General features: G+C 47.9%; 23 protein-coding genes across 41 annotated transcripts; 11 read left to right on the top strand and 12 right to left on the bottom strand.

Annotated features, from left to right (window-relative positions):
- Positions 1-13662: 13662 nt before the first annotated feature.
- On the bottom strand, positions 13663-19207 carry LOC119133241 (core histone macro-H2A.1). 3 transcript variants are annotated; one of them, XM_037268838.1, is made up of 9 exons: positions 18891-19181; positions 17829-18026; positions 17649-17755; positions 17336-17527; positions 17160-17267; positions 16642-16741; positions 15350-15439; positions 15097-15271; positions 13663-14780 (listed from the first exon to the last, which is right to left on the bottom strand). In XM_037268838.1, exons 2-9 carry the CDS (start codon positions 17998-18000, stop codon positions 14615-14617), a joined length of 1110 nt encoding a protein of 369 aa, XP_037124733.1. In that variant the 5' UTR covers positions 18001-18026; positions 18891-19181; the 3' UTR covers positions 13663-14614. The 3 variants fall into 3 exon arrangements, 2 of the variants coding, with proteins under 2 accessions (XP_037124733.1, XP_037124734.1); XM_037268839.1 differs by lacking the exon at positions 16642-16741 and adding an exon at positions 16145-16235 and having other exon boundaries at positions 18891-19174; XR_005100095.1 differs by lacking the exon at positions 13663-14780 and adding an exon at positions 16145-16235 and having other exon boundaries at positions 15139-15271; positions 18891-19207.
- Positions 19208-19932: 725 nt separating this feature from the next.
- Positions 19933-23379, top strand: faxdc2 (fatty acid hydroxylase domain containing 2). Its single transcript, XM_037268842.1, has 9 exons — positions 19933-20028; positions 20169-20203; positions 20855-20952; positions 21086-21189; positions 21350-21471; positions 22065-22270; positions 22333-22438; positions 22507-22673; positions 22763-23379. Exons 2-9 carry the CDS (start codon positions 20171-20173, stop codon positions 22917-22919), a joined length of 993 nt encoding a protein of 330 aa, XP_037124737.1. The 5' UTR covers positions 19933-20028; positions 20169-20170; the 3' UTR covers positions 22920-23379.
- A 224-nt stretch (positions 23380-23603) lies between these two features.
- On the bottom strand, positions 23604-38637 carry larp1 (La ribonucleoprotein 1, translational regulator). Of its 9 annotated transcripts, none has more exons than XM_037268831.1 (21): positions 37942-38637; positions 33197-33264; positions 32978-33043; positions 31954-32025; positions 30884-31037; positions 30291-30413; positions 30050-30196; positions 29647-29809; positions 29394-29538; positions 29004-29172; positions 28686-28855; positions 28419-28517; positions 27982-28311; positions 27328-27451; positions 26990-27195; positions 26818-26924; positions 26595-26752; positions 26376-26520; positions 26193-26302; positions 25822-25949; positions 23604-25747 (listed from the first exon to the last, which is right to left on the bottom strand). In XM_037268831.1, the coding sequence occupies exons 1-21, from the start codon at positions 38309-38311 to the stop codon at positions 25574-25576; spliced, it is 3228 nt and encodes a 1075-aa protein (XP_037124726.1). In that variant the 5' UTR covers positions 38312-38637; the 3' UTR covers positions 23604-25573. The 9 variants fall into 9 exon arrangements, with proteins under 9 accessions (XP_037124726.1, XP_037124727.1, XP_037124724.1 ...); XM_037268832.1 differs by having other exon boundaries at positions 33197-33261; XM_037268829.1 differs by having other exon boundaries at positions 28671-28855; positions 37942-38636.
- Positions 38638-42295: 3658 nt separating this feature from the next.
- On the bottom strand, positions 42296-53721 carry LOC119133619 (protein phosphatase 1E-like). Its single transcript, XM_037269620.1, has 7 exons — positions 53228-53721; positions 46960-47081; positions 46355-46554; positions 46051-46239; positions 45825-45968; positions 45656-45749; positions 42296-45588 (listed from the first exon to the last, which is right to left on the bottom strand). Exons 1-7 carry the CDS (start codon positions 53410-53412, stop codon positions 44780-44782), a joined length of 1743 nt encoding a protein of 580 aa, XP_037125515.1. The 5' UTR covers positions 53413-53721; the 3' UTR covers positions 42296-44779.
- A 435-nt stretch (positions 53722-54156) lies between these two features.
- Positions 54157-57689, top strand: smg8 (SMG8 nonsense mediated mRNA decay factor). The gene is made up of 6 exons (XM_037269615.1): positions 54157-54812; positions 55005-55505; positions 55611-56007; positions 56098-56243; positions 56323-57204; positions 57357-57689. Exons 1-6 carry the CDS (start codon positions 54192-54194, stop codon positions 57558-57560), a joined length of 2751 nt encoding a protein of 916 aa, XP_037125510.1. The 5' UTR covers positions 54157-54191; the 3' UTR covers positions 57561-57689.
- A 1047-nt stretch (positions 57690-58736) lies between these two features.
- On the top strand, positions 58737-60477 carry kcnj15 (potassium inwardly rectifying channel subfamily J member 15). Its single transcript, XM_037269627.1, has 2 exons — positions 58737-58903; positions 59298-60477. The coding sequence occupies exons 1-2, from the start codon at positions 58855-58857 to the stop codon at positions 60347-60349; spliced, it is 1101 nt and encodes a 366-aa protein (XP_037125522.1). The 5' UTR covers positions 58737-58854; the 3' UTR covers positions 60350-60477.
- Positions 60478-61216: 739 nt separating this feature from the next.
- On the top strand, positions 61217-64745 carry LOC119133618. Its single transcript, XM_037269619.1, has 3 exons — positions 61217-61472; positions 62098-62420; positions 62526-64745. Exons 2-3 carry the CDS (start codon positions 62190-62192, stop codon positions 64365-64367), a joined length of 2073 nt encoding a protein of 690 aa, XP_037125514.1. The 5' UTR covers positions 61217-61472; positions 62098-62189; the 3' UTR covers positions 64368-64745.
- vps26c (VPS26 endosomal protein sorting factor C) lies at positions 64623-67197 on the bottom strand. The gene is made up of 8 exons (XM_037269631.1): positions 67000-67197; positions 66454-66597; positions 66163-66312; positions 65962-66042; positions 65760-65834; positions 65536-65686; positions 65301-65453; positions 64623-64751 (listed from the first exon to the last, which is right to left on the bottom strand). The coding sequence occupies exons 1-8, from the start codon at positions 67054-67056 to the stop codon at positions 64669-64671; spliced, it is 894 nt and encodes a 297-aa protein (XP_037125526.1). The 5' UTR covers positions 67057-67197; the 3' UTR covers positions 64623-64668.
- A 319-nt stretch (positions 67198-67516) lies between these two features.
- Positions 67517-70568, top strand: LOC119133617. The gene is made up of 2 exons (XM_037269618.1): positions 67517-68129; positions 68231-70568. Exons 1-2 carry the CDS (start codon positions 67893-67895, stop codon positions 70127-70129), a joined length of 2136 nt encoding a protein of 711 aa, XP_037125513.1. The 5' UTR covers positions 67517-67892; the 3' UTR covers positions 70130-70568.
- Positions 70569-70672: 104 nt separating this feature from the next.
- Positions 70673-80541, bottom strand: ttc3 (tetratricopeptide repeat domain 3). Its single transcript, XM_037269614.1, has 44 exons — positions 80358-80541; positions 79868-79965; positions 79741-79783; positions 79387-79546; positions 79150-79231; positions 79023-79076; positions 78793-78913; positions 78556-78641; positions 78388-78482; positions 78240-78302; positions 77977-78031; positions 77717-77891; positions 77591-77651; positions 77354-77459; positions 77226-77262; positions 76910-76980; positions 76605-76769; positions 76446-76526; positions 76200-76309; positions 76003-76129; positions 75808-75927; positions 75643-75741; positions 75429-75571; positions 75198-75346; positions 74805-75125; positions 74451-74720; positions 74328-74368; positions 74200-74253; positions 74064-74128; positions 73835-73990; positions 73329-73764; positions 73170-73238; positions 72958-73107; positions 72736-72875; positions 72600-72668; positions 72425-72521; positions 72203-72306; positions 72055-72133; positions 71894-71986; positions 71658-71818; positions 71409-71523; positions 71213-71338; positions 71000-71092; positions 70673-70866 (listed from the first exon to the last, which is right to left on the bottom strand). Exons 2-44 carry the CDS (start codon positions 79958-79960, stop codon positions 70759-70761), a joined length of 5043 nt encoding a protein of 1680 aa, XP_037125509.1. The 5' UTR covers positions 79961-79965; positions 80358-80541; the 3' UTR covers positions 70673-70758.
- Positions 80542-80804: 263 nt separating this feature from the next.
- On the bottom strand, positions 80805-83603 carry LOC119133624. Of its 2 annotated transcripts, XM_037269626.1 has the most exons (5): positions 83518-83603; positions 82279-82384; positions 81892-82211; positions 81506-81808; positions 80805-81432 (listed from the first exon to the last, which is right to left on the bottom strand). In XM_037269626.1, the coding sequence occupies exons 2-5, from the start codon at positions 82310-82312 to the stop codon at positions 80983-80985; spliced, it is 1107 nt and encodes a 368-aa protein (XP_037125521.1). In that variant the 5' UTR covers positions 82313-82384; positions 83518-83603; the 3' UTR covers positions 80805-80982. The 2 variants fall into 2 exon arrangements, with proteins under 2 accessions (XP_037125521.1, XP_037125520.1); XM_037269625.1 differs by lacking the exon at positions 83518-83603 and having other exon boundaries at positions 82279-82518.
- Positions 82719-90843, bottom strand: kcnj6 (potassium inwardly rectifying channel subfamily J member 6). 2 transcript variants are annotated; one of them, XR_005100169.1, is made up of 4 exons: positions 90629-90843; positions 87984-88904; positions 86736-87670; positions 82719-83596 (listed from the first exon to the last, which is right to left on the bottom strand). XR_005100169.1 is itself a non-coding variant. In XM_037269624.1 (3 exons), exons 2-3 carry the CDS (start codon positions 88879-88881, stop codon positions 87354-87356), a joined length of 1215 nt encoding a protein of 404 aa, XP_037125519.1. In that variant the 5' UTR covers positions 88882-88904; positions 90629-90843; the 3' UTR covers positions 86221-87353. The 2 variants fall into 2 exon arrangements, 1 of the variants encoding a protein (XP_037125519.1); XM_037269624.1 differs by lacking the exon at positions 82719-83596 and having other exon boundaries at positions 86221-87670.
- Positions 82799-86412, top strand: rabgef1 (RAB guanine nucleotide exchange factor (GEF) 1). The gene is made up of 9 exons (XM_037269623.1): positions 82799-82894; positions 83545-83724; positions 83893-84092; positions 84222-84388; positions 84471-84552; positions 84624-84756; positions 84821-84912; positions 85003-85259; positions 85373-86412. Exons 2-9 carry the CDS (start codon positions 83546-83548, stop codon positions 85748-85750), a joined length of 1488 nt encoding a protein of 495 aa, XP_037125518.1. The 5' UTR covers positions 82799-82894; position 83545; the 3' UTR covers positions 85751-86412.
- A 122-nt stretch (positions 90844-90965) lies between the features above and the next one.
- On the bottom strand, positions 90966-93771 carry kctd7 (potassium channel tetramerization domain containing 7). 2 transcript variants are annotated; one of them, XM_037269630.1, is made up of 5 exons: positions 93127-93771; positions 92515-92684; positions 92152-92330; positions 91667-92057; positions 90966-91586 (listed from the first exon to the last, which is right to left on the bottom strand). In XM_037269630.1, exons 1-4 carry the CDS (start codon positions 93445-93447, stop codon positions 91675-91677), a joined length of 1053 nt encoding a protein of 350 aa, XP_037125525.1. In that variant the 5' UTR covers positions 93448-93771; the 3' UTR covers positions 90966-91586; positions 91667-91674. The 2 variants fall into 2 exon arrangements, with proteins under 2 accessions (XP_037125525.1, XP_037125524.1); XM_037269629.1 differs by having other exon boundaries at positions 90966-92057.
- Positions 93772-95027: 1256 nt separating this feature from the next.
- On the bottom strand, positions 95028-98396 carry pwwp2a (PWWP domain containing 2A). The gene is made up of 2 exons (XM_037269617.1): positions 97385-98396; positions 95028-97107 (listed from the first exon to the last, which is right to left on the bottom strand). Exons 1-2 carry the CDS (start codon positions 98221-98223, stop codon positions 95457-95459), a joined length of 2490 nt encoding a protein of 829 aa, XP_037125512.1. The 5' UTR covers positions 98224-98396; the 3' UTR covers positions 95028-95456.
- Positions 98397-98728: 332 nt separating this feature from the next.
- On the bottom strand, positions 98729-102670 carry oatx (organic anion transporter X). 2 transcript variants are annotated; one of them, XM_037269621.1, is made up of 16 exons: positions 102541-102670; positions 102349-102410; positions 101781-101942; positions 101640-101713; positions 101444-101573; positions 101235-101338; positions 100975-101129; positions 100707-100875; positions 100500-100623; positions 100293-100408; positions 100113-100167; positions 99889-100048; positions 99707-99815; positions 99524-99602; positions 99335-99462; positions 98729-99147 (listed from the first exon to the last, which is right to left on the bottom strand). In XM_037269621.1, exons 2-16 carry the CDS (start codon positions 102373-102375, stop codon positions 99036-99038), a joined length of 1704 nt encoding a protein of 567 aa, XP_037125516.1. In that variant the 5' UTR covers positions 102376-102410; positions 102541-102670; the 3' UTR covers positions 98729-99035. The 2 variants fall into 2 exon arrangements, with proteins under 2 accessions (XP_037125516.1, XP_037125517.1); XM_037269622.1 differs by having other exon boundaries at positions 102551-102633.
- A 1438-nt stretch (positions 102671-104108) lies between these two features.
- On the bottom strand, positions 104109-110864 carry ap2b1 (adaptor related protein complex 2 subunit beta 1). 2 transcript variants are annotated; one of them, XM_037269167.1, is made up of 22 exons: positions 110727-110864; positions 109897-109951; positions 109681-109786; positions 109458-109593; positions 109141-109386; positions 108840-109030; positions 108510-108731; positions 108311-108431; positions 108137-108232; positions 107905-108020; positions 107665-107830; positions 107493-107591; positions 107156-107415; positions 106884-107088; positions 106473-106514; positions 105889-106044; positions 105663-105808; positions 105462-105591; positions 105312-105396; positions 105139-105225; positions 104493-104647; positions 104109-104327 (listed from the first exon to the last, which is right to left on the bottom strand). In XM_037269167.1, the coding sequence occupies exons 2-22, from the start codon at positions 109931-109933 to the stop codon at positions 104253-104255; spliced, it is 2877 nt and encodes a 958-aa protein (XP_037125062.1). In that variant the 5' UTR covers positions 109934-109951; positions 110727-110864; the 3' UTR covers positions 104109-104252. The 2 variants fall into 2 exon arrangements, with proteins under 2 accessions (XP_037125062.1, XP_037125063.1); XM_037269168.1 differs by lacking the exon at positions 106473-106514.
- A 414-nt stretch (positions 110865-111278) lies between these two features.
- On the bottom strand, positions 111279-114279 carry LOC119133400 (solute carrier family 22 member 5-like). Its single transcript, XM_037269172.1, has 10 exons — positions 113851-114279; positions 113654-113757; positions 113432-113586; positions 113189-113360; positions 113006-113132; positions 112292-112386; positions 112015-112229; positions 111762-111944; positions 111560-111695; positions 111279-111488 (listed from the first exon to the last, which is right to left on the bottom strand). Exons 1-10 carry the CDS (start codon positions 114241-114243, stop codon positions 111422-111424), a joined length of 1647 nt encoding a protein of 548 aa, XP_037125067.1. The 5' UTR covers positions 114244-114279; the 3' UTR covers positions 111279-111421.
- Positions 114280-114313: 34 nt separating this feature from the next.
- LOC119133399 (solute carrier family 22 member 4-like) lies at positions 114314-117593 on the top strand. Its single transcript, XM_037269170.1, has 10 exons — positions 114314-115309; positions 115373-115476; positions 115753-115907; positions 115969-116140; positions 116203-116329; positions 116442-116530; positions 116603-116817; positions 116879-117061; positions 117128-117263; positions 117328-117593. The coding sequence occupies exons 1-10, from the start codon at positions 114920-114922 to the stop codon at positions 117413-117415; spliced, it is 1659 nt and encodes a 552-aa protein (XP_037125065.1). The 5' UTR covers positions 114314-114919; the 3' UTR covers positions 117416-117593.
- A 112-nt stretch (positions 117594-117705) lies between these two features.
- LOC119133398 (solute carrier family 22 member 4-like) lies at positions 117706-120652 on the top strand. The gene is made up of 10 exons (XM_037269169.1): positions 117706-118422; positions 118520-118623; positions 118691-118845; positions 119081-119252; positions 119310-119436; positions 119568-119668; positions 119769-119983; positions 120079-120261; positions 120358-120493; positions 120573-120652. The coding sequence occupies exons 1-10, from the start codon at positions 118015-118017 to the stop codon at positions 120646-120648; spliced, it is 1677 nt and encodes a 558-aa protein (XP_037125064.1). The 5' UTR covers positions 117706-118014; the 3' UTR covers positions 120649-120652.
- Positions 120653-121508: 856 nt separating this feature from the next.
- Positions 121509-125301, top strand: vdac1 (voltage-dependent anion channel 1). Its single transcript, XM_037269173.1, has 9 exons — positions 121509-121665; positions 122724-122793; positions 122865-122914; positions 123009-123161; positions 123247-123299; positions 123492-123719; positions 124098-124248; positions 124466-124523; positions 124681-125301. Exons 2-9 carry the CDS (start codon positions 122727-122729, stop codon positions 124770-124772), a joined length of 852 nt encoding a protein of 283 aa, XP_037125068.1. The 5' UTR covers positions 121509-121665; positions 122724-122726; the 3' UTR covers positions 124773-125301.
- A 132-nt stretch (positions 125302-125433) lies between these two features.
- On the top strand, positions 125434-128859 carry c14h5orf15 (chromosome 14 C5orf15 homolog). Of its 4 annotated transcripts, none has more exons than XM_037269669.1 (4): positions 125434-125581; positions 126536-126858; positions 126889-127521; positions 127603-128859. In XM_037269669.1, the coding sequence occupies exons 1-4, from the start codon at positions 125476-125478 to the stop codon at positions 127735-127737; spliced, it is 1197 nt and encodes a 398-aa protein (XP_037125564.1). In that variant the 5' UTR covers positions 125434-125475; the 3' UTR covers positions 127738-128859. The 4 variants fall into 4 exon arrangements, with proteins under 4 accessions (XP_037125564.1, XP_037125562.1, XP_037125563.1 ...); XM_037269668.1 differs by having other exon boundaries at positions 125441-125593; XM_037269667.1 differs by having other exon boundaries at positions 126536-127521.
- Positions 128860-146118: 17259 nt separating this feature from the next.
- Positions 146119-203486, top strand: fstl4 (follistatin-like 4). Its single transcript, XM_037269612.1, has 16 exons — positions 146119-146334; positions 151183-151322; positions 152681-152714; positions 168179-168415; positions 187389-187582; positions 188605-188725; positions 193352-193518; positions 194643-194763; positions 195513-195674; positions 196600-196734; positions 196816-196842; positions 197480-197598; positions 198110-198259; positions 199030-199137; positions 201721-201830; positions 201943-203486. The coding sequence occupies exons 1-16, from the start codon at positions 146331-146333 to the stop codon at positions 202640-202642; spliced, it is 2529 nt and encodes an 842-aa protein (XP_037125507.1). The 5' UTR covers positions 146119-146330; the 3' UTR covers positions 202643-203486.
- Positions 203487-207380: the final 3894 nt, after the last annotated feature.

The raw sequence follows: 207380 nt of genomic DNA, 5'->3' as shown, positions 1-207380 counted from the left end.
TTGCATGGCGTCTTTTGTCGTCTGTACTGTTTGCCATTGCATGGCGTCTTTTGTCGTCTGTACTGTTTGCCATTGCATGGCGTCTTTTGTCGTCTGTACTGTTTGCCATTGTATGGCGTCTTGTCGTCTGTACTGTTTGCCATTGTATGGCGTCTTGTCGTCTGTACTGTTTGCCATTGCATGGCGTCTTTTGTCGTTTGTACTGTTTGCCATTGCATGGCGTCTTTTGTCGTCTGTACTGTTTGCCATTGTATGGCGTCTTGTCGTCTGTACTGTTTGCCATTGCATGGCGTCTTTTGTCGTCTGTACTGTTTGCCATTGTATGGCGTCTTGTCGTTTGTACTGTTTGCCATTGCATGGCGTCTTTTGTCGTCTGTACTGTTTGCCATTGCATGGCGTCTTTTGTCGTCTGTACTGTTTGCCATTGCATGGCGTCTTTTGTCGCTTGTACTGTTTGCCATTGCATGGCGTCTTGTCGTTTGTACTGTTTGCCATTGCATGGCGTCTTTTGTCGTTTGTACTGTTTTCCATTGTATGGCGTCTTTTGTCGTTTGTACTGTTTGCCATTGCATGGCGTCTTTTGTCGTCTGTACTGTTTGCCATTGTATGGCGTCTTGTCGTCTGTACTGTTTGCCATTGTATGGCGTCTTGTCGTTTGTACTGTTTGCCATTGTATGGCGTCTTGTCGTTTGTACTGTTTGCCATTGCATGGCGTCTTTTGTCGTTTGTACTGTTTGCCATTGCATGGCGTCTTTTGTCGTCTGTACTGTTTGCCATTGCATGGCGTCTTTTGTCGTCTGTACTGTTTGCCATTGCATGGCGTCTTTTGTCGTCTGTACTGTTTGCCATTGCATGGCGTCTTTTGTCGTCTGTACTGTTTGCCATTGTATGGCGTCTTGTCGTTTGTACTGTTTGCCATTGTATGGCGTCTTGTCGTTTGTACTGTTTGCCATTGCATGGCGTCTTTTGTCGTCTGTACTGTTTGCCATTGCATGGCGTCTTTTGTCGTTTGTACTGTTTGCCATTGCATGGCGTCTTTTGTCGTTAGTACTGTTTGCCATTGCATGGCGTCTTTTGTCGTCTGTACTGTTTGCCATTGCATGGCGTCTTTTGTCGTCTGTACTGTTTGCCATTGCATGGCGTCTTTTGTCGTCTGTACTGTTTGCCATTGCATGGCGTCTTTTGTCGTCTGTACTGTTTGCCATTGCATGGCGTCTTTTGTCGTCTGTACTGTTTGCCATTGAATTGAAACTTGAAAGTATCTGTTGATTGTATTTCGTTTATATGTTTAATAAAGACAAAGCCATCACAAAACTGTTGTAATTATTTAGATTTTGATCTAAATTAGCCTTGAATAAAGACTAAGCAGTCACACGAATTAACAGAAAAATGGACAGCCGGACTCCACACAATACCGTGCAGTGCAAAACAATACCACGCATTCCATGCATTCCACACATTCCACACAATACCGTGCAGTGCAAAACAATACCACGCAAACCACGCATTCCACGCATACCACACATTCCACACAATACCGTGCAGTGCGTGCAGTGCAAAACTACCACGCATACCACGCATTCCACGCATACCACGCATTCCACGCATTCCACACATTCCACACAATACCGTGCAGTGCGTGCAGTGCAAAACAATACCACGCATTCCACACATTCCACACATTCCACACAATACCGTGCAGTGTGCAGTGCAAAACAATACCACGCAAACCACGCATACCACGCATTCCACGCATACCACGCATTCCACGCATTCCACACATTCCACACAATACCGTGCAGTGCGTGCAGTGCAAAACAATACCACGCATTCCACACATTCCACACAATACCGTGCAGTGCGTGCAGTGCAATACAATACCACGCATACCACGCATTCCATGCATACCACACAATACCGTGCAGTGCAAAACAATACCATGCAAACCACGCATACCACGCATTCCACGCATTCCACACATTCCGCACATTCCACACAATACCACGATAATGCAGTGCAATCGTAGTTTGTATCGTGTGCATCGTAGTTTGCACCGTAGTTTATCGCGTGCACCGTAGTTTGTATCGAGTGCAATCGCACTGCATTAACACACTGCATCATCGCACTGACATCATCGCACTGCACGGTATTGTGTGGAATGTGTGGAATGCGTGGTATTGTTTTGCACTGCACGGTATTGTGTGGAATGTGTGGAATGCGTGGAATGCGTGGAATGCGTGGTATGCGTGGTATGCGTGGAATGCGTGGTATGCGTGGTATGCGTGGTATTGTTTTGCACTGCACGCACTGCACGGTATTGTGTGGAATGTGTGGAATGTGTGGAATGCGTGGAATGCGTGGTATGCGTGGTATTGTTTTGCACTGTACGCACTGCACGGTATTGTGTGGAATGTGTGGAATGCGTGGAATGCGTGGAATGCGTGGTATGCGTGGTATTGTTTTGCACTGCACGCACTGCACGGTATTGTGTGGAATGTGTGGAATGTGTGGAATGCGTGGAATGCGTGGTATGCGTGGTATTGTTTTGCACTGCACGCACTGCACGGTATTGTGTGGAATGTGTGGAATGCGTGGAATGCGTGGAATGCGTGGTATGCGTGGTATTGTTTTGCACTGCACGCACTGCACGGTATTGTGTGGAATGTGTGGAATGTGTGGAATGCGTGGAATGCGTGGTATGCGTGGTATTGTTTTGCACTGCACGCACTGCACGGTATTGTGTGGAATGTGTGGAATGCGTGGAATGCGTGGAATGCGTGGTATGCGTGGTATTGTTTTGCACTGCACGCACTGCACGGTATTGTGTGGAATGTGTGGAATGTGTGGAATGCGTGGAATGCGTGGTATGCGTGGAATGCGTGGTATGCGTGGTATGCGTGGTATTGTTTTGCACTGCACGCACTGCACGGTATTGTGTGGAATGTGTGGTATGCGTGGAATGCGTGGAATGCGTGGTTTGCGTGGTATTGTTTTGCACTGCACGGTATTGTGTGGAATGTGTGGAATGCGTGGAATGCGTGGTATGCGTGGTTGTTTTGCACTGCACGCTCTGCACGGTATTGTGTGGAATGTGTGGAATGTGTGGAATGTGTGGAATGCGTGGTATTGTTTTGCACTGCACGGTATTGTGTGGAGTCCGGCTGTCCATTTTTCTGTTAATTCGTGTGACTGCTTAGTCTTTATTCAAGGCTAATTTAGATCAAAATCTAAATAATTACAACAGTTTTGTGATGGCTTTGTCTTTATTAAACATATAAACGAAATACAATCAACAGATACTTTCAAGTTTCAATTCAATGGCAAACAGTACAAACGACAAAAGACGCCATGCAATGGCAAACAGTACAGACGACAAAAGACGCCATGCAATGGCAAACAGTACAAGCGACAAAAGACGCCATGCAATGGCAAACAGTACAGACGACAAAAGACGCCATACAATGGCAAACAGTACAGACGACAAAAGACGCCATGCAATGGCAAACAGTACAAGCGACAAAAGACGCCATGCAATGGCAAACAGTACAGACGACAAAAGACGCCATGCAATGGCAAACAGTACAGACGACAAAAGACGCCATGCAATGGCAAACAGTACAAACGACAAGACGCCATACAATGGCAAACAGTACAAACGACAAAAGACGCCATGCAATGGCAAACAGTACAGACGACAAGACGCCATACAATGGCAAACAGTACAAACGACAAGACGCCATACAATGGCAAACAGTACAGACGACAAAAGACGCCATGCAATGGCAAACAGTACAAACGACAAGACGCCATACAATGGCAAACAGTACAGACGACAAAAGACGCCATGCAATGGCAAACAGTACAAACGACAAAAGACGCCATGCAATGGCAAACAGTACAGACGACAAGACGCCATACAATGGCAAACAGTACAGACGACAAAAGACGCCATACAATGGCAAACAGTACAAACGACAAAAGACGCCATGCAATGGCAAACAGTACAGACGACAAAAGACGCCATGCAATGGCAAACAGTACAGACGACAAAAGACGCCATGCAATGGCAAACAGTACAGACGACAAAAGACGCCATGCAATGGCAAACAGTACAGACGACAAAAGACGCCATGCAATGGCAAACAGTACAGACGACAAAAGACGCCATGCAATGGCAAACAGTACAGACGACAAGACGCCATACAATGGCAAACAGTACAGACGACAAAAGACGCCATGCAATGGCAAACAGTACAGACGACAAAAGACGCCATGCAATGGCAAACAGTACAGACGACAAAAGACGCCATGCAATGGCAAACAGTACAGACGACAAAAGACGCCATGCAATGGCAAACAGTACAGACGACAAAAGACGCCATGCAATGGCAAACAGTACAAACGACAAAAGACGCCATGCAATGGCAAACAGTACAGACGACAAAAGACGCCATGCAATGGCAAACAGTACAGACGACAAAAGACGCCATGCAATGGCAAACAGTACAGACGACAAAAGACGCCATGCAATGGCAAACAGTACAAACGACAAGACGCCATACAATGGCAAACAGTACAAACGACAAAAGACGCCATGCAATGGCAAACAGTACAAACGACAAAAGACGCCATACAATGGCAAACAGTACAAACGACAAGACGCCATACAATGGCAAACAGTACAGACGACAAAAGACGCCATGCAATGGCAAACAGTACAAACGACAAGACGCCATACAATGGCAAACAGTACAGACGACAAAAGACGCCATGCAATGGCAAACAGTACAAACGACAAAAGACGCCATGCAATGGCAAATAGTACAGACGACAAGACGCCATACAATGGCAAACAGTACAGACGACAAAAGACGCCATGCAATGGCAAACAGTACAGACGACAAAAGACGCCATGCAATGGCAAACAGTACAAACGACAAGACGCCATACAATGGCAAACAGTACAAACGACAAAAGACGCCATGCAATGGCAAACAGTACAGACGACAAGACGCCATACAATGGCAAACAGTACAAACGACAAGACGCCATACAATGGCAAACAGTACAGACGACAAAAGACGCCATGCAATGGCAAACAGTACAAACGACAAGACGCCATACAATGGCAAACAGTACAGACGACAAAAGACGCCATGCAATGGCAAACAGTACAAACGACAAAAGACGCCATGCAATGGCAAACAGTACAGACGACAAGACGCCATACAATGGCAAACAGTACAGACGACAAAAGACGCCATGCAATGGCAAACAGTACAGACGACAAAAGACGCCATGCAATGGCAAACAGTACAGACGACAAAAGACGCCATGCAATGGCAAACAGTACAGACGACAAAAGACGCCATGCAATGGCAAACAGTACAGACGACAAGACGCCATACAATGGCAAACAGTACAGACGACAAAAGACGCCATGCAATGGCAAACAGTACAGACGACAAAAGACGCCATGCAATGGCAAACAGTACAGATGACAAAAGACGCCATGCAATGGCAAACAGTACAGACGACAAAAGACGCCATGCAATGGCAAACAGTACAGACGACAAAAGACGCCATGCAATGGCAAACAGTACAAACGACAAAAGACGCCATGCAATGGCAAACAGTACAAACGACAAAAGACGCCATGCAATGGCAAACAGTACAGACGACAAAAGACGCCATGCAATGGCAAACAGTACAGACGACAAAAGACGCCATGCAATGGCAAACAGTACAAACGACAAGACGCCATACAATGGCAAACAGTACAAACGACAAAAGACGCCATGCAATGGCAAACAGTACAGACGACAAAAGACGCCATGCAATGGCAAACAGTACAGACGACAAAAGACGCCATGCAATGGCAAACAGTACAGATGACAAAAGACGCCATGCAATGGCAAACAGTACAGACGACAAAAGACGCCATGCAATGGCAAACAGTACAGACGACAAAAGACGCCATGCAATGGCAAACAGTACAAACGACAAAAGACGCCATGCAATGGCAAACAGTACAAACGACAAAAGACGCCATGCAATGGCAAACAGTACAGACGACAAAAGACGCCATGCAATGGCAAACAGTACAGACGACAAAAGACGCCATGCAATGGCAAACAGTACAAACGACAAGACGCCATACAATGGCAAACAGTACAAACGACAAAAGACGCCATGCAATGGCAAACAGTACAAACGACAAAAGACGCCATACAATGGCAAACAGTACAAACGACAAGACGCCATACAATGGCAAACAGTACAGACGACAAAAGACGCCATGCAATGGCAAACAGTACAAACGACAAAAGACGCCATGCAATGGCAACAGTACAAAAGACGCCATGCAATGGCAAACAGTACAGACGACAAGACGCCATACAATGGCAAACAGTACAGACGACAAAAGACGCCATGCAATGGCAAACAGTACAAACGACAAAAGACGCCATGCAATGGCAAACAGTACAAACGACAAGACGCCATACAATGGCAAACAGTACAGACGACAAAAGACGCCATGCAATGGCAAACAGTACAAACGACAAGACGCCATACAATGGCAAACAGTACAGACGACAAAAGACGCCATGCAATGGCAAACAGTACAAACGACAAGACGCCATACAATGGCAAACAGTACAGACGACAAAAGACGCCATGCAATGGCAAACAGTACAGACGACAAAAGACGCCATGCAATGGCAAACAGTACAAACGACAAAAGACGCCATGCAATGGCAAACAGTACAGACGACAAAAGACGCCATGCAATGGCAAACAGTACAAACGACAAAAGACGCCATGCAATGGCAAACAGTACAAACGACAAGACGCCATGCAATGGCAAACAGTACAGACGACAAGACGCCATGCAATGGCAAACAGTACAGACGACAAAAGACGCCATGCAATGGCAAACAGTACAGACGACAAAAGACGCCATGCAATGGCAAACAGTACAGACGACAAAAGACGCCATGCAATGGCAAACAGTACAGACAAAAGACGCCATGCAATGGCAAACAGTACAGACGACAAAAGACGCCATGCAATGGCAAACAGTACAGACGACAAAAGACGCCATGCAATGGCAAACAGTACAGACGACAAAAGACGCCATGCAATGGCAAACAGTACAGACAAAAGACGCCATGCAATGGCAAACAGTACAGACGACAAAAGACGCCATGCAATGGCAAACAGTACAAACGACAAAAGACGCCATGCAATGGCAAACAGTACAAACGACAAGACGCCATACAATGGCAAACAGTACAGACGACAAAAGACGCCATGCAATGGCAAACAGTACAAACGACAAGACGCCATACAATGGCAAACAGTACAGACGACAAAAGACGCCATGCAATGGCAAACAGTACAAACGACAAAAGACGCCATGCAATGGCAAACAGTACAAACGACAAGACGCCATACAATGGCAAACAGTACAGACGACAAGACGCCATACAATGGCAAACAGTACAGACGACAAAAGACGCCATGCAATGGCAAACAGTACAAACGACAAAAGACGCCATACAATGGAAAACAGTACAAACGACAAAAGACGCCATGCAATGGCAAACAGTACAAACGACAAGACGCCATGCAATGGCAAACAGTACAAGCGACAAAAGACGCCATGCAATGGCAAACAGTACAAGCGACAAAAGACGCCATGCAATGGCAAACAGTACAGACGACAAAAGACGCCATGCAATGGCAAACAGTACAAACGACAAGACGCCATACAATGGCAAACAGTACAGACGACAAAAGACGCCATGCAATGGCAAACAGTACAGACGACAAAAGACGCCATGCAATGGCAAACAGTACAGACGACAAAAGACGCCATGCAATGGCAAACAGTACAGACGACAAAAGACGCCATGCAATGGCAAACAGTACAGACGACAAAAGACGCCATGCAATGGGAAACAGTACAAACGACAAAAGACGCCATGCAATGGCAAATAGTACAGATGACAAAAGACGCCATGCAATGGCAAACAGTACAGACGACAAAAGACGCCATGCAATGGCAAACAGTACAAACGACAAAAGACGCCATGCAATGGCAAATAGTACAGACGACAAGACGCCATACAATGGCAAACAGTACAGACGACAAAAGACGCCATGCAATGGCAAACAGTACAGACGACAAAAGACGCCATGCAATGGCAAACAGTACAAACGACAAGACGCCATACAATGGCAAACAGTACAAACGACAAGACGCCATACAATGGCAAACAGTACAGACGACAAAAGACGCCATGCAATGGCAAACAGTACAAACGACAAGACGCCATACAATGGCAAACAGTACAGACGACAAAAGACGCCATGCAATGGCAAACAGTACAAACGACAAAAGACGCCATGCAATGGCAAACAGTACAGACGACAAGACGCCATACAATGGCAAACAGTACAGACGACAAAAGACGCCATGCAATGGCAAACAGTACAGACGACAAAAGACGCCATGCAATGGCAAACAGTACAGACGACAAAAGACGCCATGCAATGGCAAACAGTACAAACGACAAAAGACGCCATGCAATGGCAAACAGTACAAACAAAACACCATACAATGGCAAACACTACAAACAAAACACGCCAAACATTGCCTGGGAACGCCTTGGGATCCCCCGGGATGAGCTAGATGAAGTGGCTGGGGAGAGGGAAGTCTGGGAGTCCCTCCTGAAGCTGCTGCCCCCGCGACCCGACTCCGGATAAGCGGAAGAAGATGGATGGATGGATGAACAATGCAATACATGCAATACACCATACAATACAAACACTACAATACAAACAATTGATTGATAGAACTTTATTCCACAACAGGGAAATTTACTTGTCACAGCAGCGTACGAGAGTGCAAGAATACAAGGGACAAGTGCCAAATGGAAAAATGGATAAATAAGAGAGCCCCCTAGTGGCCTTGCCCCAGGCAGTTGCCTGGTCTGGTAAAGCACAGCTCTGCGTCAGGGAGTTCGATGGTGTGACTTCTCACCGGCGTCACCCTGCTCACTGGATTCATACAAAAAAAACTTGAAAAGTACAAACGGTGCAATTGGTAAAAGTGATCACATTTACAGTCAGCTGAAAACACAAACACAAATTATTGCAACACTTGTAGACATTGAGTAGAGTGGCAATGGCATGATATTTTTGCAACAATTATACATATCAACTACAGTTTTATATTTAAAATATGTATACAATTATCAGTATATTGTACTGAGTTATAATAATGACAAAAGTATCCAAATTATAATATTTTGATTTTATCATCCATCAACTCACTCAGAAATGGCGGCATGAATCGAGCAGTCGTCCAAAACGGGAGAAAATCACGCTAGCAAATGTTTGTTGCGGGCGGGCGCCATCTTGGAATAGATTTGAACATGACGTAACAGATTAGTCACAGTCATCAGTTTGCATAATACGGAAATAGCACACTATATGTAATGCAACATTGTTAATTTGACGAAACAAAACGCCAAAGATTTGAAATACTGTAGCGGGCAAAACGACAGTTGCGGTGGCCGTGACGAGTGTGAAAATATTTTATCACACAAACAAGGCGTCCGTCGTGAGAAACGGCAATGAACGACAAACATTTGATAGCATACTAGCTTACCCGAGAAACCGCCACACGGTCGGTGGCGCCTGTATCTGGTAACTCCCCTTCAATCCTGCAACAAACAAACAAACAAACAAAGGCGTCCGTCGTGAGAATAAACGATAAACATTTGACGAAACAAAACGCCAAAGAGATTTGAAATACTGCAGCGGGCAAAACGACAGTTGCGGTGGCCGAGACGAGTGTGAAAATCTTGCCTCAAACAAACAAGGCGTGAGAAACGGCAATGAACGACAAACATTTGATAGCATACTAGCTTACCCGAGAAACCGCCACACGGTCGGTGGCGCCTGTATCTGATAACTCTCCTTGAATCCTGCAACAAACAAACAAGGCGTCCGTCGTGAGGACCGCCAATGAACGACAAACATTTACTAGCATGCTAGCTTAGCTGAGAAACCGCCCGCGTGTCGCACCTGTATATGACAACTTCCCTTGAGCACACACCGTCCCCAATTCATGACGTCACATCCGCCAATTCAAATCTTCCTCGCCTGCTCGTCCAATGGCGCTTTGCACACTCGCGTACCACGTGACAGGCCACCGCATTAGGGAAAAATCATGGAACTGAAAGTGCCACAGCCGCGAGAGAAAATTGACAAAGTACAGCCCAAGGGCTGGTCTCGAACACTAGTCCCATCGTGTCAGAGGCAATGACGTTAACCACTCGACCAAAGACTCGTGACTATGGCAGTGACATAAGAGATACCCACGCTCACCTCAAGACTGAAAACCAAAAACCTAAGTGCCACTTTGCCCGCCTCCTACCTCTGCCCAAATTCAGTCTGACCAATCAGAGCGCAGCTGAAATGGGCCTGACCACGTCCACTTTTCCAACAGCCAATCGGAAGGCAATTTTAAATTGACGACGCCACGCCTACTTCACATCCCACCAATCACAAGGACCCCTCGTCTGCATCAACGCCCCCTTTCCAACCAATCGGATTTCATTCTCATTGCCCCGCCCACTTCCTGAGACCTCAGCGAATCATGACGCAGTATTAACAAGCGAAAGGAAAAAAATAAATGAAAAATTAGAGTCACAATCTTTATGCAGAAGTGAGAGAAAATTGACAAAGTACAGCCCAAGGGCTGGTCTCGAACACTATTCCCATCGTGTCAGAGGCAATGAAATTAACCACTCGACCAAAGACTCGTGACTATGGCAGTGACATAAGAGCAACCCACGCTCACCTCAAGACTGAAAACCGAAAACCTAAGTGCCACTTTGCCCGCCTCCTACCTCTGCCCAAATTCAGTCTGACCAATCAGAGCGCAGCTGAAATGGGCCTGACCACGTCCACCTTTCCAACAGCCAATCGGAAGGCAATTTTAAATTGATGACGCCACGCCTACTTCACATCCCACCAATCACAAGGACCCCTCGTCTGCATCACCACGCCCCCTTTCCAACCAATCGGATTTCATTCTCATTGCCCCGCCCACTTCCTGAGACCTCAGCGAATCATGACGCAGTATTAAACAAGCGAAAGGAAAAAAATTAATGAAAAATAAGAGTCACAATCTTTATGCAGAAGTGAGAGAAAATTGACAAACTACAGCCCAAGGACTGGTCTCGAACACTATTCCCATCGTGTCAGAGGCAATGACGTTAACCACTCGACCAAAGACTCGTGACTATGGCAGTGACAGAAGAGCAACCCACGCTCACCTCAAGACTGAAAACCAAAAACCTAAGTGCCACTTTGCCCGCCTCCTACCTCTGCCCAAATTCAGTCTGACCAATCAGAGCGCAGCGAAAATTGGCATGACCACGCCCACTTACCCATCAGCCAATCGGAAGGCAGCATTTCAAATCGACGACGCCACGTCTACTTTACATCCCACCGATCACAGGACCCCTCGTCTGCATAACCGCGCCCCCTTTCCAAGCAATCGGATTTTATTCTCATTGCCCCACCCACTTCCTGATACCTCAGCAAATCATGATGCAGTATTTAACAAGCAAAATGAAAACAAACAAAAAAAAGTCACAAACTTTATGCAGAAGTGAGAGAAAAATCGACAAAGTACAGCCCGTGGATAAGGTCGGGTCCCGAACCATGGTTCTATCGTGTTTTACTTATTACTTAAGATAAGATAAGATAGTCCTTTATTATTCCCTCAATGGGGAAACTCCTGTGTAAGCAGCAGTACACTTAACATACACGCACACACGCATGCAGGGAAGGGGGTAAAAGATTTAAAAAAGTAAAGATATATATAATTTAAAAAAATATGGACAGTATGTACACAATACACTTTTACACAGTATACACAATATACAGTGGAGATAAGAAATTATTAGATAAAAAAAAATAGTGCAAGGGAAGGAAAAACTGTGCAAAAGCAGGTAGAAAGAGTATGAAGTAGACAGATATTGCACATATGACTACACACGGTTATTGCACGTTATTATTGCACGTAATTATTGTCCGTTAGCTACAGTGATTTAGCCTGGTTGTATAGTCTGATGGCAGCAGGGAGGAAGGACCAGCGATGCCTCTCGGTGGTGCATCGTGGGTGACGAAGCCGGTCACTGATGGAGCTCTCCAGGGCTCTGACAGTCTCATGAAGGGGGTGGGAGACGTTGTCCATGATGGAGGACAGCTTAGCCACCATCCTCCTCTCCCCCACCACCTCCACCCGGTCCAGACTTATTCTCCGTTTCTAAAAGGTCACTGACCTTTGAGGAGAGCAAACAGCAAATACACAGCAACAGAGCTCACGGCACACTTTCTGATACTTTTCTATAACTGATGTTGCGCCCTGACATTTTGGACTCCATATAAGTCACGTAGGAGGCTTTCACGACTAAGTCGTCCAACCTCCACAACTTGGAGATGGTCACAACTCGCGGACCCGCTGCAAGGTGTACACTTCCGCCTCTAATAAATTCTCTCCGTCCGTCTCTTTTCTTCTCGCCCGGTGACAGTAGCGCCTTTATGCATAATGCGGATGCTCCTTGCGGAGGTCGAATGAAAGCTCACGTCGACATGTGTCAGGAGCTCGCCGCGTCGCCCTGGACTAATGATGGCACGCCGGCCGGCCCGCTGCCCTCGGCAGATGCTTGCACCCGCATCCAGTATGCGCGTGCACGTGCACGGGTTCGTCATGCTGATTAAAAAACCGCCCCCTCCCCTCCTCTCTCCGCTCCCACCCTGGCTAACAAAGCCCCTCAGAAAAAGACAGCGGGGAACACAAAGCGGTGTCAGGTCGGCCCGGGTGAGGCCGCCGGATGGGTGTCACCTGAATTTAGCCGCCTAATATGACAGCCGCCCGCTGACGGCTTGTCGGCCCAGTGTCACTTTGGGTTAGGGTTTACCTGAGGTCACTTCCGGTCTATTTGGGGTCACTTCCGGTTTGATTTGGGGCACTTCCGGTTCATTCTGGGTTCATTGGGGACACTTCAGGGTCAATCCAAGATGGCCGCCACACTGGAAGTGGGGGTCAAGGGTTGAATTGTGTAAGCATAGTGGAAGTGGGGGTGAATGGGGGTGAATATGGTAAGCATAAGGTGAACAAAGTGAATAAAGTTGGAATGGGTTGAATCGGTCGAAAAATGTAGAAAGAGTAGAAAAACAAAATTTTGGAGAATTTGGTCGAATTTCAAATTTGAAAGTTTGGAATTTTTGGTAAGTGGGAAGTTGTGGAATAGGTAGGCAAAAGATGAACAGTTGATAGTTGGAATGGGTTGAATCGGTTGAAAAATGTAGAAATTAGAGTAGAAAAACCAAATTTTGGAGAATTTGGTTGAATTTCAAATTTGAAAGTTTGGAATTTTTGGTAAGTGGGAGGTTGTGGAATAGGTAGGCAAAAGCTGAATAGTTGAAAGTTGGAATGAGTTGAATTGGTTGAAAAATGTAGAAATTAGAGTAGGAAAACGAAATTTCAGAGAATTTTGGTTGGATTTCAAATTTGAAAACCCTGTTTTAGGACCTTCTTTTTTTTTTTTTTAAATGGGTCACGACACAATCAACTTTTGGGGTGTTTTCAAAGATAGTTTATTATTCGAGTGTGTACAGATTAATTTTTTTGTATGTAGTCAGCAAATGTACATAGTATTTCTTTAGAAAGCATTTCCCCTCTCAATTATCGTAAGAAAGTGGAAAATTATTTTCGACAGTTTACATCCATGAAAACCAAATTCCAAGAGTACTCAACCATTCCTGATCGTAGTGCGCCACCTAGCGGCTACAGCAGTTACGCCACCTCTAACTTCAGTTCTTTGAAATTTTTGCTTTGTACGGCTTAATGGGGACAAAACACAAACATACATAAAGAACAACGTGTGCCGCGGGTGGCTTCCAAATGAACCCGTGCCTTTTTAGGATGTGCAAATTCAAAATACAACATAACCAGCTATGTTATTTTCAACTAGAACTTTTCCACAAAGACTCCATCTAGAAACATTGATAGAAAGACAACTTCAGGAACCAACAGTGCCCTGCTCACAAAACAAAAAAACTGCAGATGAACCTGATTGTTAGGAACAGTCGGTTTGTACGTAATTTCTCCTCTTTTTGGAGTGAAATTAAAAAAGGTTCTTTGCAAAGCACAAAGAAATCCAACAACACAAAAAAAGCTAACTTAAGTTTCCCTGGCAGAAACGGGGCAAGACACACGCACGATTACGAGCGCGATGAAAACTAAGGTGAACTTTTTTTTTTCTTTTTCTTAAGTCACTATCAATACTGCTGTTAACATGCATATACCCGTTTCAGAAAACGAAACCCTCTTTTCTTATCTAGTCCACACTGTTTGCGTTCAAAGGTCAGCTCAGTGTGTCTGGAAAATAATTTCTTTTTTTTTTTTTTTAGGAAAATTAAAAACCAGATAGGAAAAAATACAAAGGTAACGTAAAAACAAGTTGCGGGCTGTTTCGAAAGATTCGCCTGGTCTCGCAAGGAAACAAAAGGATAAGCAAAGCTTTTAACTGGCCTCCAGTTTGGCCATTTCCTGCACGTAGATGCCGATGCTCTCGCTGTCAAAGAGCACAAAGTAAACCGTCTTGATGGTGGACGACATGGTGGCCACAAAGTAGCTGGAGATGGCCTTCAGGATCACCTGGGCCGCCGTCTGCTTGGGAAACCCGTTTCTGGAATGACGGGTGCAAAATTAGTCGGGGCTACAATCACTCGCCGCCAAGTCGAGAAAAACTGCTGTGCCAACCCAATCTGGGAGACTTCAGGTGTCTTTTGGAGGCTTTTTTTGTGAGTCACTTGTCTAACAAATTTTATGCAGCTAAGTGAAAGTAGCTTGAGGGGCATCATTTTCAAGGCGCTTGCTCAAACTTTGATTGTTGACTGCAAAACTAAACCAGCATGTTTTTTTTTTTTTTTAAAGAAACTCTTTCAAAATGTTTGATTTTGCAGAGAATACTAATAATATATTACATATAGTACTTTCCTTACCTTCCGCTGCCGATAGACGGAAAGGCCACTGACTTGAGCTTCTTCTCGTCGGCCAACGCCAGACAGTTCTTCACAGTCTTTTCCAGCATCTCCTCACACTTGTCCGAGCCCCATGCCGGGCTGTTGCAGTGGATGACGTACTTGGCGGGAAGGCCGAAGCCGGCGGTCAATACGGCTGTGGAGTGGGGGGAACAAACGTAAGGTTGGTTTGACATCTTCAGCAGCTGTGTTTTCCTAAAGGGCTGCAACTCACCACCAGCCACATCCAGCGGCCCGTTCTTTTTCTTGACCTCCAGCACAGCTTCACTTAACTCCTTGCCGCCCTTCTTTTCTAGGGCAGCACCTGCCAGGGAACACGTTGTGATCACACATGCGGGAGCATCGCACGCTGGAGGAAAGACAGAACCAGGAGCAGGAGGTGGCGGAGGCCATGCAGACAGACAGACGGACGGATGTCGACGCAGGATGCTGTCGATCATCTGACGTGGGTGAGCGGCCGGTCTCTCACAGGACACGTTCGAGTGCGACATCACACGAGAGAGGCCACACAGGATGACATCGAAATGGAATCAACACAGCAAGATGTCACAGTCTGACTGGAGCATCGCTAAACAAACCAAATTTGGCAGTGAGAGCTAACAGAAGCAAGCAAATTGGCACCGGAGTTGCAATTAAATTCAAACAAAAGCCTCAACGCTCTAAGGCTGGATTTGCAGTTGGTTGTTGAAGTGACAATTGGGGGGGTTGCGAGGCAAAGCTTCCCAAAACAGTCGTTGAATTGGAAACGGCTACTTGGAGCAGCAGGAGCGGAAATCCAGCCTCAGATCCAATACGAGAGCAATATCAAAACGGGATTATCGTGCTTGTCTTTTTTTTTTTTTTTTTGGTCCTGGCTACAAAAGGGGCAACGAAGCAGCCATGTTTTTGATACAACTCTTGTACTGGCGGTGTGGCCCGATCAGAATGGGAAGCACCCAATCGGTGTCAAAAGGAGCATTAGCAGCAGGAGCAGCAGCCCGAAGCGACGGAGGCTGACTGGTGCCTTTACCTACTTCACCGCCCGTATAGAGGGCCGAGTTGGTCGGGTGAACGACAGCGTCGCTCTCCACTATGGAAATGTCGGCTTGGACAACTTGCAACTACGGATGAAACAACACGGCGGTCAAACAACACGCCACACAACAACTTGGCCGGTGGCCAACCACGGAAGCCGGGAGCTTGCCTAGTCAGAATGCAAAAAAAAAAATAATCATTTGGACTGAATGACTGTAATTGGGTTGTTGATTGAGGTTAATTTGACATTGCGGCTTCTGACCAAGCGAGGCATCCAAGTTTCTTGTCAACAGCAGGCAGTCAACTTCCTGTCAGGCAGGAAGTGCAGATCAAAAACGGCCGCCTGACAGCAAGTCACCCGAAAGGCGGAGGTGCAAACGTGGCCGCCGGGCTTTGACGTTTTAATTTTCAAAGCCATGCTGGGGTCACAAGAAGGTGGGAGGGGTGGAGTGGGAAAGGGCGGTGTTAGGAGGAGGGGCGGGGGCGTCTCACCTAGATCGTCTTTTAGCTCAAGTTCGGCGTTGGTGGGGTTGATGACCCCCTCTACGTCAAAGCCAGCCAAGTTACTGACCTCGCTGTGGATGAGGTTGAGCTGCGGGGGCGAGGGAGGGGGGGAGGCATGCCGAGGAAGAGCGACAAGGAAGGAGGAAGGAAGCAAAGCTGTTAAAACCAAGGTGACACCACCTGAGCCTCAAAGGATGTTTTTTTCCCCCCTTCTAACTCAATTCAATTATAATGTAAAAAAACAATAATTGATAATTGCATGAATTTGTTGGGCCACATCCTGTCTGGATAATCAGGTGGGTCTTCACGTGTTTGAATTTGAGATGCATGTTTGTGAGCAACTTTGGAGTTCCCAGCAAAGCAGATTAGTGCACAAAAGAGCAACCCCAGCGATTAAATGCGCCCGCTACGTGCTTTTCCAGTTTTGTGGTCCCACAATGACATCCAATTGCTAATCAATGATCATGCTTTGGCAGCGCCTGCGTCACGGCTTTGGTCCGACTGACTTTTTGACCCAGGAAGAGGCTCTTGGTGGACAGGACGGTGAAGCTGTCGGCCGGCGAGCCTTCGGTGGTGCTGTCGGCCGACGCCGTCTTGCTGGCCTCGCCCTGTTTCTGCAAACGGACGAATGTCAGCCGGTGGTCACAAGGGGGCGTCGCCCGCCGAGCTGCTGCCGTCTTACCTTGGCCTTGCCGGCGCCCTTCTTGCCGACCGCCTTCTTGCCGGGCGGCTTCTTGGCCGGCTTGGCTTTCTTCTCCGGGGCGGGCGACAGGGGCGTCTCCAGCTTAGCTTTGGCGCCGCGCTTCTTAGCCAGGAGCTCGGGGTGGATGTTGGGCAGGACGCCGCCCGCCGCAATGGTCACACCCTTCAGGAGCTAGTGCGAGAGAGAGGAAAAAGTTTGATTTGCACAAAGCCGAATCATCAAAATAGTTCGATCCAAGTTTCAAAATAACAAACATTATCCATCCCTTTTTGACAATATTCCTTTTGACTACCTGGTTGAGTTCCTCGTCATTGGCGATGGCGAGTAGGATGTGTCTTGGCGTGACGCGACCCTTCTTGTTGTCTCGGGCCGCATTGCCTGCAAGTTCCAAGATCTCGGCTGCCTCGGAGCAAAGTCATCAATCAACGGTGGCAGACATCCATAAAAAGCTTTCCAAGGCATCCACACTCACCGGTCAGGTACTCCAACACGGCCGCCAGGTAGACGGGCGCGCCAACGCCGATGCGGTACTTGGGCAGCCCGCGCTTGATGTAGCGCAGCATGCGGCCCACCGGGAAGATGACGCCCGCCTTGGTGGAGCGTGACGTCTTGGTCAGCTTCTTCTTGCCTCCTCGACTCGACATGCTTCCCAACGAGTCCGCTGACGCTCCTGTTGGACACGTGAGACACCGTTATGGAGTGCGCAGAAAAACTAGAAGTGCCACAGAAGAAAAAAGTCATCGTTTTGTGCAAATCAAACTAAGTACAAAAAAGACAATATTCATTAAAATGATTTAGTGTCATTTTATTTTGGTGGCACAGCGTGGCTTATCGCACTTGCCGTCTTCTTCAACGCATCTTCACTAATATCACACGTGCCTTTCTTCTTCTGAGTTTTGCAGTCACACCCCACGGACATGGAATTAGCCACTATTAGGCTGCCTTTCCAAATCATTAGGGTGTTGACGCAGTAATTTGGCGATATTCAAATGAGGCCTGAATGTCACCGTAGTCGCAAGTTTCTACAGAAATAAAATCCATGTACGGTGATAATAACTTGGGACAAGATGCCAAAGTGGGTGAAGAACGTTCTTTTGTGGCCAGAATGAGACTGCGAGGTGTGTGCTGGTCAATAGTGGCTCCATTTTGGAGCGGAAAAGCAAAGGGACGCGGAGCGAAGGCAAAGCTTCGCAAGACGCTCGCTAGCATGCTTGCATGCACGTCCTCCAGCCGCCGTTGGACGCCAGGTGGAGGTGGCCTCCGGACGGGCCGCCGCACTGACTGGAGCTCGCCGAGCTCACTTCCGATCCGGGTTCTGACATTCGGAAGCATTTCCGCAACATGTCAGTCGAGGCGGCCACAGCCGCAGCCGTTTGTTTGGTTGTGTCGGCGGCCGCGGCCCCCTTCCCCGTGCCAGAGCTCGCCACCTCGGCCTTCGCTCGGCTTCCGCTCGGTTAAAAAATATGTCACTAAAAACTGCACAACCAACCGCGACAACATTAACGACGACTTCTAACGACCACGGCGTACTTACGTGAAAAAAAAGGGCGAGTGCAAGGGCGTAAAAATGTCGCTGTTTGGCTGTAGCTGGCGCTTGGTCGAACGTCGACTCCCACAATCCACAGTGAGATGAGCTGAGAGCTGCCGGCCGCCCAACGACGCCACTCAGCGGGAAAGCAGCCGGTTCAGCCCGCCCCCCACGACACCCGCGGCTTCCGTTTGCTTCTTGGACCGAAAACAACAACAAAGCAAGAACGGCACAGCAGAAAGAAGGGAATTCTTATGTAATTATGACAACCGACATACTGGAAGAAATGATAATACCATGTATAGTGGCTATAATCAACGTAGCCAGGGGCGTTTCTAGACCCCTGGTAAGGAGGACCATGCCCCCTTCCAAAAAAAGACAGCTTGATGGACATCTTTCATCAAACTATATGCAAAATGTTTCGTAAGGATATCTGCCCCCCACTAGTCTAACACCCTAAAAAATGTTTTAATTACAAAATTTTAGGGCAAATTGCTCACTTATATTTTTAACCTTTCAGTGATGTTCAGCCATTTCACGTATGTCGTCCCATAACATCACACAAGCAGAAAATGTCATGAACTCATGATTAAACTGTTCATATTTGCTGTTGGTGTCAACTCCTCTTTTTTTTGTCCCGTGCTGTGACACACACCTCTTTCTTCCCATGGCATGCAAGGTGACTTAAGGTGCTTTTGACACAACCCATACATATGCATTCCTTTGCACTTTGTCACAAAATGTCATTCACGACAAGACGTGGTTTTTTTTTTCTCTTACATAATAATGGACGTCCTCATCTCCACCCATGTTTTCTAGTTCCCAAGAGGCAAAAATACTCACACTCAAAGCAGGAATGGATACATATATGAGTAAGTTAAACCAACAAGTGTAGTGACAAAGGTGCAATGCAAATAACACGATGTTGCTGGCTTTGCATATCGAGGAAAGAAAGGCAAACGACAGAAACTTGCGAGACTGGCACCCCGTACTTCCGGGTACTACGCTGGTCAGCTGACCCGCAACGAGCCAATGAGAGTCGATCTCATTGACAGCGCCTGTCAACAAAGCTGTTAAAAGCCTGCTGCCCAGGCTGTGACGCACAACACTCAGCAACACTGCGCAGGATAAACACGCTATTCAGGTGAGCTACTTTAACCTGGCCTCACTTTTTCGCTTTTAAAACACTGAAGATATAATAAATATAGTGCACTTTGATGATTTTTTTTTAAGTTTGAGAAAGTCTAAAATAGACCATTACTAATTATTTATTGGTGTTCACAGTCATGAGGGAAGCACCAACACGCAGCAGCAGACAGGTAAGTTCTTTTTGAAATACAAAATGTAATGTCTGGTTTTCATCCAATGAGTATACAAACTAGCTCAACAAAACGTGAGACGAGAAGGAGAGGCAAAACATGGAATTGGCCACTGAGGTTCTTGTCATCAATAGGTTGCAAAGGAATGGAGACTGGAAGGGTCACTGAAAGGCAGCGAAGAGTGCTTTTTAGGTTCACCCTGAAATGACACCCTTGTGTATCTTTAAACCCATCATTTACATCCCGACAAACATCCTTTTAGTTTTGGACACAATAGCTCGGCCAAGTGTGTTTTCCTGTTTTTGCCACCGGATTAAATAACAGACACACTTACACAACGCCACTAAATTGAGTTTACTTATATTGAGTCACGAAGGGCTTCACCAGAATTTGCAAAAATGAAGACCACGTCCTGGTCTAAATTCCCCAATCTCTGCAAGGAAAAAAAACTTTTGAGAAACCCAATCTGGGAAAAAGATCTACCCCCCCTTCCAGGATGATCAGGCGACACGAGATGCAGGCCACATTAATCACATGTTCTGATATGCTTGATAAAGAGTCCCTGTAATGAATTGAAAAATTGTCATTTGAGATTGAAGTGATTTGAGCAGTTGATTCTCCAGCATCTTGCTTCATTTTCTGTCCTTGCAGGAGTCGTCGGGAGGACTGTGGGATTCCGTGAAGAAAGCCGCCGTCGTCATCGGGTCCGGAGTTCTGTTCTTGGCCGCGTTCGGTAATTCATTGACATGGTGCGAACTTATATTCTTTTTGAACTATGTGAATGATAAGACTTTTTTTTTTTTTTTTTTTTTTGCCCTTACACATCTAAAATCCAGAATTATGGCCATTGTGGTCTAACAAAGTTTTGGCTCTCTGCTGCAGGCATCTTCAAAAGTTTTGGGGAGCTTCGGGAGACTTTTGGCAGAACTTGTGGACCAAACTCTACGTGATGTTTGAGGGCCACAATGAGGCTTTATTCTACATGGGTAAGGAGCATCGGTTGGATTTTGTCTGAGGAAAGTCTCTTGTAATCAGATGTTATCTATGGGAGGAGAATTATAAACAGAACAAATTATGTCATATGTGTGTTGATCATAAAGTGTATTGCCCGAGATTAAAGATAATCTTGATTTATGACATCACCAGGCACGATGCTAGTGCCCACTGTGGTGTTCTGGGGCTTCAACGCTGCGCTACTAGTGGCGGACATCACCGGGAGGCCATCCTTCATCACCCGCTACCGCATCCAAGCCGACAAGAACAACCCGGTAGGATTTCTAATTGTCTCAAACTATTGACGGCCAATGTGATGCAACCACGTCTGCCATCCTTGCAGTGCGCCACGATCAGCGCTCGTAAACGTCTGCTCAGTCAGAGTTGAGTCACTCGGGTTTACAAAGTTGCTCGGCGAGTTTATTTTCAGCCCAATTGATTAAAAGTTATACAACTCGTACTGTAGACTTGAATTGCAATTTTAAGAGAGCAAATAAATGTTTGAGGGCTACATAGCTGATTTACCACATCATTAAATAAGGTGCTGAAGTGAAAAATGAATACATAGAAAAATATTTAAAAAATTCTAACTAGTCAGAATAGCTTAACATTTTACAAAAAAAATCGAATTAAATGGTGTGCATTTGTTACTTTAGCCTGGTTGCTCCCATGTCAAAGTCCTCCGTTTGACTATCGCAGTTGCCGCCGCCGTTGTTGTTGTCAAACATAGATAACGGGCCGAGCCGATAACGTGTGCCCGTAGGTCAATATCTGAGCGTTATCAAAGTATTGATTGAGCTTGCACTTGTTTTTCTTGCCTACGCTGCGCAATTTGAACTCGATGATCAAGACGCTCGGCTGTGTGCAGGTGGAGCCGGAGAAGCTGCGTCACGCTCTGAAGACGGTACTGTTCAACCAACTGTTCATCTCCGCGCCCACCGTGGTGGCTGCTTACCACTTAAGCGGCTGGAGAGGAGACCCATGCGGCCCTCAGCTGCCAACCTTCCACTGGGCCCTCGCTGAGCTCAGCGTCTTCTCCATCCTGGAGGAGGTTCTCTTTTACTACTCGCACAGGTAAGACAACAAAATGTGATTTGCTCTTGGAAGTGAACTTACTTTTGACGTCTTCCCGTTAGGCTGTTCCACCTTCCCCACCTTTACAAGCGTTTCCACAAGCAGCACCACGAATGGACCGCTCCGATCGGCCTGGTCGCCACCTACGCTCATCCCCTGGAGCATATGGTGAGTCAGCGGCGCTAGAGAGAGCCCGGAAATGTGAATTTCTTTACTTAGTTTATTTGTGTTGTTAGTTCTCCAACCTGCTGCCGGTGGTGATCGGGCCGGTACTGCTGGGCTCGCACGTTTCCACGACGTGCATGTGGTACTGTCTGGCGCTGGTTAGTACCACCATCTCCCACTGCGGGTACCACCTGCCCTTCCTGCCCTCGCCAGAATTCCACGACTTTCACCATCTCAGGTTAGTCTCCTGTGGAACTTTGCAGGTTGCTGTGTCATGTTAAAAAGTAAAACACAAGTGTGACACACCTTTTTTTGTTTTCTTCCAAGATTCAACCAGTGTTTTGGTGTGTTTGGTGTGCTGGACCGCCTGCACGGCACCGACAGCAAGTTCCGGCAGAGCAAGCAGTATGAACGGCACACTTTGCTCACCGGGCTCACCCCGCTCAGTGAAAGCATCCCCGACACCCCCAAGAAGGGCCAGTGACTGCTCAATTTGATTTTATCACCTTTTAAAACCTGTTGATCAGTTTTAAAATCCCCTTATTTTTTTAATTGTCTTTGCACTAAGATTGTTTTTACTGACTGAGGTTCATTCAGTATGGTTCTGGTAACTTTCTGTGAAACTAATGTGGAACTGAGCCCTAGTGGCTGCGAGAGGAACTACATGAGGGCAAAAATACCTTGTGTGGCGTTCACAATTCTACAAGTACAAGCAAATTAGGGAGGAAGACAATCACTTGTAGCACACCACTAAAATGTTTGAGACATTTGATCATCGAAACTGCCCGACTTTGATCGAAAGAGGTGGAACAAGACTTACGCCAGCGTGTGCATGTTTGAACATGATGAAATTGAACTTTCATGAACCATTTTATGAACTTTGTCTACTTGCTGCTCTTTTTTTTGTGATGACAAATCTCGAAATAAATGTTTACTTTGGCACATCTGGAAATGATGACTCAGCAGGCAAGGTTTTTGAGGGTTTTTTTGTCCGTTTTGTGTTTTTTTTCTTTATTAAAGGAAAAAAAAAAGCATAATTACTACAAATTACAAATAACACTAATAATAGCCAATCACATCAGCCTACAAAGCAGATAGTGAATATTAAATGTTATAATACAAGTTCTCATTCAAGTAGTTTACATTTTTCCGTTTTATATTTTTTTTCCAGGCGTTTTTCACATTTTTTTCCTCATGACAAGCCTAAAGATATTTTGAGTGATGCAGTGAACAATTTCAACGCTTCATATAGATTTTGTTGGGTTTTTTTGTTCGATGTTTTATGGCTTTATGACATTATTGTACTTTTCAGTCTGCAGACATCATAACCAGCCATATTCCTCACACACTGCTGCGCTCATTTTGATTTCTCCTTGTTCTGTTTGCATCTTCGGCACCCCCTCCGCCATTTTGCGGCCAGCTCATGTCGAGAACGTGGCGCCCTCTTAGAGTTTGTTTGAGGGCTGGACGACTCCCACAAGATCCCCCAAATTCTCCAAAGGTCCCGTCAGGTGGAAAAGAAGTGAGCGCAGCCAACCTAGCAGTTTTTTTCCCCCTCTCATCTATATATCAGTTTTTCCACTCTTTCAGCTACCATTTGTCTCCAAGCCTCCATAAAACACTGATGCACCCATCGTGTCCCTTCAAAAACTCTTCAAGTCTCCCTGAAGAAGAAAGGGGGGGGGGGGGGGGGGGTCCGGCTCTGCTTGCACCGGAAGATAAAATTAGGGCGACGTCCAGGTGAGAACAAAAAACGGAAGGCAAATAATTGCTGTTGTTTTTTTAAACATGTCAGGAAGACAAAAAAAAAAGTGGACTGATTTGTTTTAAGACTTACGGTACCCGCCAAAAAAGTAATCCAACTGTTGATGAGGCGCCAATTGATGAAAAAAAAAAGAGTGGGGGGGAATTTTAACAGATTTCAACATGAAACAAGATTTGCTTTTTCGTTCCCTTTTGTCGCTTTAAATACACGTTCCATGTTCCAGACGTCAAAAGGGAAAAGGAAAGAAAAAAAACAAAACCCCCGCCCGCATCACACTAACAATACTGCCAGAAAAAAAAAGTCCAAAAGCGTCAACATGTTAATGAGTACGTATACGTGTAAGGCAGAAATAACGTCGAGCAAAAAAAAAAAAAATTCTCTTCATTGGTTGAGTTCACATTTACATCTTGATGGGAGGACGTCCATGAGGAACCAACTTGGCCAAAGACAAGGAGTTGCGTGTGTGTGTGAAGAAGAGGAGGAGGAGGACCCCCCCCCACCCATCCCCAAAAATTGCCACCCAAAGCACCTGCGCCACTTCCCGCTCCTTCAAGTAATGCGGATTATTGAGTCTTCCAGTCCTTGACGGATGGATGCTGATGGATGGGACGCACAAAAACAAGGTCAGGAAGCCCCGCCCCCTCCATTTAAGGTCCATGAATCTCCTCCAAAGGAACGCCGGTTGCGCTTAAGCATGAAGAAAGCCAAACGACAAAAGCCAAGTTGGGACTCGTAACAGGATCCGAATGACACTTGGAAGACAGTTGGAACACTTTGGCAAAACGTGCTCCCAACAAAAAGGGCAAAACCATTAACGATAAGGCCACTCGCAACCAACTCTGCTTCTCCTCCTCTTTTCTTTTTGAAGCATGTTTTTTTCCCCCTCCCACTTGTCCATAATAAAGAAAAAAATCCAGCAAATCAAATATTTTTCGAAGGCGCTTTGGTCCGCTCGGATGTCAGCAGGGCCGTCGTTGCATGTGCTCATCGTAAAATTGTTTCCAGAGGCCGCCACACCACAAAAAAAAAATAAAAAATGAATTCTTGAAAGGGAAGGAAATGAAAATAGTGGATGGTTAAATAACCTTGAAAAAAAAAAAATCTCCACCTGGTGGAGTGGCAATGATCTGCAAAGAAAAATGTGTTTGACACCTTGTTGCTTGCTTGCCTTGTTAAGAAAAGAAAGAGGAAAATCTCAAAAACTTAAAACGCATCCATCAAGCTCTTTGTGATGATTTTCTTCCTCATTTCTCAAGCAACAAAAAAAAAAAAAAAATTGTGATGCATCAAAGGAGAGCTGATGGGGCACCCCCCAACCTCCCCCCTCCCCCCTGAACCAGCGGCATGTGACTTGATATCCGCCAGTTGCGTTTTTACTTGAGCGTCTTGGCCTCGGGTTTGACGTTGTCCTTGGCTGCGGCGGCGCCGCCGCCCATGGGGTTGGAGCTATTCTGGCTGTGGGGCCGACTGGAGGGATGGGAGGGGTGGCGGCGCCGGTTGTCCCCGCTGGACGAGTGACGCCGGCGGCCTCCTTCCTCCATCGGCGGCTGCACGAGAGAAAGGAGCGACACAGATTAAAACCAGCGTTTCTTCTCCGAGTCTCAGGTGCCATTTGACCCACGTCGATTCTGAAGTCCTCCAGACGCTTGAATTTGCTGAGGCACTCCTGCAGCTTGGGGTCGATCTCCAAGGCCTTAGCTTTGGAATATTTGAGGAAGGCCCAGAATTTTTCCAGTCCGTACAGCTGACCTGTAAATCCGGAAAGGTAACAGCAGGATCTCGTTTTAGGAATGTGGTCATTCAAACTATACACAAGTCTTGCAGGGTGACATTTTTCTAATTACACTGAGTCATCACTAGCAGGATGGGTGTGTCCGCAGAAACAAACACGAAAGCCGATTTGTGCAAACTTGTTATATCACAAGTGTGTTTCGGGCCTTTGCGTTGATCAGTGGGCGACTCGGCGCCGTCTTTGTGGGCTCATCGTCTCACCGGCCTCGTAGTCTTTCATGGTCTCCTCCTGGAAGTCCTTGAAGATATCCGGCCGAAACTTCTTCTCCAAACCGTAGCTGTAGTACCTGAACAGGCACTCCAAACCGTACCTAGAAGAGCCACAGCGGACGGACGGTTACTCGCGTTCAATTGGGGGAGGAAGGGAAGGGGCTGCTGCTTCACCTGTAGCCTTCTTTGCCGTCTTCCACCACCAGCTGGCGGAATTCCTCGTACATCTTCCTGTTGAAGTGATCCCGCAGGAAAAAGGACCAGAAGCGGAAGAGCGTGTTCATCTCCTGGGACTGGCCGATCCCCAGCCGCTTGCGCTCTGCGATTGAGTCCCGGTTAGGTTGGGCCGCAGGCACGGATCAGAGAGCGCGCCGCCGCTCGACTGGCGCTTACCGTTGAGGCAGCGCCGGCGGTATTTGTGGTAGACGTGTTGCGTGAAGCCGTTCTCCTTGAGAAGCTCGTGGGACGGGTGCTGGAACTTGGGTAGGGACTGCGGCGTGCAGCCCACGTTGCCCAGGGCCGGCGTGCCCTCCGACGGGCTGGCGTTTGAGCTGGGGCGACGGACAGAGTGAGCGGGACGCGCCTCCGGCTGCTACCGCTAAATAGTGGGCCTCACCTGACGGAGGCGGTTCTGGAGCGATGCTCTCTGGAATCCATCACCCAGCCTACGTGGCACTCCATGGGCGGGTTGGAGCTGTGTCGGGTCTTGCGCTTCCTCGGGGTCTGAACAGTATCAATGTGGCCCGTTGAGACAAAAACAAGAGCAAGCGGGCATTTTAGCATCTCACCTTGGCGTCGACGGGCCGGCTTTCCTTAACCACCGGGTAGAAGCGCGGCGTGGCGGTGGCGTCCTTCCGGTGGGGGGTGCGTGGCGTGCGTGGTGTGCGTGCGCCGCGATAGTTGGGCGACTCTGGCACGGTCGTCGGGAGCGACCGCGCTATCGACGTGGGTTCTGGTGCGCCGAAGAGTTTGTTCGCAAGGGCGTCTGTGGGGACTGAGGACAAAAGGCACGCAAGGTCGACTTTATTATCATCAAGTGTGCGCTACGCTGTTTTTTTCGGGAGCGATTCCAATTGTCTCTGAAAAAGCAAATGTGGCTTTTCAAAATAATAAAGCGAGTCCTTACTCTGTTGGGGTTGCGGGGGCCCGGGGGGCACTTCCTGGTTTGGGTCGACGGGAGGCTCTGGGGTCAAGCAGTCAAACTCTTCACGACTGATCAAGTGAACCTTCTTGAAGTTCTCCACCTCTTGCTGCAGGAGATGGAAATTATGTGGAGAAGAAAAAAAAAATTGGTGAGAAGAGGGCTCACTTCACCTTTATGCCGTCGCCCGCATGCTCTCGCCGCATTCCGGAGACACCGCGCATCAACGCGCAAACCTTCCATGACGACGACAATAGCCACCCCAAAAAAACGAGACCGGCTCACAATCACCAAGAACGACTCACGACCAACTCACACTTGATGCTTCATCTGCTGCCCGCTAGCGCTCAGTCCGCTCGGCCGCGCACTTTATTTCCTCCCACAAACTGTTCCACACGGCGCTGGACAACCACGTGAAGGCCTCACAAAAGAGCCCGACAACAAAAAAAGAGTGTCCCAGAACAAAAGTCTGTGTTCGTGCATCCAGAAACCGCTCAAAGCTAAGAAGAAGCTTTCTGCTCCGGCGTCGAACTTTGGGACAGAAATGTCTCCAACGCGGCGGCGGCGACGAGACGGAAGCGCTGAGAAGCTACCTATTCTTTTCTGTTCTATGAATTGGACAAGCCAAAAGGGCCTCACCTTGATTGTGGCGTACTCTGGCTCGTACGTGTCGTCCCACAGGTCCCGCTCGTAGTAGAAGAGCCCGTCGTTGATGACCTTGACCAGCTCGCTGGAGAGCTTGGCGCGCGACGTGTGGTGGCCCGTGCGGTCGCCGCCGGGGTGCTTGCGCAGGTAGGGCGGCGTCTGCGTCACGATCAGGATCTTGTTGACGTCGTGGTCGTCGATCTCGCCGTCAGAGTCCTCGTCGGACCAGTCGGTGAAGGTGTTGCGCCGGCCGTCCATCTGCTCCATCTCCTCATCGAACATGAAGTCCAGCTCCTCTGGCTCGTCCTGCTCGCCGCCGCCCTCCTGCGAGCACAAGGTCTGATGAGACAACTTTGTTCTTATTCGAGACGGCAGTTCGCGCTATTTTTTTAACACCGGTGCAAAGCCAGCCGTGGGTTTGACATGGTCACCTTGTTTGCGGGGTTGGCGGGAGACGGCGAGGAGCCCAAATGAGGCAGCGGCGAACGGCTGGCGTCGTCTTTTTCCCTCTGCTGCTGTGAGGAGGGCGCCTGCGTTAGCGCGCGACCACAATCCGGCGGGAGGAGGAGATGAGGATGGTGGTGAGGTGGCGCGACCAAATGAGCAAAACGATGGGATGCTGAGCTACGTCAAAATAAACTGAGCCGATCGACGGCTAGGAACGGAAAGAATGATGATGTCACCTTCTCCGGGCTGACCTTGGGTCTCGCCGGCGAGGGTCTGGGCCTCTTCTTGACCTCGATCCAGGACTCGGAGTCCAGGTCGGGGAGGCTGGCCGAGAGGCCCTTGGGCATCGTCTTAAGGTTGGAGGGCGTGTCCGATTCGGCCTTGGGCGGCCGTTGCGCTGGGGTCGAGGCTCTGAGGGACCCTGAAAGACGATGGCATCGGTCATTGATTCTACGTTCATTGGAGGAGACCATCTCGCATAACAAGTGAGGCGATGACGATCAAGCTAATTCAAATCTGCAACAAAGTCCGCTCAGGAACGAATGGAGTCGGGCGGCGGGCATCCTCACCCGCGGGCTCCTCGCTGGGCTGCCTGGGGATGAACTCGGGGCAGTTGATGAGTTGCGCAAAGTCGGTGTGGTTGGGCATGCTCAGGCCCGGAAGTGGCCACTTCTCGGGCTCCACTTTGCGGCGGATCTTCATGTCAATCACTTCCACTTCCTTGCTGTCCTTCAGAGCCTGCCGGGAAACGCGTGTTAAACAGGCGCCGAAGCTTAGCTTGTAAAAATACAATTTGCTACTTTTGTTCTTGTGCTGCGATCAGAGTTGTTTTTAAGTTTTCGTCAGTGATGTCAGAAGAGACATGAGAAACTCATCAGTTCTTCAGCGTGTTTGTGCACCATAAAAAAAAAAAAAAAAAAAAAAAAAAAAACTCTCAAGAGGAGCAATCGTGCACGTACTTCCAGAATGACGTTGACGTCGGTGGTGAGGGCCTGCACTCGGTGGAAGCTGGCGATGAGTCCGATGGGCAGGAAGCCGTCCTGATCCATCTTCCTGCGGAGGAAGAAATCGCGCTCCAGGTTGTCCAGGCTGAAGTAGTACTCACTGCAACAACAACAAAAAAAATGTTTTCACAAATTCTAACAACTACTCTCTAATTTCTACTCATCCAAGAGATTAAGATCATCACATCTCCTGCAGCTCCAAACTCACATCTGCCTCTTGATGTAGTCCTTGAGCAGGTCCTGGTCCACCGAGTAGAGGTCGCTGCTGCTCATGTTGTCGTAGTAGTAGGTGACTGAGTTGCTGAATTTCGCTTCGTAGGGTCCGTCTTTCATCTCGTACGACTTGTAGCCTTGGTGGTAGTAGTAGTGGCCTGAAGGGGGTGCCAAAAGGGTTCTTGAAATTGCATTCGATTAAGAGGGGGGGGGGGGCTAAGTCTAAGTTAGTTTTGCTTTAATAAAAAATGTGGTGAAGCTTCAATGCCGCAATCAGAGTTGTGAAAGTTCTCTCCACGGAAAGTCAGAGAAGAGACATGAATATCTCATCATGTATACAGCACATGTGCAAACATCACCCCAAAAAAAAGTTTACTTTTAATATGTTGTTAATATACCTCTGCCGCGTCCTCGTCCCCGGCCCCTTCCTCGGCCGCGCCCGCGTCCCCGGAAGCCGCCGCGGAACGGCGCCCCCTCGCTCTTGACGCTCGACACCTCGTCGTGGTCGTCGCGCCACTCCCGCTCGTACTTCTGACTGTGCCAGTCTGCAACGGGCGCGCCAAACCCGCCACCGGGAAAAGCACAGTTGAAGTCCGAGAGTATAAAACTGTCTCGTGACACTGACGGCCAAGAGCTTACCTCGGAGGTCGTTCCTGGTGTTGGGCGGCAGGCGAAGATTTTCGTTCTGCCTGCTGTTATTGCGGGAGGCCGAGCGCTCCCGCGGCCCCTCGATCATCAGGGGGACCCACTTCTGCTTGTTTCCTGTTTGCAATCACACAGGCCCCGTGAAGAATTAAAAAATGTATAAATTAATGTTTTTCCTCTATTGTCTTTTGTTCTATGAATTTAGTTGGGGAGGGAGGGGGAATCAAATTGAAGACAAATGATTGAAAACAGCATTTAGTCAGCTGCAGTAACTCTGTTGGCCAGCAGGGGGGAGGAGTGATCTATTTCTTTGCGCAGTGAGCTGAATGAGGTGGTCAAGTGAATGACAGTGCATGTGGGAATGACACGACTTTTTTCAAGTGACGTGGCGTTCCGTAAGTCCACACATCGAGTGGACACGGGGACAAGGTTCAACATGGTCAGCAGAACACAACGGGAAATTGGACGTCTGCAATTAACTGCATAGCACCATCAGAGAATGATATTTGATCCGAATTTCACAGTGCTCATTATGTATAATTGTCCAAACTTGGACCCGCGAGCATGATAAGTTTGAGCCAATTCACCTTTTTTCTTTTGGCCATTCTTCTGGGAGTCGTCGTCTCCGTTCTTCTCCTCTCCAGAGTCGTCCGACTTGTTGGTCTTCAGATTCTCCTTACTTTCCTCGTTGCTCTCGCGCTTCTCCTTGGTTTCCTTCTTGGTGGAGATCCTCCTGTGGGCCTTAATGGGACAAGATGTTAAGACGTTAGCGACAAATGCGCACGTGCTGGTGCCCGACGAGAGCCACGACACCGCAAACACGACGAGACTGCGAGCTGTTTGCGCAGGAAATCATGCAAAGCGTTCTCACCAAGTAGATTAAAGTACACCGCGTTCCATGCCGCTGAACGCTCACACACACCTCCTTGTATTTAAAAAATAAATAACTCAAATCCACCTCCCAAAAGAACGCTCAACACGCTCAACCAAATTTTGACACCATAATCATACACAGGAAAACGTTATTTTCCAACTGCATCCAGTCAACGGCCATTTACGCTATAAGGGAAACGTAGCAGCGGGATTAGCAATACCAGACTGATTAACGGCAGCACGTGTCCGTGTATGCGTAATCCACTTAACCCTGCTGTAAGTGTCCAAGCGTTGAATGGCGGATGGAAAATACAAGTCATGAGGGTGAGGAGAAACACTGGATGGAGCTGTTGAAACTTTTGAGTCGGACCTGGAAATCTATTCGGTGATTTGGCACCATGGAGCGAGCTACGCTAACTGACATTCTTGTTAAAGTGGCAGCACTGCTAACGGGCTAGCTCAAATGGCAGCGCTGCTAATGAGCTAGCTAGGCTAATCGTCGTTCACGCAGATAATACAACTCAAGAGACTGATGTCACGTCGCCTTTAATGCTTCGGGAGGTCTTTGTGTAAATATTGAATTGGTTTGAAAACATGCAGAAAAGGGAAAGATTGACGACACTCTTCAATTTGAATACGAAGAGCGGTTTCGTTCGACTTATTCTTGCGTTGACTAGCGTCACGGTTTAGCCTTCTCCTGGCGTGCTAATCGCACACGGCGAGCGGCTGTCAACAGGCGGGCTGGTTGCGGGCATACGACGAGGGGCTGCCGCTTGAAACTTACAGAGGATCTCCACGAGTCTTTGACCTGCCTGACCGTCGGCGGGCAGGACACGGTCCCTGTCACTGCCTCGATCTGAACAGAGGGAGGGAGGGAAGAGCAGTTTAGAGGAGACAATGACGTGGACCGAGATGACAAAAGGCACACCGGAAAAAAAAAAAAGAATGTTCACAGATACAAATGAGCTGGAGGGGAACAAACCGAGGCCTGCCTGTTAGGGGAAGTCATTTGGATTTGGAGAACATACGTGGATGAGGATGAAGGTATGCATGGTATTGGTGCAGCTATTCGTGGGATGGAAAATGTCAGCGGGGACAAGAAGAAGTAGGGCCATCCTGAATTCTGCGCCGGTGAATTCGGACCAACTACCCATCGACCAAACACGAGTCAAAGGACTTGGACAAGCCGGACAAAGACAACACAAGAACACGAGCCAAGACCGCTTTGCTCCCAAGATTGACCTTTGCATCACAGAAAGTGTCAGCACGCACACGCTCCGATTACGCCACGCTCGTACAGTCCCTCAAAATAGCAGCGGCGGAGGCATCGTCGATCCGGGGTCTGGTGACCGAGAGGGGATCCCTAAAAGGACATTCCTTCCCAGGCGGTGACCAGCTCCCTCACCCCCACCGTGTCTGGTGGCATTTATTCCAGGCTCCCATGACGCTGACCCACATAACACCGCTGAGCAACGCCACCACGCGCGTCATGCCGCCAGAACATCCACGGCTCTGAAATAGCCAGCCGCGCCCGGCCGGGGCTGCCACTGAAGCTTGTGTATGTGAGCGTGTGTGTCGACTGTGTCAGGACCCGAGCCTGAACTAGCTGAGCGGCTTGAAGTGACAGGTGCTTCTGAGGTTGTGCTTTGACGCCTGTATTATGCAACAGAAGCACTTGGCAAAATGAAACCACGTACCTCAAGACCTTTCCATTTGGTGATAATCAGACACTCTATTTGTTTTGTTTGTCGTAGACTATCATCTGATGAAAGCCTAACAGAAGGGGAAAGAAAACCAAAAATACCCACCTGCATGTCTTTAGTTGCGATTTCTCCCGGGGTGGGCCAGCTGTTGGTGTCGCCAAAGTCGCCGACCTGAGCGGACACGGACGGCACAGAGGGGTCACAATCTGTCATTGCCAAGCACGCGATTACACAGACTACAAATTAACACCACACAACCTCTGGTGAAAGCCATCAAAATAACATTAGCAGTTTTTTGGGGGGGGAACATTCGGCGACATTTACCTTTCCTCCTCGTCTGGCCTTGGGAGGGTTGCCCGCTCTCACCACCTTGGCGGGACCGCTCGACTCTGTTGAGACGAGAACGCACGGGTCAAGAGCAAGAAAACGCAGCGCAGTCGTCGGCCATCTTAAGTGATTTTCTTCATCAGCTTATCGGGCCTCAATCTTTCCTCACATTCCGGGACAAAGTTCCAAATAAAGGGCAGGCCGCTTAAAGATGCTGCGGCTGCCTGCTCTTTCAATAACAGGAAACATAGGGAATGAGTCAGCGGCAAACGGCGTGAAGTCTCTTAACTTTTTCCACACCTTCAAACTTTATGACAACGTCGGTGTTCTCAAAGTATACTTGACTCGTTTGTGACCTTTCACAAAGTTCTCAAAGCCAAATGTAGCACGCGACGTTGAATGAATGAATGAATGAATGAATGAATGTACAGGTGCGGCGCACGATTAAATCGAAAGGTGCTTGACGTGAAAAGGCGTCAACACGATGACTTGGTGTTTATTGTGGTTGAAAGCCAAGGCGATTAGGTCTGCCAAAATTCACCGAGTTGACCACGGTCTAATCATGGAAGGAGTCGCTCGTGACATAAACTACGACGGAAAGACACTTTAAAACCGGTTTTGGATTGAGTCCCGCCCGCCCTCATGGATTGAATGAAGACGATTTAATCGACTCCCGGGGTTCTTCAACCAGATCATCACTTGGATATCAACAACTGGACGCAAATGTGACATCTTTGTTGATGCAACGTCTTTTTGCTATGACAGATAAAGCAGGCGGGGATTCCTTTAAAAATGAGTCTGACGTCGTCGTCATCATGACTCAGTTCACTCGTGCTTTCAAAGACAAGTCAGGTGAACGATTGCGCCGCCGCTGTTGAGCTTGAAGAAAAGCAGTTTAGCCGACTATGAATTATGTACTCGGCCCCGTTGACCGCCCGCGTCAGAAAATTCGATCCAAGGAGCCCGGGGGCGCCGGCGCTGGGATCGGATAACTGCGGCGTCTCACGCCCGGCGCACCAGAACGACCGGCGCTGGCAAACGCCAGAGCGACGTCAGAGCTGAGCATCCGCGGCAAGGTGCCAAACGTCAGCTGCGCTGGCAACCAGCGCGCATTCCACAACGCGGCGGCTGACAAACGAGAGCTTTGTCTCGCCAAATTGCTGCGTGTCCGGGCTTAGAAAAGCTGGAATGATCTTTTTCATAAAGCTTACAAGTGCGCCCGCCGCGCCATTATGCACAAAATCACTCGGTCTGGTGCCAGAGTTTCAAATTAAAAGCGACATTTGTTTCCTCACAAGCCTGCAATTCGCCGTTGTAAACATTGGGTGGGGCGTAACGACAGAGCGGCAGCGTTCAGCTCACAAGACCCAAATATGGAGGAAACGGACAATGAGTTACTGCACAGCACTTGGCCAGCGGCACGGGAGCGCGGCGTTCCTTCTCGTCTGCTTTTTGTGTACAAATGCGGCGCAATAATTCATCGGCGGGCTGTGGCTTGCGGGAGGGTCGAGTAGGACAAATAAATCCCAGCTGGCTTAATTGACGAGGGCTTCGGCCGGCGTGACGTCACCAACAAAACCGGCCTCAAAACTGTCAACTTTTCGCCAACGCTTTTGCCGCACCACGTTTTACATCAAAATTGCCACCAATAAGCTCATATTAGTCCATTTTTTATGTTTTTATTGATTTTGCCTGAATGTATTAGTCACGGAAGATTTGTTACACATTAAAAGTGCCCATTCCACATTTTAGAAAAAAGGGAAGCCACTTGCGCCGCTGCTGTACAGACTAGAAAAAGCACTCGCTTCAAAATGAGCGCTGTGGCGGGCGGGGACAGGAGAGATAAAACTGGAATCTAGCGAGTGTTCACTGTATTGACAATGACTCACATGCTAATCCAATCCGCTCGCAAGTTGGGCGAGGAAGGAAAACCCCAGACTTGAGCAAAAAAAATAAAAAATGTTTTGGATGCGAGGTCTCCAGAGAGCCCCGGAGGCTCCCCGACACTGGACACGCCACGGATGTGAACGGTCCACACCCTGCCGAGCTCTATCGGCCGGCGCAGACTCGGCCGGCGGCAGATAAAGCGGTCCGAGATGAAGCGCTTGAGACAAGAGCTCCTCTCAAACAGCTGATAGTCTGCGTGCACGCGTGTCGACTGGGTGGAGGACGACACAACGGGGGGGAGATGCCCTTCATCGTTTCAGCCTCGCCCACACAAATTAAAATGGACACACTGATACACGTCTCAGCTACTCAGTAAGCTATCGGTAGCTCTTCGCTGAGGATAAAGGATTTATGCCCGTGAGTGTTGTCTGCTTCGAAGCGTCACTCTACCGTCAAATATTGCTTCAAGCTTTAGAAGTTAGCAACACCGATGCTACACGTTGGCCCGCATGAGGGGTTTCATAGTGTTAGCATTGAGAGGGTGCTATTGATGAGGACCCCGATCTGCATTTCAACCTCATGTGACTCGGGTCAACATTGTTGCACAGCAGATGACGCAACAACAAAACCCCCCTTGTGACGACACACTGCGTGGGCGCCACTTGAGGTGGACCCGGATTTTGCTCCCAGTCTCCCTGGGTTATTTTTATTGCATTCCAAGCTATTTGTTTAGGAGTCTTTTGACAAGTTGCGGCTGCAAGGGCTCACGAGTTTACTGCCATTCCAACTGTGTCACGTCTGAATCACAAGCGGCATGAGACACTCAATATTTCTCTTTGCTCTCAAATCCACAAGACCGTGGCAACTTTGGGCTCGAAACAGATGGTGAGGCCTCAAATCATGAAGGCTTGGGTGAGGCGGTGCTCGCAGAATGCGCCATACCCATGTCGCCATCCTACAAACAAGCCACCTGCGATGTTGAAATACGGTTCCACTCTTATCAAGGACTGATTTTCATCCAAGGACACGCTAAGTACACACATACTGACCTCTATTCAAGAATCAACTGTTAGGCCCGCTTCACACTGACAGGGAAGAAGCAAACGGCCAAGGAGCGTGTCTCGCTTATTTGCACAATCGGTAAAATGATCTAGATGGCGGCAGCGCAACACCAAGTTTGCTGGTATTGCTTTGGCTCCATCTACTTTGTTACCTGTCCTCGACTCAATCTGTGCGCTTCTGCACGTTACATTCCAGAGTCATCATCTGCTGTTTGGCCATTTTCTATCATTACTGGTTTTGCTTTTTTTAGACAGCACTCACTGACTTTGCAATTCGCCAGAATACTATGACCTTTTGCACAAAGCTATTGGAAATTATTTATGTGGTTATTTTGCTGGAGGATGCCTATTTTTCCAGGAGGCTTGACCTACTTCACGTCATCAAACAACAAATGTATTTCAATCAACGTTTGAGTGGAAAAAGGACAGCGTTGTTCCTGACGTTCTGGACCCCAGAAAAGAGGAAAGTGGGGTGGGCTGGTGTCAAAACATATGGTCAGCGAACAGTTGTTTATCGGAGTAAAATAAGTCCGATGTACTTGCTGTTGCTGCAGCACTTTTACATTTAAAGTCCACCGGACCGCCTGCCAGAAGCTTCGTCTAACAGCTGTGCGATTTTCAATACAAGCGGCAGCGTGGCGCTGGTGGACAAATGGCGAAAAGACACGTTGTCTTTGCGTGCACCGGGGCCCTGTTGTGGGTTAAAAGGGGCCTTACCTCTTAACATTTTGGGAGGAAAAGATTACTCTGGATGACAAAAGGCACCACGTTGCTAATCACAATGTCGAGCGTTCGTGAGCCAAATCACCATGACTTGCACGCAGCCACGTTAGCATGCACGGCTAACTGCTAGCTGAGGAGACCTCGGCGACGCGCAGGCGACGTGACAATCGGGTCAATAAACAAGCGGCGCAACAATCGACAGCACAAAGAATAAAAGAAGGGCGTGATTGCAGCAAGTTGCGATTAGCTAGCTGGCGTCCGTTAGCCGAGCTTACCATGCCGTCTACACGTGGAGTGAACACGTGACGTCTCACAACAAACCTGCTCGCTTGTTACAGAACATTAATAAACGTGCCAAATATTCGCCAGATAACCACAGAATTGAGTGCGTTGAAGGCAGGTCAGGCATTTTAAAAAGAACACAGTGGAAATGAGGGCAAATGTTTGGAGCGTTTAAGCTAGGCCCGTGCTATTGTTAGCCGGGGCGGGCGTCTCCACTCTTTTTTTCCTCAGTTATTTGTTTATCGATCTATTTATTTGTCTTTGCACAAAGCCACTTTAAAACGAGTGACCGCACTTTAGCCGACTAGGCGCGTCAGTTACTTCAACCCAATGTTTTAAAAGTCCCGTGACGGGTGCGTTTAAACACCCAAAAAGCCTACTCGAGTCGGCCATTGACCGACTTTCAGTGCACGGTTGTGACGTTGCGCTATGATGCATCACAACTTTCAAAGCAAAAAAAAAAAACAAGTCACTTATGAAAGGGTGCGCGTATGTGTGTGTGTGTGTGTGTGTATATATGTGTGTGTGCGTGTGCGTGCAATGGCGTCCCTTGTGCAACGAGACACCCAGTGGCTCCACTTTAGCCACCCTGGACTCCAGGAATAGCCTGAGTGGAGGAGGGGTGCATGGATGCATGCACGGACTCCAAATATATCCGTCAGGACTTGACATTTGCACACCATGAACGGCCGCTACCTGGCCCACCTGACAGACACTTGCTGTATGGACCCACGGACACGCGAGTGACAGGCGGCGGGGAAGGAAGAGAAGCGAACGAAAATTACTCACCGTGATGTGCTTGTCCGTTCACACTGACAACAGTCACCGGGTTCATTTTCCTAGTCCACGGGTTCACCTTGGGCGGGGGCGCTTCGGTAAACTCCTTCCGGCTTTTACAACCTTCCTCGTCGGCCTTGGCCTCGCTGTCACAGCCCCCCTCGTCCGCATTCGTGTTCCGCGTGGGACTCTCAGAGCTCTCCCCGTGCCTGCCGCCTCGGCGGCTGCCGGGCTGCTCCTCCTCCTCGTCGTCGACCCCGGCTGCCTGGCTCCGCTTGGCCCCGTCGACCTCCAGCTCCGGCTCGTCGCGGATCACTTCGCCGCGCTCCTCCGCTTTGGTAAGCAGGTTGGCCGGCTGAAGAGCCTCCACCTGAGTGGCCATTTGCAAGAGCCGTCGTTCTCCCACCCCCTTCGCGATTACCAGTCCTCCTCCTCCTCCTCCTCCTCCCTCCCCCGGTCCGAATTCGCTCGAAGGGGAAAAGTGAAGTAGTTCGCTGCGAGTTTGACGCTCCTCTGTCGCTCTCAGACGAACCGAGCTTCGCTCCAAGTCGCAGAGACGTCCACGGATGTTTCAAACATGAAAAAATGCAAAAATGAACGGTGTCCGATAGGCCTGTACGAGGGGAGAACAACCCTACCTCCGCTGCTAGCAGCAATATGGTCGCTCTCCACCACGCGATACTAGGGGGCGCGCACGTACGCCGTCGAGGGGGAGTAGGCACGTACAGTCGGGAGCGCGCATCCGTGAAACGTAATAGCAATGCTGCGTTCACGGTTTTGTGGTTAAAAAAAGACGCGTCTTTTCCATTTCAAACATCGACCCCTTTTGATGCGAATTTCGATTCCAGTTTGCAATGGTTTTATAGCGAACGTACGTGTAATTTCAAACGCAACATTTGTACAATATAACGACTGCCGCGTAAGCTTGTTGAACCAATCGTAGTTTATTTGAAGGTGTATTTTTCTGACAGCGTGATCGCGGCACTAAAGCTTCGAGACACGTCATAGTATAGCTACGTTCAGCGCCCTCAGGTAAAAAGAACGCGTATTTTCAACTTCGAATATCGAGCCTTTCTACAAAGAGTTTTGATTCCATTTTGAAATTCTGCTTGCATCTGTGCCATGTCTGTATTTTTAAATAAACTTTTTTTCCACGAAATGCTTACTTTTTATTACTATACATCCATCCATCAAACGTGAGTACTGACACGTAATCGTGTTAAAGCAATCTTAGTTTATTCGAATTTGCATTTTCAAACCACAAAAAAGATAACTGACTCAACAGTGGAAAGAGGCCTAACTTTTGTTGGTCGTTGACTCAATAGACAAGCACAGTGTTGACCTGTCTAAAGTAGCGTGTCCTTGAACGCCTCTTTTACCCCCCACACACCCACCCCGCACGTGTCCACGCCGTGTGCGCATGTCTCTCGAAGTTACCGTAATTTTGTTTTGATGCTGTACTTTTGATTTGTAATCACCAGTATCATAATGACTACAAAGCACTGTTATGTTCCGTTGTTTGCAGTTTCAGTGTCCAGCTCACTGTAAAAAAAAAAAAAAAAACTTTGTTTATGTAATGCACTAGTAAGGCATGTATGCAGGCAAAAGTGGACAGTTACTAATTTGCGTCGCTTGCATACCACTCGTGTTGGACTGGGAGGTTGTCACACTTGAACTGGGTGGAGTACATGAATGCAATGAAGGGCACACTTCGTCCAACCTTACCGCAAATTAGCATGAAAGAAAGAAAACCCAAAAGGCGGTGCGTTGCATAAGCGAACAAATTAATAGTGACGTATTCATCAAATAGGCAGTTGGTCAAACAGGGGAGTAGTCAACCAGGGGAGTAGTCGACATTTTGCACAAGGTTGTTGTTAGTATTTACACAGAGCAAGTCATCCATGTTCCTTCAAAGTCACATGACGATGATGCCTTCATGCAGCCCGCTCTCCTTTGTCAATGCGTTCGACTGCAAAAAATCAATTATTCGTTCTTCTCTACCACAATGCGTGTACATGGGGAGTGATTTATGGTTGACATTTGATTTATGCCTGCATTGTCCGTTTGATTGTTCTGTTGTGTCATTATAAAGAAGCCTTTGAGGAGAATAAACATAGCCAATGGTGGATAATCAATATTCACTCAAGGTTGCTGGCACGCTTCGACTCCAGTTTGTTCCTTCTACCGCTAAGGCCTACCGAGGCCCCCGGATAGTAAACAGGTCGCCGTGCGACTCAATGGCGGAGCGCTCCGCTCTTTGTGTGTAACCGCTCGGGGGACACATAAAGCTCGGTGCCATTGTCCGTCGCGCCGCGCCTTTCTGCCGCCGTAATCGCCAGTAAAAACACAAGTCAGCAGCTGGTCAGCAAGTCACAGTTGAAAGCCGCTAAATGGCACATTTGCCCTGTAAGCAGGACCGGTTCGATTGTTACGTACATGTGCCGCCCCCCCAACCCCTACCCCACCCCACGGTGAGTTCATAAAGCATTGATGATGGGTCACCGCTTAGCGACAAAATCTCAAGGCCTGCTGGTAGCATTGAAGGGATCATCATCATTTAAGTCATAGGACGTAAAAGCGGTGTCAGAACTAAAATAGTTAAAGGCACTGTTGGGATTTTGGGTGGTCCTCACTCAACTATGTGAACCCCCTTGAGGTAATTATTGCGGTCTGTCGTACTAAATATATCACCAAACAAGTCACACCCTGCTGACGAGCAGCGTTGTGATTGGCCCAGCGTTTTGCATTGCTCGCTTTCTGATGAAAAGGCATGTGACCTGTCGTTGTTGTCGTTGTTGTCGTTGTTGCCGTTGTTGCCGTTGTTGCCGTGGCAGCGCGGCGATACGGCAGCGACTTGCGCAGTCTTGCCGAGCTTGTTTCAACCTGCGCGGCCTTTTATGGGAGAAGACAGAGTTGCTGTGCATCGTAGCTTGAAAGTTGCTCGCAGAAGAAGTTTGGTGTCAGGGTGTGTCGTCCCTGACAGAAGCTGATAGGAGTTCAGGTACCACCCACTCACAAACAGATGCAAATGAGCACACAAACGACCTGACGTGACTTCACCACAATGAATATAGTAGTATAGGTACCACCATTATTAAGTTTAAATGTATCGCCATAATCACTGCTAATCACCATTATTACCACAAGGCTGATCATGGAGAATGTAAGAGTCCAGCGATTCTTAGCGGCTATGTTTACATGGGGATTTTTATTCGATTTAAAAACCTAATCGGAATAAAAATGCTTCATATGCACAACCTATTCAGAATATTTCCCCCAGATCGAGACCATTCTAGTCAAGAATTTATTCTGGATGAGTGGACTGCTTTATGTCTATTGATAATCCGATCAGTGTGCATTAAATTATAATCCGAACTCTGATTGGATCAAAGACATTTTGTCCACAAACGTAGCCAGCGCAGTAAGTTTTTTTTTCCTCTAACAGTATCTTAGAGATTGATTCAAGGGGGGTTTCATAAACATTCCCCCTAGCCCCTGCCCGCTCCTGCCCCCAGGCATGCAGTGAGTTTTGCACGCCACTGAATGCAGCACTTCGAGGCGTGGCTCAATGTGGGGGGGACCTAAACGTTTAACTCCGCCTCTTTTCTATGCTATTTTTTTAAGGAATTGATTTCCCAATGTAATGATACGTCACAAGACTTTTAAATAATCGAAAATGAAACTTTACACTCGGGGCGGAACTTACGTAATCGTCTTGGCGGAAGTGGTTTAAACGGCCATGTTCATTTTTGGGCGAACACCACAAACGCTTGGAGACAGGAGCCACGGAAACTCGTGCAGCGTGTTCATGATGTTTACGCTAATTAAACAGAATCATCCAAGTTTACAGCTCCTTTTATGTCTCGGTCAAGACCGTTGAAAGAAGCTTGTCACAGACTGCAATGATATTGTTCCACATCGTTTTTACTCCACGTGTTGTCCGCGTCTGTTTATTTCTGCGCATGCGTAAAGCGTACTAAATTCACTTCCGCCTACACGGGCGAGAATCAAGCCGTTAAATGTATTGAAACACTTTCGAATGAGTTGCGGCCTCTATAATCGGTTAGGCTTTCGATAGTACAAGAATAAATTGCTCAACAATGGCTCCTCTATTTTCGTGCCTGAAATATGTGCGTGGGATGCTATTTTCTGTGACAAGCAACGACGCTTGCTGAACCCACGCTCGCGCTTCAGTTCATTGTTGATTTGCTTTCGCTTTAAAAGGGCGCAATTGCGCCTTCTCGCCTATAGATGGCAATGTTTCCCAGTCTTTTGCATGAGTGAAGGCTATGCCTTTTACCATTTACAGTTGGAAAAAATAGAATTAAACCTTCTCCCATTGCCACAAAACAAGACATGAGGCAGCTTGAAGTGGAGTTCTAGTCTTTATATACATGATATAAGTATGTAAGTCACCGGTTACAATACACATGTATTAGTTATTTACTGTATATACTAGAGGAACACACATCATACACGTACATATTAATTCTATTGAATACTTGCTCTCAATTTAAACGGCACATGTTCACGGGGGTTTGTTTTGTCCATGGACAAACCCCCCGGGGAACATCATTTTGTCCCCACCGCATTATTGCTTCCAGAGAAAGAAGAAAAAAAAAAGCTTTTCTGTGTTCCGAGACACAAAGCACATTTCTGAAAGGCGAGCCAAATGATCAACTGATGATGACAACTAGAGTGGGCTAACTCTGATTATGAATGAATAAAGCAAAGGCAAATCTTCAGATTAGTTGAAATCAAGGTTCAACTTCTGACAAAAAAAAGGGGGGGGGGCAGCCTATTGTTGCACTCAGTACTTATGAGTGCTTCATCAGTGCGACTCTGGGTCACCTCTTGCAGAAACATCCAAAAACGGGATCAATGACAAAATTGATTTAATGTGCATTTAGTTCAACAGTGTTCATTTTTATCACTATGAAAGGGTAAAGATGAAACCTTTTTTGACAGCACAATGTTATCTAAGCAGCATTCATTTCATAACCAATATGAACCTTCCTGTACTAGCGATTCATTAGTAGAATTCAAATAGAGTTATTATTGCAAGAAGTGTGCTTTCAAAATAAAACAGTTTGCAACAAAGTGGAGGGCGACTGGCAAAATGTGGTTTAAGGCGGATAAAATAAAGCTGCAGCTACGGCGATCACAATGATTGAACAACTATTGGTGGTCAGGTTTACAATATGTAGCAGCAGGAAACAGTGACAGCCTTTAAACACAACAAGCCGGGAGAAGTGGGTGTCGAGTGTCACAAAAATACAGGCATCGCCAAATACCCCAATTTTTTTTTCCGACTCTGAAGGCGGAAAAGTTGCCCCCAGGTCTCCGTTCTGTGTCGGTACCGTTTATACAGTTCAGCGACACAAACAAAAGGCAGAAAAGTTTTTATGGGGAGTGACGAAGAAGCTACGCACGTACGTCACAGAATGTGCAAATTTTATGGGTCACTTCATCAAGCAGATGGGAGCAAAGTTGTTTTGATAGCAGCAACGATGCAAAAGCAAGTGACCATTTGAAAGAAAGAAACAAAAATGGAAAAAAATACTACCAATATAAAATCCGTCATCATTCATTAAGCACACTAAATGCGTAATGAGAATTAATGGAATACCATTTAATTACATTAGGCCAGTTAGTGGTTATTTCGCATAAAGTTGTGAAATATCCAGAAGGTCTATTAGCAGGATTACATGTGGTTTGTCATTCCATTGATGGAGTCAAGTGACGCTATGGATTACGCGGTAATTGACATTAGCATCGCAAAGGTGATTAATACTGTAGTTTTATTTACAGACAACAACAACAAAAACGGCTCTGTTCGCTATCTTAGGATCATCAGTAACAGAAAATGTGCAAACAATGGTAAAAGGATGAGCTCAAGTGTCACTTAATATGCGTATATGTAAGAAGCAAGAAGATTAGAAAACTGGACAGTGAAAATCAGCTTGATGTTGGAAACCAAAATAATACACTTGGTCTTTTTTTAAATTGTTGTATCTCTATATTCTGAGCTAGCCAACTAACTGGTTTCCAATCTTTATTGTAGTTTAAGACATGGTATTTTTGGAAACTCGGCTGATATGCTAATGGCTATCGAGCTACCCAATTGGTTAGCTGGCTACTTGGTTTCAGAAACCAAATAAATGATGCTGATGATCCAGACTGTATTAGTAAGTTTTGGGGTAAGGTGGCTTTGACAGAAGGCACGTGTTCTGTAGCTTTTCAAGTCTCCACGCTGTGTTCCGCTGACAATAATTGCATCAGCAGACATCGACGGAACACATCCCCAAATCACCCTTTGTCCTCTCCCAAAGGCCCATTAACGCCGGGCCTAAATCCACATTGGGGAAAGCATGATACAACATCTAATCAGGTAAGTAACTACTAATCTTCTGTAATCCACCATTTAAACGCTTTTATCTGTAGACGAGCCGTGGGCGGAACGAGAGAGGGGTCAGTGGTATCGGTGTTAAAAACCCTGAAAGGAACCAACCGTCCACCTGACCAATGAAAAGCATGCGTCGGCAATGCAACTTTTCGCCAAATGTGGAAAAGTTGGAAATGAGCAAAAACCATCAGTGTGGAAGCTTTGTAGCTTCACGATGACGTGGTGGTATACTTTGGAGCGAAGCTTGTGTTTGGTGGGCTGGCTAACACTGACTACGTTTCATTTGCTTTTTTTGTTTGTTTGGGACAGACACCACCAGTCAATTGTCACGTTTACGAACGCAGGAGCCACAACTATCTAAACTAGCCAAAAAGAAACGTGTCAGATGGGAGGAGGATAAACGGGAGGGAGGGAGGTGGTTCCGTGTTGGGGCGGCGGATCCCGTCAGATGGTGGCGTCGCGGGAAAGTCGGGGCACGGCCGCGCCGGGCCTCCAGATGGCGTGGAGGGGTGAAGAACCGGGCGGCTCGGCGAATCCACGGCGACACCTGAGGTGGCGTCTCGGCCCGGGCACCCGGCCGAACAGCCAGGTGGTCCGGGGCCCCAGCGGGTCCGTGAAAGAGAGGCGGGATCTGCGCCTCAGCGGGCGCTTCTCTAGGAAGTGCGAGCCCCGCAGGATAGGCATGCGACCCCCCAGCGCGGGCACCCCGAGGCTGAGGCTGGTTCTGTCCGTGAAGGAGTCGGTCCGATCTTCGTAGGCGAGGTCGGCGGGCGCCGAGCACTGCTGCAAGGGCCATCCTCCGCGGCTTTTGCCGCCGTTGTCCGCCGCGCTGCCCCCCTCGCCGCCTCGCTCCGCCCTTCCCGCGTCCTCCTCTTCCTCCTCCTCCTCCTCTTCGGGTTCCTCCTTGGCATCGGCCACGGGCTCCTCTTCCACCTCGGCGGCGCCCTCGTCGTCGTCCTCCTCGGTGCTGGCGGGTGGCGGCGGGGTGCGCGGGTCCCGCAGGAAGACGGCAACGACGGTGATGTTGTCGCTGGAGCCGGCGTCGCGGGCCGAGGCCACCAGCTTGTGCGCCACCATGGCCGTGTCTCCGGCGTTCTCCTGGAGGTGATCGCTCACCACCCGCACCGCCTCGTCCGGACTCACCGTGTCCCAGAAGCCGTCACAGGCCAGGAGGAGGTAGTCCTCCGAACCGTCTAGCGGGAAGGCGGCGTGGTCGGCGTCGCCGCAGATGTAGGGCTTGTGCTCCGAGTCGCCTGGGGAAAAAATGCCGGTGAGCCTTTCAAACCTCATCAGACTCTCGGTGCTGGACCGTCAAATTACCGATGGCTCTGGATACCGACAGACTGCCGTTCACCCTCCACGTCCCGAACCAGATCACGCAGCCTCCCAGAGCTTCGATCCTTTGCTTCTCATCCTGCGGACATTTGAAAAAACAAAGTCAAATGTGGTTTTGGTTCCACACTTTTCTCATTTGGAACGTCTGCCTGACCTCTCTGTCTGGCTTGTGCGGTTTCATCAGCTCCACCACTTCTCCCCGACGGACCAGAATAACTTGAGAGTCTCCCAGCCAGGCCACGTGCAACGTCTGGCCGCGCAGGAAGGTCACCACGCCCGTGGTGCCGCAGCGCAGGTTCTGCCGGAGGGAGAGCACGGCTTGGAGCTCACCCGCCGCTTTTCAAGGAGAGAGGACAAAAGCCGAAATGTGCCGTCGTTACCTCCCGCGAGGCTTTCCTGACAAAGTGCTCGTCGGTGATTTTGAAGGCGCGGCGCAGAGCCTCGCCGGGGTCTTGGCTTAGCGAGTCCTGGCGAGCCAGGTTGACGTGGAGGTGGTTGGCGGCGTAAATGGCGGCGTCCACGCCTCCGTGTCCGTCAAACACGGCAAAGAACGCCTGTTCTTCTTGATCCTAGAGATACAAAACGCATTGTTAGGAGGAACTGGGGACTTTTGGACGGAAAAGACGGAAGGCTCCTAAAGACCTTGAAACTAAGGACTTAAACTTTGGAGGCGAGCGGCCAAACCTGAATGTTGAAAAGCGTGTTGAAGTCGGGGATGATGATATGCTTGTCCTCCATCTTGCGCCTCATGTTCTTGATGGCGTGGATGGACGTCTCATAGTAGGGCTGCGGGCGGCGGCGGTAGGGCAGCTCCTTGGTCCACGCGTTGCACGTATCAAAGAGGCGGTTGAAGATGAGCCGCGTCAACTTGACCGCCTCGATCTCTGACGTGCCATCAAACGGACAGATGAGTCGAGCATGTCAACAATCGACAGCCTTTGTTCATATTCGTGTTTTAAGAAATGATCCGAAACATCAGAAAGGAGACTGTGGCAAATCGTGTGCATCCCACTTCCAATTTAGGAAAGTCCCCGTTTCCACTGCAAGTAAGTGACACACTTGTCGCTGTCTAAACCCCAGCGGGAGCTGTTTTACTTTTTCCGAGAGGCAGATTAGAGAAGTTGGAAGTTAAGCGAGAGAGAGAAAGAGAGGTCAATTTATTCACTAAAATCCTCAAGTGAAGACTGAAAACATGCCACAAGGTGGCAGCAAAGCACTACTACCGGTGTCCCTCAGAGCTCAATCCTAGAGCCATTCTCGTTACGTGACAATGGTAGAGTCAGACTCACGTGGTAAGGGTCCGACTCCATCTTCCATGCTCTTGATGAGGTGGTGGATAGTGAGGTCGCTCTGCAGGATGCTGTCCGACGTGGCCCTGGCCAAAGCTGCCGCCAGTGAGCATGGACAGTTACTGTGGATTTGAACAAGAGCGCACAGTTAGCGTCTTCTGAGTTTATTTGGGGAAGTGGAGCGTGTAATATGTGAGGCTGCTGCTTTGAATGCAAACATGCTAATTTAACGACAACAAGAAAGGCCTGTAATACTTGTTTGCGTCAGAAATCAACCCAGGTCAGCTGGTCGATTGCGAAACCGTACAAGCCTCATTGAGGGAAGTCACGACCAAGTACGGAGGGGGTCTTTCTTTCCATTCATAGATCGCCCCTACTCCTCAGAGGGGGCGGATGCTGAGGAGAGGAGATCCGATTGGCCCGGGTGGTCCCGCAGGAGACGAAGGCGGCGCGCCAATGAGAGCTCGCCGGCGCTCGTGCATCACGCTCAAGTCATGTGGCGCGTAGGAGGATTAAAAGAAGCGGCTTAATCGCACCAGCCCCGGAGCGCACAACAAAAAGTCAGACGCGCATCACTATGTGCGAAGAAATGCATCTCGGCTCGCAGCGTTAGCACATTTACCAACGTGACCTTTTATTCAGTCCAAAATGTGTCAAAATGTATGCTTGGATCATATTTTATTATCATTTTATTAAATTTCTTAGACCGGTTCTTGGATTCTTTTTTTTTCAGGTAGAATTCTTCATAGGGCTGCATGAAATGTCCTTATCTATGTGTTTGTTACTAACCTCGTCTTTCCCTGACTGATTCAACTTCCAGCTCTCCCATCATGCTTTGCGCAGGAGGCTGCCGGTATGTGTTCGCCGATGACTCATGCATGCGGCGGTCATGTTTTTTTTTTTTTTTTTTTCCCTTGCTTGCTTTTACCCTGCGACGGAGCATCAAGGTTGTTGCCACGGCAACAGAGCCAACTGACTGACAGTCCACCACGTCGGCCGTTATTTTTTTTCTTCTTCGTACCAAAGCCAAGAAACGGAGGTGAGAGCGTCGTTTTCCTGCTCCCGCTCTCACCGATCAATCAAAATGCAATTTTTTGAAAACAAAACCATTGGTGCGTGTGCAACAGACGCCGGGTTGAGAAAAGGCGCTATTCTCAAGAGCACGGGATTACATAATTCGCAGAGGGTCCGTTCGTCTTTTGCTACAGCGACTCCTTTAAGGCTGTTAGACGACGTAAATGAATTCATTTGTACGCAGGCAGGCAGGCAGGCAGGCCACGTGCTGCTTTGGCATCTCGCATGAGATGCCACAACATTAGGTACACCAGTGTAGTAAATCTGTAAAAAAAAAAAACCAATTTTATACTCATTTATGCCATGTGTTGACTGAAAAGTTTCAAACAACCTTTTCCAAAACAGCCACAATTACGCATAATTAGTATAATGGCCATGTTCCATTGTGAAGTTATTTTTGTCAATTTGTCAGCTTTAATAACCTCGACATCCATCCAAGAGAGCAAAAAAATAAAGTCCATTTTAAGCGTGAGCAGAAGCTGTGGCATGAAAGTGACTCATTTATCATTGATGCTAGCTTGCGCTATTTCGTGATGTAAGCCGTTGCGAGCATCGAGAGGCACGCGAGCCACGCGCCTATTTCTTGAGAAAAATAAGTCATGAGAAAAGCAAAGCAAAAACAAGACGACCAAACGTATATTAAAGTTTAGGAACCCCGGCCGGCTCGGCACAAGTGGAAGCGCGTTACGTAAGCCTCGCGGCACTTGGGTCGAGTGGCGGGCCCAGAATAGCTCCCTGTCCAAATTGGCGCTTTTGTAGAGCTCCCCAGAAGGTATCAATCATTTTGCCTTTTCCTTGCTGCTTTACGGCCCACAAAGGCCGCAAATATGTTCAGCTGCTGTGCTGGCTCGACTTTTCAAATGTCTTTTACCTTCTAGCTGTGAAATATTTGACTTTAAGTAAGGTTTAGCCTGGGTTGTTAGCGGAAGTGACTTTTTTTTCTTTCTTCCTCCCCCAACCGCCGTTGAGCCACTTCAAGGGCAATCCTGGAGGATTTCGAGTTTGTCTGGAGGACAAGCCGAAGCTGCTTTGCATTCATGTCACCCGCCACCTTCCACGTCGACCATGACTCATCATTTGAAATACGACCGTCGTGAGCAAGCTGGCTCTTAAACGCGCAAAGAAAGGAGGACGCTGCATACTTTTTTTTTTTTTTGAAGGTCACCGTGTTGCCAAAAATGGGGCCAACTCTCCAGAGTTGAAATTAATGAAGGCGCCGCCTTTAGAAACGCCGTGCGAAAAGACCGGTCGGTCTTCATTTCAGAGTTTACTATTATCTGTTTCGGTAGATTAACATATAAAACATGTTTAACAAGTTGAATGTCAATAGAAGACAGATTTGATAGATACATTGATTAGATCAATTATAGACAGAAAAATGAAATTTGACTTGGATCAACTTCACGGTTTAGTAGCCGTTTGCGTTTTAAATGAGGCCTTGCCAACAAGTCAGGACAGGACCATCATAAATTCCCCGCAAGTGACTCAACAGTCAATGACGAGCGGCAGACATCTTGCCTTGAAAAAGTGCGCAATAACAATCACCAATAATATCCATCCCTAATAATAGCCAAGGATGAAAACCAGGCAAAAGTTCCGGGAGTGTTCCAGGAAGTACAGTAGTAGCAACTCCGGCCGCCCTCGGTGCTAATCCCAACGAGATGCTCTGATTAAGGGATTACGCCTGCTACTAATTGCAAAAGGATGACCTGGGACAGCCCGTCGCCACTACCCAGCCAGCGCCACAACAGCCAGAAGGGGAAAGTACGGGAATAGCCTCCAACAGACGGCGGACATCCAAAAGCGCCCTGCTCAAACTTTCAAATTGGGATCCGAGCCGGTCTTCATTTTCATTCTTGTGATACTCAGTGTCTGAAATCCTTTGCCAGAAAAGTACGGGGTGGCTTCAGTTTTGTTGTTGTTTGCTCCAGAAAGGCCCAAAGAAGCCTGGCATGAAATTTTCCAGCCTCTTAGCGCTCTGATTAAATATTGGAAAGCCAGCAGACAGACAGACAGACAGATGGCGGGGGGGGGAAAAACCTTTTGCAAAGTCCTCACATTCTGTTTGTCGTTGGCTTACACAGGAAAACTCGTTGCTGGTTTATACACAGACCAGTGAAAGCATTTCAAGTGTACACTTCTTTTTTTCTGTGCCATATCGCTCAGCTCTGGCATGAAACTAGTTCATCTTGAAAGGAGGTCAGTCCATCGCCACGCACGTGGGCCGCTCCCGTTTGTCATCAAAATCACCTTTGCTGCTCAAATGGCGCACCGTTCTGGAACGTTGCGGTGGCGATGTGACATTTGGCGCGAAGGATCACATCCCACGAGCCGGTCGCTAATGGATGGCCGTGCAAATGAAAAAGCTCGTCGGGGCTTAAAAAGGATGCTTCCGATCAGACGATGTCCCGCTTTTGCCTCTGAACAGCCATCGACGGGCTAACAAGTAGCAACTATGTAAACGACAAATGTTAACATATATTCTTTATCCTCTGCAAAAACAAAATCACTGCAGTTTACTGAGTCACTTGCACATCAAATATAATCTGTAGCATTAATACACACGGCAGGTTAAGCACGGTGCCACCTATATGGCGGCGCTGTGGAAAGACGGTTGTCATGACGCCACGGCAGAACTGTCGGCATTCATTAGCGAGGCGGCACTTTTCACACTCACTGTAGACTTAAATACGTGTGTGTGTGTGTGTTTTGCAAGGGAACACTGGAGGAAGCCGGATCAACCCCCTGCGTCTTAACAGCTGTGGGAGTCGCACAAGAGAAGATCTCCTCTCTATTATCTTCTGCTTGTGTGTGTGTGTGGGAGTGTGTGTGTCTTCACATCTTTGCATTTTTTCTTTTTTTATAGCTAGACACCCGTGAGGACATTTTGGCTCATTAGACGCGTGTTTCCGTAACATTTATGGACTACGGGCACAACATTTATGGACTACGGGCACATCTCACTAAAATGGATTGTCTGACATCATACATTAGCATTAAGCTAGTGGGCTTTTGCTAGGTGTGTTTGAAGATTTGGGGCGTTTCAAGTTTTCAATTGTTACGATTAGTCAATGTGCAATTCCATTTTGTCCGTTTAGTCAACGTCAATTGGGCTTTGCCTCAAATTTGGAGATGTGTCGTGAGCCCTTTCAGTGTTCTCGAGCTAATTGTCCTGGGTGAACAATTCCAAAGTTGAGGTTAAAAAACACGTCCATTAACCGGCCTCCGCATCCGTTGAGGCGTTGGACTCTCTTCTCGCGCAACTATTATTAGCTGTTCAGCCCAGAGACAATCGCATGACACGTCGGATGAATCAGCAGACCCGCTGGTAGACGTCCACGTAGTGGGCCGACGCGCTCGCGAGTCTGCTTGGGCGGCTGCGGACGGTCGTGCCAAAAACGTTTTCACGCGTGAGGCTGAAGACGCCTGCGCGAGTCGCTAGGAAAGACAATCGCGCGCGTAGCAAAGGGAAATGACTAGGAAGGCAATATTTGGTACGAGCCCAAATAAAAAGCAGAAGCTCAAGCTAGTAAAGCTTTTCTTAACTGAAAACTTTGCCCAAAGCAGGACTGGGCACGCACAAAAAAAAAGGCCTTTCAGGTAAACATTTGCAGATGAATCTGAAAGCGTGGGAGCTTCCTGAACCTTTACTAATAAGCAAAGCTGTGCAAAAAGTAGCCAAACAAACATCGAGCAGACAGACGAGCGTTTAAACGTTTAGGCAAAGTCCAATTCGGGGGGAGTGCAATGAAATTTGACCTGCAAATGTGTTGAAAACAAGCCTACTTGTGATGCAAGAGCGCAGGAAGAGGAAATCTAGGCTGTCGGCACCCTGGCGGAGGAAGCAAAGGGTTCGGAGCCGCGACACAATAACAACGTGCAGGAAGGAAACGGCCTGCCCGCCCGCCTTGAGTGCCGCACAATGTCGAAGCCAAACGCGAACGTGACGGCCTCCACTGGAAAAGGGAAGCAGTAGCAGATTACGAGATGGTAGAGGAATGGAAAGTTGACTTTGCGGTTAGCTTTTTTGCCACAGTCAAGTTCCGTGCTCAAATCCCTGCTCAGGTGTTCAAATCAGCAGTCAAGGCTTGACTTGGGAGAAGAAACGAACCGAGGATGACCTCAAACAGCCGGCCGGAACAGGATGCATCCAATTTACTCCGACACGCTCAAAAACACCGAGACTGTCAAAACCCAAAGCACGTAAGAGACAATTTGCCGCATCCGAGTCTGAGCGACTGCGGCGGTGTTACTTCTCTCAACTCACCAAACTGTCAAGCATTCTCACAACAGCCTTGGGTGTCACTCCACAATTCAAAAACGATTCAAGTTCACCTTCAGTTAGTTTTAGTGAGTAGGATCTCGCCAAATCCTTAGCTGGGATCTAAGGCACAACTCGAATGAGAACATGCAATAGAAAAATCAATGGCGAATACATGTTGCAAAACATCTCCCTCATCCCCCGCGAGTTTCATTATTGACCCTTGACACAAATGCTCTTCAACAACACTGGAGCACCTCAGAGCACCTCCACACGCCCACGGAGTGTTTAAAAAAAACACACACTCCTTTCCAGACACGAGTGCGGCGCGGGTGCCCTAGATGAGTGCTTCCCCTTGCCAGTACACTTCTTTCCGCACCTATTTTGGATTCAAAACCAGGCCAGCATCTCATTTTCACACTTTTTTTTTTTGCCATTTCTACTAAGTCTGTACACGGCCACACGCGCGCGCACACGCGCACACACATTCACACAATCCATTTCCAACTGCAGAGTAACGACATTATGTAAGAAGTACATCATCCTCTAGAATGCATCTTTGATGCTTTTTTTCCTGTCTGGAATTTGTCAAATGGGGGCAAATAACAGAACAGAACCGGTGGGGTTATTTTTAGCCTGTGAGGATGCCCCCCACCCCCCCGCCTATGCAACGATGACGTCGGCCAGTTACGCAAAATCGGGGGTTCACCTCTGGATTTGGGGGACTTTTTTTCCCGCGTGGCTCTGCAGAACGCCTGTGAATCTAACGTGCAAGTAAAAAAAAAACGAAAAAAAAAAAACGTAATTATGCAACTCGTTATTCCGGGGAAGGGGTCACACCCAGCCTTGTCGTTTATGCTCCTCACCCCCGCGAAAATAAATACCAGCAACATGCACATTTCACGGAAAGCAGAAAAAAAGTGTTCACTTAACTATTTGTAGAGGTGCTGCAGACACAAATCGAGGCATTCCCCCTCCACCTCGTCCTCACACACCAAGTCCGTCAAGGGGCGCGAGGGCAGCGGGTCGCTGTCCTGCAGAGGAGGGCTCATTTCCCGGAGAAAGAGCTCCAAGAACCGTCGGAAGGTTTTCTCCTCTGTTGCACAGCCGGCCATCATTGCTCATTCCTGGACACGCTTGCACTTGCAGCTCCGCCCGTCGCTTCGCTTCAGTCGGCAGGGAAGACTCGCGGCGACACGCTGGCCCGAACTCGACGCTGAGGACTTTTCTTCTTCAGGGGGCGAGCTTCTGAGCTAGCTTGTGCCCGATAGCGGTGGTGGAGGGTAAACTACCGGCTTGTGGAGCGAAGAAACAAGGGAGGTACTAGCGGATTTAATTTCGCTAAGTGTCGGACTGCCCCCATTCAGTTCACCGCCGAATGGGAGGGCGCGCCGCGAGATGGGATTTCGTCGGATCGGAAGAACGTTGACGTCATTGATGACGTCGACGCGCATTACGTGAACGCGCGCGCACAGTACCGTTCTTGGGAAGTCCTTCTAAAACTAATATGGAATATATTTCATGACAAAAAAGTAGCAAACCAAAAAGTAGGAGTATTTGATTTTTTTAAACTGGCTATTGTTTTTCCAACTTAGTTTATTTGGTTTTAAAAGAGCAGCAACAATAAACAGTTGTTTGGTCTTTATATTTTACTATTCTGGCAAGCTATTTGTCTCACACACAAATCTATATAGTTGCTGATATGTTATTGTTATTTCGAAACCCCTTACCCTAACGTTGGTCCAGTAAAAATCATCTTACATAAACTGTGCAGCGAATTTATGCGTGAAAGAACGCAACATTTGTTTTTGTGTTCAGTCGGACATTTTAGTTGAAACCCCGGAAGTTGGTGCTTCACTATTTTGATTCCCCCGGTGTATCTTTGGTCCACGAGAAGATGAAGGAAGTCAACATGGCCTTCCCCGTGAGCTTGGAGGCGCTTCTGCGATCGGCCGTCTCAGAGGACGCCGAGCACCGGGACGACGGTCTGTGCGTGGTGGGCATCTTCGGCAAAAGTGATATGCAGCTGAACGCCCTCAAAGAGTCCCTCGTCAACACTCTGGCGGACAAGCACGTCTTCTCCGCGTTCGGCGGTGCGGACAACGGGGACGGAAGCGGGGGCATCCAGGCGCTCTACAACCCGGACAACCGCGTCTTGTACCTGATGCTCACCTCCGTGTGCGACGGCCGCCAGCTGCTGCGAGCCTGTCAGTCCCCGGGCGCTGGCAGCGGCCACGCCGATTCGCACGACTTTTGGAAGGGGCTGGAGCGTCAGCATTGTCTCCGCCTGCTCTACTTGTTCTCGGTGTGCCACGTCCTGCTGCTCGTCCACCCGAGCCACACGTTCGACGTCACCTACGACAGGCTCTTCCGAGCCCTGGACGCCCTGAGGCAAAAGGCGCTGCCTCTCATCCGGGCCGCCGTCAAGGACTGCCCGGTGTCCAAGGAATGGAAGGTCAACTGTCGGCCGTGCCCGCCTCGGCTCCTCTTCGTCTTCCAGATGAGCGGAACGCTCAAGGTCCTCCATCTACATGAAACATACAGAATTTTAAAAGTTTTCACTGTTCACTTCAAACCGCAAATATCTCTTTGTGTTTTAAAGTGTGTCGTTGAAGTCATTTCATGCGCCTTGCTCCCTTCAGTCACTTGTTTTTTTTCTATTGTTGCACGAAAACCGTCAACGCTTCTACATGGGTCCTTTCCTCTCCAGGTCCTCAATGGTTCAGAGTCAGGCGCCCACCCGGACAAACCCAAGAAGCACTCGCCCCGGCGGCGTCTGCAGCACGCCCTGGAGGATCAAATCTACCGCATCTTCCGCAAAAGTCGCGTCCTGACCAACCAAAGCAGCAACTGCCTGTTCACCGTGCCCGCCAACCAGGCCTTCGTCTACGTGCTGCCCGCATCATCTGACGAGGACTCTGTGGGCTCCCTGCTGGGCCAGCTGCGCTCCAACTGCATCCTGTGCGAGCAGGACTCGGGAACGCTGGTGTCCGGCCCGCGGCGCTACCAACAGACGCGGCCCTCGGCCCGACAGGGCCTTGTGGAACAATCGGGCGCGACTATGGGTGCCGTGCCGACCGACTGCAGTTTGAAGGAGTTCCTCTGGCAGCACGTGGAGCTGGTTCTGACCAAGAAAGGCTTTGATGACAGCGTGGGACGGAACCCACAGCCATGCCACTTTGAGCTGCCGTCTTACTCCAAGTGGGCACAGGTCAGATATTAAAAGTCTACACGACCTCAGCCCTCGAGCAATTAATTGGTCAGGTCCGACAAAAACCTTCACAACTTAATTGAAATTCTTTTTTCTCTGGCTCAGGTGGCGCTGAAGCTCCACCAGGCGCTGACCGGTGGCGACGAGGACGACGTGGCCGAGATGGCGGCCAAGGTTCAGGCCCAGCTGAAGGTGTTGGACGGCTTCCTGAACGCCGACGCCAAGTTCTCAGAGAACCGGTGCCAGAAGGCGCTGCCCCTGGCCCACAGTGCGTACCAGGCCAACCTGCCACACAACTACACCACAGCCGTGCACAAGAACCAGCTGGCGCAGGCGCTGCGCGTCTACAGTCAGCACGCACGTGGCGTGGCTTTCCAGCGCTACGCCCTGCAGGTCCACGAGGACTGCTACAAGTTCTGGAGCAACGGGCACCAGCTATGCGAGGAGCGCAGCCTATCCGACCAGCACTGCGTTCACAAGTTTCACCTTCTGCCGCAATCGGGTAGGAGCATCGAAAGCTATTGGCTGGCTGCAGCCTGAGGTGGTGCGTTTTATTCAGAGCATGTATCTCCAAATTTGCTTTGGGGGCTAGGAGAGAAAACGGACATGGATCACAACCCGCCCATTCTGAACCACAACAGCAGGGGGCGCTCCACCAGCTCCTGCAACTGCGGAAGGAAGCAGGCGCCCCGCGACGACCCCTTTGACGTGCAGGCAGCAAACTACGATTTTTACCAGGTCTTTTTTAGATATAGGAGAAAAAAAAAAAAAAGTTCAGCGCTCACCCGTGTTGCCTTCCACTCTTGTCGTCTTGCAGGCCCAGGAGGAGAAATGCTGCGGGAAGCTGGAGCGGATCCACTTCCCCATTTTCCAGCCCAGCACTCCCGACCCGGCCCCAGCCAGCAACCAGGCAGAGCGCCCGCCGTCCGAGGCCGACGCCGACCGGTTAAGGGAGCCCGGTGCCGCCCACAGCCACACGCCCGGCGACACCAGCCTGAGCTTGGCACTCAGCCTGGGCCAGTCCACCGGCAGCTTGGGTCCTTACGGGGACGGCGAGTCGACGACGACGGCCGGCGCCGATGGCCAAGTGCAACAGAAGCGTCCCAGCCTGGCTGACCGCCAGCCCTCCACCGTGGAGTACCTCCCGGGAATGATGCACTCGGGCTGCCCCAAGGGCCTCCTGCCCAAAATCTCCAGTTGGTCCCTGGTCAAACTGGGCCCGGCCAAGTCGTACAACTGCCACACAGGGCTGGACCAACCCGGCTTCCTCCCCGGCGCCTCCTTCCTGCTCCCGTGGGACTTGATGATCCGCTCCCGGTCCGAGGATGACCCGAGCGAGCCCCTGGATGGCGGCGCGTCCTCGTGGCCGGTCCCCAACAAGACGCTAGTGGGAAAGCGGGGGGGCGCGGGCGGACCAGGTAGGGCCCGGCGGCGGGACGACTCGGCGCGGGCCTACGTGGGCTTTGAATACGAAGACGGCCGGGGGCGGCGCTTCATCGGCTCGGGGCCCGACAAGGTTGTTAAGGTGCTGGGACCGGGCGGCGCCAAGGAGCCTGCTGGCAGGGTGCTCAACAGCGACATGCCCCTCTACGTGCCGTCGCCTTCGCAGGGACGAGGAGTGAAGCCTCACTTTGCTCAGCTGATGCGGCTTTTCATCGTTGTGCCAGACGCCCCGCTGGAAGTCACCCTCAACCCTCAGGTGAAAACGTACACCGCTGAAAATAAAAACCACATGCGTCTTCAAACTTTTTTTATCCACTAAATATTAAGCATCCACGTCCATACTTTTTCAACAACCTCAATAATTACAAACTTGGGCTCAATTCTCATGGGCACGGATGTATTTTACAGGTGCAGCCCGGGCCGCCGCCCTGCCCGGTGTTCCACCCGGAGCAGACGGACTTGGTGCTGCCCCCCGACGGCCTTTGGGTGCTGCGCTTCCCGTACGCCTATGGCACAGAGCTGGCACCCTGCTACCCCCCCAAGGAGAACCAGCCCCTTGGCAACTACAAGGTGCTGCGAGGAATCCTTAAAGCCAACACGCAACCACAGTGAACGCCTCCGCCAATGTGCAATCTCGCAAACGACCACACGAGGGCGACAAATGTTTAAGAATTGCCACACATCCATTTGCTCCAACTGCATCTTGATTCTTGAAATAAATCTGTTTTGCATCAACATAAACCGTGGATGTATTTTGCCTTGTTGTGCGATTGCTATTCCGTTTATAAAACAATTGCATGACGCAATCACCCAATTATCTTTGTAGCTTGAAATGAAAAGTCTAAAAAACGATTTTCAAGATAGTCCACGAAGAGTAGTTCCCATTTTGAAACCCTTTTTTTAAAGATTAAATACAAATGCACCCAATTAACATTAAATACAGAATCTGCCTATGTTAATCAGACAGTACGCCGAGTACAATGTCCCTGCGGGTTTGATAAGAAACACGGAAACGGGTCGGTGTGATATGGTGGTGTCACGAGCAAGTATATAACCTGAAGGAATGTAGCCAATAACAATGCAGTTAATAACAAAGCTCGCGATTCAAGGTCATCGAGCGGGACACCAGGAGATCAAGTGTTCTTTTCCACCTGGGGTCAAAGATTATCTGGTTTTGTTCACAGATTTCTTTTTTTTTTTGTTTCCCAGTCGAAATTTAATTTAATTAGACCCTGGGCCAAGCTGTCACCATCGTAAAACCTTTTACTGACTTTCAGACAATGATTTAGGAAATCATTTAGCTTGACCAATCATCAACTAAGAGTACAAATATAATCACTGCAGTACAATTCTAAAAAAAAATTTGGGATGACACTGCCCAAATCCAAACACTCTCAAAAAAATAGCAAATGCTACATGACAATTGTTTTGTATGACTACGTGATGACTGACAGAAGCGGAAGAATAAACAAATCGAACATGCTAATCCTTTAATAAGTGACAACATTGACAAAACATTGGAACACTGCCAAGCCCTTGCTCCTTATTCCGCTCAACTTCCCGAGTCATTCATAAAACACCTCTTGTGTTGCCAAAAAAGCTAAATGTGGCATCATCACTAAAAAGTTTTTGAGAATTGCTTTCAATTGCGGGACCACTATCTATCCCGTGGTGACCTTTAGAGAAGGATCGGCGTAAATCTGGGTGAGTGTTGAAAGCGACAACAAGTGTGAAACAAAAAACGCCAAAACAAAACTTCCATCTGTCCCCCCCGCCCCCTTAACTTTCGTTCTGGTGGCCAGGTATACGAGAGGAGATCGTTTTCCACAGTGTGCTAAAGTTCACCTAGCGAGGCGGTACAAAAGGAGGAGAAAGAAAATCTGAAGACGACAACAGCTGAGTGGAGATGTTGACGGGCCGGCGTGATCACACACACGAGGTGAAGAAGAGGCAAGGTGAGAAAGGCCGCAAATTCATCACAATGAATGTTCTCTTGCAATGATTACCTGCGCTAAAGTTAACTTTCAACCCAAAACTGCATTCTTTGACCCAAAACGGACTTTCCAATGTCCTTTTAATTGATTTTAGCATTAAAATGACCACAATGCACTTTAAGTTATTCAATTGTGATTTGTTGTTTTAAAGAGTGTTAGAGGAGTGGAAATAGGTCTCCACTTATTTTATTTCTACGGTTTAATTTTTAACTCAGTTATTACAGCTGGAACTCAAGTCAAACTTTACAGTAGCTTATCATCTAATAATTTACAGCGCGTAATTATTGGTCAACTAACTTCACCTTATCTGCTTTATACTTTTTGAGTTTTAACCACTTCGGTTCTATGTCCTCAGTTTGTCCTAAGACCCGAGTATCTAAACCCGCGATGGCCGTGAGGAAAGCAGAAGTCCGTCGGCGCATCATCTCCAAAGACGGCCACAACAAGGTGCGCATCATCAACGTGGAGGGCATGGTCAAGCTGTACTTGCACGACATCTGGACCACGGTGGTGGACATGAAGTGGCGCTACAAGCTCACCCTCTTCGCCTCTACCTTCATCATGACGTGGTTTATCTTCGGTGTGTTCTTCTACTTGATAAGCATGGGCAACGGCGACTTTGAGCCCAATCTCAGCTCCAACCACACTCCCTGCCTGGAGAACGTCAAAACCTTCACCGGCGCCTTTCTCTTCTCGCTGGAGTCGCAGACCACCATCGGCTACGGTTTTCGCTACATCACCGAGGACTGCCCGCTGGCCATCTTTACGCTGGTGGCCCAGCTGGTCATCACCGGCCTGGCCGAGATCTTCGTCACGGGAGCCTTTCTGGCCAAGTTGGCGCGACCCAAGAAGCGAGCCGAGACCATCAAGTTCAGCCGCAATGCGGTGGTGTGCCGCCGGCAAGGACAATTCTGCCTCATGATTCAAGTGGCCAACATGAGGAAGAGTCTGCTCATCCAGTGTCATCTCACCGGCAAGCTCCTCCGCGCCTACGTCACCCAAGAGGGCGAGAAGACACTAGTTCACCAAACTTCGGTGGACTTCTTGATGGACTCCAGCAGCGAGTTCCCCTTCCTAATCCTGCCGCTGACTTTCTACCACATGCTGGACGAGCGCAGCCCACTAGCCGGGTTGACTGCGGAAAATTTGCACAGCAGTGAAATGGAGCTGCTGGTGACGCTCAACGCCACCATGGAGTCCACAGCGGCGACTACTCAAAGCAGGACGTCCTACGTGCCCAACGAGATCTTGTGGGGCTACGAGTTCAAGCCGGTGATTTTCAGCTCGGCCGACGGGAGATACGTGGCCGACTTCAACTTCTTTGATAAAGTTCAGCTCAGCAATGACGCCGCTTTCCCCAGGAACATGGACAAACTCAAACTGGAGCAAGACGACAACAAAGACTAATCGAGTCTGCAATCGAGAACATGTTACACTCCTGATTGGTACTTCTGCTGCACATGCCAATGTCATTTGTTATTTTTGTGTGAGAGAAAGAAAAAAGAAAAGAAACGTAATATATTTCTGAGTGAAAAGTTATCAGTTGTGGAAAAAAGTTGATCCTATTTTTTCACCTCTCTTCAGTGGACTTCACACTCCTGTTGTGACAACATTTGAAACTATTTTCTATAAACACTAAAAACACAGCTCGTGTTTTCACTGACATATTGTATACAAACATAGCAAAATATAATATAGTCCGTCCAACCAAGCCGCTATAAAGTGCATACAGTACGCGAGTTGAATGGCACAACTATCTTCTTGATTTGTTTTGACAATGGGCAATAATTTGAAATAGAGGCTACTGCCACCTACAGGAGCTCAGAGAAACGGCAACAACAGTTGAAGAGACACTGCATATTCTTGATACGTTTGGGCATTTTTTTTCTTTTGGTTTTTGTACTTAATAAGCGACACCAGCTAATATGTAAAAGTGGTCTGTTAGAAATAATTCATCTTTGCCTCTCATACAAACTACTAAAACGGAACAGAAACACGTCTTCCAGTAGATCAATTGAGAATATTTAATTCAGTATTTGAATATTTTGCACATTTCTTGTTTTGGCGATTAATCATAGTATGATCGTTTTGATTGCTATTGGTTCTATAGTTAATGATAAAAAAAAAAAAAAGGCTTCCCAGTAGCGGTTTGATAAGAAAGATAAGCAAGAAAAGCTTCCTACCAGCTCTTCGATGACGATGTCCACCATGAACGAAACTTTCCGCGTCCATCTTGGGGTCGCATCGGATTGGGCTGTGACGTCACAGGTTCGGTCCACAAAAATGTCCACACGTTAGGCGTCGGCCTTAATCGTTGGACAAAAGATGACGTCACAGGCAATCGGGCGACGTGTGTCTGTGGTAGGTCATGCGTCGCCGTGACGTCACACTGTGAATGTGAGTACGTGACTCGAGTTTCTGTGTTGTATGTCCTCTTGTTACTCAGCTCCTGCAAGAGTCACACAAATATTCCATTTCTTATTTGTCATCGATTTGACTCCCGACAATTTGCTGTTTATTGCCTACACAGGTGAGTCACACTGACAATACAGGCACATGTAGTTCACAAACTCGATGTGCTTATCAATATGCAGAAGTGTTGCGACAAGCTGGAAGATTTGGGGAAATAAATTTAAATATAAAACGTGAGGGATGAAATGTGTCAAGAAATATCTGTAGTACAAATGACATTTTCTAAAATGCTTATGCTAATATATATTTCAGCGACAATGATGAATGCTAACGGTTGCTATGACAACGTACTGTTTATTAGGGCCATTTGTGACCCGCAGGTTGATATATTGCAAACCCCATTTTTTATATCCCAGATGAATGAAATTGCGACAGCCACAGCTATGTTGTGTTGTAGCATTATTATTATTTTTTAAAATCAGGAATGAATTGCACCATAGTTCAGACTCATAAAAGCTTTTGGAGAAACGCAATTCTGAAGGGTCACAAAGTTGTCATGACTCAAGTAGCTATGCTGAGGGGGATGAGGGGTGTTAATATCAAGATGTTAATATTTAAAAATCAATAAAAGCAAAAGCGTAAAACTATTTTTGTTGTTTACCCCCTCCCCTTTAGAATCCACTTAGGACACATTCAATGAGAACATTGACAACTTTGAATTTTCCCACAAACCTCTTTTGCAGTGAGATTTTGACGTTTCAGTCATCCGTCGTCAGGCGTTGTCAAAATCGATGACGTCGTCCGACCGGTGAAGTTGCGTCCAAGCCATCTCGAGATGGACGACGAAGAAACTTTCCCGAAGGAAGTCATCCTGGTGCTGGTGAAAGCCAGCTTCGAGCAGATTTCGGCCACCCAGTGGGCTCTGTTGGTGGCGGGAGCCCCCGACTCGGAGACCCAGGGCATCCTCGCCGACACCATCGGCGACGTGATCCAGAGGATCTCCTCCCAAGTGGTGAGGCATCTGATGCCTGCCATCACCGAGCACCTGCAAGAGTCTCAGTCTCAGGTCAGAACCGTTGTTCAAAAAGAACACGTTCAAGCATTTTGAGAGGATGGTCCAAATTATGCAAGCTTGCAAAACTGTACCTAAAAATCACTTCCACCGCCGCAGGTGAGTAGTGCCATCGACCGGTGCAGTCCGAAGCTGAGCGAGTGCATTACCGAGACGTTCGCCGCCGCCTTGGACCTCCCGCCGCAGAAGTACGAGGGCTCGCGGGAGCTCACCTCGCTGGTGGAGTCGGAGGTGAAGCACCGGGTGATGTCAGCCTTGTCCGTGGCCCGGAACACCGACGAGTGGCCTTCGGAGCCCACGCTCTTCATCCGCGGCACCATGTCCAGCGTGGGCAACCTGGCCTCCATCTTCCGGAAAGCCGTGGAGTATCTGAGACACGTGTTTGCTCGGGCGCGCACGCCGTGCGTGGTGCTGTGCGGCCGCTCCGCCATGAAAGCAGGCGACATGACCAACGCCGTGAGCAGAATCCTCATGAAGTGGTCCCGCAACAATAAGGGGGAGAAAGCCCAACCCCAAATCAAACCCAGCCAAGTCGAAAAGATAGTGGACGTCGAGACGGTGAGTCGGCCGGACGACTTGGACATACATAGCGATGACTCCGAGGCGGAGCTCGCGGAAAGCGCTAAGATAGCTGCGATGGAGATCACCAGAAGTATCATCCAGGAGCCCATTGGTGGCTCCGGGGACCGTGTGGGAAAACTGACGCGCTTCAACCTCAACCTGAAGGTCATTTCCAACAAAGTGAAGAATTTCTTTAGCTCGCAGCGGCCAGCCAGTCCGGGCGGCAGCGTCACTTTGCGCAAGTTGCGCTTCTTTAAGTTTGCGCGCATGCAGTTTACACGCATGTTGGGAAGAATCAAGCGCGCCTTCAAGAACCAAGAAGGGTGTCTGGTGTGCCTCAAAACAGATCAGCAAAAGTCCCCAAGAGGGGACTCCAAAGGCACCTTCAGGTCCAGCACCTTGCACGTCAGGCCGTCGCAGTGTCCCAAGTTTGAGTTTGAGGCCATCCAAGAGATGGTGAACAGGTTATTCGAAGACCTCAGCAGGCTGGACCCGGATGTTCGCGCAGTCAGAATCCAGCGCTACATGGACGAGAAGCTGCGAGTTGTTTCGCAAGAGCTCACCTCTCGTCTGTACGAGTACATCATGTCCTGTCAGAGCGAAGTCTACGAGGTGCCTTCGAGCCGCTCCAACACGCCTTTCATGGACTCTGTGCTGTGGGGCCGGCGGGGGAAGAAGAACTGGGACGGTGGGCAGAAGTTCTCCCCGGAGGTCATGTACGCCATGACGGAGGACGCGGCCTGGAGGTTCCTGCAGCAGCTGCTCCTCTGGCTGGAGACGGAAGACGGAGACACATACGCGGACGAAGTGTCCGGTGCCGTCGGCGAGATCAACCAGTTGGTCGTCACGGCGCTCAAATCGCAAGGAACCCAGGTGGATGAAATCTCCAGAGAGACTTCAAACGAGATGGTCAAGGAGGAGAGCCCCAAGTTTTCCTCCTACGCTCCCGAAAGCCGCACATTGACCTCGGCCTCTTCTGTTGGAGAACCGCTGTCCTTGAATGACCTGAGTGAGGTCTTGGCCTTTGCGCTGACAACGCAGCTGGGCCAGCGCCTGCCCAGGAAGTGCAAGAAGTCGCTGAAGGCGGACGACCTGATGCTGGCGGTGCAGCAGCTGTCCTCCAGGGCGTTGAAGGAGATCAGCCCGGGCCACGTGGACAATATTGAGACGTTGGCCAACGTGGAGCAGGTGATCGTACCCGTGGTGAAAAATCTCCTGGCCGAGTTCGGCACGCCCGATAAGTTGGTGGAGGCGGTGATGTTGGACGAGGCGTATTTTGACAACGTGGTGACGAAGCATCTCACAGACCAACTACGAGCCCCCCGGGAAGCGCCCCAGGGCCCCCTGGCATCGTTAATGTGCTGCTATCCGTGTCGCTGATCCCGTCGGAAGTTATCGATCATGTATTGCGCATGAATCGACTACCACAAACTGCAGGTTCTCAGGCCGAGCGAGTCATGAACCAAACGTGGTGGATTAAGTTGACTCGCTAAGCTCCAGCCAGCGGACTTCAGTTGGACTGGAGTTGCTGGTCCGCCTTTCAAACTTGTGCGCTGCTTCATTCAAACCTGTAAAGGGGAAAAGCTGCACTTTCAGAGACACTATTTTTTTTTTTTTAATTAAATGAATCAAACCTCGATTCTTCAACTCTTTTATTCAGCCATACAAAACTCCCGTGGACTCAAAGCCTGCACAGCTTCAGAGGGAAGTTCTCCGTGATCAGGTGGTCGTCGTGGAGCACGATGACAACGTTGACTTCAAACTCTACGAGGAAAACAAATGCGTAGTTTAGCTCAGCACGCAAGCAACAACATGCCAGTGTTAAAGCGATCATATTGAATCACACCAGACATGGTATGGATATTTTTCTTTTCTTGTATTTCCCTACAAAAGTGGGGACGATTGCTATAATCAGTATTTATTTTTTTTTAAATCAGCGGCGAACAAGTATTTACGTAAATTACATTTCTTACACGTTTTGTCTAGATTTCAAAATGTGTTGCAGTGAGTGAGCATCGCTCAGCGTTCTTCTCAGTTATATATCTGTAAATAAATGACTTGCCAAAAAAGTTCATTTTCTCCGCTTTTTACCCAGAAACCAATTTTGGAAGCCATGCGCTACCACTGATGATTGAACAGAGGGTTTTATTCTTTCAAAAATAACAGTTTACCACCTCTTAAGATGAACTGGTCCATCTGTCCATTGGAAGAGTAACAGGTTTGCCCACCTCCGCCTTCCAAAGGGCACATTGTAAACGTTGCTCGGTTCGTCGTAGCAACGTTGGCAAGCGGGCGCTTCGAGTGCCTACTGACCCACTTTGAAGTTGGTGGTCTCCAGGGTTGGGCAGGTGAAAAGCCTGGGGAACACCATGTAGATGGGAATGGGCAGTCCGCGGCACACGTCGCCTTCGGCTATCTGGATGTTTTGGATCTCGGTGGCGTCTCGGGCGTAGCCTTCGGCGCAGCCTGCGCAAGAAAACGTGCATGACGTCACAACACCCGCAACGTGAAAATGAAACACTCGGCAAAGTCAAGGAAGGAGGCTCACCGCAGGTCTCCACTCGAACCAGCTGCAGCTCGATGCTCTTGATGGGAACGTCGGAGCTCTCCACCATCACCTCTCCGGTCAGCGGCCGGCTTACGGCGCAGGTGGTGTTGTCTAGGTGGCCTCGGATGACAAACCTGGGTAGTGAACTCCGCTGAGAACCAAGATGGTGAGCAAGTCAGAGTTGGGGTTTGACAGCGAGGGAGTCTCAAAAAGGTTTGTGCCACCTCGCGGATGTTCTGCAGGGTGTCGGGGGTGATGGTGAACTTGACCGGAGTGGCGCTGACGTTTGCTATCTGCGGCTAAACATGAGACACAGCAACACATGGCACAAATGAAGGTATATTTATGACATTTAAAGGGTTATTTAAAAACAAAAATCACTTCACTTGTATGTTGCAGCACGTGTTTTGAGTGTGCTCTCCCTACCTGACAGTGCACGATGAACTCGCAGGTCCTGCTGAGGTCTTTGGCCAGTAGCGAGCGCTTTAAGTCACAGCGGAGAGTGTACTGCATGCAACAAACACTTTTTGTGAGAGTTTGTTCAACTGAAACAATAATGCGTACTATTTTGAACATGTGCAGGAAAACAGCAAGAACGGAGACAGATGGCTCCATGTACGCGCTGACCTGGATGTTGACAAAGACCCCATGGTAGGTCTCGTACAGAGCCTTATTGCCTTTGGCTTTGAGGGGGAACTCAAAGGGGATCTCGGTCTTGCCTCCCGGGATCTTTCCGGCCTTGGCCACCTCGATGCTGCAGCTGATCAGCGAGATGGGCTGAAGAAGCAAAGTCAAATGCAGTCATTGTACTTGAAATCAAATCAAGACATAGGGAGACAAAGTTTTCCAGGCTAATTTTTTTGCCTCAGGGCCACGACAAAGACACGTTTGAACACTCATCCATCGCATTTGCGTTACCTTGACTGAGTTGTAGAAGGCCTCGAAGACACCCACACTCTTGGAGCTCAGCTGTAGATTGACCAGGCCCTCCATGCTTAGGGAGATGCCGTGATGCTGCATCGCCTCCTTGCATGCCAGCACGATAACGCCGGCCACAGGCTCCTGTAAAATGATTAGAAAGGAACAAATACGTCACAGGGTCCAATACAGATATAATAAACACAAGTGAAATGGGTTTTGTCTGGATGAGATTGGTTTGACGTACAGCATGATCCAGCACAATAATACAAGTCTGTCCATTTTAATAGGAGATTAAATGACACAATTAATTGACAATTATTTTGCTGGGCTCAGAGGACAGGGGGCGCTGTCAGTTTGAAATAAACCGGTTTCGCGTACAAATTTGCCTTTTCGCCCATATTCAACTTGGATTCAAACGGTTCGAACAAAACAAAACATTTGAGGAAAGAAAAAGCGAACGAGAAAGTCATGAGACGATGACGTCAGTCGGAACCCAGACGTTAGCTGAGCCCGGTAGCATCACTTCACGTTCGAGATACTTACACTCTCATGATAAACTTTGTTGGCCCTTTTCAGTCGTATGTCCAACGTGACGCTCATCTCCGGTCGGCACACGCCAAGTCAGTCGTTGCATGTAAAGAAAATGTACATCTTGGGCAACTTGGCCAATTTAGATAGCTTGAGTAGTTACTTCCGGGATGTAAGCGGAAACCAGCATAAGTATCTTGAGACTTTTCCGGTACAGATTTCAAAGTAAAAGAAATGGCAAGCGCCTTATTTACATATTCTTTCCTAATTAATTTTCGATCGTGTATCATGATTCTCGAAAGTCAGGGATAACAATTGATTTTATTCCTTCATTTTGGCGTTATTGGAATATGGCCTAAAAATGAGTGAACGCCTATTTTACTGAAAAATATTAATTTATTGCAACTTTGTGATTTTTTTCTTAAATTGGTAACGTCCATATTGTGTTGGCACTTTGGGATACACGTGATGCTTGTTTCATTGGCGTTAAGATTATCAGGAGTGTCCGCGGGGAGAATGGATCAATACGACTCTGAGAGCTTCTGGAAAAAGTTGACAATCGTTTTTATTTTGGTGACACAATACTTAAAAGGATGTGATCAACGCTCATAAGAGAGGTGACATGTTTCTCCTCAATGAGCAGTTGAGGATACACAGGAGGACTACAACACAGGAAGTAAAGTCTTACACGCTATGACGTCACGGCAGGTCATGGGCGACCACAGCCAGACGTGGCGAGTTCGCCGATAACATCACCTTTTGTACAAAGATCAAGGCCGACACTTCACCGGGGGGCATTTGACAGAAACACTTGTGTTTGCGTGCGTTGTATTTATGGTTTTACGCGATTTAAATGTAGTGGATCCGAATCTGTGACGTCACCTTTTGCCGACCGAAGCGACCCCGAGATGGAGCCGGATCGTTTACTCAAGGTGGACGCCATCCTAGAGCTGGTCAAGTCCCGCTTCAATCTCATCTCCGCAGCCCAGTGGGCTCTGCTGGTGGGCGGGACCCCCGACTCGGAAACCCAGGCCATCATCGCCGATACGATCAGTGACGTCATCCAGAGGATCTCCTCCGAGGTGGTGCGGCAACTGCAGCCCGCCATCAGCGAGCACCTGCGCGGCCAATCGTCTCAGGCTCAGGTGAGTTCTGGACAGGTGGAAAACGTTTGGACTACAGGATACAGTTGTCTGTTTTCTTTGTTTTGTTTCAACGTGCACTTGGTTGGTCCCCATCACCGCAGGTGAGTAATGCCATCGACCGGTGCAGTCCGAAGCTGAGCGAGTGCATTACCGAGACGTTCGCCGCCGCGCTGGACCTCCCGCCGCAGAAGTACGAGGGCTCGAGGGAGCTCACCTCGCTGATAGAGTCGGAGGTGAAGGACCGGGTGACCTCGGCCTTGTCCGTGGCCCGAAAGACCGACGAGTGGCCTTCGGAGCCCACGCTCTTCATCCGCGGCACCATGTCCAGCGTGGGCAACCTGGCCTCCATCTTCCGGAAAGCCGTGGAGTATCTGAGACACGTGTTTGCTCGGGCGCGTACGCCGTGCGTGGTGCTGTGCGGCCGCTCCGCCATGAAAGCAGGCGAAATGACCAACGCCGTGAGCAGAATCCTCTTAAAGTGGTCTCGAGTCAATAAGGGCGAGAAACCCCAGCCCCAATCCCCGCCGCCACCCGCACCCGCCCAAATCAGCAGCATGGTGGACATCGAGACCGTGAGTCCAGACTCCGATATCGTGCAAATGCAAGTGAGACAACAACAACAATCCGACCCAAAGGCCAAGGAGAGCGCTCTGATCGCCGCAAAGGACATCACCAAAAGCATCATCCAGGAACCTTTTCGCGGCTCCGGAGACCGCACGGATAGCCACCTGACCCGCTTCAATCTAAACCTGAAGCTCATCTCCAACAAAGTGAAGAATTTTTTCAAGTCGCAGGAGACAGCCAGCCCAGACGGCCACGTCAAAGTGCGCAGGTTCCGTTTCTTCAAGTTCGCACGCCTGCAGTTTGCGCGAATGCTGGGAGGACTCAAACGTGCCTTTAAAAACCAAGAGGCGTGTCTCGTGTGCCTCAAGTTAGATCCGACAAAGTCCCCCAAAGACTCCAAGGGCGGTGCTTTCAGATCTAGCACCTTACACGTCAGGCCGTCGCAGAATCCCGTGTTTGAGTTTGAGGCCATCCAGGACCGGGTGGCCAAGATGTTCGACGACCTAGGCCAGATGGATTCAGAAGTACGCGCAACCAAACTGAAGCGCTACATGGACGAGAAGCTGCGGAGCTTCTCCCAAGATCTCTCCTCTCGCCTATACGAGTACATCATGTCCTGTCAGAGCGAAGTCTACGAGGTGCCTTCGAGCCGCTCCAACACGCCTTTCATGGACTCTGTGCTGTGGGGCCGGCGGGGGAAGAAGAACTGGGACGGCGGGCAGAAATTGTCTCCGGAGGTCTTGTACGCCATGACGGAGGACGCGGCCTGGAGGTTCCTGCAGCAGCTGCTCCTCTGGATGGAGACGGAGCCGCAAGGCGAGGAGACGTACGCCGACGAAGTGTCCGGTGCCGTCAGCGAGATCAACCAGTTGGTCGTCACGGCCCTCAACACGGAAGAAGGCCGGGAGCCCCCGAACAGCCAGCGAGTGAGCAGTCGCTCCGCAGCTTCCAAGTCGCAGCCTTCCGGAACACCCGCGGAAGAGGCGGGACCGTCCACAGAACTTTCCCCCAGGTGGGAACGCACGGCGTCCTTCAACGTGAAGCTGACTCGCCTCCTGGCCTACACGCTGACCACGCAGCTGGGCCAGCGCCTGCCACGGAAATGCAAGCAGTCTCTGAAGATGGACTCCCTGATGCTGGCGGTGGAGCACCTGTCGTGCAGAGCCGCGGAGGAGATCAGCCCGCAGCACATTGACAACATCGAGACGATGGCTAACCTCGAGGAGGTGATCACGCCTGTCGTCAAGAAGCTCCTGGTCCACTTTGGCTCGCCCACTAAACTGGTGGAGGCTGTGACGCTGGACGAGGAGTCTTTTGACGAAGCCGTCTTCAAGCACCTCCAAAACCAACTCGCAATCGTCAGAAAACAACCCAAAGCCAGCAGGGGCCTCAGCTTCTTCTCATCCGTGGCCAAGCTGTGCTCTCGCTCTACGTGACCGATATTGCGCAACTTCTCACTCCTCCTTCTAGGAGTCAACCCCCCCCCCCTCCCCCTCCACTGCACATGTGTGTGTATATATAGTGTACATACTTTGAACATGCCTGTTATCGGTCATACGCACAGCGGTACCTTTACTTTTGGAGTAGCCCGACACGTTTGTAACATTTTTTGTTTTTCGCTTGGTGTCTTGAGCGTTAGCACTGAAACTGATTTGAGTGCCGAGTCAGGGAATGCGTTCACTTTGTAAGTCAAGGTACCACTGTCTGCACATGTATCATGTACTCAGCTTCTATTGTTGATAATATTTATTAATATTTGTCAATCAGGAATGGCACCAATGATGGATTTTTTTTCTACTGTACTGAGCATTTTCAGATCATGAAAAAAGTAAAAAAATAACCTTCAATTTCAACAATTGGCTCTAATGGAAGTCAGTTCTATTTTTACCAGATTAATGCTCATTACCCTATTTTCAGATTTTTTTTTTTTATGAACTTCTGAAAAATGACAATAAAAGCGCAACTTCTGCAAGAAAATGTGTTAGTGTGTACTCATCAAAAGGAAAACTTAAAAGTTGACTTTTATTCATCATAACTGAGAACAAATGAGTAAAAGGGAATGACATCATGGGGCTTGGCGCCTCCTACCGGGCAGCAAAGGGAAATCGCTGAACATCGTGTCCTTCCGGCAGGTGGGACACGTGGTCTTCTCCTTCAGCCACGATGTGATGCACTGGACGCAAACAGTGCAACGTGTGTTCAGAAAAAAAGCATGTTGGACTGACCAAGACTATTCTTCTGACTTCTGGCTTCATTCTTTTTCTTTTTTGGTCTCATATTTCAATATTTGACTTAGCCCGACTCACCTTTTTGTGGAAGGTGTGTCTGCACTCCAAAACCAAGCAGTCAGGTGGACTCATTTCTTCCTGACAGATGATGCAATCATCCTCCAAGTTCAGCTGCAATCACGCACACGAGACACAAAGCATCGGATCGGAGCTTCTCGTTGGAGCGGATAGCTCTTGAACGGATATTGAAAGAATGCAATGGCTAAGCGGAGTGACAGCATTTGGGCTTACCGGACTGGAGCTGACTGGCGTTTGGGAGACTGACTTTTGCCAGACCGAAGGTGGGTCTACCAAAGGGGGCGTGGCCGCATCCCCAAGCCTGGTGGTCTTGGATTTGGCCCCGGATGCGACGGCCTCCTGCGAGGACACGGCCAATGTGAGTGCGTGATGAAAGCAAGGCCAAGTGCTGGTCTTTGTCATGGTTTACCTTCTGGTCCAGGATGAGCTGGCTGACTCCACTGACCACCTCTTGCAAGCTCCAGCAGCCCAGAGTGCCGCCATTGGCCGAGCGCAGATCCTTAAAAAACTTCATGAAATCCGACCTTGGTGGGGGACGAAAGGTCGGCTTATGTTAGTGGTTGAAATCGTAACGACACTGAGGCAGAGAGGACTGAGAATTTGTGCCACAGAAAAAAAAATGCTTTCGCAGACGAGGAATCAACATTCTGTTAGTGACCTGGTATATTCGGGAAAGATGGCCCCTAGGCTGTCCACGGCCCTCTCAAACATCGTATTTCCAGCTTGCGCGAGTCTCGCCGGGTTCTCTGCTGCCTGAGCCGAGGCGGCGGGCACCGGCGGTGTGTCAACGATGCTCAAGGCGTCAAGATCAGAAGACAACTGCAAAGAATTCAGCAAAGTGAGCCGAGTCAAGACTATTTTGACATCGCCCGCCGACGCTATTTGAAGTCTTACCGGAGAGACTCGAAGATCGGCCCGGTCACGACTGAGCACGTCTTGGACTCTTTGGCCACTTTTGACTTGCTCCACTTGTTGCTTGTAGAGAATCTGGAGATACAAGAAGAACTTTGACAAAAGAACAACAAGGAGATGACTTTTTGATCTCATTTGTGTACCTCAGCAGCAGCGATTTTCTGCTCCAGCTCTTGGACCTTGGCTCTCACGTTGTGTCTGTTGGCGTCCAGGGAGGGATACCTGCCAGAGGATAACTTGGAGTTAAGTCGAGGCCGAGTCTAAAAGGGGACTGGTTCCTCTGCTCCTTACCAAGGCACATGTTCATCCAGCTTGGCCAGGAGAGTCTTGGCGTCAGCCAGCCGGACGTGAAGGCCGTACATACGCTGGTCCCGGCTGCTCTCCAACTTGGACAACTGATGGAGCAAAGTTGGGATGGATGACTGTGGTGCTCTATTGTTCCACCGCTCAAAATATTTGGACGTTGTTTCTCAAAACGAGTCTCAAGTTCCAAAAGTAGTTTTCAGAGCTTACTTGGGCGCTGAGGGATCTTCTGGTTGCCGCGGCGATGGACTTTTTGCAGCGGTTGATCTCATCTTCCAGACTCATCCTCTCGGCCGCTGCCTGGTGGCTTGAAGGTGGTGAAAAAAAAAAAGTCTATTATTATCATCGCACAAAGCCGTCTTATTGTGCTGAAAGAAAGACGCACCTGAGCTCCAAGAACTTGTTGAACTTGTCGTCATAGCTGGCCTGGTTAGTTCGAATTTGCTTGGCGAGACTACATGTGAGCAAATCAGAACATCATTTCCACATTGACCACATTTGATTTATTTTGCCATACACACCTGTCTCGCTCCTCCACCAATTTTGCCGTCTCCATCTTGAGGGCCTTCAGAGTCTCCTGGTTGGCTTTCTTCTCCTTCTGGTCTTTCTTGACCTCCTCCTCAAGCTTCTGCTGGAACATGCTCATCTCTTTGTCCGTAATCTTGACGGGGAGGAAGAGGCAGGGAAGTCATTTGAGACACGAGTCCGATCCGATGGCTTCACGTTCAAGTTCTGGGGCTCACGTTTATGTTGGTGCTGATCTCCTGGATGTCTTTCTCCAAGGACGCCAAGGTTTCTTTGTGCTCCAGATCCAGCGCTTTGCGGTCTTCCTCCATTTTACTCATCTCCACCTGCAGTCGTTGAATTATCTCGACCCTTTTGTTGATACCACCCTGCAGAAAGATCGGTTGTTAGGTTGCGACGTCTGGACAGGAACTTTGACGCAAGCACTGACCTGGATGTCCTCGTAAGGCCGCAGAGGTTCCGTGTTCACCGCAACGCATTTCTTGACTCCTTGATATGTCTGAGGGTAAAACAAAAACGTTTGTGTTTGCTTTACGTCTAAATGAAGGAGATGACGATTTTCAGACTGTAATCATCTAAAGGATCTTACCTGTGTCTCGGCGTGTTTCTTCACATCGACTTCTGGTCGGGTTGAACTTAAATTACTTCCGTAGGAGCACAGTTCCCAGGTCTCGTCCACCTCGCAAGTATAAAGATCCAGGGATCGAAAGTCGTCGGGGGAAAGATTGTCGTGGTCCGAGCCGTCGCTGGGGTCTTTGCCCGCGTCCAAAGTTATATTTGGGCCAGGTGAAACTATGCGGGGAGACTGCGGGCGGGTGGCCTGCCGCAGGGCCACAGCGTGTTTGGCCAGACCCACGCGGCTGCCGATGTTGACGAAGCGGGTGGATTCCAGCAGGAAGCTCATAAAGCCGCCCGCCTGTCGGATCTTGACTCGAGCCTCGGGCGGGAAGTTTGCCATCTCGCCGTGAAGCAGGGGATCGTCGGGCGGCAGGGGGCCGTGCTCCTCGAAAATCTGGGCAAAGTAGCTACGAGGGCAAACGGAAGGGGTCATTTGATTTGCCGCCACAGTGAAGGACTCAAACTAGATGTACTCACTCGTATAAATTCTCCACAGCGGGATCTGGATTGTCGTCCAAAACCTGACTATAATGTCTCGCGTGTCCTGCGCCGTTGTAGCGTTCCTCAAAGTCAGCCACTTGCCCCCGAAGGTGGACGGGGATACTAAAAGGCTCATTGGGGTCCGGGAAAAATCTGTCAAGGAAAATGAAAGTATTTCGTTAGGAATTTTAAATTTGGACATCACGAGCGGACAGACGCGACTTACATGGGATCTTCTTGCGCCCACTCATCGGCTGCGTCGTTTTCACTCCCGAAAAATGTTTGAAGGATCTGACGAGAGAGTTACAAATTACACGTTGGGACTTTTGAAATTGTATGAGCGACCCCGGGCGTAAGCGCACCTTTGGATCTTTTTTCTTCTTTCGCCCACGACCCTTATCACCAGCAGGAAAACTCTGAAAAAGAGATTGTGAAAAGTGTGACGCGCTCGTCGTTGGCTTGAAGCACGAATGTCTCCTGTGTTGCTTACATTTGGATTACCAGACTTCTTAAGAACTGAAAAATGTCCACCTGGGAGGGGGAAAAATTTTGCAGAGTTGAAGGTCACATGATGATGCATCTAAACATCTAAAAATGAGGTGTGAATACGTACCAATCATGTTAACAAAATACTCATCAAGTAAAATATTGAAGGAGATGTAAATGTCCTTATGCTCCTCCAGAGTCCAGATAAAAAGTCTCATTTGGTGCGGCGGAGCCTTTTTGATATGTTTAGTCACGTTGCGTGAAACAAAGTTGGAGTCGTGGGTGCAATACTCGGAAATAATCTCCTTGAAAGGGGCAAAGGTCACCAGCGGGGCAAGGTCCACATTATCCAGGTGCTCCGCGTTGCGTTCAACGAAGGACTTGGCGGCCTTGAGATCTTCAAAAGACATTACAGGAATGCGCTCAGTCACATGTTCCCACGATGACAGCGGAAGAACGATAACGATGAGCGAGTTCTGACCTGCGTCGTTGAGCCGTCCCGCCCAGCGGCCGAGCTCCGCGTTGATATTGGAAGTATTGGACAGCAAATGGATGAAGATGCGCGCCCAAACGCGATTCTTCCTCTGGAGGAGCAGCTCGGCGGCCTGATCCAAGGTCTCCAGACGCTCTTGCTCCCAGTTGAGCATCTTGGCAGCCAGCTGGTTGCCCCACGCCGAGTCCAACTCCAGCCAGGGCTTCAGGCAGGCGCTCACGTCCGACGCGGCCAAGGCCTTCTCCTGGCGCAGCAGCTGCATCATCTGACTGACCTGCACCAGGATTCTGTCTTGGTACAGCAACCAGGCTGGAAATGGCAATCCCAAGTGATAAATGATCGGACACGTCCTCTGGGACCCGAATGCATTGTGGTACCTACCGTTCGGCTGAGTCGGCGCGGGGGAGTTATTTTTTTGCTGCGAAATGTCATCACTGACGGCGGTGGTCTTGTTTTCCGACATCTGCTGCTTATTATTATTTTTATTATTCTCACTTTTACACTGGTTCTTCTCCTTGGATTTCTTCACACTGCAACAACAACAACAACAAAAATGTCCTTGTTTATTTCCGTTTGACTTCCCACGCAATTGGTTTGAGGGCGACTCCTCACCACGCAGGAGGCTTCTGGTTGACTTTTGGTTTTCTCGGACTCTCTGCCCGTCGGCCGGTGGGCACAATTTGTTTCACCAGGCCCGTTGCGTCAATATATTTGATAGAGTCGATTGTACCGGAACAGTCGGGAGTCGAACACGGCTGTAAAGCGGGCACAAAATTAGGACGTGGTGAGGAGGCAAAGGGAACAAACGGCGGCAGTGGGCTGTTACCTTCGGGCTCTTGTCAAAGGACGAAGGCTTGCAGGCTTTCCAGCAGGCGTTGTGGTATTGAATGAGGCACTTTTGGCTGCACTTGAACTCAACAAAGCCCTGCGGGTGACGTGTGACCATTTAGTGACGTAAGGAGGGATTTTGTTTTTTTTTTGGGAAACTTACTTTAAAGTCCGGCTCGGTGATGTATATATTTTTGGAAGGGCCGAGGCAGCCGTTAAACCGACAGGTGCCATCGGGCAGAGGAGGGAATTTGCAGCAGTCGATGGACTCTTCGAGAAGTTCCTGAAGCGACAAAGCGCAACGTGAGATGGCAGAATCCAAATCGGCTTCCAAAGCGAGCCTCGGATGTCGTCTTACTTTAAAACAGTCCGTCTCGGTCTCTTTGACAATTTGGTCGGTTTGCGGCCAGGTGAGTTTACCCGGCGTTATCTGATTCCGCAACATCTGCAGAGAATCTTGAAAATGTTCCAGCGCCGTCGCAAACCTGAAGGGAGGATCGACTTGAGTTGAAATGTTCGAGATATCAATCTGAGCCAAAACTCCCGTGACTGTACCTTTTCTCCTTGAGGTAAATTCTTCCGTAGGCGTAGTGAACCAGACCCTGGAAAAGCCTCTCCTCATACGATTGGATCTTCTTCAGAAGTTTGCGAGCTTCTGACAGCTCCTGCCGCACAAAAAAAAATCCTTTTAAAGCACAAAAAAAAACTAACTACAGAAGCCATGAAAACCAAGAAAGAAATTCTGAGCTGGAGGTTTCACATTCCATGTCAACATAATATAATGAATAGGTGAGGAGTTACCTGAGGTTTGCCAATTTCAGTCAAGGCAGACACGCGGCCGTAAAGCACCAGCTGCATATCCAGTGCAGAGAATCCAAGTTTCTGGTGATTAAAAATCAATCAATAAATAAACCAATCAATCAATAAAATAATCCAAAGTGGTCTGCGGTGCGGTCGTGCCTTCTTTTCGTCCGCTGTGAAGGAGTCGAGCAGGTCCAACGCCTGCGTGAAGAAGGTGTCGGCTTTGTAATAGCACTCTCTGATCAGGTACGAATGGGCCGACGTCATCACGTGTCTCATCGATTCTTCGGCGAGTTGGTTTCTGTCAGGCGTCACGTGTGCGTGCTGAAAGCAGGAAAACACACAGCAAGAATCAATATTGCGTCGATGGTGAACCGCTGCCCGTCGCCGGGATCGATACTTGTAGCTTTCCCACACTTTAGAATATATTTGAATGCACAAAGATTAGTAAGGCTCATTCTTACATCCTTACTGGCCGTGGGTTTCTTCTTCTGAGTTTTGAGTGGCTCTTTGGTAGCAGCCGTCTTGTCATTAACTGCCGCGGAGACAAAGAGAGTCAATCGAAAAAAATGGATAGATCAATAGTTAGCGATCTCTTTGGCTAGCTAGCGAGATAAATAGACAAACAAACAAATAAAAATAGGAGAGGACCCCCCCCCGCCCACACACATGGAATCAGATCATTATTATTTTTTAAACCCAAAAATGTTTCCAGAGTATTTCCGAGCCCAATCAAAGTTAAGCAAGTCTTGACTTGCTCTAAATTGAATGCAAACATACCCGCTTGGTTCATTTTGCTCATCGTTCCGGTGGCCGCCTAGCAAGAGAAACGAATGACAAGTTTCACTTTGAGCTACAACACCCGCGTCACAAGAATGTTTGGGCGTGTCTTGAGGCCGTTGACATACCTTGCATGCGTCATTGCACTTATCATTATTATTGGTGGTGTTGTTGCCTTTTCCCGACAGCTGCTGCGTCTCCACAACTGTCGACTTGTTAGTGTCCTCGGCTTTACTGGGAAGGATTGATTAGAATTTTTTTTTTCAAGTGTATTGATGCCTTGACACAGGCAAAGCAAAACAAAAATAAAACACGATCCACAGCTTATCGTTTTTGAATTTGGTAAACATGCTCATTGCTCTTACGTTGGCTTTTGTTTTTTTTTAGGCTTATCCACTGTGCTCTTTTTTTTCTTGGGGGGTTCCGCTGAAACGGGAAAACACCAGTGTGAGTTTTGGACACAGCGCTCGCAAACCGTAAGTCAAGCGCACCTTTGCTACATCCAGTTGATTCTCGAAGCGCGGCCTTAAACCTGTCGCATTGCTGTTCTAGGTCTTTGACTCCACCAGGGTCGGAACAAAGCAGAGCCTGTGCAAAGTTGTTGCTGCTTAAGGCCCACTCCACCTCGCCCAACAAAAACAAAGCCTCGCAGTAGCGGTAGTGGCCCTAGAAATGAAACCGTGGAGCTCGTTAGTCGCACAAAGAAAAAATGAACATAAATGTGAGACTGCAGGGGAAGAACAAAAAGTACCTTGACCCAAAGCGGTTCTATCAGAATGGCCCGTTTTGCATCACAAGCAGCTTCTCTGTATACAAATGGAAAAATATATATGTATTCAAACCACCAAGCGCATCAACAAAAAACCGTCGCTTTTTTAAAATACACACGCTTTGCTTCTGCAGTGACAACCCTTAAAAACAAACCAACAAAATCCAAGCTGCTGCCTGAGCGCTAGGAAAGAGTTGTCAGCAGAGGGCGGTGTTTCACTTCTCAATAATGAAATGTGTACTCACAGAAATTGTTGACTGCGGGTATAACAAAGCGCCCGGTTGCTGAAGGCGATGTGGTTTTGAGGACTGCGGAAAGAAAAAAGAAAAAATCATGCTTAATAAATCATTTCTAGTCACACAGCCTCGTGGGGGTGGAGTCGGGGACACGCACTTCTTTTTGATGGCTTTGGAATATTCAACCACTGCTTGTTGGTACTTCTCCTCCTGAAAAAGAAGGTTTCCCCCATTCTTGAGGGAGTTGCTTTCCTGTCAGAGAGTGACTGGTAAGAAAGCTGGACTTGCAACGAAGAATACATTTTAACAAAATGTCAAGTCTTACCACCACGGCGGGCTCACTGGGGTTCAGTAGTAACCAGTCCTTTATCCGACTGGTGTCGCACACCATGTCAGCCATGAAACTGACGACTGCAGAGAGACAAAGAGCCGCCTGAGACATCAGCTAAAGGTTCTATTAGCAAGCAGGATTTTGATAGTTATGCTGTGACAGTCCAGACATTTTTTTTTCTGTACAGTGAGATTTGGACCGACAGAATAGTGTGAAGCAAAGGCAACTTACTCTCGACAAACATGTAGGACAAAACTGCGTAGCGCACACGCTTGTTGCCCAGGAACGCGAGACGAGGGTTTTCTTCTTCCCTCAGGAACAGTTGAGCATCCTCAAGCGCCTCCGGCAGGTGCTGAGTGCACATACAGAACACACACGGAGACATTCAGAAGTGTCTTGCCATAACAGCGAATCCTTCGGAAATGGAACGCCAGATATCCATCGACCCCTCCCCAGACTACCTCACGAAAGCTGATGGCGATGAAGAGGAGGTGAAATATTTTTTCCTCGGCGTACTGAAAAACAAGACAGGGGCAGAGATATGAGAGCATAGGTTACCCAGATGGAGCCTGCAAAGATTGGACTTACCCATGCCTCGTCCAGAGAGTAGAGAATTGCTTCCAGGGTTTCCAGCTTGGTCAGTGTCTTCTTACTCACATGGGTGGGGTCACTTCACGACATACACAGGAAAAATGATCACGTTGCAGTTATTTCCCTTCGCGATTTAAATTGATCACTCGAAACTAATGTGTTACTTCGCCAGTAAAGGAGACGGACACTCATGTCCAGGGCTGCTCATGCACAAAGTTTGACGAGGTGACTTACGATGGGTTGAGCACGCCGCAGCGCAAGGCCCACTTGAAGGTGTCGTGCATCGGATCCAAGTCCAACAGGAGGGGCATCCAATAGGTGTGAAGTCTCATCAAACGTGCTGACATATGTTTTTCATGGACCGGCATTTTGCTCCAGTATTCAGCTATGATGGCTAAGCACATGCACACAAAAATGCAGTCAGCCAGAGAACACCACAGCATGTGCCAATAAACATAGACAATCAACAATCAATGTTTGCTTCACTAACTCATGAAGGTTTCACATTTGCACCTTTTATTTAAACTCAAGCTTGACCGTGTCAACTTCATGATGGCTGCTAATTAATTCTTTCTTGCTCAGATTTACCTTTAGCATGGCAGATGGGAGGACCAAGATGCACAACGTGAGACTTATGAAAAAAATGGAAAAAAGAATAAGAGGCATAAGTCCCGACAGACAACTTCATATGCTCACTCGAGTCGCACTAACGCACTGTATCAAACGATGGAGAGTCGCCATTGCCATCTTCCCCTTCTTCCCTTTCCCAGCCGCAGGTCACGAGCTTCCAATCCCCGTCGAACGTCATCTCCTCTGTAAGTCAAAGTTATTTATATAGCCCTAAATCACATATTTACTACTCTTCAATCTTGTGGCTCTTATCTCTCCACTTCGCGTGAAACGAAACTCAAACCGTATCGTCGATACAGGATGGACGGGAGATCGATACGGTATCGATCTCCCGTCCATCCTGAATGACTGACAAACCAACCAAATGACGTCCTTGTGTGAATTGTGGGGAAAACCAGGATATGTAGTTGTTAGCTAGAAGCTAATTCTAGCATTGAGCGCACGAGCTAAGCTAAAGCCACAGACTGTATTGTTGTCACTCAAAAACAAAAAAAGAGGCAAGTCTAGCAGGTTGTCACACAAAACCCGAAGAGAAAATCACGCAAACGGTCTCATGGGCTCGTTTGTAGTCTTACCGCTCAAGTGCTCTCTTTGGTTGTCGACGAATTGTCCCGAACTACATCGAACGGGTGCACTTCTGGTAAAACGAAACCTGTTTCACGAGATAAACAGAAATTACTTTAAACGTTTTATTTTTTTAAGTCAAACTTCAAAAACTTTAGCCCTCCTTTCGGACGAATAAAATTGACGACTTCAATCAACGATGTGCGCAGTTCCTAACCGGACGTGACGTAGACTCACAAAATAAAAGGGGAGGAGCTCAGCGGTTTCCTTTTCTTCTATCCGAATGAAATAGTTTCGATTCTAAAAAAATAATTAAAAGACGAAGGATAGCACTTTGAATTAAAAAAAAAAAATCATAATTAAGTAATAAAATGTACTCACTATCACCTATGGGAAATCTTATGACGCTGCAATTCCAAAACGTTAACAAAATACTGTACAAATAACAGCAAAAATAATTTCCCCAAAATAGTCAACATTTTGTTTTCCTTTTATACTTTACATATTGACACACACAACACAACACATGCGACGATGACTAAAAATGAAATACATAAATCTGTTTTACCTCACATTGTTGTATGTGTATGGTAACAAAAACGGGGTTTGCTCCCACTTAAGCGGTTCCAGACCCGTCTAGTCTGCGCTGAGCTCAAAAGCATCCTCTTGTGTGAGCAGTCGTTGGAAGACTTTTTTGGGGTGCAGGAAAAAGCTTCTGCTGTGCTCCAGGTCTTGCGCGTTTATGATGCGCGTCACCAGAGCTTGCTGGATGGCCGGAGACTCGCAGGGGTGATGCCACACGCCGTGACTGACGTTTCGGCCCGGCTCGATGACCAGCAGGCCCTCTTTGTGGCTTCGACAAATGCCGTCGTGGCTTGTCTGGTCGAGAGTCTTCGCTTGGCTGATGTTAAAGGAGAGCTCACTGGAGCAGGTCCCGTTACCATGATGCTCTGCTAGTGATGCTGCGGTCTCCTGAATATTCCTGTGGAGGTAGACAGTGTAACCCTGCAGCAGATGGTTTAACGCCGTCTTGTAGGACAAACGAAGAGACTCTGCCGACCCAGTCGGCACCGAATGAAGACGAACCTGCTCAAGCAAAAAAGTGTAACGTGAGACTACCAGGAAGACAGTAAAAGCATTTTTGAAAAGGTTCACTGACCTGGTGTATCCTCATGTGAAGATGAAACGCAGCTCCGGTCAGCCACTGCTGCATGGACACAGAACTCATCCTCTTCTTCTTGGTCATCCTGTGATAATGGTCCAACATTTCCAGATTCAGCCAATTGTCGTAGATCTCCGTAGTCTCGGCCATCAGTTCCTGGTCGTTGGCCAGACCAGGGATCAGGCTCAGGTAGTTGTGCGCAATACGGCCGATTCGTGAAGTGACTGCAATGCCAAAAATCTTTTTCGGCGGGCTAGTCAAGGGCGATTGGCCAGCCTCCACTGAAATGTTGCCTCTAACCTAATGAACAAATGAGAAAAAGATTAAAAAAAAAGAAACCTTGTGAATTTATCAGTCAACGTTACAACAAGAATGTTACGGACCTGTTGGGCGACATGATCCAACAGCAAGGACAAAGCCAGTGCGACCACACCGACGCCCCCGAGCGTGACCCTGCCGCCCGGCAGCTCTCGGTTGAGGCGGAGGCCCAACGCCGCTCTCTGCCCCTCACTCAAGCTTCTCTGCAGCGAGGTGTACTGGTGCTGCAGTGCGGCCGACGAGTCCAGAGACAGGAAGGACCCTAGGACCGGGTCCAGCGAGATGTTCGGGACCGCGTTGGCGTCACGGGCCACCACGAAGAGTTCCTGGACGGTGGCCTGCGAGGGAAGGCACAAAGTGGGGCCCAGCAGGATCATGGCTGAAGCTGACGGTGTGTGTGCAAACACAAGCTTGTTTTAGTCCACAGTATCTGCGACCTTGTGTTTACTTACAGTCAGTGACGCAACCGGTCAGCCATTGGAACATCACATTTCCCCTGCTCTTTCACCTTTTCTCCACAATGTGCATGTTCTCACCGAGTCTTGTGGTGACAAAACACTTTTGAAACTAATTCAGACAGCAAAATTGCTAAATGACTCATTTCAGATGTACAGTCAACATTGCACCAATTACCCAGTGTTTACTAGCATAACGAATATATTGTAATTGTAAAAAGAAAACACACATCTACTGACAATTTGCTGAATTAAAATGACTCAACCACAAACGTCAAACCACACGAGACAAAATCCAAACGAAGACACTCGGCTATTTCCGTCAATCACGTGGCCCGAATGTCGACGTTTTTTTTTTATATGCCCCATGACGTCATTCTTAAACCCTCCCTCTTGTCTGAAGGCTGATGGACCCAATAAAATAGGTACAATGGTGCATATTTGGCTCTATTTTTCGTCAAAAGGAGTACGCGATTTTATTCTGGGGATCGTTTAACTTTTTGACCGTATCACAAAGGAGAATCTCGAAGAAGCTTCTCGTCGTGTTCGGCAAAGTTGACCGCAATCGGAGCTGAAAGAAAAGAACTACATTTGTGCATCAAAAACTAAACAGGTGAGCATTTCACATCGTAGATTCATGAGAAATTACTCGTTAAAATTTCACAGCTTGCAGTTCTGCTCTTAGTCGTCCTACAGGTTTAGCTGCAGCAAATGGGGCTAACGTTAGCGACATGCCACTGAAGGTGCAATTGCAACACAAAAATGTTTATAGACGTTCAAATGCCGAAGTTAAAATGCAATGCGGACTGGAATGCAGGTCAGCACATGACAAGAAATTATAGCAATGCTTAAAGCCCAGCAAAATGGAGCCTCTTGTGTCTTAGGGTAGCCTGAGGAGAGCATCTGTGTTCATCGATCGTGCCCGCATTTTTTTGGGCTCAGGTTTTTACTGTGTACTTTCTATGATGCCCTTCCTTGTGGGCAACTTTTCGGAATGCCAACTGATGAACGCACACTCAAGCACAATGGAACTGCCGTCAACCCAAGTTCACACCCTGACACTCACATGCATACGTCACACGCCACCAACAGGCCCCGCCCCTCAAAGAAAGATGCATGGACACAGAAAGACATTTAGTATCCAGCCTGGTTTGATTATACTGAGATGCAGAGCATTTAGACAAAAGTAGTCCTTTGCCACCAGTTTATTTGGGTGCTAATGGTATTTTGACTTACCACCAAAAACATTTTCTCGTTTTGCAGCATGAGTCAGAAGACGGAGCGTCGCGGCATCCACGTGGACCGGTCGGAGCTACTGTGCAAGAAGGGATGCGGTTACTATGGCAACGCTGCCTGGCAGGGCCTGTGCTCCAAATGCTGGAGGGAGGAGTACCAACGGGTGCGCCAGAAGCAGATCCAGGACGACTGGGCCTTGGCGGAAAAGTAAGACTTATGTATTATCATGAAATAAATAAAATGCTGCGATGTACAGAATGTCCTCAGTTAGCATTGACTGCACTGCACCTCCAATCCATTAGGTGGCGCTAGTCAACAATACCGATTACATGTCATGTTGATCTTTTTTTTTATTACGCTGTGCTATTGGACCAGGTTGCAGCGAGAAGAGGAGGCAGCCGCGTACGCCAGCAGTCACGGTGCTCCGGCCCAGACCCAGTCCACGCCGCCTTCGTCCCAGTCCTCGCTCGGACCCTTTTCCAAGTTTGAGGAGAAGAAAACCAACGAGAAGACACGCAAAGTAACCACCGTCAAGAAGTTCTTCAGCTCTTCGTCGCGCAGCGCTTCCAAGAAAGGTACCGTTGGAACCAACCGAGACAAAATAAAAGGAGAACTTTCTAATACATGATCATTGTAGTTAATTACGGTCTGTGGAAGATGTCTTCTAGTGGCTTTTTTTCATGACCTTTTTGTCTTGGCATCAGAGTCCCCGGAGGTGAAGGTGAGCAGTCCGTCCGTGAGTCGCCATGCCAGCTTTGACTCGGACCAGGTGTCCAAGGACTTTGCAGACTTCCTGAAGAACCTGCAGCGGCCCGGCCGTGAGATCCACAAGCAGTGCCGCAGCTTCCTGCTCAGCATGTCCAGCAAGAAGGTGTCCACTAAAGTCCCTCAGAGCAGCTTTGCAAATATGGCAGCCAGGATGCAAACACATTCCATAAACTGATTTGTTTCAGGAACTCAACGCAGAAGAAGTGTCGGAGTGCGTTCAGGACTTTTACCAGGGCCTGGCGGACCGGTTGATGAGTCACTTCAAAGGTGGGCCATGACAAGGACATCTTCTCCTCCGTGAAAATAAAAGCGTTGCGTGATTGCGGCGTTTCCGCCAGGTTCCTCTGAGTCGGTGGAGCAGGTGATGGACCAGGTGGAGAAGTACATCATGACTCGTTTGTACAAAAACGTCTTCTGCCCGGAAACCACAGACGACGAGAAGAAGGACTTGGCTATGCAGAACCGAATCAGGTGAGCGTGGCGCGTCTTGGGTTCTCGCCGGCGTCGGCCGTCTCAACTCAACTTTGCTTGGCAGAGCTCTCCACTGGGTCAATGTCCAGATGCTTTGCGTGCCAATGGACGAGGAGATTCCGGAAGCCTCTGAGAACGTGGTCAAAGCCATCACTGGTAACTTTTGGAATTTCTAAGTGTCTTCAGAGGAAAGAAGGTTTAGCTACGCTTTCCACAGCGGTCGTCCATTTGTTGTCCCCTCTCCAGACATCATCGAGATGGACTCCAAGAAGGTACCCCGTGACAAGCTGGCGTGCGTGACGCGCTGCAGCAAGCACATCTTCGCCGCCATCGGCAGCACCAAGAGCGAGCCGGCGTCGGCCGACGACTTCCTGCCGGCGCTCATCTACATCGTCCTCAAGGCCAACCCGCCAAGACTGCAGTCCAACATCCAGTACATCACACGCTTCTGCAACCCCAGCAGGCTGATGACCGGCGAGGACGGCTACTACTTCACCAACCTGGTCGGTTTTCCTTTTAAATATGAAATGATTCCACAATACTCATCTTCAAGCCATTCCACAAAGATGAGCTTGTCAATGTTCCAAAGCGCCAACGTCTGCTTGTTTTTACCCAGTGCTGCGCGGCGGCCTTCATCGAGAAGCTGGACGCCCAGTCCCTCAACCTCACCACAGAGGAGTTCCAGTCCTACATGTCGGGGCAGGCTTCGCCGCACTCCGACCGGAACCGCCCTGGCGCCACCGACTCTCCGGCCCTCAACCCGGCGCTGGCCCAGCTGCGGCGCAACCTCACGCTCTTGTCGGATCTGGACGGCCGCCAGGACACGCTGATGGAGGCGGCCCGCAATCTGCACGCCGAGCTGCTGTCCTGGTCCGAGAGCGTGCGGGGGGAGGTCAGGGACGTCCTGGAGAAATACCCGCTGAACGTGAGCCGGCCCGCCGACGGCGACGACCAGCTCGGCGAGCCTGCGGCGGGCCGGCTCTTTGCTGGCTGACCAAATCCAAACACAACACACCTGCTTGCAAAGGTCCACGCATTCCATTCAATACGCTTTTTAGTGTTTCGAAATTAAGTCCACTATGCTCACTCCAAACTGGACAAACTTGAACGAGGGCCCACCTTAACGCTGCTATTTTTTAAAAAAGAATGACATTTTGAACTTTTATTTAAATATTAGCTGCATTTTAAAATGTTTTTAACACGACTACTTGAGGCTATACGACTAGGCTACATTGCAAGACAAGACAAAAAAGTTGCTCCGATATTCTTTAAATTGTGACTTTACCCTCCTGGATAAATATCCAACTGCTTCATGACACAATAACACCTACTGACAAGTAAAAACAGAAATGCAATTAAAAGTTTATTATTGTTACTGCCATATTGTTTGGTAATGTGATTTTTTTGGGGGGGGGGGGGTGTTAAGAGGTTGGCTCTTATGTGCAAAATAGTGAAAAGGCGTTGTTTTTGTATTTTAAAGGGCAGGTCATAGGTCATGGCTTTCTGCAGGAAGTGTCGAGTGCGAGAGAGAAATCGCGAAAAGGGGCGGGGCCTACAAGAAGAGGCGTCATTGGGTTTTTCAAAGCGGAGATTGGGTTCACGACAAATCAAATACACCTTATAAGATTAATTCATGTTTGTACATGCTTTTGCAAACAGGCGACACTGCATTAGGCACACCTGCACGCGCTAGTTGATTTACAATTTTTATACTCTTGCATTGCCTTTCCTTACAATGTGCAGCTGTACCTAATGTTAGGATACATTTCTGGAAGGAGGGAGGAAAAAGGTGATCAAAGTTTTACAGACTATACAGTAAAGCCTTGTCTACACTAACAAACGTCTCCAAATAGGTTTGAAAATATGACCAAGTTCGTTCTTATTTGGGTGGCATGTCCACACATTGAAAAGACAAATAAAAGATTTCCCTAAAAATGTCCCCTAAATGTGCTAATGCTCGTCCCCCGAAGCTTGACTACCTGTAAAATCTGGTCCAAGCACATCTGCAATCTGCTTCGATGGCGTCGCTTTCTTCTCTCTTTCCTTGCAGTTGTTCAATCTTGTTGCGTTCTAGACAAAGACGTTTCTTATATTCTTCATTTCATCATATGCCCAACTTCTTCCCTTGCGTCTGAGTGCAAGAAGCCATTTTGTCCAGCCCGTGAGTCACATGATCACCACCTCGTCTCTGATTGGCCAGACTACAGCAAACATGTTTTGGTGAATAAACACGTCCAAATAATTCCAAACAAGTTTGCGTTCATTTGACCAAAACCATGAAAACAATTCTAGCAATCACAACGTTTCAGAATGTTTGGAAAGAGCCGTTTGCGAGTGTAGGCAAGGCTTAAGTAAGGCGTAGATTATGTACAAGCCAAAGCTAAACCAGCGTATTAGTATCAAACATCTGCCAAATATTCACACGGCAAACCCGAGAAACCAAATGGAGTCCAAAACATATTATGTACAAAAATACTTAATATGCCTATAGGAATATTGGAATAGAAAAAATAAGAGGGATCTGGCGGTCGGTGAGACTTGAACTCGTCGCCTTGTTTTCTCACCGACGACCAGATCGTGGCCTGCACGAGCGTGTGCTACACTTTGGACTCGCTCTCAGCGTTGGCGACATCTCCGTTGCGCTCAGTCCGTGCGTCCTGGCGCTCGGCCTCGGGCGCCAGGCCCTGCTGGCTCAGCCTGCTTCCCATGGACCAGGTGAGGGGCAGGCGGGGGTGGCCACTCATGTCAGCCAACTGACGGGCGCTGCAGGCGGGCGTGTTGGTCTCGTAGATGTCGTGGAAGCTGTTGTAGTCCACCTCGTAGAAGCCGTCCTCCAGCGTGAGCACGGGCGTGAAGCGGTAACCCCACTTGATCTCGCTGCTCACGTACGAGCTGCGGGCCTGGCACGTCATGCCTGAGGACAACGGAAAAGATTGGCGGTGACTGGATGCTACTTATTGCAGTTGCTCCGCCCACTCATGCGTACCTCTCAGTCTATTTGTCTGCTCTTATCAGTCCGTCCATCACTCTCAAAGCGTCCATCAAGTGTTGTCATATGCTAATCTATTCGTCCGGCCATCTCCTTATTATGTGTCAGTCGGTACATCAATCCGTCAGCCTTACGTATCAGCCCCGACCTTTCCGTCATTCCGTCCGTCCAATCGACCGTATCTGTCAGTCAACCTCATATCGGACAAATGTTTTTCCCATAGGCGCCGGCGACTTACCGGTGGCCTCGACCATGCCCTCCAAAATAACGACTATTTCCAGCTCCTCCTTGGCTAGGTGGGCTGGCGAGATCTCCCAGAAGGGACTGTTCTGGTTGATCTCATGGCAGATGATGAGCGGCGACACGAGGAACAGCCTGTCGTCGCCGGTGTTGTAGCCCACATTTATGTCCGTCTGGTTCAGGGGAATGAACTCGCCCTCCTTGGTCTGCTTGGACTTGATCAGCTTGGCCCGGATGGAGGCCTCCACGATGTGCGAGTTCCGCAGGTCCCCCACCCGGAACATCAGGCACAGGCGGCCGTCTCTCATGGAGATGACGGCGTTGGTGGAAAACACCAGAGTCTCGGCACGTTTCTTGGGCTGGGAGATCTTGACGAACATGCAGCCCACCATGAAGGCATTGACGATAGATCCCAGTACCGACTGAATCAGGAGCAGGAGGATCCCCTCGGGGCACTTGTCCGTGATAACCCGGTATCCGTAACCGATGGTTGTTTCCGTCTCGATGGAGAACAGAAAGGCCGACACGAAGCTGTTGAGATTATTGACGCACGGAGTCCAGCGGTCGTCCGCTAGGTGCTCCAGGTCCCCCCGCAGGTATGCGATGAGCCACCACATGAAGCCGAAGAAGAGCCACGTGACCGTGTACACCAGGACAAAGATGAAAAGGTTGAAGTGCCACTTGAGGTCCACTAGCGTGGTGAAGAGGTCCGTCAAGTAGCGATAGGTCTCGCGCACGTTGCCGTGGTGGACGTTGCACTTGCCGTCTTTCTGGACGTAGCGCTGGACCCTGCGGGCCCGGTCCATGGCCGCCAGCTGCTTGGGGAGATCCTTGCCGGCCGGCTTGGGCAGCTTGGACGCTTTGCTGATGGCCGGGCTCTCCACATCCTGCTCCATGGAGGTTTTGGATGGATTCAAGGCTGGGGAAGAAACACAAAGTACATTGGAAAATTTGGAAAACTATCTATCTGCTATCTGTACTTAATTTGCACGCCTGATTTGACTGTCATGATATTTTTATTGCCTCCCCCCCCCCCCTGAGCTTTTAGACGGCAGGAACAAACGACGGCGTTGAAGCTGTTGTGCATTCCATTCACAGGGGAATATTTTGAGCTTGAGCAGCCCTGGTATCCATGGTAACGCACGGCTCCGTCTATCAAGTACTCACAATATAGCAGGAATGTTCTGTAACGGGCCACAGCATTGGATAACACGAGTCTCATTATTTTCAATAGGAAAAAGGCAATGGAAAAATGTGCAGTGACAATTTAAAAATCGACTGAAATCAAGTACCTAATAAACTTGGGTAAAGCAAAATAGTAATCCGTGTTTATTAATCACAAAATGTCGCATATAATTTCGAATAAATATCGTATATATAGTCATCAGGCTGAATAAAAAGAGACATTGTTAGCATATTAGCCGTAGCGGCTTTATTTAAAGAGGTCATAGAGGTAACTTTTGCCCCATCAATCTTAAACTGCTTCAATCACCATTAATTAATCATCAAGTCTTTGAAAGTAAGCAGAGCACGTTAGCGTTTCGTTTTTGCTGCGTATACGAGATCCCGTGGGGCATTTCTACATACAGGTATTGCCGGTCGGCCTCCACAATAGGCGTCATTGTGCGGCGTCATAAAAAATCCGAAAGCTCGACGGAGCATCTGGCGGCCGTTGCTAAGTGACCATTGTTTGGGGATTGGGCTTTAGCAAACACAAAATGGGATTGTTTAAGCAGGTGTATGCCGCAATGGCAGTTACGCCGTTTATTCTTGGATCCCTTTTTTAAATCAAATGAGATTCGCAGGCCTGGTCCTCCACACGAATTTGCCAACGTTTGGACCATATGTCTCACACTGAAGGCCCCCCCAAAGGCTTTCCATGTGTGACATATGGTCAGGGGGTGGCTCTTCAAGACTTGAGTGGCACTGTGACATGACACTGACCCATTTTCATTTTCCATGTATAAAGGTCAGGAGACGCTGAGCGAAATATATCCTCACCATCAAATTAGGAGCCTTTGATATTTTTTAAATGAATTAACGGCCTGTCTGGAATAGCTAACGGGATGATGAATGTTAAATCAGGGAGCCAGATGAAATTTTTGATTTGGCTTATTTTAAGGCAGCCAGCCTCTGACCTTTTACATGACTACGTTTGTCTGACCATTTTTAGAAAATCACACGAGTTGGACTGTTTGGAAAATTCCCCCGTGACCCCTTCAGGGACCCATAGGTCAAACGAGCTTGCAAACAACAGGAGCTCATGTTACTAAACAGGTTGAACTATTTGAGGTGGGAAGTGGGAGGGGGGGGGAGCTTGTACAGGAAGAGCCCGTTGTCATGGCGATGCAGGTGACCCGCCATACGAGTGCTAATAATACTAACAAGGATAGTTCTGCTAAATATTTACGCAAACGGCAGCACATGCGAGGGCTGGTGTCGACGGAGGCCGCGGGCTGCCGGCAACATTTCCCTTCGCCCCCCCCTTTTTTTCCTCCACGGAGCTCTCGTCACGGAACTACCGCACACGTCGCCAGCATTAATAGCATCTTCGTCGAGTTATGCAACCCCCCGTTTTCTCGTCCGGCCGTGCCCTTTCTGTACCAAGACATTCATCACAGAAAAAAAAAAAAAGATGTTTACCTGCAGCGAATGGGCAGCCCGGATGGTTCGCACTCGCTTCCTTCCCATCAGAATTTCCAGATTGGTGCCGAGCGACTGCGTGGATGGTTTAGAAAGGTCCTTTTTGCTCTGCCTCCATCCTTCCTGCTGCTGCTGCAAGGCTGCCAAGAGGGAGCTTGTTGGCCCCTCAGCCTCCTCCCACCACCACCGCCATCCCTCCTCCTCTTCCTCCTCCTCCAGCAGCAGCACTGGCAGGACCAGCCACCGCGGCCCTCCTCCTGGATGGGCGAGCAACACTGAACATTGGGGAGAGAGAAAGGCAAATAGCGGCGAAGGACTGCAGAAAAACATACTTGGATGATTTTAAGAAGCGTTATTTTAATAAAAACACCGCCACTTGTGCAACAAGGCATTTGTACATATATAGATATATTTTCTTCGATTTGTGTCAGTCATAAATACAATACAAAGCAAAGAAAAGTGACGACTACAGCTTCCTAGAAGCCAAACTCTACTTTGGATAAGATGATTATAGAAACAACACAAGTAGTGCTATGAACACAGAAAAAAACAAAACAATGTGGACGTCAATGTAGTCTAGCGATGAGGTACAAAAGATATACTTTCTCAACTACAATCACAAGGTGCTCCGACTTCATCAAGTACAAGGACGCGGGGGGTCCCGTTAGCTTAGCACAAAGCGCTACGTCACCACAATTGCTTGTACGCACTATATTATTCATACAAAAACAAAAGTGAAACGGCAGGCGGAATGCTTGGAATAAGAAGAGCGAGTGAAGTTATAGAAGCAAGGATGAGCATAACAATCCCGTCCGTCATCGGCAATCGGTTGGGGCTATCTAGATCAAGATGCGATTGGAGCTGTTACATCCAAGCGGGAAAATATGACAGAACAACAGCGGAGTTCAGAACATTCTGTAAAACAACAACCAAGCAAATGTGAAATGCTCATCCCTGTTACTAGAATGGTGAAGGCCTTGCAAAGACGCACGAGCAGCCGATTTGAATCCCAGAGGTCGAAGCGAAATGGGGCGAGGGCGCCGCCCTCACCACCAAGTGATCTTGAACTCGTAGATGGGCCTCTTGCAGTAGTAGTGGTTGACGAGGTGCTTGTCGCACACGCCGATGCACTGCTGCTCGGCGGCGATGCCGCGGCGGGCCAGGTCGCCCACGATGCAGTGCAGCAGGTCGTAGACGTCGGCCACCGCCTCCCACGGCCCAAAGGACACGTCCACCTCGCAGTGGTGCTCGAAAAGCTTGGCCTCGCCGCCCTCGCCGGCGCGCTCCAAGCGTGGCGAGTTGAAGAGCGGCCGCTCGTACGGCGTGATGGGCATCTCTTCCTTGTAGACGCAAACCTTCAGCTTAGCGAAGCGTGCCTTCTTCTGCGTGGCGCGCAGCTTGGCAATCTCCACGATCCGCTCCAGATTGTCTGCCGGCACAGAACGCACTTGATGTGTGAAGAGAGGCTGAGAACCGCAGATACATTTTGACGTGTCAAATATCAAATCAAGGCTCACGCTTACCTTTGTAGTAGGGAAGCAGGTCGAGAAAGGCCTGGCGCACTTTTTCTCCGGTGAGCGGCTGCGTGTCCTCCAGGCGTTCCAGCAGAGGAGCGATGGAGTAGTACTGCGCCTCGCGGTGCACCGCCCTCACACGCTCGCGCTGGGGCAGCTCGCCCTCTCGCAGGAAGTTCAGGATGTCCCTTCACCGCAGCGACAGCACATACAATTGGAACCGCAAGTCACGACTTGTTTGAGTTGCGAGTCGTTTATGGCCTTTCCCCATTGTCTGTTAACATGATGCTAGTAGGCAAAGATTGTTTTCAGTCAACTAGTTCAGTTGCCTAACGCACATTCTGAACGCTGAAATTTAGAGGCGCAATTCACCCAAAGTAGGTGCCGTCGCGGTCGATGAAGAAGCGCCCGTCGGCGTCGCGCGGGATGTGGTGGCGCCCGCTGAACATGGCGGCCAGCATGGTGTCGTCGTAGCGGCGCAGCGTCGACAGCCGGGTGGTGAAGTGAGAGCCGCCCACGTTCAGAGAGACCACCTCTGGAAGCTTCACAAGAAAAAAAAAAAAAAAGTCATGCTTGATTGCTCATTTTGCAATACCCACAATTAATAGTGTCATTAACAGTTTTTGCACATTAATTATACATTCAGCAGGAATTTATGTTCAGAGTACTGGATATCAGTTGTGTGCAGGGCTTGTCCCCCGAACTAAGTGAACTGCTGAAAGTATTATGAGGCCCATTCAGATTCATTACCTTGAAAAAGCCAGTGACAAACGGGAATTAGTCTGTCGTGTTTAAGTCTATAATCAGGATGGTAAAGCACAACACTCATCACGTGACTAATTGTAGGCCAATCACAACGCAGCAGCTCAACGACACATTTCAGCTCGGCGCTTGGTGATGACGTCATTGGTTGCTTTTATTTGTGGAATTCTTGCAAACAATTGAAAACAAACTGCTTTGGTAAATGTCATTCTAGCGGACTACCTCCTGCTCCTGCTTGGCGTCCAGCGGGCAGCAGGCCGGCTTGCTCCTGCAGACGTTCGTCACTGCTGCCGCCGCCGCCCCCGCCGGAGTGGTCGGCTTCCCAGAGTCGTCGTCGGCCATGGCATCGTTGGCTTTCTCGGCGTCACCAGCGGCCGAGAACACCACCATGACTTTGGGCAGCGGCAGCGTTCGCCGTTCCTGGATGAAGCGTCTCACCCGAGTCGTCGCCGCCGGCAGCAGGGGGCTTCGGGATGGAGACTGTCGCTCCCCACCGCCGCCGTCTTCGGAGCCGTTCGAACTGCTCGCGCCATTCTGTTGCATGCGCGCGGACTACGGCTGTCGAGCATCAACCACAACACTCCCTTCTCTGTTGACAACAGGTCGAGGCTTCTCGAACACGCCACTCTTTCATGCGGTTGCGGAACCGGTGTCATCCAAATCGACGTGAGGCCACCGCTACTAGCGCCACCTCTCGCCGACGCGTCCCGCTCCTTACCTTGTCTCTTCCCGCGAGGAAGCGCGTTGTCGTGTTGGCTCGTGAGTGAACGACTCGTTCAAAAGAACGACTCTTTTCAGTGAACGTGAGTGAACGGATCACTTCCTCAAGTGATTCGTTCTTTTTTCAGTTCATGACTTCAACCAACATGCGATGACGTAACTTATCCCACATCGTAGGTGTCGGTAATGCGCATTGAAGCTGGTGCCACCTCGCCGTAAAACAAAACGATGCAGACAACCTGGCCTAAAAAGTCACGCGGCCATCCCGCAAACTCTCCCTCACTTGAGATTCCATCAATGTAATGCAAGCGAGCCCTTCCTCCATGTGCAAACATGAGTGGACGATGATTTTGTCCCTTGTTTGCTCCTTAACATTCGTCAGAAAGTCAGCAAAAATGCAACAGCAGATGTTTGCCAATGTTGCATTTTAATTCAACACAAAGACAATTGGTCTGCTTGCATGGAGGACAAGAGAAAGGAGCAAATATTGACTGGAGAAAGGCCAAAATTCGAAAGACTTGGACAATTTCAAGTCTCGAAGCGATCGATTAAAATAGTTGTTTGATAAGCGACGAGTTGTTGATGACTTTCTGTACCTGTTAAGGAGATTGATAAGATGTCAAGCTAATGTGACTTTTGGAAACAAAGGCCTTCAGGAGTAAGTGTGCTGCCAATCGGTTCAAAGTAATGATGCTGGATTTGGCTCATTTCATGACTACAGCAGTTACATCCCAATGGCATCTTTAAGAGCTCTTCCTGCAAAAAACAAAAACTCCATTCAAGAAATAAAAATCCACTGATTGCCCTACCCTAATCAATCCATTAGATTTGACAGCACATGCAACATTTTATGGCCCCACTCATCTAGGGTGATTAACAAGCTGGCGTGCTAGGCTAGGCTAACGTAATCGTGGCGCCGGAGAGAGGGCGGAGCAATCGGCCACTTGGCTTCATAAATATACTCATTAAATATTGATTGGTGAGTCGAGTCCGTGTGACTGACGGCCAGGCTGATGACGGCAGCGTAGATGATGTCAGCAGCTCTTCAGGGAGGCGGAGCTGCAATGACAGAGATGTTACGTCATCATCACTGTCTTGCTAATAATGACGTTTGTTTAACCCCAGCACAAAAATGTCAAACAGTGGCCGAGCTGTCCGAATATTGACTGCCAAGTGGCTTTCCGTGACCTAGGGCCCAGTTAGTTGGCCCGAACAACAACGATGGTCCAGTCGTGCGCGTTTATGTCTTAAATTTAGTCCGTGTGCCAACGTGGTAGTATTTTCCCACTCTGCTCGCTTCAAAACACTCTGTTTGCAGGTAACAAAAGCCGAGAACCGAAAAAAAAAAGCGTCGAGTCGCGCAGGCGCAGCAGTGGCGGCAGAAGAAAAAAAGCTCAAATGACCACAATTCAAAAGGAAGTTTTATTTAAGATTTGGAACATCAGAGAAAGGGGGGGAGGGGAAAAAAACATTTCCACAAACTCGTTTTTGTTCAGAATTGCTAATCTGCAAACAGATGGAATTTTTTTCCCCAAAATGGAGCAGGAGACAAACAGAGAGGGAAAATACACCATTTGTGATCATCATCATGGGGGGGGGGGGAGGCGAGGGGGTGTCCTGGCAAACTGGCTCAGAGTGGGAATGACAACTCCAACCCCATGACCTCAGTTTGGAGAACGGTTTCACAGCTTCTATTAGTTCTTTGTCTTCGTCACAGCATGAAAAAAACAAAGCCCAGACAAACAAACAAACCATAAAATGCACGCGTCCCCAAAAATCTTCAACCTCGCTCGCTCGCTCGCTCAGAACAGCAGCGGCGTCCCGTTCTACTGCTACGTCTCAAACTGCGTGAGCAGCGCACGCACTTCGGGCGTCAGCTGCTTGGCGGCGCTGGCGGCCTCGGAGATGGCGCGACGGTACGGGCCCTTCCGCTTCCTGTCGAAGCGCGACTGGAAGCTCTCCAGGAAGGGGGACAGCTGCGAGAGCGGCAGGAAGGAGGTGGTGGGCGAGCCGAACCAGGCCACGCGCGCCTCTTGCCGCGCCGCCAACACGGCATTGGCCCGCCGAGCCACCGTGATGCCCAGCACCCGCGCCGGCCACCAGGGGAACCCGTAGATTTTAGCCCACACGATGTCGCCCACGCACACGGTGCGCCCGTCGGGCAGCAGACATTTGGACACCGACTTGGAGAAAACAGACGACGAAGTTGTCGTCGTCGTCGACGACGAGGAAGAGGAGGACGACGTGGAAGACTTGCGATGCCGTTTCAGTTCACCTCCTTCCTCGTCGCCGACCAGCGCCTCGGCGGAAGCCGGGCAGGGGGGCACTAAGGAAACCGGGTCTACGGTCTCCGAGACGCTGTGGTGCGGGGGGTGGGAAGGAGGTGGAGGTGGAGCCTCCTTGGCCTCCGTAGCAGCATAAATAGAAGCGGGCGGCGTAGGACTGGGGGCGAGGCGCGGTGAGGGCGGTGCGGGCTCGTGTGCGGGAAGCTTGGGGCTAGAGGTGGCTGAGCTAGCGTGTTTGGGAGGCGAGGAAGAGGAGGAAGAGGAGAAGGAGGAAGAGGAGGGTGTGGCCTGAGGGTCGTCGGTACGATACCTTTGGGGTTTGAGGCGCATTCGAGGCGGCAGCGCAGTGTGCGAGGCGGGGCCCACCAGGGTGGTGCTAAGGTGCTGCAGGCGGCGGGTGAAGTGGACCTTCTGGTTCTGGTTGTGGTTTTGCAAGGCGGCGGCGCGCGTCAAGGCTTTGCCCCCACCGCCTCCGGCCTCTCTGTCCTGGTTCTCCCCAAGCGGCAGAGGCGGCGGTGACGGCTGCGAGTTCCGCGCCAGCTTCTTGAGAACCTGGCGAGTTTTGGAGCGATCCGCTGGGTTTCCTTTGGGGAGAACCTTCTTAGAGTTAAGCTTCAGACGCATGGACGAGGACGAGGACACAGCCCGCAGGACACGAGGCGAGGACGCAGAAGCGGACACTCGGATCCCCGATGGGGCGCGTCTGTCGCTGCGACTGCCCTTGTCGTCACTCCTTAGTCGCTTGACTTCAGCCGAGACAGGCCCTTCCGCCGCTTTCCGTCGCCGCGACACCTCTTCGCCTCTCAGGTCTACGGTGCCCGGCCGGCGGCCGGCCGCCACCACCACGCCTTTGCACTTGTCGCACAGCACCTGGCGGGGGCGCAGCTTGATGGCGTTCATGATTGAGGTTGGTTCCTCGCAGCGGTAGCGCCGCTTGGGCCTCTTGATCTTCCGGGGCAGCGGCTGAGGTAACGCCTGGTTGTAGGTGTCCCTGATGAACAGCGGGGGCGGGTATGGCGCCCCCTCCTGGAACAGTGGGGGCGGCTTGGAGCTCCATGGGCAAGGTGTCGCATCATCATCCGTGGCCACTTCCTGCTTGGGGGACACGGGGGCCTCCGCAGGGATGGCGTCCCTCTGAGGTCGACTCTGGTCTTCCCGCCGGGGAAAGGGCGTAATGGGAATTCCGTATGGTCCGAACCTGTGCAAAGGGAAGGAGAACCTTAGAGACTCAAATGTGACAACCTATCCAAATAAAACACCTTCAAGGTGTTTGTCCTTGTCGCCTCCAGACACAAACTCGACGTGTAAAGTGGTTCACTAAGCTCTTGGCCCATTTTGAATTGTCAAATAAAGAAGACGATGGGTTGTGTGAATGGACTCACAGATATGAATGGCAGAAAAGTATAAGGCTGGTGGCCAAATCTCACAAAGTTATTTCATGTTGTTTGTCAAGAAATAATCCACCTTTGTCGTACCTTTTGGAAATGTCCATGAGAACGCCGGAGAAGAGCTTCTCGCCCACCCGGAACGACACAACCAGCGCGTCATCGATGACGTGGTCCAAGGAGACCCGAACCTCGGAGCCGAGGCTGAGGCTCAGGTCCTGCACGCAGCCGCCATGCCGCGTCGCGCACGACATGGTTTCAGCTCCCACCGAGACTTCGGAAAGCTTGACGTCCGGTGTCAGGTCCACGCAACACGGGCCCCTTCCCTCGGAATCCGGATTCGCGTCCGCGGTACCGACCAATCCGGCGTCTTGGCTAGCAACGGGCTTCTGCTCGGGTTGGACAGAAGCCGGGTAGCCTCGGTCCTGGTCCGCGGCGTTCGTGGTCGGTTCCGCCGGTTCCGCTAGCGAAAGGCCGGCCTCGGCGCCGGGCGGGTGACGGGGGGCCGGGAAGGAGTGCAGGAAGACGGCGGAGGAGGAGGGCTTGGGCTGCGCGAGGATGCTACAGTAGGCCGCCTGCGCCGAGTCACTCCATGACGCTTCCCCGAGACTGAAGCTGGCGCTCCGGTTGTGGACGAGCGCGTCGCCCGCGGCGACCTCACCTTGGACTTTTCCCGCCGCGGGGTCCAGCTCCGGCTCCAGCCTGACATGGCGGCGCTCCTCCCCGTCGCCACCGTCTCCCAAGCGAGCGCTAAACAACTCCGCGGCCAGCTCGGGCGCCACGGCTGGCTCGGGTTCAGGCGCTCCTTTGGGCTCCTGGGAGTCTAAAATGCCCCCCTGGCCGCTCAAGCTCGGTTCCAATGAGCCGTCGTCGGTCGTCGCTGCCGTCCGAATCGCCGCAGCTCCTGGCTCGGTGGCCACGGCCGCCATTTTCTTCCGCTGTGCTAGCGAGCGCGCGTCACCCCGCCCCCTTGTGCCAAGGGTCAGAGTATTGGAGCCCCGCGATTGGCCGCCACAGCTGTCGGTCAAATGAAAGCCCGGAGAACATGTGGTCCGATTGGTCGGAGACACGGAAGCGCAATGACGTCACCAGGATGCTCGACTTTACGCGAAACAAAACATCGGCAAGCATCCATCGTATGAACGACAAAAAGTCACTTGACGCAAGGAGGCGTTCACAATATACAGTCGGACACATAAATAAACATCTTTTCATTCCTCACGAAATCACATCAGAAATGAAAATAAGAAAAGAACGGAGGGCAATTGATCATTATTCATGATTCTATTCTATCTTCACTCGGATGAAACATATCGTGTTTTTCTGCATTTCTCCCGACAATTACAGCCATGACATTGGATTTTACGTGTTCAATTATCGACTCGCGTGTAGATCTATTGTTTAACTTTAACCCGTACATTCCATTATGAAAGCTAAGAATGACTACTTAATTTATTCATATTTGACCTCCACCGTAACTTATTTGACATGTTCATTCTTTTGAAACAGCTTGTGGACAGACAAGATTAGGACGACAGAACAGTTGAAAACAAAACATAGTCTCTTTCATCATTACCATTTATATTTCTTGTTTCTGTATCAGACGGCACATTAATTGGATCAATCGATGCCTATTTCATATAAATGAAAGACACGGGTTACAATTGTATATCAACACATCATATGATTACTACAAAACAAATAAAAGACGGATCAAATGATCACATCTGTGAATAATTGGTCAGAGGGCATTGAGACCGCTTCCTTCAACTTCTTTCACTTGTTTTAAAGACAGCTCCACTTGCTCGTCTTCTGACGAACCTTCCTTCTGGCCGTCGTGCCTTTTTCCAGACCTTCAGGAATACACGACAAACAAATTGCCAGTTTGAAAAATGCAGCAAAATGAAATGAAACCAGTTTGAAAAATGCAGCGAAAAGATGCAATTCTGAGGATTTGGACAATTTGTTGCTTAAATGAGGTTTTCAAACAATACATCAGTTATCAAAACTAGTTGTTGGTGAATTTGATAACGCGCTCACCATCTCTCCTCCACATCCTGGATCGTGTCCGGCAGCGGAACATTGAGCGTTTCCGGCAGCAAGCAAGCGAAGCCTGAAGCCAGCACGGCCGCACCCCCGTAAACCACACTGGGCAGAGCGGGGAAAACCTGGAGGGGGTGCCAAATGGTGTTAATTGCAAAGAAAGCACTTCTAACAATATGGCTTTACCTCATCCAAGATGAGTACGGCGGGGGCCGCCATGCTGCCCACTCTGGCCATCGTGGACACCAGACCCATTCCGGTTTGCCTGCCGGCGCCAGGTTCCACGTCAAAGTGTCGTCGGGAGTAACGTAGCCAAGCGCAATACGACCAATAGAAATATATTTGAGTGTACTTTTTGAGGAATCATACCTGATGATGGTTGGGTAAAGTTCTCCAGTGTACAAGTAAACGGTAGTAAAGGACGCCGAGGTGAAGGCCTTACCAAGACACGCCAACGTGGTTCTGACGACCTGCATGTCTGACAGAGGAATACAAACTGTGTACACAAACTGCACAAGCGGATTCTCCCTTTGTTTTTGAGTGTGCGATACCCGTCGGGACTAAGGTGTTGGCGAAGATGACGAGGGCGGACATGAGGAGGCACAAGGCCTGAGTCACCCTCCTCCCGAGGAAAGTGAGCATGGCCAGAGCCGCAAACTTGGAGGGAAAATCCACGGCTCCAAAGATGAGCTGCATCACGTAGATACTCACCTGCACCGAGGAACGGGAGCCCTTAGCTTAGCATGTGGCGCAGCCCAAATATTAGCACGCTCACCCCAAACTTCTGCAGGTCCATCGCCAAACCGTAGTACGCAAAGCTGGTAGAGAACCTGTGGAAGGAACGCAGGCGGAAATCATGAGAATGGCTGCTGGCGGTGGTGGGTGGGAGTAAGTTGCAACATTCCGCTAACGTTAGCCTCTTTGCAACGTGTAGCGCTTCCAAGTTGTTCCTCACCAGACGGCGATGAGGCCAACAGAGATGCGTCTCATGGCGGGCGTCCTCAGCAGGTCGTAGGCGGTCAGCGTCTTGTGATGGCACTCCATCTCTTTGCTCATGTGGGAGTGAAGCACCTGCAGGTCACACGTCAAGCAAGCTTCCATTGTGGCATGCCAAGGAATTTCAAGTGGTTGGGTCTCATTAGTAGATGCGCGACAGGACAACCTCCAGCGTCAGCTTTTCCGTCATTTGGGGTTTTCCGTTGATGCGAGCCACTCTGCGGAGGGTCTTCAAGGCGTCCTGGGATCGACCCCGAAGGACCAGCCACCGCGGCGACTCTGCCAACCACCTGTGAGCAGTGACGCACGCACGGCTTTTCATCAGAGAGCCGTTTTGGAGGCCAGCGACAGCGTGGCGACGGCGAGCACCGACCAGCTGAAGGCAAAGGAGAGGAAGTGGGGAACGCACACCACCAACTGCAGCTTCCTCCAGTCCCTCAGCCAATAAGCCAAGCCAGCCAAGACCATCTGACCAAAGGTGAAGTAGAAGGAGGTGAGCGTTCCTGCCAGAGTCCGGGTTTTGGTCGGGATCCACTCCACCTCTGACGACAAATGACAAGAGCGTCGGCGCAGTTGATCAAGGCCGCGCGCTCGCTCGCTCGCCCGCCGAGAACCTCAAAGTAAAAACGTAAAGGTGATACTCAGGGAGACGGAGTTGAGGATGATGCCTGACACCGCCATGCCGCTCAGGAAGCGGAACATGCAGTAGATGGAGTAAGACTGCGACAGGGCGCAGCAGGAGCCCAGGACGCCCAGCTGCAGGTACGACCAAATCAGGATAGAGCGCCGCCCGAACCTGGGACAAAAACGCAATCATCTTTTTTGTCCCCTTTTGCAATGCCCTGGAGCGCCCACCAGAGGGAAGCAACTGCAGAAGGGGGCCAGAAGCAAAGAGGCTCACCTGTCGGACAGGCCGCCGTAGACGACGGCGCCCGCTAAAACGCCACCCATGTACACCGTCTGGATCATCTGCTTGAGGGGACGCCGCGTACACACCAAATCCCACTGAAGACACACAATCCAACACTCATTCCAATCCATTCCGGATGGTTTGCTGCTGCTGCTGGATGTCGACAACTTCCTGCCGGATGGCGTAAACCTCCCACTCACCTCGGAAACGGTGGTGGCTCGGAACTCCGAGGACTCGAAAGTCCAGCCGTCCGCGCAGCTTTCGGTGGGCAGGTGACTGACGTTAGCCGAGTTGTTGGCAGTTAGCATCTCCCACTGCGGCGTCACGTATCTGAAAGCAAGCCAGCGTTTAGCCACCCACGTGCCGCTAGCCCACGTAGGTAGACGGCCCAAAAACCTCCTGCAGCGATCCAGTCGCGTCCCAGAGGCGTCCATTGGGATGAAGGCCTTCAAAACGTCTTGCCGGTCCACCTAAAGCGTGTGGCGTGGCGTCAATGGCACGGTGAGCGGTCGTGCGAGATGCCAACTGATCACGTACCTGCTGCGTGAGGTTCCAGAGACTATGATTGGTGGACACGCTGCAGTGGTGCCCGGGGGTCCCTGAGACAAAGTTGTTCAGGAGGTTCTGACTCGCCATCAGCAGGCCCGGGAAACTGATGAGGGTCACGTGGAGCCACTGGTAGCGCCCAAAACCGCCCATCTGAGCGGTGGCACACAGGAGTGGACTGAAATATTCCGCTCCAGCCAGCCACAACTTCCTACGGCATCATTGGAGCTGCTCGTTTGCCCAATCACACGTACAGACAACCAATGGACCGGTCGTTCGCCCATAGCAGGGCACGTGGACAAGCGAGACACCGGTCGCTTGTCAAAAGGGGCATATGGACAAAACTGGTCTGGTGGGACCCGCTCCAAAATGGACCGGTCGCCAGTCAATTGCAAGTATGGTGACGCAACGGACTGGTCGCAGACGGGTTTTTGAGACGACGGCGACTTGAAACGAATCGGAACTCCGACGTCCGAGGGACACGTCGCCGCACGCGGCACGGCGGCACTCTCCACTCCACACATGCAGCTGGTTCTCCAAACGCTTACAGATCACTCACCTCATCCAGCAGCTCACTGAAGCCCATCCTGAAGATGACGTTCTTCTCACCTTCAAATCAACCTGTCAGAAAAACACCCAAGCCACTGAAAGTTGTCATGACGTTTTTCTTTTGTTGTTTTTTTCCCGGCAGTCTGCTGAGTCGCCTTAAAGGCTTAAAAGTGCACAAGAGGATTTCCAAACATTTGCTTACTGTACAGTACCGGGACCCGACGGCCAGACCACGGCGAGAAGTCCTCCTCCGGGGTGTGCAGACTTTGACGTGTCACTTGGCTCTAGATGAAACCCCCTTGCCCTCGTCAAGCACACACACACCCCCGACCCCCACCTCATTGCTGTGTCTGTTAATGTTCATGCGAGACTTGCTGGTAATAACTTGAATGACACGAAGACGAGTCACCGTGCACAGGCATAACTCCAAAAACTGCTGGTCATTACAATTTCCAACGCTTCCCACTAAACTCCGGCAATCCGAATTTGCGTCTGAACCGGGAAAACTTCCCAACTTGATTTTATTGACTTGATAAAATGTCTCTCGTTCATTCATGGTTTATTCGCCGTCATTTGAGCACAAGCCGGACCGGGAAGGCCGAAACATTGGTGCAGAATAAATTTGATGTTGTCTATCGTAGTACAGATTCATGTATTGATCGTCTTGGTTAAAAAATATGATGACCTTGAAAAAATAATGGTGATAAATGCCAGTTGCAATATGGAGGGGGAGGGTCCCTCCATTCGATTCTTTTTCTAAACGTTTCTTTCTGCCCTCAGTGAACGCGAGCTGCATCAATGCTGGCGCAAGGCGTCTTTTCTTGGAATTCACCCCTGGGGCGGGACTCCTAACAAACAAATTGGCGGGTGAGCGACGGTCACGAGGTCGCCAGCTGAACACAGCGGCGGACGGACACCGGTTCTTCTTTAGGGCGTCCGACACGTGTCGGCAGGGTTGAACATTGACGGCCAGCGTTTGCACAATCGCTCGGACAATCATTGCTAACGCTAGCTGCCCTTAAAAAGTTTAAGGTCACTGATTCACCAAACAAATAAAAACGTTGGTGTCTTTGGAAAAGTCCGTCAACGAGGAAAAACAGCTCTTTGTAGTTTACTGGACGCACAAAAGCATTTTAGCGCTTGACACTTTATTAAGATCACGTGTGGTGCAACAACAAAGATGTGCATGACAGACAAAATACGCAGGAAAAATCTGATCTGGAGAAAGCCTACGACAAGGACTAAAAACGGACGTTTACGTATTCCCACCGACACAAACGATACTCTCACAGGGACGTTTCTATGCGGAGATGCTTCAATCTATTTCAATTTGAAGGCCAATACCACTGTAGTTTGTTCAGTTTCACACAAACGACAACAAGCACCCAAAAGCGCCGGCAGGCTGCCGTGGGTCCGATTATTTCCAGCTAGACTTACAAAAACAAGGAGAAAAAAAAGTCAATGCTTGGTCCTGGAAGTTGGGTTGAAGTCAAGTGCAAAAAGCTTGCCACTGGCTCGACAAAAAGACGACTAAGACTTCATGGAAAGCAGTGTGAGCAAAAGCATTTGTGAGTTGGGGGGGGGGGGGGGGGGCAGACAATCTGGTCACATGGTCTTGAACAAATAAAATATCGTCATTCGGGGGGAAAAAAATATTATAATCACCTCAGCTGGAGTGTTACAAAACGTTGAGTGTTTAAAATGTGCGAGTTGATCTATACATGAAGACATTTAAGGATGGAATGCATTTTCACAGTCCAATCGTTTCTCAACAGAGGAACAAACTGTTATGTTGTGTGCGTGTGCGTCAGAGCCGTGATCACAATGACATTTACCCTTTTTAATCTAGCGGGAGGAAATGGATGACTGGCCACCATTTTGAGCAGGAAGGCGAGGGCGAAGCTGGCCGGCCGCTCAGTTCTTCAGCACGGCGTCGTACGTCTGGTACACGTACTGAGACACCTCGGGGGCCCGACACTTGAGGGACAGCTGCGGGATCAGCCGGGACACGGCAGGGCTCACTCATATGCTCTTGAACCGTGCGCGTGTAGAAAAAGTCCACGCACCCCTCCCCCGTTCAATTGCAAACGCTTCCAGTCGAGATTTAAGCAGGGGTGTGTAGACTTTTGTTTTTAGAGACACAAAACGGCGTACCGTGTAGTTGGGGTTGCCTGGCTGGATGCGCAGTTCGGCCAGTATCCAGATTCCGTTGGTGAGTTTGAGGGACTGGTAGAGCATGTCCTGACCTTCCACGTTACGCTTGGCGATGGTGTAGATGTTGTTGTTCTGCAGCTTGCCCGACACCGTGTCTGAAAGTTTAGAGTCAAGTGGGGAAAAATGAACAACACGGCAACTTTGACACTAGTGGAAGTCAAAAGTTGCTCTGAAACCGGGTACCTCAGTTCAGCTAGCAACACACACACACACACACACGCTAAAACTGGAGGCTAACACAAACGTTGCAGCTAAGAGGAAAAGGACGGCTAATTAACGGCGACTCGAGGGAGCTCTCAACTAACGAACCGGGCAACTAGCACGGGCGGCCAGCGATTCCGAAAACGTATGCAACCATGAGTTGACTGCCGGTCAAAAGAAGTGGATGGCTCCTTCCGGCCAAGTGTCCTACAAGACAAGCAAGTGGATGGACAAAAACAACAAGTTGAGGTCGTTGAAGGACGAGTCTGCTTTTGGGGGCGTGACGGACGGGGCCCGGCCCTTCTCACACTCCGCGCGTTAGTTCGTTCTTTCCGCACACTGGCTTTGACAGCGCATGGCACTTTGGGCCGTTTGCGGGACCTACCCGCGTTCAGGTGGCACTCCTTTATCTGGTACTGCAGCTCATTTTCATTGGGGATATCCTTCCAGGTGGCAAGGAACACCTGGCGCTCTGGGAAGATACAAGAGGCACACTTGACAAATTTGGCCAAATTGCGTGGGGAACCAAAGGCACCCATCAAGGTCAAAGCAACAAACCCATTTTTCCATCTTCCACAAAGAATATGTTGAGAGGGATGAGGACGCTGTAGTAGAAGACATCAATGTTGTTCTTCACAGCCACCTGCGCCCAAAGCAGAAAATTGCTTCAGAAACCGACGTGTCTGCCGCTCGGATGCGTTTGCACACCTGGAGATTGTTCAGCGGGTCCATCTTCATCACCGGCCCGATGGTGTTGATGGGCAAAGACACGTCCATGCCCTGGCTGGGCATCAGCGGAGTGTGAATGGGCAGCGGGCTGGTGGGGATCATCCCGAAGCTGCAGGGAGAGCACAAGCGCGCCTTGAAATGTACGGCGGGATGGGGCGGGGCGGTTCAGCTCTACTCCACCTGTTTTTGTTAAACTGGACGGCAAAGTCGGTCATGTGCTGCAGGGCCTTGTTGGTGAAGGTCATGTCCATGTACATGTGGCCCTGGCGGCGAGAGAAGGTTCCGGAAATCTCCAGTCCCTTGGCTTTAACCGCAGGCAGCCACACCTTGCAAAAGAGGCCGGTGCAATCGGTCCAAACGCCATTGGATTTACGGGAAAAAAAAACAAAGCGCCTTTCGCACTCACGGCTTTCGGGGCCACGTGGCCTCCGGATGCGATGGCCAAGCCCGTGGAGAGCTCAAACAAGTCGTTGAGGCCGCTGCCGGTGACGGCCGGAGGCGCGGGAGTGGGCGACGGCGCAAAAGTGCTCGGGACGGACGACGGGATGAAGTTCTGACCCACCTGAAGCAACGACAACGCCGCCGCCCAAGTTGAAGCGGGCGGGCGAATCGCCTCAGGTTAAACGCGCCGCCGGCGACTAAAGTGCTACGAAGCTGAGAAGAAGCACGCAGGAAGCAGCTGGTGCAACTGTATATGCAAGAAGAGGTGAGCCGAGTCTAAAGCGAGGCCGAGGCCGCCCGGCATGTTTTGGCCCGCTAAGGACGGACGTTTGCGACGCAGCAAATGACCTCGTTAAAGACCAGGCCAGATAATAGCCATTGTGCGTCATCTGCCTCAAAGCTAGCTCTCCAAAGGTCACGCAAATCGCAACTACGACACAAGTCGGACGGGCCAAAACGTGCCGAGCTGAAATCAATCAGACAGATAGGGAGGCCCTTTTGAGACCAAGCATGCAGCGCAGCAGCCAAACAGAAGCGGCTTGCACTTACAGCTGGACTTCCCCCAACACCGCCGCCCAGGTCTCCTCCCAGCTACGGGACAAAGAGAAAGACAAAGAGAGAGAGAGAGAGAGAGAGAGAGAGAGAGAGAGAGAGAGAGAGAGAGAGAGAGAGAGAGAGAGAGAGAGAGAGAGAGAGAGAGAGAGAGAGAGAGAGAGAGAGGAGCCCCCCCTCACCCCCAAACAAAAAGAATCCAAACAAGACAGACAGAGCACACACAGAGACAAGACAGAGAGTTTTCTTAGCAACCGCAAGCCATCAAGGGGATCACTCAATTCTGTAAAATACATTCTGCACCAACATCCTTAAGAAATATCTAGACTGCCACATTTTGTGGATGCTAAGTATCCATTATAAGTTGAGGAGCTTGGCATGTTGAACACCTTTGTGGTAGAAGCTCACCAAGCTGTCGAGTCCGCCACCCAGGAGGTCCACGGCACCCATCTGCATGGAGGAAACCTGGGGCACGTTGACCGGAGGGCCCAGGTCCAGGTTGAGCAGGTCACCCAGCAGGTCGCCCTGGCTCGGGATGACGTGCGGTTGATCCACAGTGGCTGCCGCCGCCGCCGCGGTCCCGCCGCTCAGCGGACTCTCGCCCGCGTCAATGCTGCCGAGCAGGAGCGAGAACAATTTGCAATCTGCCGCTTGTGCCAGGAGGTGGAGGGGCTGGCTACCTGCTGTGCTGGACCGGAAGGTGTTTGCGGTGGATCCCGTGGCTGCCCTCCACAAAGGCGCTGGGCGGTTTGTGATAGACGGACGCCAGAGAGCCGATGTGGCAGATGAGCTCGTCCAGCAGCGTGGGCTCGATCAGATCAGTCTCCTCGGAGATGAGGGGCTTCTCTGACAGCACCACCTCCTTGGCCGTCACCGGGTCCGTGGACAGCAGGCGCCAGTAGATGTAGCCTCTGTCACGTAGGTCCGGGTTGTCGGAGTCCTGCGGAAGACGGAGCGCGCTCAGGGGGGAGGGAGGGAGGTCGACGCAGCGAAGTGAGCCATTTCAGCAAATTTCACCTGAGTGGCCAGGCTGAGGACCTGCTGCACCAACTCTTGAGTCTCGGACGGCTTTTTCAGGAAGAGCTTGACGATGGCGGTCAGCAGGGTGAGCTGCACCTGCGCGGCCACACGCGAACCTCGTTCACGCCCACACCAACGCAAATAAAAAGGCTTTGGCTTAAGAGCGAACCTGGGTGCTCTCGTCGTGGAAGCCCTCCAGGAAGCTTTCCAGCAGCTCGTCGGCGTTGTCGATCCTCTCGGCGTACTCGCCCACGATCCAGATCATGGCGGCGCGGGCGTCCGGCTCGTCCAGAGAGTCCAGATTCTCGCACAGGGTGGCGATGATGCTCTCGTACCTACAACGGGAGCGTGGTCGCTAAGCGGCGTCCTCAGTGCCGAGGGTGGCCGTCGGACGGAGCCAGCCGCATACTTGTTGGGGTACTTGCGGAAAATGTCCCTTATGACCACGATGGCCTCCTGCACCACATAGTTGACTTTGGTCTGGATGAGGTCCAGCAGGGTGCTCACGCAGCGCTCTGCCGATTGCTAGATTTTACAAAAAAGAAAGTGGAGCAAAAGTATGAGTGACTCTCCCGACCCCTCCAAACGGAAGCGCTAGGCCTCCATTTGGGGAAAGAAGCGACGTCTCCTTCAAGTCCTACCTCCACTTTGATGGCACAGCGGCCAATGGCGCGCACGGCCTTGCGCACAAAGTCGACATCCACCTCGGTGGCGTACTCCTTCAACTCGGCCAGCACCTGCAAAGCAGAAAACATGAAGAGGGCAAGTGGCAGCAGCAGCGCTGCTTTTGTCGCTTTCAAGGCGGACATGCGGACCTGGGCAATGTTGGCCTGAGAGGCCAAACGGATCATAATATCCAGTTTCTCCAGCTTCACGTAAATGGGGTCGTTGTATTTGACAAAGAAGACTTTGATTTCCTGCTTGAGGATCTCGGGCCTGCAGCCAAAACACAAGACTTGAGTGTGAAAAAGTAGCGCCGCCGCCGTTTGAGCCACGCTCGTGGCTTGCGCGCACCTTTTCTGGACGATGAGGTTGATGTTCCTCAGAGCCACGTACTGGACCTCGGGCTCGCCGGACAGCAAGGTGACGAGGGGCGGCGAAAGCTTCTTCAGCAGCGTGTTGTAGTAGTCCGAGTCTTTTGGCAGCAGCTCCAGGAACTTCATCAGTACCTTGACGGCAGACAGGACCACCGCGGAGTTGGCGTGGGACAGCCGTGGAGTGACGCGCTCGCAAATACTTTGAAGAGAGTCAAAGGAAAAACAACAGCCAGCTTAGCTCCATCCCATTATTTGTCGACCGGCGCCACCGATCGACATGAAGATGGAAAAAGGCGAAAGCGGTTACCTCTGCGCCTCTCGCTCGTCCTTGGGGTTGTAGTTAGACAGGCAGTCCAGGATGAAGATCTGGCCCCACTCGGTGCACTCGTTGAGGGCCGTCAGCAGCTTGTTGATGTTCTGGGGGTTGAGGTCCAGCAGGTTGCTGTTGGGGTGAGACTCGCTGATCTCAGACAGTGCGGCCACCGCGTTGGCGACAACCTGGAGCGAGAGAGAGAGCGAGAGAGAGAGAGAGAGAGAGAGAGAGAGGCTCGGCGCTTTCTCCAACAAATGCTGATGGACGGACGAAAGAAACAAACGCGCATTCCCACCATGGGATTAGAGTCGGCGATGAGATCCCTCAGCGAGTCCAAGAAGCCCTGATCCTCCACCATCTGGGCGTTGATGTCGTGAAGCTTGGCCACGCACACCGCCGCCGTTTTCCTCACGTACGGGTCCTCGTCCTTCAGGCACTTCCTCAGCGGCTCGCAAAGGTACTCGGTAATCTTGTCCACTCGGATGCAGCCCATGGTGCGGACTGCCAGGGCCCGGATGAGGGGATTGGGGTCCTCGCAGTCCTGGGGGACGGCGGGGCAACCGTGAGACGGCCCGAGCCGAGCGGAAAGGCACGGCGACGGAGTGAGCTTGCCTTGACGAAGCTGTTGACAGCCATGATGGCCATGTCGGGCTGGCTCTTGGCGTAGTTCATCAAGTAGAGGTACACCAACTTCTTCAGCTCCAGGTTGTCCGTCTGCATGCAGTTGACCACATCCGGGAACAAAGAGCTGCAAAGACACTCGCTGGCTCAGCTCACAATGCGGAGCTGCAAGCTTTCGTTTCGTCGCCGACTGCTTTGACGGACCGAGCGTTACCTGACATCCTTGCCCACAGTCATGGCGGCGATGACCTTCTTGACAGCCTCCTTTCGCTTCTCCTTCTTTTCGTTGTTCAGCTCGGCCTTCAGCTCAAAAATCTCCCCTGTAAAACGAGATGGCTTTGGAATCCGCTTGCTGGCAGTGTGAATAAAATGTTTTGCATGATGCAGAAGACTGACTGCTGGCGTTTGCTTTTCCCACATTTGGACTCACCTTTTTTGTTTGTCGTGAAATACTTGGAGTCCGTCATGATTGTGGTTCTTGGCGTCTGGAGAAGAACAGAACATTCAACAACACAAGCAAAAGCTGCTGTCATAATAGTACCCTTGTGCAATTAGATTGTCTGGGTGAACCCAAACTTTTGAACAATTAGGGTTACAGACGCTGTTTGATTTTTACAGGAATCTGTATTTTCAGTAAATACTTTTCATAGATTGTACTGTTTTGTCCTTAAAGTACCTCATCCTTTGCCACTCTTTCAACGCAATTACTTCTACTTGAGTACATTATGCGAATACTTTTGCCATATGGGCAGAATTTTGGACAGCTCTTCTTTTCCATCTCATTTGGTGTACCTAATGAATTGTCCGGACACGTCTCGTTCCGCCCTATCGACGAAACATCTTCAAGTTTGTCAAAACAAATAACGTTTGATTTGTGTCGTTAATATGTTATATCAACTAATAGTGCACATATGGATGTGATAAGGTTTGGTTTAATCTCGCTAGTGGCGCTCTACCAGATGCTTGCTAATGCTAGCGGGCTAGCTCGCGGGCTAGCTAGCGTGTATGCTAACCGCGGCTTCTCTCGACTGACAATGCTGACAGAAACGAACAACTACATTATGACATTTTTTAATTGATATCACCGGTGTCATTCACAATGTACACGAATATTCACCAAAACAGTAAAGACAAGACACAGTCGGCCCAGTTTCCGGTTGATTGACAGCTACCTTGGTCGTCACTATGTTCACGGACGAAAACAAAATAAAAATCACACGCAACCGTAATGTTGTATGCATCGTGACACAATTTACTTACCGAGATGAGTTAGAAAATAGGTGAAATCTTTCAGAAGGTGCAGGACGAAGGCTGGTCCCTTTGGCCAGTCGGCGGAAGATGGAGAATCTGCAATGGGGGAGACGCTCAACCAGAAGGCGCAAGGGTACCACTCCGCCCCCACCTATCAGATCACACAACTGCTATTGTATTTATTTATTTATTCTTTATTTATTGCATAACGCATTCTCCTGTATTATGTTATCCTCTCTTTTATGTACCCGCTCTGGGGTATTGAGACTGCTGGACACTGATCAATAAAGTAACCATCCAGCCATTCCATGCATCCATTCATGACCACTAGAGGTCGCCACAGCTCGTTTTGGACACGCCATGAAGGTCAAAGGTGGAATATATGGTAATCTTCTATTTTTGTTCTATATTTTCAAATGTGACTCCAGCTTAGCAGGAGTGGTTGTTTCCCTGCGCAACCAGCACAAAAAAAAAGCACAATAAACAGCACTTTATAATCATTATTAATTTTTTACTGTCACTGCTTTTCTGTTGCCCCCCACACAGTTGGCATCCACAGTATTTTGCACTGGGTGACGTGTATCTTTTATTTCTACATAGAATAAAAAAAAAAAAAAAACATTTAAATTGTCATTCAATCAAATAAAATCACAAATCCATTACAGAATAATTGGAATGATTTCTACAAGCAATATTTTACGGGTTCACTGGACATCCTGGCTCTCTTCTTCTTTGGTGCTTGTGGGTTTGTAGACTTCCTTTCGGCAGCACCTAGAGGAGAAAGAGAGTTATAGCAATTGAGCACAAACGCTGATGTCGGTCTCCTGGCGACGACGACTCACCCGGGAAAGGGCTGCGTTTCAGCGATGGTTTCCGGCAAGGGTATTCCGTAGCTCTCGGGCAGCAGCAGGCTGAGCAACGCCGCCGTGGTGATCAGGACGCCCATCAGGATGTATGGCAGCGACACCCAATAGCTTCCTGCGCCACAAAAGAGTGAGAGAGCGTGCGTCTGGAGAACTCTGGCTGATTTGTGTGCCTTCTTACTCAGGTAGATGATGTAGGGTGCGAGGATGCTGCCTATCCTGGAGGCCATGGAGCAGGAGCCCATGGCCATGTTCCTCAGCACGGTTGGGTAGAGCTCCGCCGTGTAAGCGTAGACGTGGGCGAACGCTGCCGTCAAGCTGAACTTGCCCAACATCTCCAGAGTCATCGCCAGCCAGTGCATATCTGCCGGGCGTTTGGATGGTTTGCTTTCAATGCTGGATGCTGGAAGCGGGCGGTCCGCACGGGCCCCTACCCGCCGGAACCAGCTGGATGACCAGGAGGAAGAATCCCGAAGAGGCGAGACAAGCGGCCAAGGTGAGTCGACGCGGCCAGCGGCGGAACATGAGCCACGTGAGGAGGTAGGCGGGGATCTCCACGGCCCCCGACAGGAAACAGCTGAGGTAGGCGTTGCCGTGCAGGTTGGACGTGTTGAGCGACAGCGCCAGGTAGCCCATGGCGATGGTGTTCCTGCCAAAGGGGATTGATTGGCGACAGAGCTCACAAGGAATCAATTTCCATGGGATACTCACCAGACAAACCACAGCAGAACAGACATCCAGCGGACGTTAGGAGAGCGCAGCATGTTGCACATGTTGTACTTCATCATTTCAGAGTCACCTTCTTTCTACACAACAAATGAAAGCTCAGTTTATTAAAAACATCTAGTTAGCTAGCGAAAACTACCTGCTAGCTAATTTCCCTTGCTCTCTCTCCATTTGATTTCTTCAGCTCTCTCAATATTGTCTTAAGAGAAACTACTGGAAGTTCACAATAGGTGAACAGTCTGCCGGTTTCAAGCAAAAGTCATTTTTTTGCATTGCTCTCATTGGAGCGCAGGTGCGACACTGAAATTGGGCTTAGGGTCAAAACATGCCGGGGTGAGAGTGTACATTTTGCCAGACATTCCAGTTCCAGCAGGTCCTCTGTCCCCCGCTGACTTCCGCATTGGAGCGCGCACACACACATACACACGTGTGTCAATTATTGTCGGGAGTTGGACATTGAGCAGTGACCCAGATAGAGGGCAAGAAAATAAAAATGTTCCTCTAAGAGCAAAGCCTTCTCCAGATATGCTGGCTTAATGATTGATTGTCTGAATCTTTATTTTTCAAAGATTATGATCTTGCTGTTCTTTGGGTGTGTGTGTTTATGCAAGCATTTCGACTTTCATAACTCTACCTAGATTATTTCAGGACTCATTTCCTCTTCCCGCCCTTTTTCAGCATTGCAAGACACCAGCTAACCTGCAAAGTGGTGAAGATTTTGGCCGGCGCCTCCATTTTGTTCCTCTTGGCGGCAAGTCGGACGATAGCCTCGGCCTCGGCGATCCTTCCTTGAGATAGCAGCCAGCGAGGCGATTCGGGGATGGACCTGCACGGTGCCGACATGAGCGGGCATCCGGACAGAAAATCTCAAAAGCACCTTACCACCAGAGAGTTAAAAGGAGGAAGCCGGGCGTGGTGATGCCCAGCAGCAAGGTCCTCCAATCTCGCAGGAAGTAAGCGTGGAGCGGTAGCAGCACGTAGCCCAAGGCGAAGAATATGCACGAGCCCGCCGTGGTGAAGAACAGCCGCAATCGAGGACTGAGCAGCTCGGCTCCTGGAAGAGCAAGAACAAAAATCCTTTTTCCCTCCCTCCAAAAAATGACGACTCTGGAAAAATTGTCACACCAAGAACAAAAGCAGCCAGGTAGTTGGAGACGCCTGACATGCCGGTGAGGAAGTGGAGGACGCAGAAAGCTGCCCAGGAGGGCACAAAGACCTGCAGGAAAGCGCTCAGCGTCTGGCTCGCCAGGGTGACAAACAGCACCCTCTTCCTGCCAAACCTGCCGAGGATCCATCCATCTATCAATCAGGCTCGACAAACACGTTCTCGCCGTTGTGCGTGTCAACCTGTCAGAGAACTGGCCAGACAGGAAGGATCCCACCAGAAAGCCGCAAAAGAAGAGCGAAAACGTCAGCGGCTTCTTCCATTGCTGTCCGCACACCAAGTCCCACTGCGGCACACAAAAAGTTGGCTGCGTCAAATCAAAATGGCCGCACGCATTTCATTCTCAGCGGAAACTCGTTTGGAAAGGAACGGGCCAAACCTCAGTCACGATGGTGGAGCGGTAGACGCTGCGGTCGTACTCCCAACCGTCCAGGCAGCCCTCTCGGGGCACGGCGCTCAGGTTGACGTGGGAGGGCAGCCAGCCCGCCTCCGAGTAAGCCTGCAGAGCCTCCAACTGGTAGCGGGAGCACTCGGCGGGTCGGCCGTCCTCCTCCAGGGGGATGCTGGCGTCGCGCCACTCCTCCGTCAGGTTGGCTCGGCCCGCCGGCACCAGGCAGCGGTGGGCCGGCGTGTCGCCCGCAAAAACCAGCACCAGGCTGGCGTAGCCGTTGGGGATCATGGTGATGCAGAGCAGCAGGGCCAGGCCACATTGGAAAGGCCCCCAGTCCCCCAGGAACGCCGTGGCGCCTTCGTAGTCCGTCACGCTCTCCATCCTCCGTGGCGATTCTGATTTTTTTTGGCTTTGGACTGGCCCGCTCAAGTGAAACCAGCGCCACCCTCACGCTCTGCTGCACAAACACACACACACAAGCGCAACATTAACTCAAGACCACGTTCAACCCGTGGATGTTTATTGACGGATTGAGATCGAAAGTGCCTATTATGAGAAAAGCCATAAAAGGTCACGGCAAACGATTTAATAGTTGACACCAGCATAAGTTCCATGTTAACAATTAAGCGTAAACTCTCCTACACTGCCCGGCGTGAACTTAAAGCGCAGTTCTTTTGTAAGCAGCTACTTAGCACCGTTTAGAGTACAAGCACGTGCAAGAGTATTTAAAAGTGTGGAATGTTGTTTGGAGCAAACCGCTGCTGTGCGAGTGGCCGCCGCGGCGATGGCGGTGGGGGGTGGGGTGGGGGGGCTAGTGCAGATGGACCGGGCCATTTTTGAAAGCGTTTGATCAAATCCCAGGAAATCAAATGAGCCGGTCGAGGGGACAGGGTGTCAGGATGAATCAGTTTTCCTTCTATGAGTCCTGATTGCCGTTGCCAGATGAGAGCAGGGGGGAGGGGAGTGGGAGGGGGCTGAGGGGGATTCAGCGGCCCACCCAGGGTTCCGCTCAGCGATTGAGAGTCGCCACAGCACACGGCAGCAGCGTCGCTTCACCATGGGCGACTATAACCGAGACACGGCCTTCCTGGGCCAAACCGGACCTCACTTCAGCGTGACTTTCATCCTCCTCAATACCATTTTCATCTCCACCGGATTCAACGGGCTCTACATCGTCTTTGTCGGCGCCGCCCCGGAGCACCGCTGCCTCGTGCCGGAGGTCAACCTGACGGCGGCGTGGCGGGATGCCATCATTCCCGTCAGCGAGGAGGACGGACGGCCGGTACGCAGCCGCTGTCGGCGCTACAAGCTGGATGTGGTGCGCAACCTGTCGGCGGAGGGCTACGCTCCCGGGACGGACGTGGACCTCACGGGCCTGGAGCAGGAGGGCTGTTTGGACGGCTGGAGCTACAGCAGAGACGTCTACCTGGCCAACATCGTCACCGAGGTCGACATGATTGTCACGTGACGACAGTGAGGGCAAGAAGTGACATGGCGTGTGTCTTTGCAGTGGGACTTGGTCTGCGACAACCAGTGGAAAGTTCCTTTTGCGTCGTCGTCTTTGTTCGTAGGATACCTGGTGGGCTCGCTGATCTCAGGCCAGCTTTCTGACAGGTACTGCAACCTCAGTGAGGGATACAAATGAAGATATTGGGGGGGGAAACTGTTCCACAAAACAGCGCCATCTACTGTTAGACACTTGCCATAACATTTGTTTTGCAATAAGATCATGGATGGATGGATGGATGGATGGATGGATGGATGGATGGATGGATGGATGGATGGATGGATGGATGGATGGATGGATGGCGCTAACTTTGATTACGTTTTCTCAGATCAAAGGATTCAAAGGAACGTTTGCTAAAGTTCGCCTCGTTGTTCCCTCTTTAGGTACGGAAGAAAGAAGATCGTTTTCGTCTCTCTGGGCGCTCAGTGCATCTCGGTCCTGTTGCAGTCTTTCTCCCAGTCGTGGAGGATGTTCTGCATCACGTTCCTGTTTGTCGGAGCTTCCCAGATTTCCATCTACATCTCCGCCTTCGTACTCGGTAGGGTCTCGTCTATCTCGCCTCGCGTCTCGCGCAGAGTGGGCATCTCTTTTTGGGTCAGGAACGGAGCTGTTGAGCAAGACGCTTCGGGTGATCTTCACGACGCTCGGGGCTTTCCTCTTCTACGGCATCGGCTACATGATTCTTCCGTGGATCGCGTACGGCATCAGGGAGTGGAGAACCCTCCTTGCCGTTCTGTCTGCTACCTCCGTGGTCTACATCCCTCTGTGGTGGTACGCTAGGCTAGGCGAGTCGGTCGAGGAGCATCTGGGACTTCAAACGTGTGTGCTCGCAGGTTCATCCCAGAGTCTCCCAGGTGGTTGATCACTCAGGGAAGAGTGGCGGAAGCCGAAGCCGTCGTCAGAGACGCCGCCCGCAAGAACAAAGTGGAGGCACCGCTTGTTATCTTCAGAGGAGCCCAGGTGGAGTTCCGCGTAAAGTCGTTTTCATGCTAGGTTACGCAAACGGGAGGGAGAGCGGCCAGGGTCAAACTCTGGCTTTTCCGTCGGTTGTTGGTTGTGGCTGCATGTCCAGTCCCTGCCTCCGAGCAAGACGTACAGCATGCTGGACGTCTTGAGATCCAGGAACATGAGATGCGTCACGCTGATGTGTCTGGTTCTGTGGTGAGCCCGATCCCAACGGACGACTCGGAGCTTTGACGCTCCGTCTGAATCTGGCGTGCTCTCGTCAAGCAGGATGGCCATCAACGTGGGCTACTTCGGTTTATCCCTCAACACCTCCAACCTCAGCGGGGACCCTTTCCTGAACTGCTTCCTGTCGGCGACCACCGAGGTACCCGCCTACGTCGCGTCCACGTGGCTCCTGAAGAGATGTCCGAGGAGGGTTCTCCTGTCCGCCTTTCTCCTCATCGGCGGAGGAGTCCTGCTGCTCATCCAGTTCATCCCGGCGAGTAAGTGCCAAGAATCACCACAGGCGAGTTCCTCAGAGCTATGACTCGACGTTCCCCTCAGGCCTTAAGGATGTGGCCTTAGCTCTGGAAATGACAGGCAAGTTCGGCTTCACCGTGGCCTTCGGCATCGTCTACATCTACACGGCCGAGCTCTACCCCACCGTGCTCAGGAACCTGGGCATGGGAATATGCTCGTCGGCGGCTCGCGTGGGAAGCATCACGGCTCCCTACGTCATCTATTTAGGCACGTGCGTCTGTCTCCTCTTTTACCCGCCCGCCCGCCTCGTCTAGCGTTTTCTACTCGCGGCAGGCACTTACAACAAGGCTCTGCCGTACATTCTCATGGGAAGTCTCACCGTCGGCTCCTGCGTGGTCAACATCTTCCTCCCGGAGACGTTGAACAGAGACCTTCCGGAAACTCTGGAACAGATGCAGGAATGGCAAGGGTGAGGCCAACTAGCTCCACATTTACAAGCAAAGATAGATACTCTTTTGGCTTCTCTCCTCCAGGTGGTGCTGTGGAACCAAAACCAAAAACTATCCAGAAAGCCAAGCAAGCGAGCGGACACCCGCAAAAACACAACAAAGTCAAAAGTGACCTGCAAAGTCTTAGCGTGTAGCAACGAGTCACTTTTTGTGTGTGCTGATGGCTGCCGATGGACATTTGGACCATTATTTTGTAGAACGTTCCATTTGTGTTTGATGTCAAAACACATGGATACCTCACCAGTCTTTAGAATGACTTGACATGTAAATAAAGCCAAATATCAACTGCTTTTCTTTTTTTTTTATTTGACTCATCGACTAACATAATTTGTGACGAGACTGCACACGTCCTCTGATAGTGCTGTTATCTCTGACAGGGCAAAGCAGAAGACCTTCTCAGCTTACCCTTTCAAAGGGTCCCACCAGACATCCAGGAAGAATAAAACACCATCTATTCCAAACACCCACCTGGCTTCTTATCCCAAGTGACTTTTTGGGGTGCTACCATGGCCAAATTGTCGTCAGGAGCAAGAAAACAATTTATAACGCTCGTTCAGGAACTTGTTAACCATTAACACGTTCTTCAAGGCCAATTGTCTGGGAGAAAATAAGAAGCGCAGACTCGACAGTTACTATGTCACCACTCCTGACAGAAGAGACGAGAGAGGCCCTCGCTTTTTTGCCATCATTTGTTTCGCGGCACGTCAGACGATGGGTGAGCCTAAACTGCGAGACTATGATAGCGTCACGTCCTTTTTGGGATCGTGGGGAAGCTTCCAGCGTCGGATTTTCTTGGCCTTGGCCATCAGTATCTACCCCAACGGCTTCATCGGTATCTACATCATATTTGTCGCCGACACGCCGTCCCACCACTGTTACGTTCCCGAGGACGCCAACATCAGCCAGGCGTGGAGAAACGTGACCATCCCGACGGAGACGGTGGATGGCGTGGCCAGGCTCAGCTCTTGTGCCAGGCTCAACCTGGAGATGGTCAAGAACTACTCTCAGAACGGCGCCGTGCCGGACGTGGAGGTGGACGTGGCCGGGATTCCTTTAGAAGCCTGCAGAGACGGCTGGACGTACAGCCGAGACACCTATCAGTCGACCATTGCCACCGAGGTCAGCCATAAAAAAGCTTCACTCGCTTGTCGTTTTGTAAAGAGCCACGCTCAGCAAGATTCTTTTGGGTTTTGACAAACGTGTGCACCTTCTTCAGTGGGATCTGGTTTGCGAGGACGCACACAAAATCCCTTTGTCCACCTCTATCCACTACCTGGGCGTGCTGGTGGGAGCGTTTCTTTCGGGCCAGTTGTCGGACAGGTGGGCAGCAAAAGCTTTGGAGTCACCCATGCATTGAAAAACAAGTATCTGTGCTTCCTATCAACAGATACGGAAGGAAGCCAGCGCTATTCACCATGATGGTCCTCCAGACAGTGGGCATAACGGCGCAGATCTTCTCAAACAGTTGGGAGATCTTCACATTCATCTACTTCCTGGTCGGTGCTGGCGGGTTCTCCAATTACATCATCGCCTTTGTGCTGGGTATGAGACTTTTAAATGGGACTTATTTTTGTCTTTAGTTGCTGGACGTCTTCATACAAAGCTTCTGGCATTCTGGGGGGGGGGGGCTCATGCATATGCAGAGTGAGGCTTCCGTTGCCATAACATCCAAGCTAAGGCATTGTAGTTAAGCTAAGGCTACTAAGTTTTACTTGTACTTTATTTAAACAAATGGCTTTGTTAATATTAGCCCCGTTTTTACACGCTTTGTCCTCAGGAACAGAAATTCTGAGCCCCAAAGCCCGCGTGGTCTTCTGCTCCCTGGGAGTTTTCATGAGCTCGGCCATAGGCTACATGCTCATGCCACCCGTGGCATACTTCCTGCGCTCCTGGCGGATGCTGCTGATCCCCATGGCCGCCTGTGGACTGATCTACATCCCCCTGTGGTGGTAAGGGCAGGGTTAGGGTTAGCATTGTTCCGCTGCCAGCTAACAGCCTTCGTACAGGTTCATACCCGAGTCGCCACGCTGGCTGCTGTCCCAGGGCCGAGTGGCGGAGGCCGAGAGCATCCTGATGGACGCTGCCAGGATGAATAAGATTACCCCGCCCAAGGCCATTTTCACAGAGGCTGAGGTAAGCGTCTCAAAACTAAAGTTCACGTGGAAAGGTTATTTTAGCATGAGCCTTAAATTGGAGCCGCGTATGGCACATTTCTGTACTTTGACTGTAAAAACAATCGCAAAGGGATTGAACTTTTGTTCCAGATTGAGGATGCAATGCTGTTGAAAGACAAGAAATACAACATTGGCTCCATCTTGCGCAACTGCAACATATTCACCATCAACCTGTTGTGTTCAATTCTGTGGTAAGTAAAAGCACATTTCCAGTCCACGGCAATCGCAAATCACCACAAAATCATAAGATAAGAAAAGATTGACTCGGTAGGACTTACATGACTCGCGCAGGTTCGTCATCACCATCAGCTACTACGCGTTGATCCTCAACACGTCCAACCTTCACGGAGACCCGTACCTCAACTGCTTCCTGTCGGCGGTGACGGAAGTTCCCGCCTACCTGATCGCTCTGTTACTGCTGCACTTTTGCTACCGCCGCCTATGCCAGTCGACCACGCTAATGATGGGCGGAGTCATGATCCTGTGCGTGCACCTCATTCCCATAGGTAACGCGAGTCTTCCGTACGCACCACTTTGCGAGACGCATTTAGCAAATCCAACCATCATTGCTGACGAGACGCTCGCGTGGCCCTGGGCTCAGATCTTCCGTGGGTGGCCGTGCTGCTGGAGATGCTGGGCAAATTCGGCGTGACGGCAGCCTTCTGCATCGTGTACGCCGTCACGTCCGAGCTCTTCCCCACCGTCATCAGGAACACGGCCATGGGCTGCTGCTCCATGGCGGCTCGAGTGGGGACCATCCTCTCGCCCTTCATCATCTACCTCGGTACGTCCAACGTTCATCCCGCTCGCCCTTTGTCATCTACCGTGCAATGACGAGAGCAAATGAAACAAAAGCCAATGAACATTTCGAATACGCTAGGTCAATATTACAAGGCGCTGCCATACATCCTGATGGGAGCTTTGGCCATTTGCGGAGCCTTCATCGCTCTCCTGCTGCCGGAGTCGTTTGGGAAGCCTTTGCCGGAGACCCTAGCGCAGATGCAGTCCATATACAGGTCAGTCGTGCGGGACGTGCAAATCGGAACTCAAGTATTTGTCAATTCTTTTATTTTTGCCTGTTCACAATTTCCACAGACGAAAAGGTCCAGAGAAAAAGGAAGCGGAGGACGCTGACGCACGGGCTTGTCAGAGTAAAGAATCCAAGTTGTAGTCAATCAGGGGCGGACTTTTTTTGGTTTGGATTTGTCGTCCCGCTTCAGTACAAAGTGTGACTACGTGTTGCCTCAGTTTTACGACCAAGTGGCAATCATTTAACCAAAATCCTTATCAAGTATTTGGCACGTGCGCCGCTTGGATCATGAAAATGCTTTTCAGTGACGCTGATGTGGTGATGTTTCTTATTATAGATTATGTATATGTCGGAATGTATTCATGATCAAAAATGGATAGTCATCGGTTTGTCCAACACGCTGCACTGTCATCTTTACTGGCTCTGTTATCGAGATGCTGTAAAATCATTTGCAAAGACGAGAAGATCAAACATTTATTGAGGACGAGCCCGACGCGACGTATCGCCGGCACGTGACAGAAACGTGTTGTTTTTGGACATAAGAGCATTGCTGAGGCTTCATGTCATCTATGTGCCAGCCATCACGTGCGGCTTCTCCAAACTTGGGTCCTACTGTGGAGCTGCTAGTGGTGGGCAATGCTCCTTCAACACCTTTACCACAAGCTCCGGCCTCGTGACCCGAAGTTGCGCTGTGCTCACCCTGGCGCTCGGATTTCCGGAGAACCTGAACGTGTTCTGAAGTCTCGTCGCAAAAGTACGGAAGAGGATTAGGGTCAGTGAAGAAAAGAAAAAATGGGGGTGACAGGATTCACCCCCTTTTTTTAATTCACTGGCCCGAATCTTCTTCCGTAGATTTTCCTAGGCGCTTGCACTTCTATCAAGTCACTTGCTTCAATGCTTAGTTTAGTTTGATGTGTAGTTACAGAGTAATAAAAGTTTATAACGTCAAAACTCAATGTTGAGTGAACAAGATGCTTCTCTACCCGCTGCGACCGATAAACTGCCACCTCCGGGTAAACATCTTGCCCCTCTCACAGCCGTACTATCTTTGACTTGTAACGTGCTCTACGTGAGCCGCCGCCTCCTCCTTCCTCATCCTTTCTCCTCTTTTTTCTCCGTGACGGTCCACACGCTCTGTACGGGAAACCGCACACTGAGGTACGGATTTGAAATTCTAAAATTGTCGGTACTGCTTTGGATCAGGGGGCGTATCCGTACCGGCTCTTTGCCCGGCGTGTTAGCTCATAGCTTTAGCATTTAAAACTGTAGAGGTGAATGGTGCTACGAGGCTCGGCCCGCTGTTAGCTTGACGGCTAATGACTTATAATGCGGTCGTTTGCCAATTTCAGACCGATCGTATCCCGCTGGGAAGAGCAACAATGCATATTTAGTCGGGAATGCTCCCCTGTTTACTTATCAAACGAACTTTTGTAAATATCTACTACGGTGAAGTTACAGGGTGGCTGGGGGGCGGTTTGCCCGCTGTCCACCTTTGAGGCTAGTAGCTAATGCTAATAGAACGATTTGTTGGGGTCATTTGACTTGTCATACATCAATAAACAACACTATACATAAACAACACAATAAATAAACAATACCAAGTACACGATTCTATAACTGTACTAGTAATAGAAGGCAAACATAATTTGAGAATGCAGTGGGTGATCGGCATTCATTGGTTTGCACCAGCAGGAATCAATCATTTACATGCACCGAAGCCCTTGGAATTTTAATATTGTCAGTCAAGGATCTTTCAAATTTCACTTTGACACACTTAGAATCTACTGTGACAAACCAGACGGAAGATCAAGCGAATTATTGGATGAAACAGTCAGTTGGATTTTGGCAATAACTAGAGGAAAAGGGTGCAGTTGTTGGCAAAAGGTGTTCGACAAGTCATGCCTAAGGTTCAGAAGTAGGATCTCCTCCTCCTCCTCCTCCAATCCTGATAGGCATGGAGGAGCTATTCGCCTTTAGAAACACTTCACATTGTACACATAACCGCTATCGAAATCCTCCTCAATGTTATCATATTACCTGCGTGACTGCTCAAGTGCAAAAACCGCGGCTCTGTCGAAAGTCTTACGGTGAAAGAGCTTCCTCGCAAGTGATGACATGGCCTGACTGAATGGAGTTGCCAGCTCCTTGTAGTGACAATGCAATAAAAATCGTTTTCTGTCCTCCCTTAAGTTGTGGTATGTATCCTTTTGTTGCAGATCATGGCCGTACCTCCGACCTACGCCGACCTGGGGAAGTCCGCCCGGGATATTTTCACCAAAGGATTCGGTGAGAAGCAACGGCCTGGCGGCAAATGACACTTAAGGTGGGGGGATATTCACTTGTTCTTTTCTCCACAGGCTTCGGACTCATCAAACTGGACTTAAAAACAAAGTCTGAGAATGGACTGGTAGGACTTCTCATAAGATGATAATACGCTAACGTTGCTGTCATAAGCGGAGCAGACTTGATTCAATCGTTCTCGTTGTATTTGCTACGCGCAGGAATTCACCAGCACGGGATCGGCCAACACCGAGACCAGCAAGGTGGCCGGCTCCCTGGAGACCAAGTACAAGTGGGCCGAGCACGGGCTAACCTTCACGGAAAAGTGGAACACCGACAACACCATCTGTACTGAATTCACCATCGAAGACCAGGTGGGGGCGCCGGAGATGCGGCATGGACTTTAGATTTCTTCTTCTGCTTATGTTGTTGTTTACGTTTTCTGATGGTTCTTTGCAGTTGACCAAGGGTCTGAAGCTGACGTTGGACTCCTCCTTCTCACCAAATACCGGGTAAGATCATTTTGGCGGGAAATTAACTTTGTATCGCTTTTATTTAAATGTATTTTAATAGATTAAGAAGAAACACTTTGGAATTAATTCAAGGATATTTACCACTTTCATTGTGAATTAAATCAAATGTTGAGTAGTTTTACATTTTGTATTTGTGAGTTGCTCAGAAGTGTCCTTTTGAACCACTTCTAGCAAAAAAGGTGGCAAGCTGAAGACCGCCTACAAGTGCGACCACATCAACCTGGGCTGCGACATCAACTACGACATCAATGGCACGGCCGTGCACGGCGCCGGTGTGCTGGGCTTCGAGGGCTGGCTGGCCGGCTACCAGGTGACCTTCGAGGCCGGTCGCAACCGGATCACTCAGAGCAACTTTGCCGTTGGCTACAAGACGGACGAGTTCCAGCTGCACACCAACGTGTAAGCTTCATACAACACTGCGGCTCTTTTGACATGACAACCGCTAGTTTTTTTGAGCGGAATACCAATTTACTGCCGAACGCCTTGTAGTTATTTTTACATCAGCGATGGGATTGAACACGCTGCAGGTGAGCCTGAGCGCGATCAAAAGGAGCAAAAGCCCTTCGATTGGAAGGGCGAGACAGTTAATGCCGCTCAGTGGGTGGGTGGGGGCAAGGTTATGGCCAAGTAGGCAGAAGCCCCCCCCCGCTGAGCTCACAGCTAATCTTTACGTCTTGATGAGGTCAAACGAAGTTTCCCGTTTGTATAACCACCTGGTGCAAAACAGTATCGCGCTAAAGATATTTCAACTCTGCTTTTTCTTTCTGCTTCTGGCAGAAACGACGGCACAGAGTTCGGCGGCTCCATCTACCAGAAGGTGAACGAACAGCTGGAGACAGCCGTCAATCTGGCCTGGACCGCCGGCAACAGTAACACCCGCTTTGGCATCGCTGCCAAGTACCAGATTGATCCTGATGCATCGTTCTCAGTGAGTGAACATTGACATTTGAACCTTTTATACTAAACATTTGGTCATTGCTTGTTGGCAAGCATGAGGGCTATTTTTGATAACTTGCCATCAAACATGAAACTTGAGTGAACTTCAAATGCCCCCTACTGGCTGAAATATGAAAATGCATGTCCCCCCCCCCCCCCCCACCAATGTATTTCTTTTTGGACATGCTCGATTCTGCCATCTCTTACAGGCCAAGGTGAACAACTCCAGCCTCGTAGGCCTCGGATACACTCAGACTCTCAAGCCAGGTGAGCACACCACATTTACATAAAATTAAATTCCCCTTAAGAAAATAAACCGGCGCTTTGTAATACGGATGTCAACGCGGCAGCTGAGTAGCCAGTAGTGGTGATTCTGTATAATAATATCAAAATATTGGAAATTTAATTTTTGTGCTCTGTTCAGGCATCAAGCTGACGCTGTCCGCCCTCCTCGACGGCAAGAACATCAACGCCGGCGGCCACAAGCTGGGCCTCGGCCTGGAGTTCCAGGCGTAGGGCCGGCGTGCACCCCTCCTTGATGTCCACTCCATTACCCAAATTAAATGAAAATAAAGTTAGCCCTCACGATCCCCCCCGACCCTTCCCATTCCTCTACCTCTAGATGTGCCACAGCTGGACGCAAGCCGATGGGCGAGCGCCTCTCACATTTAAAAGATCACATTTTAGGGAATATTTAATATTTTGAAACCAACAAAACCGGGAAAATATTAGCCGTGTGTGTCCTCTGTGTAGCTGTGCAGAAAGAATGAAGTTAATGACACAATAATTACTCATGAGAACATGAAGAACACACACCCATACACACTACAACCCAATCTGTACATTCTTTTTTGTCTTGTCTTGTTACATACCAGACCTGTGTAGCTTAACGCACTCGATTAAGTCTTAATAAGACTCGCTCGATCATAATGGACACTTACGGATGAGAGTTACTGTATCTTAATGGGAAGTGGTGGTACTCCGCAGATTCCTAATAGTGGTCGTGATATTTCCTGAATAAATAAAAAAAAACATCTCAAACCAGCAAGGGTGTGTTTTCCTATTTTTAAACATGCAGTTAAACTGCGACATTTGTTTTGTTTTATAAATAACCAAACGTTTGAGTACTATCTGACGTCATCTATGACGCGGCATCTAAGCAGTTACGTCAGATGTTAAGCCGCGCCCCTTCCTCGTCTCTCCCTCGTATCAAACCAACATGGCGACGATGAGACGAAACAGGAAGAAGAGTCGCCCTCTCTGCCTACTTGTTGTCTTCCACCAGCTTTTGCTACTTGGTGGCGTCTTGTCAGCTCCAACTAATGGCATCTCGGATGGTAAAATCGTATTCTGGTCTTCATTTTTTATTTTGTTTTTAAAGAAGAACTGTGAGCGTGTCATAGTGCTATGTCGCTCGCTGATCGGGGCTAGCACGTCAGCTAGTCACTTGAGGTGACTGACAGCTGACAATCGCGCAATTTGACCCTATTTTGAACATATATTTCTTATCTCTGTAATTGTATAACATTGTTCGGGCGATGTGATGTATAACAGAGCTCGTTTGTGACGTTTAACCTGTCGCGAGATTTTATCGCTGGACGTGATTTATGCAAAGATTGTAATTTAAGGTGTTCATGCTTCTCGGTTAATTTAGATTTGACTTTTTCTCCCTAAATTTGGTCAAATGCTATTTAAAGTAGCTCCTAACTAGTACTTCTTTGTTTTGTTAAACGATCCAAACAATACTTTGTAAGGGGCTTTAATTCACTTAAGTGCATAAATTAGCAAGAGTTATTTGTTGCATCATTTTATGTTTTACAACTTTGTGCTTGAATGCAACAAATTTTCAAGTCCAGTATCATATATTCTATTCTACCTGCTTGTTCCTTGAAATTGAGGTATGCGTGAAGGTTTAGCTTGTGAATACATGTAGTCATGAGGTTTTATCACGCCACAAAGCCCTCCTCTGTTCTTTGTTTATGCTTTGCGTGAATGAATAGATCCTTTTTGCCTTAAGTGAACTCCCTACCGGGCAACGCCTCTACATGACATTCAATCCCATGCTAATGACATACCTATGTAGTTAGCAGTCAGTCACAGTGTCTGAATGGAGGTTTGTAGTCGTAAGCATATACATGACAAATATATACCCTTCCCCCCATGATCACGTCAGACATTTTAAATAAATGCGTATTTACTAAAAATGGAAATATTGTAAATGGCTTGAGCGGCGGCTCGAAAGTGACAGATTGAGTCATATTTGATCTTTCTGTTTGTAGGTGGGGCCATCCAGGACGGAAAGGTCGACTTGCCACAGACTCCTCTCCAGACCACAGGTAGCCAAAACAACACTCAGACGGAACCAAAAGTGTTGATGCAAGACACAACGCATCTCAAGCTTCCCAACGCTACCTCCGTCCAAACCGAGCCCAAGATCAACCCCGTCCAAAACGAGGCCAAGATCAACCCCATCCAAATTGAGGACCCCAAGATTAACGCTGTCAAGACTGAGGCCCCCAAGATCAAGCCAGCCCAAACTGAGGCCCCGAAGATCAAGCCGGTCCAAACTGAGGCCCCGAAGATCAAGCCGGTCCAAACCGAGGCCCCGAAGAGCAAGCCGGTCCAAACCGAGGCCCCGAAGAGCAAGCCGGTCCAACCCAACGTCCCCAAAGTCGACCAGCCGCAGGCAAGTCAAAACGACGTGCAAGACGACAGATCTGCGGTGCTCATCGCTTCGTCGGACACGGATAACAAACCGACCCCCGACGAGACAAAAGGGAATGTCGCGCTTCAGGTGCTGAGCATCACGGAGTCACCTGCGATGTCCAAAACCTCACAAGCCGACGCCCCCCAAAAAATGGAACCCACCAAACCCACAGTGGAAGAGACCACCCTCTTTGATGTAAAAACCTCAGAGGCGCAAACCACAAACAACCTGCAAGAATTTGAGTCGGATTTGCTTCAGCCCGCCGGCAAAGAAGCGGCAGCTCACCTGGACCCGGACGACGACTACGATGGCGATGAAGACGACGGTCCGGACGGGTACAATGATGGCTTGTATCACCTGGATGCCAACGATGACTCCGATAAGGACCAGGACCGGACAGTGATCGGGGTGCAGGCGCCCGACGTCAAGGAAGACGTCAGCTACAAGCTCCCCGGCGTCTACAACACGGAGGATGAGGACTCGCATTTCTTCTTCCACCTGGTCATCCTGGCTTTCTTGGTGGCCATCATCTACATCACCTACCACAACAAGAGGAAGGTCAGTGGTCATTTCAATGAAAATGCATGCTCATCAAATCCAGTCTCGTATCAGTTGTGATGTCACATTTCTTTCCGTCAGATCCTCCTGCTCGCACAGAGCCGCCGCTGGAAGGAGGGCCTGTGCTCTCGCAACACGGTCGAGTACCACCGGCTGGACCAGAATGTCAACGAGGCCATGCCGTCCCTCAAAATGACACGCGACTACATCTTTTGAGTCGCGCCGCTCGGAACTGTTCTCGCTCGAACGATCGATGGATCGCCGTCGTCGGGTCGCTGCTTGCCCTCTTCCAGTCTGTCTGCATAGCGACATTTTGTAATTATCTCCCTTCCATGTTTTCTCTTTGTCGCTAAGTCAATATTTATGGGAGCGCTTTTGTTTAAGCTCTTTCTGATGAGTTTCCACTAAGTCTGGATTTGTTACATTGTAGTGCAACATTCCAACACATGACTTTGGCGCAGGCATTACTTTTCTGTCTCTTTGATACTTCCTGCCCCCGACTGGCCCGATGCTGCCGTGCAGGACTCCTGGTTGGGCTCCTTTTTGTTTTATGACTTCGGTGAAGTTCTTGTCCGTCACCCGCACGCAGTAATTGCACTCGACTACCCGAAATGTGCCCAGAAATAGTCGCAGCAGAAGTCATATGGATAAACTTTGAGCCACCAGGATGCAAATATTTTCACCATTTTCCTCATTGATGTTGAAATACTTAATAATAATGCTTTTTCATTTAAAGCACACAAAGAAGAATCTAGATGGGAAAATCAAGCTAGACTGAATAAAAACAGTGATATCATTTAAAAAGTAGACAGTATGTAGCCAGGCAACCAAAATAAAAAATACAGTAACTCATGAATCACTGAGCAATTAGAAAATTGGGTCATCATTTCTACGTTAGTGGAATCTATTAAAATCCAATTATTTTATTTGGACAAATAGCTGATAATTTGTTGTGCTTTGTCAACGGCGTACAAAGATAAACTTTCTGAAATGGCCGCCTATTTTGTACGCATGTGCAGTATGGCTTTTTGGCAGAGTTACTTCTGTATAATTAAGTTGTGCAACAAAATCATGTTTCTCCACTTTTTTAAAGATTTGATTTAAAAATGTAATTGTACACTAACGCATTTTATTGGACATATTGGTGTGGCCTTTTTTCTCCCTTTTTGCAAATCACCCTTTCGCTGCCTTTTTGCGCCCATTTTCTTTAGAAATATTGTTTAAAATATCTTGTTCAACAAAGGGGTGGATAGTTAGTCGTGTGGAAGAGAAATACTGCTCTCGCAATCAACTGTAGTCATTTTTGTTTTGTCAATAAAGCACAAATGACGTCGAGAATTTTGAGAGTGTGGTTTTTTTTTTTTCGTCAAAAGGAAGCCATCTTGTGTCCGCCACTTGGGGGCAGTGTTCCGCCATGAGTAAATGGACGCAGGTGTGTGCTCAGGTTGGTAGAGGACACCGCGGAGGTATTTAATGTAATCGACAAAACAAACATTTGCGACCCCTGTAATTGAATATAATGAAACAACGGGTTCATTTCGTTGAGAATTACACTAAAATTCACACTCTTTCTTGGATTGAGAAGAAAATTAGACGATTTGACTGGTAAATATAAACCGTGGCGATTAACATTCAACCCTTAATATCATACTTTTAAAACGTTTGTGTGTTTCTTTTTTCACAAGATATCAATTCCGAGACAAGAACATACTAGTGACGACGAGACAAGCAAACTAAACAGGTAGGAACGGATTAATTTCATTTTCATGCATTATTATGGACAAAACGTGAACATATGAAAGATTATGAAGCTAGTAGCTACTAAAAATGTGTACTGTAAACCCCCATTTCGAATTTTGCGTGGTGTCATGTAACCATGTTGAAGTGAGTCCAGTTTTATTAGATCAAAAAATAGTGCCCTCTTGTGTTTTTTTTATGTCAAGGAACTAATTTGAAGTGAGTCGAGGAGTTTGATAGCTCTTTCCAGGGTCCTCCAGGTGTGTCCCAGGACTTTTGTCAACATTATATAGGACCTTTTAAAAATTAATCTTTATCCTTTGACAAGCTTCCTTCCTCTAGCAATTTTGTGTCATTTTTCTCTTTCTCTCCTTTTTTGTTGTTTGATGGCCATCCCCCGTTTCACGGGCACATCATCATCATCAAGCGTCTCTGTATGCCTGTCTGCCACTACCTCTCGCTGGCTTTGATCACCTGAACATATGCAGCTATTTTTATTTTTAACCACCTTTGCATTTATTTCATCGTCACCAGTCCCCGCATCATTTGATGGGAAATGTTTTGATCGTTTCCTGCCAAAGGGGGAGGGAGCTTTTGTGGAACGGATTTTTATCAACAAGGCAACAATGACTGTTAAATATACTATTTTCTGGGGGAAGATAAATGTACAAAAAAAATATTAAAAACTAATATCAGCTGATTTATACATTTTTGTCATTAAGAAACCCATTTAAGATGTAATATTGATGATCTTTTTTGACACTACAATGTAAAATGTGCCACGAGTCGTGGGTGTCAGGCGGGTACGCGTCATTTCTTTTGTACTCTGCGTTGAACTCTTCCCGTCGCCCTTTAGTCTGGCTTTGATGAGGGCGCCGCGGTGGCCGTCGACGACACAATGGAACAGAAGGCACGTCGGATAAAGCCTCCCGTTGAAAAGAATCGCGGGGAAGAAAGAAAAGGAAAGGCAAAGCTGAAAGAGAGTTATTGATGCACAACACCATTTTGAGCCGTGAAATTGGAAACAAACAAGCGGATTTACAGACATAAGTTGGTGCTCGTGAGTTTGTTGGTGTAAATAAACGCTTTTGCGGCCTACAAAATTTTCATACAGATGTTGATACTGATGCATACTAAAGAGTCAAAGTTTCGGCGAGGTTTATTTACTTACAATATTGACCCGGTATCGGCTAAATGCCAACAGCGACTGATATATTTTATTGATACCAGTGCAATGCGATTCATACTTTAGTGATGCGGTTTCTTCCAAAAAAAGAAAAGTACTTTGCTGTACTGCATTGGTATCCGATACTACCGAATGGTTGATATCAAAATATCTAAATGAGGGCTATCATAATTCATCAAAAATTGGCCAAATCTGTGAATTCAAAGCTTTGGGGAGTTTGAGAAGGCCAAGTTAACACCCCAGCTGGCGTTTGTGGACCACCCCACCGTTGGCCCCTCCGATTAACTGATGCTAATACGAGTGGACAGCAGGTGGAGGGGAGGGTGCTAGCAGCAGCTGCGAGCTAGCACAGCTACAGCCAGATATGTGCTACACAGTGAAGGACAAATTGAAGTAATATGTGGCACTTTTGGAAACGTGGGACCTTCAAACCAAAATGGCCCACTTTTTTCGTCTCATAGCGTCGTTTCTTCTTTCAACTCGGAGCTATTGACTGATGATGTTCATGCAGTTTTCTGCTGCTAAAAGAAGCAATGAAATCTCATGTCGGTAATTTCGGGAAATGTTTCCGGAAAAGCGTACGTCCCCACTCAGAGCGGTAGATTTACGAGCGGCTCGATAAGTGTTTGCTGTGATGAATGGCCAGCGCCTGACGTCCCGCGGTCAGCTAAAAGGCGAGCAGGAATCACAGGTGGGAAGGACGCGAGGGAGGCAGGTTTTCATCTGAGAGGCGATCGTTCGTAACTGGAACGTCACTCTGAACGGCGCAGACCTCCGCAAAGGCCAAGCATAACTTGGTGACCTTGTGTCGCTAAAACAAAAAGGCTCAAATATTCACAAGAGTCATCCCTCTTCACATTATCCTCGGAAACCAAATCCTGCATGCCATAAAGCTTTTTTTCTTTTTAACTCCCTCTCCAGCCGTCTTTGCGCTCGTGACATTTACCAGATTACGTTGATCTTTGGCAAGCAAATCCCGACATTTGCCAAGCTCCACGCTTGTCTCTGTAATTCCGTTTTGTGCTCGCTACCTGCCTGCCCGCTTGACGCTGACGTGCTTCCTGCGCAGTTGAGGACAGATAGCGAGCTAACGCGGCTAACCGGATTAACACTTTCTGAGCGCAGGTGGGCTAAAATGGCATCCATGACGGAGGGAATGTGTTACTTTTTTTGACACTTAAAAAAGATATGTCAAAGTGAGCATGCAGTACAGCTTCATTTAAGACATGACGAGAAAAAGAATCATTTCCTCATGGTCAATAAGTCATAATTCAGCGAATATTACTTGTAGTATGACTATAATTCCTCCCGGTAAAGAGAAATTGTTTTGTTTTAAGTTCATAATCAGGTTTTGTCCGTTAGCAGAGCAGCAGAAGGAACAGAATTTAGTTAAGTCCAGCAGCGTGAGTAATGCGTTTACATTGCCGTGGACATCAAACTCATATTTCTCACCCCCCTCCCCAACTCATGCGTCCAATTGGAGGCTGGCTTTGATATAGACGTTAAATATTGAAGCCACATCCATATTTCACGCCGGCAGAAGCTGGGGTCGGAGGTCGGTGGAAGAAAACATTGGCGCTGGAATTGCGCCCAAAGCTAATCTCTCTTTGCCTGTGAGAGGTCGCCACCTCCAGTAATGTGGCCTGCCAAATGGCGCCACAAATACTAATAGCTTCGGCATCATCATCATGAGGAAATTAAAACGTAAAGAAAACCAGCTTCCTTCCTAATGTGGTTATCTGACACTTTGAAAGCTTTTCAACATGCACTCAACATGCACTCTTATTACTGCCGCTATGACGCAATGCTACTTTATCCATAGCACCAATACTGCATTAATAATGCCTTCATTCTGATATGTCGCATGTGCCCCCACGATTAATATTTTATTTGTGGAATATACTGGCGAGCCGTGATTGGTTGTGACCTGAGAACTGGCAACGTTGATTTCAGCAAGTGTCAAAATGGCCGCCCTCCGAGATGGATCAGAAAAGGTGCAGCGTCTTTTGACGAGTTGGGCAGCACAGAACGTATTACAAAGAAAATTTGGAAGGTTGTCTTCGCCTTTAATCGACAGCCGTCATATTTTCCCCCAAGGTTGGGGATGAGCGTCTGCAATTTGTCCCAACTTGCCTCACAAAGTGTCACTTGACTTAAATGGGGGTAAAGCGCTCTTTACTGTCACCGTCAATACACCAGCTCGCGTCTAATTTGCAGTTATCGTCCCGCAACATGGCTGAATTATTCATGCAGGGGCCCTCACTCGGGCTTGTGGAATGAAGTAGGAGGCGAGTAATAAAGTCAGAAGAGGGAGCGAACGGGCGACAATAGGGAGAGGCGGTTCCGAATTAGCGGAGCCTTCAATGGGCGTCTGTCGCCTCGGACTCACTCTCGTCTTCCTCGCCGTGCTTCGCCCGCCCGTAAAAGACGTGAATATTCATGGGGCTTGTTTGGCGGGCCTCGCAGATGGAAGAAACAGATGCTCGTTACGACAAAGTTTGCCTGAGAATTTGCTTAGGTGACAAAGCAAATAAAAATATATAGCCATTTTAATGATTTAAAAATTATTTGTATTTTTTAAGCAATATTTCCACTATTTAAAAAAAAATCGATAAGTACCATATTGGCTGGCAATCACTTGGAAACTCAGGAAATTCCAACGTCAAACCATAAATCAGGAAAATGATTCATTCACCAGAGCAAGGCGGAAAAAGGAGCACTGATTCCCGCCATTAGCGAGGACAAAATGGCCGTTCATTTACTTTTACGATGCACGGGTTGGATAAAACGGTGCCGGACACGGGATGAAAGCTGCTTTTGACGAGCACGTCATCTCGACGGCGTTTCGGTTCCCCCGAGGACGACAGCTATTTGATGCTCTTTCTTTAGTCACCATGATTGGAAATCGGCACGCTGATTAAAAGCGTGTGCGCTTTGCGTCCTTTAAGTTGGACAGCAGATGACGGGGCGCGCCGTCTTTTAATAGAGACGTCATAACCATCAATAGAGTCCGCACGGCGCGGCTATGAAAAGACGCAAATGTGCCATCACTTTCATGGACAGCTTTTCATCAGCTCTCGGCGTATTTTGCCATCGGAAGCAGAAACGCAGTTCAGAAATCATAAATATGAATACAGGCCTGCGTGAATACAACTCTTACTCTTATTATATATTTCATATATCTTCGAATGATGTAAAATTGTTAGGTAAAGTTTCAAATTTTTCTTTTTTGGTGAGCTGACACTATCGCAGTGTGACATCAAGTGAACTTTGGAGCCTCTTTTACATCATAAAGATTTTTTTTTTGCACATACTCCAGTTCCATTTGAGGTGAGTTGATATGAAGACTTGTGACGACGGATCGTTGCCTCACAAAAGATGCAAGAAAAAGTTCTAACAAAAAAAAAGCAAAGGAGAAATGTTGCGCTCATGCAAATGTGGCAGACAAAGCGGGAAGAAAAGCTCGCGCTAATATTCCCACGTCACGTGCACTCCAACGAACCTCCCGCTAAATGGCGCGCGCCGGCGTGAGCTCACTTGCACTCTCAGTCTCCTTTTGTGCTGGGCCGCCACGTGAAGATAAAAAAAAAACCACTCAGAGCCCTCAATTTGACCTTAAAGAAAAACATCCTTGTATCCCCTCCACTTCATTCTTCCAGCGTGGATCTGAAATCCACTCGGCCGAGTCGTCCTTTGTGCCACCGTGATGGAGACGCGCGCGGCCACCCATCAAAGGTCTAAAACAAATAACGTCCTTTGCGACGATGTGGACGAGGTGGGAACGCTTGGTTAGCTCTTAGCAAGTCCAAATCACAAACTACTACTCCCACTATTCCAGTGCGACACCAAATAAATAAAGACAATATTTTTGAAGCGTCTATTTTAGCCTCATGTCCTCATCTGGTGTGATTATTGGACAATAAACACGAAAAAGGGGAAATAAATGCACCCGGCAAGGTCAGAGCTTGATCAAATGTGTCATGTGCGATAGCGAGCAAAAGCAGCGGGTATCAAAGGTCACCTGAGGTCATTTCAAACGCTGACATTGCTAATTGCTCGCCCCGCCCGTTCTCAAAATAAGCTACCAAATTTCATTATTCTCCCACTTGAGTGGAGGTGTGTTATATAGATCTCAAGTCTCCGTTCATCCTTGTGTACAACTTGTCTCTCCGCGACTATTGATCCAAACAACAGCCTGTAGCGCCCCCTCGGCCCACCTGTCTTTTATTCAAAGGACCCCCGTGAAGAATCTACATCTCATCTTAATTGGATATTGAAGTCCATTAATTAAAACATTATCTCTGGCCAAACAGTCTGACCACTTAATCAATGCGGATGAAAGGATGCTGTCGGCTGAGCGCGAGGACAGTTCAACAAACACGCACGTACGCACACACACGACATGCGCGGGCTGGAGTGCGTCCAATTGAGCTGTTTAAGAGGATTTTTGTTGATTTCAGCCCCAGCACAAAATCGATCAACTGCCGCTTTCTTTTTGAATGTCATCAGACGAGCAACGCGGCGAACACATTGAAAAAGACAGGCGGTCGTCAGCAGCAAGGGTGCGAAGTCAATCAATCCATAATGGCAGACCACTTCAAGTAAGACTTTTCTTTATATTCCAGAGACATGTCTATCAGATTTGAAAATGAAACTAGCTTGGGGGGGCGGAGCTAATACCCACTCAGCTCTTTTGGGTTCTAAATTCAAGTTTGTAAAAAGTTTGTGTTTGGTGGACACAATTAAAAACAAAAAAAAAAACCACACACACAAATGCGACGGCAGGTCAATTAATCAAAATATTCCTGTGGGTTATCCCCAACTTTAGCAGATGTGCTCTTGGAAGCACCTGCAGCTTTTTTTTTTGGGTCTCTGCGGTCCTGACTCCAGGATACGGAGCAACCTAATTGCACGCCAGCCGCCTTCAAATATTTGCTTTTATTAATCTATAATTCATCTCCTCAACAAAAGCAACCATCTGCTCCCAATCCAAATATGGATTTGTGCATCTGCGCCTGCCTGGTGATTAAGATGAATGTCGCATGGAGTGGCTGGTCGGGTTCAGAACCGCTGCTGGATGATGCTGTTTTATACTCAAGTGAATAAATGATACATAATTAGTTTTAACTCTATTATAAGCTAGGCTCATATCCGAAACTTGCATCATTAAAGTGATAACCAATAATAATGATGATTTCACCGACTGAGCCCTACGTAATCTCGCTAGCGACAATGGGCTGTTCCCATCGGGGCAATCGAAAGTGAGCCCTCGGCAATCTGCCTAGCAACAATGGCAATGTAAGTAATGCAACGTGAACGGTGGGAAAATATAAAAAAAAATATAGCTTTGCATTGCGTGAAAAATGCAAAATGAACTACATTAACTGGGTATTTTCAAATGAGCTCCAAAGGCAAGTGTGTTTTGGCCGCTTTCAGGTCCATAGCCTCCTTTTATGATTGTTCTTCTTATTATAATTGTATTTTTTATGATGGTCTTGTTTACGCCAGGCCCCCCACCCCCCGGAGGCGACAGCGTGAATTACGAGCGGCCTCTCCGCAAACATTTAATTAATTTCATCTCATAAATGCTCTCGCTTCTTATCTATGTCTCGCCGCCTTCTCTTTTTTCCCCTCGCACATTTGTCGGCCTCCCGTGTTTAATTTGCTCCCTTATCACTTTCTCGTTAGCGCTCACCCGGTGCAACCGTGGTCACCTTTTTTCTTTTCTTCTTTTTTTATGCTGTTAAATTAGCACCCAAACATTCACGTGTTAGGAAGGAGGAAATAAATAAGTTATTTGGCATCTTGTTTACACTTCAGGTTTTATTTAACGTGATATTTTACCTCCCAGCAATAGGAAACAACAGGATTGGAGTTGCAATTACACGGGCGATGTCGTAAGCGCGACGGGTAGTCTTCACTTTTCAGTCTGTACTTTATTCGTATCGAATGTTGCACAAAGCAAACAACTTCTAATGTTGACTTTATAATCGGGCCACTTATTTTCGTCGTTTTGAAGTCACGGAAGCTGTCAATCAGCTGTCTGCATTTCGTGTAGCAATTACCTCCGACAAGTCAAGCGCAACAAGTCAAGCTCCATCCATCCATCCATCCATCCATCCATCCATCCATCCATCCATCCATCCATCCATCCATCCATCCATCCATCCATCCATCCATCCATCCATCCATCCATCCATCCATCCATCCATCCATCGTATAGTGTGTGTGCTCCTTTTTGTCCTTGTACAGCCCCCCCCCCGTCGAGCTGCCCAAATTCAAGCCTTCCCTCCATCGTCACCTTTATTACGACTCAATCAATGCACGGCTTTACTTCGACAAGCATTTACAAGCACACTCACAAGCATACGCACACACCCACGCTTGCGCAGCTCCGCGTATGATATTGACCAGCAGATAAGGCTTAGTCCATTCAATCAGGCTCAGGAGATTGGAGCAGCCAGCGTGAACGCTGGATCTCATCCAGCCCCCAGCACGGCCGCCCCGGCAATGACTGCATTCATGAAGACACGCGTGTAAATTGACATTGTGACATATGACATTGGAAGGGGAAATTGCATCCTTCTGTAAGATTTCATATACCAGCTTTCTGGATTTGTAACCATCCATCCATCGCCACATATCTTGAAGGTTTGGCAATTTGCGCATGTAAGTACGAGTAGTTTGCGTAGCATAAACGCGCCTCTTTATGCACAGTGCCATCATTTATCAGCTGGTGTTTTAAGGACAAGTTGAAAGTGACAAATAAAAACTCAGCTGGTGATATAGTAAATGTCACAAGAGACTCATTGTTGACTTATCGCGTCCTCTTAAAGGACCACCGCAGGGGGACGCAAGCAGGTGGGACAGCCATTAATCTCCCCTTGTGGAAAATCACTTCTTATCAGTCAACCCGTGCGTCTTCTTCCTCGAGATGCCGCATACGCCGCGTGCTTATATGCATTATGAATGAACGAGGACGTTGCCTCACGCGGCAGCAACGACAGGGAGGGGGGGGGGGGGGAAAGGTCACTCGCTCTGCAACGGCGCTTCGACAAAGTGCCGACTCAGGAAAAAAACAAAACAACCAAGACCTTTCAATCATCGTAAAAAGAAACCTTTGCTTCATGGAACACGACGTCGCACGCGTCCATCAAAAATGCCAGCTAGCCTGTCGACGCCTACGTAGCATGCTAGCCACTAGCGACAAGTTAGCATGAGGCATACTGTATGAGCATTTACAACCCGCGACGTCATTTGGACCCGACTCCGCGCTCTCTAAATGATTTACGGCGCGTTTCATTCCACTTGGGCTGATGTTAAGGTGTGACCCACTTCTCCTCACCAGTCAAGATCTCAGCAGAAACACATTTGCGCCTTTGAATATGGATGGATGCCGCTTTTAAAACCCTAACAAGCTGCGTAATCAGCGTAGTTGACAATTGCAGGAAATCAACATTTTTCTTGATCAATTTTTTTCTTAGAATGGATTAAGAGCAATTTAGAGGGGGGTATTGATTTCAATTTTTGTTTGCCTACTTCCTGGTTCAGGAATTATGAAGTAAGACAGTACCATTTGCATTCTGGGGCAGGCTCTGTGTGCCTTATTTGAATGATTTAATTCACTTAATTGAATGATTGCGTTTGGTTTTCATTTCAACGAATGAATTTCTGCACTTGATTAAAATGGAGGATGCTGAAGAAAAGCTTTGAACCTTCTGTATCAAACTGAACTTGTGAAGTCATTAAAAGTGGAGGCCTTCTTCCTCGGCGAATTGTGTTCTCCACCTGCTAATTAACCTTTAGCGGATGCGTCAACAGTCAAACACCCTTCCTTCCCATTTTACCCGCTGCCATTGATCCGCCGGATTCTCTCTCTCCTGGCTAATAATAACGTCTCCGGCCCGAGGCTCATCCGCCAGGATCTTGCCTTTCATCCTATCTCAATGCGTTTCCCTTTCCTTTGCGCTAGCCGGAATTTTCGAGTACTTTGCTTGTTTGCTGGAGCTTTTCCAGGCGGACTTTGGGCGAGAGGTGGGTTACGCCTCACACGTCAACAGTCTGTCACAAAAAGTCATTTGGGGAAATTCGTATCCATTCATTTATTACTGTTCTTCCTCACTATTGTACTTTTTGACATCTCACACCCGCACGCTGGTTAGCTTTCATTGTTAGCACACTGCCAATTACATCGTCAGGTGTCATCGCGGCTACGCTTGACAGAACATCATTTAGAGCAACAGTATATTGTGTGTGAACCACATTATATTATTTCTTTCAAACTCTCCTCTAGTGACATAATCAGCAATTTCCGCTAACTCTACCACCCAGGAAGTATCCCGGCAATATTGGGCCGGTTTCAAAATAAATCTTTCCACTATCACATCTACAATTTGTTCACAAAATCACATCTTTAGCAATTCAATGCAAGTTTAAATGACTGTTTAGGTGATCGCATTCATTCCAGCTTGCAAAACCCCCTCAAGGTGCCACCCAGGAAACGTGTTTTTGCCGACTAAAAGCTTTTCCCGGCGCTCACTCCAAACCCTCCATTTCCTCACACGAACTACAGCCAAGGAGCCCCCTGTGGCACCGGGAGGGAGACTGTGTCAATGCGTTCCAGGTTGTGTACACCTGAAGCATCTCTTTGAAGCGAGGTGCCACTAATCGGAGAAGAGCTGATGTCGCCTGCAGCTTCACCTTCACCTTGACACGCGTACACAACCGCGCACGCGTACACAACCGCACCCACACAAAAGTGAGTGATGGAGTAGCACACAAGGATCTTAGGTAATGCTGTCTGTCTGTGGAATTGCTAGTAATTGGGAAAATGCTACTCACGAGGTCAAATGCACACGTGCTAATGTTAGCATTGTGTTGTAAGTAAAATGGACAAGATCCACTCAGTCATACTTTTGATTTCTGACTAAATTCCCTGTGACGTCGCAATCATTGTCCCCGCGCATGTGGTGGAACAAATGTCTATTGCAGTTGGCGTCGCGTTAGCAATTAGCGACCAGAGCCCCGTGGTCACATACACAAAGAGCTTTGGTTGAGCCGCCATCTCCTACAAGGTGTTTGCCGCCCCCCGCCGCGCAACATGCTCAGAACTCCCTCGCCGCAGACCCCCTGCTAGGCAAACACCCTGGGCCTTTCTCCTCCTCCATTCGGAAACAAACTCTTCCTCCGTTTGTTTTATTGCTCTCTGCAATCGCTCGTCATACACATTGCAGGAAAGAAATTGTTTGATCAAATGAACATTTTTGGAGGCCTCCGTTTTTTCTTTCCACCCCAATTGTGTTTTTACCAAGTGCTAATCTTGAAACGTCCCTTATCGACGTTTCCCGTCACCTTTTAACCTTCAAGGACGCTCAAGGTTAACGAGCACGTAAATTGCAAAAAAGTGACACGCTTTTGAAACACTCCCGGCCAATTTGAAATGCTGAAGTCAATACACTATTTAATGCGGAATTAATGGCATGTTAGCGTTCGGCTAATGCAGAGTTTTTTCCCCCAAGGGGGAGGCGGGGAAACGGAGCTTCGTCTTTTCCTGCGCTTGCTTTCTTCAGGGACTTGAAAAGGCAACATGAATAATTTGTCAAAAAACATGAAGAAATAGGAAGTAATGTAGACTTTTTTTTTTCTTTCCCCTTGCTCTATCTGCAATGTAAATTGTGCTGGCTGAGCAGGTGTTCTGCTTTGGAGGTTGGCGAAAGGTGACTTAGCCATTAAAAAGGCAAAAAAGTTGAAAACCCCCAAAACATCCATTTTAATTTGAGATTTAAAATTGCGATTGGTCGCCTTCCCGAGGTCACTTTTGACAGGACGTCTTTGCCAGTCGTCATTTGTTGCTTCTAAAGTCCTCCTCACTTAACCCGGAGGCGGGGCATCAACAGGGGCTGGCGCGATGACAAGCGCTGACAAGTCCATCCATCTTGTTTGCCCGCCGGTCGCCGCAAATCGGTTGCCGCAATCAATAAGGCTCACAACGAGTACCCCGCCCTGGTGGTCCCGACCTGACGCCATAGCCCCTCCCTCCCATAGCGGCTCCTGAGGGAAGCACTGACATTTCCAGATGTTTTCCTGGTAGCTCCGGCTTCACCTTGGGCTCACTGACCTGGAAAGTCTCCTCCGGCAGGTGTACTTGTGTGTGTGTGTGTGTGGTCTCTCCAGGGGTGAGGATCCATAAAAATAGATCACTGTCACGCTTACGAGCCTTGTTTTGGACCAGATGACCAAATCCCGCCTACCGTCATTTGAAACCCTAACTAAGGCTTGAAACCTTCTTTTAAAACCCTACCCCTGTCTTGCCGTTAAATTTCCTATATGCTCTTATGGGACTTATCTGAAGTGATCTTTCAGCCACAAGCTAAGATGGCTGCTGCCCAGCTCGGTCTGTTTGGGACTTTTAGCATAAGTCAGTGTAGCGCGAGATGACCTTGGGATGCTCCATCGGCCTTTAGCCAGAAAGCCGCAAAAAAAAAAAGTGACGATGTGTATCCCGCTAGTGCCGTTAGCGTCGCTAGCTAACCTGTAAATGAATATTGGTGTTTGACTGCCCTCCGGAGTGCAATCGAGGCACCTGCTGTTCAAGTGGAAAACCGGTAGTAGTGGGGACAAACGGCTCGTCAACAACGCAACTCCAAAATGTAGTCAATTTGGTCGCAAAAAAAGGTCAATTTTGTTTAAAAAATAAAAAAAAGCAAACTATAGGAAATGTTTTGACTATTTACATCAAATGAGGCACCAAACAAGCAAAGAGTCATGGAGTGGCTCGAAGCGAGAGGTCGCACAGACTCTGGCTTGCAGGAAGTCCCACCCCCAATTAGTGGGCAGCAGTCTCAGGGCCACTTAGCTCTAATTACGACGCTCCGTCGGAGGGGCCGATCACCGGCAGGTTAATTGTTTGATCCCCGCCATATGTGGCCGGCGTTGCCGCGGTGCAAGTCGGCTTGGCCGCGCGACCGCCAGGCCGCCGCCGCAAGCCAAAGAAAACTTTGCGTGAGCAGCGCCAAGGTCGCCTTACTTGACTTTGTTTCAGTCAAACGCAACTTCCTCATTGTCATCACTGAGTTGATCTCTTTATGTAAAAAAGAAAAATATTTTTAGGTAGAAAAATATACAAAGCATTGTTTTGGCAAAAAATATTTCTGGAAAAAAAAATTATTATTTTGGTTGAGTGCTTCAAAGATGTGAAACAAGTGAAAATACTGTTCAGTTGTATTTAACCTGAAACTATTTCCAGAGCCATTTAATTTGAAACCTTCACTTACGTTTTGATCAAGCACATCCTCCACAATTGTCCCGGCTTAAAAATTCCTTTGGGAATCCGATGCAGCCCACGTGGAATGAACATGTTGTGCCCTTGCGCTTATTTTGGGTAAGGGTCATTGCTATCATTTGGAAAGAGTAAATGACACGCACATGCGCCGGCGTCCAAAACCGACGCGGCGCTCGGTCCAAATAGCCTGGCCGGGGGGACGCCGCATCCAAGGCGAAAGGAGCCATATTACACGCATCATTAGGCGCAAATATAAAACGGCAGCAGCGGCGGTAGCTGCGGCCGCCTAATGACGCTTTGATAAGCTGCGTGCTGGACGTAAACATAATCTGTTGACTTTCAATTCTTTTTCAGGCACAATGAAGCATTCTGTTGCAAATGAACGACTCCGATAGGTGAATATTAGAACGATTTACACCAATTTGTCCATCGGGCTCATAAACCTGATGACATGGACGCCAACCAAAAATCTAAATTTCTATTTCAACTTCCCAACTCCTCCAGAGCTTAGCAATGCTGTTGGATCCATCATTGTGAACATTTATCAAAAACACATTCCTGGATTGTCATCAGGGCACTCAGAGTCGATCAAACGCTCGTGACGGATCTCCGAGTGTGAAAGTGCGTCCGATCCAATCGCGGCCTGCAATCAGCGGCCACCGTCATGGCTGCCTTTGACCGATTTAGCACCCACGCTTGACTGAGAGCAATTTTAAAGGAAATAAATACGAGACGGCAACGCGTGTGACAGTCGGCGAGGAAATCGCAGGATCTACCTTTTGATGTGCTGTGAAATGTCACGTTAGCGCGCCGGGATTATTGGACGGCGGCGTGCTCGGGTAGATTCAGCTGTGTCCGCACGCGTAGGCCCCCGAGGCAATATGTTATTTGTTTTATCTCAATTTACTCGCCGCTGCCTCGCAGCTGACACTTGAGTGACATTTCATCTGCAACCAATCGGCTCCACACGACATGTGTTCCATCTTAGGGGGGGAATTATTGTAATACTTTGAACCCAAAAAGCGTAAACGCCGCTAGCGAGATGATTTTGTATTGAAGAATGTGAAGACGAGAACGTTACAATATTTGCTACACACGAGGAGATAATAAAACTCACTTTTGACTGACACCGTTTGACGGATTCCAATATTGCAATCTCCTTGGACCGCGTGGTTATTTGACTTTAAGTACATAATAGTGTTGCTTAGTTAAACCGGCTTTGGGGTATGAATTTTCTACCGATTCCATTTGGTGCAGACGTGTACATTTTTACCAGGAAAAAAAAGTCGGCGGTGGTCCTTCAGCGGGTCTGATCATTTGGCCATGGCAGCGGCGGGGGTTAGCATAGGGTGAGAAGTGTGTGAGCCTTTTCAGATCGTTTTCATTGGGATTGGATGAAATCCATCATTTTCCAGCGTGTCACGCAATTCGCCTGTGCCCATTCCACTGCCAGCCCTTTATTAGATTAACCTATTTAATGCACTTCATTAACATGTCAATGAAGCACGCCGTCGAGCCATTAAACAAGATGAGATGACGACAATTGGATTTTTTTTTTTTTTTGGAGGGGGTCGGAAATGAATCACGTTTAATTTGGACGATTGGGAGAAGTTCTTGACGTGATTTTAGGGCATGAACCAAAATGGTGAGCACCATCTGGATTTTCAAAAAAAAATCTGCATCATCCCGATGTTTTTTTTCACTAATACAAATAATAAAAAGTTAACTATGATTATGACCTCATTTTGTGAACGTTCAATTTATACTGGGATTTAAAATTCACCTTACCAGAGGTAAAAAAAGTTTTTTTTTTTTTTTAAATCTCAAACAGTTATGAGTAACAGCAGCATTGCTGCCCGCCGAAGCAAAATAGCAAACCCGAATCCAACCTGCAAATTGCTTCCTGTCCGAAGGCGACCGGTCTAATGTGATAAAACTGAGCGGCGGCAAATTCATCACGTTTGCGTATTAATTACAACGGGAGCGACGAGTAACTCACGCGGAGGCTCGCCGAGCGGGCTGCAGGTCAGACGTAATGGCTGAGATGCACATCAGCGCTATTGATCGCCTTCTGGGCGTTTTGGCAGGGACGCACGCCCACGCTCGTTTATAAACCACGCCAACGCCGATCATCATCAATCGTGTCGCTCTACCCCTGGAATATGAATAGGATTAAAAATAATGCGATAATCACGTCTTTTTCACACAGAGATCCCTAAAAATGACAGCAAAGTATATTTTCACACAGAGCCCAGCAAAGGGAGCCACTTTTATCCAGCGCACAGCATCTCACAAGCATTACAGATTGTTATGGTCTAATTTGATATTAAATAAAGTATTTGTCCAACAATGATGTTCTAGGTTTCACACAGAGCCCAGCAAAGGCAGCATGTAGCTTATGTCACACAGGAACACAGCATGCCAAAATCAGATAACGTTGGATAACAAAAGCACCAAGTGTGGCTAACAAAACGGATGTCAGATTGTTACGTCTTCGTGTTTCACACAGAACCCAGCAAAAGGTGACATGACATGACCTCACCCAGCAACACAGCATACCACACTCATAACATGTCTGATGTTTAGCGTACAACAACCTGGAAAATGGTTGAAAATGTCGTAGCAAATAGCTCACGGGCGGATTACGATCCTACTTTTTTTCCCTGTGAAATGACCTCAGGCTGATTGTCCACGTCGGAGGTATTAAGGCGCTAAATGGCGACGGCGTGAAATGCCACGGGGACTCATCATCATCCACACTTTTTACTGCTTTTCAATGAATATTCTCCTGTCATTTGTCCCGACAGTCACAAAGATAAAAATGATCAAGCCCCGATAGAACACTTTTTCCCCTCCATTTTAATAACGACGATGATTAAATTCGCCGTCCAGATGTGGCCTTTCACAATCAATGCGGAACATGCCGACACAGCAGATGCCAATGACTACTTTGTCTAAAACAATCTGTCAAATTGATTTGTAATCAGATTAAATGATGATGATGGCATACCGCATATTTAGCTCAACTATTAAGGGCACAGATTGCGAATTGAAATATTCCAAACTACACTTTTTCTATGCAGGAGAAAAACTCAAATTATATACACCGGCATCAACCTATAATTAATATCCATATTGATCTGTCCGCGCACAGTTTGCCTTGCCATTTTGTCTGCCCGCCACACCACGCGTCGTGTTTCACGGCCGCGCTGACACCTAGCGCTAATGTCGTCGTTCCCCGCGCGTGAATCATGCGCCCTGGCGGCGGGCGCATAAAGACGAGTTACGACTGGCCATCAGCAAAGAAGCGGCAGATACGCCAAGGAGACCTTTTTAGTGCCGACATATGCCCGGGAGACTCGCAGGATATTATGTTTCTGATGTATGGCAGCTAGTGCAAACACCGCTAAGCGGCTGATGGGCCCGGCTAATGATGACCGCTAGCTGTTAGCATCATTATCTGTGCAATCGCGTAGCCGCCGCCGGCGGCGGCGCTCCAGGGATAGCCGACGCGCTGGCTTCCTCTGCTCCCCCGCGGCGCGCCGACGTATTTGTTCCATTTAGGCAGGATCGATTCGCGACTCGGGGCGTGCCTACAGACGTCGCCTCCAGCTTGTTTGCTTTTATGAATTGATCATGTGCTTTTTGTCAATAGTATGGATCGCTGCTTAAGGAGTAGGTGTTGTTTTGTGCGGCGGTGTTTTTGATGTCGCTGCGAGAAACACGAGGAAAACAAAGTGAGCTGGCAAACATACGATTGATGTGACGAGCCACGTGCTGCTTCATCAAGTTTGATCGCAACTGCTCTGGTAAATACCAATTTACGTGTGATCACAAACTTGTTGACAGTCAGTTGGCGCACAGTTGGCGCTCTTGCGCAAGGCGAACCCCCCCACTAATTTAACCGCTGCACCTACGGCGCGTAAACGAGGCCGTTAAACACCAGTCCCGCCATTAAGCCCATTCACGACTGCAATAAATGTCTTTGGTTTTTGATAGTTAAAGCAGAGCGAGACTCAAAGGAATGTGCGTGATAAGCACAATTTCATTTTTGCTGTTTTACACAGCAACGACTGCAAGTTCTCTAATTGACTTTCCTCTCATCGTCTTGATGAATTTTGCATTAAGTCTTAATGATTAATGACGTATGCAAGTTTGATGGAAGATCTTTTTTGGGGGTGGGGGCAGTGGTGGTAGTGTAATATAGTCGATATATAATTTAATTTGTGATTATATTTTATTTGAATATTTTCTTTCCCCCCCAGGACGTCTTTCTCCATCCCAGCCTGCGCTTGTGTTGCCCCGCGTCTTCCTCCCTCGCTCGCTCCCTCCTCTCCTGCTTACGTCAGCGCGGCAGCGCGCTTGAAATAGGGCGGCGGAGGTGCGCGGCGTCCTCAGACCAACACGACGACGAGGAGGAGAGAAGCCTAAAAGGAGGAGGAGGAGAGACGACGCTGCAGAGAGAGGCGCCCGGAGGATGGCGAACCGGCGCTGACACTTTGGGAATCCGAAAGCACGCGCACACGGAGCTGAGAAGCACACTGTGCTGTCACACTTGGACTCTTCTGGCAATCTTTTTTGCCTCTTTTTCGTCTGGGAAGTCACATGGGTAAGTTTGTTCCGACGTTTATATGTGTTGTGTGACAGCTGATCAAAATGCAGACATGCGAGCTGTGTTGCATTTCCTTGCCAATAGTGACTGTCTGCAGCAGTGGTGCCCGTTGCGCGGCTCAATTGCACGCCACATGTCGGCTTACGCGCACACACATACTGGCTGGAGTGATTTATGATAATGATTTATGATGATGGGGCTCCAGTGTCACGTGGCGGAACTTTCAGATGAGTGTCCTCAAAGCAGGATTAAGAAATGCTATGTGGTTTTAAGCCGTATTGCTATACTGCCGTAAAAGATGTATCACCCCCAAAAAAAAAAAAGATTACGATGACCATAGCTATGTAAAGGAACAAATTATTGATCCACATGCACGACAATATCAATACTGGACGTAGGCGTGTTAATTCCACATCACAATATTCATATTTGCTCCCATCAAAAGTGCAGAAAACATTTCAAAATCTGTTGGTCCCAATAATTTGACTTGAAATAGCTAATAAGAACCAATATCACCTGTGTACTGATACATAGCATTGAGGTGCGGGTGCTATCCATGGTGCTGAAACCTGATTTTTCCCTTGCGTCTTTTAGCAGTGGGAAAAATAGCACCGTGTGTCGTAAATCGCTCATTTATTTTAGCATCATGATACTATATCTTGCTATTTCGTCCTTGATATCGCCAAGGTACCAAAAAGAAACGCGCACAGTGATATCGCTTGACATCGTGATATCGGCCCATGTATCGATACAGACAACCGCATAATACGTCGTCATCATCATTTTACATTTGGCATGAAATACAACCATTCTGGCCAAATATGAAAATGGCCGGCTGGACATTTGCTTCTATCGTACAATGGCAACTCGTACAACATAATGGCCAAGCACATCATGGTTTTTTTTTTTTTCCCAGGCAGCAGCCCATAATCATAATAATCATATATAATAACAGTGGAGAGCACGTATTGTATTCTACCGCGCGACTATGAGCACAGCGGGCCATTGAGTCCACGCGGCGGCTTGAATTGTGCTATGGCTCACAGACATGTTGACACCATGTGCATATTACATCTGCCACCCAAAAAAAAGTTGCTGTTTGTTTTTATCACATTATATATGTGTATCTATACACCAGTGTGTATGTAGACACTAAATGTCTGGGTGGAGGAAAGCGATCGGAATGCCATCTTGTTACATTTCTCCAGACGGCTCACGTTCCCTCCTCGGTAAAACGACGTTTTGTCGCTTGTTCATTTTGTAACCGCTGGCAGTGCTTTCGAGTTCCTTTTTTTTTTTTTTTGTGCTTGTCTTCCCGAGATGGTGCCTTGATCAAAGACTGAGACAGTTTGTGACAGTCAGCACAACAAGGAAGTGAATCATTTACATGACTCACGCAAGCTAAAATATTTCCTTTTGTGTACATATTAGAGATTTTGGTAGACTTCCTGTTTGGGGCAGTGTCCCACCTTGCCGATTTTACGATACAAGTGATCTTGACTGGCACGTTCATCATTTTTCCGAGTCGCTAATGTTTCAGCCCAATGAATTCTACCTAGCAACAGGTGACCATGACAAGTCCTTTTTCTAATTTATAAAGCAGTTGAGGCCTGTCTCTGCCACTAAGACCTCTGCCTAGCGACAGGTGATGTGATCAGGGAAATAACTCAATTCCAGCAAAATAAAGTTTGGTGACTTTGTTTGATTTTTTTTTTTTTACGAAACTGGGTGACATCCTGAAGTTTTAAAACACATTCCATGTTTGTTAGAACTAAAAAAAGTCAAAGTATTGCAGTCCCTCCTCGGTTATGCATCCCAGCTTGGTTGTTGATTTTGATGGAGGGCGACGGTGCAGCAGCTCGTGCAGCAACCCGAGATGATGGCAAGCCATTTTTCTCCTTGTCCAACTCATCTTTTATTTACTCACCTCGCTGGCGAATCAAAACGCACTTTAGTATGACGCCAGCCGATATGTGACCTCGTAGTTCCAACCCAGCCATGCCAACTAAAGCTTTGAAGAGCTTTCATATCAGTGACGATTCTTCCTGACTTTTTCTGGCAGCAAAAAAAAAAACATCTAATGAGCCGTACTATGTTTAAAAAAAAAAAAACAATAACAGAGATGGTGAGTGGCATTGTTTAGCTCCACACTGTGATGAGCCCTGCTGTGAGATATTGAAATTGAAAGCCGCACAGACACTTGGTTTGAATAATAATAATGATTCTGAGTGGCCTACAGGGACACTGGTGACTTTTTTTCCCCATCCACCCGCTGTGCCGCTGTTTTCTCCGTAGCCACTTGAAATTCTGCTCACTAATATTGAACTTCCCCAAATGACCTTTGCTGACTCGGCCCGCTTCGCCGGCTCGAGGCAAATAGGCGGGTGGGTGACCAAGAGCACGGGGAAAAACATGTTGACGGGAAGGTTGCCTCCCAAATATTGGTTTCATATAGTCAAATGTCATTTTGTGTGACAAGAATAAATGTCTTTGGCATTGGGGAAGTTTGTGGTTTACAGTAGCAGCACAAGAACAACAAAACACCATCGACCGTGTTCTAGTGACAAAAATCATTTCCCATTTTCTCTCGTCTATTTGAGTCACTGATTGATGATATAGACTTCTTCCACTGTCATGTGCTGGTGGTACAGAACAGGCCCACCAGGGACACCCCCGCCCCCTTAGCTCCCGCAATCTTTATCCCTCCTGGGGGAATCCAGGATTTAGCCCTCGTCATGATGTTCCCCCGACCGAGTCTCCCCGAGGAACGCCGACATGTCCGACTTACACGTCCCACTAGCTGCCAGAATTTCGACAAAGAGCAGTCGAGCGGGAGTCGACGAGGCGTGAAACAAAAAAAAGTGCAACACGGTGGCTTCTTAGTCTTTTCCGGAGAAGAGATGAACTGCGTCTTTTGTTTCTGTCGAGACGCTTTAAGCTACATCTGCTATGGGTTAGACGAAAAATAAATTTGCAGGCAGTTGATAAGAGAATCCCTCCTTGCTAAACAGGACGTGAACCGCGTCAAACGACAATGTTAGCTTTTTTTTTTTTCTACCATCGAAATGGAAATAGAAATTAATCGTATTCTTTTTCTCATTTGGGATTATTTTTCAAAACATACAGCATTAGAAGGGAGTGGGGGGGGTCATGATCTCTAAAATCTCTTCCAGCAGACACTGTCAACGCTTCAAACTGACACGCCGTCAACTTTCCGTCCGTCCTCTAGGGGCCGGCGTGCCACGCCGGAGCTTCCATTACGCAGAGTGACAGTTCATAACCTTATCTTTCCGCCCGGGTGAAAAAGCTCCAGTGCTCATGTGCGGCGTGGGGGAGATAAGCAGGAGTATAGAACATGCGATCCCAAGGCTGACGCTGACCTGTCACTTTTTTTTTTTTTGCACCCCTTCCGTCCCCCGACTGCCAAAAGCTCAAGATGAATCCAGGAGAGCTGATATGAGATGAGAGCATGGCTGTCACATCCAAGTCAAAGTGTTAAACTACATCCTTCTCTGTGTCTCTATTTCCTGTCAGGAAGGCTAACAGACATAACTTCAGAGCCGCAACAATAAATATCAGCTTACAATCCCTTCTTTTATTTTTTTTCCGTTATGACAAAACTAATTCATTATTTCTAATTGAATCTACTAAGCAAGACAAATGGTGGACGTGATTTATTATCACACCACTGGGATCATCTACTGTAGCTAGCAACCGACTTGGCCGCACCTGCAGTGGGCAATGAACATGTTCATGTGTGCTTCCGTGCACTCCCTTAAAAAACCTTTGCAGCTGAGCGAATGAATATTTTACATTGACCTAAATAAAAAAAGTCAGCACAAAGGCCAAAAGAAGCTGATACATCCTAAAAGCGAGTTGGCTATATTCAGATGTGACTTAGTCCATTTTTCAAAGCCGAGTGAAGGTAAACAAGTAAAAACAAAGAAAATCAATATTTTGGAAGTTTTGATGTCCCGACGGGGCTAATGGGACTTGAATTTCGTACGGCGTGTGCGGCTCACACATTAGCAGACAGTGACTGGCAGATCTCATTTGCCACTTAATTTCCAAGAGCGAGCGCCCGTCAGCCCGCCGGCGATTACGGCTGCCGAATGACATCGGCGTCAGTTCCTCGTAAGAGTGAAGCATTCGCTTCCTGTTCCCCTCTTGGAAGTCTTTTGATTAGTACTAATTTCACAATTTCTCTGATTAGTGCAATTTGGCGGGCTTTGTGCTAGGCCAACAGGAAAGGCGGGCCAAACTGACAATGGATCAGAATGAGGCTGTCTAGGATGATTTTGCTTCTGAAACACCACTAAAAACTCAAATTAAAATGGCAGACTGTATGATATCTGATGGACATGCCTACCAAAGTGGAAAACGAAACAGAGGCTGACTTTTATAAAAATCTTATTTTGGGCCACACTCAAAATCATTTGTATATTTGTCATCTTTGAAGGATCCTAATAATGATCAAAATAAGTAAAAATCTGCTTCAGAGCAAAATGGCCAACATTTTGCTGGGTCTCGACTGTATGGATGTTAGCAAGTGAGCATGTCATCTGCATTTTGTATCCATCATTGGCCCGAGGGATTGGCATGAGAATCAATTTACATAACAAAACGATTGAGAATGAGGAATTCTGTCTATTGTGCGGTTTTGATGGTCGATTAATCATCAAAAATCCATGTTTGAGTCCCTAAGTAGAGGGAGTAAAATTAAAAAATGTAGTCAAAAGCTAGAATACCTGGAATGAAGCGTTAGTGAGTTTTGTTTCTCAATTCTAGTGGCGCAGAAAAGGCAACAGAATAACTTTTTCTTCTTTTATTGATTCTCACATGCAGGGAAGGCGCCGATGGGCAGCCTGGCTGTTTGTGCTGCGGTTCTGGCCGCTCTGTTGGGGAGCGGCTGGGCTGGAGGACACAGGAGAGGCGAGATGGGCGCTGCTAACATCCCGCAGACATCTTTGGAAACGCCAGCCACGGTAAATAACAATGCAACATCTGTGTTGAACCCTAAGGCCTTGCTGCATTTTTCGAAACTCTTGTCTTATTGCTTCTTTTACCCTCTTCACAATTGACGACTACAACAGTCTTTGCGCAAATATCTTCAAACACGCATCCCACAATTCAAAACAAATGGCTAAATTCACTTTACAGGCTCGCTGCAATTAGAAATGACTCAATCGGATCAGAATCGGCCTTCCTTGAGCTTCCCAATCTCGTATAAAAAAAAAAAAGGCAAGTGGGTAGCAATGAGAATGCTTGGCTGCCGTCGTAAACGGAGCCTTTCATCTTTAACGCGGAATTTACGACGATGGTTTTACAAACTTCCTATAACTGGCGCTATACATAAAACGGAAAAGTCAAGTGCGGGAATGGAGTGGCTTCTCTCTGTCTGAGAAAACGCTGCATTTTTGTATTCCTGACGTCGGGCGATGTTTGTCATATGCGCTCGCATTTTTATGAGCGTGAAATGCGCCGGGCACGCTTTCATCAAAGCGCTTCGACCTCTTTTGCACCTTGATCACGTTTAATAACTTGAGGTTTTACACCTCGTTTATCTGCCCCACCAAATTGGCCTTAAGAGGACGAACCATTCAGAAAAATATTTGATCCATGACTGAACATCTCAAAAAAAAAAAAAAAAAAGCTACAATTTTTGTGTTTAAGGTCGTCCGATATTTGGATCCGTTGCTATAATTCAATTGGAAAGAACCCTCGTTTGGGCTCACGCCTGGCACGTTTATTCCGAGCTAACGGTCGCGCGTGGCTTGACGAGCTCTCACCTGGAGCGAAATTGAGGCCAGCCGAGCGTTGCCCTTTGGATGATTGCCGTGTTAAAATGGCGTGGCGGTGTCGGGTGGGGAAATGGCGGCGAGGGCCATCTCTTGAAACACGTAGTTTACCTCTAATTTGAGAAAGTAAGGAAGAAGCTTGGTTTCTTTTTGTGGTCACTCGCATTGATCCGTTGATGCTCGTGGAGATATTCGCACTCGACGCTGCGCCTCCTTTGGCTTCATTTCACTCAGCTCATTAGGAAGCCCCGTCGGAGCCCAGACGAATTAGATAAGAGCCAGGTCTCGACGTTTGCAGTAAACGCTACCGGGGGAATGGCGATGGGATGGAGATGGATTAGCTTGGTGAAAATAGTTCATGATTGATTTATTCTCTTTTGGCAAACTAATCAGACAGAATACAGAAGCGCGTTTGTTTATTGGACGTTTTTAGAACTCCAAATTGACACGGGTCGTTTTTGTTTTTGGGAGGGCACAAATTGTTATCCGTTTGCAGTAGTAATAACAACCCGTGTGTGTGTGTGTGTGTGTGTGTGTGTTTGCAGGAGAGGGTCGAAGCGGCCGGGAGCATCGATCAATGTGAGTACACGCGCTGTGTTTAAATCAAACAGCAGTTTTGCAAGCAGCGGCGACACCTCGGCGCTCTGTATTATTTTTGCTTCATCTCACTTGTGGCGCGACGCTCACTTTGCCTTTTCATATCGTCGGCCGTGAATACAAAACGACCTTCAGAAAAGCCAGCCGATGTTTTATGAGCTGGAAAAACTCACATTTCTCACCCGAAAGTCTTCCAAAGGTGAACTCCAAAAGATCGTTGTTTGGAATTTGCCCAAACGATGTTGGGTTCTGACCTCTCGACTAATTTATCAACGGCGATATCGTTTTTGCGTCATTTTCCGTCGAATCTGCAATCACACATTTAAATAGGCCATTCTGAGCTGACTTTATTTGTAGTTTGAACCGAAATTCTCACGAGAATTCACATCTCGTCTGTTCATTTTTTGCACCATCTGCCTGCCATCCTGTTCTTTTTTCCTTCCCGTCAAACTTGTCAACTTTTATCCGTCGACTTCCGCCAGTTGTTCGCTCGCTCGTTCTCGCCGTGCCCGACCCGCCGTGTTTATTTTAGCGCATCGACAGCCGAGTCCATTTATGAAAGTCATCATATTTATTTTTGTTTTCTTGGCGTTAATTGCGCTCGTATTTCCTGGCAAAAAACACCTGCCTGCTACGGTATTACCCGAGCGCTCAAGTTGCGCGAATCCCGACAGGAAACAGGTGTCTCTCTGACAGGCAGCAGGGTGTGAATTTATAACAAGCACACACACATGCAAGATGACAATAAAAGAATACCCTGGAGGTGATGCTCGGAGACGACAGTTTTGTGTCACCACGCTTGCGTTACTTTTCTTTTCACTTTTGGCATTTTCATCAACATCTCCAAATACTCGTAATATATAGAAAGTCATGTGTTCAGATTTGAGTTTGTAGGCTGAAAAAGTAGGAGTTAAAAAGCGAAGCGAAGCTGCAGTGTTGTTGGACGCGCAAATTGATTTTTGATAACCGGCGCTGGTGAAAATATGACTTGTCGAGTCAGCATTATTCGGCAGATTTTATTTGGGACGTTGCTCTCGTGGCTAGCGCAGGTGTTGCTAATGCTAATAGCTCCTAATGTGTGTGGCTTCATCATATTGAAGCCAACTTGTTGTTTTTTTTGTTTTTTTAGAAAATATCAGTATTTATTTGTGACGCCAGGAAAGACATTTTGGAATTTGCCAATTTCCCCCGTGGGACTAATTACCTTGCCGCCTATTTGTATGCCAAGCCACATCCTCCTGTCGCCGCCGCTACGCTCTGTGCATGTCGAGTTAGCCGCTTTCACATCTCTTTGTATTCCAATTCTTCCTCTGACTTGTTTGCGTCACGTGACGGCAATGGCATTAATCACGCTGGCCCACTTTTGCAGAAAGTGGCGCTTTTCCGCCATGCGGATATTGTGACATTTCAACACAAGTCGTTCTTTTGAAATGTCACCCACTGTGAAACGGTTGCGTAGGGGCGGGGGGGGAAGCTGCGTATTAATCATTCATACCGCAATCGCTGATTTATCCGAGCACTGCGGCGTCATTTGGGATACTCAAGAGTTTGATGCTGTCATAGATTGATCACGGCCAGAATTAATATGAATAAAGTTGGCTGATCAAATGAAGTCTCACATACTATGCACAGTGTTTTTGTGACGGACTTCTGTCGTCACCTATTTGCAAGCGTGCATTAGCTCGTGGCGCTAGCCGCTAGTTCATTTTGTCAATTTCCTTTCTTGTCGGAGCGAGTCACCGACACAAGGTGGGGAGCGGGCGTTGAACAAAGCTTCATTTCACTTTTACGACTTTGATAAGGTCTCGGGATGTCAGGGTGATCTTTATGGTCGCTCGGCTTAATGAAATCACTCCTCCTCTTCCTCGCCGGCGAGATTTACGACAGGGCTTCGCTAAACTTGTCCGAGTTCCAGCGGTAAAAATTAATTCAGCTAAGACGGCAGGGAGGGCGGAAGGGAAGGGAGCAGTTACAGGACAAAGTCGACATGAACATTAGAAAATATTGTTTAACAATCTAATCAATACAAATGACGCAATTTAAAGGCTCGCAATGTTACCATATAAATGACAAAAATAATTTCGCAATTGTTTTTTTTGGCGTGGGTATTTAATCCTTTTGTTTATAGCGCCTGTTTCTTTTTAAGGCGTGTTTAAAGGCTCCAGTTGTTAGCCAGACGACGCACGTTTGCGACAACGATGCCGCCGCCTTCACGCCGGCGTCGCCAGCTGTCACGTCCGAGACGAGCGATCTCTATTAGGCGGCTGGCCCGCATCCAGCCTTGCCACCTGTCTGGCACGCGCCGCTACAAACCTGACAGCTCATTAATTGGTGAATTAATTGTTTCGTCGCGACAACACTTAAGGAGTGTAATTCCCAACAAGGATGTTGTCATTGTGTTCAAAGCCACAATGCTGAGTTTTATTGAGAAAGAAAATCTATTCTAATTCTAAATATAGCTACGCATCATCCAGTGCAGCAGCCTTTTAGACACTCGAAGGCCACCGTAATTCTACTTTTTTTGTCCCATTCTAATTCTAGCTTTGCAAAAATTTTAAGTGAAAATATATGATTATATTGTTTTATTTTATTATTTAATGAAAAACCATTCGAGTAAAATGGCAACACTCCCATTTTTACATTATTTTTCTTTCCTTTCAGTCGCCAATGAAAAGGCGCATCAAAGAGCAGCTATATCCTTTGAGTGTCCGAGAATAGCTTCACAGTGACGCCGCGTATACAAGAATCTATTTATGAGAGCGTGTGATCTGAGGAGGTGTTTTCAAATGCATGAAGATTAATTGAAAAAAAGAAAGAAAAAAAATGCAGGTGCCGCTTCCCTCAGAATGAGATGGATGAATAATGTATTATTGAGCGTGTGGTAAATAACATCCAGATGGAGGCGGGCGGATTGCAATAAAAGCGGGTCAACAAAACTGGTCACACTTTTGATGACTTCTAATGCAATGTAATACAATCACCATTTCGTTTGTTTTGATTTTACTTTTCTCTGGGTTGGATTTTTTTGTTATTCTTTGGCTGCTTTGTACTGAATTCTGATGATACTTGCAAGTCCAACTACTCATTCTTCAGTACTTGCTTGATCTAATTACAGCAACGCTGAATCTTTCCCACAATTTGTAAAATCATTTCAAATTTGGTCATATGGGGTTTTCACTCGACTGTAATTACGATTATGTGCAATTTTAAAGTGACACATTCTGGATTCTCTATTCCACACTGGAGCTTAATTCAGTTCCCCAATAACACAACACTTAGCAACCGAATGTTTGCTTTTTTTTGTTAGCATTCCGTCGCAACGGCGGCAAAGACCCGCATTGTAACGGCTCCATTAAGGGGCGACGAGATACGATCTCCCGAAACGGCATTTGGTATTCAAACACAAATGGAGCAATTTGCTCAAATAGCAATGGCGTAATGGCGGCGCCACAGGTGCGACCGCCGAGGAGCCTCAAGAGTCAGGGCGGGTGCCATCGGTTAAGGACGTCAGCGTTGGGGGAAGACAGAGGGTAATGAAATTGCTACTAGCCACACTAAGCAGTGGCAGTTAGGATGCGGCGGGAATCAGATGCTGGCTCGGGTGCTTATTTTGACGTGGCAGAATGAGCTGTCCCTCCGCAGAAAGAAACGATAATTCAGCTGTCATTCCCAGAAGGGCTGGGGCAATTTGTGCCAAGTTGGAAAAAAGCACCAAGAGGTTAAAGCCTTCAGCACCACTTTTGCCTACCGAAACGGAAATAAAAAAAACCCCGTTTGTTCGCACCTGCCAGCAAAACTCGCTGCCGTAGTTCGGACACTTTATCGATAGAGAACATCTGCTGACGACTATTATTTTGTTAATGAAAACGACTTTTTGGAATTATGACAAAAAATATTTCAATTAAGATGCGTGGGAAAACACATCACAAAATATTCTCAGTGTAAAATATTGAAAACAAAATTGCTGGTGTTTATTTTTCTATTTGTTTATTATATTTATAATATACTATTTATTATTTACTATTTATTATTTATTTTTCTAGATTCTTACAAAAAATATATCAGTATTTTCGCCAAGCATATCATTCAATTGTATCCTGTATAAGGTACTTGAATAGTGACAAAACTTGAGGTATCATGCGTTGTTACTCCTAAGATACGACTTGTACAGGGCATGAAACACTACAAGGTTCCATTAGAACGTCATAATGGCGCGAGGCGGCTGATTGAATGGCACTCCAGCGGCGTTTATAGCCAGCTAGCTCCCCGTCTGATTGTCCGATCATTGTCTTTGCGGCAATCGTTCACGTCGCCTTCGAGTGGTGAAAAAAACGACTCCCTTTCCGACCCATTCCGAACTTGCTGAGAGAGGCAGAGATGCGTACTAAACTAACCTGTTTGCGCATTAATCAGAATGCGCCTGTTATGCTAACAATACCCCAAACACAATACTTGTTCTTAACTCTTTAGCCTTTTTAGGTCAAATTAGGCCAAGCTGGATTTGCTGTCTTAGTGGGTCATCTTCGTTCCTTCTTTCTTCTCTCTCCTGTTTACTTTGTGAGCCATTAAATCACTCCAGTGAAAATGCACACTTTTATTTGCCTGAACGGCATAAAACGATGTCTGCCCGCTACCAAGAAGCTTCAAGTCTTTAATTACCATGCGCCCCCACATCCTTCGGTGGGTCTATTAGGCAAAAAGCGCTCGGAGAAATGTAATTACATTCATGTATCATTAATAGTCCATCTCAGTGTTATTTCGAGAGAGTGCAGGCTGGCTGGGTGGCTGAGATCATGGTACATTATCTTTGGATATAGTTGTAAATACTTAATCTGAGCCCACGGGAGGTCTGCTGACATTCGCATTCAGCGCACTTTGTCTCCCATTAATTCCCTTTCAAGTCAAAGAAAAACTTGTTTTTATCTTAAAAAATACTCCCCGCCCCACCCCGCCGGTCGGACTTTCAAAAAGAAGCTGCATCTATTTAGCTGTCTCGCAGGTTTTGATGGAAAATTCGAATATGGACCAAGTCAGTAGATGAACCAAAATGCTAATCACGCTAGCCGTAACGCGGACATTCGCCGTAATTCTACAAGGTGTCACACTGCACTAGCAATTCACCCTGGCAGCGTTTGACCAGGATGAAAGAAAATGGTAATAACCAAACTGATGCCATCTGAGTGCTAGTTGCCAGAATGTCCATTGCTGGATTTCTTCCCACTGAATGCTAATGTTTTGTTTTGCCCTCGCTCATGTTGTTAGCCAAATCCAGTTATGCTAACCCTGACGCGAGATTGCTCGTTAGCTCCTTAACGGATATGCTAACATTTCCCCCCAATCTCTAAATCTTGTTAAAATTCTCAACTTATGCTAACCCTAACCTACCGTTGGCTCTTCAACCCAACTGCCATAGTTATGCTAGCCATAACCTCCGGCCGAGACCTTTTATTAACTCCTTAATTAAAACGTGAACGCGTAGCCTTCCACCATTCAGTCCGTGGACAAGGAGCCAAGTTGTTATCGACCTCAGACCGGACGATGTAGTTGCATCTAACCCGCGGGTCAACTCCCTGAGGCACCTTTGAGACTTGTGTGAAGTTTATAGCGGCTTTGTCAGGTGGGAGATTCACAGCCAAAGAGCTCTCCTGCTTCCCAAGCAGCTGCCCAGAGGCTGGCTGTGCTGTGGAGGATTAGCTTTGAGAGAATTGCCTGCCTACTTTCTTTTCTTCAACGTCAAGCACGGAACCTTAAAGAAGGAAATGGAAGTGGAACTTTTTGCCGTTTTTTTCTGCAGCTCTGCAGTACGAGTTCTGGTGTACAACCATAAATTCCGCAAAAGTTGCCCCGGATAAAATTAGTTCACCCCCGCAATTGCCATACAATTAAGTCGCATATGTTAAGCAACACTGTTGTTGTCTGCCGGCCACTTTTTGTCTCCGCATTTGCTGATGGCAGCCTTGTGAATGTTTCCCATAGTGCAAAGCGGATGGTGACAGATGAGCCGCTGCTTTTTTCCAGATGGGTTTCAGTCGCCAGACACATTTCCAGCTGGACTGGAGCAATGCCACACTCATGTCTTCAGGGGGCCCTTTGAGCGCTGCCAGGACCAAGCTAAAGCATGCTGGCTAGCCAGGCGCGAGGTGTCCGAGCACGCCGACTTTGTTCACAGTGGGCCGCCGGCCAGAAGCTGCAGTTTAATGGAGTCACGCTGCCTCGGAATGGAAACGGCGACCTTCGTTAGCCTTTTTTTCCCCGTTAAGCAATTACATCGATTCGACGTAGCGCATAACTACTTAAAATGTAAAACGACTTAAAATGTTTTTCAATTTGCATCGATTAGACACCTTTAAATATTTGAAAACCATTAGACGGAAGTGAAACAATAAGCCAGTGAGTAAGAGGAACGCAACAAGCACATTTGCTTGGTTTGGAGAAGAGTCTTAATAGAGCGGAGAGAATCGTAACAATCAATGCCAAGTTGACGGATTTCGTTCACACCAACGCTAATGTCGGTCTTGCTGCTGTCCCTCCGAGCTGTCTCTCTGCATCTCTCCAGAGGGATGGCGGTTAGCTTGACAAGTCATATTTTTAGCAAGGCGGCGGCGGTGATAATTCCCCGATGACATTGTTTTGCTTAATTGTCCAATCACAACCATCCTGACTATGGACAATTGGAAATATTGGAAAAGGAGAGGTTTACGTTACATTTTAGAGGGTAAGGGTAGTCGGGGGGAGAGGGGGGGGGGTGAAGCAACCTCTTTGATTTGGGAGCGCGGCTGATTGCTCGGGCCGCACGATGAGTCGCAATCACCGGGCTTGATTCAAGGTGACGGATCATCAGTGAGGACGGTCCAGCCTGTAATCGCCTTTGATCGGCCATGACAAACCTGCGTGCTTTGTTCATTTCAACACACAATGCCACAAAGATCAATCTTGATTGCAAACAATCAGTACCGATGACACGATTAGCCTTTATTTCACGACGATTCCACTTTGACGTTTGTTTGTTCGTCAAAATGGCCGATCAGTCACTTCCTCGCTTCGGTCTACAGTGATAAACGTCTGCGTAGGAGTGATCATTGATTTCGGAGCGGCTCGTGGCCTTTTGTGTGCCGGTTTATGATCAATTTTTGCATATTTTCCAATAACCCAGCTCAATATAGTTTGGCTTCTCCCAAGAGGGAAGCCTGCTGGACCTTTACGGAAATAAAATACGCATTCGAAGGCTGGACCTTTTGTGCATTGCGTGTTTACACAATCTGCTTGCTCTGCATTAACGACGGGCAGATCACGTGATCAAATAAAGACGACGACTCCATTAGAATGCAGCCCAAATCACCCGGCGCCGTCTTTTACGGCGCGTAAACGCCACTACTTTACGGTGTAATTAAGTTCTAAAAGAGCCGTGCGCAATCTCCAAGCTATTTGGGAAGGTCCCGTTATTGGAGAGATGAAAAGCCTAAAGGGGGATTGGGGGTGCGCCGGTGGCTGGTAGAGCGGCGCCCTCGAGCAAGGACATTTTTCAGTATTCGCTATTCAGTCTTTTGATTCTTCCGAAATAAATAGCAGCCATTTTTTTTTAATGAATCCCGACATGTTAGTTTAATTGGAGGTCGGAGACTCACGATTGTCGTCGGTGGCATGAAAACTGATTTATTAATTGCTTGAGCAAACTATCTTTGTTTGTCATTGGTGTTTACAAAACACATTTGTTCATCTCATTATCGACTTCCTTATTTTCAGTGTTTGCAAAACACGCTTTAAAGTGGTTCCCTTTCTCGCGTACCTTTTTTGTCACGTTTGACGGAATCGTCTGATGTTCTAAAATGCTCACGTGATCAAAAATATGCCAGTTTTCCCTCATATTGCTCGCATACTTTGTTCTCGACGGCGAGTTGAAGGGCAGACGGCGTGCGCCGGCCGGGGGTGAAAGTGACAAAGTGCTTCTACGTTTGCGTGCCACTCGGCCCGCTTCGCCATCATTCACGGCAAACTTGCGGGGCCAGATTGCTGCTTTTTAGGGTGTCTAAAAAGAAGATTGAGCACGTCTTACTCGGCGAAATGAGCCCCCCGTTGAGCTCTGCTTGGGGGGGTGGGAAGAAAAAAAAGTCTGGAGGGCGAATACATGGGCTTTTATCACTTATTATACGGCTGAGCGCATCCTATATTGTTCGGGGACTCCTCGCAGCCATCCATCTCCTGCATCGTCGGCAGCTGTATGGATCAGGGAAGCGAGATCAGCATGTAATGTCACCGGGAAAGGCTGCACCGCTTACAATTTTTAAGGGCACAGTGCAGTTTTGTTTTTTGTTTTTTTTCGGACACAACAGCACTTTGGCTTGTGTGTGAAAGTGCTCGGCAGGAGACAAAATATCACTCTCGATTTGATGTTTGGCAAACTTTGCGCAGAGATGGCCTATTACGGAGGAATGGGGTTGGGACAAGACTTTCCATCGCATTCTGGTACCGACAAAGCAGCAGATGACAACTACTGTATGTACAGTAGTTGTCGCTAGGCAGAATCTATGGGGCACAATCATTTTTGCCCCAAAGTACATTTCAACTACAACGGCAATCCTTAACCAGCAGAAATGAATTTTTTTTTTTTAAGCCACTTCTGCTGTATCAATCCAAGCCTGACATTTTTGTTTTAATAAGAACCGGAGCAGAGTCATGATTAAGATGAGTCAAGCGTGTGCTGTTACTAATGATGTGGAGATAAGGCCGTTATGCGGCGCAGCGTCCCTTCATAATTCTCCGGAGGCTGTGCGGGCTCAATGAGAAACCTGCTGGCTAAACAAATGATGCTTCTTGCCGGGCGGCTTGGAGGTCACTTGCGTGTATTTGTGCTTTTTGGCGTGTGCGTTTGTATGTGATTGATTACTCCAATTATATGTTCACGCGAAGCGGCGTTGGCGTGCTGATAAAATACGCATACAAAGCTGCCCATCTGTAATAATCACAATATTCATAAAGTTGTATGTTTTTAATCATATATGATTTAATGAACTTTGCATCCATAATTGACTCCCATAATCACTGCATGGCTATTAAATATGACTGTGTGCTGTTGCTAGGTAGACTATCATACAATACACATGAGTTTGAAGAACAACTTTCTATTTACAGCGTCTAGAAGAATTCCAAATGGCATGTGAAGAAGGCAGATATATCGTTATATTTACAAATTTGTATGAGTCACCATTTTGGAAATAAGAGGGTGTCCACACAAAAGGACCTTGAAATGTCTGGCCACCTTAAAGAAAAAACTTAAATGATTGCATTTTTTTCCTCTGATGAATTCCAACTCTTAAAACGATTAATTTCTTAATCAAAAGGAACGTCGGGCTCAGCATTCCCGCTCGCAGTCGTGTCCATTAATCAATTTGAGCCCATTAGCGATAAGGCAAAGGAGCCATTGAGCACCCGTCGCCATTGTGCTGCCGCGACTGCCGTTCCCTAATTAACGTCCCTATCTCCTGGCTGTTGTGTTCACACAGAGTTAAGGGCGAGCCAAGGCCGCCGGAACTCCATAAAAATGCAAATCTCAAGTCACGCAAACCCCCCGCAAAGCTGGACGTGATTAAATATCGCCTTGCTGCGTAAAGCAGAAGAGCGGACAAAATGCAAAATGTGTGTCAGGTCCAACAGAAAGTTTTTTGGGGCTGCCATTCTGCCAGGTAACCGTGGCAACCATCCAGAGCGATGGACTCGGCAACCTTCTTATCTTACTTGGGGGGCTATTGTTGGTGGACGGCGAACGGCCTTTTGCAAACTTTATGACGCCGGCGGACGTCGTCCCGTCATATAAATAAAAACGATGGCGCACTTTGTCTGACCCCGGTTCCTCCTGAATGATTGACGACGACTCCGTCGGGGCACTGTGCTCGGCGCTTTTAGCCCCCCGCCTCACCCCCGCGAGGGCTCATCGTATCATCGCCGCCGTGACAGCGTGGCGCATGTCGCCAAGTTGATGGTCAGCAGCCACAACAACAGTCAACAGAACGTCGAGACCTCCGAACTGATTTATCCAACATGTAGCTCCAAATAGTTTAACAACAACAACGAAAGAGTTTTCCCCCTATTTGAAGACGTTTCGGTGTACACAAAGACGAAGTTTTTTTTTTTTTGCCGTTTAAGAAAGTAAGTCAATGGAATGTAAAATGCCGAGACAAAATGCGGGAGCAAGACGACGTAACATCCATTAAGCACATCAATATTACATAAACAGCTGCCCTGTGTGTGTGTGTGTGTGTGTGTGTGTGTGTGTGTTAAGCACAGACTCATTTTCTCCATGACGCGCCTTCATGAGATATTTACATTGGTCATCCATTATGGATGATGATGTGATTGAAGCTGAGTGTTCCTCTCGCAGCCCTTGGCTGAACCCACCTGGACTTATTTTTTTAACTTTTTGAATGAATTACTTGGAGTCGTTCTGTTTCTTTTTATGGCCATCATCTTGAATAAGTGACAAGAGGAGACATTTGATCTGTGACTGTAGATTATTTCAAGTCAAGTGTGTTCACGTGGCCTGTGGCATTTCCGCTGTAAACACGTTGTTGAATCGCATCCATCAAACGCGGCACGAAATCTGCATGAGGCCCGAGGCTACTTATTAGCCGGGTTGGAGTGGAGAAACTCAACGGCTCTTTGGACATTCCCCAAATCCTCGCCGCACTTCTTGGAGCACATCCAAGCCCTGCCCGCTGCTGTCGCTTCCTGTTGCTACACACGCGCTCGCTCGTACTCACACACACACACAAAAAGATGACCGCTCAGTGGTGGTCCCTCAGAAGCTCCCGCCATCACTCTTCCACTCTCGGAGACTCTCACCCCGCATTGATGACCTCTACTTTTTTATTTTTTTGCCCCTTATGGTTCTTGCTTTGTCCTTGAGTTTCAATTCATCACCTTAAGTATTATTTTTGCCTTATTTCACACGGATTTTATCTGTGTCCGACTTAAATACATGAAGCCAATCAAATTGATAGAATATGACTTAATATTACTAAAAGTATTTATGACTATAAATGTGTCATCTATTCTAAGTCATTGTAAAGGCTCAATTTTGTTGCTGTTAAATCTTGCTTTCGCACTCCCTGACCTGTGTTTTCTCGACCTTCTCGTCAGGCCTCCCTATGCATCCTCCCACTGCCCTATTTCTGTTCCACATCGTTCATCTTCTCTCCTCCTCCGCTGACACACACACGCACGCACACACACAAAGGAAGCTATTGAATAAATGAAAGATGCATGTAAAACAGAAGGCGAGCGATCTCATCAAGTGAGCCTCTGGGATGTTGACAGGTGGAAGGAAGATGGCGTTCCCTAAAGTGCGTGTGCATGTGAAGGAGGGACTCTTTGTCTATGTGTGTGTGTGTTCAAGAGAAATGATATTAATCCAAAAAGACAAAAAAAAAAAAACTGTACCTGGCTATTTTGTGTGCTGACTGGGAGGCGACTCATCATTTAAACACGAGCGCTGTCACTTGAATGGGAGGCGAGCGGCGGCAGCGGCGCTAATGAATTATTCACACAGTCTAATTCCGTTCGGTTTTCTGTCTCCGCAACGCCGTATTGATGCTGTCAGGTGCGTGACGAGGAGCGACGGCGGCGGGGCAGGGCGGGAGGGTCACCCAAATGAATGAATGGCTGGCTTCCTGTGTGATCGGAATTTTGGATTTTTATATTGCACTCTGTTGGTGACGGGCAGTTGGAGTCAGCTCAAACGATTCTTGCCCAACAGTTTTGCACGACATATTTTCGACTTATCAGAACCTCAAAAGCGTCTCTCTCATTCGACCTAATTTATACGTGGGAATTCTTATGACTAGCCTTACGAAAGTGGTACTTGAGTTGCGCTGATTGCCGAGGTCTTAACCCCTCGCCCCTCCCTCACATTTTCCAGTCCAATCACATTAGCATGTAATAAGAGTGCATCATCAATGAGGTTAGCGGCGTATTCCTCTTTTCGCGAGCAACATTCTCAGCTATATTTTCATACTCTCCACCCCCGCCTTTCACATTTTCTTCCCTGTTTGGTTTAAAAAGCACAAGATTTTTTTTTTAAGTCAAATGCAAACTGAACTGTGCCTGAACTTCCTTTTCCATGCACCAACGCGAGCAACTTGATGAACTTGGAAATCGCAAGGACTAACAAAGGGAGGCATATTGTACAAACACATTTTCCATCAATTGTGGGGAGGCAAATGTTTCTGTAATTAGTGGCAAGTGCGGTTTGGTGGGAATGGGATTTATTTTTGCACTCAAAATGAAGTCGAGTTAATAAATGGCACGGTTTGCGCGTGTTTTTTTTTTTTAGATTTTCTGTATCCCCGAATTATTTCAAATATTTTTGGTCATAGTATTTTTGCTTTCCTTTTTAATGATAACCCCCCCCCCCCTTTATAAAATAATTGAAATCATTCGGCAGGTCTCTTGTACATTTGTGCAATCTTCCCACGCTCTGCGGGACGTGTCGAGTCCTCATCACGTTATTGGAAAATCGAAGCAACGTTGTTAGCGTTTGATGTCAAGCTCTTGCCAGTCCTTGAGTTTATCATTTGTTATTGTTGGGGGGAGGTAGCTAAACTGTCTAAATATGTACTGAGGGTGCGTTTGTGTGTTTGCGCCAGACACGGCAAACAAGCTAATAAGTCACTTGTTTATCTGCTGGCCTTTCCGACGCCACTGACACCCGGCTAACGCTGCTTCGCTAATCGCGTATGAAAGTGCTTTTGTCTTCATAATGTCAAGCCAAAGAGGACCCCACAGACGCTTTAGTAGCGATTGTAATATTTCATTTATATCGCGAGCGCAATCCGGCATGAAAATCTGCCCGGTCGTCAAAGCCGCAGAAGATAGAGCAGAGCGAAGCCTCTCTCGGCGCGGCCTCAAATGCCGCTTCGGGGACGTGTTGTGATTTGTAATAATAGCCTCGTTCGTCTAGGATTTTATTTTTCCTCGCGCTCTCTCTTTTTTTTTTTTTTATTGTCGTTTGTAATGTAAATGGAGGACATGATGTACTTTTTTTGCTTATTGGCCGATGTGATTCGGTTCTTGGCTGTTTCTTTGCGGTTTACTTTTGCAGATTGATTCTTGAGTTTTGATGATGACTTTCTATTCTTGACATGATACTTGACAGTAAACAAGTAAAACCATTGCAGGATGCCCTCAGTAATTGCTGATGATCGGTAGCAAAGAAAAGTATTAGACAGCAACTTGATAATTGGTGTGGGAAACGTAAGGGAGCAAATGAATGCGGCGTATTTATAGAAAGGCAAATGAGCTGATTTCACCTGCGCTACAAGGCAACGTTGCACTTTTCCTGACTTAATGAGAAGGTAAAACATGCAGCGGAACATATTTAGGCTGCAGCCTTAAGTGCTTTGTGCAACTGCTTTGTGCTTTCATTTCCATACGTTTAATACAACATTCATACGGCGGCTAATCCGCGCTGAATACAAATTGTCATGTTTTTGCTGGTGCAAACAGCTGCACACCATCTGCCACGTCTTTACGGCTGATATTTATCGTTTTGTTTTTTTCCCCGCCCATATCTTGGCTCGGGGAATGAGGGATTTTCAGGCATGAGAGCCATTGCGGTCGTACTTGCTATCGCCCGACAAACTGTCGAGATTTATGTTGCAAATTATCAAGGAGGCAGAAAGCAGGAGAGTATGTAGGAGGTGAATCTGGGAATTGATCAAACGCTAACATAGCTGCTATGCTGAGGTACATTATTACAAGATAACAAGAAAAAGTTCAGGAAGCTACTATTTGAAAGTGCTAAAATGCTGACAGCTGCTATTCTGAGATAATTAACATTTCACATCATGCCATGTTATCAGGTACAATATGAAATGAAAATTGATCAAATGCTAGCAAGCTAACAGCCACTAAGCTAACATAAAAACAAATAACCAGACACATGAATATAATACATTTAATCTATTTTTTTAGTATTGCTGTTGCTTTTCTACTTTTGGCTGAATCCATTAAGGCCGTCATATAAATCAATTTCACGCTTTTCCCCTTTATCACGGCAATCATATTTTTGTGCTTTTCCAATATCATTTTCATCCGTTCTTTTTGTTACCGCAAGGCGTACCGCGCGTTAGCTGTCTTATCTCAGCTTGCAAGTTTTTGTGGTTATGTTGCATTGATATTCATTCCCAGCAAGCCCGTCGTGTCACAAGCGCTTTGTCGCGTATGAGACGCCCATCGACGGCTCGTCCCCTGTGAATTCAATTATCGGCGGCCCGCTTCCCTCTGCTAATCGAATAACAAGCTGCGTCAGCACATTGACTCCACGACAAAAGCCGAGTCAAAATGTCACGCGGGCACCCCGGGGAGGTTTTGCGGAATGAGCGCCAAGTTTGAGGAAGCTAGCGAGTGTCCCTCTGCGCTCGCGGCGGGGGGGGACGAGTATCAAAAAAAATAAAATAACGGTGCCGATGATTAAATACACAAATGGAGTGGGGATGCCGCTCAAAGGATTTAAAGAGCTGGAGATTTCCCTTGCCCCGGGTTCAAGTCAATCCAGGCCTGCGAGCGGCTAAACGTGGCGAGGCTTTTGCCGAGAGACTCCAGCGAAGAGTGCACTTAAAGTCCTCACACACAAACACACTTACTGAGGTAGGGCTTCAAGTCATACTTTAGGATTCCAATTTGAAACCAGTGTTGTGGTTTCAAATGCGGGTTTAAAGCTTGTTTGGGTTTCAAGTCTCAGGTGAGTTCAAAAGTCGGATGAGTTCCGCCATCTTTTGCGCTCCGGCAGAAATGAAAACTGGCGGCGCTCGTCGGCCATCGCGCCGGCATCCTCTTAGAAAAAGTAAATCAACACGCCAGCTTGTCCAAATGTCAGACAGATAAGACATACATGCATCCGTTGTGTCGGGAACGGATCATTACAGCCCTCCGATTGATCCCCCCCGCCGCAAATAAAAGAACAACAACACCGCGGTCTCCACTCCAACCCGCTTAGACGGGTAGGCTTTAGCCTTTTAGCCTTGAGAGAGAGTGCAAATGTCAAACATCTTGTGTATTGTTAGCTACTTTTGTGCTGTATGCTTGTAAGCGGGGGCTGGGGGGGGGGGCAGACACGTTCAGGGCCTGCTCAACGAAAGAAAGCGAGCCGGCGGTAGGCCACTAAGCACTTTAATCTCTCTCGCCTCGAGACGGCGAACCGTCTTGTAGTCGACCTTGGCACGAACGCATAGGTCGCCGAGGGGTAGACGGGGGGGGCTCGTTTGCATTTCCCACAGATGCATCAGAGAGTGAAACACGACGGGCAATTAGTACGAAGGGATAAGGAGGCGAGTGAACTCTCCTCTTCCGGGCCAATGCGAGATGGAATACATGAAAAGAGCTTATGTTATATGTGGAAACTATAGATGTTAGCTTGCCTCTATTGAAATGGCCGTCCTTCCTCTTTGTTGCAGCCGACTCGGAGAGCGGCCCCTGTCGGAGGACGTACTGCGGTCGCGGACGGCAATGCGTGCTGATGGCGACGACGGGACGCGCAGAATGCGTGTGCCAGGAGAAATGCCGCGCGTCCTTCGTGCCGGTGTGCGGCTCGGACGGACGCTTCTACGAGAACCACTGCGAGGTTTACCGAACGGCCTGCGTGGAGAGGAGGCGCATCTACGTGGTGCACAGCAAGGACTGCTTCTTCAAAGGTAAACGCCGCGCCCTGAACGCTATTATGAGCGTTGACGCCATACTCTTCAGATCCTCATTTTATTTACACGTGGCAATCTGCTGTGATCTTTCTTCCAAAGGCTCTTTTTGAGTCAGACAAGGTCCTGATTGTCTGTCGAGTGGTTTTTAATCAACGGCGTTGCAAAAAAAAAAAGCTAGCTCCGGCTGCGCCACCAATTGTATATAAATATTTTTTTAATTTACCGGTAATGAAAAGAAATGATTATGAGTTATGAAAGCTTGTTTTGATGCAGACACCAAGAGATCTCTGAAAGCTCCCTCAAAGGCGACGGACTCAAAATGAAGTCCGCGTACTTGAAGGCTTTTTGACTTCAATTTAATACAGAAACATTTCCTGGGGAAAAAAAAGACAATTGTTTCTTTGAGGCACTTGTCGGGTGCGCCGCCTCCTGCCGCCACTATCTCTGTGGCAACCGGGATGTCTGTAGTGGATATTCATTTAATGGAGATGAAAGAATCAAATTGTTTTTGCAGTCAGGAGCCCCATGGTTGAGTTTGTCGTCTGGGAAACGATAGCCTGACAAGTAGCGTACTCACAATGGCACTTAAATGGAACGACAATTGAAGGCCGTGTACACAAGGCTTTTTGTGCTCACAAACGCCACGTGATAGAAAATACTTTGCGGATTGCGATTCTTCTGTACTGTGCAGACGTTTACAGTAAACAAACACAGTGAAGCTCAGCCTCTGGTTAGCCTACGTCGTGCTTTAGCAATATTCTTTCTGCAATCAAGAAAATGACTCCCGTTTCACAAAAGTACGTCGCATCAAAGTCCACTTCATCCCGACTCCCGGATATTCCCGTCCCTGTCTGACATCTGTTAGCGGCGTAGTTTTAAATCTCCTTTTCCAGGTCAGATTAAAATATATTCTCTACTCCCCTCAAGGTGCAGATGTGTAAATAGAGGAGCTCGTTTTTTTTTGCCATCGTTCACATGCGCGCTCACACACGCAATCGTGGCGGCGGTTTTAATCGGCCCGTTAAGCCGATAGGGATTCTTGGCCCGCGCCGGCGCGCATAGCTAATCCACATTAGCTACGTTCGCTCGCCAAATTAGGCCTCCGAAGCCAGACGACGGAGAAGGAGAGCGGCTGGAGATAGAGAAAAGAGGTTTCGCTGATTAAGACTGCCGGCGTCCAAATAACCGGAGGAGAAAGGAGTTGACGAGACGTAACCGGCGGTGGCTGGCCAAATACATATTTCCCAAACAAGCTAATTGATTCACACGGTCACTTGTTTGCCGCTGAATGTGGCTGAATGACAAACACCAGGGGATCTCAGCCCTTGGTTGTCATGGTTACAGTGGCTCTGAAGCGTGATTATGGCTTTTTTTTTTTCTCCATCAGTTTGAAGGTGTCCCCGTCAAATAGGTTTTGGTCAATATCCAGATTAACATTAGCGCAGCGTCCCGAGTGACAGGTAGCGTTCGTCAATCTGCTCTCGGCTTTAATTTTCTTGTGTTTCCTTTGAAGAACAACGAGGCTTCCTCACTTCTTGGCCATCACAGTAAATAAAACCGTAAAAAAACTGCCAGACCCTTTTAAGTGGCCCCTCGCCCGCCCCCGGCAGCCTTTGGGCCATGAGCGTCTGATTAAGCTCTCAAATTTCGATAAAAACCTAAATGCTGTAGTGTGAAAGTCACTTTGCCTTTGCTTCAGGCTACGATCCAGAAGTGGCGGTGTCGAATTTGACCTCTTTCATCTGGATTGTTGTGACCGGTTGAAAGGCTTGGAAAGACGAGACGGGGACTCCCTGTCCCGGCATTAGTAGAGACGATTCTGAGACTTCTGGCTATTTATATATCCTTTTAAAAATGGGGGAAAGTACAATGGACCCGCCACGCTAAAATCATCATTACTCTAATTTGATCGTGCCACTTGCGACCCCGCCGTTGATTAAAAAGGTTCTATTAAGCATCAGCGGCGGCTGATTAATCATCTCCGTCCTCCCTGATTGAATGCAGATCAGAAGGTCGTGTTTGCGACGGGGTTCAAGAGGGGGTTGGACACCCTCAGCGGCGGGAGACTTTTCCCACGTACCCTCCAGCTTATAACACTTCATCAGGGATGAGTGTGACACCCGATCGTGCTGTTAACTTTGGGATCCAAATAGTTCCAATGAACTAATGGTGAACAAAAACCTAGCTAACGCCAGCGGACTACATATTTCTTTTCAGGGTGGAGCCTAACCTGAAATTGAAACTGTCCCAGTTTAGGTTGGAGCCCGATTAGACTGAGCCTTGCACAGATGTTTGGGTTTAAGCGCCGCTATGAGTAGGACTGACCCAGTTCCGCTTGTAATGTTAGCTTTAAGGTCGGGGAAACCTTGTATTGTAGCACTGGCCCAGTTCATCTTACAACATGGCCTTTCTGAGCTCACGGATTTTACCTTGAGCTGAGGTGTTATGACCGGGGATTAGGGTTTGTCTTGGAAAACCTTGAACCCTAACAAGGTTAAGGTGGTTGCGGTTCGAGATTTGACAAAAAGGAACCTTGAGTCGTACAGTCAACTGCAAAGAAATTGGGTTCAAATGAATGACTTGTTTCTGATGGCCCTGACATTGTTTTTACTCCATCCTTGTTTATCAGGACACAAAATGCGCCATCTAGGAAATTAGCTTTAATGCGTCCTGTTAGAAGGGGGAACAAATTGCTTGTTTGGAGTGGACGACTTGCGGGAATTCTCCTCCGCTTTTAGCCGTCCATTATCCGTCAATGTTGGCTGCTGCACTTTAATCATCGGTTCTTCCCGTATTGGATTCGCCATCAACGCGTTCGTAGCGTTTTTGACGCGGACGCCATTAACTCGGTGACGATCCGTGTCATCATCGACCCGGCGGAATAAGGTTGGCCGCACCGAGACGCTTTTAAAATGCTGCGTGTTCTGCCCCAAAATGGAGTTAAAAGTTACCAAGGTCGTGCTGATGCAAAGTAAAAAGTTACTGTCAGGCAGGTGAGGACTCGCCTCAGTCTGGGGAACCAAGTGCGACACGTCGGACCCACTGCGAGTCCTCCCCTGACAGTCCTTTATTTGTTAACGCCGGCTTATTAACGAGCCGCCCAGCCACCCGTCTTTCTCTCATTTAGCCTCTCTCCTCCCCGCTAATTCATTACGGCCTTGGCAAATGGATGTCCTGTCCCAGATAGAGATGTCCCACCATTTGTACGCCCAGTCCCTCGTGCCTCCCTCTCCCAAACACAAGAAACTTTTTTGGGACTGCTATGGATGGTGGACTATCAGAAAAACAACGCAGATGATAGAAAACAACAACTTAGTGCGCATCACTTATTCATTGTGCGCTGCTGTAACAACTGCAAACAACCTGGTGAAAAATAGACATACATAATTTATGATCTGCCGTTGCGCTCCAGACTATGTGAGAGAAATGTAAAGCCAGCTGTTAGGTTTTTTCGCTGACCGAACAAATTTCAAGAGAAGAGCAACAGCAAACAAACCACAAGTGAGACAGAATATTAAGTCTTTTCTCGCGAGGAGTGCAGTACAGATAGCTTCACAACAATCTCACTACACTAAATATCTGTATGCACTCCCGCTCTTTTTATTGGGATTTGCCCTACCCACAAATCGTGAGACAAAAGCCCCTAAAAGAGGAGGGGGAACGCATGTGGGCTTTGCCTCGTAAGGAAGAAATCACTAGGTGTTTACATACTGATAAGAACATGTGGGAAGAGGAATTTGAGTGGCCTGGATAGAGAAGAAAACCTTTGACCTCTAGTCAAAACATAGCAAGGGATGCTTTACGACATTGTGTAGAATGGGACAAGCTAGGTTATTTATTACTGGATACATACATTCCGACATAATCCTACGATTAAGATAGTTTGGAAAACCCTGACAATGATGGTCACTTGTAGGTTCATCTGAGGTGCAAGACAGCAATGAGGCATGTTGTTTAACAAAGTGGTCTTTGTTAGAAAGGAACTGTCTCGGTAGATGTCTTCTTTTTGCTGAGTTGTCAGCTGGTCCTGTCTGACCCAGCTGTAACCTCTCTCCTGACCCAGCCGTAACTTTTCTCTTCTGTGGTACATCATAAAAACAGCAAGGCCAAACAGCAAGCATATATTGCAGTAATACTGCGGTGAAGCATTGATTAGAGAACGCATGATAACATATATATATATACATTTTTCTAACAATTCCCTCCTGTGTATCATAAGTTCTCAGAGACCATCTTATCACCTAAAAGCGGCCACTTCAAAAAGATTTTCAGCCGTAGGATCACAATTATGAGCACAAATAAGTTTACACCAAGAAAGGATAAACGTTGCGATATTATCATTCGGAAACACCCAGATCTGGGAAGAAGTCTGTAAACCCAAGTGCAAAAATTCCATCATCATCATCGTTATCATCAACATGCTGGCGTTCAGACATTAGGCATACCCCGGCCATCTTGTCTTCCATGGGCGATATTGCTGTAGTGATGAGACGATTAAACAGAGCACGGAGACATGGAATACAACAACAACCACACAAGGTGAGTATAGCAGTAATTGAGGACACAAGGGCTTTATACTTCCCAAAAGCAGTCATCCACTCTTTCATCCTCGTTTTGAGGGATTGCAAGCTTGCAATCGCCTTCGTCAGGCTCCCATCAGGGGCGGTGTCGTTCTGGATGAAGGTGCAGCATTGTTCTCTGAACATTGCGCAGACCCTTCCTTTCTCAGACACCAACATAACAAGAGCATTGCGGTTCTGGATTGACATTAGGGAAGGCGTGGCTAGCTGTCCGTGCACTGCCTCAAGTCCCGCTTGTGTCCGTTTGCGCAATTTCTGCATGTTGCAATGGTTGTAATTTATCATGTCGACGTTTTTGTTCATCGTACACCACCAGCAAATGGAAGACTCCCATCCTGCTACAATTTGGTCAATTAATTCTTATTAACCAGCTCAGTGGCCTAGTGACCAGCTCAGTGGCCTAGTGGTAGAGTGTCCGCCCTGAGACTGGAAGGTTGTGGGTTCAAACCCCGGCCGGGTCATACCAAAGACTATAAAAATGGGACCCATTGCCTCCCTGCTTGGCACTCAGCATTAAGGGTTGGAATTGGGGGGTTAGATCACCAACTGATTCCCGAGCGCGGCACCGCTGCTGCTCACTGCTCCCCTCTCCCCCAGGGGATGGATGAAAATCACACGGGGATGGGTTAAATGCAGAGGACAAATTTCACCACACCCAGGTGTGTGTGTGACGATCATTGGGACTTTAATCTTAATCTTTAATCTTTAATTAATCAGGAACTCCTCTGGGGACTCTGATTGCATCAATTTCAGTCAGATCATCGTCGACTCTCAAATTTAAAGACATTTTGTTTGTTTGTTTTTCCAGCTTTTTCCCAGATCTTGGCATGTTGATACATATACAATTTAGCTTGACTACATTCTCTGAAAGCAATGGCTTCTTTTTTCTTTTTTCAATGGATATTACTATATAGAATGCTCTGTCACACATTTCACAATCAGTAGATGTGACAGATGTCACACAATCTTTGGTCAATGGCAACGATACAACATAAAGAATCGGTCGCAAATCCATACATATGACATATTCACTTTTTGTTTCTGTCTTTGCAGCTTGTTTTGCCATTAGCAATCAATTGTTTCGTTTTTCAGCAACTCTTATAGTTACCTGAAACAAATTATCCACATTCGTTTTAGATATAATCATCCCATTCTTTAACATCTACAGCGGTTGTTGACAAAGTACACATATAAACATCATATTTTCATTGCAGTCCAGATCCGACACAGCAGATCATCCTGCAAAGGTCAAATTGATCTTTTAAATTGCTACAATGCAGCATTGTTTTTTGGGAGTGATCAATATAAATTGTTCACTCATCTCTCCCCTACTCATTATGACTTAGTTCCCACAAATACCATATTGCTGAAGTTAACAAAATGGCAACAAAGATAGCCACCTTACATGCAATAACGTCATTGTTCCATTTTCTTGTTCCCGGCATTTCTCTAAGAGGTAAGGCTTCCTTTGGGTCACTTTTTCCGATTGAACGTTACCTCAAAAGAAATTACCCTTTTGTAATTTGCTAGGACCACCTCAACTGACCTTTCTGCTATTTTAATGGCAGTTGATGTAATTATCAATATTCAATGTGGCCCTTCCCCCTTGGAAGAACACCAGTGTTTCGTTTTCAATGCTCTTAATGAGAACGTGCTTTGTTCTTTTTGCCTTTAAAATATTAATTATAAATATAAAATGTAAATGCCAAATTTGAATCATCCTTAGTATCCCACTTGGTTTTGAAACATGGTAATCTATATTGTCGCCCAAACAATTTTTCATACGGGGTTAAACCCACAGTACTTGTAATATTTATGTACAGTTTGACCAGGTCTAAACATTTTGTCCATGATCTTCCACTTTTTTCCATGCACATTTTCACACTTTATACCAGTCCTGTCATGAGAATTAATTTCCGAAATCCCATATCTCGGTATTATTTCTTTACATAACGTTTTTTTTCCACTGTTAAGGCATTCAGTGTTTTTGTTGAAGCCAATTCAAACCATTTTGAGAATGCATCTATTATGACCAGGCATTATAACCCTGTGGATTGTGTTTAGCACGTGTTAAACAAACTCTACAAAAATTTTGTTTTATAAATGTTTTGAATATGAATCAAATCCATATGTTGTATAAAGCTGAATGAACTGCCCCACTATCCCTCCTCTTGAGCCATGTGACACACACCATGGCTCAATATTGCTGCCCATTTATATAGGCTTTTTGTAGGATAGGTCAGTCTTCTGGTCATTTATAGATACCATTCTCCACTCTTGCCCCTCTTTTCGTCCATAATCGAATTTCAGTCTATGGACTTTGTCGCTGCACATCTTTAAAAACGTTTCAGTAATTTAATCTGCTTCTTGTGTGTACAAAATTTGAAGCGTCTTTTGCACTACAGCTATGCGGTTCCGTCCGCAAGCTTGTTACCTCTTGGCACCTTATCAGTCTCATGTGTGCCCTGCACACGTGCATATAGCTATTTTTCGTGGCAATTGGACTGCTTCCACAACTAGCTTAGTTGTAGTTCCTTGTAGTTTCCTTTCAATCATTCTCTCATTGTTTATCACAAGAATCTTAGCAATTTGAATGAAAATCAAAATGTATGTTTTATTTTACTCAATTGTATGATTTAGAGCATCCATATGTAGTAAAGTGTTGTATTACTACATAGGATTTCATCTTCATTTAATTTGACACACCTTTCAAAATGCTTCTCAGTGTCCCAGTGCTCACATGCTTTGCGTGTGTAACTGGTTGTCTCAACCCGTGTTCCACATCCTAATCTTTTCTCCCTCAAGGTGTCAAACCAATTAAGATAAAAAGATAAAAACCAACAAAATAACCGCCAGTAAATTAATATAATAGTCAATTGTTGTTGTTTCTTAACTTTAACTAACTCAATCACTCTCTTATTCTCAAATGTAAAAACTTGTGTAGTCTTGACACAACCAATCGACTATTTCTTCTAAATTTAGCTTTGAAATGTTGTTATTTAATAATTTTGCTTCATCCAATTCCAGAAAGCAAGTTCTTTCCATCTCTCAAATCTTGTTTCATCAGGGCTAGGCATTAATGCAGTGTGGACCAGTTTCTGCCCACAAAAAAATTGCTTGCCTTTCTTTTCTTCTTATTTTCACAAAATTGCTTTTGTTTTGCGGTGCAAATCAGATAGACTACAGTCTAGCAAATTCTTTTGTGCACCTACATTAGCCAATTTTAACACATAACACTGACAGCACACAGACAACACAAAAACAACAGAGACACAGCTCACAAACAATACCAACAAACAACGCTGCGCCAACGTCATCCTCTGTTTTGACGTTTTGGTTATACTCCTTTTCTCATCAGTGCCTATTATCCTTCATGCAAATATTGTCACATCTTTCTTAAGCATCACCCTGCTTCAAATATTCAAACATTCTCTGAGAAACTCGCACTTTCCCTGCTTCGCCCGCAGCCATAGCACCCCTCGTGCGAGGGGGGGCGCAGCATCAATGTTGATTGGTCACAGGCTGGCCATTTCCTGCAACAACCATGATGCCGGCCCACCGCCCACACGAGCATAGCAAAGGCCCACGCGCACAGCCCCGCCCCGCGACAACGCGCGAGCGCAGGCACGCTTATCAGTCTCACCCTCTCAAAGGGCAGGCCAGCTTTGCTGTTGCGCCCTTTGTCATGTTCACATTCGACATCTTTCAATGTCTTCTACACAACATTTGTTGTCTCATTTGTCCACACCCTCAGCTACGGCCCTCAAGCGAGGCCGCGCTGATGTCGTTTCATCATCTTCCTGCCTATGCAACAACAAGCTCTCTTTGGATTTTTCTTCACTTCCCTTATTCTTCAATTTTTCTTTCATAGAACACACATCTCACTCACACACACACTCATATACACACCCACTCATGAGGATCCTCTGCGCGCACACGCACACACACCAACACAAAAGGATGACGCACAACATACGTATAAGACCACATAGATCCCACTAAGAACACCTTTTTGCTCGTCTTACTTGTCAGATTTATTCTTTATTTTACTTCTAGAAGCTATTTGTAATTCTTTTCCATTTATTTAGCCAATTTTAACTTCAGTGTTTCTTTATCTTACTTTATCCCTTTAACACAAATATCTCCTGTATATTTAAGCTAATTTCTCTTTAATTTTGGCAGCCAGGTTCCCACTTCATTACATGGAAACCTGATTTGATTTGGTTTTGGCCTAATCATAACTGTCTTTGTTAATTTGTGCAGTCACGTGCCATGTGACCGTTTTCTCCGCAATTCCAGCATTCTATTGGAGGTTGCACAACTCCTCTCCCTCAGCCTCTAAAGCCTCCTCTGTTAGACATTGCTCGCCCTCTCTGGCCTTTCTGTCCTCTGCCTGCATTTTGGTAAAAAGTGTCACTATCCTGGTCTACCAGAAAAGTGTCTTTTGTAGCTTTCATTCGTTTTCATTTTTGTTTGTCTATTACTACTTTTTCCGCATGGAGGGCATGATTTATGTCTATGATCTTTAGTTTTGAATTTGTAGCATGTGTTTTCTCTTCCCGCTCTTGTACTTCTTCTAGTTCTCCCTCAAATTTATATTTTTTAACCCATTTATCGAAATCTTTCTTTAAGTCGGTCGGGATCCTGCCTTTCAATTATTTTCCAATCTTTGCATTTTAGTTCATGTCGGGGTAGGGACTTTCGCTTACTATCTAAATTTCCCATGGTTTATTTTTCTAAATTTTGGAGTTGGTAGTTTGAATGGCACCTACAGTGTCCTAAAACCAACTTTATTCACAGGACAGTGGTTAAAAGTTCGATGTGTGGTAAGTCTCCTTTCACCTCCCCGAAGGGAGCGGAGAGTTTTTGCCTCTGCACCCACACAAAGCCACTGTTTACAATCCTGTGTGTTTATATAGAGGAGCGCTCAAATGAGATCACTCTCAGTCAAACCGTACACAAGCATACCACGCGCGATTTTTAATAACAGAGGAGTCCGCACTCCTGCTGCGGAATTTAACTAACGTAAAAAGTTAGGGGGCTCCACACCGCCCCTGCGGAATTTAACTGTTTCTAATTGCACTTGATAGGGTCTAGAATTCTCAAGGTCTTTAAGTGACTTCTTGTCACTGCTCGTTTTAAGTGACCTCGTCACCGCTCAAGTGACCTCGTCACCGCTCATTCATTTTTTAAGTGACCTCTTGTCACTGCTCGTATTAAGTGACCTCTTGTCACAGCTCATTCATTCCTTTTTAGTAGAATTAATATTCCTACTCACGGTCTGCTGATTCTCCTCCTCGGAAGATCTCGTCAACCCTCCCGGTGTCCAGCCGGACTGATCGAGACAGTCCCGTCAAAGGGCTTTTGTTTACCTCGGCCGAGGATTTTCGCCTGCGTCGAAGAGTCCGCTGGAACCGCCAGGTGTGTCGAGATCCCGGACGAGCCCCCAATTTCTGTTAGGTTTTTTCGCTGACCGAACAAATTTCAAGAGAAGAGCAACAGCAAACAAACCACAAGTGAGACAGAATATTAAGTCTTTTCTCGCGAGGAGTGCAGTACAGATAGCTTCACAACAATCTCACTACACTAAATATCTGTATGCACTCCCGCTCTTTTTATTGGGATTTGCCCTACCCACAAATCGTGAGACAAAAGCCCCTAAAAGAGGAGGGGGAACGCATGTGGGCTTTGCCTCGTAAGGAAGAAATCACTAGGTGTTTACATACTGATAAGAACATGTGGGAAGAGGAATTTGAGTGGCCTGGATAGAGAAGAAAACCTTTGACCTCTAGTCAAAACATAGCAAGGGATGCTTTACGACATTGTGTAGAATGGGACAAGCTAGGTTATTTATTACTGGATACATACATTCCGACATAATCCTACGATTAAGATAGTTTGGAAAACCCTGACAATGATGGTCACTTGTAGGTTCATCTGAGGTGCAAGACAGCAATGAGGCATGTTGTTTAACAAAGTGGTCTTTGTTAGAAAGGAACTGTCTCGGTAGATGTCTTCTTTTTGCTGAGTTGTCAGCTGGTCCTGTCTGACCCAGCTGTAACCTCTCTCCTGACCCAGCCGTAACTTTTCTCTTCTGTGGTACATCATAAAAACAGCAAGGCCAAACAGCAAGCATATATTGCAGTAATACTGCGGTGAAGCATTGATTAGAGAACGCATGATAACATATATATATATACATTTTTCTAACACCAGCTCAAACCTTAATTACGTTGATCGTATGACACCTTTCCCCCATGTTGCTTGCTATGTTACAACCTTATTCTAAAATAAATATAAACCTAAAGATTCGACATCAAATGTACATGATCTAGCTAGCTAGCTAATGTTATAGCTTCATTCCAAAATAGATCAAATCCCCACAATGTTTTTTGGGTTTTTTTTTTGAACTGGGAGGCCACATAGGACTACACACTTCATATGTAGCAAAGTAGATTGTACGTAGGTTATGTAGACAGATATTTGGTTGGTTGATAGCTTAAGTAGATGGATGTGTAGCTTGTTGGAGACAGCGCGTTGGATCGATACGGTGATAGCTTCTCGCCCTACACATTCATGGAATTGCCCTTTCGAGAGATCAATACTAGACTGCAAGATTAATAGCATCTGTTTATAGACCGCACGTATTGTTTTACTTACATTATTTCTACAGAGCACATATCCCTCAACTTTTCGAACATGCTGTTGCTGTCCAATAAAAAGGATACAAAGCAAAAACTAGTTTTCTTTGTTTTTTCGGGCTTATTATGTGATCCAAAAATTAAATAAATCGCAGTGGGACCTTGCTTTTTCCGTGTTTAGTTCATCTTTGCGGATCTCATCACGGCTGAATCATTAGAATCTGTCTCTCTTTGTTCCCTCTCTGGCTGTAATACAAAAAAAAGAAAAAAGAAAAGGGAGGAAGAATTAAAGTTGGCAGCAGTGGATGTCCCACTGTTAACAAGCATTTACGCCGCATGTTATTAATTTGAGTCATTATGTTGTCATTTTTTCCACAGCTCGTTATACATTTTACATTTCAGGTCTTTTTAAAGGTTTGGACCAACACTCGTGCGCATCCTAATGTAGCTTTTAGCGCTTGTTAGCAAAGCTCCTCATTAGCGCTCGTCTAATTGTGATTTATTGAAGGGGGCGCTTTTTAGCGCTCGGTCACATCTGTCGCGGCGCTAACAGGTGGTAGCGTATGATTTTTGGAGGCGTTATGACGGATCCAATCGCCAGAAAAAAAGAAAAACAAAGCTGCCGGCAGCCGAGCGAGGAATTGGAAAGTGATGAACGATTTCGTCTGGCTCTGACGCTTTGTTTGCGGATGTTGCTTTTATCAGTTTAATAGCCGCGTGAAGGCCAAATGCATAATTTGGCTGCCTGTCTTTGCTTTCTCAAGGTCGGAATGTTGACAACTGTACAGTAAAATTGCAAAAGTAAAGCCGAATTCTGTTATTTCTTTAATTAAAAAAAAATCTTGGGGTATTGCTAACGGAATTTTATCCCCTAAAGTCATTTGCAGAAATGATTCGAGTGTTTTGAGTCACCAGCGTGCTGTCAGAACAAATTAGTCGTTTCTCAAGGCATGACTGTTGTAAGATACCTTTTTGAGATTCATTGCGGCCTACAACCATTCGTTTCTAGTTAAAACATGGCCCAAAACTATTCAAAATGGGCTTTTTATGAGTTTTTCAGCACTCTCATTTAATTGAATTTTGGCATTTAATTGACTCCTGTACAGTTTGTCCTCCGCCCGGGCTCGTTTTTCATGCGGCGCAATGACTGGCGCTCCCCTCGCTCGTCGAACCCGCGGGGAAGCTTTTGCTTGAACATCGGGGAGGCCGTGTAATGGGAGCTGTCAGATGTATAAATATACGAGCGCTCTCCGCCTGCCGAGACGTCAGACCAGAGGGCGCACGGCCCGCCTCGATTGACACCTCGCTAACTCGCGAGCGGACTGACTGATCAGCCCAACGGACGCCCTGCCACTCACTTCACTTCCCGGTTAGATTGAGACCTTAAATACGACAGCACAAATGTTAGAATTCATTACAATTTAGTCGAAATTGGAACTCAAATACCGTACGTTTGTTCGCCTACTTTTTGCCGCAATACAAGAAAGCGGGCCCCTATTCACTTGAGGACGGCGCATTTTCAACATCCCCATCAATTTGCCCAACCCAAAGTACAGCATAGCGTGTCACGTTGCCCTTGCTGCTCATTATTAGCGAGCGCGGCGCCTCGGGATGAGTGTAGCGGCTCCATTAGCATGGCAGAGTCCCGCTCGAGTCGCTGACTACGTAGCACCGTCTAATTCGAGGACCCGCAGGGAGGAAAGGGGCGACCCCGGCAGCTGCCTGAACAAAGTTAGCTAGCGGTGCGTGTTATTGTTCGTTTTATTTTTTTTGTCCTTTCGCCCCCAAGCTCATCCCTGGTGATTTCCTCGGAGAACATGGCCGCCGTGGATGGATGCCGCTGACCTTTTTTGTTGTTTTTAGCGTTACAGGTGGCGCTAGTGCTAGCGTGGTCCCCGGGGGCCCCCAGATGCCATCTGTCGACTCGAAACTGCTGTCGGCGACATGCGCAGCCTTGCTATCGACTCGCTTGGTATTATTAAATCATATAATTCATTTACGGCCTTTTTATGGGGATTGTTAAACTCTGTTATTGCATTTTGGGGTCCTTTTGTCGATGCAGCCAACGAGTCTTCCTTTATGTACGTGATGCATAAAAATATTAGCTACCGAATATAAAATTTAAAGCTGCAAGTACTGATAAATGGTTCCCCGTGTCCCATTTTTCAATGGCGAAGAGGACCAAAATGGCTGCCGTCCTGTTCGAATTTGGACATGGCCATCCAATTTCAGTTTGATTGATGATGGCTGATTTTTTTTTCTAAATTTCCAATGGATTATCATAACCGTGAGCGTTCATTAGCTTTTATGCCTAGCATGGTGGTCAGTGATTAGCATTTCCTGGACATGTGAGTGCGCGCGTGTATAGGAATGAGATAATAAGTGGAGTCCGTCTTGAGTGGCAGCATCACAACCCGTGTAAACAAACACTCGGCTCAGCTTCCGTAATTGCTTTTTCAGTGTGCTATAAACGCGTGCGAGAATGCACACACACAAACACGCACACACTCTCGCTCTCACATTCTAACCTCAAGTCGACCGTTTCGTCCTTGGCAGAAATTGCGCCGACTGACATTGTCCATAACAGACATGAAATTGTTTACAGTCACTTGGAAGGAAAATAATCAGAGGTGATGAGCCGCATGCTGCTTCACCTAACTGTGATTCAAAACATACAGGTTGCACGAAAATTGGGTCAAATTGACGCAAGTGGCGCTTTTCGCCCAAACTATTTTGAGAGTGTTTGTCTGTGTTTAGTAGCAAAAAGTGCGACTTCAACAAAATGTTTGATTTCCTCTGCCGAGTCTGTTCAGCTCATCATTCTCTCACAGGCTTTCGCGAATCGCTCTCAAAAATGTGCATTTTTTGCATGTTTATACAGGCAAATTGGTGTACTTAATGAAAAGTCAGGTGAGTTAAAGTGATTTACTAAGCATTAATGTGTAATCACACCCGATGCACCTCTCCTATTGCTCAACGCACACACGTCGTCATTCTTCATGCGTCTAATCCCGGCTGTCGTCTGAATACACAAGATGCTCCATTACTCAAAGCGGGGCCCCCGCTTGCTTGAAGAGCACTCCATTAACCGCAGCCTATTAGAAATAAGCGGCTGTAATCTGCTCTTTGCAACACGCACGCACACACATGGATCAACAGTGTTAATTAATTAATTGCGTGACACACACACGCCAATATGTACACATGTGTCGGAAGCCAACTATTCATGCTACTTTTCCATTTATGGTGTTCAGATGCATATTTGTGGATTCACCAATTTGCAGTTTGAGAAACTGTGATGCCATAGCTTGGTCAAATAGTCAAGTGCGACACTAGCGCCATCTTGTGACACATATTGGCAATCATGATCAATCATACTAACAGATATTTGATATTGTGGCTTCACACTTCTGTTATGCCATTAATAATACTATTTTAAGTCTTCTTAGTGTCTAGTTAGAGGTTGCGCGCTTGAGGTTGGGGTGGGGGCAGCTGCCCGGCCCCCCGCTGGTGTGAACCGCCGATCTCTCGCCCTCCTCCTGGTGGGATAAGCAACGAAGAGTCTTATCGTAATCGCAGCTTTTTTTTTTTTTGGGGCATGTTGGGCGTGAGAACTTTATGCGTATTTTTTTTAAAGTGCAATCATTAGGCTTATTTAGCGCCGCGTTGACGTTAATTACGTCCAATCTGTATCTGTGACGCACGCACGCGGCGGCGGGTCAGTGATTAAGCGGCTCATCATTGTAAGGGAGGGACGGCCAGCGTCCTCGTCCTCCTCTCGCTTACCTTGCGGGCTTGTTGCCATAGAAACGGGTGAACGTGACACCTTAGAGTATGTGAGTGTTGTATATGTAGATTCAAGCACAGCTGCTCCCCCGTGCATTTCATAGACTATAAATAGCCTCACATTGGGGCTATTTAGGTAGTTCACAAACATACCTGATAAATGACCTATAATTGCGTATTGCAACATGCAGCATTTTATCACCAAGCCACATACTTGTCAAATAAAGCAGCGGTGTGGTGACATGACATAGCCAAACGACAGATGCCCCAATAAATACAATCAGAAGCCGCTTTCAGGTTGAACAGATCTATGAAAAAAATTCTGCTTACCGTTGGAGCGTGCTTCGGCCGTCGTGCTGAAGTGTTTTTTTGGGTCTGAAACTTGATTGGGTTGAGCTGGTTACCAATTTGGTGTTTTATCAACAAGTGCCTTTTGGTTGTCCCAATCTGGCAGAAGGGCTCGCACGCAGACTTTTTCTGTAAAAGGCAGATAACTAAATGTTACATTTCACACTAGATGACATTAAAAAGTACATTTTACATAATATGTCCCCATTTAAGACCTCGCTATTCCTCCACCACCCCATTACTTCTTAATCAGCCCTCATGCCCAAAGCTTCAATTAGCGCCTCAAACTAGTGGCGCTAGCCATGATGTAAGCCGCGTTAATCCTCCGTCTTGGCATTCTGCCGAGACATCGGGCATGCCGATTCATCTCAGGGCCCCGGAGAGGAAGCCAGTCGGAGATTGCGGGCGCGCCAGTATATCAAATGTGTTGCGTTTAATCTCGCCGATGTTCAAATGAAAAATGAAGAAGGAGAAACTGGCTGACTGAAAGAGAATTTGCAAATCAGTTAGCATTAGCGAGCAGCCAGGCCTTTTTACTTGCACCACTGCAAGAGTCCTCATTTGGATAAACCTAAATCGCTCGCTTGGTGTGCTTCTTTTTAGGTTGGTGATTTTTAAAGCAAGCTTTACAGGTGCCACATCGGTAATGAACAGGCAGGAAAACAATCCATCGGGAAAAAAATCCTCCTGCCCCATCACTAGTGTGGCATTTAGAGAAAAAAAAGTAATGGATAGCGCAGCGACTTGTCACAAGCGGCGTTTGATGGCATCCGGCGTTGACGTTTGTCCCAGGAACATGTAAGACGCGACAGTCATGAGACGGATCGATGCATTTATTCATGGCGGTAATTGAAGACGGGAGAGTTGGGAATGCGGCGGGTGGGGGCGGGGCGGCCACGCTCATCAATCACAGTGTCACATTTAAAATTCCCGTTCTCGACGGGAGAACACGTGACTCGACCGGTGACCTAGTTTAGCATGCCAAGACCACCTCTGCCGCCTCCCGTCTGTTAATTCACAGGAGATTTTAGGGCTTTTTTTTTTCCATGTCACCGTTTGCTATAAATGGCTCGGACATGGGATTGGGGGCGATGCGGTACCTGGAATCGAGTCGTAGCCGAGGTGGTACAGGAGCTATATTAAAGCGTAGAACGTAAGACTGGATGGAGGCTTTAAGTTTTGCACCCGCCCTATTTTGTTGCTTTTTTGAAACTTTTCAAAACCAGTTAATTTTTTTTCCCCATCAGAGGGGAGCCTAAAAATGTTTTCACCATGTCCATGAAAGTGTATCTGAGGTCAAAACTGAATTAGCGTTCGCCTAAGTGACATTTGACTTACGTCAGCAAGATTTGTTTTCTTGCCGTTTGACTTTTTAGCAGCGGCTCCTTCGGCACATTAATCAAAGAAAGAAAAAAAAAAAAAGAAACACATTAGACAGTCTTCTTCTGAGAGGGTAGAAATGAAAAGATAATTTCTCTCTTTTTTTAGGGGGGATAGGAAATATTTGATGAAGTATGTCAGGGTGAAATGTATTTTTTGCGGGCCCGGGTGGCTTATTAGGAATGTGAAGATGGCGCTTAATCCTGTTTGCGATGTTAATTACTCCGATTTCCCGTCCTTCCTTCCTCCCTTCCTTTTTTCCTTGTTGGTTAATTACTGCATTCATTATTCCGCAAATCTCGCTATAAAATCTAGCAACCCAAAAGTAAAAAGTCCAAACTCAAAAGAATCTTACAAAGAGAAAAACAATGTCTCACGCGTGAAGCAATTGTTTTAATGCATACATCAAATCAACTGTTGACCCCGAGTAGTTTGTGACATGATTAGCAGAGGCCAAATGAACAAAAAGGCAACGGTGAGTTGTTGCGCGCTCGCGCATGGACACGTGTTATTTGTTGTTTTTTGCGCTCTGCTAATTTGCCCCTTCATTAGCTCCCTTTTCTTGCTTAATGGGCCTGTTCTTCAGCCTTGCTTTTTTTCTACCTGCTGCCAGCAACGGCGGCGGCGCCACACCTCTCTAATGGCGACCTCGTTTCAGCGCTGCCTGCCAGTGAGCCATCGAGCACGGCCGCCCGGGGCTAACCAAAGCATATTTCATACAGCAGCTGAATGACAAATAAAAATGAGTGGAGTTGAGGTCAAAGCAAGAAGGCCGTTTCATTTTTAACAGCCTTAGATTGTTCCCCTTAGCCAGAGTGGCTGGCTAATTATTTCCCAGATAAATCTATGACACATAAAAAAATATTGGAGAAGCTGTGAATTTGATGTCGATTTTGCTTGTATTGTGCTGCGTTCACAAGATTCAGGGTTTGTAAAATTGCCCATCTCGAGCCACTTTTTGTTGCATGGTCACCTACTGCATCCATCCTAAAAAAAAATATTTCCCCAACCCTTGAACATCTGCTCTCCTTCTTATTATTATATTTATAATATTTATGCATGAGCACACGAAAGCGACTCTTGCCATGAATCATGACTTTGGAGCTCTTTGGGATTATTTTATGGTAAAATGGCCGCCTGGGACGCAACCTCGCCCTTTCCATCCCCACTCTTCTCTAAAATGAATACCGTCTGGGAATAAAATACTTGTGTGTGTCCTTGGAGGTTCCTTGGGGGGTCTTCAAAACAACTCCCGGGGAATATTGTCATTTACCCAAGCAACAAAATGTTTTATGTATAGTTGTACAGTTAAGCTGTTAAACTAACCAATTAGCATGTTAGCATAAATGCTGCATTAGCTACTTTTCTGTAATAGGTGTGGACATGGTCTCTTTTTGGTCAAATGCTGACAATTTCTAGTTCTATTCCGTATTGCAAACCTGCTAAAACAACCAATTAGCATGTTAGCATTTCTATTTTCTACAATAGCGGTGAACATCATCATGAGGTAATTGTTGCGCTCCAGTGACATCACAAAATGTCACATTGCACGCTGTCGTTTACTGTTGATTAGCTTTGAAAGTTACCGCACCGCCAGCAGACGTGATTTATTCACATAGGACAGTCTTTACTTTTTTCCTGTCAAAAAGCTTAGCGGGTAATAAAAGGAAAAAAAAAGATTCCCGCCGCCGTCTGTTGTTTATTTACGCCATCCCTCCACCAGTATCAAGGCCCACTCGTTGTGCGGCAGACGTGTTTGGCGTCCTAATTGATTTTGGAAGAGCTTGTCGGGGAAAATAAAGCCGCTGACGCCGCCGTTGCCACCCGCGATTAATTTGCGTCCGCTCTATTTCAGAAAAGCTCCATATCGTCTGCTACTGAGAAGGCGGCGTAATCCCACCCACCCCCCAGAAAAGGTTGAAAAAAGGAGCTTGAGCTGCTCTAAACACAGATGTTTACCTTTTGTCATCATGTGGATTACTCATAATTAATTGGAGCTGACATGCTGTCACATTATGCAAACGAGTCAGTGTTACGCAACAAGTGCCAAAAGCATAAAAACAAACAAAATAACTTGAATCATCCGTGTCATTGGGGAGTCTGCTAACTCGAATCACTTAACAGAATAACAAAAACAGTACAGCCTGCTTTGTTTATGGTTTGCAAATGAGTCACTGACCACATTCAACCAAACCAGGTAAGAGATTCATCTTGAGATTTTTTTTTGTGCCGCAGGTAACGCGTGTACCATGTCGGAGTACAACCGTCTGAAAAGCTTGCTGCTGGACATGAAGACCGTCCCGAGAAACCCCGAAACGGAACGGAACCAGCAAAGGGACATGGAGGCCAGGCGGGCGCTGGTGGACACCATGTTCAAGTACTTGGACGTCAACCAGGACGGACGACTGGTTGGCGAGGAACTGGAGAAGGTGGGTGGCGGCCGAAATCAATTGATTCAGTCGTCTTTTGTATTTGTACTATTACAAGGCCAAAAAACAACTGGCTACCAAAGCAGTTGTATCGTTAGCACTAGCATTCCGAGTGTACACAAGTGCCTTCTTTCTTGATTGCTTTTGGTTGCAATCGTTTGAAAAAAAACAACAACAACGGAGTTGTGTGATGCGTTCAAAAAAACAAAAACAATCCCCGCATTGAAATTAATAAGCGCCTGCCAAATCTGAATAAAACATTGCAAGTAATTAATCTTCTGTCACCTCGCCGCCATTGTTGCCTACACAGCGCTTGGCTGTTTAAAATTAAAAACTCAGAGTGATTTATGGCTGACTTTTTACTGGCAAAAAATAGAAATAATCTTTGTTTTCTTTTCATTCGGCGGGTTTACTGCGTTGAGATGCAACTGAAGATTGCGACGACTGGTAATTATTAATGCCGACGTGTCTCTGAAAAGGCTTTAAGGAGTTTTGCCTTGAAATGTAAATACAGACGAATTGCAGTCATCCCTCAAGACGCAGACACGAGTGCGGGGTGGTCTTTATGGCGGGAAGAATTCTCACACTTTGGTCGGGGGAGTGTTTAATGCACGCCCACGGGCAGACCAGACGTTATCTGCGGAACACGCGGCCGTGGCCTACCGCAGGCCCCAAAATATATAAATTAAATTTGTCACGTCCCTTTAATTCGCCTCGACACATGCGCGGCGGCGCTGTAGACAATCAATTGGAAGAAATAAACCGGGACGGGAGCAGCAAAATCGTGGCTGCCGGACATAAAGCAAAACGGTTAACGGAAGCGTATGAACTCTTTGCAACTATTTTATTTGCAATGGTACTGACATGACGGTCGATATTTTAGTTTGAACTTTTTTTCTTACCTTGTATTCAATTCATATTTAAAAAATGTTTTGAATTTGCTGTCATTTTTTGGTTCAAATTAATCAGTTTTCCAATTTTTGGGGTTTTACAAAAAAATATATACTTGTCTCATATGTCAGATCTCCATGAAAGAGCACCTGGACGACACCTTGCTGCACTGCACCATGCAGGACCTGCTGCGCTACGACGACTACAACAACGACGGACACCTCAGCCTGCACGAGTTCTACACCGCCTTCCGTGAGTCAAGTTTGAATGAGTCATATTTTTCATGTTTTGCGGATAGTGGAATAAAGTAGGTCAAATACATTCCAAACCACAAAACTCAGCCCAATACGTGCCAAGATGATTAACAATGACAGTATTATTCAACAATGCTCACTCTGAAGTCTGCCCGGCGTTGGTGAGAATAAAAGGCATCCGCCGAACAGCCGGCAGACGCTAATAGCATTATGATGAGATTCAAAATGATGACGTATCTCCTGACTGACAACGCGCTGCTCTTATTTCATCCACCAAAGTGCCTGCTCACCCGTCTAATCCGCCGCCTGTGAATCGCAGCACCTCTGACACCATCTAATTACATCCACGCTAATTCCCCGACATTATGAGGACGCAAAAGCTGGTGAAAGCCGTTATAAAAAGCCATTCACAATTTTTTTTTTTTGGTCCTGGAATGAGTCAGTGTATTAAAATATGAAGCAATACGTTGACAATTTATAGTAGCTCCTTTCTGTGATGTGCTCTTATCAAAATACCCCAAGAATGGAGAAAGAAAAGCAACAGACTTGGGAAGTAGCTCATCTCTTCTGAAGGTTGTTGTGAACCTTTCCGTGAAAATTGTGGCCAAATTCCGACGTGTACGGTCTGAATCCGGCCGGAGGAGGCTGCAGACACCGGCGAGTGATGGTGGTGAATTTTAATGCAGCCGACTTGATTTCAACTTTGCATAGCACTTTCCCAACTTTCCCATTATAAAGAGACGGGCAAGGCTCTTAATTGGGATGACTTTTTCCCCCCACGTTACCGTTGTTTTCTCCTTTTTCTTCTTCTTGTCAGTTTCCCTGCTTGTTTACTCCCGCCTAACGGTGGAATTACGGCGCGGTGGAAGCTACACTGCAGCCGAGGCACATTTGACTAATTAATCACTTGAGTGGCGGAAGATGGCAGAAGGAGAATTACGGCCATGTAGACTGAGAGAGGGCAAATGGAATGTTTTATGTTGACAAAAGTCTTTGGATACCTGGCATTGCTGCAAGAGCCTCATTTTTTATGTTAATTTAATTGCGACATTTTTTTTTTTACACAAGGTTTCCAAATGACCTTAGGACAAAAGTATTTGGTGGGGAATTAATGGCATCATTTGAATTTTAAACACTATAGAAAATGAATGGACCTAAAACATTTCCCTGAGGAACGCCTCTCTAAAGGTAAAAGCATATGTCAAAGATTTCCAGCCACTGTTGCTAGTGGCGCTACACCATAATCACGAGTCGAGCCGTGCATTGAAAAAGAGACGTCCCAAAGAACAGCTCCAACGCTACAATCACAAATATAAACACCGGAATCCCTTTTATGCGGAGTCTGCTATACAAGTGGCGAGGAATGGCTGGGCCCGGTTGTCATGGCAACTGTTGCCTGTCTGTTTAATATCTGAATCATTTATTTTGTGCAACACTCGCCGTTCCCCCGAGAGGGAGAGGAAACATAAGGAAGAGTTGCGCTAAAGGAAGCGAGTGCATGATCAACAATTAGGGAGGGGTGCGCCGTAGAGCCCGCGCCCGCTCCCACCGCCGCCCGCCCGCCTGCCTGCCTCCCTCCCTCCGGTACGAACATACTGCGGGCAGATGGAACACCGGAGTCTTTATGTAAGGCGGAGATGAGCACAGGCGGGGCGGGGAAGCAATAATTTACTGGCCGGCTGAATGAAGAAACACAAGCGGCAAACCTCAGCGGCCATCAATTTGTTTTATGGCGGCAATACACTTATTGTGCAGCCGCTGTGCAGCGCGGGATTTATACACTCAAACACAGAGAGCAGACTCTGCCTCCATGTAAGGAGAGGGGATGACATTACCTGACCTCACTAGAAAGCTTTGTTGAGCAGTGACCCGTAAAAAAACATGCAGGACATCACAAACTCGGTCTTTGATTTTCACGTCTCCTGTCATGATGAGTGTGATTCATATCACGTCCAACTTTGTCTTAAGTTGAAAGTCCTCGTCTAAATTTAGAACCTTAATTGAGAGTCGACTTCAATCCTTGCTCGAGACATGCCAAAGTGACCAAAATGGGATTGGACATGATCTACCGGAAGACAAATTGGGCTTGACGATGGGAAATGCGATTCTGAGATCATGTAAAATCATCTTTCTGACCTCGCGCTGGGCGATGCGCCCGTCGTCGGACAAATCTTTGGCTATCTCTCGACATTACACGGAGAGTAATCCCACCCGAGACTGCTCCCTGCGCCGCTCGCTTTTTTTTTTCCCCTTCCTCCCGACAACTTTTCGTGTCTAATTAACCGCAGATATGCAAATCCGCGAAGGGGCTCGTGAGAGGCTTTACGTCGACCCCGATAGCTTTTCTTCTACTGCGGTCGTCAGATCTGAAATAATTTTGCTTCCCGGTTGTACCCAACCTAACCTACGGCATTTAGATCTCAGTTGTAAATTTTGTCCTAGTGAAATACTGTCAGTATTTTTTTTGCCAGCACAGCAGAGAAAGTCATATTTCCCTGCAATACTCTAAAGACTTTTTGTTCCCTTCAAGGAAAACATCTGCTTGCTGTGAATTGTCAGCGAGTTGGCCAGATGGCTGGGTTATAGTCGCGCAGTTATGTCTTGACTAAAGTACGGGATTGAAACGGAGGAAAGGGGCTCTTATATAACGCCGGCGTAAAGAGTCGAGAGGGAAGACAAGCGAGTCTATTTGTCAGCTTGCGGCTTTCCAAACAGATACTTCGTTGTGCCTTTGCTTGCTCAGAAGGACGAGGGCACATTTTGAGTTGGGGTGGGCGGGGCTTGTAGGATGCTACGGATTTAGGTCGAAGGTGTCGAGGCTTCCATTTGGATTAAGATGAAGGTTATCTCTCGAGTTATGGGTATGACTGATAGGTTAGGTTAACGGTTACTATAAGCGAGTCATCCGTCGAGTATGTTCCTTGCCACCTCAGCCTCGAGATAAGCAGTCGTAGCACCGCCTGTCGCTCGCTTCGGCCCGCTCCCCACGGCTCACAAAGGCGTTATCATGCGGACAGTTATTTTTTATCCCGACCCCGTCGGTGAACGGAGCCTGGGGCAATCACGCTGAGAAGGCCACATAAAAGAAAAGGCCTGAAAGTCATAAAAAATGCTGGCGGTATACATACAGTCAATTTGCCACTAACCTGTCCAGATTACGACCCTTGGGTCGGGTGAAACCCGCTCCGACACCTACGCTAGGCTTTTAGATCCCTTAGCCAGCCTTCGCATGAACATGAAAGACCACTTAGCCTGTGGCTGTCAGAAAGAGGCTGGAGGTTTAGGGCTTGGTGCTTCTCACCGTAAAGATGAAGGATTATCAGGATTGTCGGAGCTCTCGTCACATTCACAAGAGAGCGAGAGTATCATTTTCATAAATTCAGTCGTTCTCTTGCTGCCAAATGAGTCCCCTTGAAAGGAGCCGGAAGATTTTTTTTCAGCGTTAGTGGTTAGCGTTAGCCAACTAGCATCCGCTTTGGTGTCTATGCATGCAGAAGGATAAATAAATTGAAGAGCTTGTTGTAAAGCTATTCGAGGCTTCCTCCCGTGACTTGAACCCATTCTGACACAAGGAAGGGACAAATTGCATATCCACAGGCGGACGTTCTCTGTCGCTACGCATGGCCGAGCAAGGATGTCATGACATTATCTTTAAAATGATGCCCCCGTTAGTTTCCCACCCTTTTCTCCCGGAATAGTCCGCTCGCACAGAAGCTAGTAATTGACCATTCAGGGACTCCGGGAGCTCCGCTAATCAATCAGTGGTGCTAACGGAAAGAGGGAAAGAGAGACAAGACGGAAGCATTTCGAGTTTTGTGGCGTAAGTCCATACCTACATACGGGGGACTCAAAGGGAATGCAAATTTAATGCAGGAAAATGTGGAATTGATTGAATCGTTGAATTTGGAGGAGAATGTGGAGAAATGCTTTGCAAAAAAAAAAAACAAGTGAGGATATAAAAACACCAGCACGAGTCCGACTCAAAGCCACACGCTAACGCCAAACGATTGACCGGGGTGGGAATACGCGAGCGTGCCCGACGCAAATTGAGTGCGATGGCAGGCGGAGCACGTCGAAGATCTCTGGAGGGATTACTGATGCGGAGAGCCGACGACTCTGTTGTCACCCTTTGCTACGTTTACGAGGCAAAGCGGAGGAACGGACGATGCTGCTGAGGCCAATGACTTGCCGCCTGAGTAGCACACGTTGTTAATGTGCGTCTTAAATGCAATTGCCACAAGCTAGACTTGCCTCTCGCAGAACACGACACAGATCTGAAAAAAAATCCATCCTAAGCCATCTCGCCTTCACAGCCGGTCAACGAAGGAGAATAGCTCCTGGTCGCCTTGCAAAAGGTGAACGAAATTCCGTGAACATAAATTTGCCTTAACGAGAAGAATGATATTCAGTCCTGGGCCACGTGCTCTTTTTATTCGGGCGCGGAATCACTCCGGGACAGCTGTTTATCCTCCTCGCTCCGCTGCTAATGAGACAGACCCTGGAGATGTATTAAGCCTCGGTCGCCGTTCTGCTTTATCAGCACATTTTCATCACTTCATAATACAATGACTTCCTCCCTAATCACGGAACCAATGCGGGTGGCTCGCTTTTCCCCTTTTGGCAGAGGTGGTCCAGCTAAGCCTGGCAGAGGACCAACGGGTCAGCGTCTCTGCCGTGACGGTGGGCCTGAGCGCCGTGCTCACCTGCGCTATCCAGGGGACCCTGCGGCCGCCCATCATCTGGAAAAGGAACGGCGTGGTTCTCAACTTCCTGGACCTGGAGGACATCAATGTGAGTTCCCTTTCCATTAGCGTCCGATAACTTTCCTTTAATTGGGGTATTTTATAACTTCTTGTGTTTATTTTTTTTAATAGAAAACAAAATGGCTATTCTTTTGCGTACACGACAGTTGTAGTTCAATTCAAATTGTTATCACAAGACGTCTGGGGAAGCCAAGTGGACGTACGAAGTGGCAAATTGCCCCTCGTGGTAAAAGGAATGCATAATCTATTTTGATTACATGACCGTGCAACTGTTTGTATTTGCATATAAGTGGCAGCAACGTGATTAAGAGCACAGAAACGGAGGGTCTTTTCTTTCCCGGTGATGGCGGGGGACGGTGACACTTGAACGCTTCGAAGAACAAATCATTGACAACAAGTTTGAATGAAATGATTTGAATCACTGCTGCCAGCCACCTCCGATGCCCTACACCGCACAAAAGCCTTGATAGAAATAACGGACGCACTGTAATTGCCGCCTGCGTAGGACATTTCGATGAAATAAAAGGTTAACATCCCATTATGCCGGCTGGGTGCCATTTGGAATCCGCCATTTAGATTTGGCGCACAATGCCAGAAAACGCATTAGTGGCATACGGGCTGTCTTTTTTTTTTCCCCTTTCCTGGCTTTTGTCACTTTGATGCCTCGTCTTTCCAATCAGCCAGAAAAAAATAATATGATAAAATGTTTTTATCGCCATTGGACATAATAGACGTCAATCATCCACAGCACGGATTGGTCGGCCCATTTTATTTTAAATGAGAATTGTTGACCGGCGTGAAGCAAAGATGGGCAGGAAATCCCGCTTGGCAGAAGCGAAAAAAACGTAATGCCTTAATCCGCCCCTAAGATGTATGTCGCGGCCCCCCTAGGTGCGCACCGCCGCAACATACCAGCACCCCCATTTGTCAAGCTAATGGCTGATATATTTTTAACCCTTGCAATTTGTCAGCACCACGGATCAAATTCCCAAACGCCGTTGATTCATGGTCCCACGATCCCTCCGCCACCCCGCCGCGTTCTATCAAGCTGCCCGGATTCCTCCCGTCCCTCGGTCCCATTCTTCTGCCGCTATTCCCCCGTCGTCCGTTTGGGCCTGGCTTCATTTCCCACCTGCCGTATGTGTGTTGAAGGACTTTGGGGAGGACGGCTCGCTGTACATCACCAAGGTGACGACCATTCACATGGGGAACTACAGTTGCCATGCCTACGGATACGAAGACATCCAACAGACTCATGTGCTGCAGGTCAACGGTCAGTACTTTCTTCCCGACTAATCCCTAGTTGGACACGACATGTCCTTGATTCCTTCCTCCCATCATTTCCTTGCACCTTGCTTCTCTTGCTCCCCAAGTTTCCTTGCATCCCACGTATTTCCTGGCTTCCTTTTGTTTCCCTTCACCCTAGCATCCTTACTTGCTCTTGCTCCCTTGTTTCCTGACTTTAAGCTGCATGGTGCTGAATATTTTCAGCAGCACTTGGTCCCCGCATTGCAGTCACAGGCACATTGGGGGAAAAGAAAAGATTTGAAAATGCTTTGCTTTCATAGGCAGTACAAAAGAAGTCAAATGTTGGATGAACACACATTGGGGTCTTGAGGGAACAGAGCGATTACGTTGTTGGTGTCTTCCCAAAAGTATTGTGGTCTTTTTGCTTGGACTCTTTTCTATGCTTATTACAGTCGCTCATCCCTCCAGTAGACCTGCAGAGATGCCAACGCTATGCAAAAAATAAATAAAAAAAGCAACGACTTTGTCAGGCTCTGAGGTGCTTTTGCAAACTGGAGGTGTCATTCATCGTCTACATTCTCTCACAGCTTTCCTCCCCTCGGGCGCCGCCGAGTCGTCCAACATCTTTTTCATGCAGCAGCCATCATAAAGCCACCCCCGAGCGCTTGGCTCTGCGAATTCATTCCACGCCGCCGTGAAAGTAATTCCGCGGCGCTGGTGGTCTTACCTCCCCCCCGTCCCCGCCCCCCCCTCCCTCTTGTTTGCGTGCCGCAGTCCCGCCGGTGATCCTGGTGTACCCGGAGACGCAAGCCCAGGAGCCCGGCGTGTCGGCCAGCCTGCACTGCCGCGCCGACGGCATCCCCGATCCCAAGCTGGTGTGGCTGAAGAACGGCGTGGAGCTGCAGCCGCGCTCTGCCAAGCAGCTTGCTCTCAAAGGCAAGCACAGGTTCTGTTTTTGTTTGTTTGGGGGTCCAAATAAGCGCCTGTTGGATTTTACGGCCAACTCTTTCTTCATAAACCCTCAGGCCTTGTTCAGTTTTAACTACTCTTTCAGCTTCGTATATCGGTTTCAAGACCAGGTTAGATTTTTTTTATTGTGGTTCCAAATGATGGTTTACAGCCTGGGTCAGGGTTTCAAGACCATGGTTTTAAAATACAGTTACGATTTCGAGTCAGCCTTACAAAGGCTTCTTAAATTGCAGTTTGAAGCTTGGCTTAGGGTTTCAGGACACAGCTCAAATTAGATATAGAGTTATTCAATCATTTTGCCTGGTCAAGGTCAGCCGAGGTGATTGAATTTGAATTTCAAGCCTGTTGATGTTTTTACTGGAAAAATGTAAGGTCAGCATTCTGCACAAATAATGACATGTCCATCAAAATAAACAAATCAATTCGATCTCAGTCGAAGCCGCCAAAGGTCTCCAAACAAATTGACATTTGTCATACAGGATTAAAAGCTCAATTAAATTCCCTCGTCACCAAATAGCCTGCAAATTAAGACTTAAAACCCCCCCCACTAATTTAATGAATGGTTAATCCAAAGGCTCGCCAGAAACAAAATGAGCGTTTGGATGCGATTAAAATGCTTTTCCAGCGTGAGTCATCGCGTGCCGTTATTGGGATCATAAAACAAGATGTCGACAAATGTCAACGACTGGAATGAACATACAGCCTGCGCCACACAATTTGCCAGGTGTCTATTGCGTGCAATTAGGCCTAAGTGCTATTTTTGGACATGATGCCGTTAAGCGAGACAAATGGTATTTTTTTGATTGACACGCAAGTGGACAGGAGTTATCACGAGTCCATCCAAATGCCGCTTGGGAATTTCCATCACATTCTTTGCTTGCCTTTCTCTTAGCTAACGGCAGCGAGCTGTTCATCGCCAGCGTCCGCTACGAGGACACGGGCGCCTACACCTGCATCGCCAAAAACGAGGTGGGCGTGGACGAGGACATCTCCTCGCTGTTTGTGGAAGATTCGGCCAAGAAGACGCGTAAGATAAAGATCAAACGAGTAGCCTGCGCTATTCCTCAGCTGATTCCAATGGATGTCTTCCTTTTGTTTTGTGTTACAGTTGCAAACATTCTGTGGCGAGAGGAAGGTAAGTAAATGCTTCCCGGCTCCTTTTGTATCGGTGTGATTACGTTGGCCTCTCCCGGGCTAGTGAATGCATATCAATATATGTTGTCCATAAGAAACAGCAGCTCGCCAGCTTAACCCGCCTCCTCCCCTACTGCCTCGCACACTGCCGAGGAGCCTTTCATCAACTGCCTCTCGCGCACAATCAACCTTTTTTTTTTTTCTTTTTATCCCGTACCTACCTCTCAGAGCTCCACTGTTGCGGAAAGCATCCAATCCTGTCTGGATGGGGGAGTATATTGTAAGCAGCAAAACAACAACACTGCTTCTGTACTGCAGTTTACGGCGCGTTTTACAGCGTACCAGCTACGGATGCTTTGTGTGCATTTATCAACGGGAGCGCAGCATCCGCCGCGGCTGCCGTGCGTGTCGTTACAAATGTGACGTGCTGACAAGCTGGCAGGCGAGCATTCGCTATTCTATCCACTGTACCAAGCTTGTACAATAGCGGGTTGTGTAAAGGCAGGCAGAAAGACTGAAATCAAAAATAAGGTGGACGGAGGAAGATGTCAACAAAAAAAGTCTCACCCCCGAAACTCTATTCTCACCAGAACTTTTATACTCAATTTTGGCTTTGATGACCTCATCCTTTGCCGCAGGTCTGAGCGTGGGCAACATGTTCTACGTGTTTTCCGACGAGGGCATCACGTTGCTGCAGCCCAGCCAGTGCGAGATTCGCCGGCAGATCAAGCGCACGGAGAGGATCGTCGCTACATACGTAATTATTATTATTATTTTTTTAAATCTACTACCGGCCATCATGGGCTTTGATTTGCTTTTCTGAAAGGATTATCTCCTGTTCAGTGCAACAGTGCAATGTGTCACCGACTTCTTTCGTCTAGTCAACACCTTGAAATTTAATGGGATTATTCGCATCCTTTCGCATCGACTGTACACGGTCCATACTCGGTTGGGTAATCCGCTGGGAAGTGGAACAATGGGCTGGAGGTGCTAAAAGTTGCTTGTTCCGTAAAAGGATCGGGCTTTTTAACCGAGCCGCCCGTGATTGTATTAGAGATCAATGGAAACGTAATAAGCCGCGCGTTAGCGAGTTCCTGCCGCAAAAAGCACTCGGTGCACTTTAAACGCTCTCCGAGCACAAGCCGAAAGCCAGCGAGGTGTTTGTCAGCGGGGGAATTTGCTGGAGGCGGACAAGAGCAAGGGGCGCTTAGAAAGGAATATTTCGGGAAGACAAATGTAAACGTCTATATGTTCGGCCTCCTCGGCAGGAAGAGATGTGCCCCAAAAGCGAGGGCCCGTCCCCCCAGCGCTGCGTGTGGTCGTCGGCGGTCAACGTGCGCGACAAGTACATCTACGTGAGCCAGCCCCTCCAGAGCCGCCTGCTGGTGGTGGACATCCAAGCGCAGCGGGTGGTGCAGGTGGGTCACCGAAAACGCCCTTCCCTCCCCTCAAGAGTTGATTTCAAAGCTTCCCGGTGGGCATTTTCTACGACACATTTGTTTTAATCAAAAAAAGGAACACTAAACTCATGAAATATTTCAACATTGGTTGATGTTGAAAAATTCTCTCCGAAAAATGCCAGCATGGTTGCAGAGACTCCCCCCGTGCAGCCATGCAGAAGCAGCTTAATGGATCGTGTTCTTCCTGCTTGCTGACCCTTGGTGTCTCCTCTCTCTCCCTTCAGCCTTTTTACTGTAATTCATTCTCCGTCCTCTTTCGGCGAGTCTATAAGGGCTCTCTATCCATCACGGCCGGCGCCGACCAGCTGAGCACGTTTCGCACGTCTGTGTTGGCATGATGCGACATCTGCTGCCCAACAAAATCAATTCTTGCCAAATGTCAGGCAAAATGTTACATGGACGCCAGCAGAACAATGGGGTCAAGACGTTGCTAAGAGGCCCGGCAGAGGTTTTCTTGACCTTTGCTTAACGGCTCAACCAAAACATAGAAATCGTTAAGTACTCGCAGAGTGAAAGGGAGCAGACCTCCCCCAAGGCTCTCGTCTGAATGGGCCTCTCTTGGACTTTTGAAGCCGCTCAGTAAGCAGTCTAGCATTTTGGCTACCACTTGTTTCCATTTTTAAAACTATTTCCTTCACTTATTTTTTAAATAGAGGAAAAATGGCCAAATTAAATTCAATCCAAGTTTTGACACAGATATTAATTGGATTGTGTTTTTTGTTTTGCAGGCCGTCGCGACAGATCCATTTCCCGTGAAGATGCACTATGACAAGTCACACGACCAAGTGTGGGTGCTAACGTGGGGCGACATGGACCGGACACAACCAACGCTCCAGGTATACCAGAACCTGAGGAGAATTTTGGTAGACTTGTCTATCATGAGGGGACCCACGAAAAAATGGCAGCCAAGTTTGCCGACTCGCCAATAAATCACAATCATGTTACGTTCCAATAATCCCTAACTGCCAAATTTCGTACACAAATGAAACTCTGCAGACAACGGCGGCTCTAATCCTCCGAGGGTCAGGGACACGCGGGAAATAGGCCGAGGGGGACGTCGCAGTTATATGTATAATAGTCACAAACATGTTTACGGCTGCGCTCGGTCCCGCCGGAGGCAAAGATGCAATTATAACTGCGGCAAGGTATCGTGTTTACGACCGTCTGCATGGTTACGACGCCTCGCTGAGGGGTGATACCCCCACCACCACCAAATTGATGACTCTTTGGAGAAGCTTTGCTTCTTTTTCTATTCAGATCAAAAGAGTAAAGCTACAGTCACTTTTCTCATGCTGCTCTTTTTTGTTTTACATTTCTTTTAACCTTGACTATTAACTAGTAGCACTGACTCATAACTAATTCATGGCAGTTCCAGTCATTTCAAATGTTCACTTTAATACTTGTATAGAAATGTAGGAGCAAAACAATTCGCATTTTAGTCCAAGTTACGGAATAGAGAAAAATGTGTTGTTCTGCAAATTCCACACCCAGTATGTTCATTCAGCACAGCCAAAATGGCTCAAAAAAAGGCGTAAATTGTCCCTCGGTTCTCTTAAGGGTTCGGGGTTCCCTTTAGAGCCAAATTTGGACCGGTCTGCCATCAGACTGCATAATTACATATTTTTATTGTTTACTCATGAACAGTTGTTGTTTAGAATTCAGCGCTTAGGGTCTCAAACGAGGCAGACATTTGTTTTGTTATTTTAATGACAAAACAATTCCTCGGCGTGTAATTAAAAGAGCAAAGCAGAATGGCTTTGCATAGCAATCACGCACCCATTTTGGTGAACATTTTAACCAGCTTCTTCTGGAGGACTGTTAAAAAAAAAAAAAATGACAGCGATTGAGAGGATTTCCATCCTTTTGGATGTTCCGCTATTTTGATGGAAAAGGGAAAGCGTTTTAACCATTATAATCTTCTGGAGTGCAGTTTAAAAAAAAAAAAAAGCGGATGTTTTTGGAACGTTATGATGTTTTGACAGAACAGAGATGTACACTAGCAAGCGAATCCGTTCTGGCATTTTCAAAGTGACATTTCGAGAGAGGATTTTAATTTTTTGGATTTAAAGAAGCGATGCTAGCAAGGATGCTAAGTGTGGCTAGCATGTCAGTTGCATTTTAACCATCAACTTCTGTAATGCTACCAATTCTGGAGATGATTTCATTCTGTTTTGATGTAAATGCAGATCTAGACGAGCCATTCAGTCCCGTTTGAAACCATCAAGTTCATTAGTGCTGTTTTAAAAAGGGATTAGAGATGATTTCCATCTCTTTTGAGCCTCTCTGATGTTTGGAAGGAAACGAGAGACGCTAGCGAGCGACTCATATGAAAGCCCAGGATGAAGTCTCAACAAAGGGAAGCTGGTGGAAAGAAGCTTAGCGCACCTTGGCCGCGTGATAATACCCGGCGGAACCATATTAACTCTCGCTATTGTATCCCGTCACCTCCTGCGTTTTCTGCTTGGTCGTCGCGAGTGCTGCTGAGATTTTGTTGAAAAGAAAACGGCTAGGTAAGAGAGGGGGCGGGGTTTTTTTTGTGTTTTTATTATTTATCAGTTCTTTAGGAGCGAGCGCAGACGGAATGGAGGCCCGCCCACCCCCCTGCTGGGCTACGACGGGATGCTGCAGTGTGTTTGATGCCTTGTTCTTGTAAAAAAGAAATGGCAAAAAAGAAAAACAACTCTTTGTCTAAATGTAGCAGTGGCAGGGTGGTCCAAAATCAAAACTTATTTTATGCTAGAAGTTGTTGCAAAAACAAACTGAAAACTAGGGCAAGACTTATTTTGGCTCATATGTTAATTAAGGGTGAGGCGTTTATTTTTACAAATGCATTATATACCATATCTAACTTTTTTTCAAACGAATAATGCACATCCAATTTATTTTATTTGTAAAAACTCGGATACTGCGCGAGTAAATACTACAATACTAGGCCATATATTGTGTCAAGGACAAAAATGTCGCCTTGCCGTACTTCAACACAATTATTAAAAAAGTGCTGACTTGGCGGCGGATCAAGTGAAAGATTACGAGACAAGCATCTCGGAATGAGACGTGTTATCGGGGGAAGGCGATGCGGGGTCGCATTTCATGCGCCGGCGTGGCAGACCTGTACGATGTTTATCGCCAGAGAGACAGACGAGGATGTCACCTCGGGGCGCCACGTGCTTATCTGGCAGGCAGGAAGTGGTGGTGCGCTGGACACGTGTGAAGTACACGCAAAGAAAAAAAACAAGCCAAAATGATGAAGCTCATAATTTCTTGCCTATTTCTTACTCGACAAGGTCATATGAGTAGAGATATTTGTCATATGCAACTTGGCCCCCCAACCACAGACATCTTGCGGTCTACTTTCCTCTATGCATTAAAAAGATTCCGAAAGGCGACGTTTTATGTGCCTTTTTCCGATCTCCTTGCAGGTAATTCCTCAAGCCAGCATGGGTGAAGTCCATCACGCCATCCGAACCTCCTTCCAGCGGGTCAGCGACTTCTTCATCCCGCCGACCAACCTCATCATCACTCACGTGAGGTAAAAGCCAAAACCCTCCGCGTAGATAAGAAAGCTAATGACACTTATTAATCACCGCCAAACGACGGCACGACAGGAAATTAACCTTCCGTCGTGAACTCTGTCCGCCAAGGTTCGCCTTCGTCTTCCTCCAAGACGAGCCGGCGGTGCACAAGGTGGACCTGGAGACCTTCCGACGCGTCAAGACCATCAGCCTGAAGGACTACAGCTGCGTGCCGGCCAGCATGGCCTACACGCATCTAAGCGGCGTCTACTTTGTCCAGTGCAGAGGCGGAAAAGCCCAGCTTTTGGTGGACGCCGTGACGGACGCGGTGGTGGGACAAAACCGTGACCTCACCGGCCGGGCTTTCGTGTCACCGGACGGCCGCTACATCGTGACGCCCGGCAATGGGGCCGGCGGAGGCGCTGTCCGGTTGACGGTGCAAACCGTCTCCTTCCAGGGGGAGATGCGCCTCCAACAGGAACCAGAGGACCCCGTCGCCGCCTCAGACCTGGTCTACCAGCCCTCCTTCACCACGTCCAACAGATACGTGGCGGTGGCCGCCTCGGACTCTACCGCGGACCTGCTCTTCGCCGACCTGTCCTCGGGACACACCGAGGTTCTCCGAGGCCTCAAGGAGCCGCTGGGCCCTCGGAGCTGGCCCTGGGGGGCGCCCTACCGGGTGGTGGTCTCCAGCGGCCCGTTTGGACAGTACCTGTTGACACCGTCAGCCGTGTCCCTCTTCATTTTGAACGGCAAACAGAGAACGCCGCACTGTGAGGTGTCGGACATTACGAGGGGCAACACGGTGGTCTGGGTCGGCGAGGTATGAGTTAAAAAAAAAAAACTATCAGTAGGACTTCATTAAAAAGAAGATGCTCGGTACTTAATTACAGAGCGAGGAGGATTAAATGTGTTGGGATTTAATGTGTTTAAATAAGTAATTTGGGTGATAGTCCCGCTGGGAGAAAGTGTCAATGGTGTTGAGTGTGGCACATTTGTACGATTGCACTTCCCTTCCGTGTTATCACAGCAAGTTAGGTACCCGACCGGGCGGAGTGGGGGGTTACCACACGACGAACTATGCACAATGCTCACTTTTTTAGAGTAAAAAAAGCTTTCCGATTGTTTTTGTGTGCGTGTTGATTGTCTTCACCAGTGCTAACCACAAACGTCCGTCCGTCTGTCAATGTCTGCATTTAGTGTCCCGTGAGTCTTTTTAGACGCTGTATTATCTTCCCACATCACCTGTTTGTGTGTTTTCGGAAACAACGTAGCGACTCTTCCGTTCACATTGGAATTGCGGAATTTTTAAATTCCACTTAAGGCTGCGAGCATTTGTTTCCCCTTTAGCTAGGAGATCTAGCTAGCAAAGTAGCAAGTCCACGTATTTTTTCGCATCGATTTACAAACAAACTGACTTAGCCCAAGTAAAACACTTGATGGAGCAGTGAAATCTGTCTTTTAAACATCTGTGCGGGTTGGAAAAGTACAAAATAAGCTGGCTCGGGTGGCAGCGCTTAGCGTTGCTAGTTTCGAAGCTGAACTCTTGAACCGCAAATGAGCTTGGATTGACTCCAAGTCTAGACAAGAAAGAGAAATATCTTTTTTACAAATGCTCACAGCCTGCTGTTTATTTTTTCCTTCACTTTAGTGACTTATCAGTATGCTATCGTACAAAAAAAAATTCACAATAATGAGCTACAAATTCTCAGCAACATGGCCTGAGATAGCATATCTACTGTAGCTATTTATTTACAAATTCCACTTTGCGTACCAAGTAGAAACGGCCGTGAAACGTGCATGCCATCGAAATCTGTTGTCCCCGTCCGCCATATACCTCTCAGTGACCTTCATAGTCGTTTAAGAGTTAATTGTGTAAAAAAAATAAAAATAAACAGAAAAAGTCACATTTGTTCATTTTCAATCTCGTACGCATCGCCACCGAGCTAGCTAGCCCAATCGTCTCAAATGTCAGAACGTGCAAGGTTCGATTTGTGGGTCGTACCTCCCCGCAGCTGTTGTAGATAACGTGTTTAGGACACATGACGAAAGTGACTGTACAGGTTTTTTCTGTATGCATTTTGTGTGTTCTCTGGTTGACCAGGGCAATTGTTTTTTTTTGTAAGAAAAGTCAAATAAAACACGTATAAAAAAATAGATATAGAAATCGACTCACTCCATTCAACGAGCTCCATCGCTCACAGGTCTTTGTTTTTTTGTCGAGTGGTGAACTTAGCTTCAACTTCAACTCCGGGGCATTAAAAGTTGCATTAGACTGGATGACATGAAGGTGCTTCCGCAGGCGACTGGCAACTAAGCGGCGTGTCATCTCATCACACAACAGAACATGCCCCCTTCGACTATACCGAACCTTTTCACACATTCATGCATTTCAAGTGGATGACATTTCACTTTTCTATTCCTGCCGCTGGATAGTTGGAAATTAATTATGGGCTAGAGTTTTTGTTTTTTCAAATTTGCAACCATCAATTGTTTTCAAAAACATGTCAATTTGAATAGCTGGTACCTCCTGGGGAATTACGATGGTGTTGCAGGAGAAGAATCGTCTCTTTCGAGGGGAAGTAACGACATTTGCGCTTTTTGTTGACACGTGCGGCTAATTGACCTTGTAGCGATTAGCGGCGCGGCAGTTGAGGTGAGTGTCAACTGTCGCTTGATTAATTAGCAGCGGCTTGATGAGGTGCTTCCACACGTCGCAATGTTGGCTTTAACCCATAGAAAATGTTAGATGGATTAACTTGTTTCATTTTAATTTGAAAAAGGAAAACATGAGATGGCGGCGGAGACAAAGAGAGAGCAGACAAAGAATGCTCAAGCGCCACCGCGTGCGAGTCAACCTGAGGGAGTTTTGCAATTCTTGCATTCTCGTTACGCCAGACAAGCTTTTCACGCTCAAAGTTTCTATTCGCAAAATCCACATTAGGCAGTTGTGCCTAATGAAAAGACGGATTACATTCAAAATCTTCTTTTGTATTCCGAGACGCCCTCCCGACGGCATTAACATTTCCACAGAAACAAGCGGCGCTTAAACGGCTATTAATAACGGCCCCCGGGTTCTTTTCGGTACTCGGGTCTTCGCAACTTTGGAAGAAAGTAACAAGAAAATTTGGGAGAAAAAAAACAAAGTCACAGTGACTCTACCCTTATCATCCTCATCCTCAGCTCTCCTTCTTCGGCCTCCTCTGCAGGCCGCTTGTGAAAATGTTGAAAGTGTGGCCAGCAGGCCTTCAGAGAGAAAAAAGAAGCATAATTCAGCAGCGAGGGAGAGAAAGCAACTTCTTCTCCAGGCTGCATTTCAAAGAAAAACTCTGACATGAAATGGCGTCGTGATGGACGGAGGCCCGGACAAAGGCAGGGTCCGACGCGGCAAAGCAGCCTCAGAGAAGGCCCAGCTTGGCCATTAAATAACGCATCGTATTTTTCAATTCTGTTAGATGACAAAATTTGATTGCCTACTAGTTCAATGAGAGCGTTACGATGGTTTCCAGTCCTTCCTATTTTTAACATCTTTAGCATCAAGTGATCTGTCTCAATGTCATCTCTTTCTCACGTCAACAATCTGAGAAAACGGCTGGCAAAGGGCACAGTCAAGCCACGACGGAGCTCCGAGTTGCTTATTATTATTTTTTCCTGCCTCCATCTTTCACTGATGTTTGTCTCGACCTTGCGGCGGACGCCGATTTGACATTTCCTCTCAAAAGGCCACGCGGAGTGATTGTGCCATGGACACCGCCGCTCGTTCGACCAAAGTCTGCGAGTGGGCAAAAGTATTAGGACAGCCCTTTGATCAATTACTAATGCCCGAATTCAGGTTTGTAATAAGGATTAAGGTTTCCAATGTAATGTTTGGAGCTTTCAAGTTAAGGTTAGCCGTGGCTCTTATGATAAACAAAGCTACTTGGCCGTGTTTGCTTTGCGTGCCACAGCTGTGCAGTGTTTGCGCTGCTCCATGAGAGCGCGAGCGAGCATTAAGAGGTTTTGGAGTGGAGCGTCGCCGAGTGTCAACAGCGCGGCGACCCCACCGCTGAAGAGCAGCACGCTCGACACCACGGGCAGATTGCACATTCTTAACGTATGCTAACAAAGCCGCGAGCGCTAGCCTGGGTGTTTGAACGAAGCAGAGCAAGACGGCATCATGGTCTCGGGCTTCATACCACAACCTTGAAAGCTGAAAAACAACGCTGTTGACTAGGATGACAAGGAGGAGTCGCAATTTCCCCTTTAATCTTTCTCCCACTCCGACATAGTGGGGCCTCTATTTTCCTCCGTGTTGCCGCGGCGACAGAGTCCCGCTATTACCCATCTCTTTTTCTCCTCAGCTCTCGGCGCAATTCCCACACCGGTGAAGTCTCCACCTCGTTCCGTCTGGCTGCAGGCAGGTTGGTGGGCCTTTGATTTTTTTTTTTTCTAGCCCTCTCGCTCCTTGCCGTGCACTCAGGGCACTTTTCATCTCTCTGCCCCAACGCCGCCGCCGCGGCGACACAATGCCGCCCATTCATATTACATCAAGAGACAGTGACACCAATTACTTGGCAGAGACGGACGGAACAAAGTAGAAGACGACGGATGATGTTGATGGGAGAGAGGGCTTCAAAAATGTTGGAACCACAAGTTTGGAGCAGCAGGTGGTTCTAGTTCAGCGGGGTGGCCCGTTTGAAAACACCAGGAAGGTCCACAGACGCATGAACTTCATCGACTTGCATCACTCAAAGTCTTCGTCTTGACTTCATGTTTGTGATTTAACCCCGCAATGTTTTGGTCTCAATTTCACGAGCTTCACTCGGTCTCAAAAGAACTTCTCAGGTGAAAGTTCCGAAGGGAGTGCAGCCGAGCGTCTTGTAATGGCCCTTGAAGCCGGTCGCAATTAAACCCCCAAAATGTTTCCGCCGCGCATCATTTCAAAGAGCGCACTCATTCTTCTTCTCCCGTCGTCTGGTGACACGTTCATCTCTCAAAATTTGCTCTCCGCACTTTTCCTTCCACGTGCCGCTCCATTTCTCCGGCGAGATGACTGTCATCGCTTTCCATTTGGGACAACTCGATGCTCTTCAGGGAGCTCCGGCCAACATCCGACGGGAGATTGGGGGAGGCCAATAAAAACGAGAACCAATCTGCCGCACGAGCAGGAGCGGAGCCAATCTCCTGCGCGTTTAGCTCCCGATTGGCACAACACGAGTCATTTTTTACATTCAACTGATACACACCATGAATCTTTTCACCTTGACTCTACTCTTTCCAACTTAGTTGGAACTCAAGAATTGAGTCATATTGTTATTTTTTTCCCCCCAATATGTAAACTCAGCCAATGCCAATATATAGCGGCCTTATAAATAAATGGCTTTGATTTTTCCTTTATATTGCCAAAGCACAAAATGGAGCCTCCACTGCTGTTTCGGGTCATGTTTTGATTTCACCCCGGGTCGGTTTTTGGAAACGCAGACGCAATAGATCAAATTGATAGATCAAAACCAGATTGTCTACCCCCTGCCGTGGAGCGCGGCTCGAGAAGCTAATAACAGGCTATTTAATGGGTCAACAGTGTTGTG

Source organism: Syngnathus acus, chromosome 14, assembly GCF_901709675.1.
Source record: "Syngnathus acus chromosome 14, fSynAcu1.2, whole genome shotgun sequence".
NCBI classification, from domain to species: Eukaryota; Metazoa; Chordata; class Actinopteri; order Syngnathiformes; family Syngnathidae; genus Syngnathus; species Syngnathus acus.
The sequence above is the reverse complement of the archived record's forward strand: the minus strand, read 5'-3'. Positions and strand labels throughout refer to the sequence as shown.

Coding starts and splice junctions, on each gene's coding strand:
- LOC119133618 (XM_037269619.1), top strand. CDS start 62,190: ATGGACGACGAAGAAACTTTCCCGAAGGAAGTCATCCTGGTGCTGGTG. Junction 62,421..62,525: donor TGCAAGAGTCTCAGTCTCAG/GTCAGAACCGTT, acceptor CCACCGCCGCAG/GTGAGTAGTGCCATCGACCG.
- vps26c (XM_037269631.1), bottom strand. CDS start 67,056: ATGAGCGTCACGTTGGACATACGACTGAAAAGGGCCAACAAAGTTTAT. Junction 65,454..65,535: donor GGTTCGAGTGGAGACCTGCG/GTGAGCCTCCTT, acceptor TTTCTTGCGCAG/GCTGCGCCGAAGGCTACGCC. Junction 64,752..65,300: donor GACCACCAACTTCAAAGTGG/GTCAGTAGGCAC, acceptor TTTTCCTCGTAG/AGTTTGAAGTCAACGTTGTC.
- oatx (XM_037269621.1), bottom strand. CDS start 102,375: ATGGGCTTCAGTGAGCTGCTGGATGAG. Junction 101,714..101,780: donor TCTGGAACCTCACGCAGCAG/GTACGTGATCAG, acceptor CACACGCTTTAG/GTGGACCGGCAAGACGTTTT. Junction 100,876..100,974: donor CCTCAACTCCGTCTCCCTGA/GTATCACCTTTA, acceptor ATTTGTCGTCAG/AGGTGGAGTGGATCCCGACC.
- LOC119133400 (XM_037269172.1), bottom strand. CDS start 114,243: ATGGAGAGCGTGACGGACTACGAAGGCGCCACGGCGTTCCTGGGGGAC. Junction 113,361..113,431: donor CCTGGCTGCTTTTGTTCTTG/GTGTGACAATTT, acceptor TTGCTCTTCCAG/GAGCCGAGCTGCTCAGTCCT. Junction 113,133..113,188: donor CTCCTTTTAACTCTCTGGTG/GTAAGGTGCTTT, acceptor GGCACCGTGCAG/GTCCATCCCCGAATCGCCTC.
- ap2b1 (XM_037269167.1), bottom strand. CDS start 109,933: ATGACGGACTCCAAGTATTTCACGACAAACAAAAAAG. Junction 109,387..109,457: donor CTGTCAACAGCTTCGTCAAG/GCAAGCTCACTC, acceptor GCCGTCCCCCAG/GACTGCGAGGACCCCAATCC. Junction 105,397..105,461: donor ACCCGCTGAACAATCTCCAG/GTGTGCAAACGC, acceptor CTTTGGGCGCAG/GTGGCTGTGAAGAACAACAT.
- smg8 (XM_037269615.1), top strand. CDS start 54,192: ATGAAGGAAGTCAACATGGCCTTCCCCGTGAGCTTGGAGGCGCTTCTG. Junction 54,813..55,004: donor AGATGAGCGGAACGCTCAAG/GTCCTCCATCTA, acceptor TTTCCTCTCCAG/GTCCTCAATGGTTCAGAGTC. Junction 55,506..55,610: donor CTTACTCCAAGTGGGCACAG/GTCAGATATTAA, acceptor TCTCTGGCTCAG/GTGGCGCTGAAGCTCCACCA.
- LOC119133399 (XM_037269170.1), top strand. CDS start 114,920: ATGGGCGACTATAACCGAGACACGGCCTTCCTGGGCCAAACCGGACCT. Junction 116,330..116,441: donor TTATCTTCAGAGGAGCCCAG/GTGGAGTTCCGC, acceptor CTGCATGTCCAG/TCCCTGCCTCCGAGCAAGAC. Junction 116,531..116,602: donor CTGATGTGTCTGGTTCTGTG/GTGAGCCCGATC, acceptor CTCGTCAAGCAG/GATGGCCATCAACGTGGGCT.
- LOC119133624 (XM_037269626.1), bottom strand. CDS start 82,312: ATGTTCCAATGGCTGACCGGTTGCGTCACTGACT. Junction 82,212..82,278: donor GACCGGTTGCGTCACTGACT/GTAAGTAAACAC, acceptor ACACACCGTCAG/CTTCAGCCATGATCCTGCTG. Junction 81,433..81,505: donor TTCACATGAGGATACACCAG/GTCAGTGAACCT, acceptor TTGCTTGAGCAG/GTTCGTCTTCATTCGGTGCC.
- c14h5orf15 (XM_037269666.1), top strand. CDS start 125,476: ATGGCGACGATGAGACGAAACAGGAAGAAGAGTCGCCCTCTCTGCCTA. Junction 125,594..126,535: donor AACTAATGGCATCTCGGATG/GTAAAATCGTAT, acceptor TTCTGTTTGTAG/GTGGGGCCATCCAGGACGGA. Junction 127,522..127,602: donor CCTACCACAACAAGAGGAAG/GTCAGTGGTCAT, acceptor TCTTTCCGTCAG/ATCCTCCTGCTCGCACAGAG.
- kcnj6 (XM_037269624.1), bottom strand. CDS start 88,881: ATGGAGCAGGATGTGGAGAGCCCGGCCATCAGCAAAGCGTCCAAGCTG. Junction 87,671..87,983: donor GGGCATGGTCGAGGCCACCG/GTAAGTCGCCGG, acceptor CGTTGTCCTCAG/GCATGACGTGCCAGGCCCGC.
- LOC119133617 (XM_037269618.1), top strand. CDS start 67,893: ATGGAGCCGGATCGTTTACTCAAGGTGGACGCCATCCTAGAGCTGGTC. Junction 68,130..68,230: donor GCCAATCGTCTCAGGCTCAG/GTGAGTTCTGGA, acceptor CCATCACCGCAG/GTGAGTAATGCCATCGACCG.
- LOC119133241 (XM_037268838.1), bottom strand. CDS start 18,000: ATGTCGAGTCGAGGAGGCAAGAAGAAGCTGACCAAGACGTCACGCTCC. Junction 17,268..17,335: donor AGGGCGCCGGCAAGGCCAAG/GTAAGACGGCAG, acceptor GTCCGTTTGCAG/AAACAGGGCGAGGCCAGCAA. Junction 15,272..15,349: donor GCCGCTGGATGTGGCTGGTG/GTGAGTTGCAGC, acceptor CCCACTCCACAG/CCGTATTGACCGCCGGCTTC.
- rabgef1 (XM_037269623.1), top strand. CDS start 83,546: ATGAGTCAGAAGACGGAGCGTCGCGGCATCCACGTGGACCGGTCGGAG. Junction 84,553..84,623: donor GTTGATGAGTCACTTCAAAG/GTGGGCCATGAC, acceptor CGTTTCCGCCAG/GTTCCTCTGAGTCGGTGGAG. Junction 84,757..84,820: donor GCTATGCAGAACCGAATCAG/GTGAGCGTGGCG, acceptor TTTGCTTGGCAG/AGCTCTCCACTGGGTCAATG.
- vdac1 (XM_037269173.1), top strand. CDS start 122,727: ATGGCCGTACCTCCGACCTACGCCGACCTGGGGAAGTCCGCCCGGGAT. Junction 123,720..124,097: donor TTCCAGCTGCACACCAACGT/GTAAGCTTCATA, acceptor TGCTTCTGGCAG/AAACGACGGCACAGAGTTCG. Junction 124,249..124,465: donor ATCCTGATGCATCGTTCTCA/GTGAGTGAACAT, acceptor CATCTCTTACAG/GCCAAGGTGAACAACTCCAG.
- kcnj15 (XM_037269627.1), top strand. CDS start 58,855: ATGTTGACGGGCCGGCGTGATCACACACACGAGGTGAAGAAGAGGCAA. Junction 58,904..59,297: donor CGAGGTGAAGAAGAGGCAAG/GTGAGAAAGGCC, acceptor CTATGTCCTCAG/TTTGTCCTAAGACCCGAGTA.
- LOC119133619 (XM_037269620.1), bottom strand. CDS start 53,412: ATGATGGCCGGCTGTGCAACAGAGGAGAAAACCTTCCGACGGTTCTTG. Junction 47,082..53,227: donor CTGCAGCACCTCTACAAATA/GTTAAGTGAACA, acceptor TCAAATCCACAG/TAACTGTCCATGCTCACTGG. Junction 45,969..46,050: donor TCAGGAAAGCCTCGCGGGAG/GTAACGACGGCA, acceptor TCCCTCCGGCAG/AACCTGCGCTGCGGCACCAC.
- pwwp2a (XM_037269617.1), bottom strand. CDS start 98,223: ATGGCGGCCGTGGCCACCGAGCCAGGAGCTGCGGCGATTCGGACGGCA. Junction 97,108..97,384: donor CTCATGGACATTTCCAAAAG/GTACGACAAAGG, acceptor CCCTTTGCACAG/GTTCGGACCATACGGAATTC.
- LOC119133398 (XM_037269169.1), top strand. CDS start 118,015: ATGGGTGAGCCTAAACTGCGAGACTATGATAGCGTCACGTCCTTTTTG. Junction 119,669..119,768: donor CTGTTGTGTTCAATTCTGTG/GTAAGTAAAAGC, acceptor TGACTCGCGCAG/GTTCGTCATCACCATCAGCT. Junction 120,494..120,572: donor CAGATGCAGTCCATATACAG/GTCAGTCGTGCG, acceptor CAATTTCCACAG/ACGAAAAGGTCCAGAGAAAA.
- fstl4 (XM_037269612.1), top strand. Junction 187,583..188,604: donor TTGGCGAGGAACTGGAGAAG/GTGGGTGGCGGC, acceptor CTCATATGTCAG/ATCTCCATGAAAGAGCACCT. Junction 195,675..196,599: donor CAAGCAGCTTGCTCTCAAAG/GCAAGCACAGGT, acceptor CCTTTCTCTTAG/CTAACGGCAGCGAGCTGTTC.
- faxdc2 (XM_037268842.1), top strand. CDS start 20,171: ATGAGGGAAGCACCAACACGCAGCAGCAGACAG. Junction 20,953..21,085: donor TTCGGTAATTCATTGACATG/GTGCGAACTTAT, acceptor TCTCTGCTGCAG/GCATCTTCAAAAGTTTTGGG. Junction 22,271..22,332: donor CTCTTTTACTACTCGCACAG/GTAAGACAACAA, acceptor TCTTCCCGTTAG/GCTGTTCCACCTTCCCCACC.
- kctd7 (XM_037269629.1), bottom strand. CDS start 93,447: ATGCAACAGAATGGCGCGAGCAGTTCGAACGGCTCCGAAGACGGCGGC. Junction 92,331..92,514: donor CGCGACGGCACCTACTTTGG/GTGAATTGCGCC, acceptor GCTGCGGTGAAG/GGACATCCTGAACTTCCTGC. Junction 92,058..92,151: donor CCTGCTTCCCTACTACAAAG/GTAAGCGTGAGC, acceptor CTGTGCCGGCAG/ACAATCTGGAGCGGATCGTG.
- ttc3 (XM_037269614.1), bottom strand. CDS start 79,960: ATGACGTTCGACGGGGATTGGAAGCTCGTGACCTGCGGCTGGGAAAGG. Junction 77,892..77,976: donor TAGAACCGCTTTGGGTCAAG/GTACTTTTTGTT, acceptor TTTCATTTCTAG/GGCCACTACCGCTACTGCGA. Junction 75,126..75,197: donor CGCGCCGACTCAGCCGAACG/GTAGGTACCACA, acceptor TGCCATTTCCAG/CCTGGTTGCTGTACCAAGAC.
- larp1 (XM_037268829.1), bottom strand. CDS start 38,311: ATGGCCACTCAGGTGGAGGCTCTTCAGCCGGCCAACCTGCTTACCAAA. Junction 29,810..30,049: donor GGGACGAGGACGCGGCAGAG/GTATATTAACAA, acceptor CACCCCCTTCAG/GCCACTACTACTACCACCAA. Junction 28,518..28,670: donor CCAAGGTCAGCCCGGAGAAG/GTGACATCATCA, acceptor GCGCTAACGCAG/GCGCCCTCCTCACAGCAGCA.